We start from the raw sequence: 288,358 nt of genomic DNA on the forward strand, positions 1-288,358 counted from the left end.
AGTGGTCATGTATGGATGCGAGAGTTGGACTGTGAAGAAAGCTGAGCGCCAAAGAATTGATGCTTTTGAACTGTGGTGTTGGAGAAGACTCTTGAGAGTCCCTTCGACTACAAGGAGATCCAACCAGTCCATCCTAAAGGAGATCAGTCCTGGGTGTTCTTTGGAAGGAATGATGCTAAAGCTGAAACTCCAATACTTTGGCCACCTCATGTGAAGAGTTGACTCATTGGAAAAGACTGATGCTGGGAGGGATTGGGGACAGGAGGAGAAGGGGACAACAGAGGATGAGATAGATGATGGGATGGCATCACCTACTCGATGGACGTGAATTTGGATGAACTCTGGGAGATGGTTATGAACAGGGGAGGCTGGTGTGCTGCGATTCATGGGGTCGAAAAGAGTCGGACATGACTGAGCGACTGAACTGAACTGAACTGAACAACATAACTGGGGCAGAGATTGGGAGAGATACTGCAAGCTTAACAGAGACTGACTTTAAATGTGGCAGATACATGTAAATGTGCTGACAGATTCACATGTGCTCATCGTTCTACATCTCCCAGCCTCTGTCCAGTGAGTCTGGGGCTATATGATTGAGATGTGAGCAGAAGTAGTCTAAGACAGTATGCCCCGCCCTTAGGAACAGCTCATATGATTACTAGATTGCTCTCTTCCCCACCACATTAGACCTTGGAGGCAGCATGCTCCAGATGATGTAGCTACAAGAGTGAGGCACACATTTTCTAGAGGTGCTGGAGTTTGTCTATTGTGGCAGCTAGAATAAATTACTATAAATATCATTATGGGAAGTAGTTTGCTAAGACAATGGGTTAGGGCTTAGTCCCACTGAATTTGCAGCAATCTGCTTCCTCAGCTGGTTCCTTGAGAAAGCACATTGCCCTTCCTGCCTATGTTACTGTTAGGTCAGGAGATTTTCCTAGATACTGTAGGCTATGCTTGCCTTCGGCTGGCCCAGAGCTGGGGAGGGGTGGGGGTGGCTTGGCTTTAGTCTACCATGCAGACTACTGTACAACATGCATATCCTTCAACAAGTGTATTTCTGACAGCATCATTCCTTTCCATGGTTTTCTGTTTCTCACCGAGTCATCTTTAAACCAAATGTCAATAAACAAAAATGTAAAGAAACAACAAAAGCCTGCTGCTGTGACACTTGTGATCCTCTGTGTTCTGGTGACATGTGAATTTTCCAAACCTAGTTTTCTTCAGGTGGAGAAAAAAATGGCAACCCACTCCAGGATGGAGGAGCCTGGTGGGCTGCTGTCCATAGGGTTACACAGAGTCAGACAAGACTGCAGCAACTTAGCATGCATGCATGCACTGGAGAAGGAAATGGCAACCCACTCCAGTATTCTTGCCTGGAGAATCCCAGGGACAGAGGAGCCTGGTGGGCTGCCGTCTATGGGGTCACACAGAGTTGGACATGACTGAAGCGACTTAGCAGCAGCAGCAGCAGTTTCCTTCAGGAAACCTCAGCTGAGATCAAGGGCATTGGTTAAACAGCCCTCTCTTTTCTCTCTTTTTCCTGTTATTTTTTCTGATTTCTTATCTCCCGTGATGTCAATCCCACTAACTCCTAAACCTCCCCCTGACTTCTCTACCTGGGCAGAAAGAGTTTCTCCATCCTATGAAGATTTTCATATATACCTCTCTGAAGATGTCTCCATGTCACCTTCTTGTAGGTACCCTAATGATGAATTTATGGCAGCCCTTCCTCCTAGACCATGAGCTTCTGGAGAGATGGGAAAAATATATTTGGCTTATTGTTGAATATTCCATAGCACACAGTGGCAGGCCAACTGTATATCGAGCAAATGAATGAATACATGGAAGTTTCCTTTGCAAAGCTATGAATTCAATTCTCCCCATTAAAAAATTATGAAACTGCCTCTGTAGAAATAGGAGGCAGCTTAAAAAAGAATAAGCATGTAAAATATTATACTTCTGAATATGCTAAAAACATTTTATTTACTTATGGTGTCAGAATGCTGGAAGGATTTTATTCTTAGTCCCCTCTGGTGTGACTCTTGCTGTTTCTTTTTAAAATCAGAAATCTGTATACAATCGTTTTTATGTGAGTGAAATAAAGGATGGAGATATGGGATGGGCAAAAGTATAGAACTGTCTTTTTTAATCTAAAGCAATTTCCATGAAGGTGAACGAGTTTCTTTGTAATACAGTAATTTTATAAGTAATAGTAGAATTCTTGATGTCCCAGCAGTAAGAAGTCTGCAGGACTGTGCCAATGATACATGTCGCTGATTGGGAGAAGCTATTGTTTAGAAGCGAATTATCATACAGTAAGTTGGTTTTAGTTAGCTCTTTCAGAGGTTAGAACAGCAGATTTGGAAGGATTAAGTGTGTATCAGTATGTACATTTAAAAGATCTCTGATTACAAACAATAGTTTGAGAGAATTGAAAAAAAAAAACAAGTTAGAAAAAAAAACCAGTTTATTAAGTAATATCATATAAATAACTTGTTACAAAAATTGATTTGCAAAAGGCATATTTACTCTTTGTGAGAAATCACTTTTTAAATTGCATTCTTTTTAAATGTATACTTCCAAGAAAATAAAGGAAAAATAAAAGAAGCTGTTTCAAGGAGCGTGTATCTGCCATTTGACTACAACGAATGGTCCCGCCACACTGAGCTAAAAAGGTAATTGTCTCAACCCCATTCTTCTAATACAGAAAAGTTTCTCGTGTAATCTGTGAAGTTATGAAAGATCTCCCAAGCTGGAAATGTGGATGAAAGCTGAGCAGCGATTGTTTCCACCAGGTGTTCTCGTTGCCAGAGACACGAGCGACACCGAGAAAACCATATGAACTGAGGACTCCAGGCGGTAAATCTTCGAGGGTGGCATCAGCTTCAATTTATACTTGGGAGTATTTTTAATTAAAAACAATCAATACCAAAAAGCTTTTATTTGGGGGATTTTAAATCACACATCACGGTAGGAGACTGCCAAATTGCCTTAGCTTGATACTACTGAAGACGCCCGTAGCATTTATTATAAATCCTATTCTTACGCAGTTTACTTTCAAAGCAAGGAAAATAATCACAGAATAGTACAGTGGTTTGAAAGCGCTCCTATGTTTCTCCCGAACAGATCATTTTTACGTTTGCTACACAGCGTTCCTCCTGAACGCCTACTAATTCTATACATATGGATTCCTTAATAAACACTAAACTAATAGATCATAGAAAACTAAAAGCTTATAGTAGGTGCCTCTAGACATATTTACATAAATAGTGTAGTCTTGCAAGAAAGACCAAGATCTCATTATAGTGGAATGCTTTTTCCACAACGCTGGGTCCATGCCTCATTTGTCAAATTAACCCCATTTGAAGAGAAATTTGAGTTTGTGGTCCATGGGTTTTTAAAAAAACGGAATTAAGCAACTTGTAAAAGCTCTTTCGAAATTAATCTAATAACCCAGTGGCTCTTCGGCTAAGTGCCTGGTCCTGTCTGAAATACAGTGGGTAATAGGCTTTGTTTCCATTTGACCTCCTTTCGGCACTTTCATCTGCTGGCTCTGTTGGGCAAACGTTTCCCCCAAATTAAAAACTGAAAATGCATCATAAATAAGGTATTACCAAATGGGGAGGAGATTAAAGATTGTCTCAGCAATGCTTAAATTAAATTGACGATGCAGAGACCATAAACTCCTGGCTTTAAAAATGAACTATTTCTTTATTAACTTTTAACAAGTGTGCGAGTCCAAGGCATTTCTCTGCGTGTTAAATATGGTCAGGGTCTAATATTTTTTAGTAGAGAATTATCCCTTTAGAAAATTGTTCCATAAAGATGCCAAAGGGATATTAAAAATGCTGCAACCGTAAGAATCATTGAACTTTTAGGGAGACCATATTGTAATTTTGTATCCTCTACAAAAGAAAGCTGCTTGTCAGACCTTAGGAAATAGTTCATTTTCTAGAAGACCCACACACTAACTCTTAATTTTTCCACTCTTATAATCTGATAAAGGAGTCTTGTTTGTAGTGTTAATGTAAACACAGTAGACAGCTTAGAGTTTTAATCTCCTGTAATAATTTAAAAAGATTTCGTCTATATAAAAACAAAAAAAGAATAAAATTACACTAAAATGATTCTTTTCAGAGGATACCTTTCAAAATAGTGGAGATCATGACTTTCTAGTGTTTTTCCAAAGTAATTACACTGCTTCAACACTAGTGACTATGACAAAACAATTTGTTGGTTAGTTCAGTTCCTGAGGAAAATGAGTTTAGTTGTACCTGCTTTAAACATTTAGTTTGGGCTCAGGAATTAGCTTTCTCTTTCCTTTCAAACTGCATACTTTAAAAAAAAATGGTCCTCAAGTGTATAAAATTGAGGAATGCCCAATTCGTAGTTTATATATGATTATCGCCAATGAAATAATCATTTCAAGGCAAAGCATTTGATATAAGGTATTGCTCAGCAAATCAAACATCTCAAATCTATGTATTACTTAACTATCTAAATTTAAAAATTACCTAAAGTGAAAGTAATGAAAGCATTCTAAAGTTAATTTGGATCTGTAAAATTTGGCTGCTTCAAAGGTAGAGATTCAACTTATAAGAGCTCTTGTACAACTTTTTGGGAGCTGAAAATGAATATCAAACCAAAATATTTATACAGAGAATTGAATCAGCAGATTTTATTCCATCTGAAAATGGAGTCAATTTGTATCCAAATTTGTATCCAAACCTTTATGTGTCTAAACTGTAAAGCTAAGAAAGTTCTTACAAAAACATATATTTTCTGGGTCCAGATCCCCTCTCTCATGGCTCTGCGGAACCATTTTCAATTCTCCTTTTCATTTTTTGATTCAGTTTTTTATTTGGGAATGAAAAATTTCCAGGTCTTTTGGAAGAACATGCCATGAAGTGGAGGGGCTTTAAATTTATGCACAATAGATTAATGTTTTTAAAATTCCAGCTTATTCTAGGGAATATCTCAGTGATTTGAAGAAACTTTCCCTTTTGAATCAGAGGGTGAAAAATAATGTGAGAAGGGCCTCAAAGTCCTTGAAACAATCCACAAAAGCAATCTCCCTATATTTAATGAAATTTAGGTTCTTTGTGATTAAAGCAAATATTAAAACTTTACCTGTCTCCAATCTCCTTCCCTCTTTTTCATGGCAAACAGCTAATACCAGGACAGAGACAATGTGAAAATTGAACTGAAAACTAATGCTTTCTCCAGTAATCATTCATGTCTGACCTGGGTCCTCGACCTGATAGCTTAGGGGAAGGAAGTGCAACCAGCACAGAATGATGAAACTATGGCTCTTTTTTGTTTCCATGATGTCAGACAGCCTTCATTTTAGGAAAACATCATTCAACCTTGACATTTATAGGACCCTAATGCAAAATATTCAGCTCCAGTCTCAATTTATTCTCTTTCTTAGAGATTCACCTCATCATCAGGTTTTGTGGTAAGAGATTTAATAGTTATTTAAATATTTAGTCATTTTAACCTGTTCTTGGTATAACTGTAGAAGATACCTTCCAATCACACCTCAGAAATCCCACTACAGAACTTCTTACTTTCACTTATATGAGGAGAATGTAAATTTTACCCCTAAACTTTGAAGTTGCTGGCATCAACCCGCAGACATTCCAATTACTGCCGAAAGTTCAAAAGGAAGACTTCTGATGATATTTTTCTTTTTACAGGACTATCTCTCTTGATATAATTTATTACATAACATGAAACATGAGGATAGAGAGCTCTTTTTACAGTAAGTTGTGTGATTAAGGTGCTGTTCTATTGCTATAAGTAACTAGTTTTTATTAATTAACTTTACTAAGCTATCTTTTTTCAACACTTACCTGTGACTATGATATATACTGATTCTTTACAGTGAAGCCTTCCTGTAGTATTTTGTTTGCATTCTTCTCTGTGTGTGTGTGTCTGTGTGTGTATGAAGAACTAGAAAAGAGAACCTTGTAAGCAAGAAACGGTCCAAGCATAAAATACTTGTTAGTATACAGGGAAGTCCATCCATTCAGGAAACACAAGGAATAATACGGTTGTAACAATTTTTCACTCTAATTGGGTAGCCCCCAAAGACTATATGTCTCTTATTTTAAAGATGCTGTCTTTACTTCCTGGGTAATACATCTATTTAAAACTTAACAAAACAACAGTGTGTTTCCAAATAGAAAATATGTGTTGATATGACATTATCCCCAAATGGAAATGACACTAAGATTACCTGCAGAAAATTAACATTAACTGAAAATAAATCCCTAAGACTACTAATGGAAGTCAGCATATTCTTAAGTACATATTATATACATATAGAACCTGTTTTTGTTTTTTTTTAAGTTTTCAAAACGATGTTTTCATTACAGTACTTTGGAAATTTCTGATGACTGCACAATGTAAGATTCTAATGACAAAAATCATTAGAACAGTGTATGAAATAAATGATTTGAACCTGCCAAAAGGATTAGTTCAGTTCAGTTGGGTCCTCTGGATAATAACTATGGCGCTAATTGCATAATTAGAGCAAATAATGGATTCGATGGATTGTACATTACTTTTCTGTTTGTAGTTTGAGACCATTACTTTATCATTAGTTCAAAGACAAGGATGGCAGTGTTGCCATGGAAACAAAGCTAAAAACAATGAAAAATTTTAATGCTTTTGAAAGTCAACTATCATTTTAATTACAATCTTAAACACCCTTGTTGTAGGGAATCCAAGTTTTCCTTTTGAGAGCGTCTTCCAAACATATGTAGGTTTTCACCATGATTTCAATATTCATCTATATCACATTATATAAATATATGGATATTTTCGAATGTGAAGGACAGGGTGTCAAGTTCAAGTGTGACTGGCTCTTACCTCCCCATTTAACTCTGAGAGAGGGATCTGAGTTTTATTTAATCTACTTTTACTAATGCAACTTAATTGTGTAAGAAGTATCTGAAGCATATGAGTTATTGTACGTCACACTGCTACTTTCAAGTATATTAGAATAATACTGACAACTACAGACAAGGAGTTAAACTTTGTCTCAGAAAAGTTCCTTCAAGAACTTTTTAAATGATTAGACTTATTTGTAATTAGCCTACTGATGGCTGAAATAATTCCAAGTGATCCATGATACATTTGGTAAACCAAACTTTAAAATACGCTAAATATTTCCTTTGTTAACATCTATTAGCTATTTTTCCTTTCCCTTTATATGATGCAACAGCAAACTTTTGCATGTCTTATGAACCAGGGGCAAGGAGTGAGGTCGTATTAAGATTTTTTTTTTGGTTGTTCTTTTTGAACATTACCATTTAATTGGCATCATTTCCTAAAGAGGAAGGAGAATCTCAAAACACTGGTGGATCTGATGTTTTGAATAATCATTGGTGCCGGAAAAAGATTATGAAGGACAAACAGGATGGGCAAATATCATTTTAAATTCTTTGTGACAGAAACACACACCCATATATAGTTCATCATCTCCTTGTGAGCTGATACACCAGGAACAATGGTTCCTCCCTCATTTCTTCTACTAAAACTGTATTTTTATCATTAAAGCGCAATCCCTCATCCCATTAGCATGTGAAATGTACAGAGCAGTCAGCTGACCTCGAGTCAATGCAATGCAGTGTAGTAAGAGACCAGGCCAGTGGAATTGAGCTGTGTTTGACTTGCCCTAAGAGTACAGGGGAAAAGATGACGACCCATCCTCTTCTGCAGCCCAGCGCCTGTTGGGCAGACATGGTTAACAGGATGCACTAAAAAATAAACATTTGCCTCTCAGAAGCTCATAAAAGTGTACTAGAAAAAAGTCTCTAACATTGGATCCACACGGACTGCAGCCATTTACTTTTGGAACGGATAGAACAGAGGACCCTTCACGGAGCAGTGGATAAATAGAAAGAAATAGCCACTTCACATCTTTCAGTGTCGTATTGAAAAATGAAAAAAAAGGCAACATATCATATTAGGAGTCCTTGTCACTGTCCACCCCTCCGTACATATCCGCGAGCTTTTTGAACCGAGGCCCCCAGTCACTAAGGTAATCGTAGTCTTGGTCCCCATCCGTGGTCACGGACTCCAGCGAGCTGAGCGAATCGGCCACCGAGCCGGCGCCCTCGTAGGCGTAGGTGGCCAGGGAGTCGTAGGGCGGGGCGGTGGGGTCCGTGTCATTCTCCTTTAACCTTTGGTTAATGAAATCTCGGACGTCGGTGTTATCACGGGCTGCTGGAGTCCGTCGGGGTAGGAAAAGGGCTTCGGGCACAATGTCCCTGCGCAATTTGCTGTCCTCTATGGCTTCGGGATTTCTCAGGGTGCCGATATCAAAGGCCTGGGTGTCCTCCTCTCCTCCTCCTTCGTCGTTGTAACTGACAATGTTGTCTCTGATGTCCTCTTTGGAAATGATCAAAGGTTCTTTTTTCCGCTGCCGCCTGAGAGCTGCGAACAACACCACTGTTACTGGAAGCAGAAACAAAACAGCAAGGGAAGGGAAAGTTAATTTGCCGCCCAATTAACATCAGGAAGAAACACAAAGTGAAGTTTTCAAAGTTCTCCAAGAAACTACTCTTGTTTAAGGTTGCACTTGCCTCCGCACCTGATCAAATCAGGGCCCTCGCCCACTCCCTCAATGGAGTAACTATATAATATTTGAGAGAAAGTTTTTAAGAATTTAACTAGAGGATAAAACACCTTCATGTTTTGTCAGTAGTTCCTTTTTGCTTTGAAATGGCAGACTAGTTTCAAGATAAGGGGAAAAAAATACTAATAAAAAAGCTCAACCACAGTGAGAGTACTGCAAAAAGAGTGAAAATTATGCTGAACACCTGAAATGCTCTGAAACTGCTTATAAGCACAAGGCTGGCACCTTCGGGGATGTGTTGAAGGGTTTGCATAACTCCACTTCTAAAATAACTTTGGCACTGATGTCTTCTTTTTTCTTTTTTTCCCCGAGAAAAGTGTAAAGTTAGTTTAAAGCCCAAAGTAGAGATGTGAATGTTTGCATAGCTTTCTTACATATAAGTACAGATAATACCTGGAGAGACCCAGATACAATTCAGAAAGCCATTTTGGACTTCAAGATCAGCCAGTTTGAAGGGAAAAGGTAATAGTATGCGTGCCAGATTATTTGTGCTTAGGCTAAACAAAACAAACATATTTCTGTGGGAACTTAAAACAGAAAATCTTTCAGAGTTTCATGTTCTGTAAGTTTGTTGACCGGAATGTTTGTTCTTTTGATTTTTCCTAATTCAAATTAGAGGCAAAGCAAGAACTGTATTTAAATAGCTCCTGATGTTTCTTCACAGCTGGTTGGGAAGAACACAGCTGGCTACCTGTAAAGAGACACATCTACGAATGAACATATGGATGAGAAAGTAAAAACATAGAGACAGCTTAGAGAGAAAACAGTCACCTGGGGCAGAAAATGCATTGTTAACCTGGGTTTGTCCAGGGGAGATTAGTACCAGTAATATCTCTTTACTCCTTCATCCATAACATGGTCCAGTTTTTATGCACCATGAAAATTGAATTATCACAATAACAATTACAGAATAATGGCCTTTGGTAGAGGTGCATCTCTACCTATATAATAATGGATATATGCACACCCAGGTGTCTATATATTTAATATTTCAGATGTTAATGGTATTAATAATTGGTTACCTGTTGGGACAGTTCTATGTGCCAAGCACTGTGCTAAGTGCTTTATATACAGAATCTAATTGAATTATCATAATGAGCTTGACAAAGTAGGTACCACCATTATAACTCCATTTTACATAAGGAAATTGTGGTTTAGAGATGTGATGTGTGCAAATAATTGAAATCCAGGTCAGGCAGACTAAAAGGCTTGTACACTTAATTACCATGCTTTGAAGCATGTTTGGATTATAGACTATTTCACAAGGATATGCAGTTCTGCTGTTTTCAAGCATGTGGTTGTATAAATGTAAACATTCTCTTTTGCTGCCAGAGAGTATCCTGGTGCCTCATGTATTCCTTTCATTCATGGTACGTATTTTTTGTTTATTCAACAAGTATTTATTTATTGCCAACTCTGTGCCAGGTGGAGTTCTAGGCAGTATTAATGAAAAAAATTGATCAAGAGTCTTGTCTGAATAAGGTAGGCAGAGGTGGTGGTAGTGGGGGTAGTGGTGGATGGATGGAGACAGAAAAAAACAATGTGTATAATAAATAAGGAAATTATTAGAAGATGATAAGTGCAATATAAATAAGAAAACGTAAGGCAGAGTAAGGAGGATGGGAGGGACTTCTGTATATGTTTGAGGGGCTGCATATATTTCTTTGTGTTTTGGGGGGGAGAGTGCATCATTAAGGAAGTAACATTTGAGCAAATAGATGAGGAGTTATCCAGGGTGCTGTCTGGAGGAGAGGACAGAGCTAGGAACAAGGCCATGGAGTAGGGTGTGTTTGGAGTGTGTGAGGTGTGGGGTTGGTGGGGAGAGAGGAGTAGGAAGGGCCACGTCAGGTGGGGCTGTGGATGCTCCATATGCCTTCACTTTACCCTGGGGGTCCAAGTGGTTGGAAAATTGCAGGGTTTTGGGTGGAAAGATGCTCTTAATCTACCTTTTTGTAAAAAAAGTTTTATTTGGTTATGCCAAGCCTTAGTTGCAGCATGTGGGATCTTCAGTCTTTGTTGCGGCATATGGTATCTTTAGTTGCGGTGTCTTTACTTGTGGCTTGCAAACTCTTAGTTGAGGCATGTGGGGTCTACTTCCCTGACAAGGGATTGAACCTGGGTCCCCTGTATTGGGAACGTGGAGTCTTAGCCACTGGGCCACCAAGGAAGTCCCTTGTGTCAAAGGAGATCTGTAAAAGTGGCTCAGTCATGTCCAACTCTTTGTGACCCCATGGACCATACAGTCCATGGAATTCTCCAGTCCAGAATACTGGAGTGGGCAGCCTTTTTCCTTCTCCAGAGAATCTTCCCAACCCAGGGACTGAACCCAGGTCTCCTGCATTGCAGGTGGATTCTTTACCAGCTGAGCTACAAGGGAAGCCCAAGAATACTGGAGTGGGTAGCCTATCCCTTCTCCAGTGGATCTTCCCAATGCAGGAATTGAATCGGGATTTCCTGCATTGCAGGCGGATTCTTTACCAACTGAGCTAAGGGGAAGTCCCTTAATCTACCTTTTATGCTAGTTTCCAGTGTGACACAGATTTGCAAAACAGAGGGCTGTAAGTAAGGCCATTCTTTAGAATAGAGAATAGAATCAAGCTAACTGTCTCTCAGGGAAATAAATTCTGACAGACAGAGGTTCATTCCACCATTTCAGGCAAGATAGCAGGCATTTATCACTTCCTAATTCTTCCCTAGCTTAAGTTGCCTGTATCTTGTCTTTTAGTCCTACGCACACCTGAAAGTGCAATTGTCGAGAAGACAGAGGGCATGTTCAGTAATTCAAAGGCATTTGTGCACTGCCTAATTCTCCTACTGCTACAATTGCCTGTCTTTTCTTCCTGGCCCAAGGCACATCTAACAGAATTTCTTGAGAGCATAATCATCTAAAAGGAAGGTCTTTTTTTCAAAGCTAACTTTTATAAACTGAAGGTATGACTTCTAAGCACTTGGAATAAAAACACTCTGAGAAACTAATATGCTGTCTTCCCAGTAACTGACCCTTTCCTTTTCTCTCCCCCCTTGAGGCCAGAGGACTGCAGTGAAATTTTGGGGCTGGAGTACTTGGACCAATTTGTGTTCAAATCCCATCATAAAACAAGAAGGTAGCAAGGTATCTGAGATGAGCAGATCTAGATTCAGTTAAACAATCTGACCTTTCTAAGTCAGTTTCTTTCTCTGTAAAAGAGAAGCGATAACATGGTGCCCAATGTGAAAGTTATGCCAACTCGAAAGCACCAAAGAGGCACAAGATGTAGTTGTTTTCACTGTTGCTTTATTGACAGAAACAACAGATGCCACATGATCCACTTTCTTGATGGCAGATTTCCTCCTACGTCAATGCCACTTTCTTCCTCTTACAGGCTCCCAGATTTGCTCAGTCATCTCATATTTAGTTCAAGCTCTCTTTCAGTGTGGAAGTTGCACTGCATTCTATAAGCTTGTAAAGAAAGTAGGGTACAGTGTGGAAGCACCAGGGCCTGGGGGGCAAAAACCTGGGTTTGGAACTTGGTTCTGTCACCTGTTAGCTGTGTGACTTAGCTTCACATCCTGGAACCTCAGCTTTCATATGTAAGATGCAGATAAATATAGACCAGATGGTTCTGAGGATTAAGTGAGAAAAACATTTGTACACCCTCCTGTCCAGTGTCTAGCCTATGATGTGAGTCTAATAAAGGTTAGATCCCATTTTCTCCTTTTTAATTAGGTACAGAATTACAAAGAGACTAGACAAGATGTGGGAAACACGGAGGCAAATTAGGAGTAATGAGGAGACGGCAAATTCATTGGAGGAAGGAGATGAAAAAAGAGGTCATAGGGAGCTGGTTAGAAGGAAAATAAGAGGGTGGAGAAAGTGGGTAGATGATGAGAGAAGGAAGTGTGACCTCTATGAGATGAAGACCAGTTCTTTCTCCATAGACCAGGGATCCATGGAATTCTATATGATACAGCCTCCAGGCTTAGCCCTTCTAAAAATACCCTCTTTTACCAGGGGGGATGGTGGGGGGAAGGGATAGTTAGGGAGTTTGGGATCGACGTGTACACACTGGTACATTTAAAATGGATAACCAACAAGGAACTGTATAACACAGGGAACTGTGCTCAATGTTATGTGGCAGCCTGAATGGGAGGGGATTTTGAGGGAGAATGGGTATGTGTAGAGCTCAATCCCTTTGCTGTTCCCCTAAAACTATCACAACATTGTTAATCAGTTATACCCCAATACAAAATAAAAATAAATAAATTTAAAAACCTCTTTTTTTTAAACCAAAAAAGAATATTCATATCTTTCTCTTGGAAAACAACATTTACAGACTCACACCATTAGAACACTGTTTTGTCTTTGCAAACTGTCAGTTTTTATTTATCCTCATATCTTAAAATACTTCCTCCAACTCTTAGTTGATGCAGAGAATCACAGTTCTGTAGCCAGGTTTCAAGGCTCTGTGATAATTAGCAGAGTCAACCTGGGATATGAAACTCTTGAGCAGGGATCCCTAGGCGTTCTCTTCTTGGAGAAATGCAAGTCTTCCTTTCCTCTTCTAAAAGTCACTACATTGCCATTAAAAAAAAAATGACTCCCTGGTCTGCCTCTGTGAAATCCAGGTTAACTGACTTACTTTCCCCTCCATGGTGTAGGCAAGTTTTACAAATTTTAACTTTTATTTTTTGAAGGGGTGCATTAGCTAATATTTGATCTCTTACTTCATAACAATCAAGGGACTTTTGAGCATTCCGAGCTCAACTTGTGTGCTTAATTAGTTGGTTGGGGATAAAAATTTTTCCTTCAAATCACTGTTAGACGTTTGATTACATTCATTTCTTTTAGATCCCAGATTTATTTCCTTAGTCACAGAAGTTATTTTTTGAGAGTCTGAGAAATAATAGACATTGTGTATGTGGTAATCAGAGAGCAATGCTAAGAAGGTAGTTATTCAAGTGGGTGGATCCAAGCAAGTTTGCTGAGTTCAAGAAAATTCACCACTATTTATTTTCCTGTATGAGAGAAAAAAAGTCATTGCATTTCTCTTTCTAGTTTCTCATTGATCTTTAAACTTTACCTTGATGGAAATGGCCTTTATCATATATACTCCACACCCAACAACTTTTGTTCTTTGAAAACTGAATGTTCGCCAGGTTACATATTAAATAACAAATGAAATGGAAAGGGTGTATTTATATTGCCCTCAAATCCCCCTGCAACTCATTCCCAGCCTGATAGACAAGAGATTCTTTTGGTGGAACGACTCCCTCAGTGGGGGAAGACATGGGCAAGTTTCACAACTGTTCATTCTCCAAAGCCATTGTTCAAGCAAAAACTAGTTCATGGGTGAACACACATAAGATTCCCAGCACATAACTCTACTCACCTAGATCAGGCTGTATGCCTTAATGGGGGAGGCGGATAAATCTAGAGAGCCACAGTAACAGTGTGTGCCCCTCAGCATGGGGAGATAGGATGCAGGGAGAAGCAGTTTACCTAGTAGGGTCACGATGCACAGAAGGATGGCAATCAGAGCCCCCGTGCTCAGTCCCGTGGGGTGGACGAGGGCCTCCGCATGGCAGGACTGCATGTTCCCTTGGTGGTCACATGCACAGACCCGGACAGTCACTGTCCCAGTGCTGCTTTGGACTGGGTAGTCGTTGTCTGATATGACCACAGGCAGGAGATAGGTGCTCATCTCGTGTCTGTTATAGCCATTTTTCCGAGTAAAGATTCCCGCCGTGTTGTCTGGAACCGGAAAGCAAAGTGGTGAATGGAAGCAGAAATCATGTTATATATGGGATCAATTCTGATGAGACTAGATAGATATAGATACAGACATAAATATATAGACAGACAGGCAGCTTGGGCTCATTTACCTTTGTTGTCTTGAATGGTAAAGTTTGAGCCACTGGCTGCTTCGGGGGCCAAAGAGAACGAGAATTGGTGCCCGCTGTAAGGGTCATCCTTGTCAATGGCGCGTAGGGTCTGAATCAACTAAAATCAAAACCATAAAGCTGTTATCAAGTTTTACTAACTCAAAAGAGTTTCTTACAGCTTTGCAGTAAATTGCTTAACTCAATGATATCTAATTTTAATTTTACAATGATAGCCTCTAGAAAACTTACAATGAATCCACCCTAGGCAGAGAACTGATTGGCTGGAAATAGAGCAAGGGACAGCCCTACAACAGTATTTATTGCAGCAAATCTAAATTCATCTGTTGAAACCAGTAGTACCCTCTTCCTTGTGACAACCAGAAATGTCCCCAGATATTGCCAAATGTCCCTGGCGGGGGTGGGAGGGGCGGGGTGGGGGTGTGGGGCAAAATCACCTGGGTTGAGAAACATAGCCCTACAGTGATAACAAGCTTAAAATATCACAGCGGTTTATGACAACATTGCAACTTAAGTAAAGGGAGGCACTCTTTGGACAGCTTGCTTAGAAATGCAAGCTTGGCATATACATAAGCAATCGACTTGCTAAAGAGCTAGTTTGAATATAAAACCCACAACTTCAGAGTCCCATTTTAACATGTATTTTAACAGTGCACTTCTATTTTGACAAACTAACATAATTTTTATATCACTGGCAGAAAAGACTGATTTCAGGTGGGGACAAATGTGTAAAACAGTAAAACATTCATGAATTTGTATTACTTGTACAGATGGGCAATGTAAATAAATGAAACTATGAATTATAGGCAATTGTAAATTATGTTCTAGCTAGTACTTTTCAGTATATATTGTAATTAAAAGTATCTGCTCACAAATAAAGATTTTTCCAATAATGCAGTGACTGATATATTTTCATGAAAACTTAAGACTAATTTGGGATTAGCATCAGTCTGTGAGACTAACGAACTTCCTGTTTTTAAAAACTGTTTGTTCTCTTATGCAAGTTAAACATTCATCATGGTTCTTATTTATAGTATTAATTTTTTTGGCATTTATTCCATAGATAATTCAAAACTTGCCTTCAGCTCTGTGTATCATCTGAATTATTAGAAGATCTAAATTTGTCTGAGTTAATTAATTTGCTTTCTTATGAAACTCACCTGATCTGCTTTTGCTTTTTCACAGACAAAGGTTTCATAGAATTCAGCAAATTCTGGGGGGTTGTCATTGACATCTAGGACTTTAATATATAGAGGTACTCGGCTGCTCTGCTTTGGATTATCTGCAAAATGCCCAAAAGAAAGGAACAGGCATTCATATGTTGATGGGTGATCCCATTTAGATGATGGTTACTCACTCCTTTCTCATTCATACATAGTTTCCCCAAGGCTCCTGTGAGTACCACAGGGCATTATGTATCATCAGAGTCACAAAAAAGTAGAATTCGATTCTTTGGTACTTCTGGACCAGGATACACCTGAAGGAAATATATAGGGGACAAAGCTACCTTTATGTACAGTCAGTGCTGTGCTATGCTTAGTCACTTGGTTGTATATGACTTTCTGTGACCCCATGGACTGGAGCCCACCAGGCTCCTCTGTCCAAGGGGATTCTCCAGGCAAGAGTATTGGAGTGGGTTACCATGCGTTCCTCCAGGGGATCTTCCCAACCCAGGGACTGAACCCAGATCTCCCACATTGCAGGTGGATTCTTTACCATCTGAGCCCTCAGGGAAGCCCCAAAATACTGCAGTGGGTAGCCTATCCCTTCTTCAGGGGATCTTCCTGACCCAGGAATCGAACCGGATTCTCCTACATTGCAGGCAGATTCTTGGGCTACCAGGGAAGCCCATACAGTGCAATCATATAATAAATCCCAGATTAACAGAAAATAAAGAAGAACTATCCAGAAAAGGAATTTTAGAGGCAGATTTTAAAGGAAGCCAGGGAAGTAGGCTTTTCTGTGGACAGAAGGAAAAAGGAATGGGATAATAATGATTGTGAATGGTCTTAGTTTTTTAGTTTGAGAGCTAGACATTGTGCTAAACACTTTGTTATATTATTTTATTTAATCCTTATAAACTTCTGAGATAGATATAATTATTGCCCCCATATTATAGATGAGGAAACTCATTATATTATAGATGAGGCATGGAGGAGTTAGGTAATTTGTTCACATTCACAGAGAAATTAATAATAAAGAGTGGATCCTAGATTCAAACTTGGGTCTGTCTGACCAGAAAACTGAGGCTGTTCATCTCATATAATGAAAGAGCCTAATCAGTGTTTGAAGACCTGCAGTAAATGGAGTGTTTTTGCTGTCATCTCTGATAATCTCCTGGGAAGTATGGAAGATAGGTTCCTGTTCTAAGAATCAGGGGCTGGAGTCTCTCACCTCAGGTCTTTTCATTCATTCACTCATATGTCTATTTGTTTGTTCTCATCATAAATATTTAGTGAGCATCTAGTACTAGCTTGTGCCAGCCACTATTTGGGGTGCTGGGACACACTGGGACTATAACAAAGATCCTGCTTCCTGGAGCTTTGTTCTAAAGGAGGAAGGCAAACTGTAAACACATAAATATATAATGTGCCAGATGGCAAATGCTATGGAGAAATTAAACAGGTAAAAGGGACCGGAGAGAGACGGAGATGCAGCTTTGTGTGGGATGACGAGGACTGGCTTCTCTGATGAGATGCCATTTGCATAGAGACATGAATGAAGAGATGGGTTAAGCCATGTGAGTGTTTCTGGCTCTCGAGGTCAAGGAAATGGCAAGTACACTGGCCTGGAGTGAGAGAGAGCTGGTTTAATACAAGCTTGACTCAGCATAAAAGGTACTGAAAAAGTTTGGACAATAAGATTCTTAGGTTCCTTTGCATCTAAAATACTGCTCACATTATTCTTCCAAAGTCAGAGCTTCAAAGGTGAGTTTTAAAAGGCCTTTATCACTAGTATTTTCAAATATATCATAGAAACAGTAAACATTAAAAACAAATTTTTAAGTGCAAAGCTTAAAACACACTTAAGATGACTACCTCAGTAAAAAATAAAATTTCATGATGTTATAAAAATGATCCTTTTTAACTGGGAAATAATTTTGTAATTTTAACGCTTTAAGTATGCTCTGTCATTTGTATCCACAGTAGTCCCTCCACATAAATTCTGAAGATCAAATTCTTACCTAACAAATGTATAATGAAAAATTCTTACCACTACACAAAAGCAATGTTTCATTTTGTCCACATTGGTTACTTATTATTCTACTCAATATCTTTCAGCCACTTCAAATTGCATGAGTTATACTGACAAAGAATATTACTGTATTAAACCATTTGATATGGACCATTGTACACTAGATACCTGAACTAAAATCATTTGAACTTCTAAAAACAAAAGCTAAAAAATGAGCTATAACTTAGATGTCTATTTTTAAACATTTAAATGCTATCTTAAAAATCCTCTTTCTTTAATTTACTTAAGTCTACACATTGTGTATATATTACACAGGTTTCACTGTGTATAATTATTTGAAGTATCCCTTTGGCAGTGTTTTTCTTTGCCTTACATTTAATGGAGAATGTGATAAAATTCATTCTAAATACTCTGTGGATTACTTGATGGTTAGTATTGCTCATTTGGTGTTCCATGGAAAAGTAAAAATTGATATCTCTTCTGTAACAGGGCTTCCCTGATAGCTCAGCTGGTAAAGAATCCGACTGCGATTCAGGAGATCCTGGTTCGATTCCTGGGTTGGGAAGATCCCCTGGAGAAGGGAAAGGTTACCCACTCCAGTATTCTGGCCTGGAGAATTCCATGGACTGTATAGTCCATGGGGTCGCAAAGAGTCGGACACGACTGAGCAACTCAAAAAAAAAAAATTCTGTAACAATTTTGAAACAGACATTCTACAGAAAGCTAAGAGGTGAATAGCCAAAAGATTTCTATACTAAGTCCTCCTTGATAAACAAATATTAATTAATAAATATTGTGTTGGTATATATTAATTGATAAAGTGCAATGAAAGCTTATATATAGCAATTCTTTTTAAAAATGCACGTAGAGAGAGCTAACTGACAGAAGGTTGACAAATATTTGTTGTCTAAATTCATCATTTTCTTTCTTCTCATATAATTATGTTGCTAAAATAATACTGGTTATGTTGCTGAAATTAAAAGAACTATTTCTAAGCAATGCCTACATTGTAGGTTATCCTTGATCCCCACTCCCCCACTACTGACACACACATACAGTGTCTAACCGGGAGCCCATTTCTTTCAGCAGCTTGTGTGACACTCTGATTTACAAGCATTTTGGAATCAAATCCAACATGTACCTAGACTTAGAGATGCATTCCCATTTTATTGTTCCCAAATTACAGAACTTCCACAGTTGCCTTTGCATTTATGATTGAACCAACAGGTGTTTGGAAGAAACATTTAGTACAAATCATTACAGAGCTCTCTCCTTCAATATGTATTGAGCAGGATCAGCAATACGCAGTGACGAGTTCCAGCCAGGCTTCACTAGCCCTTGCTGAGATGCTCTCTGTGGACTGGGGATGGTAGAGGAAAAAGGGTGGACTCACTGATCTCTGTCGCTATCACTGTGATGTTGTGCCACAGCAGTGTTTCTCGGTCAAGAAGTTTCGATGTAAAGATTGAACCATTTCCAGAATCGATGTTGAATATTCTGTCCATATCTGTGTGTCGATCGACAGAATACCTGAAAATGCAGAGTAGAATTTAGGAAGGTTTTCTTTGTATTTGTTATTTTTACATCCTAAAACTATTCCGGAATATCGGTTACATGAAATTTTTTGTACCTTTAGCACATATTTAAAAATCTGTAACTTAACACTGATGCTTGAACTATGGTGTTGGAGAAGGCTCTTGAGAGTCCCTTGGAATGCAAGGAGATCAAACCAGTCCACCCTAAGGGAAATCAATCCTGAATATTCACTGGAAGGAGTGATGCTAATGCTGAAACTCCAATACTTTGGCCACTGGATGCGAAGAACTGACTCATTGGAAAAGACCCTGATGCTGGGAAAGATTGAAGGCAGGAGGAAAAGGGGATGACAGAGGATGAGATGCTTGGATGGCATCACCAACTCAATGGACATGAATTTAAGCAAGCTCCAGGAGTTGGTGATGGACAGGGAAGCCTGGTGTGCTGCAGTCCATGGGATCGCAAAGAGTCGGACACAACTGAGTGACTGAACTGAACTGAACTGAACATTAAGGAAGATATTCTGAGAAATTACTGCTTTACAGTTGAGGTCTTAATACAACCCAGTAGACAAGTTGTATGATTTTTGAGTATCATCACCAAATTTTTTTAAATGTAATTTGGATCAAGTTTATATACTAATTGTTATGATTTAGCTTTTTAGATCTTTAGAACTTTAACATGTGTGTGTGCATAAGTAGGATTATTGGCTATTTTTCTATTACTCATTTTTATTTTAAAAATCATTTTGTTGAAAAAGCAAAAGATGGTAAATGTGGCTGAGGTTAGTGAGGCTGGAGAGGGAGTTAGGAGATAGGCTTGGAAAGAGATTCACAGTTGGGACTGTAGAGGGATGGGCTGGCCATGGGAATGGGTTGGAGTTTATTTGAACTTGATGTAGATCTTCCAACGGATTTTATGCAGAGGAGTGTCACTGTCCAACTCATGCTTAATAAAGATCACTGGCTGAATTAGGAGAATGGTTGGATGGTGATATTACAAATGATAGGCATGAAGAAGAGGATTTGGGGAAGGTCAGTTTTGACATGTTGAGGCTGAGGTGCCTTAGGAAAGTCCAGGAAGCTCAAGATAAACATTTGGACTGACAATCTGGATTTTCTAGTCAATTGTCTAAGAAGAGAAGAGGGAAAAATGCGAGGAACTGAGTTGCTTAAAGGATGAACAGGAACAGAGACCCACAGGGACTAGAACAGTGCCTACAGCAGAGTAAGAATTTGATACATATTTAAAAAGGAGGGTTTGGAGAAGTCAAGGAAAACCAAGAGGTGTTTTAGAAACCAAAAAGGACAGTCTTCAACACTGAAATTCATGGAGGAGGAGTAGACTTTGAGAAATGCTATCTTCTTTATAAATTTATCACTAGCTTCTGGAATAGCCATAAGTAAGAGGAAAATATATAATACACCCTGTTTTATAGAGGATTCCTAAAGAGAAAACTCAGAAGAAAGTTGATATGTGAAGGCTATTAGGAACAAAAAAGTTGCCCGTTTCAGCTGCATTCTCAAAATGTACATCATGATAGGAGATTTTAAGATGTCAGCTCAGTAGAAATATATTTTAAGTAAATGTCTTACCTAGTCATACATGTGTGGAATTATTATGCATTTAAAAAAAAATTTGTTACTAACTTGTAAATAGTGTACTATATTCTAAGATTCTATTTCAATTATTTTGTTTTAAAGTACTACTAGTGAATAATAATAAACAATATATGTTATCCTAATAAAATCTCTTTTCATCATCTAGCAGATGTCTGAAAAATAGATATTCAATTATTGTAGGGTATTTAAACCTGATTTTAAAGAGAATTAATGAAGTTCACAATGGATACATATATATCAAGCTGGAATTTTAGTTTCAGTTTATATAAATCTAGATTTATAAGATTATATAAATTATAAGATTATATAAATCTTATTATCAAAAGTATTGAAACAGATGAAAGAGCTATTGTTTTGTCATTTATGTCATGAATCAGCATTTATTAAGAATTTAATCAATTGCAATGAACTTGTTTGATCACCTTTCTTCATTTTTAATTTGAAGAGGACAAATATTTATAGGACATTATTACCAAAAAGGAAGTCTCAGTATTCATAGCCTTTGTAAGGAATTTAATTATTTTCTACAAATATATATTTTTCTTTCATGAAAAATGTCAAGCTTAAGACATGCTGCTTATTGCTTTTATAAGCTCTAACAGTTATACACAGCAGAAATCTTTTCTTGTTCTGTCTCTTTCCTTCCTGCTATGGTTTTAAGTTTTACAAGTAACCATATTTTCCAATCAAACTTTGAAATAAAGGGTGAGGAAGTTTTAGTTGAAGGTGGCTTTTCATTTTATTTATTTACTTGCTTAATTTTTTTGGCCAGGCATGTGGCATGTAAGATCTTAGTTCCCCAACCAGGGATCAAACCCATGACCCCTGCAGTAGAAGTATAGAGTCTTAACCATTGAACTGCCAGGGAAGTCCTAAAGGTGGCTTTTGATTTTAAAGAGAGAGGACTATTTAGGAAATATCATAATTCTGTATTATTTTCTTTCCTTAATTGGGGGACTTAAAAATCATTAGAAGACCTAAAATGTCTACGTTGTTTAGGAAAGTGACTCACTTGAGCCACACAAAGCCTCATTTGTTTGTTGTTTTTCTTTCCAAAGTAATTTCTACTTATATTCAGAAATTTACTGTCAGTCATATTAATTGTCATAATAACTGGTAAGGAAAAAGGTAATCAATTCTTCATGATTAGAGTGGATCATTCTGCTAGGTACCTCCTTTTTTCCCCTCGAACTTTATTGTATTCTGTGATTCAATAATTTGTCTTATGTATCCTGAAGGGGGCTTTGTGGGTCAGGAAAAGATGATGTATTTGCATGTAAAATTTTCAGAATAAGTATTCAGAGTGACATTTTATGACTTCCATGTAAATCAAAGGACACGTGATATAAAGTTGTTGAAAGAAAATTATTTTATGTGACTAAAGAAGTAAAGCGGAGAAGGCAATGGCACCCCACTCCAGTACTCTTGCCTGGAAAATCCCATGGACAGAGGAGCCTGGTAGGCTGCAGTCCATGGGGTTGCGAAGAGTCCCTGGAAAATCCCATGGACAGAGGAGCCTGGTAGGCTGCAGTCCGTGGGGTTGCGAAGAGTCGGATACGACTGAGCAACTTCACTTTCACTTTTCACTTTAATGCATTGGAGAAGGAAATGGCAACCCACTCTAGTGTTCTTGCCTGGAGAATCTGAGGGACGGGGGAGCCTGGTGGGCTGCCGTCCATTGGGTCACACAGAGTCGGACACGACTGAAGCGATTTAGCAGCAGCAGCAAAGAAGTAAAGATTTGTGCTAAAATAATGATAAATTAACATTTGGGAAAGAATTCTCTAGTATTAATTATACTTAAGATGGCATCTAACACTTAATTGTTCCATATTTATGTCTTGAATAACCAAAAACTATATATGGTTGTACTTTCTGAATATAAGAATCAGTTATAATTCTCCTATATAAGAAACCACTGGAACATACATCTATGTACCAATGTATCTATATATATTTTTATCTTTCAATCTATGTCCGTACATGAAATCCATATGTACCAGAGAAAGACTGGCAGAAAAAATCTTAAAATTAGTTGACAGCCAACCTAGCTTCTGACAAGCTAACTACTTCCTATAATGAAACAAATACAATGGGTAAAAGTGGTATGTGGTATAAAAGTAAAACAGATACAAAAATGCAGCCTAAATTCCCAGAAGACATTATCTCTTTCATTAAAAATATTTTGACTGATCAAAGAGGTAATCAAAGTTCGTATTTATAAACTTCCAGCATTAGCCCATTTAAATTGGCCTTGATATTGACTTACTACGATTGTTTTCTTATGCAGCACACAAACTTTGAGTAAAAGCACGTTGTGAAAGTACTCAAGGTTATTCCTGTTGTGTAAGCAAAGGCCATCGTTTAAGTTCCTTGTTGCGTGTGTGCTGCGTGCTGCGTACTAGGTTGTTTCACTTGTGTCCCACTCTTTGAGACCTCATGGACTGTAGCCCTCCGGGCTCCTCTGTTCATGGGATTCTCAAGGCAAGAATACTGGAGTGGGTTGCCATGCCTCCTCCAGGAGATCTTCTGACCCAGTGATCGAACCCATGTCTGGTATGTCTCCTGCATTGGCAGGTGGGTTCTTTACCACTAGCATTCCCCGAGAAGCCCATTTTCCTTATTAATAATGTTAAATGTATATGGAGGAGCCCTTGACCCATGAGCTCTCATGTGGCTACTCTGGGTTGCCCATCATGCAATCCAAGGAGATATTCCAGTAGAATGATAAAACAAGAAAGTCTCTTTTCCCAAATATTTAAAATTATTCTCTGAAAATAAGCCAGGCATTTCTGTGTTTTAGTTGTGGGACTTGCCATGAGATTTCATTTGAACAAAGGGCTCAGTGGCTGAAAAGTTAGGAAACAACTGCCTTAGAACCTCAAAGTCTTTCATCTGCAAAAAAAATATTCTTCACACAACAACCAATGCGATCCATTTAGACAGTAGTTTTGGATTAGTTAAGTCTGCTCAAAGCTTGCCAGTGGCTTCTTACCTCAATCAGAATAAAATACAGTGGTTACTGCTGCTACTGCTGCTGCTAAGTCACTTCAGTCGTGTCCGACTCTGTGCAACCCCATAGATGGCAGCACAGCAGGCTCCCCCGTCCCTGGGATTCTCCAGGCAAGAACACTGGAGTGGGTTGCCATTTCCTTCTCCAATGCATGAAAGTGAAAAGTGAAAGTGAAGTTGCTCAGTCGTGTCCGACTCTTCGGGACCCCATGGACTGTAGCCTACCAGGCTCCTCCATCCATGGGATTTTCCAGGCAAGAGTACTGGAGTGGGTTGCCATTTCCTTCTAGGGCCCACAAATCCCAGTAGGACCTGCCTCGCTCACCACCTACCGAACCTCTGTTGCCTGATACCTGATACCATAATTTCTCTTCATCTGCGACTGCTCTCAGCTTGGCCGGCCTCTCCTCCCATATGCCAGGCAAGCTCTGATATCAGATCCTCCCCTTGCTTTTCCCTCTTCTTGGCACCTTCTTCCCCAAGATATTAGTGTGGTTCATCCCTTCCTTTCATTCAAAGCTTTACTCAAATGATTTCCAGCAAGGCCAGGCCTGACTGCACTAAGATAGTATCCAGATGCCCTTTGTGTTCTTTCTTTCTTTTGGCCATGCCACACAGCATGGGGAATCTTAGTTCCCTGACCAGGGATTGAACCCAAGCCCACTGCATTGGAAGCATGGAGTCTTAACCACTGGACTGCCAGGGAAATCCCACCCTTTGTTTTCTCTGTCTTATTTTGCTGCTTACACTTTAGTGTCACCTGACATATCACAGGGCTTCCCTGGTGGCTCAAACAGTAAAAAATCTGCCTGCAATTCAGGAGACCCAGGTTCAGTCCCTGGGTTGGGAAGATACCCTGGAGAAGGGGATGGCAACCCACTCCAGTATTCTTGCCTGGAGAATTCTATAGACAGAGGAGCCTGACAGGCTACAGTTGGACATGACTGAGCAACTAACATTGTCACATATTTATTGTTTGCTTATTTCTGTCTTCCCCAGTTAGAATGCAAGCTCCCTGCAATCAGGACTGGGTACTATTCTCACTCATATCCCTAGTGCCTGGAACAAGCCTGGCACATGGCAAGTGCCCTGAGCAGAAATTTTTGGATTCACTGGCACAACTTCTCAGCCTGCTTACTTTCTTCACGGGGAATAATAGACACAATACTATTCTGGTTTAGCTCTTTTCTCAGTCAACTAAGCTATGGGTAAAGGCTTGAAACTGTGGATTCCAGTGCTTTTGTGATAAGATTCTAGCATACTTAAGCAATGATGGTCTCAAAGAGCCATGAGGCCTTCTTACAATGTAATTTACAGTGAAGATGTACAGGGAAAATAGAGCTTGCTTACTTGGTAGATATTTGGACTCAACTCTATTAATTTCCCCATGATTTCCCAGACATATATCATGAAACTGTGCTTGTTTTTATCCATGTCTGCAAAAGGAAAAAAATTACGCATCCAAATGGAGCATAATTCTGCCTGTAAGTGTTATATGGTAGATTCTTCCACACTCGAAAAACAGACTTTCAAGCCTAGTGCCTTTTTTGTTAAAAGTGCTTCCTCCACCAACTTTGACAAATCTAAGACCTGAGAAGAAATCCCAGCCCATTCAACTGCATTACCTTGTACCACTCCCATATAAGCAATAAACTCCTTACAGCTCATTTTATGCCTTCCTCCCAAATTAAAAATATAATTTTGGGGGCTGACTGAAGGTATACGGATCTTAGTTCCCCAACCAGAGATCGAACCCATTCCCTCTGCAGTGGGAGGGCAGAATCTTAGCCACTGAACCACCAGGGCAATCCCCAAATGTTGAGTTTTTAAGGTTTATTTAGTTGCTAAAATAATATTTTATATTGTGCAAGAAGTGTAAAGGTAGTAAAAATACTTTAAAGTAGTTTTTAAAGGAAGATACAACTAATTGGAAAAAAGGATTCATCCTTTCCAATTTGCAAGTGAATATTTGAATTTAAATCAACAAACTTATGGAAGAGACATGTCACAGAAGTGTGCTTACTTGACAGGGTTCCTGGCAGCATCTGGGTCTTGGGCTGTGACCGAGCCTATTGTCGTATTTATCTGAGCGTCTTCTCTTATTTGCAGGATGTAGGCCAGTTTGCTGAAAACAGGCGGCTCATCTACATCTTCCACCATAATTCTCACCGTGGCTGAATCTTTGAATGGACCCAGGTAGAGAAAGCGGGGTTCAACATGAGGATTGGAGGCTTCCACTTTGAGGGTGTACACTTTCTTCTTTTCAAAGTCCAAGAGCTTGTGGGAAGTGAGGGGAGGAAGAAATGACATATTTAAAGCAGTCAAGACACAGAAAGTCAAGACATGAGCCATTTTTAATGCAAACCACTGATAAATGAATGTGATCATATTGCTTTGAGACATTACTACACAGCATAATGTTGGGAAAAGACATGGGAGTTCAGATGCCACCAATCCTGATGAAATTGTGGGCAGAAATCATGCACCAGGAATGAAAGTTTATGATGGGCAGGAGAGGGCACCTAGAAGCAGGAGAGAACCTAAAGAGGCCCCTTTTATAAAAGTCCTTATATCTGACTATCAGAAGCCACACCAGGGGCAGGTTGGCAAATACGTAGAAGAGTATTCTGTGTCAGATGTTATCACATTTGGCTTTAACTGAACAGTCACTGAATGTTTAAAATTTGTCAAAGAACTTTCCTGGTGGTCCAGTGGTTAAGACTGTGCTTCCAATATAGGGGCATGTGTTCGATCCCTGGTGGAGGAACTAAGATCAGAGCTAGGATGGAGAGCTGCTGGTTTGCAGCCTAATTTTCTATTCCTTGTTTAGATAAAATAGATTAAAAAAAATTTTTTTGTTCGTTTTTGGGATGAGGTGTTAAAATATTCCAAGTGATATCCAGATAAGGGCATCTGGCTAATTACTTGCCAAAGAAAGCAATGATCATTGTTGTCAGAGGTCTGTAGGAGAAGTTATCTCTGCTTCTGGAGACATAGTGAACCCAAATGCTTATTGCTGACTTTTAGTTTTAGATGATAATATGACAAGGCTCACTAGAAACACAATTAATCAAGATGTTAGTGAATGTGATTTAGTCGGCTAGGCAAAATTTCAGCATGAATCTGATAAGGCACCAAGAAAATTAAAAAGGTTAATGCACACTAATGGGCTTCCTAATTATATTATAGTATAAAACATTGATCTGAATGTCACTGAAACATGTTTTATTGTGTTCCCAGATATTAAGACATACAATCCAAAGCTTAAGAGGAAAATTTTTCTTCTTGTTTACATCCACCTATGCTTATATTTACCAGCAAATAAAACATTACACCAAAGGAGAGAGAAAATATGACACCATACACGACAAAAGTGAACTCATTAAACACAGTAACCAAAATTAATATTATTTTTAGCTTTGAAGCACACAGTTTATTGATTTTTAATTTTTAATTTTTGCCACTTTTTTGTGTACTGCTCCATGACAATTTTGCGGGTAAATAGGTACATAGGGGACAAATAAGAATTCAGAACATAAAGTTTTCGTGTGCATGTTCCAAAGTAGTGATTACATAGGAGAAAAATAGGAATTCAGAATACAAAATCTTAATTATTGCATTTCAAAAAGTAGCTAAAGAGCTTGCAGGAAATTCTGTTACTTTATTTCTGTGGTCTTTCTATAGCTTCTCTCTTTAATTCAAACCATCTCTGTCACTGCTTGTCTTACTCCTTTCCTTCAAAGCATGTAGTGGAATTTGTAGTTCTATGTGTTTCTTTGTTCATTTGCTTTCTTGTCCATAAGAGCAGTTCCCTGAGAGCAGAGACCATCTTGTTGAATGTACTATTGCATCTCCAACATTCAAATGGTGTCTGTTTTAAAATTTATTCTTCAGTTATACTACTTATTCATGTATTTTTATGTGTTTCATTTGTTTATGCTATTTACTTAGGAACTTTTCAATACAAATTTATTAAAAAGTATAGAATTAATGAATGCATAAGATTATTGAGAACTCCTGAAAGCCAACCAAAGAACTCTTACTGTAATTAGACTAGGTCTTTAAAAAAATTGGGCAGCCCAGTGATGCTAGTGGTAAAGAACCCATCAGTCAAAGCAGGTGATGTAAGAGACACGGATTCAGTCAGTGGGTTGGGAAGATTCCCTTGAGATGGGAATGGCAACCAACTCCAGTATTCTTGCCTGGAAAATCCCATGGACAGAGGAGCCTGGTGGGCTACAGTCCATGGGCTCACAAAGAGTAGGACACGACTGAAGCATCTTAGCATGTGTGCAATGCAGGCAACACTCTTACTCTTAAAAAAATTAATAAGCAAGACTTGAGAGGAATGTTCATGTGAGATGTAATTGCCCCCAGTTACTTGGGGACCAGAGAAAAATAAATGCTTTCATTTGCATAGTATTTTTAAAAAATGAATTACCTTTTTGACGGTTATAATCCCTTCCTGAGTTTCCTGATCGGTGATGACATCAAACATGTCCAGCCCCTCTCCCTCTGTAATGCTGTACTCGATTTCAGCATTTTCTCCCACGTCGGCATCGCTGGCTTTGATCCTGCCAATTGGTGTGCCCGGTGGAGAAGATTCAGGAGTTTTAAACTGATATGTACCTATTAATTACCAGACAGATAAAGTCAAACACAGACTAATTACGCCTCATCATAATAAAAACGAAACCCACTTTCTAGCAGTTTGTTCAGATAGTACCATGGATGCAGGCAGATTTGTGCTTTCCTTAAAATCATTAATGGTGCCCTTGTCTCTTTAATGTTTTTACTTTCATGGTTGTTAAGAATATTTCTTCTATTTCATGACTTGTCTCTTGGCAAAGGGAAAACACTTCTTGTCCTGTAAGTAGGCTTCCAAGTTTATGGTGTGATTGTGAGAAAGCCTGAACTGTTAGAGGAGGGTGCAGTAATCTAGCAGAAAGAATAGAAAAGAATTTAACCTGAACTGAGACTTTAAGCCAGTTACTAGGTATTCTTTGAGAATTCTTTCTGTCATTGCTAATAGTAACTGAAGGTGAAAACAAATTATAGCACTTCAGAGAATGTATCCAAGTAGAGATGAGATTCCTTCACTCATATGTGGAGCTGGTTTAGTTGCATTTAAGGATATAGATAAATACATTGAGGAATAAAGCTCTGAAAATTTTTCTAGGTTTGACTGATTTTTTTTCCTTTAAATATTAGTGTCCTTTTTATACATGGATCGCTCCCATTCTTGTATTTATACTACTGATTAAAAACTTTATTATATAGACATACACTTTTCTTATGTCTTCATGTTGGAAAATTAGTCAAAGGAGACTACTTGTGAGTTTCAGTTCAAGTATGCCAGGCTAGCAGGTCCTTAGCACCACCCTCCACCCCAAAATAGCAAAACAAAAGTTATCCTACTCTCACACATTACATTTTACCCACCATTTACACAAATTGCCTTGGAAAGAAAATTTACACTATGACACTACTAAAGTGTGAAAGTCGCTCAGTCGTTTCGACTCTTTGTGACCCCATGGACTATACAGTCCATGGAATTCTCCAGGCCAGAATACTGGAGTGGGTAGCTTTTCCCTTCTCCAGAGGATCTTCCCAACCCAGGGATCAAAACCAGGTCTCCCACATTGCAAGCAGATTCTTTACCAACTGAGCTATCAGGGAAGCCCACTAAAGTATAGTACTTTAATAATATTTAATTCACTAAGTATTGAGCTCATTCTTGATAAGATGATAGAAGAGGCCAGTTTTATCATGAGGGAAGTGGAAGTGTACTTGGGTGCCTCCAATCTCTTCCTGTATTCTCCTATCCCTCACCTTGGGACATTATGCAGAAAGGAGCACAGTTTATTCTCGGAGAGAGTGCAGAGGGGGACGTCCCCTGGTAACAAGCTTTGGGTAAATCCTCCTGCTCGCCTTCTCCAAGCCATCCCCACATAGAAAAGAGGTTTTGGGAGAAAGTGTTGGTGATCTTGATTTTTTCATGTCAGGCTCCTGAATGGATGTTTTAGGGTTCATAAAAACTTTCTTCTGCCCATTAAATCAGAAATCAGTTAGCTATTCTGTTTTTGCATTTAGCTAAAAGGAGATCCAACCAGTCCATTCTAAAGGAGATCAGTCCTGGGTGTTCTTTGGAAGGAATGATGCTAAAGCTGAAACTCCAGTACTTTGGCCACCTCATGCAAAGAGTTGACTCATTGGAAAAGACTCTGATGCTGGGAGGGATTGGGGGCAGGAGGAGAAGGGGATGACAGAGGATGAGATGGCTGGATGGCATCACCGACTTGATGGACGTGAGTTTGAGTGAACTCCGGGAGTTGGTGATGGACAGGAAGGCCTGGCGTGCTGCAATTCATGGGGTTACAAAGAGTCAGACATGACTGAGTGACTGAACTGAACTGAACTATGATTAAATACTTGAAAAAAGTAGATGGTATGGAGATTCCTTAAAAAACTAGGAATAAAACCACCATATGACCCAGCAATCCCATTTGTAGGCATATACCCCAGGGAAACCAAAATTGAAATAGACACGTGTATCCCATTGTTCATTGCAGTACTATTTACAACAGCTAGAACATGGAAGCAACCTAGATGTCCATCGACAGATGAATGGATAAAGAAGCTGTGGTACATATACACAATGGAGTATTACTGAGCCATAAAAAGGAACACATTTGAGTCAGTTCTAATGAGGTGGATGAACCTAAAACCTGTTATACAGAGTGAAGTAAGTCAGAAAGAGGAAGATAAAGATCATATTCTAACGCATATATATAGAATCTAGAAAAATGGTACTGAAGAATTTATTTACAGGGCAGCAATGGAGAAACAGACATAGAAAATTGACTTATGGACATGGGGAGAAGGGAGGAGAGGGTGAGATGTATGGAAAGAGTAACATGGAAACTCACATTACCGTATATAAAATAGATAGCCAATGGGAATTTGCTGTATGACTCAGGAAACTCAAACAGGGGTTCTGTATCGATGTAGAGGGGTGGGATGGGGAGGAAGATGGTAGGGAGATTCAAAAGGGAGGGGATATATGTATATCTATGACTGATTCATGTTGAGGTTTGATAGAAAACAAAATTCTGTAAAGCAATTATCCTTCAATAAAAAATAATTTTTTTTAAAAAAGTAAAGAAAATATAAGTATTTCTTGTTGATCCATGTGTATCTCCATTATAAAAGAAGCTCTTAATCAGTTGACTGGCTTTAAAAAAACGGCCACATTTGAGTAAGTAGGTTTTGTACTTAATGATGGGCAACTATTTTCTCCTAGAAGAAGGGATTCAGGTATTACATAGTTTTCTCCAGTGGCTCAGACAGTAAAGAATCTGCCTGCAATGCAGGAGACCTGGATTCGATCCCTGGGTTGGGAAGATCCCCTGGAGAAGGGAAGAGTACCCACTCCAGTATTCTGGACTGGAGAATTCCATGGACTGTGTAGTCCATGGGGTTGCAAAGATTCGGACATGACTTTGACTTATGGTCAGAAAGGAATTTTGATGTTGGAAGAAAAATGACATGAAAACCAGTACCTCCTGAGGTCTATAAGTGAAAAGGTCAAGTGTATTGCTTTAAGAGTGGGCACTTATCTTCCTTCATCTTCCATCTTATCTAATCATGATTGTTAAAAATTTTAGAAATGACTTTTGGTAACTCAGTTAACCATAATGTGGAAAACTATTTATGAGCACAAATGGTTTAAGTACATAGTTATTTCTACAGTTTTATTTTTAGAAACAGTAAAATGATAAATCCTCCCCTTGCAAAGACTTAAAGGAGATTATATGCCTGATTAAATTCACAAAATATACAGTTGATTTCTTCCTAACAAATAGCAGCATGCTTGTAAACATATGTTCTGCAGAAGCATATTTATGTCTGTAGTAGTCTTATTAATAAAGAAAAATAAAACAATGATATTGCTTTTATAATAACAGACATATCAGACAACTGCTCAGTTAATTACTGATAAACGTTTACATCTACTGAGCATTAGTACTGTCAGCTCATTGTTAATAAATGTGCCAGTTCTTACTAAGTTCACTAACTTTGGCAATTAATAACAATAAAGAAAAAATAAATATCATTCTTAAAGTTACAGTTTTACAAAAGTTCCCTGAAGAAAGTCATTCAATCAAATGTTCCTACTCTGGGGAAACCGAGGAGGGTTGTCATTGACGTCAGTCAGCGTGATGTTCACCGTGGTAGTCCCAGATAATCCTCCCATCTGGCCGCCCATATCCTTAGCTTGAATCACTACTTGGTACTGCTCCCTGTTTTCTCGATCCATGTTGAGCAAGGCTGTCTTGATGATACCTGTGGGTATGAAATTCAGAAATGGAAAGGGATGTAGTAAAAATACTTTCCAAAATTATTTATTTATGCAAACAAACATAGATTGTCACCCACAATGTGCCTAACACTATGCAGATGTCATGGATGACCATAAAGATGATTGATTATAGATGACCTTTGTACTGAAGGCAATTAAAACCACATAGGGGAGGTAGATACATTAAAACCTACACGCACACACACTCATTCACCTATAATGCAAGAAGAATGAAAACGAATGTAAATCACATCCTTCAGTAATGTAGACCGTAAGTTGTATAACTGTTAAGTGTGATAAGATGACACAGCAAAACATAACTTGGCATGTGGCACAGTGGTATACTACTATGCCACAGTAGAATAAAAGACAATTAGGTGTATTATGAGGAAATTGTTAAGAAAGTCATGTATACTTGAAAAGACTTCCCTAATGGCTAGGCAGGTAAAGAATCTGCCTGCTGATGCATAAGACGTGGGTTTGATCCCTGGATGGGTAGACCCACTGGAAAAGGAAACAGCAACTCACTCTAGTATTCTTGCCTGGGAAATTCCAAGGACTGGGGAGTCTGGCGGGCTGCAGTCCATCGGGTCAAGAAGAGCTGGGCTTGACTGAGCATGCATATGTATGTGTGTATACTAGCACTGACTCTTGAGTTTCACTTTACTGATTGGAATTGACTGATGCCTCCTCAAATATACCCACCATAATGAATGTTCTGAGGATCTTCTAAACCACAGAACTATGGTCTTATGAAAACAGTATTGGTTCTCTTATAATAATCATCTTGTATGATCCTAGAGTATCTTTTCCCTAAAGCTGAGGTAAACTTTAGTTCAACAGGTCCTAGCAGTGACCAACACTCTTCAGCTAGATAAAAATTATCTCTATTGTTAGGTAGTTATAAAATAATTAGTTTAAAGAACTTCTAAAATTTCATCTACTTTCTGTGTAAGGCTTAGGCTTAAATTAACCACATTCTTTCAAAAATCACTGAAGTCTTAATAACCTTCTCTGGTGGCACATTCCAATGCTTAATGACTAATGAGACTGGAAATATCTTTCTTTATTTTTAACAGAATACCTCAGACAACAGGTCAATTTTTTTCCTATGGTGCTGGCTCCAGTGAAAGTGAAACTGCTTTCTATTCTCCAAATAATATTACTTCTCTATTTAAATACCGGAGATCACCTTAGCCTTTTGTCCTTTAGGTTGAATAATTCTAATTTTTCATCCTCATTGTCTCTAAACTCAACATTTTCTTTCTCCTTGGGATTCTTTCCAAGTTCATTGCACCTCTTACATTGATTAGATATAGTAACTTAGAAAGGGTTTGACATCCAAACAATAATGGAAGCTTGAAAATTGTGTAAAAGGAATTTGACTCTTAACATGATAGCAAAAATACATGTGGAATTTACTATACAGTACAAGTTCAGTTCAGTTCAGTTGCTTGGTCGTGACTGACTCTTTGTGACCCCATGGACTGCAGCACGCCAGGCCACCCATGTCCATCACCAACTCCTGGAGCTTACTCAAACTCACGTCCATCAAGTCAGTGATGCCATCCAGCCATCTCATCCTCTGCCATCCCCTTCTCCTCCCACCTTCAATCTTTCCCAGCATCAGAGTCTTTTCCAATGAGTCAGTTCTTCACATCAAGTGGCCAAAGTATTGGAGTTTCAGCTTCAGCATCAGTCCTTCCAATGAATATTCAGGGCTGATTTCCTTTAGGATTGACTGGTTGGCTCTCCTTGCAGTCCAAGAGACTCTCAAGAGTCTTCTCCAACACCACAGTTCAAAAGCATCAATTCTTCAGCACTCAGCTTTTGTTATAGTCTAACTCTCACATCCATACATGACTACTGGAAAAACCATAGCTTTGACTAGATGGACCTTTGATGGCAAAGTAATGTCTCTGCTTTTTAATATGCTGTCTAAGTTGGTCATAGCTTTTCTTCCAAGGAGCAAGCATCTTTTAATTTCATGGCTACAGTCACCATCTGCAGTGATTTTGGAGCCCAAGAATATAAAGTCTGTCACTGTTTCTGTTATTTCCCCGTCTATTTGCCATGAAGTGACAGGACTGGATGCCATGATCTTGGTTTTCTGAATGTTGAGTTTTAAGCCAGTGTATATATTGTATATATTAAAACACAGTTCATCATAGATACTATGCTACTTTGTGGAGAAGGTGCAGAAAACTGAGATGTGGAAAAAAGAGTTAAGGCAATCCATTTTTTTTAAGGGCAGTATCAGTTAAGATAAGCTAGACAATGTGACAACCAACAAAGTAAAATCTCAGTGGCTTAACAAAACTAAAGTGCTCTGAGTAGGCCAGAAAGAAAATCTGCTCATGATAACCTTTAGACATTCAGGCTGAAGACTCACTTGATACTGGTTTCCATCCATGATCACTGTGGCAAGTGGGAGGGAAAATGGTGGATTATGCACCAGGTCTACAAGTTTTGCTTGGAAATGACTCATATGACTACCACATTTTATTGCCCCAAATAAATCACATGGCTACATCTAGCTTTCTTGTAAGGTAGAGAGATGCAATCCTACTAAGTAACTAGAAAAAGAAGAATCAGAATATGTGCAAACAACCATCTTGGCTATCAAAAGGGGTTGGCCTTTTAGTTTTATCTCAAACTGGAGGAAATAGTAAGGTAATGTGTAATTTTTCCAAATCTCCCTTGTATAAACACAGTATATGAAAGATCCATTGTCAGATTTCTTGATTAAAATGATCTGGATGTCATGTTTACAAATATGTCACTGGTGCTTGGAGATAAATCTAAGAAAATTCAATCACACTGATTGTTTTTATTAAAAGTTGCTAGCTCAGCTGAGCATGTCAATTAAAATTACATATCTTAAAAAGAAGATGCAAGAGGAATTCTAACCTGTTTCTGATTCAACTGAAAAATAGGGCTGCCCCTGTAGGATGCTATAGACAACTTTAGCACTGTTCCCGTAGGTTGGATCATCAGCATCAGTTGCAGTGACTTGGACAACAAATGTGCCTGTAATGAAAGAAACATGAATTGAAAATAAATGAAGGGTTCATTATGGATCCTCAATACCCACACATTAGGAAAAAGCACAATCATACTTCTATACCAAACTATCATGGCCAGGGAGTGGAGAACCACAATAGGATGCTAGGCTAAAAAACCTTGGATTTCTTATTCTCAAGGAATGTGAGCAACATTCATAAATATTGAAAGGATTAAATTGGGGCTTCCTAGGTGACTCAGTGTTAAAGAATCCACCTGCAGTTCAGGAGACATAGGCTCGATATCTGGGTTGGGATCATTCCTCAGAGAAGGAAATGGCAACCCACTCCAGTATTCTTGCCTAGGAAATCCCATGGACAGAGAAGACTGGCAGGCTACACTTCATGGGGCTGCAAAAGAATTGGGTATGGTTGCTCAGCTGGTAAAGAATCTTCTTGCAATGCAGAAAACCTGGGTTTGATCCCTGGGTTGGGACGATCCCCTGGAGAAGGGAATGGCTACCCATCTGCTGTATTCTTGCCTGGAGAATTCCCATGAACAGAAGAGCCTGGTGGGCTACAGTCCATGAGGTGGCAAAGAGTCAGACAGGACTGAGCGAGATTCACTTCCCATTAGTGACTAAAAACAACAAGGATTAAATTAAAGGGGAGCATGGGAAGGATCATGACTTTGGGTGGAACTGATTCCAATCCATCTCCAAGGGTGAGATTTGATTGGATTTTTGCTACAGTGATTCTTTCAAGTTGTCTAGGCCTAAATCTATTGGCATCTTGTACTACTTTCTCTACAAGGATTAGTTTAGGTATTGTTCAGTTGGAGGGCCATTTGTGATTTTGCTGAAAATTTGTTGTGTCATAGGTGCTTTTGCTCCCTGAATGTAACGTGCTGGTGTGGAGCCTGAAAATGCAGCAGCTATTTTGTGATCTTGGCAATGCCAGTCCGAGGGCAAAGCTGAATAGGACAAAATTACAGAGAAATAGCTAGAATCCAAATCAAACTATGTTCAAAGTCCACTTTGCTTTTAGACTTAATGTGACCAATAAACACTTTCATTGTTTACAGTAATTTGAACTGGGTTTTCTGTTACTTATAAATAAAAGCATCTAGGTGATAAATCTATCTGATAGAATATAAGATGTTGAATGACCTTCTCTTGAACCTTAAGAGAAGTAGTTTTGGATTAAGTAAAGAATTAATTGGAATAGTGGAGAATACACATCCTGAATTTATAATCCCCAAAGATGATTACAATTAAATGTACAAATTAAGCTATGTTGTTTCAGATTGGCATTCTTATTGTAGAGACCATACTTAATAATAACCTTCAAAGTACCCCTAATCCCCATGAAATTCCATGCAAATTTTTGTGTGTATGCCTAGATGGATATGACACAGTGGAGAAATGCCATAGATTTTACCTGATTCTGAAAGGGGTCTGTGACTTCTTAAAAAGGTAAGACCCTCTGAGTAACATCATTTTATGGATGATTTTTGGTATTCGTATTAGACAGAGTAAACATACTGATAGAATTCTCCTGTCCACGAACAGGGTAGGGAAGTCACAGTTAGGGAATACTGGAATTTTCACCCTACTTTTATAATATCTAACCAATTCTATTTATTGAACTAATACACTATACTGTCTTAGGGAGGCACACTCTTGGATGTTGATACATGAGATAGAGCATCCATCCTTGTAATTTAGCAAGGAATGAGGGGAGGATGAAAGCATAAGCTTTTAGAGTGAGAATTAATAGTAGAAGTCAACAAACACCTATGTTCTTACTTGACATCAATGCAAAATTTGATTGCTTTTAGAATATGATTATCTGGATATTTTGAGTGCCTATTAGTTGCTGATGTGGTACTTGGGGCTGTGCACTTGTTTTTTCCTTTCATTCTTATGGTAAGGATTTAGGAGTTGATGTTTATTATTTCTTTTATAGATATGAAACTGGAGGGTCAGAGACACCAAGTCGTTTATTTACCTAAGGCTACATAGTTGCTTATTAGTAGTGATAGTTTCAAGCTCCGGTCCATTTGGTACCAGAGCCCATCTATACCACCTTGTTGCTGTCCCATTACCTTTATGTGACTCCTCTAGGATGCCTTTATGCTCACGATAATGCCCTGTTAATTTATGATAATGATGAATATCAACATAACTGCGCCTGTGTGCAAGTCGGAAAAAGCCTTCTTTTCCTCAAGACCTGTTATTGCCAGCTACCACCCAAATATTGATAAAACATATTTAACTCTATAATGGCTTCAGAAGCAAATGGTGCCCCTTATATTGTACAGTCACACTTTTCACATCTGGCTTTAGCTGCTCTGCATGGTGCTGATGACCAGACAGTCTTTCATTAATTCTTTTTGCCCTTTACCACACAGATGAAAAATATTTTTTTCTGAACAAATCTTCTGTTTAAAAGAATTCTAATCCTCCACTTTGGTAATGATTTGTGATTTTTCTAACAAAACAAAGCAACTTCAAGTAATGAGATGAGCAACTTCTTCATGAGAAACATTTGGATGTTTTATAATCATTTCTGTAGATTAGCTATTGTTCAAGTCTTGGAACTGTGAACTGAAATATCCTTGATATCTGACTCACAGAATGATGGAAATGTTTTTATTATGTAATCTAGCCCTTTTGAACTTGACACCGAGTGAAACTTAAAATAACCCTTTACACAAGTAGATGAAAATTTGTCACTGTCTCTCCTGAAGTGTTTTAATGTGGTTAACAATGATGTCAGTAGGATTTTTTTCTTAATTTAAGAAAAATTCACATTTTCCCAATCTAAGCAAACTAAATGCACACATTAAAATTGGTAGTAGAATTCTGCACAGAGTATTAACTTACCATATTAACGTTATGAAAGTCTCAATTTTCACCACTTAATAAAGAATATATCCCATAGACATAATCTGTGTATTATTCATGGATTTTTAAAAAAAGTTTTCTTTGAGTCTCTTTCTCAAATATAATTACTCTTCAGTCTGAACTGTAAACTCAGGGCTTTTGTTTTCCACTGGGGAGATCCTTACCCAATGCCCAATTCTACTATGGGCTAAGAGAAAGAGAGAGGACTAACAAGAAATAAAGTGGGCATTTAGAGTGGGAGAGGAAACAGATGAAATGATTTCTCCTTCTCCCTGCCCTTCTCACTCTGCCACTTTTCATTCCCTAATCACTAGAGGAAATGCTGTTTTCTTAAAAATAATAAGACTAATCTTAGGAGACACTGGTCCACTTATAAAAAGGACCTAAATGGATTGTTTGACACACAGTGCATCTAGAATGTAGCATCCAAGTTCATTCAGTTCAGCAAATTTCACTCTGAGGATTCCTGATTCAGGTGATGTACTAGAGGAAAGAGTTGAATCACATCTCACTTACCAACATCAGACATTTCGGGAACAGTGGCCGTGTAAACCTCCTTGGTGAATATTGGTTCATTGTCATTGATGTCATGGATCTTGATGATGAATTCAGACTCGGGCTCCACGGGTCTCCCTGTTTTTCTGTTTATAGCCTGAGCTCGAAGTATGTAAACAGGTTTTTCTTCCCTGTCCAGCCTCTTTGTGGCCTGTATGTCCCCTGTGTTTTCATTGATAATGAAGAGATCTCCTGCTCCATCTCCTGAAAGGATATATTTAAGTGATCCATCTCCTCTATCCTGGTCTGAATGTAACTAGTGTAGGAAAAAAAAATTAAAGAAAGTAAAAGTCAAGCATGTGATCCTGAACTGTTTGTCTTTATGATGCAATGCTATGTTAACTTTCATTCAAGTCTTTCTAAGGGTTGCAGATTTTTTTCTTTTACTGTTTACTGAAATCCTCAATAGTAAATGCCATTTGTTAATGAGCATGTTTCCTTATAATCACAGAAATTTCCAGAACTGGAACTTGTGTAAAATTTAGTAATCTTCATTTTGAAGAATCAAAAACTACAGGCCAGAACAATAAAAAAATGCCCAAGGACACATTAGCCTGGCTGGAACAGAACTATTTTCACTATTTCTCTCTTTTCACTACAGTTTTCAGATTCTATCAATACAGCCACCCCCTCACTTTTATGTACACATACTCACTAGAGAAGCAATACACTGTTGAGAAAAAGATTTTGAATTTTTTAATCAGAGAGTACATTCTGCATCTACACTTTGCTATCTTGGTGTATTTAGGGATGCTAGTTAATCTTTTTTATTTTAATATGATGGAGATGATAGTCAATTTTCTAGGAAGTGTGAAATTTATTTATTTATGAAATTCAACTCAGAGTGTTTGGAAAAAAAAAAAAAATCTTAAGTGCTGCCAGGGACAATGCCTTGAATCCCCACCAGCTAGGTAATTTACACGGTCACTTGGAATAAGAATATTTAACACATATTTTAGTTTAATATGGGAAAGGACCTTCTAAAACTTAGTCAGCCTAAAATGGAATAATCTGCCTTATGAAGTAGTTGGTTCTCTGCCCCTGAAGGCAATCAAGCAGAGATTCTGATAAGATAAACAGCCAGTGAAATGGGTCTGGGTAAAGGGTTGAGCTAATGAACATAAAGACACAACTGAAGTGAAGAGGATGATCTTAACTTGAACATGTAGCCCATGTTACTTATTCTGAATTTCATTTCCACTGTGTTGACTTCCCTGCTGTTTCTTTAGTTCCCTTTTTCCCACCTCAGCAAGACTTTGGGCACTGTCTCACAGGTCTTCTGATAATCTAAGGCTCTTCACAAATTTTTTCAAAAAGTGCTTTTTATCAAGAACTTTTTTAAGACTTCAGTTGTAAGTATACATACAGAAGGGTTAGCGTTCATAGGAAAGCTGCTAATCTTGAAACCTGTGAGGACCCTGTGCAGTCCTCTTGGGTATAAAAGCCCTTCTGTGTTTCTTCTTTCTTGTTTGTAGAAAAAGGCTTTAGTCTCCTGGGCCTTGCCTGAGTTCCAAAGAGCAGACTCAAGCAGTTACTAATTAGGGAAGTGAGGGAATGCACAAACAAAGGAAAAGCAAATCATTCAGTGATAAGACAGAGTCCTAGTTATACACAGTCCTAAGAGATATACATAACAATCTGACAAATATTTTGAGTTCTGCAGAAGCTAAGCCCCCCACACAAGGTGGAGGATGGTGATTTACATGCTACCACAAACATGTAGACCCCAGATTGTTTGAAACCAGAAGGTTGATGATTATGATTCCTGAAACATTACCCCTTTACCTTACCATCAACCAGTCAGAATAAGGTCCGTAAGCAGCAATTCTCATGCCAAATGTTGCCTTTAAAAACCCTTTCCTGAAAGCTATCAGGGAATCTGGGTCTTTTGAGCATGAGCTGCCCATTCTTCTTGCTTGGTGCCTACAATATATTCTGTAGTTTCCTTTGTTACAACCTGGAGTCAGTAGATTGGCTTTGCTGTTTAGCAGTTGAGCAGACCCAAATTCTGTTTGGTAACAATCTCTACCTTACTTCAACTCTGTCTAAGTGGAGCATTAGCTATGTTACAATAGTAATGGCAACACCAGCAACAGGCAAACCAACTCTGTGTTCTCTTGATTAACACTGCATGGAATATTCAGAGTAACTTCTACAAACATATTTGAAAATAGAATCTCAGGAGAAAAGGGGGACTTAAAAACATGTAATCCAGACTTTATATAACTGTGTCCCATGGAATATCATTTATACAAAATGCTGAGAAAAAAAGGTTCCGTGGCCCAATAATTTTGGGAAATACTTCATATTCTGCCTCTTTCTTGGAGTCTCCCACTGCCCATTAACTTAAGAAAGGCTATGAGTACCTACAGTTCCAAACTGTACTAAACATTATTTGACCTGGCTTTCCTGAACTTTCTTTGCTTATGTATCCTTTTTGGGTGTGATCCATACTGATGTTCCCCAAAACAGTTTTCCAAGAAACTCATTTTGGGAAACATGAGCTAACTGAACACATCATTGCAGAGTCAACAAACTGAGGCTCTAGAGTACATGCTGCTGCTGCTGTTGCTAAGTTGTTTCAGTCATGTCCGACTCCGTGCAACCCCATAGACGGCAGCCCACCAGGCTCCCCTGTCCCTGGGATTCTCCAGGCAAGAACACTTGGGTGGGTTGCCATTTCCTTCTCCAATGCATGAAAGTGAAAAATGAAAGTGAAGTCGCTCAGTCGTGTCTGACTCTTAGCGACCCCATGGACTGCAGCCCACCAGGCTGCTCCGTGCATGGGATTTTCCAGGCAAGAGTACTGGAGTGGGGAGCCATTGCCTTCTCCGTCTAGAGTACATAGAGTTTCCCAAATCACACAGATCGTGTGAGAGTCAGTTAGACCTTGAGTGCAAGAAGAGACTTATAGATTATTCTGTGTAACCACCTCATTTTGAGAGATAAACTGTGCCCAACACCACACGGCTATTGCTAGTTAACAGCAGAGTTTGAGGAAGAGAATATTATTCATGCAATTAGTAGCCTTGAAAGCAATTTGACAGAAATAATGCAAGATAAATGCGAACGGGGAAGAAATTGCTTAGAAGTGAGACAAACGCAATAAGAAATGTAAAACAAGTGCATACCATGATTTGTGTAATGTGATATGCTAAGAAAATGTTGAAACCTTGATTATACAGAAAGAGCCACTGGGGAAAGTTTTAACTCTCCATTGTCAAATTCTAATGACTGAAGAGAGCTCTTAAAAAGCTATTTCATTAACTCACGAGTAACGAAAGCGATGTCATTGCCCGTTGGATCTGGCTCCAGGGCAGCCATGGTCAGCAGCCTGGCACAGTGCAGGGAGCACCACATCAGGAGAACCACATGTAGCTCTTGCTCATCCTCTCACTCACCAAGTGTGAGATCATAGAAGAGTCAATTAACCTCCCAGCACTGGGATCCTTACCAGAAAATGAAGATAATGGAGCTACAGGACAAAGCTGTCATGAAGCACTCTTTAGAGACTATATACAAAGACTATGTTTATTCCTACATAAACATGGGATAAAAGCATGTGTTTTATAGTGTCTTCCAAATTTAAGACACTGTTACTATGATTAGCTCTTAGTTCATAATAAACAGGTTTTTGCTTTTATTTTGACTTTGAGAACTTTTCTGAGGACTTTGAAAACCCCATTTAACAAACGCACGGTATCGCTGAGGTAAAATCTGTTATCAAAAGCCAGTATTCTTCTACCAGGTGGCAACTGTTATCTTTCCATGTGATTTATTATATTCTGCATTCCGCTAGATTCTAGACTCCCCTCGACTGGTTCTTTCATCACTTTCAATATGCAATCGCTGCACACTTAGTAGGTGAATACCATATCTGGTCACAAGATTTATTCAGGCAAAAGTAATCAGAAACTTATTTTTAGCTGTCAGGAGACACCATGTTGATGACTTATAGAACAAACACCAGGACAATATAAAAGGGCAGTGGAGATACCAACTAAGAGTGTGACCAGGGATTGCTCGGCAGATTCCACTTCTGATTTATCAGTATTTGAAAACTAGTGGGAAAATGCATCTCTTCACAAAGGCATTGTATGATAATAAAACAATTTAACCTCACCCCACTTCCAGCACAGTGTCTGCATCTGATGAAGTACACAGAATAGAAACTTCTGGAAGCCTTAGTGTGCTCTTTCTCTACTCAGCTCCCCCTCTGCTGAACCCCCCTGGGGCCAGTTCTTTTTTTTCTCTTCTTGGGGAGAAGAGGAAACATAAGACATCAGTGCAAGTGAAAGTGCTGGTGACAAGCAGACATTAGGGGTTTATTGAGCTCTTAGAATTTAATTGGATTTTTTTTCCTTTGTGATGTCATTCATCATGGCCACTGTAAAAGGCAGAAGTTAAACAACAACAAATAAAAGGTTGTAGGCTGCCTGAGGCATGTTTTTTACTAATTTCAGTTTAATGTGGCTGTTCCATTAAGTTTAATCATCTGGTTCACTTTTAACGATTCACCATCAAGTAAAAATTATCCACTTTCCTCAGAAAGTCACGTTTCATCTGGGGCTCTCAGGACTTTTTACTACTGTACCTGGAGGATTTTGTTTCAGGAGGAGCTCTTGGTCTTTGCTTGTTTTTCTGTTGACTTATCATCCTCATTATTTTTAAAATAATAAAGTTTAAAAAAAATTTATTTATTTAACTTTCTGTTTGCCCTGGGTCTTCATTGCTGGTTTTCTAGTGGCAGTGAGGGGGGCTACCTTCGAGTTGCAGTGCACAGGCTTCTCATTGCAGAGGCTTCTCTTGTGGAGCACGGGCCCTGGGTGTTCAGACTTCAGTAGGTGTGGCAAGAGGGCTTCGTTGCCTCGCAGCATGAGGAATCTTCCTGGATCAGGGATTGAACTGGTGTCTCCTGCATTGGCAGGTGGATTCTTAACCACTGGACCACCAGGGAAGCTCTGTCACTATTTTTTTTAAGTGTAGTACTTTAACAAGTAAATGCAGGAATTTGGTGTTACAGATATGACCCCATGACAGGCATCACCAAAGCAGTGCCAGGATCTTTTTACCTGCTATATGCACCACCTCCCAACTTGATTCTGACTCCAATTCAAAGGTGTGACACTAATTCTACAGATTTTAGTGGCTTATGGAGCTAGTTAATGCTGCTCCCTTCCTCCCATTACCTATGTGTCTCTGAGTCACTTGTCTAAGTCAGTAACTAAACTGAATTTTCTAAGCATCATTGAGACAAGAAAGCAGAGTTTAAACAGAAGCATACCTACATGACATGACACATCTGAAAGTACCTTAACAGGGGAAGGAATTATGTGATTTTGTTTTCTAAAATAAAAAATTGGGTTATGACTAATATGCTTACAGAAAGTAATGAGGCCCTTTAAGAGATGGAATGAGTGCTAATCTGAGATGTACAAGAATCAGAGAACAGCCATGGTTAAAAGATGTCTGATTGGGACTGAAGTGTAGAAACTGGGTTTGCAGCAGAGAGAACACCTTTGTGCTAAACAGACTGAATAATATTTTAAATTGGGAAAATAAATTTACAAATCAAGTTAGGACAAATTGAAGCTTAACTGAATTCAATATGTATATGTATACACATACATATCTTGACATATGCTCATATACATAATACTAATAAACATACTTAATGTTGTAAAAATTGTAAAGAGCTTGTTAGATAGAGTTTACATCTGGAAGTAATTTCTCAAAGTCCATGACAGGGATTAGGAGTGGATTTTGTTTTAGAGATCATAGGATTAGATAGGTAAAAAATCTTTTAATTAAATTTTATATTATCAACATATTTTAATAATGCTATATTTGGATGTTAGTGGTTAGTATGAGTTAACTAATTTATATCTGATGATTTTTTTTACAAGTTAAAATGTTGATGGCAGAATATTGGGTGGCCAAAATTTCATTTGGGTTTTTCTATAAGATGTTCTGAATGAACTTTTTGGCTGCCCAATATTATTGTGGTGGGCTGTTGGAACCAGTTAGCCATGCAAGATCTCAGACCTCATCTGCCACCAGAATCAGAAACTGAAAAGGTGTAGCTCAGCAGTCTGTGTTTCAAGAAGCCCTCCAGTAATTCTGATGAGTGCTCAAGTTTGAGCACTAGTACTAATGTTAAAAGCATGCATGATTTTGGGCAAAGGAAAGCAATGGGTATAAAGTCACACTATGGGGTAGTTGTATAACTTTGGGGAACTTAGTTAATTTCTCCAGGTCTTTTTCTCATCTACGTAAGAATAATACTGATACTTAGTTTACAGGTAGGTTGCTCTGAAAATTAATAAAACAATATATGTAAAATGGTTAACAGAAGGTCTAGCTCAGAGATATGCTTCAATAAATTATTCTTACATCATTTAGTTGTTCAGTTGCTAAGTCGTGTCTGACTCTTTTGTGACCCCATGAACTGCAGCATGCCAGGTTTCCCTGTCCTTCACTATCTCCCAGAGTTTGCTCAGATTCATGTCCATTGAGTCAGTGATTCTATTCAACCATCTTATCCTCTGTTGCCCCCTTTTCCTCCTGTCCTCTTACATCATAAATATGATGTATTCAATAGGCGGATTTTGAAGGTGAAAAGGCTTGTGTCTGAATTCTGACTTTCCTACTGATAAACTAAATTAGATTACTGTAGTAGTCATGCTGTTCATCTTTAAGACAAAACTCAAAAATAAATAAATAAAGAAGAATGGTTTGGAGAGGTGATTAGGTCAGTTGGGAAGTACTGAGTGTAAGTTGTCCAAGATATTTGCCTGGGAATTAGCTGTATCCATAACTCTGGATCTCAAGAAAATGTCTGCTCTGGGGTTATATAGAGATTTGGACATTAATGGCATATAGATAATAGTGGAATCTATGAAAATAGATGGATAATCTCATTTAGAGGGCTTCCCTGGTGCAGGAGACCCGGGTTCAATCCTGGGTTGGGAAGATCCCCTGGAGAAAGAAATGGCAGCCCACTCCAGTATTCTTGCCTGGAAAATCCCATGGACGGCGGAGCCTGGTAGGCTACTGTCCATGGGGTCGCAAAGAGTCGGACACGACTGAGCGACTTCACTTCACTTCATGTGAAACAAGGGAAGACAAGGACCTAAGGAATATCCACATTTAAGGGACAGGGAGAGGAGGACTACCTGGCAAAGTTAATCATTTTGAGTTTTGTCTTAAAGATGAACAACATGACTACTACAATAATCTAATTAATTTAGTTGATCAGTAGGAAAGTCAGAATTTAGACATAAGCTTTTTCACCTTCAAAATCCACCTGTTGAATACTTCACGTTTACATCAAAATCATAAGGACCACCAGAGAGTCACCCTAAATCCCCCTTCTGTCTCTGTCTCCACATTCATTAGATCCCTGCTGCTGCTGCTGCTAAGTCGCTTCAGTTGTGTCTGACTCTGTGTGACCCAATAGATGGCAGCCCACCAGGCTCTGCCGTCCCTGGGATTCTCCAGGCAAGAACACTGGAGTGGGTTGCCATTTCCTTCTCCAATGCATGAAAGTGAAAAGTGAAAGTGAAGTCGCTCAGTCGTGTCTGACTCTTCACGACCCCATGGACTGCAGCCTACCAGGCTCCTCCGTCCATGGGATTTTCCAGGCAAGAGTACTGGAGTGGGGTGCCATTGCCTTCTCCACATTAGACCCCTAACTCCCGCCAATCCTACCTCTTACCTATATCTTGACTCACCACCTTGTGGTGGTGGTTTAGTCGCTAAGTTGTCTGACTTTTGTGACCCCCATGGATTGTAACTCACCAGGCTCCTCTGTCCATCCCAGGCAGGAATAATGGAGTGGGATGCCATTACCCCCTCTGGGGTACTCACCACCTACTTTGTCTCCATTCCTGCTTGTGCTACCCTGGTCCAAGTCACCACCACTGCTCCTTGGTCTATTGCAACGAGGCTCTCCCACACATCTTGTCTTGTTTCCTTTTCATCTATTTTCCTTTCTGCAGTTAGATGAACTTAAACAATTCATACATCAGGTCTTTGTAATCTTGATCTCCACAGGGAAGTCTTCCCTAAGTTTCTAGTCTAAGTTATACTCTCCTGCTAGAGTCTCCCAATTTCTTCCCTAGTTAGCCATCAGCACATTCTTGATTTTTTTTTTTTTTTGAGAATTTCACAGCTATTTTCATGTTTCAGTCAGCAAACAACTAGTTTGCAAATTTCATGAAAAAAGACGCCAAACCTGTCTGGTTCACTTCTGTATTCTCAGCACTTGACATATTGGCACATTATAGATCTTCAACAATGGATGATTACAAAGAAAGAAAGAGTGAAATTTATAAAGATAAAATTGGATAAAATATCAATAATCAGTGACAGTTTCTGAAACATAGAAGATAATCAATAAATCTTAATGTCTTCCACCTGATTTCTCACTTGATTTTAGGATAATTCATCAAGGAAAGTTATGACCAACCTAGATAGCATATTCAAAAGCAGAGACATTACTTTGCCAACAAAGGTTTGTCTAGTCAAGGCTATGGTTTTTCCTGTGGTCATGTATGGATGTGAGAGTTGGACTGTGAAGAAGGCTGAGCGCTGAAGAATTGATGCTTTTGAAGTGTGGTGTTGGAGAAGACTCTCGAGAGTCCCTTGGATTGCAAGGAGATCCAACAAGTCCATTCTGAAGGAGATCTGCCCTGGGATTTCTTTGGAAGGAATGATGCTAAAGCTGAAACTCCAGTACTTTGGCCACCTCATGTGAAGAGTTGACTCATTGGAAAAGACTCTGATGCTGGGAGGGATTGGGGGCAGGAGGAGAAGGGGACCACAGAGGATGAGATGGCTGGATGGCATCACTGACTTGATGGACGTGAGTCTGAGTGAACTCCGGGAGTTGGTGATGGACAGGGAAGCCTGGCGTGCTGCGATTCATGGGGTTGCAAAGAGTCGGACATGACTGAGCGACTGATCTGATCTGATCTAATGTATCAAGAAAATATATTCCTGAAGTTGCCAGATAAATTAGCAACTAGGGTTTCCCAGATGGCTCAGTGGTAAAGAATCTGCCCGCCAATGCAAGAGATCCCTGGGTCAGGAAGATCCCCTGGAGAAGGAAATGGCAGCCCATTCCAGTATTCTTGCCTGGAGAATCCCATGGACAGAGGAGCCTGGTGGGCTACAGTCCATGGGGTCACAAGAAGAGTTGGACATAATTAGTGATAAACAACAACAGCCAAACACTAAGCACATTATCTAATCTAAGCAATCCTAGAGAGGATTCAAGTTATCACCTTAGATATAAAATATTTTATTTAATAACCAATTAAACTTTAATAGTAAAACCAACCTGTACTAGATTTGTTGAAAAGAGAAGATTTGTTTATATCACCTTAGATATAAAATATTTTATTTAATAACCAATTAAACCTCAATAATAAAACAAACCTGTACTGGATTTGTTGAAAAGGTAGTCCCCTGAGTACCTCAAACATTGTAAGGGCTGAGACAGAAGTCATCTGTTAAGGGTGAAGAAGCTTCAAGATTTTATGCAGCCATATTTCGAGTATCATCCTGTTGCTGAAGCTAACGGAAAATGAATGGAAAATGCTCCATTTCACAGAAACACTGTTCTACTAAAATATAATTTAACTGTCAACCACAACTATTTTAAAACACTTACTGGCCTGAAGAGATACATAAGGCAATGGATAAAAAACACCTATTATCTACCTTTGATATATACATTTTCAAATTAGGCTTGGAAATACTGACTGCTATATAAAAGAAAGGGAATAAAAGCAGAAATTAGACACTTTAGTACTGTTAATAAATATTAGTTAGAAATAATCACCACCTCAGTGGATATGAGTTTGAGCAAACTCCGGGACATAGTGAAAGACAGGGAAGCCTGGCATGCTGCAGTCCACGGGGTGGCAAAGAGTCGAACATGACTTAGCAACTGAACAGCAACTACAAGGTAAGGGAAACATACAGAGCAACACGGAGGGAACTTGTGAGTTGAACAGGGTGATGTCAGGGCATGTGTTAGCTCTTTGATGGTTTAGGAAGACTTCTAGGAGAAGGCTGAATCACTGAGGGGAGAAAAATGACTTGGCAACCAGCGTGAGCACGTTTCATGGTTTCAAGCCTCCGTGCGGGAGAAAATCAGAGGAGGCCTTGAGTATGTACCTGGAGTAATAAAGACAGTAAAGCCAACTGAAATAGAAGTGCCTTTGCCTTGAGGTGCAGGGTCACATATTTTCTCACACTGCACTCAGATGTGCATGGGAAGATGCAACTTTCTTATTCTTTCTTTTTATAAATAGCTTATCCCTCGAGCTCTAATCCCATTGAGTTCTAGGAACTCGATATTGGATTGAATATTCAGTCAATAATTTAGTGCAATCCAATAAAGTCTCCTGATTCAATAATACAGTCTCTTTAGATAACTCTTTTAAATAAACCCTAGTCTTTCTGGCTTCTGCTTTCTCCCTTTGCTCCTGATTCAGTCGAAGATGATGTCTGAGTGTATGAAGGGGAGAGATCCACATGGCCCATATCAGTGGGAAATTTGGGGCTTTTGGAGCCAAGGGCAGTCCTGTACTGCCTCCGATCCATTGGTTTCTAGACAATAGCTCTCATCCATCATTTTCCTCAGGGGCATCTACAGATCTGCTCTCTAGGGTCTGAGGTGATTATACCCACCCTGCCTGCCTCATTGGCATCACATACCCACTAATGTCTGACTGTCACTTGTCCATTGCCTTTGGCAAATGTGACCTTAGGTATAGGATTGCTTTGTCCTTGGTAGGTACCATCAGTGAGACCATCTACCCTTTTCTTGCCCCGGAGAAGCCCAGGAGCTAAAAGGAGCTTCTCCCTCATCACATGATTGCCTCAAAGGGAAAAAGGCAAAAACCCGCTCTGTTTTCACCTTTACCCACAAACTTGCCACACCTTCCCACTGCCTCCTTTTCTGGACTTGAGATACACTGTCTCATGGAAGTAGAAATGACCTTTGATACACACAGGGGTGAGTTTTCATGTGTTTAGTAGCCAGGAATGTGAAATCCTTCCCTCAGTTTCAAGAATTTATTGTTGTTCGGTTGCTAAGTTTTGTCCAACTCTTTGTGACCCCATGGACTGCAGTACACCAGCCTCCCCTGTCTTTCACTATCTCCTGGAGTTTGCTCAAACTATTGTTCATTAAGTGGGTTATGCTGTCCAACCATCTCATCCTCTGTCATCCCCTTCTCCTCCTGCCCTCAGTCTTTCCCATATTCAGGGTCTTTTCCAATGAGTCAGCTCTTCATATCAGGTAGTCAAAGTATTGAAGCTTTGACTTCAACATCAGTCCTTTCAATGCATATTCAGGATTGAGATCCTTTAGGATTGACTGGTCAGGTTTCAAGAGTACCCCATGACAAGTTTTGGTAGGAGGAAGTGTCAATTTCCACAATAAAAACTGAGATGATAACTGAGGAGGAAGAATGACAAATGGCCTGTAGCTCAGAGCCTGGCACTGATAATTACATTTATAAATGGGATTCACAAGTTCTAATAAATTGGCCTGGCTACTCTCACTTTTTCAAAAAATATTTATTTATTTGGCTGTATCAGGTCTTAGTTGCATCACATGGGCTCTTCTTTGCAGTGCAGGGATACTCTACTTACGGAGTATGGCTTAGTTGCTTGGAGGCATGTGGGATCTTAGTTCTCCAACTGGGGTTGAACCAGTGTCCCCTGCATTTCAAGGCAGATTCTTAACGACTGGACCACCAAGGAAGTCCCCAGGCTTATCTCTTGCTCTGTTAAGTGGATTCTAAAAGAATCTAGAAAATCTCTCTTCCTCTGACAAAACCTAGGATCAGGTTGCCTCTGTATCCCATATTCTTTTTCTATTATACCATGTTGCCTCTTATCATGACCAGAAAAAATTCTATTCTTCTATATAAGTAATTTGGTTGACTTTTATAACAGTGGAAAATATTTCATCTTTAAGTTTTCTCTTATTTGATTAATCATTTTGCAAGGGTCTATCTAGGATTTGGGAAAATAATAATAGCAAATGTTTATGAAGCCCATACTATGGGCCAAGTAATGTGCTGTAACTCTTTACATAGATTATATAATTTATTACTCATGACGACCATCTTCCTATCACCTCAGCTGATGAGGAAACTGAGGTAAGGTAAGAGTTCAGGGACTCCTCAGCATCATAAAACCAACAGGAGAAGGATTTGAGTCCAGGCGGTCTGACACCATAGTCTAGTCTGTTAACTACAACATATATATTTTCTCTGGATATTTGCATTCAATTCTATGAATGGCATTCCAGTTGAGCTATTTAAAATCCTAAAAGATGATGCTGCGGAAGTGCTGAACTCAATATGCCAGCAACTCAGTGGTGGCCACAGGACTAGAAAAGGTCACTTTTCATTCCAATCTCAAAGAAAGGCAATGCCAAAGAATGCTCAAACTACCGCACAATTGCACTCATCTCACACGCTGGGAAAGTAATGCTTAAAATTCTCCAAGCCAGGCTTCAACAGTACATAAACTGTGAACTTCCAGATGTTCCAGCTGGATTTAGAAAAGGCAGAGAACCAGAGATCAAATTGCCAACATCCATTGGATCATCAAAAAAACAAGAGAGTTCCAGAAAAACATCTACTTCTGCTTTATTGACTATGCCAAAGCCTTTGACTGTGTAGATCACAACAAACTGGAAAATTCTGAAAGAGATGGGAATACCAGACCACTTGATCTGCTTCTTGAGAAACCTATATGCAGGTCAGGAAGCAACAGTTAGAACTGGACATGGAACAACAGACTGGTTCCAAATAGGAAAAGGAGTACGTCAAGCCTGTATATTGTCACCCTGCTTATTTAACTTATATGCAGAGTACATCATGAGAAACACTGGGCTGGAAGAAACACAAGCTGGAATCAAGATTGCCGAGAGAAATATCAATAAGCTCAGATGTGCAGATGACACCACACTTATGGCAGAAAGTGAAGAAGAACTAAAGAGTCTCTTGAAGAAAGTGAAAGAGGAGAATGAAAAAGTTGGCTTAAAACTCAACATTCAGAAAACTAAGATCATGATATCTGGTCCCATCACTTCATGGGAAATAGATGGAGAAACAGTGGAAACAGTGTCAGACTTTATTTTTTTGGGCTCCAAAATCACTACAGATGGTGATCGCAGCCATGAAATTAAAAGACACTTACTCCTTGGAAGAAAAGTTATGACCAACCTAGATAGCATATGGAAAAGCAGAGACATTACTTTGCCAACAAAGGTCTGTCTAGTCAAGGCTATGGTTTTTCCAGTGGTCATGTATGGATGTGAGAGTTGGACTGTGAAGAAGGCTGAGCGCTGAAGAATTGATGCTTTTGAAGTGTGGTGTTGGAGAAGACTCTTGAGAGTCCCTTGGGCTGCAAGGAGATCCAACCAGTCCATCCTAAAGGAAATCATTCCTGAACATTCTTTGGAAGGACTTATGCTGAAGCTGAAATTCCAATACTTTGGCCACCTGATGCGAAGAACCAACTCATTGGAAAAGACCCTGATACTGGGAAAGATTGAAGGCACGAGGAGGAGGGGACAACAGAGGATGAGATGGTTGGATGGCATCATCAACTCAATGGACATAAGTTTGGGTAAACTCCAGGAGTTGGTGATGGACAGGGAGTCTACCGTGCTGCAGTCCATGGGATCGCAAAGAGTCAGATACAACTGAGCAACTGAACTGAACTGAACTATGACATACATTAAAGATTTATTTGGTACCAAACAATATTTTAAATGCTGAGTTACAAAGATATATCTAATTCAAGATTTTTGACCTCTGTACTATTCACATTTGGGGCTGGGTAACTCCATTCTGGGCATTGTAAGATTTTAGCAGCATCCTCTCCCCATTGGATACCTGTGGCACCTTTCAAGTTGTGACCATCAAAAATGTCTCCAGACATTGCCAAATGTCCCCTAGGGGACAAAATTGCTTCCTTTTGAGAACCACTGATTGAATCCTCTATCTATCTATCTATTTATCCTTCCATATTTTTTCTCATTTTGTATGCTGTAACTTTAAAAATATCTTCATATAATACCACAAAGTGTTCTGCATTTGCAGAGTTTCCATATGACCCCATTCAATTCAATCTTTTATCTTTTGTTAGATTTAATAACCACAGAAACAGACCTTGTGTTGTGTGAAGGAGAATTTTTGACAAAAGCGCTAAAAGCGAAAGAATTTTAAATCTAAACTCAGGAGAAATGTATTAACTCCCTTGACATTTATCTTTTACACTCAATATCTTGAATTTAATGTCAAAAGTACCAAAGTAACTATTAAATGAACAAAACTTTAGTGCTATAATAGTTGGGGTAAGCAGAATAATGGCTCTCCCAAAGATGTTCATGTCCCAATTCCCAGTGACTGTTACGTCACCTTACATGGCAAAAAATACTTTACAGGGGTGATTAGGATGATTTTCAAGTAGGAAGATTAGGCTGGCTTATCCAGGTGAGCTCAATGTAATTACCAGGGCCCTTATAAGGGTAAGAAGCAGGGGAGAGTTGGGATCAGAGAAGGAACTGTGATGATGGAGAGGAGGAGGAGAGAGAGAGAGAGATGAAGATGCTATGCTGCTGTCTTTGAAGATGGAGGAATGGAGGTCTCCATGAACCAAGTAGACCAGAGAGCATCTAGAAGCTCAAAAAGGCAAGGAGATAACAGATCCTCCCCTACAGCCTCCAGAAAGACATCTTGCGGGCATCTTGATTGTATTTCAGACTTGACCTCCAAAGCTATAAAATAATAAATTTGTACTGTTTTAAGCTATTAAGTTTGTGATAATTCATTACAGTGGTGATAGCAAACTAAGGTAGTTCTTAATCTTTGAAATTCGAGGTGAGCTGGACTGCAGGTGGTCCTTCAAGAATTTTAGTAAAGAAGGAAGAAAACTAACCCTTGGTGAACATTTACTATGTGTTAGGTACTGCAGGAGAATTGATGCTTTTGAACTGTGGTGTTGAAGACTCCTGAGAGTCCCTTGGACTGCAAGGAGATCCAGCCAGTCCATCCTAAAGGAAATCAGTCCTGGGTGTTCATTGGAAGGACTGATGCTGAATCCGAAACTCCAATACTTTGGCCACCTGATGCAAAGAATTGACTCATTGGAAAAGACCCTGATGCTGGGAAAGATTGAGGTCAGGAGGAGAAGGGGACAACAGAGGATGAGATGGTTGGATGGCATCACTGACTCAATGGACATGGGTTTGGGTGGACTTCGGGAGTTGGTGATGGACAGGGAGGCCTGGCGTGCTGCGATTCATGGGGTCACAAAGAGCTGGACACGACTGAGCAACTGAACTGAACTGCAGGAGTGCTTCATTTGTTAATCAATTAATACTCATAATCACTCCAGGAGATAAGCTTTATTTTCTCTATGTTTTACAGAGAAACTTCGTTCAGGGAGGTTAAGTAATTTATCCAAAGTTAACAGCAGACCCAGGGAGTTTACCAAGATCTGCCTGTTTATTCACATCAGAGCATACTACCAGTCAGCACTCCCTACCATAATTATAAACACTATTGGATTCATTATATTTACTATAAGAGACCTCAGGCTAAGTTATTTGTAAATTCTATTGGCACAAATGATATAAAATGTGATAGATGTTGTTGTTCATTTGGGATTTATCAATTAAACAAATGCAGTTTGGTTTCTTCACCGCATGCAGTTATTTTCCCAAAAAGGCGTTGTTTACTGCCTTTTGCTTGGCTCTGGAAGTCCAAGGTCTTTGGCAGACTAGACATTTAGTCTCAGCTCCTGTTTAGTCTAACATTTTCATTTTCAAAAAGCCAGTGGTAAATCAAGCTGAGAGCCAGATACCCAGTCGAAAATTGATTTAGTAAGGCATTGTAACTCACTAGTTACAATCCAACTTTTTGCCTTTCAGTGTACTCCCTTCAGTAATTGTCAAACCTAAGGACACACACACACACACACTCCACCTGCCCCCTCTCACCTTCTCTCCCTGAAAAATAGACTTTGGAAGAAAATATTAATAGATAAATGCAGACATTTGAGACATGATGATTCAAGCATCAGAAATAAACAAAAATTATATTTCTCACTAGCTAATGGACTTTTCCCTAAATATGTTTTTCCTCAAAGGTAAAAAACATATTGGATATAATATAGTTATGTTGACTCTTACTTAGGATCTAAAAAGTTAAAGCCATCTCTTTATAAAACAAGTAGTTTGCTTTAGGGAGAGATTATTTCTCATTCAAATTCATAACTCCCAAGCATCCTGTACATGTCCAATAAATGATGATTAAATTGAATTTTGTAACCCACTCATACAGTCAAGAAATAATAGCAATTCTAGGAGAAAAAATTATGAGTTCATTTATTAGCTTTAGTTTTTCTTGCAGGGGAACAGCTTATAAATTCTTAAATAATTTAAATTGCTTTGTTTTCTGTTCCTGTTTTTTGCTTTAAGGGAATAACTGGGAAACAATCAGTGAAAAAGAAATGTGTTCAATCTGGATGGCCATATCAGGATCATCCAGAAGTAAGGCAGGCTAGAGGCCAAGGAACTTTTGCAGGAGAAATGGACAGTGACCTCCAACTGCTTCCTTAAGAACTAGATTCTAAAATGGGTTCCAATTTCACTCCTTTTCTTAATAGCTTTGCATGAATCCAGTGTGCATTTACTGAATTTGGAGATTAAGTTATGATATACTGAATAGAAATTCTGTACTGGTATAACTCACAAACAGATGCATAAAAGTAGGCCAGTCAGTTCAGTAAGATAATTCCCACAGTCTAACAAAGGAAACTATCATAGGAACTGTGTTGTCCTTTTCTAGAAACAGTGTTCTTACAGTGATGTTTGTGCCCTAAACTCAGTACAATGACATCACTTTGCAGACAAAGGTCTGTATATGTATAGTCAAAGCTATGGGTTTTCCAGTAGTCAAGTACGGATATGAGAGTTAGACCATAAAGAAGGCTGAAGGCCAAAGGATTGATGCTTTTGAATTGTGGTGCCGGAGAACACTCTTTAAGTTCCTTGGACTGCAAGGAGATCAAACCAGTCAATCCTAAAGGAAATCAATCCTGAATATTCATTGGAAGGACTGATGCTGAAGCTGAAGCTCCAATACTTTGAGTGCCTGCTGTGAAGAGCTGAGTTATTGGAAAAGACCATGATCCTGGGAAAGACTGAGGGTAGGAGGAGAAGGAGGCGACAGAGAATGAGATGGTTGGATAGTATCACTGACTCAATGGACATGAATTTGAGCAAACTCTGGGAGATAGTGAAAGACAGGGGAGTCCATGGGGTCCCAAAGAGTTGGACATGACTTAGTAACAGAATAACGAAACTCAGTGCTGTAACTCCTAAGCCTTTCTGCTACTGTTCTATTTGCACACCATGCCTGAAATACCCTCTACTACTTTAACAAGGTAATAATATCTTTTAAGGGAAGAGTATTAGACTAAATCACATCAAAGATCTGAACTCCATCCCCACCTTTGGTATTCTGCTGGCAGTGGCGCTGTGTTGGTCTCTTAACTGCTCTGGGACTCTGTGTCCTCACACCCAAAAGGACTGAATCATGCTCAACAGGAACAGTGCTCAGATCACGAGGAATGCTGTACATATGAGAGCAGTTCGTAAACGGTAGTGCTTGATAAAATGTGGAAAACTATTATCATTGCTCTTGTCTCATTACAAATTTCCTGCAATAAAATTCTGCTGAAAAACCATCTGAGATGCCTCTTCACCTGCCAGGGGATGACCTTGTGTTTCGTTTTCTGTTCTGTCCCTCCCTATCCAGCACCCTCCCCGCCTTCTTTGCAGTTACTTGATAGTTTGAATTGTGGTGAAGATTGTGCCTGCCTCATTACCACTTTAAAACTTAAGTAACATGATGTCCAGTCTGTTGAAAAGGAGATAAAATTAAAGTCCTGCCACTCAAGTCTGCCGAAGTCATCTAATTTTCTTGATTCGATTTTGAAATCTTATTTCCTCCTAAGAGGCAGGTACATTGGTAATTGTCAAGATCATAGCTTTTGTACAAGGTAAACGGTTCCTCCCTTTTCTTCTTTTTACAGAATACATAGAGTTGGGAGAGTAGATAGAACACTCAAGATACAAATGGATGATAAAGTAACTTCTTATAATCTACTCTACTTTATTGATTTCTTAAAAAAATTTTTTTAAACACTTTTATTTGGCAGTAATCTCAAACTTAGAGAATATACAGGTATAAAAATGGCTTAATTTGATTTCTGAAGGGAAAGTTTGCTCCCGGGTGGTATTTATCTTCATTGGGAAAACAAAAAAGAAACAATGCAAGGATGTAGATTAAGTAAATGAGCCACAGTCTTAAGCTTCACAACTTATGAAAAGAAAACAATAAAGCATGCTAAAGTTTTATATAACTGTTTTAAAGCAGAACTTTCTTGGCATCTTCTCTTTCATGTTTTGCTTCTGAATTGTACTCATAAATAGTAGAAAGAGTTAAGATGAGATCATTTTTCAGAAATGATTATTTTTCCTGTGAGAACTCAAAATATGTTGATTAGAAGAATATATACTTGGTAAAAAAAAAAAAGAATTAGTCATTATACAGAATTTTTCTCTCCCTCTGTTATTCCATTTTTCTCTATAGCTGTTTTTTTGTGAATCACTGCAATCAACATTCTTAGGTCTTCAGTGATTTTTCTTTCACTGAGCACTTGAGTCGTCTGCACAGTGTAGCTTCTTAGGAGTTTCAGGAAAAAATTTGTTTTCTGTTGGTGAACTCTGACTTTTTCTCAATTTGTTCCAAACTTTCTTCTGTGAGATCCTAAATAATGTCTGACTTTTCATTTGTAAAAGTCTTAAAGGAACCAACTTTTATGATACAGTATTATTTGCTATGTATTTTCATTTTTATCTTTCCTTTTAGATGTACATACAACTGTGTTATCTTTAATGTCTCTGGTTTCTAGTAAGGAAGCTCGAGTTTTCTCCTAGTATAAATACCTGTGTCACTTTGATGTGAAATTTTTAGAAATAGTTTCTATGGGAAGACTTTCATAATCAATTTGGTTTAAATATTTACTACCTAACATAGACTAGATTTTCAGTTGTCAACAACACAAAACACTATCAATGATATACATATTAAATCATCCACACCAATAAGTTGGTAGGAAGTTTTTAGAAAATATGGCAGGTTTTTATCTTTTGTGGTCATTACTGTTTAATTGAAGCAATATTTGTTTCCAATGTGCAAAATCTGTGCTAGGTTATCTTTAAGGATAAAAAGATGGGTGAGATGTGTAGTCTAGGGTCTTGCAGAGTTTATAAAGATATAGATATTCAAAGGTTTAAATACAATATCTAAAGTACTAACTGAAAGACCAGACCTAGAACCCAATATAAATCTGTACTCAATATACTAAAGGTCAAAGTTTAAAAAGTTTTGTTGTTCTTAAAAAGGGTAATTAAATAATTAAATCAAAAGTAATTTTCCCACAATAATAAACTTTGTTTCAATAATATAAGGATCTCAACAACTTAGCTACTATAATTCCAACTTAAAACATTATTATATCCTAAGTGCAGTAGTCATTTTTGATTGTTAGATGCATTGAAGTTTTATAACATTTCACAGTAGTTTAAATAATATAAACTCCAAGCTGTGGTGTTAAATAACGATTTTTAAAATGAAATGAGAAATAGCCTTAATAGCAGGATCTACAAGAGTCACCAGGATCATCAAATTACATAAAGTGTAGTGCTCCTTTTATCTTTGGTTTATTTGAGATAGCAAAGAGAACTCGGAATCGCTGTTGAGCTGTGTTTGCAGCTGCCTTAGCTGCTCTGGCCCCATCTTCTGGCCTATCATACTTGACTTCAGAGGAGACTGAGCAATAGCAGCACCGTTGCCTGGGCACCTTGGGTCCATTTTGCTCTTCACCTTCGCTGTTCTCTGCAGAGGCACTCGACAGTACTGAGGGGATGTTGCCCTCCTTACTCTGACCTTCCCTTAGTTCCTGGCTAGTGATGATATGCTGGCTGCATTCTAAGCTCTTTCTGTATATTACCTTAATTAATCCTCACCTCAACAACTTTATCACTCCCCTCGTTTAACAGCTGAAGAAATGGAGGGCAGAGAGATGTTAAATAACTCGCCCAATATTACCCAAGTAGTCGCAGTGTAGCTAAGGATCAAACATAGGCATGCTGCCCATGCTATTAACTTCACAGTCTCCAGTGAATAATTGTTGAATGAATGAAAAGCATTTTCTCTCCAAATCTATTTGAAAATGCCATAACTGAGATAGCTTCTTCAACAGTCTTCTTAACTCCAGTCTCCATTCCCTCTAGTCAGCATTAAATCCCACATCCAGACTGATATTTCAGGCTTTTTGTTATGCTTTCCTTATGGCCCTCAAGGAAGCACATCTGAAGCACATCTGAAGCACATCAATCCACCTAAAATATTTATCCATATATTTCACACATGTATACATTTTAATCTTTTAAAATGTCTCCTTTTTCTTGTGCACATGTACTTTCTGTGACTAGAAAACGGGAAGAAACTATACACAATTTTTTTCTGGTTACAATATATTTGTAGTTTTTCGTATTTAAAATAATGCACCAAACCTGTCATTCATATCAATGTGAGTGAAGTGAACTAGTGAAAGTTGCTCAGTCGTGTCCGACTCTTTGCAACCCCATGGACTATATAGTCCATGGAATTCTCCAAGCCAGAGTGGGTAGCTGGAGTGGGTAGCTGTTCCCTTCTCCAGGGGCTCTTCCAACTCAGGGGTCAGACCCATGTCTCCTGCATTGCAGGCAGATTCTTAACCAGCTCAGCCACCAGGGAAGCCCAAGAATACTGGAGTGGGTAGCCTATCCTTTCTCCAGCAGATCTTCCCAACCCAGGAATTGAGCCAGGGTCTCCTGCATCACAGGCAGATTCTTTATCAGCTGAGCTACCCAGGGAAGCCAATGAAAATGAAAAAAAATCAGTGGCTTAAGAATCCATTGACTGTTGACTACCAATATGTCAGGGATTTTTATCTGATTTTTGAATGAGTCAATCAAAATGATAATTAGCAATTCTGACTCTAAAAGACATGTAAACTGGGATGTTGGCATTCTCTATATTTATGTTACCATTCTGCTCTGTGTCTGGAGTGGACCCATAACATGACAAAAAATGAAGAACTCTGGTGCAAATCAAATATTTACATGGTTCCATAATAGTACAAACAAGTTAAGGTGATGCATAAAGAAATACTTAACAATGTCTATAGGCTAGATTTAGGGGGATTTGTTATAATGAGCATGCAGAGTCTTTGTAACCTTCTGACAACCTCTAGTTCTGTTTGGTTTGTAAAGCATGGAGGGGAAAATAGCTCAGTGGGAACAAAAAGGATTTGAACCTTTAACTCTCTTTTATTCAGCTTGATCCCTCCATTTTCTTCAACAAATTGAATTATAAGCAGAAGGATATAGGATTCCACGGGCATAATAGCATGGAAGTTGCAGGATTAGGAACTGGGCCCTTGTTTGGCTTTCCATACTTCCCTCTGCCGGTGTGACCCAGGCAGCCAAACACTGCCTTTGGCTTTATGACCAAGGTCAGACATTCTAACTGTTCTGTTCTCCATGTGAGTGACTGCAGACAGGGAAGGTCAGGACTCAGTGAATTGGTGTTACCCAGGACATTTTCTTAAGTATAAAATAAGAAATTAAGGCTTTTGTCATAAAGAAAGTAAAATCAGCTCAATGAGAGTGGAAACAAAATGAGGATTACTGCCAGTTATGGGCAGTTGAGTAGTTACTTTTTGAAATATATTTTTAAAGTATGGCCAAGGAGCAAATGAAGGCAAGTTTTCTTAAACACACTAACCAGTTGAAAAGTGAAAATGTTAAAATTTCTGAGCATTAAATTTAAATGATGAAGAATAAAGATGTGCTCAAGGCACTTGTTCTGACATGGGGAGAAAAGATTATTGCAGGTGACTGAACCAGAACAGAAGTTTAGAGAAGGTTATCAAGGGAAATAAAAAGAAAAGTCACTTTTTCATCATGATGACTAGAGAAACCACTAATAGCATATCTAATTTTAAAATGCTCACATATAACTATTTTGAATAACACGGATATGTTCTGGAAATAAAAATCAAGAAAAATTAAAAGAATGTAAGTAATAATAATGCAAACACATTTGTGTAGCTCTTCAAAAGTAGTCTTTAATTTTTTTCCCCTTTTCTCTCTACCCTTGGGTTTCACCCCTCAGGTCCTCAGTAGATATTTGTGGTATTGAATTGAAAGCAATCACTGAATGCTAAAGCAAGTTCTAGCATGTTCTAGGACTGTTTCTTCATTTGAGCCTCAAAATGGCTCTCTAATGTAGTGGATGTACAAGGTAGGGGATATAAAACAGAAACTGTGAGGTCAGACAGAGGCCAACTGCCAAGTTCTAGCAGTAGGAGACCTCGGGCTAAAGCAGTGGACCTATCTGAGCCTTAGTTTGCTGCTGCTGCTAAGTCGCTTGAGTCGTGTCCGACTCTGTGCGACCCCATAGACGGCAGCCCGCCAGGCTCAGCCATCCCTGGGATTCTCCAGGCAAGAACACTGGAGTGGGTTGCCATTTCCTTCTGCAATGCATGAAAGTGAAAGGTGAAAGTGAAGTCGCTCAGTCGTGTCTGACTCTTAGCGACCCCATGGACTGCAGCCTACCAGGCTCCTCCGTCCACGGGATTTTCCAAGCAAGAGTACTGGAGTGGGGTGCCATTGCCTTCTCCGGAGCCTTAGTTTACTTCTCTGTAAAACAGAGATATAAATGTTATCTAGGTATTAGATTGAACCTCATTGGTGAGGAGTGCACCTGAGACATTAGCAGTGTGTCTGAGACAAAGTAAAACTCAGTAATTGTTAGCTATGATGATGATTTAATCTGATGCTGATGTTCAAGCAACAATGGTTAAATGAGTCTCCAAACCATCCATCAAATTAGTACCAGGAGGTCTCTACTCCTAAGCTTATGATCTTTAAAAAAAAATAATATAAGAAAGCAATCTCTTAATAATGGCATCTTTTAAATGGTCTTCTGAATGAATAAAATATTGCTTCATGTTTATTGAATTTGGACCATGTAATTATAGGAACAAATGATGCTTCATTCCTAATTGTAAAGGTGTATATGTCTGACAACTTTTATTTCTATGGGATGTTAAAACATTACTGTCTAATTATCCTAAGACTAGTGGCTTTGTTGAATTGGGTAGACATTAATTTTAAAGACTCAAGAGAAAGGCATATTAGGAAGACCTGTACATCAGAGCCTCAAAGAGAACTCACATTTTCATGGTATTTAAAAAAGCACAGCATATCAATTTTTGGATAAACTTCCCCAAAGGAAACCATTACCAACTTCCAAAAAGCTAACATAAGAAAATATCTATGAAATACATAGTTTATCAAATTCCACAGAAATGGATCTGATATGCTACTAAAAATAGAAGCACCTTGAGAGCTTCTAATGGAAACTAGTTTTACCAATACATTGTGTGGAAGAAGAGGATTAAAAACATTGTGAAAGATAAAATGGAGGAGACAATGGAGTTAATCATTGCTGTGTGTTGGTTAATGATAATATGTGAATTTTTTGCCTATAAATGTGTATAGTTCTGAGATTTTAAATATATTCATCTTTGTATTAATGAATAACAATGTCTTCAAAGTCTGTATCTACCTATGTTCTTACGGAATTTAATTTTAGACCATATACCACTTACAAAGGAATTGCTATATTATGTAAAGCTGAAAGGAAGGACATGGAATTTTCTGAAAATGGAAAATTACAATGCTTCTCTTTTATTTTTCTATTCAGTTTACATATAGCCAGAGATCACTTCATGGCAAACAGATGGGGAAACAATGGAAACAGTGACAGATTTTGGGGCTCCAAATTCACTGCAGATGGTGACTGTAGCCATGAAATTAAAAGATGCTTGCTCCTTGGAAGCAAAGCTATGACCAACATAGACAGCATATTAAAAAGCAGAGACATTACTTTGCCATCAAAGGTCCATCTATTCAAAGCTATGGTTTTTCCAGAAGTCATGTATGGATGTGAGAATTGGACTAAAAATAAAGCTGAGCACTGATGAATTGATACTTTTGTACTGTGGTGTTGGAGAAGACTTGAGAGTCCCTTGGACTGCAAGGAGATGCAACCTGTCTATCCTAAAGGAAATCAGTCCTGAATATTCATTGGAAGGACTGATGCTGAAGCTGAAACTCCAATACTTTGGCCACCTGATGTGAAGAACCGACTCGTTGGAAAAGACCCTGATGCTGAGAAAGATCGAAGGTGGGAGGAGAAGGGGACAATAGAGGATGAGAAGGTTGGATGGCATCATCGACTCAATGGACATGACTCTGAGTAGGCTCTGGGAATTGGTGATGCACAGGGAAGCCTGCCGTGCTGCAGTCCATGGGGTCGCAAAGAGTCGGACACGACTGAGCAACTGAACTGAACTGAAAGATAATCTAAGTGATTTTGCATAAAATCCAATACTCTTTCCTTTAACCATTGACAAGAAAATATGCACCTCTTTCTGTTTGCTGTGCTGGCATCAGTGACCTTTTCACAATCCTGACTGTTCTATCTTGAAATCTTTGACTTTTGGAACCTCCTGCTTTCTCTCTCTTGGCTTCTGCATTCAGTTAATTGGGAAGTCTGGGTAACTCTCCCTCTGCTGTGTGGGCTAACTCATGCTCTTTCCTTAAGACATGATCCCAATCCCATCACCTTCTCTAGGAAGCTCTGCTGAACCCCTAAGCCCAGGTGGCCCCTGTCTTTTGTATTTCCACAGTCCTTTGGGGATGCCCATTTTATCACCCATCTTGCCACATCTTGCTATAATTATTGCCAATAATATTCTCCTAGGGCAGTGGTTCTCAAATTTCACCACATATTAGAATCATAAATACTTAATTAAAAAGCAAGTAAATTGGAATCTCTGGGAAAGTGACACACAGGCCAACATACGTAGTTTTAAAAGCTGCACGTCTCAAATTTTAACGTGTATGGTGGTGGTGGTAGTTTAGGCCTTAAGTCCTGTCTGACTCTTGTGACCCCATGGACTGTAACCTGCCAGGTTCCTCAGTCCATGGGATTCCCCAGGAAAGAATACTGGAGTGGGTAGTCATTTCCTTCTCCAGGACGTCTTCCCAAACCACAGATCGAACTCGCAGGCCCTTGTTTCCTGTGCTCCAGGCGGATTTCTTACCACATATCCACCAGGGAAACCCCTTAATATGCATAAAATTCACCTAAAATTCTGCTTTTGTTGAACAGCAGGTTCTGATTCAATAGATCTCAGGTGAGGGCCTAAGAATTTACATTTCTGACAAACTCCCAGGTGACACAGAGGCGGCTTATGCTAAATCAGCTAAAAGTTTCCCCAAATGGTTATGTATTTTAGAAAACAATATACTCCTTATTTGTATCGATACCTATATCTTAAGCTCACAAACTTTTACCCAATATAGGACCACTTCTTTCTACCCCTACCTGCCACTACCTTTTCAGGTGAGTAGAAGTGTTGAGAATTGTCTCATAAATCAGAGTTTGGGCCATCAGTCTTTCAGCTGTAACTGGCCTTCCTCACTTCTATACACAACAAATGCATCCCTTGCTGGCTGTGCCATGTACACGTTCCTGTGTAAATATTTATGGCCACAGAGAAATGCTGAGGGGCATTAATTAAGACAGCGGGGCTTCCCAGGCGGTGCTAGTGGTAAAGAACATGTCTGCCAATGCAGGAGACATAAGAGGCATGGGTTCGATCCCTGGGTCAGGAAGATCCCCTGGAGGAGGTCATGGCAACCCACTCCAGTATTCCTGCCTGGAGAATCCCCATGGACAGAGAAGCCTGGTGGGCTACAGTCCGTGGCGTCGCAAAGGGTCAGCCATGACTAAAGCAACTGAACACACACACATATGCACACACACACATACACACACACACGCATTAAGACAGCATGAGAAGGAAGGTCTTGCTACCTTTGCTTGTGCTTCAATTTTAAAGCTCATCTTGTATTCACTTCATGGTTTTATTTATTTTATTGAAGTATAATTGCTTTACAGAATTTTGTTGTTTTCTGTCAAACCTCGACATGAATCAGCCATAGGTATACATATATCCCTTTCCTTTTGAACCTCCCTCCCATCTCCTACCCCATCCCACCCCTCTAGATCGACAGAAAGCCTCTATTTGAGTTTCCTGAGCCATATAGCAAATTCCCGTTGGCTATCACTGTCCTCCAGATCCATTTTCTGCTGTTTCTTGGACTCTTACGTGGCTTTCTTTTTTCTCCTTCTACACCTGGTAGCCTCTTGCTCCCACACCCATTCTCTCCTTTTCCTCCATTGTTACTGTCATCCCTATCGACTTGCACCCAAATAACTGGAACCAAGGAATTCATATATAAATATAAACAGAACACACATATAAATATTACATTACTTACAATGTAAAAACGTTTTTCTTCTACTTAAGTGCATTTGCTCATGGCCTTACTTTTCCTCAGTTAATGCCTCTATCTGTTACATGAAAAGATGAATCTTTTCAGTTTTAGGTCTTTGAGTAGGCTTTGAGTAGCTATTATTTATGGGCTTCCCAGGTGGCACAGTGGTAATGAATCCACCAGCAATGCAGGAGATGCAGGAGACGTGGGTTCAATCCCTGGGTCAAGAAGATCCCCTGGAGGAGAAAATGGCAACCTGCTCCAGTATTCTTGCCTGGAGAATCCCAAGAACAGAGGAGCCTGGCGGGCTACAGTCCATGGGGTTGCAGAGTCCGACAGGACTAAAGCGACTTAGCACAATAGCACAGTTTAAGGTTCTATTAGCTTTTGTACATCTTTATATGTCAATCTAACCACAGTCTTTTGGTTCTCAGCGTTTGCACCAAGGCACCCTGGCGTGCAGCACTGGGAAATATTTTTAAAGATTGAGCGAAACACTGCAACCCTTGAGGTATCAGACATCTTGTGAATTACTAACTCAGAGTAGTTCACAGTTTCAACAGTAGGTGGCGCTACCTTCCTTTTGATGATGTCATATGTTAATGTTTGTGAAGCTGAGTTTCCCACAATGCACGTGCATGTGCTCAGTTGCTTCAGTCCTGTCCAACTCTCTGTGACTCTATGGACTGTAGCCCGCCAGGCTTCTCTGTCCATGAGATTCGCCAGGCAAGAACACTGGAGTGGGTTGCCATGTCTTTCTCCAGGGGATCTTTCTCATCCAGGGATCGAACCTGTGTCTCTTACATTGCAGGTGAATTCTACTGCTGAGGCACTGGGGAAGCCCATGTTAAAAAGCAAGTATGGTGCAGAAATCAATGTGGAAAAGTTGTGCAGTGCAAAAAAGTGGACCAACCTGTTGCCTCATGAGAAGCAAATCTGTTTTTCCTTTTTTTAAATATTTATTTTTTTGCCCACTTTTAATTGTGGTAAAAAAATTGTCTTATCTCTTTGTTGATAAAATATAAAGACAGATTCAGGAAAATGCCTTATCAATAGTTCAGGAACACCTCTTACATACATTTGATAGAGCAATGCTGGCATCTACGATAACTTCAGTTACCGCGGTTGACTTTTCCCCCGGGGGATATTTCTTCTTTATGGATTAGAACATCAAGGAGGTGGGGGAGGGGCAGATGAGTGGAGGAAGAAGGGCAATTTTTCTTGCTGCCAATAAAGTATACAAATCCAATGAATCAAATTGAAGCTGTGATTGTGAAGGGATTTCCCCAGAACCCTCTACATTTACCACCCACTGAGAGATCTGTTAATTACATCATTTTACTTTTGCAGTGATATAAAAATAATCAGCTTCCATGCATTAAAGATTTAATAGAGTATATTCAATGGAGTTTTCATCGATAACAATAACTTCTTTCTGCACCTACTATGTGCCAGCTACTAATTCTTCTCACTTTACACTGCAACTCTATGAGGTAGATAGGCTTTGCTTCTGCATTTTCTAGATGAACAAACCAAAGCCTGGAAAGGTTAACCACCTCTGTGGGCCATACAACTGGCACCCGTCAGCACAGTGAAATGGCCTCAGATCTGCCTGAGTCCACAGCTCACAACTCTTCCCATGGCAATATCACCTCTCACAATCATAATCATAAAACTGATTCTTCTGAGGTTTTACCCATTGCTGCTTCTAGTGTTTTGAAATATCTGTATTTAAAAATACATGCTATTTTTTAATGTAAAATGGCATCACAATTTGAGAAGAAAAAGAAAAGAAAAAGGGGAGTCAATCATTTAAATAAAGCACTTTTAAAAACTTAATCTTCAATGACAATAATGTTATTTGTATTGTAGAAAGTGCTTTTAAGATTATAAGATTATTTTTTTTTTACAATAATTGCCCTATTAATGTAGTGCTATTCAAATTTCACAAAGGAAATGGAGTGAAGTATGAGTAAGTGGACTGTCTTTCTTCAGCAGTCACACAGCTTGTGAATTTCATAGCAAATACAAGGCTAGTCCCTCAAGGATCCATGTTGATGTTCACCCCTTCACGGAATACTTCCTCTCTTACGTTATGCCACATTAATAATTCACTTCATTGGAAAAATGCCTGGTTACCTCAGCCCAAACCATGGATGGTTTTCCTTCATTTATTTTGGTAGATACTTAAAAAGAATATTTGCATCCGGTTATTCAGGGATATTTGATAACAGATTGAAGTGTGAACATGCAGCCCTTGGAATCTGTAAAATTTATGCTATTTGCATGATATCCAAATATAGATGTTCTAAAATTGTAGTTGTACTCATAAATGAAGACGTTTTATTATCTCTATTACGTTTGTCCCTAGTTTGTTTATGAAAAGGATGTGTGACAATTATTTTCCTGATCAGTACCATGTTCTGAAACAGAGAATCTACAAAGTACAGACCTGTATCCCTGTCTTTCTCACTTTTTAGCAGGATGCAGATCTTCTGCAGTGGGAATGTGACTGATGATAAAATTTCAGTGAAATTCATGATGACAGTATAAGCAAGCTGTTTCCCTGACTCAGCTCCAGTAGTCTGTAAGGGCTATAATAAGCCATGCCTCCTCATTTTACTTTCTGGAGTCAATAAAATGGTCAGATGATATTTGGAAATGGCACCTTTACATAACCATTTTCCTCTTTTGTGAACTTTGCCACAATTAAATCATAAGGTTTTGAAATGCCTGGTTATTAGCAATTATTGGAGACAAGACAAAAAAGCAGCAGCAATGCAACTAAATCTAAGGCAATAGTGGGTTTTGAGGATAAAGATCTCCGATTGGTCAGAGCATAGTCGGCTCTGTAGGTAGCAAACTTAAGAAATAGTTAATCTTTGAATCTGGCCAAAGGACAAACGCTCAGAATGTTTTTTTTTTTTCCTCAGAATGAGAAAAAAAGGAAGCTTCCTTTCCTTACAGCTTAATCTCTCTATTCCTATTTTTAATACATCCTACTTTATAGAATAGCTGGACCACATTTTTCAAGCTAAAGTAAAAATTAAAGGATTTATGATAATCCTATGCGTATGGTTGTGGGCGTTTCATTTTCAACTGAAGCATTTCTCTTTCTTTGTTGCCGTGCTAACATTTCTCAGCTTCTTGCTACAGTCTTCTTTCTGAAACTACTCAAGTGAAAAAAAAAAGTCTTACCAGATAAGCAACAATTCTTACTGTACTGGGGGAAGAGTTCACATCCTCCCTGTTCTATTTATGAAAAGCAACTTCTTCAGGCTTTTAAAACCAGAATGTCAAAGAGCCCAATGGAATCCTACCTTGCCCACATACTGATAATCGGATCCCGTGTATTCCTCCAGGAGAAAGAACTGATTCCACATCCAGCTCCTTTTCGAACGGCTCAGCTCATTTTTGCTGTTTCCAGAGAGCTCCAGGGTCCTTTTCTTTGCCGGGAAACCACTAGTCCTCTTAGATAATGGAGTTGAGAAAGTTGGGTAGGGCTGGCCAACCCAAAAGAGAAGCAAGAAGTATCGATAAGTTCTCATTCTGATGCCACAGTTCAGTCTCTGAGTTGCAGGTACCCCTCTCCTTGAAATGTCTTTTCTCACTGCACTGTATCCAGCCTCATTCCTCCTTTCTTCCTTAATGTTCTTGGCTTGGCTGTCAGAGAATATCTGGAAAGAATAATAACATATCAAGCATTTTTAGAGATGCTTAAAATTCAGTGTTAGAGCAAATAGCTCTGGAGAAAAAAGAGGACAGAAATTTGAATAGCAAAACAACAAAAAAATAAGTTGGCTATCAATTTTGAAATGAGGAAAACGGTCTTTCAGATATGCTAAACAGAAGGCGGGTGCCGAGTATGAAGCTACTGTTTTCCTCTCTCCTTTTCTATCACTTAAAAATCCTATTTTAAGTAATAGCTTGCTGTAGGTCAACATGCCAGAGTGGATTATTTCACTACTCTTTTACCTCCGAGTATGTGGGCTGAGATCTGGTTAGAAGAAATGAGTTTGTGTTTCTGATTCTATTTGCATATTTATCCTCATGAAAGAATATCACAGACAATTTTGATTCAATTGAAAGTGGATAATGTTGAAATTTCGCTAAAGTATATTGAGCACCTGTGATGGGAAGGCAGAAACCTGTTCTGCAGACTCTTGGCTTCTGAGATGTGTTCTGATGGAACAGCCAGGTCAAACAAGGTTGGAAAAGACCTTATGTCTTCTCTGCAGAATGCTCATTAGCGTATTGACTTTTCTGAAGTGAAATTTTGTAGCAATGATGATAAGCCTGTATTTAATCCAGTGTTTTCCAAACTTAACAGGGAAAGTTTTTTTTCCTCATATGACCCAATTAACACTACAGGATGGGTTAATGAACAAGCTACAGAATTTGTGTTTAATAGTATAGAGAATAAAATGAACAATTCTCTTCAATTTTCTTTAGGAAATCCTGGTTGGCTTTTATCTCTAAATTTTACTTGTATCATAGGCAACTAAGTTGCCTATATTAAAATTGGTCAGACAGTTTCTTTGTAATACTCAGAGGTACATCAAATGTACCTCAATACCACAGTGAGGGCAATAGATGACAAGATCTTCAGAAAAGTCAGTGATTATAATTGCAGGTCATAATTTTTGATAAAAAATATTAATTTTTAATATTAATTAATATAAATTGATTAAAATTAATTAATTTTTACAAACACAGTCTAGCATTAAAAAAAATCCTCATGCCAGAGTGCTTGGCAAAGATGCAAAGATATCACAATTTGGTTTACCATTTTACCTAAACCAATGCATGCCTATATCTCCCTCCTAAATTTTCCCACATTTCTTGGGGGAAAAAAAACAATAAATTACTCCTTTATCTTATTATTTGAATAGAAAAAATATTTTCTTAAATAATACTAACACAAAAATGAAGGGCTTTGTAAGGTAGAATATATGTTACAGTTAAATAGGTAAATACAGGTAAATAAATGCAGATAAAGGAACAGGTTTTAGGCAATCTGATTAGTATTTTTTTTTCCTCTATGTCTGAAAGATTTGTCCCTTTGTCTCCTAATTTTCTACCAGGTAAATGTATATATGACCAGTTTTTTTTTTTTTTTTAACCTCAGCAATGAATAATTATAGCCACCCAACACATGTTTAAGTGGAAGTTTTCTGGTGAAATATACGTGAAATATTTCATAGTGTTCAGCATTTTAAAACCTTTATTCCATTATTATGCATCTTCTTGACAGCAGGCTGGGGAAGTTGAAAATTCCACAGGTGAGTGAATTAGTACTGTGACAATTAGTCATGCTGGAAGAATGCCAGTACCAGTATATTTGTCATTATGTGGCCTTGGTACAGGTGTGGGATGACTGATGACCAATTAGGTAATGACAGTTCTCTCTTCTCATGGATAGGATATAAGGGGGACTGAGCGACCATATGGAGAAAAGCCCTCTAAAGACATCTATTCATTTCTAGTAGTCGAGATGGCACTGAGGTTGATTCAGTGGAAATTGCATTTTTCTTCATTTCCCACATTCTCTGTTATTTGCATAGACAAATCCTGCAGTGAAGAGTTACACGTCTGCGGCTGCACTCATCGTGTGCCCCACGGTACTGGCAGGGAAGAGGGATGCAGAGAATGGAGGTGTCAGCTGTTTAAAAACTCCTAAAGGCCATTTTAAAGAAAAATCGATCCCTATGGATGTTGTGTGCAAACTCTACAAGCTGTTGCCACTTGAATATTAAATATTAGTCCTTTTTAATATCACAGATACCAAAATGTCAAGTATTTTACTTTTTTTTCTGCTTAGCTGGTAATAAGCTTTTAAAGTGGTACAAATTTAAGCAATGTCTCCAAGTATGATAGAACATCAGTTTAGTTATCAGCCAGCTCTTTTTGTATCAACTTGGGGAAGCAAAAGAGAACTGTGGACAGCTTGTCTGTGAGCCCCCTCAGGGACAGTAACCCTGGGGGACATACCGTTCATCCTTGAAGAATTCCCCTAATTCCCCCTGCAAGAGATTCTACTCTAGCAAAACGGATTATAGCAGGAGCAGAGAACTGGGGCCTAACCCAGTGCTTTGGCCACTGCCCACCATAACCAACTCCCACCACGCTCACTGCCCCTCACTGCACTCCAGCCACTGAAATGGGGCCAGACACACGTGAACATCTTGCCGCAAGACACACGTCACGGCTCCTGGGTTCAGCACATCCGAAGGTGAGAAGGAGAGGACAGAAGAAAGGGTGTGTCCTTGTTAAAACTCAGTATGCAAAGCTACTAAAATTACTATGATCCACTCGTATTTGGTGTTTAGAGCGATAGCTTTCTCTACGAAATTCTATAGTTAAAAAAACGCCAACCAACTCTACACTGTTGAGTATATAACTTAGCAATCCTCATGTAATAATATTACTCATGTAATACTACTTAATACTTCTTAAGTCAGGATTGCATGGTCGTCAAGATTATCAATGTTGGAGCCAGACTGCCTGGGTTTAAATTGCTATGAATTTGTGAAGATGCTTAATCTCACTGCACCTTAGTTTCTTGTTCTATAAATGGGAGTTATTATGGTAACTACCTCAGAGGGCGTTATAAGGATTAAATGTCATTACATGCACTTAAAACAATGACTGGTACTTAGTAAGGTATTAATACGTATTAGCCATTGTTATCATTATCACTACCACGATTGTTATTGTTACTATTTGCGTTGCAAGTTTAGAATCCATCTACAGTAGCCTGCAAAAGTGTGCCAAAGATAGTATAGTTCCCTCTTAGGCTTAAATACTTTTTTATTTTTCAAGAGGCATTTCCAAGTGAGTCAAATTCTCTTAAAATTAAAGAATAGAAGCATTTAAAAATCAGAATTAGTCCATTTGCTAATTATTTTCCTTTGTGTAGACTTCAGTGTTTCACAGTAACAGTGTAGAAACAGAGAAGACAGAAGCTTTATGCCCACAGCCTGCTTCCAGAAGAATATGGGCAAAAACGAAAGTTCACCAGAGGACACACTCATTCGTAGATTCTATGTGTCTTTTCCCCCTTTCCATTTTGTTAATGTTCTGAAAATCATCTTTACTTTATTCAGGTGGAAACAATCAGAACTAACTTTGATGTTGTAATTTTACCTTGCAAAAATGGTACTGGATACACATTCTTTTATGATTTAACATGCTGATATTATATCAGATGAGAATTTGATATAGTCAAAATGAATGATATACCGATTTTAGATTTGAATCTAAAAATATGAAATAAAAAAGAAACTCCATATTCCAAACATGATCTTGTGCTACGTCACTTTAGTTGTGTCTGATTCTTTGTGACCCTATGGACCGTAGCCCACCAGCGCCTATGTTCATGGGACTCTCCAGGCAATAATACTGGGGTGGGTTGCCATGCCCTTCTCCAGGTGATCTTCCCTACCCAGGGATCAAACCCGTGTTTCTTATGTCTCCTGCATTGGCCGGTGGGTCCTTTACCACGAGCACTGCCTGGGAAGCCCAAACATGACCTTAGATGCAACGCCGCTGACTTCTGAACAGTCAGACTATAGGAAAAGCACATGGCAAGTAGGAATCAGACGTGCTCGTTCATTCATAGGTGTCAGGCAGTAAGTAAAATGACAAAAAGTAAGAGCATACATAGACACCAAATTTTAAAATAGTAGGGATGGTTATTCAATTAGGAAAGAACCAAAGATTAGACGGGTAGGAATCAGTGAACTAAAATGGACTGGAATGGGTGAATTTAACTCAGATGACCATTATATCTACTACTGTGGGCAGGAATGCCTTAGAAGAAATGGAGTCGCCATCACGGTCAACAAAAGAGTCTGAAATGCAGTTCTTGGATGCAATCTCAAAAACGACAGAATGATCTCTGTTCATTTCCAAGGCAAACCATTCAATATCACAGTAATCTAAGTCTATGCCCCAACCAGTAACGCTGAAGAAGCTGAAGTTGAACGGTTTTATGAAGACCTACAAGACCTTCTAGAACTAACACCCCCAAAAAATGTCCTTTTCATTATAGGGGACTGGAATACAAAAGTAGGAAGTCAAGAAACACCTGGGGTAACAGGCAAATTTAGTCTTGGAATACGGAATGAAGCAGGGCAAAGGCTAATAGAGTTTTGCTAAGAGAACGCACTGGTCATGGCAAACACCCTCTTCCAACAACACAAGAGAAGACTCTATACATGGACATCACCAGATGGTCAATACCAAAATCAGATTGATTATATTCTTTGCAGCCAAAGATGGAGAAGCTCTATACAGTCAGCAAAAACAAGACCTGGAGCTGACTGTGGCTCAGATCATGAGCTCCTTATTGCCAAATTCAGATTTAAATTGAAGAAAGTAGGGAAAACCACTAGACCGTTCAGGTATGACCTAAATCAAATCCCTTATGATTATAGAGTGGAAGTAAGAAATAGATTTAAGGGACTAGATCTGATAGATAGAGTGCCTGATGAACTACGGATGGAAGTTCCTGACATTGTACAGGAGACAGGGATCAAGACAGTCCCCATGGAAAAGAAATGCAAAAAAGCAAAATGGCTGTTTGGGGAAGCCTTACAAATAGCTCTGAAAAGAAGAGAAGCGAAAAGCAAAGGAGAAAAGGAAAGATATAAGCATCTGAATACAGAGTTCCAAAGAATAGCAAGGAGAGATAAAAAAGCCTTCCTCAACGATCAATGCAAAGAAATAGAGGAAAACAACAGAATGGGAAAGACTAGGGATCTCTTCAAGAAAAGTAGAAATATCAAGGGAACATTTCATGCAAAGATGGGCAAAATAAAGAACAGAAATGGTATGGACCTAACAGAAGCAGAAGATATTAAGAAGAGGTGGCAAGAATACACAGAAGAACTGTACAAAAAAGATCTTCACGACCCAGATAATCACGATGGTGTGATCACTCACCTAGAGCTAGACATCCTGGAATGTGAAGTCAAGTGGGCCTTAGAAAGCATCACACGAACAAAGCTAGTGGAGATGAAGAAATTCCAGTTGAGCTCTTTCAAATCCTGAAAGATGATGCTGTGAAAGTGCTGCACTCAATATGCCAGCAAATTTGGAAAACGCAGCAGTAGCCACAGGACTGGAAAAGGTCAGTTTTCATTCCAATCCCAAAGAAAGGCAATGCCAAAGAATGCTCAAATACTGCACAATTGCACTCATCTCACATGCTAGTAAAGTAATGTTCAAAATTCTCCAAGCCAGGCTTCAGCAATACATGAACTGTGAACTTCCTGATGTTCAAGCTGGTTTTAGAAAAGGCAAAGGAACCAAAGATCAAATTTGCCAACATCCGCTGGATCATGGAAAAAGCAAGAGAGTTCCAGAAAAACAACTATTTCTGCTTTATTGACTATGCCAAAGCCTTTGACTGTCTGGATCACAATAAATTGTGGAAAATTCTGAAAGAGATGGGAATACCAGACCACCTGACCTGCCTCTTGAGAAACCTGTATGCAGGCCAGGAAGCAACAGTTAGAACTGAACATGTAACAACAGACTGGTTCCAAATAGGAAAAGGAGTACGTCAAGGCTATATATTGTCACCCTGCTTATTTAACTTATACGCAGAGTACATCATGAGAAACGCTGGGCTGGAAGAAGCACAAGCTGGAATCAAGATTGCTGGGAGAAATATCAATAACCTCAGATATGCAGATGACACCACCCTTATGGCAGAAAGTGAAGAGGAACTAAAAAGCCTCTTGATGAAAGTGAAAGTGGAGAGTGCAAAAGTTGGCTTAAAGCTCAACATTCAGAAAACGAAGATCATGGCATCCGGCCCCATCACTTTATGGCAAATAGATGGGGAAGCAGTGGAAACAGTGTCAGCCTTTATTTTTTGGGGCTCCAAAATCACTGCAGAGGGTGACTGCAGCCATGAAATTAAAAGACGCTTAGTCCTTGGAAGGAAAGTTATGACCAACCTAGATAGCATATTCAAAAGCAGAGACATTACTTTGCCAACAAAGGTCCGTCTAGTCAAGGCTATGGTTTTTCCAGTGGTCATGTATGGATGTGAGAGTTGGACTGTGAAGAAAGCTGAGCACTGAAGAATTGATGCTTTTGAACTGTGGTGTTGGAGAAGACTCTTGAGAGTCCCTTGGACTGCAAGGAGATCCAACCAGTCCATTCTGAAGGAGATCAGCCCTGGTATTTCTTTGGAAGGACTGATGCTAAAGCTGAAACTCCAGTACTTTGGCCACCTCATGTGAAGAGTTGACTCATTGGAAAAGACTCTGATGCTGGGAGGGATTGGGGGCAGGAGGAGAAGGGGACGACAGATGATGAGATGGCTGGATGGCATCACCGACTTGATGGACATGAGTTTGGGTGAACTCTGGGAGTTGGTGATGGACAGGGAGGCCTGGCGTGCTGGGATTCATGGGGTCGCAAAGAGTCGGACACTACTAGCAACTGAACTGAACTGAACTGAACTAGTGGAGAAGAACCCGCCTGCCAATGCGGGAGACACAAGAAACTTGGGTTGGATCCTTGGGTTGGGAAAGTTCTCCGGAAGAGGGCATGGCAACCCACTCCAGTATTCTTGCCTGAAGAATCCCATGGGCATTGGAGCCTGGCGGGCTACAGTCCATAGGGTCAAGAGTTGGACACAACTGTAGCAACTTAGCATGCACACAAAAATTAGACAGTAGGGCAGGAAAGTATATAAAGCAAAATGGATATTGTACCATTTGCCCTCATCCCCTCATGACATCAAGAGCAAACTAGGTAGAAATATTAAAAAACTTTGTAAAAATGAACCCTGAACTTCCTAATTATAGCCCAATGACAGTTTAGCAATGAACTTAAAAGATTTCTTAATAGATCATGTCTCTACTTTTTATTTTCATTTTTGCCGGAATCTGTTTTTTAGGAGGAGGAGATTTCTATTTCTTATAGGCAATTGTTTGCTCTAAAATATGATATGCAAAAGGGGTGGCTCTAGAAAAATAGTTTGAATCTTTGCAGAAGCCTTTTTTTAGTGATGTGTAGAAGGTAATTAAGATGTTTATGGATGGTGGGGCAAAGTCCACATAGCATTCATAATTGCATATTTTGAAAATTTATTTGCCTGGCAGCCAGTATGGATGTATACCTCAGTCTTCACAAGAGCATATAGTCAAGTCCAGCTTTTATTTAATGCATGCCATTTAGAAGAAGCCTGGGTCTCATTAATTCAGGTTCTACCAATTTAGAATATGTGATAATTAATGCAGAAGCTTGGTTGAAGTTTTCCTTTGATTAGCAAAATCTTTCCCCCTAGATTATTGCAAACTAATAATGTAAAATATTTCATAGGATATATAGAATGGGAAGACAAACTACAATGTCTTCAAGTTCCCTGGAATACTTTGGAATCACCTTTTATTTGCAAATAATATGCTAATTAGAAAACATCTCTATTGATTGAATTGCTTCCACAGCGACTCATGTTTGATAACAGTTTGAACTATCTGGTTTTGAGATACTGATTTTATTATACTATTTACAGACAAACAAATAAGTAAATACTAGACAGATTTAAAGGCAATATAATTACTTTGAAGTTTTAGAATTCAGACTTAGCATACATTTATTCTGGTGTTCCTGATTAATTCTAATCAGTACAATATTACTATAATGCCATCTAGGCTTACAAATTAAACCAAGTACATTCATTTGTTTTTGGTATGCAGAGCCTTAACTTTGGCACTGAAAGCCCAGTCAGCATTCACTAAAGCAACATTATTAATATACTTGAACCGTTTACCCTAGCAAGAGAATGTTTTTTAAAATCTGTTATGAAATGATTTTTTCAAATAAATGGTGTTGCACAGAAATACTGTAGCATAGCACTTTGCATGACTCTGCTCACAGAAAATATTTCTGAAAATATTATCTACCCATAAATCATCCTAATGCATTGGCATAACCCATTAGTAATGCTTTTAACATATGTACCATGAATCCCTGAGGCTTCCCTGGTGGCTTAGTGGTAAAGAAGTTGCCTGCAAGGCAGGAGATGTGGGTCCGTGGCTTTGATCCCTCAGTCAAGAAGATCTCCTGGAGAAGGAAATGGGAACCTACTCCAGTTTTCTTGCCTGAAAATCCCATGGACGGAGGAGCCCTGAGGGCTGGAGTCCATGGGTTGAAAGTGTAGGACATGACTTAGTGACTAAACCACCACCAGCAGCATAAATTCCTACTGAATTTTTGGTACATCTCACATTTACTGTCCATGAAGTAACAAGTGAAAGTCGCTCAGTTGTGTCTGACTCTTTGTGACCTCATGGACTATCAGTCAGTCAGTTCAGTCGCTCAGTCGTGTCCCACTCTTTGTGACCCCATGAAGCGCAGCATGCCAGGCCTCCCTGTCCATCACCAACTCCCGGACTTCACTCAGACTCACGTCCATCGAGTCAGTGATGCCATCCAGCCATCTCATCCTCTGTCGTCCCCTTCCCCTCTTGCACCCAATCCCAACCAGCATCAGAGTCTTTTCCAATGAGTCAACTCTTCGCATGAGGTGGCCAAAGTACTGGAGTTTCAACTTTAGCATCATTCCTTCCAAAGAAATCCCAGGGCTGATCTCCTTCAGAATGGACTGGTTGGATACAATGGAGTCTATCAAATTCTCCAAGCCATAATACTGGAGTGGGTAGATGTTCCCTTTTCCAGGGGATCTTCCCAACCCAGGGATCCAACCCAGGTCTCCCGCATTGCAGGCAGGTTCTTTACCTGCTGAGTCACCAGGGAAGCCCATATAAAGTAGGAAACAGCTGGTTATTTACACCTATTTAGCATTTCTTTTGGGAGAAGGAAATGGCAACCCACTCCAGTGTTCTTGCCTGGAGAATCCCAGGGACGGGGGAGCCTGGTGGGCTGCCGTCTATGGGGTCGCACAGAATCGGACACAACTGAAGTGACTTTGCAGCAGCAGCAGCAGCAGCAGCATTTCTTTTGACCCTATTGTATTCCAACTCAGCCTGAAATCTCTCCATTCCCACACCATCTTTGAGTGCACTGGGGACGAGGATGGTCTTTACTCCATTAAAACCCAGCAAATCAAAGAAACAGGACTGTGATATCAGGATGAATTAAACAGAGTGAAGCCAAAGGGGCACGTCTTCCTACAGGTAAATCTTTAAAAATATATATGTTGCTGCTAAGTTGCTTCAGTTGTATCTGACTCTGTGCAACCCCATAGATGGCAGCCCACCAGGCTCCCCCGTCCCTGGGATTCTCCAGGCAAGAACACTGGAGTGGGTTGCCATTTCCTTCTCCAATGCATGAAAGTGAAAAGTGAAAGGGAAGTCACTCAGTTGTGTCCGACTCTTAGTGACCCCATGGACTGCAGCCCACCAGGCTCCTCCATCCATGGGATTTTCCAGGCAAGAGTACTGGAGTGGGGTGCCATTGCCTTCTCCAATACATGTTCTTTATTCTGAGAGGAGTTTTACAGCCAATTAAGTTGGTTCACAATCAATTTTTGGATAACCCAAGGAACTTTGTTTTGAATAGGTTGCCACCTGCTGTGAATAAAAATAAGTCTATAGTACATGGCTGATCTTCTAGAAGTGGTGACATAAGGATAGAACCAATTTAAAATTTTTGGTAGAGATTTTACATGAAGTCTTCATTTCTAAACCTCCATTTCATTTTTCTGTAAATGTCAAAGTCACTGTTGAGTAAAATTGGTTCCGTTTCGTGTGTATAATGAACTCCACTGAAATGTGTCAAACAGCCTAGGCATCTTCCATCACATAGCATTCCTCTTGTGCCAGTGAATCATTATGGCAACAGTTATCCAATGCTGCCCGAATTTTTTGTAAATGTTTATATTTGTGGATAATATGCCAATCTGTTTGCAAACTATTGAAACAGATGAAGCTATTTCAACAGTATTACCCTTGTTCTAAAATGATATTCTAGACATTGCATTAATGAAGATAAAATCAAATGTGTTACAGCACAGAAAATGATGTTTTATATGTAGTTGAGGCTTAAGGAATATTTGTTGAGTTGAAATACTCAGTTGGGACCAGAAATCCCCAAAACTTGAATCAAAAAGACAGAATTCTTTTTCCATGGGGGTTGGGGTGATCCAAACTATTTTATCATGAGAGGAAGTATCAGATATGGTTAAGAACAGATTCTGGCAGGTCATGTCTGGGTTAGCTCAGCCTCATCCAACACTAGCTGGGCAAGTAGAGGATGGGTGTGTGTCTACATTTTAAAAAAAATATATAAAACACAATGATATTAACAGTATCTACCTTGTAGGATGGCTGTGAGAATAAAATGAATGAGTCCTCATGAGGTCTTAGCTATTAAGATGCTCACAAATACCTAAATGGTATCTTAGCAGAGGACACACTTTGCCTCTTGCACATCTCTTGTTTTACCTTTTACAGTTGAGAAACTGTGGCAGTGGCTCATCTTTAAAGATCAGCACATGCCTATTTCTGGATTAATTTGGAGCCACAGAAGCTCTAGTGACATCTTCGTTTCTGGAATGGAGGGAGCTGCCTCCTGAATCATGTTGGCACTTGCTTACGACTTTTCTGGATGCCTGCATAACGTGTGCTCAACTGTCGTTCAATTGCCTTTTGCCATCTCATGTTCTCTGCAGTTTCCTTGAACCTGCTTGCTTCAGTCCTTTATGTGTATTGCCTGGCTCCTTGTGCATGCTGTCTTTTCCCAAAAGATTTACTTGTGTGAACAAAGGAGAAGAGAAAGCATTTTATGCTTGTAACTAGCTATTCATGGCATGAATTTTGAACATTTCTGTAGCAAATTATATGTTCAGGTTGCAGAACTGTATGAAAGACTTGGTTTCCTATTACTCCCTGCTTGTACATTAGGCTCTTCTGCAGCTTTGTTAATTCTTTTGGACGCGTGGCCGTTTAAGACAATGAGCTTGAACAAGACTGCAAGATGTCAAAAACCACTTGCACATTCTTGTGAATGATTTCAGTGAGTTTGGTCTTCTTTCAATAGCTCAATGAAAGGGCAGCCGGAGGGTACTGGCTGGGAGTTACGAGGCTACCTTGGTGGGGTGAGGAGTTCAAAACAAATTTAACTTTATTATACTACAAAAGGAGTCACATGGTTGGGTTTACCATAAAGTCACTGTGAAACCTGGCACATCACAGATGATTTTTAAAGGCTCCTACTCATGAAAAGTGCTATGAAGAGTGGAGATGTACTTATTCTTGCTGATATAATGTCTAAGCCTTTATCACTTATATGAAGTCTAGCACATAGTAATAAATTTGCTGTGTTCTGTCCCTGAACTATGTGCTGGGCACTGTGCTTAGCACATCACAAATATTATGTCTTCATTTAATTCTCATGAGAATCTGTGGGGTAGAGAATACGCTTATAACTTCTGCAGGTGAGAAACTGAAGTTTAGAGAAGCTGAGTGACTTGTCCAGGGTCATGTAATGCGGACATGATGAAGCCAGACTCTAGCCCTGACATATGACTCTGGAGTCCTTGTTCTGAACTCACTCTGACGAGTCACAGGCCGCCAGGTTGCTGCCCATGAGAAGCACTCAGTATAGCTGTGACCTTACAGCAGAATCTTCACAACTCCCCTAAAAATATAACAACAATATAGGTCTCTGAGAGGTAAAAATAGTTGTCACAAAATGTCTTAGCAAATAAGGATGGCAACAATGTTTTCTTTTGTCCCATGCAATGAGATAAATGCTTTTGAAACATGTAGTCTTAAAGACAATTCTTTGAAATGGAGACCATCACTCTTATCCTTCACTCTAGAGACAAGAGAGACAGGCTTGGAGGGACCGGATGCTTTGCCCAAGGGGGCGTAGCTAGTGGCTGGTAGAACTTGGATCAAACCCAGCTCATCTACAGGCTCCTTCTTAACCATAACATTCACTATCTCATTTGTATTTTGCTCATGGAAACAGCATCTAGCTTTTATTTACTCTCATTTCAGACAAGATTTGAACAAATTTATCATCAGGTTTCTAAATCCCCAGCAAATTAAAGAGACCGTGTATCGAGTACTGGAGGCTGGAGTCCCATTAGTAGGAGAAAGGCAGAGAAAGGCTTCAAAAGGCAGGCAGAAAACCAAAGAGAAAATGGACGGAGTCAGGGGCCGGCCCTGGCAGTCAGGCGACACTCTGTATTCCTATGCCGAGGACAATGTCTGAACACACCCCAGGTGTACACCGGTAAAATACAGTGGATGTATGGATGAACGCATGAGCGTCTGAATATAAGGATGACTAAACACATGACTTGATGGCTCTATGACTAATGACGGTAAGGATGGACATACCTCACAGCACTTGAGTGAAATCTGGCACGTGAATAGTCACGATGATGACTTTGAATCATTAAGAAGAGTTCCTAGTTTTCTTGAACTTTTGGCTTGAGAAGGCATGGATATGCAGAATGAACACAAGCAATATGATCGTCCAAAGTTACAACAATGATATTCATTTGTCCATACCACATGGCATGTAGGGTCTTAGTCCTCTGACCAGGGACTGAACCTGGGCCCTTGGCACTGAGAGTGCAGAGTCCTAACCTCTGGGCTGTGCTGCTGCTGCTGCTAAGCCGCTTCAGTCGTGTCCAACTCTATGCGACCCCATAGATGGCAGCCCACCAGGCTCCCTGTCCCTGAGATTCTCCAGGCAAGAACACTGGAGTGGGGTGCCATTTCCTTCTCCAATACATGCATGCATGCTAAGTCGCTTCAGTCATGTCCGTGAGGGAATTCCGACAGTGGTATTTGGAAACACTGGGTGTTAGGCCTCACTGTCTTTCTCTCTCTTACTCCCTGTGTTATTTATCTCAGGCAAGCTCTTCCCCACTCTGAGCTTTTGTTTCTCATGTGTAAAATTAGGGCTGGTGAGCTGATCAGTTCAGTTCAATTCAGTTGCTCAGTCGTGTCTGACTCTTTGCGACCCCATGAATCGCAGCATGCCAAGCCTCCCTGTCCATCACCAACTCCCGGAGTTCACTCAGACTCATGTCCATCGAGTCAGTGATGCCATCCAGCCATCTCATCCTCTGTCGTTCCCTTCTCCTCTTGCCCCCAATCCCTCCCAGCATCAGAGTCTTTTCCAATGAGTCAACTCTTCGCATGAGGTGGCCAAAGTACTGGAGTTTCAGCTTTAGCATCATTCCTTCCAAAGAAATCCCAGGGCTGATCTCCTTCAGAATGGACTGGTTGGATCTCCTTGCAGTCCAAGGGACTCTCAAGAGTCTTCTCCAACACCACAGTTCAAAGGCATCAATTCTTCAGCGCTCAGCCTTCTTCACAGTCCAACTCTCACATCCATACATGACCACAGGAAAAACCATAGCCTTGACTAGACGGACCTTTGTTGACAAAGTATTGTCTCTGCTTTTCAATATGCTATCTAGGTTGGTCATAACTTTCCTTCCAAGGAGTAAGCATCTTTTAATTTCATGGCTGCAGTCACCATCTGCAGTGATTTTGGAGCCCCCAAAAATAAAGTCTGACACTGTTTCCCCATCTATTTCCCATGAAGTGATGGGACTGGATGCCATGATCTTCGTTTTCTGAATGTTGAGCTTTAAGCCAACTTTTTCACTCTCCACTTTCACTTTCATCAAGAGGCTCTTTAGTTCCTCTTGACTTTCTGCCATAAGGGTGGTGTCATCTGCATATCTGAGGTTATTGATATTTCTCCCGGCAATCTTGATTCCAGCTTGTGTTTCTTCCAGTCCAGCGTTTCTCATGATGTACTCTGCATATAAGTTAAATAAGCAGGGTGACAATATACAGCCTTGACGTACTCCTTTTCCTATTTGGAACCAGTCTGTTGTTACATGTCCAGTTCTAACTGTTGCTTCCTGACCTGCATACAGATTTCTCAAGAGGCAGGTCAGCTGATACCACCGATAAAAGATCACTGTGGTTAGAAGCACACTCTGAGCCAGTTTATCCACATGTAACCCAGCATCAGTACTTATTAGTCCTGAGAAGTGAGCAAGTGGCTTGATAGTCTGTGCTTTAATTTCCTGATTTTCAAATTAAGAATGGTACAGTTTTAGGATTTCAGTGGAGGCCCTTCCCAGGTGGCACCAATGGTAAAGAACCCACCTGCCAATGCAGGAGATGTAAGAGATGTGGGTTTGATCCCTGGGTGGAGAAGATCCCCTGGAGAAGGGAATGGCAACTCATTCCAGTATTCTTGGCTGGAGAATCCCATGGACAGAGGAGTCTGGTGGGCTACAGTCATAGGGTCGTACAGTCGGACACAACTGAAGCCACTTAGCATGCACGCAAAGAGGCACCTGATAGACAGCACTTCTCTTTTTCTTCGAAATTTCAAAGATATTAAGAAAGCAACAACCATAATAAAGTAGTGTTGGACAGACACCAAAATATCACCTTTATTAGTAAAAAAGAAGCCAGTTGGAAAGGGAGATTAGTTTGAAAGTCTAGTGGGCTTGTTAAGGAAACCCAGCATTAGGCAGACTCCCCACTAGAGTTGGGGTTACATTATATTTTGCTTTTCTTTTACAAAAGCAGAAGTGGCTGCTACCCACTGACAGCAGGCTCCAAATCTACAGTTCGAAGCCAGAGGGAATCACTTTCTGCTTTCAGCTCTGGCTGGCTCAGGTTCAAAACCCAGAGGTCTGGAGGAAGTGATCAGGCAGAATCTGTTTTAATCCCCATGAATTAAAAAAAGATCATTAGAGACACCAGTGATCCTGAGAGCTGGTAAATCGCTTATCAATTAGCAACAATTCTTGTACTTAAAGCTTCCCTTTTTTGGAGTTGTTTTCAGCATCACAAAAAGGGGAAAAGAAGTATGAATAATTTAAAGACTGGGAGTTAAAACTTCCCTTAAAATATTTCTCACTTCAAGTCAATCAATGCATTACAAGCAAAATGAATTCCTTTCCATCTCTCGTTACCTTTCCCACCATCCCTGTTCCCCCTACACACATAGAGAAATATGGCAAAAAGTGATGATGTGCTTTGTACATTTACCTGTTAACACTGAAAAGCTACACTGGCTATTCTCACCCCAAAGAACAGCACTATTTACGGAGGTGTAACCTTTTACAGCAAGTTGTAATGGGAAAAAATAATTGAAGCCCCACTTACTATTTGGATAGCTTCATTCATTCAGTGTGTTTTATGCAACACTTTATTTGCAGAGGGTCCGTAACCTAAATTAGATCCTTCTCATAATATCCTGGTGTAATAACTCTGAAGAAATTTAATTGAATAAATACTGTATAACAACTTCAAGAGGTACTGCAACATTTAAAGGTTTATTCCCTGAGACTAACTAAAGTAGAAAAGGGCCTGTGGAGTTGGGGAAGTCTTAGCTGATTCAGGCTAATGTTAACTGACCACCAAATGTGACTTGAACTAGACAGGAAGACAATGTGCTTGAATGGGTTGCTGGATGTTTTATCAGTTTTGATTGCCTCCATTTAAAAACTTTAATTAGAACCTCTGTTTACTCGAGTCAAATTGTGCATAAAATTTCATGCAAAACATTTTAAAAGGGAATTTTAATTATACCACTAAAGAAATGCCCTTGCTCCATGTTTACTAAACACTTGCCAGAACAAGTTAATTAATACATGTTTAAATAAGTGAAAGAAGAAGAAGGGAAACAGGAACAAAAAAATCACATTCATCTTTTGTCAAGTTACCCTGCAGTTGTCAAAGAAGTTCAATTTCCAATTTAACGACTGCACCATCGCAGTGTACATGTGTAATTATAAACAGTGGGGCACCGGGACACAGTGAAGGCCAGCGGAAAGCTAATTCTCGGTGGAAGTTGTTGTTCAAAATTATTGTGCATTGTTACTTGATGTTCTGCAGTCATCAAGTCAAGCACTTTTCAATTTCTTTCATCTATTAATTATTCCAAGGTAGAAAATTAGAAAGTTCGCATGGTAATTTTTAATAGGTCAGTAATATGCTTTTTATTTATTTAAAGCTACAGAAAAATACCCTTTAATGTAAAGAGCATAATATGTAGAAAAAGAAAAATTTTGATGATACTGAGTTTGTAGTTCTAATTTTAACATGCTACCAGCTTTTCAGCTTTATCTTTTCAAAATCCCGTTTTCCTCGTCTATTAATGTAAGCCATACTGCTTGTGTTGGTAAAATAGATGTTGAAAAACAGCTGATAATCTATAAGAAAAACCAGATGAAATCAATCTCTCTGGGATATGCCCTGTTATCTCAGTAGCTTTATGAAAAATGGGAAGAAAACATATCCAAGATCATTTTGAAATCTTATGGAGAAGGAAAATGCACTAATTCCATTAATACAACTGCCACTACTAAGGAACTTACTCTCTTAATCAGCATGTCTTGCATCAGTCCTCTTATAGTTTGTTCCTGTATTGCTGAAGCTCATCATCAAATTTCTCAAAAGGTCTAAGAAGCCACAGCTTGTGCAAGTCTGGGAAATAACATTGACTTAGGAGCAGGCCTTCCTTAAGTGTTTTGTTTGAAATTCCAAGAGGGGTGGGATGGGAGTGGGGGAGGGAGGCTCAAGAGGGAGGGGATATATGTATAATTATGATTTATTTGCGTTGTATGGCAGAAACCAATACAACATTGTAAAGCAATTAAAAATTAAAAAAATAAAAACCTGCTCAGAACAAACATTTAACTAAAAAAAAAAAATGAAGAAAGAAATTCCACTGATGGGTTAGGCCAAGCCAGTTCAGACATTTGAGTTAAGTCTCACTGATTTGTTATGAAAATTGAATATGATACAGTATGTAAAACATTTACCACATTGCCAAGTAAGCAGGCAATAAATAGCAGCCCACATTGCTTTTGAGACTATTGCTTACCAAGAGCTGATCTTATGCAGTGCAACAATAGTACATAAAACATCTATAGTCTTTGGGCCACTTACTATTAATAAAAAACATGAAGTCAAAATATCATAAAATGCAGCTTACTTAAAAAACAAAACAAAACCCTTTTCTTCCACATATTACTTTTCTTTATACCTAGAAAAAGACATGTTTGGTGCTTAAGCATGCTGACTTGCTCTATAATTTCAGTTGGCAGGGGAAATACAATTTCCCAATATATTTTTCCTAATAAAATAAAGAACCTGAAGTGCCAGCACATTTACACACCTACCAATTATGAAATGAGTTTCCTTGGATATTAAAACTAAGCCAAAATATAATTTAGTCCTATAAAATACTGTCCAACTCAGCTATAGTTCCACTTGGAGCATCAGGAATTGTTATTTAATTAGCAATTGATTAGTGGACTTTAATGTAACTTTATTTTTTCCCCACAACGAGTAAAAAGTTTTGTAAAATCAGCATTTTTCACCATATGAAGGAAAAAAGTACATATCATACATATGTTTTTTGAAATGTTTTAAAAGCATCTGAGAGTCAAGTGTTTATGACATCCTGAACTTTAGAAGATGCTACAGCTCTGTCACTGATGTGAAATTTCTTTCAGATGACTATAAATAAAAATCAGGTACCCATGGTTATAAATACTCCATTTCACATTTTCTCCAGCAACAGCAGAAAATTTCAATTAATTGAATCTCAGCCAACTACAAATAATGCCGGAAGTGCAATATTTGGTGCTCCAGGTCATAGACAACCATTAATTAAGATGCAAAGGATCAACATTAGAGGCCCCAAATACAGATTTTTGTTCCAGAATTTTTTTTTTAATAGGTATTGGCTGAAATAGCTATAAATAACCACTTCAACTATATGGGAAAAGAGGGTTTTGGGTACAATTTTTATTTTGCTTGCTCTGGAACTTTTGATAAAATTCTGAAGTGTCATTTTTGAAAATGAAAATAAGATTATTTTCACTTCAGAATTTGTTCAGTTCTGTCACTCAGTCGTGTCCGACTCTGTGACCCCATGGACTGCAGCACACTAGGCTTCCCTGTCCATCACCAACTCCTGGAGTTTACTCAAACTCATTTCTATCGAGTCAGTGATGCCATCCAACCATCTCATCCTCTGTCAGCCCCTTCTTCTCCCACCTTCAATCTTTCCCAGCATCAGGGTTTTTTCTAGTGAGTCAGTTCTTCACATCAGGTGACCAAAGTATTGGAATTTCAGCTTCAGCATCAGTCCTTCCAGTGAATATTCAGGACTGATTTCCTTTAGGATGGACTGGTTGGATCTCTTTGCAGTCCAAGAAACTCTCAAGAATCTTCTCGAACACCACAGTTAAGGCATAAATTCTTTAGCGCTCAGCTTTCTTTATAGTCCGACTCTCACATCCATACATGACTATTGGAAAAACCATAGCTTTGACTAGACGGACCTTTGTTGGCAAAGTAATGGCTCTGCTTTTTAATATGCTGACTAGGTTGATCATAGCTTTTCTTCCAAGGAGCAAACATCTTTTAATTTCATGGCTGCAGTCACCATCTGGATTTGTATTTATAGAAAAAAAAAAAAAAAAACCCTTTGCATTCCATGTCAGCTCTATTTTAAAGGAATGCAAATTTAGCGATTTCCCATTGGAGAGATGGAGGGGGAAGACTAAGATCCTTTAAGATGGCTAAAGTCACCAAATGTAAAATTTATAAACCATGACATACCTTTTTTTAGACGTTCCCCCCAAATCACTTGCTAAGAGGCTTATAGAAATGAATTATTTTCAAGATATTATCCATCTTTCAAAATATCTAGATTTTCTGGCAGTAAAATTTTGTGTGTGTGTGTGTGTACATTTTGCTTTCTGAATGTAGATATTACTCACATTGCTTTATGGTGGTTGAGCTCAAACAAGAAGAATTCTGAGAAAAAGATCAGTACAACTTGTTAGCTTCCCAATTTATCATCCACCTATACAAGATTTAATGGCTGTGTTAACCCAGAGTCTCAAGAATAATTATAGTCTAAAACAAGTCCTTAAAGTGAAGAGATGAAAAGAAATATAGAAAGGGAGGGCTGTCATGAAACAGAAATTGCACAAGCAAGGGAACTTTCATCATGTTGAGTAAGTACTTTGCTATGGGATTCCTTTTAAAATTAAGGTGCCTAGCAAGTTGGATGGAAATAAAACATGTATGATTAGCAGGGAATACCTTGGCTCAGAGTATTTGGAAATGAGTGGAGAAAGGACAGAGAGGTATTTTTTCCCCCAAGTCATTACCAGCTTTAGTTCAGAGAAAAGTTATTTCAACTTCTCTCTTTGAAAAACTGCTTTGAGGTCTGCTTTTAATTTTAACAGTTAAATATTGTATTCATGCCAATGAATCTTTTTTCTTGTTTAATATCATTAGGAAGAAAGCCTCCCAGGCCAGAGTGAATGGTGTAATTGCTTAAAAGAAGAAATATATAGCATACATATTTAATAAAAACCTTTAAAACAATTTCCTTATGTTGGCTAGGCATTTTTGTTTATATAAGATAAACTTTTAGCTTTTAAAACACTAAACTACATTGAACCGTATGGGAAAATCTCTAGAATAAGATTTTAGTGAATAACCTCACAGATCTTTTACTGATTATATCTGTTTAGGTTGCAGGTCAGTTTTACAGGATCCTTAATTCAGCTCACGCAATTAGAGTAAACCACACTATAAATCTGAAAAGCTCCTAAGAACAATATAGAAGTCATCATGCAACTTTGGTCATAAATTCCATGAGATAAGTGCTTTGATATTTTCCATGTCTTGAAATACTCCCAACAACTGAAAAATATTTGTTTTCATGAAAAGTTAAAAAAAAAATTGAGCGCATCACTACTTTTCAGAGCTCAACAGATTGCTGTCTGCACGACATTTCTTGCTGTTTATAACTAAAGAGAAATGACTTTGGCACTTATATCTGTTTGATGAGAAATTGTTACTGCAATTGCCCTATGAGACATCGAGCCACCTGTCACAGCATCCCTGCTGTTTTGTTTTTTTGTCCAAGGCAATCCTCTCCCTGATAGCTCAGCTGGTAAAGAATCTGCCTGCAATGCAGGAGATTCTGGTTTGAGTCTTGGGTCAGGAAGATCCTCTGGAGAAGGAATAGGCTACTCACTCCAGTATTCTTGGGCTTCCCTGGTGGCTCAGATGGTAAAAACTCTGCCTGCAATGCAGGAGACCTGGGTTTGATCCCTGGGTTGGGAAAATCCCCTGGAGAAGGGAATGGCTACCCACTTCAGTATTCTGGCCTGGAGAATTCCATGGACAGAGGAGCCTGGCAGGCTACAGTCCATGGGGTTGCAAAGAGGTGGACACAACTGAGCAACTTTCACTTTAATCCTCTCCAGTCAGCAGGAGGATAGAAAAACGGTATGTCACCAGACAGAAGTAGCTGGAACATTCTGGCAAACAGAATGGACTTCAGGGTCAGCCAGATTATAGGGTGAAAATTTTATTTACTTGTGTGACTTTGGACATGTTGCATAACCTTTTAAAGTTTTAGCCTTTTCACCTTAAACTGGGGATGATTATGTTCAGGTCCCAGGTTATTAACATGGAGACTGACAGACGGGGTGTGCAGAAGGAGCAGATACATGGTAGTTATTATTAGGTCATTTTGGGGGTGAAGGTTTGATACATTGATGACTTTGAGGTATTTTTCTTTGTCATAATGGCTTTTCAGAAATAGTAGCTCGTCAACCCTCTGTCTTTGCTGCAGAGATTTCATGCGTAAGGATCTCTGAGAGGTCTAAGGGCAGGACCCAAAGTGTGAAATTTATTGAAATCTTCAGTTTTATCTTAAACACATATGTATGCTTTGTGTTCTGCTCAGTAACAGATGTAAGTTGTTTTATTAGCCAAACCATTTTTGCTCCTTAAATCTTCTTGTACATCTGATGCTCTGGCGTTACCTTCATTCTGTGGCATCGCCTGACCTCTGGCACCACGTGGGGAATAAGGACGGCCAGTCTGGGCCGCAATGGAGAAAGACCAGGACACTTAGACTTCCCTAATCTCTGCTTTCCAGTGCCTCTGTACAGGTGGTGGGGCTTGGGGGCCTCTCTCTCTCTGACCAGCCCTCTTATTCCAAAATGAGACATAGGCAGGTTCTCTTGTATGGATTATTCTCACCATTTTAGTTTAATTTTTTAGCTTATTGGCCTAAGAAATGGGGTGCAATTGGGGCGGAGGAAGAGGATATTGAAAATAAATTTCTATCCCTTAGTGAAAAAAGATAATAAATGGTAGAACTTACGCCATTCTAGGTTCCCCCTCACTTATCCCTATTTTGGAGTCCACCAAGAAAACACTAAGATAGACTTTTGATGGCTGCTCTAGAAATTATGGCATGTGCTTGTGTGTGTGTGTGTGCTCAGCTGCTCAGTCGTGTCCAACTTGTGTGACCCCATGGACTGTAGCCCGCCAGGCTCCTCTGTCCATGGAATTTTTCAGGCAAGAATGGTTTCCATTTCCTATGCCAGTGGCATGTGCTTAGTAGAGGTTAAATCTCATTCTGTGAATCATGGGAAACTTGTAGGTAACTTCTCAGATTAAGTGAGAAGGAAGATGAAAAAGCATGCTTTGGGTGGCTTGCTATACAGACAATTGGGTTCTTAGGCACAATAACATTCCTTGTAAGTAAAAGTCCATGAGATAGTAAATCATTGCTAAATAAATAAAGCATGGTATAAATAATAAAAGCATTGTTTTCTGTCTGTCCTCAAAGTTCTGTTACTCCGATTAAGTTAAATAACTAATCAACCTAAAAGTAAAGCCTCATTATGTCCCCTGGTCACCAACAGCCCTCTAAGCCATGAGCTGGGACACACAGGTAGAGAACATTACAGGGGTAGGATGGTACTTGGTACCATTTCATCCTGGGTAAAGGCCAATAAGGTAGATGGGAGAGATGGAGGAAAAGAGAGGAAGAATGAGGGCAAAAATGTGCATTTATTCCCCTGTTTGTTTACATTTCATTCAGTGTAAGTAATATTTACTTGTTCCTGGGGCCCAGGACATGTGGTACCTTTCTTCCTTCATAGATGGACTATTGTGTCAATCTGGTGATTAGACTGTGTCATACATAGGTAATGACCAAATGAAACTCAGCGTGAGTGTTCCCTCGTCAGCTCAGGTCTGCTTCCTGCTAGAAAGGGACATGGTTCTTCTGCTCCCTTTCTCTCAGCCCCTAGGCCTCAGTTCATTACCCTCAGTTTCTGCTCCCTGTCAACACTGAAGTTGTTAGTAGGGAGGGAGGGAGGGACAGGTAGTGGGACAGTTCTTTCTACTTTCTGTGCCAGTTAAATTGTGCAAGTTGATATTTATGGATGGCTCAGTTATATGATTAGGGCTTCCCTGGTGGCTCAGTGGTAAAGAATCAGCCTGAAGTGCAGGAGATGCAGGTTCAATCCTGGGTCAGGAAGAGCCCCTGGAGGAGGTCAGGCAAACCACTCCTAGATGCTTGCCTGGAGAATCCCATGGACAGAGAAGCCTGGTGGCTACAGTCCATGGGTAGCCACAGTCTCCAACAGGTAGACATGACTAAGGCAACTGAGCACAGTTATATGAAATGAACGTTCCCCTCTTGTGGCACTCTGATGGACTCCTCACATCTTTCCTATCTGGGCCCCTCTTCTACAATTCCCTACCTCCAGGCATATATGATTTTATTCAAGATGGCCTAAGAAGACACCTACCTGGACACTTTCACCAGACTCTCTGCTGAAGTCACCGTGCTCCTCCAGGCCTCCCAATTGGACAGAGCCCCAGACACCCGCCTCTAGTCCTTTCCCACTTGGCCCACTTGCATCCTCAGGAAACACTCACACATCCATGTCGTGACAAACTCCAGCCCATCCCAGTGAGGCAGACTGCCCCTGGTTCCACTGCCTAGTGAGTCAGCCCCTCTCTCACAGCCCGTTTTCCCTTCCTCCAGTGTGAGTCAGAACTAGTTCCCCTCTGTCTCCCAACTGCTGGGGAAAACATCTCTCAGGTGTTCAGGTGGCCCCACTGACATCTCCCTTAATATTGACATCTCCCTTGATGAGCTTTAGGATTGGAAGGTAGCAGCTCTTCTTACAAAAGAGAGTGGGGACTGGGCAATGACAGAGCCCTTCAGTAATCTCATCTCAAGATCTTCACTCTGATCCCCTTTCATCTTCTCCATCTGGTGCAGTTGTCCTTCACACCATTTACAAATTCTGCATATGACAGGAGTTGAATCCACAGCCTTGTTGCCCATATTATTTTAGTAACTCAGTTTGAACAGCGTTAAGAAGAGTCTCCATCCTTGTTTGACACAAATCTGGTTTAATTCACTTGGGAAAAATAAGCAAACTCTCATGGTAACTAAAATTAAAAATAAATATGAACATGGTGCCAAAATTAAGTCACTGAAATGCATTTTAACTTTTCTGGCAGGTAATCCAGCACTTAGAGTTTGATTTGACTATAAAAACAAGTCTGCACAAAATCAGTCTGAAACCATTATAAAAAGAAGCAAACTTTAAAACTCTATCAAATTCACATCATGACCTCTTCCTTTAAAAGGGATATTTATAGATTTGGTGCCAACCTTGTAAGTAAAATCTGAAGCAAACATTTTCTTAGCACATTTTCACATGATGCCTTTGAGTATGTTGACCAGAGAGGGGATAAGATACTCTGTTGCTTTAAAGCTAGGTTCCAGGTTTGGGCATGAGCTGTGTCTACCTCTGGGATTCCAGTGGGTCTCGATGTGCCTGGCAGACCCTTGGGGTCAGCCTGCCCAGAGTCTGTGAGCATGAGACACCATGATGCCTCCCAGGAGAGAAATCATCTTCAGGGAGGAGAGTGTCAAGCAGACAAGCTTAAACCTGTAATGAAGCCTGAGCCATCACATGGGAAGGACAATTCTGAGCACAGTATGATGCTGCCATTTGGATATGTCCCTTTGGGGACTCAGGTCTAAGTCTTAGGGAGGAGAGGGCTGCAAGTAGAAACTCAAAGAGCTATTTTCACTAAAGCCTTCTGGGATGCAGAAGATTCAGATGACCTAAATATTCCCAAACCCTAACTGCTCCCTGTGCCTTTTTGGTTGAAAGCAGCAGCTCCTTTTCTGTCTGTTGAGACTGATATGGTCTTGCATATTAAAAAGCTGAGACATTACTTTGCCAACAAAGGTCCATCTAGTCAAGGCTATGGTTTTTCCAGTGATCATGTATGGACGTGAGAGTTGGACTATAAAGAAATCTGAGTGCTGAAGAATTAATGCTGTTGAACTGTGGTGTTGCAGAAGACTGCAAGGAGATCCAACCAGTCCATCCTAAAGGAGATCAGTCCTGAGTGTTCATTGGAAGGACTGATGTTGAAGCTGAAACTCCAATACTTTGGCCACCTGATGCAAAGAGCTGACTCATTGGAAAAGACCCTGATGATGGGAAAGATTGAGGGCAGGAGGAGAAGGGGACAACAGAGGATGAGATGATTGGATGGAATCACCGACTCAATGGACATGAGTTTGGGTAGGTCCTGGAGTTGGTGATGGACAGGAAGGCCTGGCGTGCTGCAATTCATGGGGTCGCAAAGAGTCAGACATGACTGAGCGACAGAACTGAACTGAACTGAAGAGGGCCTAGTAACCCCAAATTAGGACAGTTACCTTGCAGGGTGGTGCCAATTCTACTCATGTCCCCAAATTACTAACTGCTTCACTTCCTCTAGACTTGTATCCAGCAGCAGGCCCCAGCAGACCCCAGGGCCGATTACAAAATCAGATCCAGCAGAAGAAAGGCTCTCACATGAAGAACACTGCATGATTCTAAGGAATATGTGTTCAAATGGATTCTAAGGGTGTCATGTCAGGTAGGGATTGAACGTGTGTGTATTTATCAGATATTCTTGGTTTTGTTTACTTGGTTGCTTAACCCAAAACTCGCCTCAGCAGTGGCCCATGTTGAGTGAAGCTGAGAGGCCAGAGATTTACTGGTATAATATAGTAGAAGGAATCCAAAGGTTGAGGGAGATAGGAAATTAAAGTGGACTTATCTTTTGTTATCAACCACCCACCTTAACTAGATAGTATCCTGGCCACCTCCAAGTGCATCCAGAGAACACTCCTTTCATTAATATACTGAGAAAATATACCAGCAGCCTTGCAAAGTGTCAAAGAGTTGTTTTCTGTGGGCCGGTGATGACTATGGTGATGCTACCATTGAAATAGGCTCCTTAGTTGCCATAATGACTACAGGTTGCCAGGATGGCAGAGGCAATGCTCACCATGAGACCTTAAGAGGCAAGATGGGTGCTATGTTAGAACATATACTTCAGCTAGAATGGTCATCAAAGAGGGATGATCTGAAGAAATGTTTGGTTGTGGCTAATGGATGATCACTAATGACTGTCTTTGATGGTGGCTAATGGATTAGTACTGAAATAGTCTACTAAGCTTTTCTTTGATCTGTAAATCTGAAAAGCTTCAGATTTGGCAAGCAGAGTCACCCCATATAAAGATCAAGACACTAACCAAATTCTAAGACTTGAGGCAATTCCTAGACTTAGTAGGAATGTGAATGAAGAGAAGGTATGGAATCTTTGACAGCAGACCCTTTAGAGACCCCAACCTTTCCCAAGGGACTTGGAGCCATTTGCCAGAGTTATTATGTACAAGGAAAGAGAAACTGCACATTCTTTACAGTTTTGATGGTGGCCTACCTCTGAAACTACTGGTATGGTATTGCTTTTGGTTTACTTTGTTAGAGAGAAGAATTTTCATTAACTGTTTCTATTACAACACTCACATTTCAGGAATCAGGGAGCTCATGTAGAAATAAAGTTCCTACTGCAAACTTGGTAACTGAGTTGGAGTGAGCACACAGACAGTGGCTCTGAGCTGAGGATAATCCTGGGTTCAGACACCACTGTGTGATACTGGTTACAATGGGAGATATTGGAAGTCAAGGGGAAAATGGATTTTAGGTCAAGCCCACCTCTCAACGGGCCCAGTGGGAACACACAGTATGGTTATTTTCTCAGTGGGAGTGGCGAAGTTGAATTGTCCTGCAAGCTGATTAGGATTAGGGGGCCTTTACTTGCCTGGAACTTCTTCAGAGCCTTACAGCTTAAGCAGAGAATTGGAGCATCATGTTCAAATATGGTATAGATGTCTACAAAATCCAAAGAAATTCTTTGTATTCTTTTGGGAGGACCAGGCAGCAGCTTGTTGCAGATTAGTTCTATCAGATCTCTTCCCTTCTGGAAGAGACACTCTTGATATAGATTTGCTTTCCTTAAATGCTGTGATTCTGCCACTACTACCTTCCACAGACTTACATTGCCATATTCACTGTCACAACAGGCCACCCAACTCTGAACAAGAAACTTTTCCAAAAAATAAAAGCACTGCAGTGGTGAATGCCCATGGGATTCTCTGATTTTTTTGTTTTACCATGTAAATAATTACCCTGAAGGAGCTGGCCTTAAAGAAGAGTGGATTGCCTTTTTGAAAACTCAGTTACAGCAACAGTTGGAAGATAACATTCTGAGACTAGGTTACTATCCCATATGATGCTCTGATCTAGTGAATAACATATGGTACAGTTTCTCCATAAACAGAATTCCCAGGGTAGAATGGCAGCTCTCATTATTACACCTAAATTTCACTTGTAAATATTTTATTTCTCAATCCCATGGATTTGGCTTTCCTGGTTTAAAGATCTCATGATGCAAAGGAAAACTATCTCCACTAGGGGACAGAACAATGGAATGTTGAGACTGCCACCTGGTTACTGAGCTCTGTGAACCATTGGGCCAACAGGGAAAAAAAAGTCACTTTTAGGATTCATCCTGTTTATCAAGGGGAAATAAGGTTGGTGCTTTATAATAGGAGTTGAGAGGAGTCCGGGGACCTTCGTGAATGACACCTAGTACTCCCATGTAAGGTGGTAAAAGTTAAGGCAAGAGTGGAGCAATTCTATGGCAGATTGAGATATAGTCACATTTCCCTTTTCCTCGTTGGCACACAGATCGACTATAATTCCCGGCCTACTTTGCAGCTAGATGTGAGTATGACACTGTGGTCTGTCAATAGGCTGTGAGGGAAGCATTATATGCTACCTGCAGGCCTAGCATACAGGATAGAAGGAGCTAGTGTATCAGAAGGTCACCATCATCAGACTGAAGACAACCTCTTTGGGTTTTATTGAAGGAGGAATAAACATCTCCTGGATTAGACCAGTGAAAATTCCAAGTTCATCTCTTAGAGCAATTAGCATTACCAAACTACTTACAAACCGCTTAAAAGCTTAATTTTCCCTTGAGTCAACGGCACACTTCAGAAGACAGCCTGCCCATGGGCCTTTATGTCTGTATTCTACCCAAGAGGGGTGCTTTCTGGATGAGGGGAATCAAACAGCAAGAGACCACAAGGAGATCCAAGCACAAAAGCTGGAAGAGGTTGGGCTGAAGTGGATCTCTCACCTTAGGAAATTGTGCAGTTGGGGGGCCCTTGATGGATGTCAGAAAAACTCATCTTTGGTTCATATATGAGAACTTTATTTTGAGTGCCTGCCATACAATGTTGATGTTCAAGGGACACCGTGACCAGTAAGGCAAGAGCCACTTGATTTGTCCAGATTTCTCTTATCTGCACCCTGTGGTGAGTATCAGTGACTAAAAGGTTGGTGGGAAGGAGCCGGAGGCAAACAACCTGTCTCCAGAGGAGTTTATGGAGCTGCAGGCTGACTGAGGTCGAGGAAGTGATACAGGTTTAGCTCAGATCTGACACTGGAACTTCCAACTGGACAGGACTACAGTGGACTATGGGCTTCCTAGGTGGAGCTAGAGGTAGAGAACCCATCTGTCAATGCAGGTAGATGTAAGAGACATGGGTTCGATCCCTGGGTTGGGAAGAGCCCCTGGAGGGGGGAATGGCAACCCATTCCAGTATGCTTCCTGGAGACTTCCATGAACAGAGGAGCCTGGTGGGCTGTGGTTCATAGGGCTGCTAGGAGTCAGACACGACTGAAATGGCTTAGCAAACACTCATGCAGAGTGGACTATAAAAATAACAAAGTGACCAGAAACATATGGAATTTGCCTAAGATAAATAGAAGGGGAAGGGAGATTGGAAAGAACATGAAAGAATGTGGCAATTGAAGAAAAAGGAGACTCTGTTAAACATAACTTAGACTAAGTTGTACTATAATCGCACACTCTCTATTCTTCACTGTGTTGCCAGATGAACATTGAGAATAGTCCGAATGAATCCTACCACTATGCTTTCTAATTGTGGGAGAAACCAACTCATATTAATAAAAATTGCTGTATTTCTTCTTGGCACTTGGTGGGCTGTCTGAGAAGATGGAGATTTTCATAAGAGAGGATGGAGTTCTTAATGGAGCTGCAGCTCTTGAGATATAAGGTGATGAAGTGATTTATTCAGCATTATATTTTCTACTTCAAGAATGACCTAAGTGATCTGGCTAAGTTTCCCACAACGCTTTGTCTCTAAGTGATGGTCAAGATACCTCTGGTGTTGATGGTAGTGGAAATATCCCCTCACTGCCCTCTGTGAACCACTGCATCTGGTCTGGCACACTGTGGTTGCTTCTACTTCTTTCCCACAAATTGAAGAAAAAAATGCACAAAATCAGCATTTCCTAAAGTGTGTTCCACAGGAATCTAGTTCAATGGGATATTTACAGATGTTAAAGAGGAGAAAAAACTCTTCGATCAAATAACAGGGGTAAATTTGGATAAACAAAGGGGACAAGCTTTTTCTTTACCACAGAAGATCTCACAGCCTTTATCATGCTAATGTGTGTGGTGGAGCTCATGATAGAGACACAGAGAGCAGAATTTCACAGACTCTTAAGTTCATGGACCCTCTTTTCCCCCAGATTGTTTTTGAGGACTGAGTGTTCATCAGCCCATATTTTGAGACCTGCTGGTTCAATCCATTTCCCCTTGTGCAGAAAATTTCATAAGTAATGAATGGATGTGAATAAAAAGAGAAACAGTAAAATCCTATTCATTTATCTAAAGATCATTTGAAGAATTGTCTGTGTTAACATTAAGTGCTTTTTTCCCCTGTACTAGAGAGAGGGAAGACTATCCCTTGATGAAGTGGAGGCCAGTGAAACACAAATGCATGTTTCATCCCAACACCAGAGAGCAATGAATTCCTCTGGGACCCTTCTAATATATAATTGTCGTGTAAGTGAGTTTTAAAATGAATACTATGCTTTTGCCTTGTCAGATTTTCCACTTTTCATCACATGTATCACCTTTAAACTGCCCAGGTGGATAAGAGAAGCAGTCCTTGCAAGTCACACATTTTGGTTCTAATCGAGGCAGACTCTAAATTCACCTTGCTTCTAAAGTTGGGTTTATTAACTGTTCATTTATAACTATTTGTTTCCGTATACTTCCAGGAATTCTCCTTTTTACCATTTCACATCTTTATGTCAATGATTTCTAATGGGCTAAATTTTATTTTTGTAAAATTCATGACATAAATTGAGAAATAATCTCCCACTGAAACAGTATGGATTAAAAAGATGGATTTGGTAATCAGCTAAAGTATGTGAGTCATAAGTAAATCAATTCTCATTATTCATTAAATAAAACAGTCTGAACTTGGAGGCAGAAAACCAAGTTTCTCTTTCTTCTGTGTTTCTAATAAGTTCCGTGGCCGTTGGCAAGTTTCTTTACTCTTTTAGGCCTCAGTTTCTTCAACTGTAAAATGAAGGGGCTGGAGATGATATCCTCTAGGGACCTCTGAAGCTATAAAATTCTCTGATTCTCATACTGCTATTTTTCGTAAATTTCCACATTTAGTAGATTTCAATATGTATCTGTCATTGGGATGCCCTTCAGGGAAATAGTTATGATTTCTAGAACCACACACCCATGATACACTGAAATAGATGACCTAACTGGCAATATCATACCCGTTATAAAGGATGAATGAATCACCATTGTTCTTTTAGTCATCAGTCAAATTTTCGCTTGGATGTTTGCCCACTTAAGCATGTATTCTTTCCCTTAAATGTATATAAAGAAATAAACGTATGACTCCAAATTCAGATTAACGTTTAACTGCTAAATATCCTAAAACATGATCAAGTACAAAATTAGGAAAAAGTTAGTATAATCATAGCATAGAGAAGAGGCAAACATTTCTAGAGTTGTGCTATCCAATACAGAGCCACCAGCTCTCTGTGTCTACTCAGCATTTGAGGTGTTGCTAGTCTGAAATGAAATTTCGGTAAAGCTTTTGAAAACTTGGTTCAAAAAAAAAGAGTAAAATATATTATAAGCAATTTTAATATATTGATTTTTTGTTAAAAACAATAATATGTTCCAGTTGAGCTCTTTAAAATCCTTAAAAGATGATGCTGTTAAAGTGCTGCACTCAACATGTCAGGAAAATTGGAAAACTCAGCAATGGCCACAGGACTGGAAAAGGTTAGTTTTCATTCTGATCCCAAAGAACGGCAATGCCAAAGAATGTTCAAACTACTGTACAATTACACTCATTTCACATGCTAGTAACATTATGCCTAAAATCATTCAGCAGCGTGTGAACTGAGAAATACCATATGTACAAGCTGGGTTTACAAAAGGCAGAGGAACCAGAGATTAACCTGCCAACATTCACTGGATCATAGAGAAAGCAAGGGAATTCCAGAAAAACTTCTGCTTCATCGACTATGATAAAGCCTCCGTCTGTGTGGGTCACAACAAACTGTGGAAAATTCTTAAAGAGATGGGAATACCAGACCACCTTACCCGTCTCCTGAGAAACTTGTATATGCATTAAGAAGCAACATTTAGAGCTGGACTGTTTCCAAATTGGGAAAGGAGTACGTTGAGGCTGTATATAGTCACCCTGCTTGTTTAACTTACATGCAGGGTACATTACATGAAATGCCAGACTGAATGAATCATAAGATGGAATTAAGATTTCTGGGAGAAATATCAACAGCCTCGGATATGCAGATGATACCATCTAATGTCAGAAAGTGAAGAGGAATTAAACAGCTTCTTGATGAGAATGAAAGAGGAGGGTGAAAAAGCTGGCTTAAAATTACTCAATATTCAAAAAACGAAGATCATAGCTTCTGGGCCCATCAATTTATGGCAAATAAAAAGGGAAAAAATGGAAGCAGTGACAGATTTTATTTTCTTGGGCTCCCAAATTACTGAGGATGATGACTGCGGCCATGAAATAAAAAAATGCTTGCTCCTTGGAAGGAAAGCTATGACAAACCTAGACAGCATATTAAAAAGCAGAGATCATTTTGCCAACGAAGGTGCATATATTCAAAGCTATGATTTTTTCAGTAGTCATGTACCAATGTGAGAGTTGGACCATAAACAAGGCTGAGCACCGAAGAATTGATGCTTTCAAACTGGTGCTGGAGAAGACTCTTGAGAGTCCCTCGGACAGCAAGGAGATCAAATCAGTTAATCATAAAGGATATCACCCCTGAATATTCACTGGAAGGACTTATGCTGAAGGTGAAGCTCCAATACTTTGGCCACCTGATGCAAAGAGCTGACTCATTGGAAAAAACCCTGATGCGGGGAACAATTGAAGGCAAAAGGAGAAGGTTGTGGCAGAGAATGAGATGTTTAGACAGTGTCACAGACTCGATGGACATGAATCTGTGCAGACTCTGGGGGACAGTGAAGGAAGGGGAGCCTGGTGTGCTGCAGCCCATGGGGTCAGAAAGAGTCAGACATGACTTAGTGACTGAACAACAGCAACAATACTTTTTCTAGGTGTGTCTCTTTTAAAAATCTCTATCTTTATTTTTTAATTGAAATATAATTGCTTTACAATATTGTCTTAGTTTCTGTTGTACAATGAAGTGAATCAACTACATGTATACATACCTCCCCTCCCTCTAGGAATTTCCCTCCCACCCCACACCTACCCCACCCATCTAGATCATTTTGGATATATTAGGTTACATAAAATGTGTTGTTAAAGTTAATTTTGTTTCTCTTTACTTTTTACAGTATAGCTATTAGAAAGTCTAAAATTACATGTTTGGCTCTTTTTATATTTCTAGTGGACAGCACCACTGTTCTAATGGATCCTGTCATGTTAATGAGCACTTTAGATATCAACACTGAATTCTATTTCATCCCCATAGGAAGATTGATCAATGTAAGTAGCTTCAACCTTTTAAGAAGGCTCTGTTCTAAATTTTATGTTGCTTCTCTCTCCGTTTTTCTGACATCAAAACAATATAATGGTTTATTTTCCTTTAAAGCTTAAATATTATGTATAAGCAATGAAAATAGAATAAAATACTATTGAAATAATGTTAATTAAACAAAATAAAAGAACAAATCTTCTTGATTTGTTCCAATTATTCCTACTCGCGTTTATTCTGCTCAGTGTTAGTTGCTCAGTCGTGCTCAACTCTTTGCAACCTCATGGACTGTGCAGCTTGCCAGGCTCCTCTGTCCATGGCATTCTCCAGGCAAGAATACCAGAGTAGGTCACCATTTCCTTTCTCCAAGGATCTTCTTAACCCAGGGATCAAACTTGGGTCTCCTGCATTGCAGGCAGGTTGGTTACCATCTGAGCCACCAGGGAAGCCTGACCAAAGGAGAAATATAAGGAGATGGAAACCTTCAAGTGGCCCTTCAGAAGGTTTAGCACATTTAGATGTGAATCTTTCCTGTCTACTAACACTTCAAACTTAGGGTTTTCCTTCTCGTTAAGACACGTGATTCTTTCACACTTTCTTACTTATTGCCAGGATTATAGTAATTGTTTTGTCCAGCAACAGTGAAAACAAAAGGGAAAGAGAGGAAGAATCGGGAACTTCTTCCTATGTGCTTTCTTTTTTTTTTCCTTTCTCCTTTCAAGGGGACAAGTGAACCAAGAGAGATTGTTTTGGGGTTGGAGGAAATTAGAATAGCTTTGGGGTGGGATGGTGTGGGGATAGAGAGGGAGTGAAGGCCATTTCTATGCATGGTCTTTCTTTCTTTGAAGTGCTTGGCAATGGTGCCTTTCTGTTTTCAGCCTGAGATATTTCTATAATAGAAATATAATTTTCCTATATGATTGTCTTCTACAATATTTAAAATGTACAATAGAACCTAACTACCATAAAGCCAGCAGTCACTATCTGACAGCTATATCCTAGACTGAGAAGTCCTTAAATGTTAAGTTTGCTGCTGCTGATGCTAAGTCGCTTCAGTCGTGTCCGGCTCTGTGCGACCCCATGGACTGCAGCCCACCAGGCTCCTCTGTCCCTGGGATTCTTCAGGCAAGAATAATGGAGTGGGTTGCCATTTCCTTCTCCAATGCATGCATGGATGCTAAGGCACTTCAGTCATGTCTGACTCTGTGCGACCCCATGGAGAGCAGCCCACCAGGCCCTTCTGTCCACGGAATTCTCCAGGCAAGAATACTGGAATGTTTCAATGCATTCTCTGAAATCATCCCACTCTCTCCCTCTCCCACTATGTGAAATGAGTCGCCAGTCCAGGTTTGATGCACGATACTGGATGCTTGGGGCTGGTACACTGGGACGACCCAGAGGGATAGTACAGGGAGGGAGGAGGGAGGAGGGTTCAGGATGGGGAACATGTATATACCCGTGGCAGATTCATGTTGATACAAGGCAAAACCAATACAATACTGTAAAGTTAAAAAATAAAATAAAAAAATGGAAAAAAAAAGAATACTGGAATGTGTTGCCATTTCCTTCTCCAAAATGTTAAGTTTTGGATAATTCAAAACATCTCCAATGACCAACAATTGAATCAATCCTGCCTCCATAAAAAAAAAAAAAAAATCAATTTCTTACTTATTTAAAAAAATCAAATACAGGAATATTTGAATAAAGACTTAGGTGGTCCTAATTTCAGAGTATACATTGGTTTCAAGTTTTCACTGAAGGGAAGAGCCAGAAAGAAAGGAATATTTATGGAATTTTAACTCTTGCAACAATCCTGTGGGGCAGACGTTATCATCTCCATTGACTGATGAGGAAACTGATACATGGGCTTCCAAGAAGTTGCATCAGCTGCTCACATTTGCATGGTGAGCAATACAAGGTTAGAAATGGATTCAGTATCTTGTGACTTAAAAGCCCATTTAACCTTGCTGCTCCTCCTGCTTTGTTTCCCAGAGAAAATGCGAGAGGAAGAACACTATGTGGAAGAGAAGAATTGCGGGCCTGAAACATATTTCACACCCAAAGAAATAGCGGGGAAAAAAAGGTCAAATCCATTCTTTTACCTCTGTCTCAGGAATGAAAAAGTCAATTTTTAATTATATGGGTAAGGTTGACCGGGGGCTAACCTATCAAAAATGCTGAGTTCAGGGTTGGAGATTAAATATGGAGAGAGGCTCAATTTATTACTATTTGGGAGGAATAAACATCTGTACATAAAAAAGAGACTGGAATCTCTTTGCCTCCAGCCTGCCCTTGACCTTGAGGTGAACAGTGTAAAGTATGATCTTTTGGGGGCAATAAATGAACAGCTAGTGGACAGCATTGCCCATAGTGTATGCCATATATTCTGGGATGCTGATCAAGTGTGGAGATCATGTGGGTATCACCATCTGCTGACACCTCTATCCTTCTGAGGCACAGGTTTGCTCAGGTCATATAACATCCTTAGATGCCTACAAAGGGCTAGTTTTCTTTGTCTTATGATAATACAGACCCTAAATCCCAAGTCTGACTTATTCTTTTCCAAATGACGGTCTGTGATTGCTAACCATTTATTAAACATATTCCTCTGCTTACCCACCTTGTTCAGCTGCCTAAAATCTGCTCTGGAACAGGCAAGCTTTAAATAAACAAACTGGGTTCATTCATTCTTAAACATACTATCTTGCCAAACAGCTATTTTTCTGCATGTTTAAAAATATAAGATGGCTAAGTGGCAATGTAGTCTTAAATATACAAATCTATGTGGATTTCTTTGCAAAATGAGATAAATTTTGCTCTTTACTATCTTATCAGCATGATTCCACAGTACTCCCCAAGCATCAGAAATCACATTGAATAAGGCACTAACTGTGATGAGACACAGCTAGGGGAAAGAAGGCTGCATTGGGACCCTCCTCTCCATTCAGATGTTGGGCAAAAATATTGATATGAAATCCCAGCATGAGGAGCCAGATTTTCGAGTTCTGCTGATCAAAACAGGTTCACAGCTAGTACACTCAAGTTCAGATAGAGGACAGCATGACACTGGGGGAGGGCAGGGAAGGGAATCCCTTCCAAAAAAACCTTCTGCTTTATTTGCCAAAGTGTTTCAGTAAACTAAAGGCAGCAAAGCTAGCCAGAGAAGCCGGAGGGGATTTAATGGTTTGTGGTGGGGCATACCATGTGGCCACGAACCCTGTCAGGGTTATCATGTGGCCAAGCTGGGGAAGGATTGTGTATCCCTGATAACCAAGTAGATCAGGTGGAAATCTGCCTCTTTGCCCCCATGCTTCCTGTCGCCTTCATTCTTATTGTGCTCACATCACTTCTTAATTAGGGGAGTGTATTATGATACTTCAGTGGGTCATTACAAACTATAACTGAAATACAGTTGAGTGATTTGTTTCCACAAAAGACACCTTGATTGAGGTGGTTATTAGTAAACTATAAAGTACAATGAGGATAATTGGTATGAGTGCCATCATTATTTAGTGATGTCTTCAAATTTTCCCACTAATTTTCCTGTGATTAAAGAAAATTACTTACATTTAGCCAGTTGAGTATAGAAAAGAAAAATGGTTTGTCAAAGTATAAAATTGCTATTTATACTTAAACTATTACTAAAATTTATACTTCATAATAAACTGTTACCTATTTTTAGAAATCTGCTTCTTATTAAAACAGCTGAAAAATGTTTTCCATAGTTCAAAATATAAATGTCAAAAAGAATACATTTTTAGCAACTGAAAGCAAAAAGCAGTGCAAATATCAATTCTGTTAGTACAACAAGAGGCACAAAGTAATACAAAGCTCCCAATGTCCACAGGTTCCTTTTCCTGATCAAAGAATAACAAAAAGAGTAAAACAAGTATTTTATAATAAACTGAGACTGCATAATTTTCTTAGTTAATATCCTAAAATGTGATTGAAGTATAGTTGCTTACATGTGTTACAGTATATTTAGTTCTTGGCCCTTAATTTTGGGTTAAAAAAAGAACATGTTTGGAAATGAGATTGTCTTTCATTTGTTCCTTGAATACAAGACATTATCTATTTGGTTTTCATTGCTATAAATAAATTACTCATTTAAGGCTTGTTTCTCTGAAATGAAGGGTTTATGCAATCAATCATGCATAAAATTTGTTATTTTCTCCCACTTAGTCCAGTAGCTGCTCACAGAGAATTGTATGAGTTGTTAGTTTTCAGTGTCATTACTGCAAACTGGAGACAGAAGAGTAAGGGAGAAACATAGAAATCACATAAGAGGAAAACTCTAAATGTACCAGAATGGGAGATAGCAATAAAACTGTCGACTTCGAAATGAAATCACAGGACAATATTTCCTTACAAATATATGGGCATAGAGGAGCCACTCAAATCACAGAATTCTCCTTTTGTTGTTGTTTTTGGCTCTGATATATTGCTTTGACTGAAAAAGTGGGAATTTTCTAACTTTGGGCTTGAAACAATAGCATACACAGTTAAAAAAATATGAGGGAATAGAGTATTATAAAAAACATCTTTAAACCTTATGAAAGAGATTAACAAGGAGCAACCTCTTGGACTGACCAGGTGGTTGGAACATTTTCTTCCACTCTGATCTCCTCAACTGGCTTCTGATACTTAGTGGCTCCCTCAAGTATTTCAAAGTCTAAACCTATGGAAGTGAGCAAGCAATCAATCAACAGGTCATTGACTTCAGTGTGGCAAGTCCCCTCATCCCCCAGTGATACTGAGAATGGGCCTTGGTATTGCACACCTGTGGATAATAGAGTGCTTGGGTACAGGATGCTTCTGCTGACTTAGAACAAGATGATTTTCATGTAGCTGCAAAACCACAAGGAGCATATATAACTATATGTATAGTTATAAATTACATAAAGAGTGTATATATATGTATAGTTATAAATTACATAAAGAGTGTATATATATGTATAGTTATAAATTACATAAAGAGTGTATATATATATATATGTATATATATATATATGTATATACATATATACACATATCTCTAATGACTCAGAAAAGAAAGAATCTGCCTGCACTGCAGGAGATCTGGGTTCAGTCCCTGGGTTGAGAAGATCCCTTGGAGAAGGGAACAGCAACCCACTCCAGTATTCTTGCCTGGAGAATTCCATGGACAGAGGAGCCTGGTGAGCTACAGTCTGAGGAGTTGCAAAGAGCTGGACACAACTGAGCAACTTTTACTTTCACTTTTCATATAAATGTATATGTACAAATCTATATGCACATGTAGGTATATTTGTGTGCATGTATGTGTATATATATACACACACACATATATACATATAGACTTGTTTACAAATGTAATTTGGGTTAAATGTAATGTATATGTAATTTGGGTTGATCATCATTATAATATTAGAAGCCTAAGTAAAAAGGTTTGGGCTTAGAAAATAAGACACTTTGATAAACTATAAAGAAATACATGGACAAGGATGAGGGAGGGCATCACAGAATAAGTGAAATAAAGAGTGGGAAGGAATGAATGCTGATACTCAGTGATTTACAGTGAAATCCTCGAGTTAATAAGGAACACAGTGGTGGACTGGAGATACTATTTCTCCTTCTACCTTCTTTCTCTTCTAGCTGTATTGTATTCTGAATGCCAGATATTAGGAAAATAGCATCTTAGCTGTTAGTAAAAAGAAATCAACCATGAATATTCATTGGAAGGACTGATGCTAAAATTGAAGTTCCAGTACTCTGGGCACCTGATGTGAAGAGCTGACTCATTGGAGAAGACCCTGATGCTGGGAAACATTGAAGGCAAAAGAAGAAGGGGGTGGCAGAGGATGAGTTGGTTACATAGCATCATTGAGTTAATGGACAGGAATTTGAGTCAACTTTGGGAGACAGTGGGAGCCCGGGAGCCTGGCATGCTGCAGTCCACGGGGTGGCAAAGAGTCGGACATGACTAACGGACTGAAAAACAACAGCGACACATTTCCTTTGGTGTCATTACTCTATGGATACTTTCCCATTTTCAATCAGAGATAGTTTTGCTAAATTTAAAGATGTGACTTAATTATCACACATACACACACTCAATATATGTGACAAGACTGAAGTCACAACATAATCCACTAAAAATCCAGAAAGCTTTTTTAAAAGTTTTATCTCTGTGTATGCTGCTGCCGCTGCTGCTAAGTCACTTCAGTCATGTCTGACTCTGTGCGACCCCAGGGATGGCAGCCCACCAGGCTCCCCCGTCCTAGGATTCTCCAGGCAAGAACACTGGAGTGGGTTGCCATTTCCTTCTCCAATGCATGAAAGTGAAAAGTGAAAGTGAAGTCGCTCAGTCGTGTCTGACTCTTAGCAACCCCATGGACTGCAGCCAACCAGGCTCCTCCGTCCATGGGATTTTCCAGGCAAGAGTACTGGAGTGGGGTGCCATTGCCTTCTCCGATCTCTCTGTATAGAAATGTACAAATTTACTTATTTTCTTTTCTGGTATTATTTTAGCATAATCTTTGTACATTTTTAAAAACCTAGTGCATTGTAAGATTTTGTTACAACTAGGACAAGAGTAACATATTAATAAAGAATAAAAATATACCCTTAAATAGAATTGTTATTAGGCTGGAGGTTTATAAATTTACAGATCTTAAAATATGATATTATATCAAATATTAAGATACACTATAAACAGAACAATAACATTATGAAAAGAGAAATTTTGAGATATTGATTATCATATTATTGTTCTATTCACTTAAAAGCCATCAGAATGGAAGTTAATAATTAAGTCATTCATTGAAAATTACTTTTGTGTTCCTAATACACCCCAGACATAAAGTCCTGCCTCCTGGAGCTTGCATTCTGGTGGAGTAGATGGACTGTGAATGGATAGGTAAGTAATGTATTTTTGGATCATTGATGAGGACTATGTAGACACATGGAAAGTGTAAAGGGATACTGAGTTATGGAATTAGGGGCAGCTATTTTATGAGATCAAAGAAGACTTCTCTGTGAAGAAACTGGAACCATGAAGAGCCAGTCATGGGAAGAAATGCTGAAATTTCTAGCAAAGGAAACATCAAGTGTTGTGGCCATGGAGGAAGCAAATTTTCGAGCAAGATAAGAGTAACTGAAGTAGGAGCTGAGATGACAGGAGACTGCTATTAGTAACATTAAGTGATAATAAAGAAATAGAATAAGCAAAGTTTGGTAATTTAAATGTGTATAACATATTTCTCTCCTCATAGCTTTTATACTTTAAAAGAATTTTTTTTTTTTGGTATAAAATATGCTCCTTATGCACTCTCTCCACATATGTGTGTATCTGTGTGTGCATGTGTATATCTGTGCACATGTGTTTGTATGTGTATATATATATATATGTGGATATGTATGGATGTATAAATGCACATGCATATATGTGTATATAGTGTATACATGTGAATGTATGTGTGTTTTCACATTGTATGTTAAAACCATGGCATAGTGGAGTTCGGATTGGAACTTTGTATGAATACTGACTCATGTCCCAGCTCTGACTTTTGAAAGGTTATTTAATCCCTGCATGCTTCAGTTTCCTCATCTGTTCAATGGGAATTAGTACAGAACCTACTTTGCAAGGATGGTATGAGGATTAAATGAATTTATATATATGTATGCACATATATATATATCAGAACAGTGGCTGGCATATAGTATATGTAGCAAAAAGTCTAAGTGTTATGCAACCGTTATTTTTATAATTTTCTTAACAAGTAGCATTTTATCCAAGTGATTAGAATATGTTATAATTTTAAATTTCAATTTACACTGCCATAAGCAAAACCAATAATCAATAAGCTTGACAATATTTTTTCATTGGCTGCTCATATTCATTTACTTGGAAAACCAATTTGAACTCTCATTTATTTTTGGAATATTTCAAGCTTAAAGATGATCTTTCTGCTTCTCAATTGGGAAGATTAAATGGTTCTGTCCTGGAGAGAGTGTTAGTGAAAGTGTTGGTTCCTCAGTTGTATCTGACTATTTGTGACCCCAAAGACTATAGCCTGCCTGGAGAGAAGGTGCAGCCAAAAATGTTTTCTAGGGGTAAAGGGTGTATTAAACATGTGTCCACTTGAGGGAGCTCCAAGATTTCTCCAAAACCTTGGTCTTCTAAGGCTTGTCAACCCTGGGACTGGGTGCCACCACACTGGGCTTGGGTTTCATACTTTGTAGAAGGAAAAATTTAAAGGTCCAGAGTTAAAGTCTGGAAAAGAAAAGTATTGGATAGTAAAACTGATAATTATTTTACTGTTTTCCAGTTATGTATTTAATTGAGGGGAAAAGAAACACTTTTTGGAGAACTTCAAACAGCTCAGCTGGAAGCACAGGAATTAGCATAAAGTGAAATATTTATGGGGGCTTAATACTGTTTAAGCCTCATTTTTTTCTTGCCTTAAGACAAGAAGTCAAATTAACCATTTCTAATTAAAAGAGTTGGATACAAAGTAGTGTGAGACCAGAAGCAGGAGCTAAATGGGAATGTCCTGAAGTGTGAAAAAGTCATTTGACATAAGGGTCAAGAATGAAAGATACAAAAGAATCTCCATAGAACAAGAGAAACAAATCAGGGTGATATAAAAATGAATATAATTATGATAGGCTTACTATCATTGCTTCCTAAATGAGTATCTTTCCTCTTGGGGCAGAGTTCTAAAACTGGAGGTGATAAAGCCCCTCTGTCTCTCTCTGTTAGTGGTTCAGCTACAAAGGAAGTATAAATGCAATATCCCAAGTGAACTGGGATCACTTCATATGTTCACTAAATATAATTCATGGGAATTCTGGCTCAGAGAACAGCCATCCATTAAGGATATCAAAAAAGAAAGTCCCAAATCCTGGGGGCTCCAGGCCACTCATGTCTAAACCACTACACAGAGACACAATGATTTGCTTAAGATATCAATTTTATACATATATTTTAATTCTTACTGCATCGTGAGTGAGCTGTTGAAAAGAGCTTGAAGAGCCTATAAATCACTATGGCTGAGTCATCTAAATATGAAAATCAGGCAATACCTTTGCCGCCCAGAATAGGAAAATATTGCATTAGAATATAATTCCAACAAAAGAAAACTATAATTAAAACATAATCATATGATTAGAAGTAAATTAAAAAGAGCACATAAGGTTTCCAGCATATTTTTTATATACTTAGATCTTAACTTTTAAAGAGTTTGTTTTAATCCAGCTTTAAGCATTTTGCACAAAGATTCATGTCAATCTTTTCATTTACACTTCATGAAATCTCCTACCATTGTTTCTTTATACAATATTCACATACAATATTTTTACTTGGGTTGTAGACAGTATTGCTAAGCTACTATTGTATGCATCTCAAATTTCCCTTAAGCCTTATCTTGATTTTGACGAAATTGAATGGATTTGTTGTGCTACTTGAGAACAGAATCAGGATTATCCTGCAGGTGGTTTTTTTAAATCATTTTTGTTTTGTTTTGGTCATTTCTATTTTTCATGTAGCATTTGTTTCTTTTTGCTTTGGCCCTAAGTTTCTTCTTTCATTTTTCATTAGTACATCACCTCATGGTCTGAAATACCTTCTGTTGCTTTCTTAAATGTTAAACAAGATGATATGCCTGTTGAAGAAGCCTGCTGCTAAGTCGCTTCAGTCATGTCCGACTCTGGGCGACCCCATAGATGGTAGCCCACCAGGCTCCCCTGTCCCTGGGATTCTCTAGGCAAGAACACTGGAGTGGGTTGCCATTTCCTTCTCCAATGCGTGAAAGTGAAAAGTGAAAGTGAAGTCGTTCAGTCGTGTCTGACTCCTAGCGAGCCCATGGACTGGAGCCTACCAGGCTCCCCCATCCATGGGATTTTCAGGCAAGAGTACTGGAGTGGGGTGCCATTGCCTTCTCCGGTTGAAGAAGCCTAATGTGTCTGTATTCTCTCTTAAAAAATAAATTGGAAGCATATTTTAAGGGTGCTTAAAAATCACTGCAGATGGTGATTGTAGCCATGAAATTAAAAGACACTTACTCCTTGGAAGGAAAGTTATGACCAACCTAGATAGCATATTAAAAAGCAGAGACATCATTTTGTCAACAAAGGTCCATCTAGTCAAGGCTATGGTTTTTCCAGTGGTCATATATGGATGTGAGAGTTGGGCTATAAAGAAAGCTGAGCACCAAAGAATTGATGCTTTTGACAGAGGATGAGATGGCTGGATGGCATCACTGACTCGATGGACGTGAGTCTAGGTGAACTCCGGGAGTTGATGATGAACAGGGAGGCCTGGCGTGCTGCAATTCATGGGGTCGCAAAGAGTTGGACACGACTGAGCGACTGAACTGAACTTAACTGTGGTGTTGGAGAAGACTCTTGAGAGTCCCTTGGACTGCAAGGAGATGCAACCAGTCCATCCTAAAGGAGATCAGTCCTGGGTGTTCATTGGAAGGACTGATGTTGAAGCTGAAACTCCAATACTTCAGCCACGTGATGCAAAGAGCTGACTGGTTCAAAAAGACCCTGATGCTGGGAAAGATTGAGGGCAAGAAGAGAAGGGGATGATAGAGGACAAGATGGTTGGATGGCATCACCAACTCAATGGACATGAGTTTGAGCAAGCTCTGGGAGTTGGTGATGGTCAGGGAGGCTTGGTGTGCTGCAGTTCATGGGGTCGCAAAGAGTCGGACACGACTGAGCAAATGAACTGAACTGAACCAAACATAAGCAGTTTAATATATAATCAGAGAGGCTGTTTCTCTAGAAAGTGGAAATAAGCCAGGCTTTTTGGAGATTGTCTGTGATGGCTACACAGACAGGCCTGTGCACAGTGTTAACACAGCATCCATCGTTCCTCAGTGATTCTCTATATCTTTTAGGAGATGTTATCAACTGAATACAGAGGGCTTTCTTCATGTGCATATTGAGTTAAGCTTTTGATTTGCCATGGTAGACCCTGAATATTACCCTGAATGAGTACTCGGGGGAATACACAGGCCCTATGCTTCTTAAGTACTGCTTCTAAATTGGGACTTTAGGGCTTTCCGTGCAAAAGAGAAAGTGAATTCTCTCCAACTGGGATATTCTGCAATGCGTGGGATCATTGTTATCTTGACTCTGCTGTGGAGACAAGCCCCAGTAGCAGCAGAGATAGCATCAGCCAATTAAACTCCAATATGGTGTTCAAAGGATATGGAAGACAGATTTAATTATGGAACAGATGACACTACTCAATCCTAATTGTCATACCAGGATCAAGTTTAGGGGCTGTTAATCACCAGCCAGGAGACTGGAGAGCAAAGCACCTGACGTCACCAAAGACAAGAAGCATCAGACCATAATTACATTGCACCTTAATAATCCCAACTAGGAACAGCAACAGAAACAAACAGAAATGTCTTTTTATGTTGTGTAGTATTAAGAACTGGGAAATTTTTATTTAGTTACTATGATTGTAGGCAATTAGATTTCTCTTCCTCATAGTTAATACTTTCACTAAGAAACCCTTAGGTGGAACTCTGGAGTTTCTTTAGTTCTCACAAGTGTTTTTACCCAAAAATTAACCACATTTATTGGTTTAGCCAATAATATCAGGGGAACCAGAGACCTACAAAAGCTTTCAAATTGGCACCAGCCATACAGTCTAACCAGTCCATTCTGAAGGAGATCAGCCCTGGGATTTCTTTGGAAGGAATGATGCTAAAGCTGAAACTCAAGTACTTTGGCCACCTCATGCGAAAAGTTGACTCATTGGAAAAGACTCTGATGCTGGGAGGGATTAGGGGCAAGAGGAGAAGGGGACGACAGAGGATGAGATGGCTGGATGGCATCACTGACTCGATGGACGTGAGTCTCAGTGAACTCCGGGAGTTGGTGATGGACAGGGAGGCCTGGCGTGCTGCGATTCATGGGGTCGCAAAGAGTTGGACACGACTGAGTGACTGATCTGATCTGATCTGATCTGATCCAGTTGTAAGAGCCAAGCTGCCTTAACAACTTGTTTCAAATGCCTAACAGCTCCAGAGAGAAAATATTTTCCTGATCCCACAGTTCTTCATCTGTTTTGCTTTTCTGCAAACTTCACAAAGATGATGGGCAATATGCCTCATCTCCTATATACCAAGCTATTTTGGCCAAACATTTAATTTCTAATCAGTATGGTGACCAGAAGTGGAGAACAAGAGGTTTGTAAGATAGAATAAAAAAACAAGAGGTTTGTAATATAGAATAAAAAAACACAGGAGTTGGAGTCAAAACACTTTGTTTGCAGTCTTTGTTCTGTCCCTTCTTTCTTTATCACTAAGTTCCTTAACCTTCTTCTTTAGAATCAAAATTTGGCAACTGGATGGCAAAGTAGATTAAGAAATATAATATGCTTAGGACAGTCAGTCACTTTGGAAATGCCATACAACCGTATTCAGCATTACATGAGCTTGGACTAAACATTAGAATGGGAAAATAATTCAGTTCAGTTCAGTCACTCAGTCGTGTCCGACTCTTTGTGACCCCATGAATCGCAGCACTCCAGGCCTAACTTTAATCAAATACCTACTAAGGGTCTGTTGTAATGCTTGGTACTTTTGCATTTTTATGCTCTATATGAAGTTTGATTTTCTCCATGTTTCAGGTGAGGAAACGCTCATGGAGAGGTTAAATGATATGTCTAAGATCATATTGTTATTGGTAAAGTTGGGGTAGGAATCTAGGTATGTCTAGTTCTAGAATCACACTTTTTTCCATTTCTCCAATTTTGGAATCAAGGTGAATGTAGTTTCCTTCTTCAGCTGATTCACCTCCCAAGTCCTACACAGATGTGTGGTTAGCAGAATACTGGGCCCCTAAATATGCCCATGTTCCAATCCCCAGAACCAGGGAATATGTTCGCTTACATGGCAAAGGCACTCTGCAGATGTGATTAAGTTAAAAATCTTGAGATAGGGAGATTAGCCTGTATTATCTGAGTGCGGTCCAGTGTAACTATAGGGAATTATAAGAGGGAGGCAAAAGAATTAAAAAAGAGATGTGATTATGGGGCACAAGTCAGAGAGAAAGAGGTCTGAAGATGCTACACTGCTGGATTTGAAGATGGAGGATGGTGCCACGAGCTAACGCCATGCTGGTGACATCTAGAAGTTGAAAAAGGCAAAGGAATGGATCCTCCCTAGAGTCTCCAAAGGGAACACACCCTACTGGCAAGATAATTTTAGCCCAAGGTGACTTTTGACCCATGAAACTGTAAGAAAATAAATTTGTGTTGTATTAAGCCATTAAGTTGTTGTAATTTGTTATAGCAGCAATAGGCAACTAATACAGGATCCCTGCCTTTTCCAGGGCTCTCAAGCTTTGCTTGTCCAGATATAGGTGGTTCAGGTAGAGGAGGTGGATGGATCTTGGAAGCTGGGTAGTTGATAGGCAGGGAGTGTCTGAGAAGTACAACCACATATTGTGGCTAGGATGGGATTTACACTTGCTTTTTAAAAGATATACTTATTATTGGGGTTGGAGGCCATTGAGGTGTAAATTCTGGAGGAAGCCTAGGCCTGTGATACTTAGAAGGACATGAAGGGATTAGCGTATCACCTCTGATACACTGCCAAGGAGGGGAGGAGGTTTATACTTTAGAATTCTAGGAGAGTCAGAAGATGTTTCTATTTCAGAACATAAGGAACAGTGGCCTTCCCAAATTCCAGAGCTTGTAATCTCCAAATACATAATCTGTTTTTAGTTATATCCATGTACTTCTGTACTAACATACAGTACATGGTATTGAGCAATCAAAAAAAATTGAAAGCATATGTGACAAAAACCAATTAATTTAGGTTCAAACTTTTCATCCCAACTCCAATAGATTAACTTCCACATTCACCGTGGAGTAGTGTAGAGCATAGAGGAGGCGTGGGAAAACATGATCCAATGGGTAGAGGGTTCCTCCCTTCATATTTTACTTTCCTTGTCTTTTACCCAATTTAGTTTAAGAAAGGGGTGAGGTGGGAAAGGGTAAGATGAAACCTGCACTCTTCTGAGTTAGTACATGACCTCGGTTAAGAGAGCATGACCTCTGATGGTTGACGAGCCCTGCTTAAAGGAAGCATAACATAACATACTGAACTAGAAGAAGGGGCAAATTTCCAGGGAGGAATAGTTTTCAGGTTTCGAGATTATGAGCAGACTCATCATTTTCTTATGAAAGTCATGAGACCCTGTTTCTTCACGTTTGATTCCAAGGAGCATAAAATACTGCAAAATCCTTAATTAGTTTTACAGAGTGATTTGACTGCATAATAATGAGAATCGTGAGATTTTACCACTCTCATCTTTCTTCTTCAAAGGACTAATCTTCCACAACATGTTTGTGGTCCTAAACAATTTTTGAAAATAATGAGGATAATGAGTTTGTGTCCCTAGTTTGTAAAAGCATTCCACCAGTTCAGCAGGGGGAATGAACTTACAGCTTTCCTACCATCAGCTCCCTGAAGGGAAAGTGGGTCAAAAAGGTGGGTGCACTGTGGGCAGAAGCAAAAGGGAGTCTAAGTAAGAGAACTGGTCCACGGTCTCAGACCCCCGCCCCCTGGCCCCACCCTGCAACTTGCTGTGTGAACACAGTCCAGTCACACTATGTCTTTGTGCTTTGTTTTCTTTCTTTCTTTTATTTTTTAAATTTTATTTTATTTTTAAACTTTACAAGGGAACCCCTCACAGGAAGAGATGGTCCTCATATCTCATCCTTAAGAAATAATCTATTTTTATAACCTGTTTATGAGATACTAGAGTGTATGTTTCTGTAAAATGAGAATATTTCTTTTCAAACTCTAATATGCAAGGAGCTATTCAATTATATCTAAGCTAAAAAGTGTTAGACTTTGAGGAAAAACCCTACTTTAGTACAATGAAAAATTAGACTGTACAGAACCCAGGACTGTAAATTGCTCTTAGTAATTAATTATTTCTGGGGTAAGGTGAACAGAGCCTGTATCTGGGATGTGAATGTTGGTCCATCTACTTGTGAGCTACTCAACTTTAGGAACAGAGAAGGCAATGGCAACCCGCTCCAGTACTCTTGCCTGGAAAATCCCATGGACGGAGGAGCCTGGTAGGCTGCAGTCCATGGGGTAGCTAAGAGTTGGATACGACTGAGCGACTTCACTTTCACTTTTCACTTTCATGCATTGGGGAAGGAAATGGCAACCCACTCCAGTGTCCTTGCCTGGAGAATCCCAGGGACGGTGGAGCCTGGTGGGATGCCGTCTCTGGGGTCGCACAGAGTCAGACACGACTGACGGAACTTAGCAGCAGCAGCAACTTTAGGAAAGCTATTTAATCTCTGTATTCTTCAGATTCTTATGCACAATGTGGAGAAAATCATGCCTACTAAGCATTATCACTGTGAGCATCTTCTGAATATGTAACATAGTTGGCACAGTGATGTCTAGAGCGGGCTCTTGTATTGTGTCTATAGCAATAACAATATCATCAAGCCCAAAGGATATATCATTATACCCTCTGCAAACTTAAGGGATGATGTAAGCCCCTTGCATTTGTTTTATGCAGTCTCTCCTATAAACACAAGGCTCAGCGTCATTTATTCATCAAGATAGAGCAGTTAGAACAGAAATCGATCCATATAAGGACATGATTACCAGAAAACAAATCACTGGACAGACGGCTCCTTAAAACAGGGTTTCACAGCCTCAGCACTATTGAGTTTGGGCCAGATAATCTCTGTTGTGGGGGCTGTTCTGTGAACTGTAAGATGTTTAGCAGCATCCCTGGCTTCTCCCCAGCTAGATGCTGGTAACACTCGCGTCACAGTTGTGACAGCTAAAATGCTTCCAGACATCGCCAAATGTTCCCCAGGGCAGGGATCACTGCGGGCTGAGAACCACTGTCTTCAAATGATGCACTAAACAATACAGAGAACTAGTATTTGCCTCACTCTTTGCAACCCCATGGACTGTAGACCGCTAGGCTCCTTTTGCCCATGGAATTTCCCAGGCAAGAAATGGGGCGAGTTGCCATTTCCTACTCCAGGGGATCTTCCGACCCAGGGATGGAATCTGAGTCTCCTTCATTGATTGGTAGGTGGATTCTTTGTCACTGAGCCACCTAGGAAGCCCATAGACAAGTAGACTAAAATATAAACATTGTGAGATTACTTGCTATATTTATAAAGACTAAAAATGCTAGTAGAATAGGTAAAAGCTTGTCTCTGGAACCTTGGAATTTCACTCTACCTCTAGCCCTGTATGTGACTTTAGATAATTTATTTACTTCTCAAAGTTCAAGTTCTCTCACTTATGAAATGGGGATAATAACAGGTCATTGTGAGGATTAAATGAGATAATGTCAAGATGTCGGGTCCACTGAAGCACTTAGTAAAATTAGTAATTGTTCTTTCATTATTATTTATCACCACTCCTGCCCCGCCATCATTGCCATCATTGTTGATAGATCTTTCTCTATGCAGCACTGCAGTATTTCTCAACAGCTGAGTATAGCTTTAAAAAAGAATTATTTGAGAAAATACATTTTAACTTTATAGAATTTCCAACTTCAGCCTTCTAAATGAAAGGCTGATCAAAATATCCACTATTTTTTCCTTTGGACTCATTCATTCATTAGGAATCATTATATTGGACACAGTTAAATACACATTTCATCCAGAGATGCCCACAGGGAACCCAATGCAACATATACCACCAAAACCAAAATGTAATGTTAATGGAAATTAACGAAAGACAAATCATTCCATAGCACACTAATTAGTTTTTTAAGAATTAAATCACCGAGAGCTGCACATTCTACAAATAATTACAAAAAAGAATAAAATAAGAATCTCATTAAACTATTTAAACAAAGTACTGGATTTATAGAACTCCTAAGTTCCACATTAGAGAACACAAGTATGTTTCCCAAAAGGAGGGATAATGTTACAAAGCTTCCGTTTTTCCCAAATCCTAATTTTATTAGCAGCAAAGTAATTAATTTTTGTGACAATAAGTTCTTCAAGGAGAAATAAATACTAAGCCAGCTTCATGTGAACAAAGCAGTTAAAAAAAAGGAGATGAAAATACATCAAGAAAGCCTTAAGAATCATTTTTATCTCCTACTATGAAACTATGTCCTTAAAATCTGTTTCATTTTCAAAAGGGCTTCTAAACAAATCTCTACTACTCAAAAGATAAAGATGGTCTCATTGAGTTTGCAGAAAGTCAACTGGGAAAGAAAATGGGAGGGATACTTTTTCAGGTGCTGAACGTACTGTATAGGTTAAGGGAGTGAATGGACTACAGAAAGAAAGCTTGTGTGTGTATATGTGTGTGTATGTGTGTGTGTGTGGGCGCGCATGTGAGACAGAGAGACAGAGAGAGAGAGAGGGAGAAAGAAAGAGAGTGGAAAGTGCTGCAGAAGGACAAAGGACTTTACCATCTCAAAAAACCAGGATTTTGTAAGAGAATATAGTCTCTCAAATATCTAATGATAATAGCATTAATCAGGATAATGCACAAAGTGATAAAAACAGAAATGGCCTAACATTTATATTAGATTGGCTTAATTTTAATTTTTGCTAGGTACAGTTAATTAATAGAGGCTATGTGGAATTATTCTGATTTCGGTTATAAAACCATCATCAATTAATTGTCCTACCTTGAGTTTCTTAACTTCTTTGTATCTCAATTTTATGTAATTGTATAATGAATCTAAATATTTATATATTTATATCTTATACATATTGAGAAGATTAAGTGAGATAAAGTGTACTAAAGCCTTGTCATTGAACTTGGCACCCAGGAGGTGATTCTTACTATACTATTATCTGAGTCATCAAAAGAAAACACTTTCATGTTAAGCCCATTTAATGTACTCTTTTGCAATTTTTTTAATTAAAAAACTTTCTGTAGCATTATCCCAGGCAAAGAATGCATCAAGTTTGACATGAATAACAATGGAAAAAATAAGGGACATATCTAATTCTTGCTCTCTGATTTATGTGCAGGGCTGTTTTATATCTATCAATATATGGATCACTTTTACAAGATTACAGGATTACATTCTTAGAGTAAGGAAAAATTGGTTTTAAAGAAAGTTCGCTTGATGTCAGAGTCTGGTCACTGTATATATCAAAAGCTATATATTTCAAACATTAAAACATCCTTAGAAGTAGTGAATATTCCTATCCAAAAAAGTTACTTGGGTCATTTTAAGACCTATTTCTCTTGTAAGGAGTTTTATAAAAAATCTGGTCTGGAAAGACTTTTCTATTCTTAAAAATACAACAGGAAAAGGTATGGGTTGACTAGAAAGCCCTCATTTGGGTTTTGGCCAACCCAAGAACTGTTAGTTTTTTTTTGAAAATGCTAATAGGTAAAAGAAAGGCAAATTACATATACTGAAAGTTTACTATCTGAGAGAAAGCATCCTTGATGGTTTTGCATATGGTTTCACATATAATTCACACAAAAATCTAGCAGTTGTGATCTCTATTTTTATAGATGAACAAACTGAAGTTTAAAGAACGTGAGGAGCCACCTGTCTCAAAGACTCATAACAGTATTGGCCAAGTTGGAAGCTTAGAGGTTAGTTGTATAAATCTCTATAATGCAAGTGTTCCCTACCACATCAAGCTGTCTTTCCTTAATAACTCTCTTCCAATATCTCAAACAACAAACATTCACATTGATTAGGTGATTAACATTCCTGAATCTGTTAACTCAAGGTTTTCATCAGAGAAATGGAATTTATTCTATTTTATAGATGAACAAATGAGGAATAAAACAAAGTGCAAGATGGCACATAGTCATCAAATCCTATCATGACTCACTCAAGCTTTCCGATTTCTTCCAGTTCCTTTCACAGGTCATCAGTCTTTGACGATCGTCTTCTCTCAAGTGTTTCTATTGCAAGTCAATAATAGTATATTCAAGAAGGTAAAGTCTTCATCAATGAGCTAAATTTTTCTAAAAATCTAGAGGACCGTTTCCACTTAATTCTCAGATTCTATGCCTTGGAGATGTTTTGGGTTCATTTTTTCAGAATAGAGTTGTTAGGGGAACTTCCCACCCTGGTTAGGCACTCTAGTAACCACTTGCATAACAGGAGGTCCTGTTAAGGAACTGATAACTAACATGCTATCACCAACTGGAAGGATTTGGGAAAAGTCACAAAGAAAGAGGAGATGCCAGTCCACATGTCCTACTAACCTTCTAGAATCCTCACTGGAATCCATCTTGGCTGAGTAATGCGAGTGTCACCAGGAAAGACCCCAAGTCAAGTGACTTGCCAGTAAAAACTGGAAACTAACCTCCTCGCCATAAAACCCAAAACTTCGAGCTATGAGGCGGAGCAGTTCTCCTGTGTTCCCATAGCCCCCCGCTCTCCCCATGGGGGCCCCTTCCCAATAAAGTCTCTTGCCTTGTGTGTCTCCTTGGACAATTCATTTCTGAGTGCTAGACAAGAGCCCACTTGGGCCCTGGAGGGGGTCCCCCTTCCTGCATTGGAATTAAAGTTGATTTCACATGACCTAAATGTATGCGGGCTGAGTGCAAGACCAACAGTAGATTTCTGACTATGGCTTACATAATCAACGCTATAGGTATGTAAGGAAAAAACTGTTGCTTCAGTTCATCCAGTCAGAAGTGTTTCTTTTCTAAAGAGTTCCAGCTGTGAGCTAAAGAGCTTGTCTAGGGAGGAGGGAGTGACTGGGGACAGAGTCGCTGAAGTTGACAAAGGATTTCGTCAAAGTGCAGCCAGGCTGTGCTTGCATAATGATCAACCAGGACATCTATTAAATCGAATTGTGTTCAAGAGATTCAATTTGCATGACAAACTACATGGTTTCCATTTAAATGTTTCCCCCCTGCATACTGCCTGCCCAGGATAGGGTGAGAATTCAGGCTAGGAGGCATATCTTAGCCTGTGGCTAACACAAAGAAAGAGAAAAAATCCAGATGATTTTAAGGATGATGTTTCCTGGAAAAAGATCCCTTCAGTTCTTCAGATTACCTTCTTCCTGGTACCCTCATCTATCTCCATCTCCGTACACTATTCTCTCTGGGCTTCCTTCTTTTCATCCTTCAGGTTAGGGAATAAAACATCACTACTTCCAGAGACCTTTCATGACTTCACTATCAGAGTGTATGTTCCCTCAGTTATTCTCTGTCCTTTCACCTGGGCCTATTTTCTTCATAGCACATATTATAGTTTTTAAATAACATATCTATATATTGAATTATGTATTTGTTTTATGCCTTTTTGCTTCCTCTATATTGTAAAGTTGTCAAGGACAGGGACTCTCTTTTATTCACTGGTATATACTATCTAGCTCAGTACATGGTGCTTAGCAATGCTTCACAATAAAATGAATGAACAGATGAGCAAATAAATGAATAGGGAATTTGCTCATCCTCATGTTAATTAACTACATTAACTCTTCGTGATAGGGTGAGATCCAAAGACTGTGCTGGAAGGTATTTATGAAGTTAAAATATCCTGAACAATTTAAAATGGATTTGGCATATCTGTTGGAGGTGGCCCTACTTTCTGAGTTCTCATGTTAAAAAAATCAGCACTGACTTTAAGTCTGGCAATATGGACAATATTGTCTCATTAATTCAAAAAAGAAAAAAGAACCTAGTCAGTAGGTAGAACCTTTGATACTAGGTCTACACCCTGACCAGTCCCTCTGGTGTTTTCCAATAGGAATGATTTGTCATAGGAAGTATAAAGAACTCCTTTTAATCATGGAAGTTTACAAAGGAATAATAATGGTCTCACTCTGATTTAATTAGATTTATTAGACTCCACTATGAAAAAAAGAAAGATAGATCTAGGGCAATTTTAGCATATGTCTGAGGTTTCCTATTTAAGGCTTAAGTACCACAATTATGTGTGGAAACTAACAGGGGAGCTGCTACTTTTTCGTGAGATATTTAACCAGCTTTCTATTTCATTATTTCATTATTTGGATTCTGGGTGGAGAATGACCTCCTGGGCTAAACAGACTCTGAGGCTTGACAGAGAGTGCTTAGGAAGTAATTTGAACTTTAACAAAAATGTTTTCTTTATTAATTTGTTCATTCATTTACTCAATAAATACTTAGTGAATGCTTACTATTTCCCAGGCATTGCTTCCCTGGTAGCTCAGCTGGTAAAGAATCTGCCTGCAATGAAGGAGACCCAGGTTCGATTCTTGGGTGGGAGAGATCCCCAGGAGAGGGATAGGCTACCCACTCCAGTATTCTTGGGTTCCCCAGTGGCTCAGTCGGTAAAGAATCTGCCTGCAATGTGGGGGGCCTGGGTTCAATACCTGGGTTGGGAAGATCCCCTGGAAGAGGGCATGCCAACCCAGTGTTGGCATTCTCCAGTGTTCTTGTCTGGAGAATCTCCAAGGACAGAGGAGCCTGGTGGGCTAAAGTCCATGGGGTCACAAAGGGTCAGACACAGCTGAGCGACTAAGCACAGCACAGCACTATATCATTATATGAATTCTAGGAGAAGAATGACCTCCTGGGCTAAACAGATTCAGAGTGTTTAGGAAGTAATTTGAACTTTAACAAAAATGTTTTCTTTATTAATTTGTTCATTCATTTACTCAATAAATACTTAGTGAATGCTTACTATTTCCCAGGCATTGCTCTAATGCTGGAGACTTAACAAGGAACATGATAGGCATCTTTCCTCACAGAATCAGTCAGAGAGAAACAAAATATAACCTAAAGGGGGAAAGAACTTGAAAAAGAATAGATACATATATCTATAAAACTGAATCACTTTGTTGCACACCTGAAACTAATACAATATTGGTAATCAACTATGGAAGTGAAAGGGTTAGTTGCTCAGTTGTGTCTAATTATTTGCAACCCCATGGACTACAGCTCTCCAGACTCCTCTGTCCATGGAATTCTCCAGGCAAGAATACTAGGGTAGCCATTCCCTTCTCCATGGGATCTTCCCGACCCAGGGATCAAAGAATCTGCCACGTTGCAGGCAGATTCTTTACCTTCTGAGCCACCAGGGAAGCCTCAACTAATCAACTATACTCCAATATAAAATAAAAAGTTAGAAAAAGAAAAAAACATTCTTTGTTGATGTATACCACATACATCAGAAACATGACAATTTAAGTATACAGGGAAATTAACCTAATTTCAGGACACATAATCATTCTTAAAACATCAACCAATATTAAAAGTATATAAAACGAGTAAAAAAATTAAATATATAAGCAAACAAATGAATAAAGATCATTTTAAGATGAGAAGTTCCATGAAGGAAATGAGATGATATGATGGAGTATCTGGGTAAGCTACTCCAAGGTAAAACATGAACAGTACAAAGGGAGCAGTTACATGGTGAGCCTGGGGAGGTGTTCCAGAGACGGAGGACACTAAGAGCAAAGGTGTTTCAGCGCTTAGGTACTGAAGGTGTTACAGTGAGAAAAGGCTTGGTATGTTTGATAGATGAGTCAGGCTTCTCAAAGGAACAGATCCAGCAGGATATGTGCCTACCTATCCATCTCGATTTCTTTGAAGGAACTGGTTCATGCAGTTGTGAAGATTTGGTGAATCTAAAATCTCATGGTGTAGGCTAGGAGACTCAGGGAAGAACTGCCATTCCAGTCCAAAGGCTGTGTGTTGGCAAAATTCCTTTTGGCTAGGAGGTTAATCTTTGTTCTCTTAAGGCCTTCAACTGCTTGGATGAGGCCCACCCACCTTACAAAGAGTAATCAACTTTATTCAACATCCACCAATTTAAAAGCTAGTCTCATCCAAAAAATCACCTTCACAGAAACATCTAGAGTAATGTTTGACTACCTGAGCATGGTAGCTCAGCCAAGTTGATACCTAAAATTGAGTATCACAATTGGGAAAGAAAAAGAAATTAAATGTGCCTGAAACACAGTGTACAAGGAATGGGGTGGTGGACAATGAGGGTAGCAAAGTGCAGTGGGATGCACTGAAGCACTGCTTTGAAAGCCACAAAGCTTTCAAAGTCACAGGTTCTGGGTTATATTTTACAGATGTCTCTTTCTGTGTGTAAAGCCTGGATTTCACAGGAGCTGGAGAAAGAAATTAGGGAGACAAGTTTCGTGGCTTCTCTGATAGTTTAGGCAAAAGGACATGATGGTTCTGATGGACTTAGGTTCTGCAGGTGGAAAGAGAAGAAAGGAGGAGGATTCTGAGCACATCTGGGAAGCAGATGTGACTGGATGCTGGTGGACTGAGTGTGGGGCTAACTCTAAGGAGCCCACAAAGATGGGAAAGAGTGGGAGCCACCTATTTTGGAATTTTCGCTCAAAATAAATCAGAGTGGGTATAAAATCTTTAAAATGCAAAATACCCTGTGTTTTCTCATATCTGTAATTTATACCAGTGAAATAGGTTCTTTGTTAAATGGATGAAATTGCAGTACATTTGAAATTACCAACCCATGTTTTACTTTAATTAACTATAAATCTTTAAGGCATGTGAGATAAACCTCTTTCAGGTAAAGTTTTCTTTTAGCTATAATTTTAAATACAACAATTGGGTATTGTGTACTTTTTTTGTTTTTGTGAATTTTCCTGCTTATAAAATTGCATCATTGGATAATATATTATAATTAAGTTTAAAATAGTAATGGTCTCAAAAAGATATTGCAAGTATATTTCAAGTTAGTATTTCTACAATTATAAATGCTCTGCAATTTCAAATGTATTATAATAACAACATTATTTAGCAATTTGGTTATAAAAATGAACTTAAAAACTTTAATGACAATGGAAAATACAAATGACTCTCCACTTAAGCAAAAAAACTTCTAAATGCCTAATTCCAGTATTATCTATACTTATACTCAATTTGTATCTGTATTTAAGTTAAATATATCTTAAAGTTTTTCCACTCTCAAAAACTGGTTTAAATTTTGGGGGAATAATTAGCTCTATCTAAATAGCAGAACAGGAAGCCATGTCCTAAACCAAAAGTTAATTAAAAGAGCTAAACCAAAAGTTAATTAAAATATTAAATTAATAGAGGCAAAACTGTGCCTTGGACTGGGAATTCTTTAATTGCTGCTGGGAACTTGATACTATAACCTGTGTGTACCTCTGGCTGAGTTGAGTGTTGTACAGCCTCCATACCTTTTACTCTGGTTACCTTCCCACCTAGACATCCAGTCCTTAAGGTGAGGGGGAGTGACGTATTGATCAGATCTCTGTGTCTGTCAGGGTGTTTGGTGTGTGTATGCTCAGTCACTAAGTCATGTCTGACTCTTTGCAATCCTACACACTTCAGCCTAATCTCTGTCCATGGGATTTCCCAGGCAAGAACACTGGAGTGGGTTGCCATTTTCTTTTCCAGTGGATCTTCCCCACCCAGAGGTCAAATCCATGTCTCCTGCATTGGCAGGTTTGTTGTTTACTGAGCTACCAGGGAAGCCCTATGGTGTCTGGACCAGGCCCTTATTAAGGTGCTCAATTAATGGTCCTGAAATGAGTATTCAGAAATTTATCCTGAATACCACAGACCCAGCTGTTCAAACTGTGGGTTGTGACCCCACTAGTTGTTCATGAAACCAATTTAGTAATTTTGATGAGAATTGAAAAATAATTAAATGAACAGAATATAATAGAAAAGACAGTTTTGCATTTCAAAAAGTTCTCTTTTTTGATGAAGCTTTTAGGTTATATGTGAATATGTGCATTTGGTTGGGATGTAAAATGTATTTCTCACTATATGTGGTTTTGCACTGGAAAACGTTCAAAAGTTGGTCTAGGTTTTAAAATCAGAATGACTAATTTTTTTTCATAAGGATCCAAATTTTTGAAAATTATGCCTATTAGTAAGAGACAGAGAAGTAGGGGAAATTGAGGCCATATTGACTACTCAGCACACATAACATCGAAATAAATGGATATATTTCATTTAACAAGTATATATTGTGCACTTATAAATGCCCTCGTATAAGTACCGTGAGGAATATAAAAATATATAATATAAAGTCCTTTTGCTCAAAGAACATGACAGTACCTGACAAGAACTATGTGTATCCAGCTATGGCCTTGCAATCAGGAAAAGGTTATGGACATTTTTTCCTCCTCTTTCTTGCAGCTTCGTTGTTTAGTGGCTAAGTTGTGTCAGACTCTTTTGCTACCCCATGGACTGTAACCTCCAGGCTCCTTCTGTCCATGGAATTTCCCAGGCAAGACTACTGGAAGGGTTGCCATTTCCTTCTTCAGGGGATCTTGCTGACTTATGGCCACCTATTTCTAAACTTCATAACTCAGGCTCTTAGTACTACAGTTAAAATAATTATAAGTTAATCAGCATTTGTGGGCTAGCTTAGGTACCCAACTCATTTATCATTTGGTTCTCATGGACAACTGACTTCCAAATGAATTTTTTGTATAAAACCTGTTCCTAAGTTGGAGGATGCTTATACAAATTATTTTTTTGTTTTTGGTAGCAGGGTTTGCTATATTAGAACAGAAATTGGTAGACATTTTCTCTAGGGAGTCAGATAGTAAAGATTTTAGGTTTTGTAAGCCATACACAGTCTCTGCTGCAGCTACTCAACTTGTTATTGTAGTGTGAAAGCTGCCATAGATAATATGCTAATGATTTGTTGCAATAAAATTTTATTTTAGGGGTACCGAAATTTGAATTTTATATAATTATTATGAAATATTATTTTGATTCTTTTAACCATTTAAAAACATGAAAACTATTCTTAGCTTGCAGGTCATATGAAAACAGGCAGTGGCTGGATTTGGCCCGAGAGCCTTAGACTGCTGACTCCTGCATTAAAAGCAACAACATACTTTTTTTCCCAAGAGATTTACTGTAATGGTTTTGTGCAACTGAATCAACAAAATAAACATTAGATTGCAAATAAACTTCTTAAATCCAGGAACTGCCTCATTTCTATTTTTTTAAACCTTAAGTTTTCAGAAAAACGTCAGCTATAAGTTTAAAAAATGTATTGAAAGTTTCCAAAAATGAATTATTTAAATAATATGGTAGGCTATCTGGTAGAATTTGCAAACATGTAAAATCTCTTTATACTTCTGGTGCAGGAGGGCAAAGATTTTGAAGAAAGCAAAAAGCCTACCTCTCGCTTTACAATGGTAACTGTGTTTTACAGTATACTCATTGTCAGGAAAAACAGGTTTTAGGTCATTTGTCTCCTGGTTCCCATGTGGAGTTTCTGTGTCAAATGTAATGATTTGATTTTTATGAAAAGAGCTGGCTGGTTTCTGTGTGTGTGTGTCTGACTGGGAGGATTCAGGAGTCATGCTTTTACTTGCATAGAATGATAATCAAATATCATCATCATTGGGCTTCCCTGGTGGCTCAGTGGTAAGGCATCTGCCTGCAATGCAGGAGATGCAGGAGACGTGGGTTCAATCCCTGGGTAGGGAAGATCCCCTGGGAGGAGGGCACGGCAAACCACTCCAGTATTCTTGCCTGGAGAATCCCATGGACAGAAGAGCCTGGCAGGCTACAGTCCATGGGGTCTCAAAGAGTCGGACACGACTGAAGTGACCGAGCATGCATGCATCATCATCACTATCATAAAATAACACTACTAATCAAAATGACCAAGGCTTATTTAGTACCTATTGTGAGCCAAGAACTGTGTGATCACCTTATAATACATCTCATTTAATCCTCACAATAATTTTAAGAAGTAGGACATTGAGGGAAAAGGATAGTGATTGAACGATTTACACAGGTCACATGGATAGTAAAGAACCCACATAAGACTAACTCCTAACCGTAATCACTCCCCGAATCTGCTTATTTGCGGCAGCGCTCTTTCGTTTAGACCTGGAGACATTAAAATCCTTGTTTTGTAATGAGTAATGAGTTTTCTGCACACCATATGTGGAATTCTCAATTTACCTAACTTTATTAGAGTTATATTTGATTAGGCTACCTCTTCAAAACATTGATTTGCTCTAACCAGAATTATTTTACATGGAGGAACTGAATTGGCCCCAAGCTATTTGGTTTTACATTTTCTATTGCCTGAATATCGATGGTTCCTCCAAACCTATCACTTTCACTGTATTCTTAATGGCATGTTTTTACTAATAAAGTTAAAATGTTTTAAATTATTACAGGGATCCAGTGTAAGAACTATATTGAAGGATGGGTTGAATAATATTCATACCCACAGCAGTTTAATAGCTCAGTAAAGGTAATATCTAATTCTATGTGATATTATATTTAAATGATTTAAAAATTCATTAAATATTTTCAGTAAAAACTAAAGTATCATGTAAACCATCACTAACTAGTTGGCTGGTGCTTAACAAAGGATTTTTCTTGTAATTATAATTAAAATACATTAAAGTTGACAACAGACATTATTCTAAAGAATATTCGAGATTTATAGTAGAAAGGAGTTTATCGCTTTCATTTTTGCTAATCTATCCAATATTGGGTAAAATGTCTCCTCAGCAGCAGGATTATAATTTCAATTGTCACAACTAGATAAAAAAACAATTAAATCTAATCAATCATATGTGTGACTTGATCCCTTTCTGGATTTCATGAATGAGCTAATATGAACTGTAAGGCTTTTTACATCAAAGCTTCAAACTTTTTGATCCAGATATTTTGAAAGTAGGAAGAGGAAAGTCATAGTATAAAATCATTTGAAGTTGTCAGTTCATCCCAAACGTTACTAGGACACGCTCACAGTTTTCATTAATTTCAGGTCAGGATTTATCTGCAATCAGTAAATAAAGGCTTACAGAAATGCAGTTCCATTGCCAAACGCCTTAGCTCCAAATGTGATTTTCTCCCAAAGTGATTTCTTTTAGATACAACACAATTTCTTTCTGATCCTGAGCATATGGTCCTATGCTAATATGAAATGGTGTCTTAGAAAGGTTATTTTTGGTTTTTTTTGCAGGGAGCAGTCATCCTTTGACCTATATTCAATATGTGACACCGATCTGATTGTGCAACAACCATTAACCTCATCCGGAACCCCTTGTTGGAGGTCAGGGCTCAGGTCAGGGACCACTACTCTTGGGTGTCAGAGCTAAACTTAATTAATGCCTTTAAAACATATATATATATATATATATATATATATATGGATGATATTTTATTCCCCTTGAGATGTATGAAAATAGCCTGCAGGATTTAATCCTGGAAAAATGTTAAAATCAAAAGTGGCTTAGTTGTTTGACAGGCCCTAAGATCTGTTTCTGAAATCACCAGCACTGCCCAGTGTATTGGGCTTTTTCCCAGCCTGCTGTGGTGTCCAGTTATTGTTGTGATTTTTCGTAAAGGCACAGCTTCCTTCTCTGCACCTTTCTGGCTCTCGAAGCATCCTCTGGTAAGCCACTGTCTTTTGAAGATGGGCCCTCCCCTTGTCATGGCTGTTGCAGAACCCAGGAAGGCCACAGAGGGAGAGAGTTACAAGGAAAAGGGCTGGGATTCATAAGAATGAGGAATAATGGCTTTTTCTATGGTGCCAATGAGCAGAGGGGGGGAACTCTTCTTGCGCTGAAATGTTTAGCAATCATTTTCCAATGAGAATTGGCAGCTGCCTGCCAGGATGGGATGTTCTGTCAGCACAGGTGTCAAGAGAACGAGAGAGGTTTCTGAAGAAGGTAATTGGCAAATCAGATAGGGTTCAGGAAAGAGAAAGTCACTGGGGAGGGCGAGAGGAAGAGGGCAAGGTGCTATCCGGCAGATAGCTTTTAAAGTAATTTTTAACCAACATTATTTAAGAGGCTTTTAGAATGCAGAGCCCCCTTTCCCAGAGGCATCTGCCAACTGACAGTACGACAGGAAAAGAGGAAACTACTTCCGAAAAGGCTTTAAAAAAAGACTTTTAGAGGCTGTTAAAAAGACATACAATCACATTCCGCGTAAACCTGTTTAAGCAGCAGTTTGCTGCTCAAGCTGGGCTTCTTCCACTTAATATTTTGTTGTTTTCCAATACCCACCACCCCACCACCCACTTTCTGAAGCCCTTCACCCAGCAGCTAAGCAGCACCTCTGTTTTCCGGCTGAGATCCACACAGGATGGGGACACCAACATCTACTACTCCTCTATGTGGTCTGGAGATGTAGTTTTCATTTAGGCCTTTCATCCCTGCAGTAAACTATACAGTGCTTTACCTCTGAATGTCTGACACTCTATTGCTTGAGACACTTTCCAGTGGGTATATTGTGGCCTTCTTTCTTTGCTTTCATTGTTTGAGTTCTAATATTCTTTCTCATCATCCATTATCCAGCCAGTGAAGTAGCTTTTTCCTGTGCTTTCAGACTTCAGAAAAATGTGTTCAGAGTCCCCTACCAGTCTTTTTTGAGAATCTGGAGACAAAATCCTCAGTGAAGGAAACAAGGGTTATGTTCATCATTGTATCACTGTCATTAGCATATAGCAGGCAGGCCATCAATCCTTGCAGAAAATAGGAATGTATGAATGAATGATGACGATCAGCAAAACAGGAGATGGGAATGGCAAAAGGAGGTGTTTGGGGGGCACATAGTTGAGCTAGAAAAACAAGCTGGCAGCCTTGATTTTTAGAATTGTAACTCATTTTACCTGTGTTTTATATGCAAATATTTTGGAGGGGGAGTGTTTTTCCTGAGTGCAGACTTTGGGGGCAGTAAGGAGAGAAAGAATGAGGATTGATTACAAGAAAGCATTATCAAGTTGGCCACCATTCCATGAGATCATCCTAGAAACCCTATGAAGGTCTCAGGACCTTCTCTCCTGGGGAAGAAAGGGAGGAACACTTAGCCATAGGCTCCAATCCTGGATTTGTCAAAGATGCAACTCCTGGAACAAATCACCTGCACTTCTAGATTATTGAATAGGGTTTAGCATGGAACAGATTCCTTTAGTGTTTTAGTTTGTGGTGTCAACAGAGAAGCCCCAAGGCAGAAAGCAAGGTGTGCACTTGCAAAAAGTGGGTCAGAATGTGTGTAGAAACTGGTTGTCATGGCAGTGGCTGGAATGAGAGACAGGGGAAGTAAGGAGATCTGAAATGGTGCATGAGTGGGATTAGATGTAGTCCCCAAATACTAATATACCACATGAAGCCATCTCATAGGAAAAATGTAAAACCACTTAAATATATATTAATAATTTGAATACTAGCATAACTACTATGCTTCAGTTCAGTTCAGTCGCTCAGTCGTGTCTGACTCTTTGAGACCCCATGGACTGCAGCATACCAGGCCTCACTGTCCATCACAACTCCCGGAGTTTACTCAAACTCATGTCCAATGAGTCAGTGATGCCATCCAAACATCTCATCCTCTGTCTTCCCCTTCTCCTTCAGCCTTCAAGCTTTCCCAGCATCAGGGTCTTTTCAAATGAGTCAGTTAGTTCTTCACATCAGGTGGCCAAAGTATTGGAGTTTCAGCTTCAGCATCAGTCCTTCCAATGAATATTCAGGACTGATTTCCTTTAGGATGGACTGGTTGGATCTCTTTGCAGTCCAAGGGACTCTCAAGAGTCTTCTCCAACACCACACTTCAAAAGCATCAATTCTTCAGCGCTCAGCTTTCTTTATAGTCCAACTCTCACATCCATACATGACCACTGGAAAAACCATAGCTTTGACTAGACAGACCTTTGTTGGCAAAGTAATGTCTCTGCTTTTGAATATGTTGTCTAGGTTGGTCATAACTTTTCTTCCAAGGAGTAAGCATCTTTTAATTTCATGGCTGCAATCACCATCCGTAGTGAAATTGGAGCTCAAAAAAATGAAGTTTGTCACTGTTTCCATTGTCTCCCCATCTATTTCCCATGAAGTAGTGGGACCGGAGGCCATGATCTTAGTTTTCTGAATGTTGAATTTAAGCCAACTTTTTCACTCTCCACTTTCACATTCATCAAGAGGCTTTTTAGTTCCTCTTTACTTTCTGCCATCAGGGTTGTGTCATCTGCATATCTGAGGTTATTGATATTTCTCCCGGCAATCTTGATTCCAGCTGGTGCTTCATACAGCCCAGCGTTTCTCATGATGTACTCCGCATATGAGTTAAATAAGCAGGGTGACAATATACAGCCTTGACGTACTCCTTTCCCTATTTGGAACCAGTCTGTTGTTCCATGTCCAGTTCTAACTGATGCTTCCTGACCTGCATAAAGATTTCTCAAGAGGCAGGTCAGGTGGTCTGATCAACTGAGTGTATCATTAGTAAAACCATATTATGTGTTTGGGTGACCTAAGGTGCTTCAGTAGTGTCTGACTCTTTGCAACCCTGTGGACTGTAGCCCACCAGGCTCCTCTGTCCGTGGGACTCTCCAGGCAAGAATACTGGAGTGGGTTGCCATGCCCTTCTCCAGAGGATCTTCCTGACGCAGGATGGAACTGGTCTCTTTTGCATCTCCTGCATTGGCAGGCAAATTTTTTATCGTTAGTGCTACCCGGGAAAGTCCAAAACCATATTGTAGAGTTAGAGAAATAAGAGAATTAGACTCAGCTGGGTCTTTGTGTTTTAGTTTTGATGAATATATTGTTTTCAGGAGACACTGAAACTGGAAACCTGGGCAGTTTCCCAAATGGGCAGGGTCCTGCCAGTCTGACATTTTCTCCATTCACATTAGGGGAATGACTGTGCGATGAAAACAACCTGGGCTTGGTACAGAGCTACCTGGACTAGATTTCTCGGAAATCTAATGCCAGCTGCAAAAGTGCCCTAACTGAGGAATTTAGGGATGAACCGGAGCCTCAGAGCATAACATGTTAGTTAAAATTCTACAGTATGAGTGGTATATGTACACATTAGTCTTCCACACCCTACGGTAGGGCACCTCAAATATTTTGCTTGCACGTTAATCAAAATGATACTAAAAAAAATTTCTGCTCATTGTTAGTGGTTAAAAGTACCCCACACACTTTTATATTTAAAATGACTAACCAATAAAGTCCTACTGTATTAGACAGGAAACTCTGCTTAATGTTATGTGGCAGCCTGGATGGGAGGGAGTTAGCGGGAAGAACAGATAGATGCATATGTATGGCTGAATCCCTTCACTGTTCACCTGAAGCTATCACAACATTGTTCATCGGCTATACTCCAATATTAAGTACAAAGTTTAAATATATTTTACCAAAAGTTTGAGTTATTTAAAATAATGTAACTTCTGGCCAATTGTAAATATTAACACTAAAACAAACTATCAAATCACTCTAAATTTTTTCTTATAGAATTCTAATACAGTAGCAGTTCAATAGCCACAATGCCTCATCTAAAAATACATGAACGAGATCATTTTAACAGCCAGAAATTTTATACCAGTCCTTTGTCAGGAACTCAATTCCATTCAACTTCCCCCACATATTTTAATCTAAAAGTAAATTTTTTATGCTTGAATGTCTTATATTGATCACATGTACTTTGAAAAAGTTATGTATATGAACTGAAATTTGAAATAACATTTTTCCTATAAGTCTCTAAGTAATACTAATTTTATTCTGAATAGACTTTACTATTATTATGACACAAAGCAGTGTATGCTGCAAATTTTATAGTTATATAATTATATTTATAAATGTAACAGTACACTTTATATAAAAAAGGCTCATACACACAGATGCAGCCCTATGGGACTGCATAAGCCCCGGCTGTCTTCCAGGAGATCCAGAAGTGTTCTGTGGGTTGGACATCTGGGCTCCAGAGGAGGGTATAAGCCCCTGTCTGGGAGATACTGCCAGTAGTAAAAAGGCAGAGGTCAAGTGCAAAGATGATGGCATGCATTGGCCTTTGTTCCCTGACAGCAGGGCTTTGGGCCCCTAGTTCTGGGCCAAATCTGACATCTGCCCCTCAGCCCAAGTTCCAAGCCAAGCAAATGGGCCTCTTTCTTAGCAGGGGTTGAGCAGGGGGTGGGTGTCTCCCTGCAATGTCCACCCAGTACCCGTGGTGGTAGCCTGTCAAGAACTGTCTCCCTGGGCTACAGCCTGGGGCACCAATCTCACGTGTGAATGCAGAGGGGGCGGGGCCAGGGGCGAGGGGAAGGTGCGAAGGCGGGAAGAGGGAGAGAAGATGGCGCCAGGGCTGGGGCAGGGCAGAGACGGCTTCGTGGTGGCATCTGCCAGCCTCCCTCTTGCGGAGTCAGGGAGCACCCCAGCTGTCCCCAGTGTGTGTGTCAAGTCAGATGCCTGCCCCTCGGGCCGAAGCTAAGCCGCACATGAAGCAAGTGAGGACTCCCACAGCGGAGGTCCGTGTCTCTCATTGACACCGACACCTGCGCCCTGCCTGCAACAGGTGAGTCCTGCCGCTGGGAGCCCCGTGAGGGCTGTTTCTCTGACCCTTCAGCCCTGTGGGTCTGGTGGGCAGGAGGTTGGTTAGTTTTTAAAGACCTTTTGAGGGCTCTCAGATGCCGGTGTGAGAGTGGGGTTCAAACCCTTCGTTCCCCAGGGAGAACCTCTGGTTTTAGTTCCCTCCTGACTGGCGGGGGGGGGGGCTTAATTTTGGGGGGATGGTGTCCCCTCTGTCCTACCTGCTGAGTTGTGGGCTTTCTTTGGCGGGAGCTGCTCAGCCAGGTATTTTAGGTGTTTTCAGAGGAAGAAGGCAGTGACAACCCACTCCAGTACTCTTGTCTGGAAAATCCCATGGATGGAGGAGCCTGGTAGGCCGCAGTCCATGGGGTCGCTAAGAGTCAGACACGGCTGAGCGACTTTACTTTCACTTTCATGTATTGGAGAAGGAAATGGCAACCCACTCCAGTGTTCTTGCCTGGAGAATCCCAGGGACGGGGGAGCCTGGTGGGCTGCCCTCTATGGGGTCGCACAGAGTCGGACACGACTGAAGTGACTTAGCAGTCAGCAGCATAGTGGTGGGTTCCCTGTGTTCATGGGAGGAAGTGAGGACGTGACCCTCTGACGTCTCCACGTTGAACCAAAACCTCATTTCCCGCTGTCTTCGGTGTTTTTGGTGGTGGGGCTGGTGTGTGTGTACACGTGCGTGTGTGTGTACATGTCCATGTGTGCCTTCTCTTGCTAGCGCCATGTGTTTCCGATGCCATAGTTGTGGTCTCCTGTTTTTTTCCCCCACTCATTACCACATGGACAAGGGCAGCTGGCCGTCAGATTAGAATAAGATCCTCAGGACAACAGTGTGCTATAAGGGAATTTGTATCTACCATTTTTACTTCGTTTTGGCTGCGGTTAGTTCACACCTTTGCAAGCCCAAATGAGGAAACCGTCTCGGGTTGCAGATTTTCTGGGAACGGTGCTGAAGAGGTTTTGAGGAAATTCTGAATTTAAGCCTCGTTTGGCACATTCACTGTGTCAGCCAAAACACGTTTCAGGGAGTAGAATTATGGGCATGTTGCCCCCCCCCCCCCGCCCCTCCCCGTTTGCCATTACATTGGTAACATAAAAAATGCTGTGCATCATTCCAATTAGTGAAATTAAAAAACAACAACAAAAAAAGCTCCACCTTGCAGCAAGTTACAAATAACCAAGACCCTCAAATGGATTGAATACTTGGAAGACTTCTTGATAACAGTGAGGACAGCAACATTTTGGGAGTGCTTCCTACATGCTTATCTTAGTTACTCCTCAAACACTTTTCTGCAGTTGAAATTACCATTATCCTCATTTATAGGAGAAAAATGCACTAAGAGGAACATCCAACAGGTCATTTGCCCAACTGGAAAGTATTTGTACCTACACAGTCAACCTGGGACTCCCTTTGTCATGCAAAATAGGACAGTTTAAGAGCTCAGTGCCCTCTTTCCTCAAAACATCATACATAACTCATCTCCTAATTAAATTCAAAGCTTTTATGGTCATGGCTCCTTAATTCTACCCCTAACTTGCTTGGCAAAAAAGGACATTTTTGTCATAGTTAAAGATTTGCAGAGGTGAGTGAACTCACACGGTGGCAAAGTCAGTTCTAAGGGAACACAAGATGAAAAAATTGTAGGATTTAGACTTTAGATTTTATTACATTATGTTTCAGGAACATCCTGTTGTGTGGCATACATCACATCCACATAAATGCATTTGTTAAAAAAGCAACCTTAGAACCTCACTTTTGCCTTAAATTAGCCAGATAGCAGAGCAGCACTCTGTTGAGTTTTCATTTTATATTTTGCAATTATTTCTCAAACCGTTTTGACTTGGATTTAGATAAACATCTGCATTTCAGCTTAGTTGCCTTTCAAATAAAACCTAAGAGGAAAAAAAAAAAAACAACAACATTCTTAAAGATTTGGGATATTTTTAGCAAGGCAGAGAAAAGAAAATTGTTTTGTGAGGCTATTTTTAAACAATACTTTTTAAGATTTCTTAAAGCTCCAGTGGTTAGGACAGTGCTAAAGGCAAAAATATTGCTTAAGAAAACACTTCAGAAAAAGCTAGAAAAGTTAAAGCCCAGGCCAAGCCCCTAGAGAGCAAGGAGAGTGCTCACATGGCTTAATGTCCTTTGAATCTCTTAAGGTTATTTTCTAAATGAGACTATGAGAACAAAATGAAATTATACTTCCCTTCCAGCTAGTTAAGCCTCAACTCCCTAGATGAAAAAAATGTTTTCTTTTTGGACAGTGATGTATTTCTAGTCAGTATATTCCCAAAACAAATACACCAAAACCCACTTCATGCACAGAGTAAAATAAAATATAGGAACAGAGGTCATTAAAATGGTTTAGTATCACTCTAATTGCCATTTTGCTGATAACCCTCATTTGATGGAACAGGTGGGTTTTGGTCTTATTATCTACTACCTATAAAGCTATGGTTTATGAAACTGAATTCCTTTGAATCCCTCACCCACTTAACACTTAAGATTTTTTACTTAGAGTAATACTGATTCTCAGGCTAACTTGTAGCAGACAGGGTTTGTTAACTAGCCAATGTTCATTTCCCAACTTTTTTCTTCCTGATAGAATCCCAGTTTTGTCTAGATATATTTCCTCCCTCTGACCCCATGCATGGAATTAAAATCAAGGGAAGCTGATCCCAAGAATAGACCTTTAGTCTAAAAAGCCAATTAGCACATGCAGTTAATAATATACTAAGTGGTCATATGTCCTGTACTGGCTCAGCCAAACTGAAGGACACTACCCTTAATTCTTGATAGTGAGAGAGGTTTTTCTCTCTCTTTTGCTAGACAAGAATAAGGAAGGATGTAGCTCCAGTAGCCACTGGCAATCATCTTAAAGTTTGAGGGGAATCATTGAATGCTGCTGCTGCTGCTGCTACTGCTAAGTCACTTCAGTTGGGTCTGATTCTGTGTGACCCGATAGACGGCAGCCCACCAGGCTCTCCCATCCCTGGGATTCTCCAGGCAAGATCACTGGAGTGGGTTGCCATTTCCTTCTCCAATGCATGAAAGTGAAAAGTGAAAGTGAAGTCGCTCAGTCGTGTCCAACCTCAGCGACCCTATGGACTGCAGCCTTCCAGGCTCCTCTGTCCATGGGATTTTCCAGGCAAGAGTACTAGAGTAGGGTGCCATTACCTTCTCCGATCATTGAATGCAGTTGATGCTAAAGATGACAAGGAAGGATAAACAGAAAGATCCAGAGTGTTTGATCATGCTACTACTCATCTATGGATCACTTGGAACCTGCATTTCTGTGGAATGTCTCTTTTGCAAATATAACTTTATTTCTTTCTTTCCAGTTTGAAATAGGATTTTTTTCTCACTCATAGCCCAAAGCATCCTATTGCATAAGCTGAAAATACTTGGTAATAAAGAGTAAGAAGTAATCAGATCTTTAGGATGCTGAACATGAATTACTATAGCTTACTTTTCTGATCTCCTTTCCACTGTTAATAGGCTTTCTTATTGGCTTCTCCTTTACCCCCAATAGCTTAATCACTCCTGAAAATCCTTTAATTCTCTACTTATTATTCTAAAGTTGGGATGTGAAGTATGGGAGAGGCTGCCTCTTCAGAGTTTAGATTACTTTTGTTAAGGTGAGATGTTACTATTTGAAAGTGTTAGTTAACCAAAGGAAGTGTTAACCAGAGGAATAGGAATCACTTTCCTAACTTTTCTGAACCCATAGGTCTATTGTTTTCCCTTGGAAGTTACAATTTCCCATAGTGGTGAGATAGGAGACAAACTTTCCAGAATGTACCATGGTACCTATTCTACTCTAGGAAATCCACTTAGGTAAAACAAACTAACTTCTGTTGATTAGTAAATTTAAAATTCTCCATGTACTTTTGAGTTCAGGCTGATGGATATCACATTAAATGGAGGAAGTATAAAGAACATCATCCAAACCTCTCTCACTCTTCATTTTAAACTTTACAAAATAGTTGGCATGCTCAGAGAGAGCTGGGCTGAACTGCATATTTCATTGCCAAATAATATTCATGAAGATCCCATTTCACGTATTGACTGCCACTTAAGGAATGAAACAGGACTACATAATCAGTTGAATTTAATTCAATCTATTTTGTGTAGTTGTGTTCAAGGTTATAACAAGGTATGTAGACTCTGGTATTAGACTTCTGTGGAACCTCAAGAAACATGTCCAGGGTAGAAATTTAGGGGAAAATGATTTTGCTTATAAAACATGTACATAAGATTGTTTTGTAGATTCTATTTGATGTACTACTCTGGGTGGACAATAAACCAAAAGATAACCAAGGTTTATCATGCTAGTCTATTCCAAAGAGAAAACATTTATGCAGCTGCAATTTTCAACCTGAACACATTAATAAGACCTCTAAACAATTCTACACCTTGGTGAGAGTGACTGAAGAAACTTTTAGATAAGAAAACATCCCCAATAAAATATTCAGGTGTTGTATTGGAAGACCCATCAGTTATGTGGTCTGTAACCCTGAAAGTGAACGAGGAGAGTGAAAAAGTTGGCTTAAAGCTCAACATTCAGAAAACGAAGATCATGGCATCCAGTCCCATCACTTCATGGGAAATAGATGGGGAAACAGCGGAAACAGTGTCAGACTTTATTTTTGGGGGCTCCAAAATCACTGCAGATAGTGACTGCAGCTATGAAATTAAAAGACGCTTACTCCTTGGAAGGAAAGTTATGACCAACCTAGATAGCATATTGAAAAGCAGAGACATTACTTTGCCAAGAGAGGTCCGTCTAGTCAAGGGTATGGTTTTTCCAGTGGTCATGTATGGATGCAAGAGTTGGACTGTGAAGAAGGCTGAGCGAGGAAGAATTGATGCTTTTGAACTGTGGTGTTGGAGAAGACTCTTGAGAGTCCCTTGGACTGCAAGGAGATCCAACAAGTCCATTCTAAAGGAGAGCTCTGGGTGTTCTTTGGAAGGAATGATGCTAAAGCTGAAACTCCAGTACTTTGGCCACCTCATGCGAAGAGTTGACTCATTGGAAAAGACTCTGATGCTGGGAGGGATTGGGGGCAGGAGGAAAAGGGGATGACAGAGGATGAGATGGCTAGATGGCATCACTGACTCGATGGACATGAGTTTGAGTGAACTCCGGGAGATGGTGAAAGACAGGGAGGCCTGGTGTGCTGCGATTCATGGGGTTGCAAAGAGTCAGACACAACTGAGCGACTGAACTGAACTGAACTGAACCCTATGTTAGACATTTGGCTGAAGACACCAAGGTTGTCCTGGGGACAGCACCTTCTGTTGGGTATACTCCTTTGGTCTGGGGTGTCTAGAAGGCTGGCACTGACCTTTCTTTCTTCTTAAGTGTATTCTTACACTATGTTCAGAGGAAATTGGATTACAAGAAACAAAAACTAACCAACATGAATAATGTAAAAGCATATAAGTGTAGTCCAATTTTATAATGAATACTGTCGATTTCTTCTTTCTATAAACATCTAAGATGTTCTTGCCAGTTTCCAAAAACAGTGCTAGGCCTTGGTTAGACTTGTAAGTTTAAGACCCAGAGGCCTTGTTCTTTAGAGGCTCACAGTGTGATAGGTTAAGATCTGGCCTATCTTGTAGAGATGTTTGAAACAACAGGTTGACTTAGAGGCTAAGTAGAGGCTATTATAGGATCATGCAGTGAAAAATCTTAAGAGGAGGGTGGGACAGGTGAGTGGAAGTCAGGGAGAGTTTGCTGGACAAACAGATTCTTGACCATTTCCCTGAATATCCAGTGAGATTTGGTCAGTGAAGATGAGTGGGGACACTGGAGGTAAGCAACCTGGACAGCTGTTCTGGTGTACATGAGCTGAATATTAATATCGGTATTGAGCTTGGATGTCAATACATTAAAGTCTAGATTTAATAATGGCAGACCTTAGTCTGTTTCATGACTGAAAGGCTCAATTCTGACAGAATATCTATCTATTCATTGAATAAGTTTCTAAAATGGCAGTTTCTAACAGTCATATTTAATATAGGTATACCTCCTGGTATTTTTCTGACAAATTAAAGGTTTGTGGGAACGGTGCCTTGGGCAGGTCTATTAGTGCTGTTTTTCTATCAGCATTTGCTCACTCTGTGTCTCTTTGTCACATTTTGGTAATTCTCGCAATATTTCAAACCCTTTGCCAGCAAAAATATTACAACTTGTTGAAGGTTTGGGTGATGGTTAGTGTTTTTTAGCCTTAAAGTATTTTTAAAGTAAGATTTGTGCATTTTTAAAGATACAATACTGTTACACACTTAATGCAGTATATATTTTATGTGCACTAGTAAACCATAAAATTCATGTGGTTTGCTTTATTGCAGTGGTCTGGAACCAAACCTACAATATCTGAGGTAGGCCTATATTTAATGCATATTGTAACCAACTGGATGCCATGGTATTATCCATGGCACCAATACAATGCTTTGCACCTAAGTGTTGGTTAAATAGTTATTGAATTAAATTGAATCTCCATCACTTACATCGTAATTTCTTGTGATTTCTTGATGAAAAGTATTTCTATTTAATGTTGTCCCACAAACTCACCAGGGGAATTGTAGGGATCAGTGAAAGAAACAAATGAAAACATTCCATGTACAGCATGCTACATTGCTTCAGTCATGTCCGACTCTGTGTGACCCTATGGACTATAACCCATCTGGCTCCTCTGTCCATGGGATTCTCCCAGCAAGAATACTAGAGTGGGTTGCCATGCCCTCCTCCAGAGGATCTTCCCCATCCAGGGATTGGACCCACATCTCTTAGGTCTCCTGCACTGGCAGGCAGGTTCTTTACCACTCATGCCACCTGGGACGTCTAAAGTGCTTTGAGGCATGCTATTAAAAATAAAACTGTAATGAGCCTTTGGCAATGAAGAGGGATGTGGTGGTTCTTTCTCAGTTGGGGCAGGAGGTCAAATACCAAGTCTGAAAATGAATAGAGACCCTATAAATCGATCATAATGTAACCTGAAATGAAAGACTAATTTCCATGTTCATGTAAGATCTAAGTATGGGGAGAATACGAATAAAATGAACTGTGAATGTCCTATTCATTTTTATACAAAGCTGGCACTATTGGCCTGTTATTACTAAAGCATGCATTCCTTCACTTTGCTGACTTCCTTCACTGTGTTTTCAAGTTCTGGCTTCATGCTTAGGAAGTCAATTGCCACCCCAAGATTATAAATATATATTTATCTAAGTTCAGTAAAGTTACAGTTTTGTTTTATACTCTTATTCTTTAATTCTTATGGGATTTATTTTGTATAAAATATGAAGAAAGAATCTGTTTCCCCCAAAGTGCTATGTATGTTGCCTTATCATCCCAGTATCTCTCCAGCATTGGGCACAGGAGGGTCTCAGTAAATATTATAGAATGAATAAATTAATGACTGATGAGTCTAAACCTTCCAGAAACTTGCCAGGCTTCCCTTGGGACCAACAGTAAGTGATTGTAAGACTGACTTAAATTAAAGTGAAAAGCTAGGCCTCAAGCTAAATGGCTTTTGTGAGGCTGATATCTGCTGCTTTGGGCTATAATTAATTGATCTAACTTGTTGTGGGAATATACTGATAAATTCACCGAGACTTGAAAGGGAAATATGTTTCTCATTTTCTTTAAAATTATATTTTTTGATTCCTGAGAAATATGTATATGTTACATATATTTCATATATATAAATGCATGTATAAATATCCTTACAATTTTGACATTATTTTTGAATTTGAGATACAAACATTTGAATCTATTAATCTATCTACCATCTGTTTGGGTATATATACATACACATTAAGCACAAAAGGCACAAAAATTTAATATTTAAGAGTATGGGCTATCAAGACTGCCAGGATTTAATCTTAGCTCTGACATGTACTAGCTGTGTGACCTTGGGCAAGTTGCTTAACTACTCTTTCTCCCAGTTTTGTCTGTAAATTGGAAGATTAATAGTGTTTTCTTCAGAACACTGTTGTGAACATTAAATTCATGTAACCATTTAGAATAGTGCCTGAAATATTGTAAGTGCTGCCTAAGTGTTAGCTTTTATTATTATCCTACTCACTTCCAATAATCTTCTTGTCTTCTCGAAAGTAACAGATTCAAAACATCTTTAAAATATTTTTTAAAAGAACATTTAGGATTGATTGAAGGAGAGAAAAGAAAATCACTTAGCAAAAAAGCAATTGCTTTATTTAGCATAGAAAATATATAGTAACACACATGGATACTAAAACTGTAAAAGAAAAAAATTCAGAAAAGAACAATGTTTAAGTTTGAATTCTGAAAATAAAATACATAAATTGAAAGTGTAAACTCAGAGGTGCATCCTGTTTCCAAACACAAGAATTAAAAAATCAAAATGACAGACTTCTGTTAATCTGCTTAGGAAGGCATAAATTGTTAATCAGGCTCCAGGCAACATTGTTTAATACCAAGTTTAATAAAAATCTGCCTGGAGGAAGAAGAGGTCTGGTGGCCAATTTTGAAAGCTGGGCAGCTCTGTTTACATGCTTAGTCTCTCTAGCTCTGAGGACACCATTGATAGGGTTTCCTTTGAAATTGGCTTCTTTTAACAGAGTCAAAATTATTAAACACTATAGCATGGGATAGAAAACTTGAATTTTTTCATTGGTGTGAATACACTTGAAAAGGAAATAAATTGGAGGAGTATTTATTTAAGAGAATCTTTTGCAGTTTGTATGAGAAGAATTTCACAGTAAGCATTTATTGAGCCTTCACTATATGCTTACATTTGCTAGTGATGCCTTCATCTTAAAACTGTGATCTTGAGATGAAAGAAGTGATATTTTAAAATCATTTTCTCCTTTCTCTCCAGCCTGTATTTGTTCATTCCACAAGGCATCTTGTAATTGTATCATGTGGGCTTTCTCTGTGCAGGGACTCAAGAAAATTTCCAAAGTCTTGGCATTGTTTTTAGGAGAACTTGTCAATCAGGTGAAAACTAAATTGCAAAGTATTTGACAAGTGCAGTATCACCTGAGCAGTTGGAGCCCTGTAGCTACTTCTTTGGATTACTGAATTTAAAACGCAGCCCAAATTTCACTTGCTTTAAAGTCCTTCTTGATAACATCATGGATATCATTGCCTATTTCTTAATTACAAATCAGGGCAGGTTTGGCTCTTGTTTTCATGATTGGTTTTTCTAAACAGCTGTGATTTTCATATGGAGAAAAAAAAATAAGCCATTTAAAAATTTATTTTAATGTAGTGAGAAATTGGGAAGCAAACATATGCTCTATTAAAGTTCAGAATATCCACAGTGCAAAGCAAACTTCTTGTTCTTTGGTGCACAGTTAACCCAGCATAGGGTTCCACAATTTCTCCCCTCTCTGTCTGCTGTATAAAAATCTTTCATTACATCAGACTAAACTAAATCACTTGGGAGCATTTTACTCTTTTGTAGCTTTCAGCTTCATATTTTAAATAAAGTAACTGTCCTATTTAGCATTCTAGTTGGCGAGAAAGTCATTTCACATGATCACTCGACATCTAGTAGTGTCCTTCCCTCTGTTGGGTCATCTCTTAAACTTAATTTCATTGTCTTTTTAGAATACAAAGTAAACATACATTTAAACTCAAGGCAGGGGGAAGTTGAAAAATAAAACCATGGTGCTATTTGTAAAGATATCTTGGAATCTGGCATCTGAGAATAAAAAGCATACTGAAGAAGGGAAGTATCATGAGACAAAGTTTTAAAATACGAGACCTGTATTGGTGTGCCTGCACTTATTTCAAAGGCACTTTACCTGCAGGTAAATATACTTTCCTTGAATTCAAAAATTATTGCAGAGCTGGATCTGGAGGTTTGGAACCACCTCCTCTTGATGACAGTAAGTGACCCCTTCATTCTGTTGTCTTAATAAGGATCTGCCCCAAACATCTTTTTCTTACTAAAAAGGGATATGAGTCAGAAAGAGAGTAAAACTGTGGCACTGATACTTATTACAAGGCCTCCCTCACAGAATTTATTTCTTTATGAAACACTGACAAAATCTCAACTACATACTTTTATATAAGTAATTAACTGGCAAATAGTTAATTACTGGGAGATAGAGTAGCTCTACTTGATACAAATTAGGATCAGCAGTACTATACCAATCTTGGTGAATTTTATCATTTTTCATCATGATTACTCAGTCCAACCACACAGTTTTTATGAGTGTTAAATCACAACCTGTTGCTAAGAAGAGCTTAAAATATTTTAGTTGAGTGTGAAATTGAGCAGTTCCAAACATTTTATAAAATGGATGATAGTTGATTAATAAAATTCCCCTTTTTTAATCCTGCAAAGGAGGTTTAAGCTTTGTAGCTAAAAATGTGATAAGCCCATTTTCATGACTGAAATGTAGAAAGCAACTGCTTTTTGACCTAACAATGCATACCTTAAACTACAAATCAATCAACACCTTAGGAAATTTGTGTTTATCCACGGTTATATAAAGTTTATTTTTAGGAAAAAAAATACCCCTTTAATAATGGGTATGGTTAAATTGAGCTGGCTGGGTTTTTAGAAAAACTATATATAAAGTTAAAACTTCTTATTTTCCACCGAGTAATCCACTATGTAATCAAATAGGTGAATTCATTGCCAATGATACATTTTGGCCATGACCTTGGCAAAGTACAATTTTGGAGGACCTATTAATATAGTCAAAGATTATATTGTTATTTGAAATGTTATTATTAATCTCTATGAAGTTTAAATAAGGGATCCAAAAATACCTTTTGATAGAATGACTTTTATCTTTTGGGCTGTCTATTTGGCTTATCATTCCAAAAGTAATTCCCCTTTACTTTCTATTCATCCAAACAAAGAAGAAAACTAAGTCAGTCATTTTTCAATATTATGTTATTCATTATCTAACTCAGTGGTCCTTGGACTTTTGGATTTCATGGAACATTAACAGTTATTTTTTTAAATAGGGGAGGGTTGACATTGGGTTGCTTGCAGATTTTAATTTTGTCAAGGGTAAAAACAACATAATTTATCCATACACTTTCATGCAAAAATTGACATTTTAACTCCAAAGAAGTGGGAAGGTCACTATCTCAGTCCTTAAATTGAATAAATGGAAAGTTATAAAAAACACAATAAATAGGTTGTCATCATGTTTCATATCTGATCACTGACCAATAAACTTTTTTTTTTTTGCAAAAATGCACACATGACTGATTAGCCTGCCAAATTACTGATACTCAAGACTACCATCAAATCATTAAAAATAAAATAAAAACCTACATTTTATCAGTCTCCCAAGTAATCGTCAAAATTTTGAAGGAAAATTTTAATTCTTCTTTGCAATAGGAGCTTTACAAAAGTGTACAAACACATAAAATTCCTAAAGTTATAAATCCTTATTTTCTCCATAAGTTTCCATGCCTGTTCCTTTACGCATATTTATAAATAATGATATTATAGATTTAAATTTCTCTTTTAATTTGTAATGGCAGAATTGAGTGGAGATGATAAAAAGTTATACTATTCCACAGCTAAAGCTCAGGTTACCGAAGAGAGAGATAATGAACAAGATGAATTCAGTTGGTCCATGGACAAGTCACTTCGTCTCTCTGGTCATCAGGTATCTCAAATGTAAACGATGGGCACTGGGTTTTAGTCACTCACTCGTGTCCGACTCTTTGTGACCCCATGGACTGTAGCCCACCAGGCTCCTCTGTCCATGGGATTCTCCAGACAATACTGGAGTGGGTTGCCACTTCCTTTTCCAGGGGATCTTCCCAACCCAGGAATTTAACCTGGCTCTTCCACATTGCAGGCAGACTCTTTACCAGTGAAGCCCTTGACATTGGGTAAAGTAATGTCTAAACTCCTTTCTGTGTCTCACATTCTCTGATAATTGTCAAACTGTCAATAAAGGCTGGGTTAACTACCTGACTTTTTGAATGGTGTTAATAGAAAGAATAGAGTTTAATGGAAATGGCTTATCACCATCAACCATTTATAATATTACTGTATTGTTAAGAGGATGTCTTTCTTCCTTTCTCCTTCCTGCTTTCCTCCATCCCCACCCTCTACCCCTTTTCTTATAAAATTTTACTTGGTAAAGAAATCATTCAGAACAAATACTGAACTGTGATGGGAATGAAATAACAAAACTGTGGTCATAAAAGAAGAAAATTATTTTTACCCATCAAATAAGAAAGGAAATAATTACTTTTAGTCATCAAATAAAGAAGGAAATGGACACAATCTTATTCAGCTCTACCTACAGTCCCCAAAGCTATGCATGCAGTGAGTTTGTCAGTGCACTAAGAAAGGACTGAGGCCCTTGGGGTGCCGTGAGGTTGTGATGCCCCCCGTCATGGAAATAAATAGCTGTTATTTTTAGCTACCTTCCTGAAATACCGCCCCCCCCCCCAACTTAAGGCTCTCTCTGAACATAAGAGAAGACAATTTATTCTCTTATAAGAAGTATCATTATTATGCTCAGAAAAATGCCCCAAACAATTCTTTTTACTACAACTATAAACACTAATGCATACTTTCAAGTGGTTTTTAAGAAATGAATAAGCTACAGACATTTTCCTCAGCCTGAAAACCTGCATTGCTCTGGTCAAAATAATCAAATCATTCCCATGCCCTCTGCTGCTCTGTATTTCTCAGAGATTCACACTTTTACTTCTAAGATACCACAAGTGTTTGTTAACAGTACATTCATTAAACGCTTGGCTCAAACAGAAATTTCCTAGAAATTCAAACCAAAAAGGGGCTAAATAAAACAGGATACCTCATATAGAATCCAAATGAATGACTTATATTTGGTCTTCATCACTTTTGTATACTTTAGGTTATCAGAAGGACACATAGTATGTCTATTTACTTTGAAGAATAATAAAGATAATAGAAAAGAGTCAATATTCTTCAAAGCATTAAGAAAACCTTCCTTTGATTCTGCTGCGATTTCAGACCACTTTTTAAAAACGTACTCCTCTGCTTATTTTATGATCCATGCAGAATCATTTCCTTTAGATGGTGATTTTTTTAAAGGATAACTTTCAAATTTACATTCCATGTTAGAGACACATAGTGATTATAAACATGTTAATGATGTAATCATGTTTATAAAATTGTATCTAATAATAGTATTTATAAAGTAGAAAGTGTACCCTGTATAAAAATGGTGACTTTAATTCTATTTCTATTCTTACGTTTTCCTCTTATGTAAAAATTCACCTCCCATCTCTTTTCATTGTAGTCACTTGGGACACTGCCTCAACTTAATTTTTTCTTGCTGTTTTCCATTCCTATAACTTATTAGGTCTCCTGAACATCTTTTGGGCAGATCTACCAGATTAGGGAATTACAGAAAGAGAAAAAACACAATGCTCTTTCAAGTGGTGAAATATGAAGATAAATTATACCCTGTGTTGGCTAGCTTTGTATTTCTCAACTTCTTCCTGAGTTGTTCTCTTTCACAAGATAGCACTAAGTATGGTGGGAAAAGCTTTGGACCCATGCTGCCCATTTATACTGCACATCAAATTTAATAGTAACATTCTGGCTTTAATTAAACTTTTCCTCTTATAAATCTCAGCCAAGGTGATCTGATTTATAGAGGAAATGAGCACCCAACAGTGTTAGTGTAATGATATTAAATAGATGAAACAAAGTAAAATAATCTCTAATAATCTGTGGGGATGGGGGACACAGAACCTTCTGCATATGTGTCCACTCTGCATTTATGCATCTGTGCTCACAGCATTCATTCTTCAGTTAGTTTTCATTGTTGGAAGAGCTAAACATTTCCTGGATAGTTCAGTCTTGACCAGCTAGAATACTGGCTGTATCTTGACCCCTCTGACCCAATCACTTTGGCTTAAAAGAACCTTACTCCATTTACATCTGTATGTAGTAAATCAAGGTGTACCACCTTTTTCAAGGGTTATGTATACTTTTCTTGCCTTATCTCCCTACTTGTGAGTGATGGGGTTACAAAGACTGTACACTTTCGGCTGTAAACCTTAATTAGAGAAAACCTGAATTTTCTCATCTGATTACTTTGAAAAAGTGAGCGTTTCTTAGGAATAGGAACTTTAAAAATGTAGGCCAGTTTAATCTTCATAAGAGGAAAACTCAAAACAAAAATATTGTTTAGATCTAGGAGAGTGCCTTAAACTCTCATCTGTGTTCAAAATAAAACAAAAATCCTAATGGAGAGAAAAAATGAAAAGAAAAAAAAAAGAACGAAGAAAAAAAATCAACCCAATCTGTGCATTTCTTTATTTCTTCTCTAATATCATTGGAACAGTGTCACAACTGGATGCTCTGCGTGTGTGAATTTTGATTTTCTTCTTTCAGCAATTTCCCCTATTAACATGATGTGCTTGAGTCTTTGTATTTAGAATCATTAATCAGGAAAAAATTTAAACCAGAGAAGGTTTGATTATCTACATTTTCACCTTTTTGTGAAACAAATAAGGTAAGCTCAGTAGACACTAGCTAGGCTGAAACACTATTAAAAAATGCAATTCAGACTGAGTCACTGCTTGTTATTTTTATAAGCGAGACCCTAATTCTGATCGACCCCAAAGAATGGGCTGCTGTGACTAAACTAGCAGCAAAAGCAACTGGCTTCTGCTGGATGTTATCTCATTTGGAACACATTTCAAACTTTAGAACAGATTTTTAAATTGAAAGTTGAAACCTGCAGACCGTCAGCAGAAGAGGCTGATTCACCCCTATAGAACTTATCTTACTATGTAAGTTCCAGGCAGAGTTTTTTTTTAAGGACTAGGTTACCTAAAATATGTTGTGATACATCAAAGAGAGAGAGAAAGAGAGAGAGAGAGAGAGAGAGAAAAGACAAACACCTCCTAGAATAAGAGTGATATGCATGTAAACATCTTTTGGATTTTAAGTGTATGCTTATTTGAATGGGGGCTTCTTTAAATTAGAAACCTCTAGTTCAGTATAACTTGTCAATGTTCATGGATCTCTGAAAGATTAGTTAATTTTTTTCTGCCTCATTTTTTCTACTTTTTTTCAATTGCTTCGTATATTTGCCTGAACCCCTATGGTAGGGCTTCTTCATGTGGAATTTTTTGAGTCATAACTATAATGCCATTATTACTATTGGGTAAATTTGAGTGAAGGAAGTACAATCTTGGCAAGATGAGAAATAAGGAAAATTTTATATTAGTAGTGGTGAATTCTTTATTAGTTGGCCATTGCTTTCATTTGGAATCATAGAGAAGTTATCAAAGGTCTAGATACCCAGAAACTGTGCAAATACTCTTGGGTTCCTGAAATTAGAGGAACTACACAAATGACAGTAATGGTCTTGACCTGGAATAAATGTCATGAAAGGAGTTGGGAATACGGTCTTGTCTGTGAAGGGAAAGCTGTTATATGCTTATTATCTTAGATAACAAAATCCATGATGCAGCTGAGCTGCAGGGAGAAGTGCATGGCGTGACCCACTAGAGGTCCTTTCCAACTAGAAAAAGTTTCCATAGTTCAAAGGATTCAGCCTCAGAAAGCTGGCATTCCGGACTGCAAAGCGAGTAAAGGCCAGAAGGGGGGACTGCACATTTTACTTCCCTAGGGAGAAACGTGGTTTCATTCAGATTATTTGTCATATTTATCTCTCTTTTTTTATCCTTATGTGGTACAATCACTAAGTTAGCTCTGGTTAGATATTCAGAACCTGTTGTTCCAAGTTATTGATACATTTGGAAAAAGGAAGTATCATTTGATGTCCTGGAGCTACAGTTATGCTTTCTATTGATATTAGCGGTTTTCAAGTATCTCAGAACAATATTTTCAAGAGAGATTTTTGCTTTAAAATGAAGAGTGCCTCAGTAAGTTTTTACTTGCAAAGCTGATGGAAGTGGTGGGTGGAAGAGGTAATATACACATTTTCTGATAGTAGGCAACTTAGTAGAAAATGAGTGTTTCTATATATTATCTTTGCAGAGTTAGCATTAAGAAATAGAATTGCAATAAATTGATGTAAAAGCCAGATAGTAAAGGGACTAAAAGTCCCTGCAGAGACACCAGTCTGTCACTTACAAAGGTAGCAAAAGATAATTGCAGACAAGTACAGTAGAACTAAACCATTGCTGTTTTCCTTTAGAGATACACTGCTGCTTCTCATGTTTTTCTGAAAAAATTGGTTACTTCCTCTGCTTCTGAAGTATGCCATGAACCATCAAAACAGGTAGAAAAAGATCTGCCTTTTATTTCTCCCCAATACCTTTTTAATTAGAACACACCATAGAGCAAAACGGGCGAGATACAATCCTGCGTGATTGCATTTTCCAGTAAATTGTTGGATTTCTTTTAAGTTTCTGAGCTCTGCATTGAAAATCTGGCCTCTGGCATAAACTTTGCCCTCCTCCTATGACATAATGAAGACATCTGCTTGATCATATCCTCTTTCTTCACACAACTTGTTTTCTGGCTCTAAAAAAATAGCCAGCACAAAGCTGTGCAAGTACTGAAACACAAAGGGTGATGCTGAAGCCAAACTGGAAGAGGTTTTTTTCTCCTAAAGTAGAATACTAAAGCCTTTCCTTTTCAGGTACAGGCATCAGCAAGAAAAGAAAGGAAATAAGTAATCCCTGCTCACCGTTTGTATAAGCTGATTTGTTCTTCATTCTTAGAAGAGTTGTGCATTAACAAGGTATATCCCTGTGTTCCTTTTCCCATGCAGGGAGGATTTTGCACCCCCTGGATTATAACCACTCAGAGAACCGATATTTCGCATGTGCGCCCCTCCAGAGCAGCCAGACATGTACACATCACCCACTCCAGCAGCAACATTTTTTTTTTTTTTTTTTGCAGGAAAAATCCTCTTCTTTCCTACATTATTTGCTTCAGTAAGTGAAAATGAAAATTGGCTGAGATATGGGGTGATACACCTCCATAGAGTGAATATCATAATTAAAATGTCTTTACAAAAAAAAAAAAAAAACCAAAAAAAAACAAAAACGAGAGAGGGGAGAGAAATGTATGGCTATTCCAGATGATTAAACTTCTTGGTACTTGGATGTTCTCTGTAGTTAACTCAGGTGAACAGCCCCTTGCACTAACAAGGACCTGCATATAACTCCCCATAAAATATGGATTTTATTGCAGCAGTGACACCACTTGAGCACCACGCTGACCTCTCCAGCAGCTCCCATCTCCGAGATCTCCGATAACTCTTGGCATAAGAATAACTACAGAAGTAATCTCAGCTCTGCAACACACAACATAGCAAGATTCCCTGTTACTCAATTCCGGAATATCGCACCGGGGGCGTCACTTTTCCTGCATCGGACACCGGAAAACCAGGCGCACTTGGTTTGCTCTCCAACCAGTCCGGGGGAGGCGTTTTCCCCCAGATTTGTGCCTGGCCAGCCTTGGAAGAGCACAAGCGAGCTCCGTCTTCCACATGACTTTCCCCTGGACAGTGTGCTCCATTTTCGGAGTCCAGTGTTGGACTTTCCTTGCAACCTAAGCATTTCTGCCCTATGTGAGCCGGCAGGCGTTGCCCCCGGCGTGCAAGCTAAGTTTTTTTTTTTTTTTTAATAAGCATCTTCTCTGAGACAAATCATCTCTTTAGCCTAAGTTTTCCTTATTGGGAGCATTCAGGAGTTTTCAAGCTACCCAATTTTCTGCTTTGGCTCCCAAACCAAGAAACGTAACCCAGCCAAAGCGGTCCCTGCACAGACCCTGTGATGTGGGCAGGTGGAAATAAATCAAGCCCCAAACCGCTCCGCGGGTCCTGCACGCACCAGCGCCCTTGGTAATTGACCAGCCAACTTTGCAAATGCCGGAGATCCCTTGGCAGCCTCTGCCGGCGGAGAGAAAGGCAACGGGTTCTTCCCGGCGGCCCCGTCGCATATGCCCCCACCAAGCCCCTCCGCGGTCTTACCAGAAGGCGGAGGAGCGGCGCTGAAGCTCCCCGGGAACCGGCGCCCGTTCTGGGCAGCGGCAGCAGCGCCGCCCGCGCAACCGGACCCGAGCGCCCGCCCCGACCCGGCTCGCAGGCTGAACATCCCTCCCAACTCCAGCGTGCGGCACCCACCGGGCGAGGAGGGCTCGCTCTCTCTGATTGGCTTCCATCAGCGCTACAGAATTAAAACAAGAAAAGGCATGCACCATCGCCAACTGAGACCGAACCCACCTCCGCTCGCCTTCCTGCTCCCAGGGAGACCCTGCGACCCGCCCAGGCTGCTCCTGCCTCGGTCGCCGCCGCCGCCACCGCCGCGGTTGCCCGCTCAGCCGTTCTCGCTGCCGCGGCTGAAACTGCAGCTCGGGATGGGAAGGTTACGGGCTCGGGAGAGCTGGCTCTTGTGGGCACACACTGATTTGCAAGTGAATGAAGTGGGAGGGAGCAAAGAGAGGAGGACTTTGTTAGAGAGGCCCAGTGCCTGCCCCCGCCCGCCCCCTCCCCTTGACAGAATGACTCCCTGTGTTTGAAGTCCTGAGCAATTCGCTGCCTGTAACACTCCCTCCGCTCCAGGCTTTCCTTTCTCTTCCTTTCTTATTTTTTTGGGGGGTGGGGGGGTTAAGACATACTCAGAACTTGCGTGACTTCGTCTGTACCCTCCTTTATACTATCAAAATGCATCTTGTGCGATCATCTGTAACGGTTGGATATTCTTTTTTTTTTTTTTTTTTACCGACCAAGCAATTACAATTCCCAGGGACATGGTACCTCGTTGCGCTATCAGTTGGCCAGCTTCGTGTTATAGAACGCATAACATGCACACACATAAAACAAACCCAGTCTCCTGAGATAACAGTACTGACGGCTTTTCTTCACAACATAAACAGGCGTTCTCCAGACGCAAGCAGACATAGATTCAGACGCGTCTTTCCTTTTCTTCTGGGAAGACAGGTTTCACATAGTCCTATGATCTCTGTCACTCTTTTGGAATGAGTAACCCCAAGATGCTGTAAAATGAAGCCATGCTTCCTTGGGCTTGCAGAAACTGTCGAACCCAAACCCTTCAGGCTTACCACTGACTTATGGTTGATTCCATCTTTCTAAATGAGTTAATACAAGGACACAAAAGACTTGCAGAAGAGTGTGTAATGATATTCAGGTCTGCCTCCCATTTGTGATCTTTCATGAAAGTTCCTGAAGTAGGGTAACCTCCAAATTGAACTCTTAGGTACACATAGCAGTTTGCATAGCTATACTTATAGTAACCAAAAAGTAATTTTTTAAAGTAATTTTTAATATTAGGGAACTGAGCTACAAAATCTTAAGCATGTTGAAATATTAAGTGAGAGTAATGGTTTTCTACATAAAAGATACAGACATGATGGAGCCAGGCACTGTTGGATTAGGAAAATTAAATCTAATTACCACAGTGATCGCACCCGGGGTCAGTAGCATCCCAAACCATCTGTTTGTGTATGCTTTAAGTTGCGGGGAGATTTCCACAGCATGGTGTGCTAAAAAGATCCAGGCTACTCTGGCCTCTGAGTGGTTAAACTGGTTGGAGGTTGGTCTCCTTCCCAACTCAGCTCTTACTAGAAAATCTTTTGTTTCTCCAATAGAAGTTCAGGCATTTAAATAAAGCCAAAATCAAAGTATTTCCTCTAGGCAGTCAGTGCTTCAAAGTGTGCATGGAATGGTTTTAGCACAGATGTTCCACACATGGAAGATGGAAAGACTTTGAATTTCTTTCTTGAAAAGATCTTCCTTTAATGGAGAATTGCCACCAACTTAACAAAAAGGAGGCTGAACATTTTCTCTTCATGCAGCTATTCAGAATCTTGTAGAGAAAGGGTAGGCGAGAAGAAAGCTGCTTCCATTCCTCAGATTATGAATTCTATACATTTAATTGGAAATACTAGCTCCTTATGTTTTTACGGTCCTTTATCACTTACAGAGTACTTTCACAGATCATTTTATTGAATTCTTCTTTCAACAAGTAGTCTGATTTTTTCCCCGTTAGGACAAAGGAAGCAGATTGATGATGGCATTGCATGGGTTAAATAACATGTCCAAGGCAATGAAAACTGGAAAGCAGAAGAGTCAGAAATATTACTGGTAAAACTGTGGCTGTGTGTGTGTGTGTGTGTGTGTCTGTGTATATACATACATATATGTATATATATACCATTAAAAATAAACCACATTTTAAGACTGCCTTTTGCAGAAAGATGTGCAGAATAACTGATTTTTATAGTAAAAGTGGGATAATAGTGAAATTAATGTTCTCCCTGTTGAACAAGTTTATATCTCACAAAGGAAATCTTTAATTGTTTGAAATATACTACTCTTCTAACCCCACTAAACTACACATCAAAGGTGACTGAAGCAACTACTTGTTATTAAGAATGGATAAGCAATCAATTTGCTTTGGGATAGTTCAAGTGGCAACATTACATAAAGGACAGCACTTTTAATACTAAAAAAGATTTTTGTGTGATATTTGAGGATTTCTAGCATTATTTACTGCAGTCATTGTTCTCAATTAAATATCCATAATTATTTCATTCTCATTTCGAAGATAAAAAAATGAGAGTTATTAAGGTCAAATGATTATCTGGTATGTAAACATCCAGAATTATTTCATTTTCATTTCAGAGATAAAAAACTGAGAGTTACTAAGGTTATACAATTATCCAGTGTCATATTAGTACTGTTTCTAGTTAATTCTCTGGCACACAAAAACATGTTGGCAAGTAACAGAAGCTAATTAGAGAGAGTTAAACAGATAAGAGGGTCTTTGTTATCATCATGTAGAGTCTTCTTTTGAAACTCAAGAGTGGAAATTCTGCAGGGCTTCTGGAAAGACTTGGAAACAGGTACTTGGAAGCCACAAGTACTCAGCTTAGAGTACTGTTTTCCTGTCCTCACTGTGCTTATGCTTCTGTTTTGTCTCCCTTCACACTGGCCTTCTCTGTTACTCAGTCAGACCTTCAGTGCAGTACCACTGACTGTACCAGAGCTTACCTGTTGGAAAGAATGTTTCTCTTTCTGCTTCATTTCCAATTTCTTGGAAAGCAGTTCTGATTGGTCAAGTGTTCGCCGGGCCGGGGCTGGGGCAGAGGGAGGCAGCAGGGTCCCCTACACAGAGCCCTTTCATGTGTTGTGTGCTCAGTCATTCAGTTGTGTCCGATTCTTTGTGGTCCCATGGACTATAGCCTGCCAGGCTTCTCCATCCATGGGATTTCCCAGGCAAGAATACTGGAATGGGTTGCCATTTCCTTCTCCAGGGGATCTTCCCAACCCAGGGATCGAACCCACATCTGTTATGTCTTCTGTATCTGCAGGCAGATTCTTTTCCCTTCAGGACCCAAATGGAGGGCAGCAGCAAGGGGATGCTCCTGTGAACTGGGGATACATCCCCAAAGTGTCCCCTTCCACATTCTCTGGTTTATCCCCTGTGAACTGGGGATACATCCCCAAAGTGTCCCCTTCCACATTCTCTGGTTTATCCCCTGTGAACTGGGGATACATCCCCAAAGTGTCCCGTTCCACAGCCTCTGGTTTATCCCCTGTGAACTGGGGATACATCCCCAAAGTGTCCCCTTCCACATCCTCTGGTTTTGTTTAGTGATTTGGTGCAGCTGAAGTATCTCATTAATTGTTAGACGACTTCATTATTTTATATGCTTCAGTCAAAATAACTTCTCTCCTTTTACAGCTTGCAAAATTTCAATTTTTTAAAAATACTCCTTCATAGACTATTATTAGGGATATTAATTTTGATGAGGGATTTTTCAACTTCCACTAAATCTCTCTTCAGATGATTAAGAAGTGATATTATCCTTATAGTGGGGATGCATATAAATAAATAATTACATGTTTTCTGACTTTCTTTTCAGTAATGTGCATCTGTATGCAATGATTACCTGATAAAAACATTTTCATGATCATCAACAGTTATTCTTGATTAGGAGAAAAAAGTTCACTTTTAAAACCATGTGCCTAATTAAGAATCTTGGCATGGGTAGTTTTGCTTCATCCAAATCTTCCCCCTAAAGTTTGCCTCAAATGTGTTGTTACCAGAAAAAATCTACAATGTCAACCAGAAAAAAGTCTACATGTTACAATGTTTATTACTTAGTTATCATGGTGTGCACAAGTGAACAGATTTCAGTGAGGAATAAGGGCTCCTTCCTATCTTTGCCCTGTGTGTGTTCACATGCATATACACCCATGCATGCATACACACATCAGTGTTTAAGGGGGGGAAAAGTTTTAACTACTTTGGGTATTATTGAACTGAAAGAAAGGAGACAGGAAACCTCGATGGAATTCCTTTTTTGTGAGAGCCATAGACATCTCAATATAAGCTAAAATAAATTCACACAAACTTCATGTGCTTATCCAGGTTTTCTTATTCTGGGAGAGTTTCCAGTCCTGTGTTTAAAATGGGTTGGATCACAGGGTGCATTAAGACATTTCCCTCTTGATCATTTGACTCATCACTATAGGTAGATTGCAATAGCCAGGAGATTTCCAAATTAGATAAATGCACAGCAGCAAAATGTTATTGACCTACCCTGGACATTTGAATACTCAGGGCATTTCCAGGTTGCTAGAGTGGACTTCAAATTTGATGAATTATTTTATATTTTATTCACTGTGTAGTGGTAGAATCTAAATTTGTCTGATGAAATACTTACAACTTAAGTTTGGCAGATTGTACTACATCAGTTGAAGGAGCATGTCCTGGTTTAGTAGGAACAACCTAGTAGGAGGATATGCACAGTGTCAGCGTATTCTCTTAAATAACTAGTGTAGACCAGAACAAACAGAAAATCCTACACTTGCATCCAGTGTGCACACACGTGCCAAGGTGCTTTAGTTGTGAGCAACTCTTTATGATGTTATGGACTATAGTCCGCCAGGCTCCTCTGTCCATGGGATTCTCCAGGTAAGAATACTGGAGTGGGTGGCCATGCCTTCCTCCAGATCTTCCTGACCCAGGGATCAAACCCACTTCTCTTATGTCTCCTGCATTTGCAAGCGAGTTCTTTACGACTAGCACCACCTGGGAAGCCCTACACTTATACCCAGAAGGAAAAATTCCTTTCTCTTACTAATCCCTCTCCCAATTATAGAAGCACTTGATGGGAGTAATGGCAGGCTGATGTGGATCACAATAAACTGTGGAAGATTCTAAAAAAGATGGGAATACCAGACCACCTGACCTGCCTCTTGAGAAACCTATATGCAGATCAGGAAGCAACAGTTAGAACTGGACATGGAACAACAGACTGGTTCCAAATAGGAAAAGGAGTACGTCAAGGCTGTATATTGTCACCTGCTTATTTAACTTATGTGCAGAGTACATCATGAGAAACGCTGGACTGGAAGAAGCACAAGCTGGAATCAAGATTGCCGGGAGAAATATCAATAACCTCAGATATGCAGATGACACCACCCTTATGGCAGAAACTGAAGAGGAACTAAAAAGGCTCTTGATGAAAGTGAAAGAGGAGAGTGAAAAAGTTGGCTTAAAGCTCAACATTCAGAAAACTAAGATCATGCCATCTGGTCCCATCACTTCATGGGAAATTGATGGGGAAACAGTGGAAACAGTGTCAGACTTTATTTTTTGGGCTCCAAAATCACTGCAGATGGTGATTGCAGCTATGAAATTAAAAGATGCTCATTCCTTGGAAGGAAAGTTATGACCAACCTAGATAGCATATTCAAAAGCAGAGACATTACTTTGCCAACAAAGGTCTGTCTAGTCAAGGCTATGGTTTTTCCAGTGGTCATGTATGGATGTGAGAGGTGGACTGTGAAGAAAGCTGAGTGCCAAAGAATTGATGCTTTTGAAGTGTGGTGTTAGAGAAGACTCTTGAGAGTCCCTTGGAGTGCAAGGAGATCCAACCAGTCCATCCTAAAGGAGATCAGTCCTGGGTGTTCATTGGAAGGACTGATGCTGAAGCTGAAACTCCAGTACTTTGGCCACCTCATGCGAAGAGTTGAGTCATTGGAAAAGACCCTGATGCTGGGAGGGATTGGGGGCAGGAGGAGAAGGGGACAACAGGGGATGAGATGGCTGGATGGCATCACCGACTCGATGGACATGAGTCTGAGTGAACTCCAGGAGTTGGTGATGGACAGGGAGGCCTGGCAATGGCACCCCACTCCAGTACTCCTGCCTGGAAAATCCCATGGATGGAGGAGCCTGGTAGGCTGCGGTCCATGGGGTCGCTAAGAGTTGGACATGACTGAGCAACTTCACTTTCACTTTTCACTTTCATGCATTGGAGAAGGAAATGGCAACCCACTCCAGTGTTCTTGCCTGGAGAATCCCAGGGACAGGGGAGCCTGGTGGGCTGCCATCTATGGGGTCACACAGAGTCGGACACAACTGAAGTGACTTAGCAGCAGCAGCAGCAGGGAGACCTGGCGTGCTGTGATTCATGGGGTCGCCAAGAGTCAGACACGACTGAGCAACTGAACTGACTGACTGACTGGAGTGGGAAAAATAATATAATAATGCATGTTCAAAAACACTGGGGGACTATATATACATATATATATATATAGAGAGAGAAATGTTAAAATTTCACAAGTTTTGTCAAAAGACAAAAACAATTACACAAAGATTATCCTTTGTGTAGGTTTAAGTGTTATCTTTAGAATAGACCAGACCTCACGTAGAATCTTCTTTTTTTAAGGTATCACACTTAAATGCCTTTTTCTTTTTTGCTCCCTCCTGTGTTTTCACTGTACTTTATAAAATACCTATAGTATTTTAGCTAGAGCCCTTGTTTACATATTCTTGTTCACTTGCTAGACTGTATATCCAATGAATTACTGAAGATAGAGCATTTGTTTTGATCATCATTTTAGCTTCTGGTGCTTGAAAAAAAATGCTTGGTGCTTACATGTAAATAAATAGAAATCTAGATGGACTAGAATTGATTTGGTGGAACCTTTAGATGATTCGTAGACTTAAGATCATGTTTATGAACTAACGGTTATAAGACTGGAAAAGAGAAGGTTCAAATTGGCCATGAGTCACACTTTCAAATACTTGATGAACTGTCATATGGAAGAAAATTAGAATGGCTTTTAATGTGATAGAAGCTTCAGGTAGTATCAACTGGAGAAACCCCTGGAAGTTACTGCATTTTGTTAATTCTAAAACATCCATATTTTCTCATTTTAATATCTCTGAAATTATAATGCCTCTCACAATTGACATGATGAGAAAGGATTGTGTCATGGTGTAATTGGCAATGTCTCTTCTTTCTTAATGACATAAAATAATTGTGCAACTTACTACCATTGGCATCTTTGATCTTTGATGACATGCAGATGGTAGATTTCAGCTCAACATATGGAAAAATTTTCAAACTCTTAGTTCTGTTCAAGATGAAATGTATAGCTTCAGCATAGCAACGGGTCCCATTCCTGAAGGTATTCATTCCCAGACTGGACCAACACTTGTTATAAATGAGCTCATCAATTTTGGGATTGAATGATCTTTAACATCTTTATCAAACTTGAGGTTCTTGGATTTTGAGACTCTTAATTTTTAGATGAGAAAACAAAGATAATACAGGTTAAGTGCTTTGTCCAAAGTCACATATCTCATTTGAGACCAAGACTCGTCTATCCATGCCTCCCGTTTTGTACACCTGAAACTAACACAATATTGTTTATATACTAAACTCCAATGTGAAACTACTTTCATTTACTATTCTTTTTTCTTCAGGCTTGCAGTATAGAAAACGGATGCATACAATATTTTGATAAGAGCAATAGCTAGCATTTATTGCATGTATATGGTATGTCATTTACTTGTTCTTTATGTATGTTATCACATATAGTCCATCTGATGGCTCATGCTAGATACTATTATCATTCTTGTTCACAGATGGGGAAGCTGAGGAATGGGAGGTAAAATAATTTGTTCAAAGTCACACAGTTTGTATAAGTCAAGGCTGAGGTTGAAACACACACTTTGAAGTGAGTTCTATTCTCTTAATTGCTAGATAGGGACTTAAAGATTCAGAGAGTTTACTGCGGAATCTATATGCAGTGATGTGAAAATCAAAACCTGCCATGGTATGAAATTTCTGATTTTAAAATAAACATGCTTTGGTTGTTCCATTACTATCTCTTTTATTACTTGCCTTAAGATATCTGAGTAATGGTTTCAGCTCTCTACTGCATTTATGTTCAAACAAAACCTTAAGTGCTTTTGTTAAATTTTAGGGCCAGCAGAAAGCTTATCAATAAACTGATAAAGTAATTTACCTCTTAAATCAAGAAAATTCTGTTTTATTCTTTGCTTTGTATGTACTTAACCTATGCCTACTTCTACCTAGAGGTACCCCAAAGTTGAGAAAAATCAGTTTTTAACTTATTTCCTGATCTTTGTTTTTTATTCATTGTGGGCCCTTGGCCATCTGTAAAGATGCATTGACTTTTACTGATTTTTTTTTTTTTTTTTTTTGAGGAGAGCTATCTTTGTGCACTTCTGAACCCTCAAGGGGCAGTCTTTATTCCTCAAAAAGGAATCCTTCATAGAGGACACAGGCAGAATTCTCGTCACAGCTGAGGTCCTCTCTTTGCCCCTGGGAAACTTTACTTATTATCTCTCTTCGAAGGAAAAAGAAAACTGGAAAAAAGCTTCTGGGTGTTGATAAGAAGAATTTTAAAAGAACCTTAGTTAAGTCCATTTTGGAGATTAGTTTTCCAGACATCATAATACTCAAAATATCACATAATATTTTCACATGTAGGTAGTTTACTGAAAAATTTGTAGTCTTGACCAATCTCTTGTCTCTTGGCCTTGGTTTATCTATAAATTGAAGTGTTGAAATAGTTTTTTACTTCCGTCATTGTTCTCAAAGACGTTTCTTTACATGTTGCTATTCTCTTGTGTGGCCGCTAGGTGGACAAAGGCGCGGCCCTGCTGTTGAAAATGGCTTCCCGTCACTAATTTGGAATAATGGTCTTGAAGAACAACCACACAGAGAGCTAGTTTTTCTTAAAGAGACACTGAATATTTTAAAAGTCCTTTTTATTAATTGGTATTAAAGTGTGATATGAACTAGTACTTCTTTGTAATACTTGAGAATTGAGGAAAACGATTATTACTATTTCTGTGACCACTAAAATCTTTATACGTATAATCACATATCTCCATGAACATTACCACGTAGGAGATTTCACTAAGCTTATTAAGAATCATGGATATGAGCCTTTTTGAAAAGTGTCACAAGCCACAATATTTTAAGAATGTAGATAAAGACATTTAAAGGATATTTGGAAACTTTTTAGTGGGTATCAAAGTTGGTAATAATTAGTTAATATTTTCAGACACTAAAGCAACAAAATAAATTTCTAATTGCAAAATTGAAAGGGAACTAAATGCTTTGTAGCCGAAAAAGGTCCATGACTACATAATAATCTTTAAAAGCAATTTTAGTAGCTAAGATTTATTGAACACGTATTATATGCCAGACTATGTGTTAAAAGCTTTTGTTCATATTCTTTTGATTCTCTCAACGACTCTGTGAAGCAGTTACTTTATCAGGCTCATGAGTAAATGATGGTTTAGAGTGTTTCATTACTGTGCCTGCCGTGCTGCTGTCCTGTAGCAGAGTGGAGCTTTGAACACAGGCACTCAAACATCAGAGTAGCAGATACTCATCCACGGCTATATTGGTAACAGCCTGTGCTATATTGCTCTTCAGGATTGTAAAATGCTTCATATTCATTACTGCTTTGTGTGTTTACTACAGTTCTCTTCAGTAGAGGGTGAGGATAATTAGCCTTTGTGTTTCCAGGCAGGGCAAGAAGACTCGGAAAGGTTGAGTCCCAAACAGGACTCCACAGTTTGACAGAACACATTTAGAAATGAGTATTTTATCGTCAAAAAATAGAGTATTTTATCTTCAACTATTAGAACCAGAATCTGGGGATAGGATGAAATTGTCTACTTTCTGAGCTTTTGATTTTAAAAAGCTTGTGCAGATAGTCTGGTTGTCTCTAACTCAAAGACAAAACCCTAAAATTCACAGAAAACTTGAAATTTCACATTTTTGAACATCAGTAATCACTCCATTTATCACAAGCCTGTTAGGTGCCAGGGATTACAGTCAGTACTTTACAAGTTGCCTTTTTTGATTCTTCATGACAGCCTTCTAAGGTCAGTGTTCACCTCATTTTACAGATAGGGAACAGAAACCTAGAGAGATTAAATAACTTATTCTAAGTAACACAGCAAGCAAACAGATCTGAACCCAAATCTTGAGTATGACTTGAACTTAATATACTAATGAGGTTCAGTGTATCGTATTTGTTTGAAATAGTTTGACACTTTTAAATGTGCCCCAGGTTGCAGCTGGTGAGGCAGGAAGACTGTGGCTTTTTGTGGTTGTGAATAAGTATATGCAATGAAGAGGAGGGTAAGGTTTCTGCTAGTCTTCTTATTTTGCAAAACATGATCATTTTCTTGGTGAAGCATAAGGCAGAGTCATCCTATCATAAGACATATTAGAGCCAGTATCCTGAAGTGACCAGCTCTCAGCAGTGAATCACAGGAGTTGGAATGCAGGCATTGTCTACTGATATGATAATACCCAGTTTGTCTCCTAATGTTCCCATTGCCCCCAGCACTGGCTGGTGGAATCTTCCAGCCTTCTGCCTGATCCCTCACAGCTCAGTCCTTTATTTTTAAAGATTCATTTCATATTTTGTTCATTTGAATATGATGCTTGTTTGAAGAGGAAGGAGAAGGAAGCACAAAGCCTGCCTATCCTTAGTCCACTCAGCCTCTTGGAGATGCTGCTAGAAGAGGGGAAAGAGGGGGCAGGTCTTATAAGATTATACAGCAGTTCAAGATTAAATTGATGATCCTTCCTCAGAGGGTTTCATTTGAAATAAGTGATGATACACATAAAATTAGACCAAGAAATAATACAATGCTATATGCCCTTGTGTTCTCTTTTCCTTGTTGGCATTTTTCATCTGTCATGATTCGTCTATGAGAGTTTTGAATAAGTGCATACAAGTTACATTTGTGTGCTTAAAAGATAGTCGTGTCATTTGTTACTTTTGTCTGTGCATTTATTTGCAAATGTATGCAAGCCTTCATTTAAGATTTTATCAAAACTTACTTGAAACAACATTTTTGCACTGAAAACTAGTAGATTTTTGAAATGTGACTTGTTTCATGCACATGTGTAATTGCATCTCAACCCCGTCGTATGTCACTTCTCTGCTCCTGCACTAAAGTTCAGTTCAATTCAGTCACTCAGTCGTGTCTGACCCTTTGTGACCCCATGGACTGTAGCATGCCAGGCTTCCCTGTCCATCACCAACTCCCAGAGCTTGCTCAAACTCATGTCCACTGAGTTGGTGATGCCATCCAACCATCTCATCCTCTGTCGTCCCCTTCTCCTGCCTTCAATCATCTCCACCATCAGGGTCTTTTCCAATGAGTCAGTTCTTTGCAACAGGTGGCCAAAGTATTGGAGCTTAAGCATCAGTCCTTTCCATGAATATTCAGGACTGATTTCCTTTAGGACTGACTGGTTTGATCTCCTTGCAAGCCAAGGGACTCTCAAGAGTCTTCTCCAACACCACAGTTCAAAAGCATTAGTTCACTGGGGCTCAGCTTTCTTTATAGTCCAACTCTCACATGTGTACATGACTACTGGAAAAACTGTTGCAGGAAGACGGACCCCTTCCAGGGCCTGAAACTGGGCTCTTGTCTAACACTCGGAAATGAATTGTCCGAGGAGACACATGTACTGACAAAGCAAGAGATTTTATTGGGAAAGGGGACCCGGGTGGAGAGCAGTAGAGTAAGGGAACCCAGGAGAACTGCTCTCCCAGGTGGCTCGCAATGTCGGGTTTTATGGTGATGGGATTAGTTTCCGGGTGGTTTTTGGCCAATCATTCTAATTCAGAGTTTTTCCTGGTGGTGCACGCATCGCTCAGCCAAGATAGGTGCTAGCGAGAGGGATTCTGGGAAGTGGACGGACACGCAGTGTCTCCTTTAGACCTTTCCCCAACTCTTCTGGTTGGTGGTGGCTTATTAGTTCCGTATTCCTTATCAGGATCTCCTGTCATAAAACAACTCATGCAAATGGTTACTATGGTGCCTGGCCAGGGTGGGTGGTTTCAATCAGTGTGCTTCCCCTAACAAAACCATAGTTTTGACTAGATGGGCCTCTGTTGGCAAAGTAATGTCTCTGCTTTTTAATATGCTATCTGGGTTGGTCATAGCTTTTCTCCTAAGGAGCAAGCGTCTTTTAATTTCATGGCTGAAGTCACCTTCTGCAATGATTTTGGAGCCCAAGAAAATAAAGTCTGTCACTGTTTCCATTGTTTCCCCATCTATTTGCCGTGAAGGGTCTTCCCATAAAATGAAGCAATACATATGGGGAACTTGAATCATCTGCATAAGTATCGCAAGACAGCATTTAACATTCTAGTTCGACTTCTTCATTTCATATTACCTCTTCCTCCTTTTTGCCACCCTCTGCTTGGAGCATCTAGGCTATCCAAAAAGAAAATGATTATGTGATTATGATACCAGAGAAAAGCAGTTGTGGTGTGTCTTACTAAATCATTTTGGGACACATATCTTATTCTGCTAGCATTCATATGGCCCATGATTACAAACATACAGAGTTCTTGAAGATTGATTAAACATTAAAAATACAGCATCCTTTTGCATCTCTAAATGAAAATCATTAGAACAGGCTATTAAAAATGGCAAGAGAGTACGTGGCTTATCGGATGAAACATTTAAATTCAGATTTTTCTGGTACAAGTTTTTATGGTGGAAACCGTGTGAGAAATATTACTTAGTGCACACCTCCTTTGAATCCCTCTGCATGTTGCTGCCTCTGCAGCGTTTTACTGAAAAGTTACGGTGACTTCAGTGAGATTTTGTGATAAGCTGAACTCCTCACAGCTTGATCCTTCCCTGACTTTGTAGTGAAAACCACGGCTGTTGAGTGAAACACAGGTTGTTAGTTGCTCTGCTGGACCTGGCATTCGACCCAGATGCCTCATGTTTATTCCTTGCTGCCTAGGGGCTCCATTGGCTTGCCCTTCGGATGCATGCTTCTGAATATAGGCTGGGGTGGGAATATATTTGGGGGTTCAAGATCTAAACGGAGCTTAGTGATCTGGATCTTCCCATAGCACAGATTTCCTGGTTTGTGGTTCACCCTCTCAGAGTTGAGACTAATACAGAGATGTTGATGGGTTTTAGAGGCTGGCCTCTTGGGACATGGCAGCTTGCCATGATGCCATCAGTTTAGACTAATGATTGTACAGAATTCTCATGAAGCAGATGGCTACTAACCACAATATTAATATTATTTTGCTTTGTACATTTAGGGAAAAAATCATTTCACAGTTGCAAAGGAAAACCTCGTTTGGATTTTATAAAGAATGATCTGCAACAGAAATAACATGCTGTCAGGACCTGTTTTATATGCTTTCATTATCAGTGACAAATTGTGATATTAATTCTATAGCAAATTTGTGCTTGGGATTTTAGCATTTCTCTCAGCCATTTCCTTTCTCTGCATAGCTAGCTGTAGAATAAAATGCTCTGAATTTTACCTTGGAGGGATCGACAGCTGGATTTAAATGTTACCTCTGTAATTTGCTTAGAGATACCATTGTTTATAAATTTGAAGAGTGGATGTTCTTTGACAGGATTCGGAATGAAGTGGAGGTTTGAGGTAATTGCTTAGATAATCCAGGTAGCAGAGACACTTCTGCCTGGATTCCCCCAATAACATAGCTGAAACAAAAGAAATTTATTTCTGTTTGAATTAGTCAGGTAATTACTTCTGCACTCTGCTTTGTTTTGCTGATGACATTCTGGTTTGAATGTATTGGGAGAGATGATGGTGACAGTTAAGTTCATATGATGGAATGGTGGTCCTGTGATCTGTGTAATTCAGCCACAGGGTATCAGTCATTATTTTATTTTGATTAGTGTTCTGGATCTTCCATAATGCTATTTTCCGGATAACTTACTAACAAAAGTAACTCAGGAATGCCTAATATTAGGACATTAGGGGATTTAGCATGACTTTGCCTCAAGCACAAGAATTTTAAAATTTGGAACACCAGAGTGAGATGGAGCACTTGGCAGTGGTAAGCATGCTTCCTGTTTGCTTCTCAAACCATCCTGAAGCCCAGCATAGGCAAACACGATCCACTGTGTGCAGTTTCTTTCTTTTTTTTAATAGCCTGAGATGTTTAAACATGGTTTTTTACCTGCTTGGTGTTTTTGACTTTCTTATTTTTGTGAAGTCTTTAAAACATAATATAAAAAAGGAAGGGAAAAGAATTAACTGCTTTTTTGGGTCTGAGAGAACATGCAATCATGAGTGAATAAGCAATGGCTCCTGAATAAGAGATGAAGAAAATCACATCTTTTAATGGAAAGGTTTGGAAGGAAGGCTTAGTAAGGGAAGATAGTCACATTCCATGTACAAGGTCTGTTTTAAACTCTTGTTGTACAAGGTCTGTTTTAAACTCTTGGCAGTTTAGTCCCAAATCCAAAACAAGAAAAGAAAAGGCTTACTCAGTATCCAAGTGACTGTTTCTTAACAAACCATCCTTAATTATATTTGACATCTAGTTTTTGACCACTTAGCAGTTTGCAGCAATAAATTTTTAGAAGGACAGGAGGTAACATGATTAGATGGAAGTTTAATGACAGTGGAAATGACAACTGACGTTGAGTGGAGAGAACAACATCCACTACAACAAAGCAGACATTGAGGATATTGCAACAGAAATACGGTGATGAATCCTCACAGAGCTGACTCTATAGTTCAAGAAGTTAGTCCCTTTCCCTTAGAAAGCTAGTAATGATTTAAGATGCCAGTGAATGAGTGCACTCTGGCAAATGAATAGGTGTTCATAAGTAATTTAGAAAATTCATTTATGTGAATATGGATTCCCAGTGATGCAGTTCATTAGGTATCTTTCCATTTGAGTTGGGTCATGTCAAACAAACACTCTATCCCTTCCTGTGTAGTAATGATTCAAGAAATACTGGCGTGGATCAAATATCTGAAATTATTCACTTGGGGATTCATTCCTTTGAGCCTTGAAGGCACTACATTTTCACAGACCTCCTGTTAAAGTGCCTATGGGTCATAAACTGAACTCTGGTAATCTATGAGTATTACATTATTAGATAGTGTGAGAATTTTATATAGGATAAGCGCTTACTCATTTCTGGAGCTCAAACTATCTCCATACTCTGGATACTGAGGAAAAGATTCGGAAAGCAAACAGCTTATTTCATTTCTATAAAACAGTTACTCAAGTTTCATTTTCACCTTCCCTGGGAATAAGAATCTTCTATGTTTGATGCACTGGAAAATTCTATCCACGGTGCTGGCTGTAGCTGATAAATTGATTGATCACTCTTTTTGACTCTCTGACAAGCTTTCTGAGTAAATGGTGCTACAATTGCAAAATAAACTTTGCAATTAAATGCCATTTAGTTATATGCAAGGAGAACTCAAAGATGATTGGCAATGATATGTGTAAGTAAGGAAAATAATAAGTGTATGCAATTCCAGTGAGTGCATGCCTATATGGGCAACCATACCTCTGGTTATTAGTAACAGGAGAGAAGAGATGGAGACTGCAGAAGTGGGAAGAGAAGCTGTGGCTGTAGCAAATGTGGAAATACAGCAAACTATTGGCCAAGTAGCCCACCTTGTTTGGGGAGAGCAACAATGGTGAGCTCTACAATCTCAGTTCCAAGTTGAAAAGCAGTCTGTGGGAGGATTGCTTAGTTTCAGGGTTGGCATCCATCCTAGCTTGCCTGGGATAGCTCCAGTGTGTGCCTGTTGTATTGGTTTAATTACTGATATTTTACTCTATTTACTACCTTATTTTACTATCAAAAGTGTTCTGACTTCGACATTAAATATTTTCATGATCATTATAAGTAACTGTGAGTGAAACAAGAGAAAATACAGAGCCTATTTTAACTCTATTTTATCTGATCATTCACAGATAACACCTCTTACAATCTCTTATTTCCTTACAAGTGAAATAATAAAAGCAAACTTGACGGTCATAAGTCTAGTTTCCAACCTAGTAAAGAAATGACATCAAACCCTACAGCAACTTCAGCCTTCTCCTGCTACTGCCTTTATGTTTTATGGAACCACCTATATTCACTGTGGAATTGTAATAACTAGGCAAAGACGAACAACTTTGGATGAGAAATGTTGAAATAAACAATGCTACACTTCTGAGTTTATATCCAGTAGTGTATCAGGCCAGGAACTGGAGGGGGAAAAGTGGAGTCCTCAGATTATGTCTAGAGAAATGTTAATATTCCCAGACTATCAGCCTTCTGCATCTGGCCTGAGTACTGTTCCTCCCCTGGCAGTCCACCGTACATTGCTAGCTAGGGAGGTTATTAGAATGAATTTATTATCCTTTGGTAGTCATTAACACTGACTGCAGTGGACAGTAAATATTTTACACTCTTTGTGAATGGGTCTGGAAAACAGTTTCAGAATTTTTCAAAGTGACTTTTGGGGGCAATATTCTATATCGGGGACATATCCTTATAAATAAGAACAACATGTCTCTCAGCAGTCACATAGAGTTGCTTTTAGGGTGTTTCTGGTGTTCAAAATCCTTACTTTATTTTCACTCTCTTAATGTAATATTAGTAATCTTTTTGGCTCTTGGGATATGTTGGGATATGGCAGTTAAGAAATTTCTGAGTACTGTGCTTATCTAATCAAGCCAAATCTTCTGTGTTTTGGCATCTGTCTAATATCTTCCTTATTCATAATTTCTTTCTTGCCTAGGCCTTCATACACATAGCTAGGGGGAGTATGAAAAGTGCAGGGAGGACGTGACACACAGAGGGAAGTGAAAAGGAAGAACTTGTGATACAACCATGGAGTAAAGGAGTGTAGCCCTTAGGATCTCCAGTACTGTGGGGCAGACATGAAGAGGACAGTGGGTCAGCTGGAATTCTAGCCAACCTCAGCAAAAGTGACATGGTGGCCAGGAGCTCTGAAGACTGATATGATATAGAACCCTGGATCTAGGTTCCATCATCTCTCTATCTAATAGCTGTGTGACTCATAGCAAATTTCTCCATGTCTCTCTCTTTCAATTCTTCATCTTAAACTGGGGATGTATTCTGTAGTATCCATCTAACAGGGCTCATGTCAGAATTGTATGAATCAGACTGTGTCCAGAGCTTAGAAAAGTTGCAGGCATGTATGAGAACTCAGTAAATGTGAGTTCTCTAAAAACGCCCAGGCTGTTGGTTTTGGGCATGATCCTCTCCCTACAGCAGTGCATAGTGTAACCAGACTTTGCTGAGCCAGGAAGGACTTTGCTAACAGGACCGACAGCAACAGAGCTGTGTAACACCAGTGTTATTTCTCTGCAGCACCGTGTGGATTCTCAACTGACTGGCTTGAAGTTACAATTCCTTTCTGAGCCAAAGAAGACAGGACTGTTGGGTGATTACCAACTAAAATGGGACAATTATGACCTAAAGTCTAGGCGTCCTTTGGGGATTACCAGTTAGCCCTAAAACAGTGATCTCCCTTTGATGACAAGTGCTAGAAAAAAAGAATGTACCCCACCTCTCCTTATTCTCTTAGCCACACTGTAACTGTGTCCTTAGAGATGGTATTTAGCACCGGGAAGAGTGTATTACCACTTTATAGTCAGGATAAATCATGTTCTATAACTGGAATGTCTAAAAATTCTATTTGGTCATCTTAAATGTAAAACATCTTGAGCCTTGATTATCCAAATGTACCAGAGTCTCCTAGTTTCTGATATTACTGCTCAATAATCACTGGCCTTTACTGAGTGTATCTATGACTGTGTTATTCTTTGGAAATCTGCATTCAAATGGGTATATCTTTCCTTTTCTCTTTTGTTTTTCTCTTCTCTTCTTTTCACAGCTATTTTTAAGGTCTCCTCAGAGAACCATTTTGCTTTTTTGCATTTCTTTTTCTTGGGATGGTCTTGATCCCTGTCTCCTGTACAATGCCATGAACCTCCATCCATAGTTCATCAGGCTCTCTGCCTATCAGATATAGTCCCTTAAATCTATTTCCCAGTTCCACTGTATAATCGTAAGGGATTTGATTTAGGTCATACCAGAATGGTCTAGTGGTTTTCCCTACTTTCTTCAATTTAAGTCTGAGTTTGGGAATAAGGAGTTCATGATCTGAGCCAAAGTCAGCTCCTGGTCTTGTTTTTGCTGACTGTACAGAGCTTCTCCATCTTCAGCTGCAAAGAATATAATCAATCTGATTTCTGTATTGACCATCTGGTGATGTCCATGTGTAGAGTCTTCTCTTGTGTTGTTGGAAGAGGGTGTTTGCTATGACCACTGCATTCCCTTGGCAAAACTCTGTTAGCTTTTGCCTGGCTTCATTTTGTACTCCAAGGGCAAAGCCTGTTACTCCAGGTATCTCCTGACTTCCTACTTTTGCATTCCAGTCCCCTATGATGAAAAGGACATCTTTTTTTGGTGTTAGTTCTAGAAGGTCTTTTAGGTCATCATAGAACCTTTCAACTCCAGCTTTTTCAAAATTAGTGGTTGGAGCACAGACTTGGATTACTGTGATACTGAATGGTTTGCCTTGGAAACGAACAGAGATAATTCTGTCGTTTTTGAGATTGCCTCAAAGTACGGCATTTTGGACTCTTTTGTTGACTATGATAGCTACTCCATTATTTCTTCTAAGGGATTCTTGCCCACAGTAGTAGATATGATGGTCATCGGAGTTAAATTCACCCATTGGAATCCATTTTAGTTCACTGATTCCTAAAATGTCGACGTTCACTCTTGCCATCTCCTGTTTGACCACTTCCAACTTGCCTTGATTCATGGACCTAACATTCCAGGTTCCTATGCAATATTGCTCTTTACACTATCGGACTTTACTTCCATCACCAGTCACATCCACAACTGGGTGTTGTTTTTGCTTTGGCTCCATCCCTTCATTCTTTCTGGAGTTATTTTTCCACTGATCTCCAGTAGCATGTTGGGCACCTACCCACCTGGGGAGTTCCTCTTTCAGTGTCCCATCTTTTTGCCTTTTCATACTGTTCATGGGGTTCTCAAGGCAAGAATACTGAAGTCGTTTGCCATTCCCTTCTCCAATGGACCACATTCTGTCAGAACTCTCCACCATGACCCGTCTGTCTTGGGTGGCCCTACATGGCATGGCTCATAGTTTCATTGACTTAGACAAGGCTGCAGATGATGACTGCAGTCATGAAATTAAAAGACACTTACTCCTTGGAAGGAAAGTTATGACCAACCTAGACAGCATATTAAAAATCAGAAACATTACTTTGCCAACAGAAGTCCATCTAGTCAAGGTTATGGTTTTTCCAGTGGTCATGTATGGATGTGAGAGTTGGACTATAAACAAAGCTGAGTGCTGAAGAATTGATGCTTTTGAATTGTGGTGTTGGAGAAGACTTTTGAGAGTCCCTTGGACTACAAGGAGATCCAACCTGTCTATCCTAAAGGATGTCAGTCCTGAGTGTTCATTGGGAGGACTAATGTTGAAGCTGAAACTCCAATACTTTGGCTACCTGATGCAAAGAACTGAATCATAGGAAACGAACCTGATGCTGGGAAAGATTGAAGGCAGGAGAAGGGGACAACAGAGGATGAGATGGCTGGATGGCATCACTGACTCAATGGACATGAATTTGGGTAGACTCTGGGAGTTAGTGATGGACAGGGAGGCCTGGCGTGCTGCAGTCCATGGGGTCACAAAGAGTTGGACACGACTGAGCGACTGAACTGAACTGAGCTGATGACTGTGTTAGGAGTATGAGACTTAGACTGCATGATCCTTGCTTTCAAAGAATGACTGATCTAGTTAAGAAATAAAACATTAGTGTTCTCTTGATACTAAGCTTCTGGTAGTCATTGCCCTTATAGTTTGTAAAAAGTGTCCCTTGGTCTATCCTTCGTGTGTTCTCATAGCACAGTCCTTCCTTTCTTACTTATCTTAATTCAGCATTGTAGTAACACAGCATCTAAGGGTTAGATGCTTTGGCTCTCTTTGCAGCACTACGGGTTCCTAATAAACATTGTAAATCAATCATTCCCTAGTTTATTCTTGCTTGAAAGAAGAAAAGACTTTGTTTTTTGTGCTTTTGTGATTTGGCCTGCCCTTACTTGCTGTTTTGTACCCAAAATTCATGCTTAAGCACTATTTCATCACCTTGATTTAGTTGTTAATTTTTAAAACTGTTTTTGAAAATTTAAATTGAGGTCATCTATGTAAGGTGCCTATTACAGTGTCTAGGGCATAAGGAGTGATCAATGAAAGTTAATTCAACTTTTTTGTTCTTCTCCCATGCAGTTCTATATCATTCTTTTCCATCATGTAGCAATATTCAAGTTCATTTCCATTTTATGCATTTATTCTTATGTTATGGAAGATGGAAACGCAAATGTAAAGCACTAGGTAGAGGGTCATCTCTCTCTGCTGGGACAGGAACACCAGCATGAGTAATATATTCTGTGGAGCAGGACTAAAAACAATAAATGTCCTGAATGTATTTCCCAATAAGCAGGCAAAATTATTTTCCTATTTTCATAGCTTTGTATTTGAGGCTTCTATTTTATTTATAGTATAAATTCTGTGCTGTTTTCAGTATATGCTGTTTCTTGTACTGAGCAATGGTAACTAAAGACTATTTTTCATGCTCCCATGTAATGTGCTCCTAATATGCAACCTAAAGCTTTCTTTCAGTTAACTTGCTCACTCCTTTTGTGACAGCAACATGGAACAGTATTTTAGAATCTTGTAGACCTCAGGTTTGTAACATGGTATTATTTATTTGTAGAGTCTCCAAACATATTCTTCTTGCAGAAAATAACTTTTGTATGTTTCTTTGAACTTAATTTTATAAAAATACAGCACAGCTGAGTTGGCTTGTCACAATTCTTTCTCAAATTTGGGTTTTCATGTCACTAAGAGATTATTTTTTTTTCTCCTGAAAGATTCAGTTCAGTTCAGTTCAGTCGCTCAGTCGTGTCCAACTCTTTGCAACCCCATGAACCGCAACACACCAGGCCTCCCTGTCCATCACCAACTCCTGGAGTTTACCCAAAATCATGTCCATTGAGTCCATGATGCCATCTAACCATCTCATCCTCTGTCGTCCCCTTGTCCTCCTGCCTTCAATCTTTCCCAGCATCAGGGTCTTTTCAAATGAGTCAGCTCTTTGCATCAGGTGGCGAGAATATTGGAGTTTCAGCTTCAGCATCAGTCCTTCCAATGAACACCCAGGACTAATCTCGTTTAGGATGGACTGGTTGGATCTCCTTGCAGTCCAAGGGACTCTCAAGAGTCTTCTCCAATACCACAATTCAAAAGCATCAATTCTTCGGCACTCAGCTTTGTTTATAGTTCAACTCTTACATCCATACATGACTACTGGAAAAAACCATAGCCTTGACTAGTTGGACCTTTGTTGACAAAGTAATGTTTCTGCTTTTTAATATGCTATCTAGGTTGGTCATAACTTTCCTTCCAAGGAGTAAACGTCTTTTAATTTCATGGCTCCAATCACCATCTGCAGTGATTTTTGGAGCCCCCAAAGATAAAGTCAGTCCCTGTTTCCACTGTTTCCCCATCTATTTGCCATGAAGTGATGGCACCAGATGCCATGATCTTAGTTTTCTGAATGTTGAGCTTTAAGCCAACTTTTTTACTCTCCTCTTTCACTTTCATCATTAACTGCATCTTATCAGTCATCTCAGAGGGCTCCTTTGATTTGAACTAAATGGGTGATTTATTATAGAAGTATGACCATAATGGAGAGAATGCCATCCACTCCCTGGAAGTTTCTGGTGCTAAAGTCTGACTGCACATTGAATTTCATCAGGGTGCTCCTGGCTGGTGGAGGTTGAGGGTCACTTCTCTTTGCATCATGGACTTGACTAGTTCTAATTCTCTCAGTGTATCCACCTCGCTGCTTTGGATGGTACAGTGAAGCTGACACACGGGTGCTTTGGCCATTTCTAGTGTAACATCTACCGGGGATACAAGAAAACTACTTATGATTTAAGCTAGAACTTATACTAGATGGAGTAGTCTCTTTTAATTTCGCCAACAAATGAAATTAATTCAGTTTAAAAGTATAAATAATTTGAAGATGTACTGAAGAAGATAGATGGAAAGTATGTCCTCTGTACTTATGAACTTGCTCTTTATTCAAGATTAGAGATTAAATCTGACTACCAAAAAGACAAACCTAAAACCCAGAAGATTTTGTTCTTTTCTTTTACCTAGAAGAATGGTTTATCTTCGTTTATGTTTGTTGGCAGTAAAACTCAATGCCCAGAAAGATGAAACCCTGGTAAATATTCTTCAGGAATGGTTCGGAAAATTTATTCCATTCAGACCTCATATCTTATTTAGAAGCACAGCCAATATCTAAAATACATATTCTTCCAGTGCCATACAATTTTTGAGATTCTTCAAGGCTTCTATTATTTTATACAGTCATTTTTTACTGTCCAGTGTGGATGGACAGTTAACTCAACTTTTATCTAGGTCTGAAGAAGAGAAAAAAGTCCAGTTATAAATGCTTTTGTGACTTGGAGCCTTCTGTCTTTTGTAAGACAGCTATGGTAAGGTTTTTAACTCCGAATACTTTTTTTTTTTTTGCTATGTCCCATTTACACGAAGTAAACAGTGTAAGGTCCAGGAGAAACTGAGAATGAAGAGAAAAGTAATGATTATCTGTGATTTGAAATTTTAACTTCATACATTAAATAATGATACAATCAATAAAGTAGATTAGAATGTGAAGGCAACAGAAATAAATGTCTTTGGATCCCTTCTGTGTGACTTTTTCCACACCTAAGACACAGACTTGTATTTAAAGGAGAACCTATAAATCATCTATGAGGCCATTGCATTTAATGCAGTGTCTGTATGGGTGACCAGTTGGCATGGCAATGATAGATGGACTCACACAACTGGGTCTGGTGGTTCAAACATAGTTCATTTTGGCAGTGACTAAAAGCCTTTATGATCCAGCGATTGCTTAGTGACCTGGATGAAATGAATTGGTCTCTTTTCTAGTGAATAGCTGTCCATTTCACAAGACTAGAATGTAACCGGTACTAATTGTCTTCCTGGTTGATGGTTTCAGAAACAGGGCTAAAGAGGTCATAAGGAAAAGGGTGACAAAATGCTCTGTCTTTTCACACCATCACTCATTTACCAAGCTCACGGCACCCTGTCATCCCATTGGCCAGGCAGAGAGGAGGAAACCATTCATTGTTCCAACCTGAGTTAAACTGAACTTCCCTTAAATGACATGTCTTCAGTTCTCTTGATTATCTCTGTGACAAAATCCTTATACATACCAAATTTGGTTTCACATCTTTAAAAACAGTGTTAGAAAAGAAAAATAGTCTCTATTTTTTATTATTATTATTTTTTTAATAGAAAATTATTTAATTAGTATACATGTGTTCCCCATCCTGAACCCTCCTCCCTCCGCCCTCCCCACACCATCCCTCTGGGTCGTCCCAGTGCACCAGCCCCAAGCATCTAGCATCGTGCATTGAACCTGGACTGGCATCTTGTTTCATACATGACGTTTCACATGTTTCAATGCCATTCTCCCAAATCTTCCCTGACAGATGTTTCTGTTCATTTAGAGTGAAGTCTAGACTCTTTGAAAGATTCATGGAATTAACTTCATAGTTTCTTTATAGTTGTATCCTACTGTGTTAGGTAGTTGACTTAAAATGTTCTCACATCAGTGTTTGTCCTTCAGGACTCATTAGAATAGTTTTTACCATTTTTGTCCTATATAAAATGAAGTCTGGAAGAATTTTCCCTGGCTGGGAAGAATTAAACATGTAAATCTTTGCTAAGTGAATATAAAAATGTAATTCAGTCCTAGGCAGCATCTAAAAAGTTGATAAAGTCCATAGAGAAGAATTCCAAGAGGATTAATAATGATGATACACACAATAGTATTGAAGGAGACAAAGAGTTACTATAATGAAGATGAGATTGGAAGTTAGACAAGGAGATTAATAGAATTCAACTGGACTGTGGCCACATGTACACATTCCCAAATGTAGGAACTTAGTATTTGTTTAGCGTGGTGTTTCAAATCTGTAAGGTGTTTGGATGATTGAATATTCAAATGCCAAACACAAAATTGGATTCCCCTTCACACCATACACAAAAGATAAGCTACTGAGCTAAATATAAAAATTTTAAATTGTTTTAAGAAAGTGTTTATGAGTTTGGGGTGAGATTCTTATGATTTGAAAACCAGAATCCATAAAGAGAACACATGGGCAGATTGAGTATGTTAAAATTCTAAATTCTGTAAGTAACAGGAAATCTGAAGTTAAAATTCAAACAGCTAATGTGAAAATATGTGTACTATCAAGTGTAATAAATATTCCTAGTATTTAAAACGTTTTTCTAATATAGCTGGGAAAAATATTAACCACTTAACTGTAAAGTGGACAAAACATATGAACAGGTAATTTAGAGATGAAAAGCTGGAAAAGACCAATAAATATACAAAGTTGTTTAACTTAAATACTAATAATTCTTTTAGGAATGAAAACTGAAACAAGGTACCCTTTTTGGCTGTTAGAAATTTGGAAAATGTAAAGAAGATTAGAAATGTGTGTTGTGCTGAATAGGGCTATGCTGTAGCATGAAAATGATCTTTTCATACATTACTGTGTTAAAAGGAATTTGTAAAAATTTTGGAGATCAATTTGGTAATAGCTATTAAAAATTCAAATGCACATTTCCTATAACCTAGACACATTCTGAGGAATCTCACCTATAGCTGTGGGTTCAAAAGCATATAATTTTGTCCATCATAACCATGAATGTTCATTAATAAAAAAAACAGTACAATAAGTATATCATGTCTTTGCAGTGGATTGATTCTATATAAACATTAAAAAGAATTGGATCGAATTATATCTGCTAACGTGAAAAAAATATTTGTGTTATTGAGTGAAAAAGTGTGTAATGGGATAATTCTTTAAGAGTCTGTGTGTGTGCACATGTGTGCATTTGTTTGTTTTTGTATAACCTTAGGAAAATATTGAGAGTTATGTGTCCCCAGTTGTTGAAGGTAGCTAAAGGTTTAAAGTCATTGAAAGGATGAGTGGGATGGAGAAGTCAAGGTGGGACTCCTTTTCTTCCTTGAATAACTTTATGAGGATGGGAACCTGGGTCATTGTCTGAACTTGAAATTTTGGGTTTTTCAGTAAGATAGGTTTGTACCTGCATGGCCACATATGATGTGTGCCGTTGGCAACACTCATTTCTCCAATAAGACCAGAGCAGGAATGATCATTTGCCTGCTCACCGAAGGAGTAGTTCACACCTGGCTAAGGAGGCAGTTGTGAGTGTACAGAGTACCAACATGATTTTGAGGAGTGCCCCATACTCAGATATAAGTAAAAGGAAAGTGACCTTTCAACTCCTATTAGAAGAATGTTTGACTTTCTTCACCGAGGTTTAATTTCAAAGTTATTTGTCTTTGGTTCCTTTCTTTGCTAATGTATAATGCCTACCATAAAATAACTCTCACTAAGTATCAACTTTGTGAAGTGATTGTCAATTGGAAAAATTATTTTTAAAATGTTTGGTTTTTAAATTCATGTTTTAATTACTTAAGATTTTTAAAATGGGGGCATCTTTTCATTTTTTTCTCCATTTTCTTCTATGAATTGTTTTAGTAATTCTATTGTCACATTAGTGTTTGAATCAAGGAGATAATCTGTGGCCTCTTCAAAGAAGTGTGGCAAAATTTTCAATTACTAAAATGCAAAACTTGTTCTTCTTTCTCATGTTTTTATACCACAGCATGGAAATGTGTCATCTGATTTCTTAGAGTAAGGAATTAGTTTTTAAAGTAGCAAATTGCTTTTTAAAATCACTTTTCTTTCTCATTCATATTCCTTTTTCTGTCTTTTGTATCACTTACTGGCTTTTGGAACAGGTTTGTTCTTTGCTTTTATGCAGTTTACATCAAACTAGACACTTATATTTTTATATTTAAATGTAATTTTTTTGTTTACCATAAACAGGTTCCTAATTTATGTCATAAATTAGGACACAAATTAGGAACCTGTTTATTTTAAACAGGTGGGAGATATTTTATTGCCAGTTTGTATATGAAATTTTCTTCTGTTTATATCACAACTTTTTTGTTGTCATTTTTTTCTAAGAAACACTTTTGCTTTAGTATAGTAAAATCATAAATAAAATCTTTAAGCAATTTATGGTCATTATGACATTTGTCCAGTACTAAGTTGGTAATAAAACCTAGAGAGAAAGAATTATGGAAATCAGTTTCCCTGAGGTGCTGCTTTTGATTTGCCAATCTGTTTTTCAAGATTCTTTAATATCTTAATTCTTTAACACCTCTTGACTTTCATAAAATAAAATAACGCATGTACCCTCCTCCCCCTTAGTCTGCAATCTTACTCTTAATACCTGAAAGGGGTGGAGAATGATGAAGAGTAATTCCCACCTGGTGCAGGACAGGCCTTGAAAGAGCTAACCTGTTGCGCAAGGAAAAATTGCAAGGAAAAATGACCCTCACATCGATAATATTCTTGTTCTTTCCTCTAAAAAAAGAGAAGACAAAAGCAGACATAAAAACCTAACAAAAATAAAGTAAACCTAACAAAAGTAAAGTAAAAACTAAGATTTCAAAAGACATTGACCGATAGTGGATATTTGTAAAAGAATTTTATGCATGGGAGTAAAATTTAGCCTTTTTAAAAGCACTTTGAGAATAAGCTCATGAGCTATAGTAGTGGTAATTCAGATTCTAGGCAAAAAGGTCTTTGATGTCAGCTTTGGAAGTAGGACAGTGTTTTGGCTAGAAACCAAGATGGGGGTTATGGGGTGGGAGTACAAAATTGTTGGAATAACATTAGAGTGATATCATTGAGTGGACTTGAGATTAAAAATAATTCATATGTGGTTTAATAGTGGAATGATGCAGACATCATTTTAAATGAAAAACAATATAATGTAATAAAGTTTGTGGAAGCAGTTAGATCCAGGCTAGGGGGATGACTTGCAGAGTGGCCTAGTGACAAATGAAGGAGTAGCTAAATCACTCATTATTAAGGGACTGAGGGTGACAGCCACTAACGCAGAGGGAAGCCCTATGCCTGCTTACAGGGGTTTGCACAGTGCTAAGTAAACTTAAATGGCTCAGATGTTCAGAGGAGGAATGTAGTCATGAAGAAGGAAGCTGCTGTGTACCTGGTGAGGTTAGAGAGCAAAGACGCACACCGTCCACATTCTGGTGCGTGCTCGGGAATTAGGCTTCCCTTGTTTGGTTTGCATGTTTATTGGGCAGGAAGTAATCTGTCAGTTTAATTCAAAACTTGTATTTTCAGTGGAGTTTACATGGGGTTAAAGAAAATCAATGGAAGACTTACAAGATAAAATAATGTTATCTTATTGACAGCTATCAATAATGGATAATGAGGCCTTAGGTTGAACTTCCTTGAATAAACAGAGTTGAAGCTGTCAATAGGTTATAAATGAAAATCTAATTATGTAGACTTGTTAGCTTGAATTCCAGTCTTAGATATTAATGTAATTAATTTGTGGAAGAGTGGCAATTTGAGTGTGGGAATTCAAGCATATTTTATTAATTTTTTACACATAGGTAGAATTTTAGAGAAAAATACTCCTCTTTTGCAAGCAGAAGCATTGCAAATGCATATATGACATGTGAGCACATGGGCATGTGAAACAGATTTTTTTTTCAGTTTATGGGACATGATTATAAATTTTCTGAGAAGAAAGGAAATAGAAATTTCTTAGGCAATCTAATAAAATTCAGTTAGAAATAACTGGTTCAAGATACTCAAGTTTGTCAGTATCAGATTAAAATTAAAATACATTTTTATATTCTATGAAAGTAAGGTCACCATTAAAAGTTTCTATTTTTCCCTTACTATGGCTTAAAATATAAGAGCAAAAGTACAGTTCCATAGAGTTTTGCAGTAGGTTGGCTTTTCTAGAAAATTAGGATCCTTAAAAAGGGAGAGGTAGAGATAGATTATTTTAAAATTCTCTCCTCTGAAGTTTTATTCATAATAGCTAATACTTGTAAGCAGCCAAGATGTTTCTCAATAGGTAAGTGGATAAACAAACTATGGTACATCCATGTAATGAAATACTATTCAATGATAAAAATTAATGAGCTATCAAGCCATGAAAAGACACAGAGGAAACTTAAGTGCGTGTTGCTAAGTGAAAAAAAGCTGGTCTGAAAAGGCCACACACTATATGGTTCCAACTCTTTGACATTCCAAGAGAGGCACAGCTATGGGGACAGAAAGATCAGTGGTTTCCAGGAACTGGGACAGGGAGGTAAGTTACAGAGAGGGATGAACAGGTGGAGAAGAGGAGATTTTTTAGGGCAGTAAAACTATTCTGTATGTTACTGTTAATGGCGGATGTGTGACATTATGTATTTGGGAAAACCCATAGAATGTACCACACAAAGAGTGATCCCTAATGTAAATGTGGACTTTGGGTGATGATTACAAGTCAATGTAGGTTAATGGAAGTAACAAATGTACCACAATAATGCAAGATGTTGATAATAAGGGAAACTGTGTATGTAGACAACCCACTCCAGTGTTCTTGCTTGGAGAATCCCAGGGGTGGGGGAGCCTTGTGGGCTGCTATCTATGGGGTTGCACAGAGTTGGACACGACTGAAGCGACTTAGCAGCAGCAGCAGCAGCAGTGTATGTAGAGGGGAATTGGTGGAGGAGTAGATATACGGGAACTCTCTGTTCTTCTCCAGTTTTTCTATAAACCTAATACTGGAGAAGGGAAGGGCAAACCACTTCAGTATTCTTGCCTTGAGAACCCCATGAACAGTATGAAAAGGCAAAAAGATAGGACACTGAAAGATGAACTCCCCAGGTCAGTAGGTGCCCACTATGCTACTGGAGATCAGTGGAGAATTAACTCCAGGAAGAATGAACAGACGGAGCCAAAGCACAAACAACAAAGCACTTCAACAGTTGTGGAAGTGACTGGTGATGGAAGTAAAGTCTGGTGGTGTAAAGAGCAATATTGCATAGGAACCTGGAATGTTAGGTCCATGAAGCAAGGCAAATTGAAAGTGGTCAAACAGGAGATGGCAAGAGTAAACATTGGCATTTTAGGAATCAGCGAACTAAAATGGACTCAAATGTGTGAATTTAACTCAGATGACCATTATATCTACTACTGTGGGCAAGAATCCCTTAGAAGAAATGGAGTAGCTATCATAGTCAACAAAAGAGTCCAAAATACAGTACTTGGATGCAATTTGAAAAATGACAGAATGATCTCTGTTCGTTTCCAAGGCAAACCAATCAATATCACAGTAATCCAAGTCTATGCCCCAACCAGTAATGCTGAAGAAGCTGAAGTTGAATGGTTCTATGAAGACCTACAAGACCTTTTAGAACTAACACCCCCAAAAGATATCCTTTTCATTATAGGGGACTGGAATGCAAAAGTAGGAAGTCAAGAAACACTGGGAGTAACAGGCAAGTTTGGCCTTGGAGTACAGAATGAAGCAGGGCAAAGGCTCATAGAGTTTTGCCAAGGGAACGCACTGTCATAGCAAATACCCTCTTCCAACAACACAAGAGAAGACTCTACACATGGACATTGGCAGATGGTCAATACAGAAATCAGATTGATTATATTCTTTGCAGCCAAAGATGGAGAAGGTCTATAGAGTCAGCAAAAACAAGACTGGGAGCTGACTGTGGCTCAGATCATGAACTCCTTATTGCCAAATTCAGACTTAAATTGAAGAAAGTAGGGAAAACCACTAGACCATTCAGATATGACCTAAATCAAATCCCTTACTATTATACAGTGAAGGTGACAAATAGATTTAAGGGATTATATCTGATAGAGTGCCTAAAGAACTATGGACAGAGATTTGTGATATTGTACAGGAGGCAGTGATCAATACCATCCCCAAGAAAAAGAAATGCAGAAAGGCAAAATGGTTGTCTGACAAGGCCTTACAAATAGCTCAGAAAAGAAGAGAAGTGAAAGGCAAAGGAGAGAAGGAAAGATATACCCATCTGAATGCAGAGTTCCAAAGAATAGCAAGGAGACATAAGAAAGCCTTTCTCAGTGATCACTGCAAAGAAATAGACAAAACAATAGAATGGAAAGACTAGAGATCTCTTCAAGAAAATTAGAGATACCAAGGGAACATTTCATGCAAAGATGGGCACAATAAAGAACAGAAATGGTATGGACCTAACAGAAGCAGAAGATATTAGAAAAGGTGGCAAGAATACACAGAAGAACTATACAAATATATCTTTTTGACCCACATAATCACGATGGTGTGATCACTGTCCTAGAGCCAGACATCCTGGAATGCGAAGTCAAGTGGGCCTTAGGAGGCATCATTATGAACAAAGCTAGTGGAGGTGATGGAATTCCAGCTTAGCTATTTCAAATCCTGAAAGATGATGCTGTGAAAATGCTGTACTAAATATGCCAGCAAATTTGGAAAACTCAGCTGTGGAAAAAGTCAATTTTTATTCCAGTCCCCAAGAAAGGCAATGCCAAAGAATGTTCAAACTACTGCACAATTGTACTCATTTCACATGCTAGCAAGATTATGCTCAAAATCTTTCAAGTGAAGCTTCAACAGTACCTGATCTGAGAACTTTGAGATGTACACCCTGCATTTAGAAAAGGCAGAGGAACTAGAGACCAAATTGCCAATATCCAGTGGATCATAGAAAAAGCAAGAGAATTCCAAAAAAAAAATCCACTTCTGCTTCATTGACTGCTAAATCCTTTGATTGTGTGGATCACAACAAACTGTGGAAAATACTTCAAGAGATGGGAATACTGCACCACCTTACCTGTCTCCTGAGAAACCTATGTGCAGGTCAAGAAGCAACAGTTAGAACTGGACATGGAGCAGCGGACTGATTCCAAATAGGGAAAGGAGTACATAAAGGCTGTATATTGTCACCCTGCTTATTTAAATTATATGCAGAGTATATCATGAGGAATGCTGTACTGGATGAAGCACAAACTGGAATCAAGATTTCCAGGAGAAATATCAATAACCTCAGATATGTAGATGACACTACCCTTATGGAATAAAGTGAAGAACTAAAGAGCCTCTTGATGAAAGTGAAAGAGGAGAGTGAAAAAGTTGGCTTAAAGTTCAACATTCAGAAAACTAAGCTCATGGCATCTGGTCCCATCACTTCATGGAAAATAAATGGAGAAGCAATGGAAACAGTGACAGACTTTATTTGTTTGGGCTCCAATATCACTGCAGATGGTGATTGCAGCCCTGAAATTAAAAGACGCTTGGTCCTTGGAAGGAAAGTTGTAACCAACCTAGGCAGTATATTAAAAAGCAGAGATATTACCTTGCCAACAAAGTCCGTTTAGTCAAAGGTATGGTTTTTCCAGTAGTCATGTATGGATGTGAGCGTTGGACTGTAAACAAAGCTGAGAATGGAAGAATTGATGCTTTAGAACTGTGGTGTTGGAGAAGACTCTTTTGAGTTCCTTGGACTGCAAGGAGATCCAACCAGTCCATCCTAAAGGAAATTAGTTTTGAATATTCATTGGAAGGACTGATGCTGAAGCTGAAACGCCAATACTTTGGCTATCTGATGCGAAAAGCTGACCCATTGGAAAAGACTCTGATGCTGGGAAAAATTGAAGGTGGGAGATGAAGGGGACAACAGAGGATGAGATGAGTTGGATGGCATAGCTAACTCAATGGACGTGAGTTTGAATAAGCTCCCTGTTCATGATGGACAGGAAAGTTTGGCATACTGCAGTCTATGGGGTTGCAAAGAGTCGGACTTGATTGAGCAACTGAACTAATACTGCTCTAAAACTAAAATCTATTTATTAAAAATTATTTCAAAATTAGTTTGAAATAGAAACTTTCAGTTAATAAGACTAAAGCTACTCCAGGTGAACACTTCCTATAACTATCAGGATGTGGTTTAGAAACCCAGGTGGCTTTCTCCTTATATGTCTATATTGACTTTCCATTTGGCCCAAAGCATTAATCAAGATACAGCAGGATGAATTAGTATTTCATGGACTCTGCCTTGGCCCCACCAGGAGGATGTCTTTCTTGGGAAAGTCTGTCATGTGTATTTGAAATAGCTCAGCTGGAATTCTGTCACCTCCACTAACTTTGTTTGTAGTGCTGTCTAAGGCCCCCTTGATTTCACACTCCAGGATATCTGGCTCTAGGTTAGTGATGACACCATCATGGTTATCCAGATCCTTAAGATCTTTTTTGTACAGTTCATCTGTGTGTTTTGGCCTCCTCTTCTTACCCTTGAGAGTAATTCCAAGCCAATTTGGTTCATATATTCTCTGAGTGGCAGCCCAACCAGAAGGAATGCCAGAAGATTCTAATGAGATTCTGCTTCATTAGCCTAGATTCTTTTGTGAGACTGACATGGTGTTAGATCACAGCATAATGAGCACAGTGATCTAATAATGACTTTAGAACATAATGATAATGGCCCCCATGAGTACCTCTACAATGGCTTAGTGGGCCAAGGTTGGACATTTGGGGCCTCTGTAAGTTTTATAATGATATTCTATCTCTCTTACACTTCACATTTCTGGATGAAAGATCTGAGAGTAAGGATGATGGGGGAAAAGGTCAAGTTACTTTAAGAAGACATAACAACTTTGTGGCAGTCAAGACAGGACAACCCAGACATCTAGGGAGGGAACATCTTATACCCTGCAAGTTCAGAGGAAAGAGGAGCTTCATACCTGAAAACTTCCTCAAGAAGGGAGGTGCCACAGTTCAGTTCTCCAAAACTGTTGTAAGCACCTTAAATTTGGTTGACTGGAAGGGCTTTCCATCCCCTACTACATAACTCTCACTATAATTTTCTCCCTGTTCTCACTACTAAAAACTCCGTCAGAAACAGCAGAATGACCCCAGACCCTGAAACTCTCATGTAAAATACCTGTTAATATCTCCTGATGTTTTTCCCTCCTCCTTTCCCTAGGAAAATGCCACTTGGTTAGTGGCATAGACAAAGAGGAAATACTGATTTGGTACCCCTAAGACCTAGCAGCCAACCAGATGACCACATTGGAGGCAAAGTCAACTTGTTCTCTGTAATGAGTATGTCACTTGGGAGGGTCAAACAAGTGGAAATGACACTTTCTTTCCAAAGGTAGTACATGTGCCCCAGGACTCCATTGCTTGTGAGGAAGCCAAACATTTGCTTGCCTCTCTCCCCAAAACACCCTGACTTTCACATGAGGGACTGGATTAGGAAAACACCACCTGTGGCTTATATAATCAAGATGACTGTGAAGATCTTTTCAAAATGAGAAGGGCCTTGGTTACTCAGGGGTGCTCCCTAAATAACTGATTTGTTATTTATGTGGACCCTCGGGGCAGTTATTCCCATGATGGGAGCCATCCAGTTAGATAATTTGTATTTGACTTAAGTGATCAAATACACTTTTGATCAAAGTGATCAAAGACACTATCACAGGCCTGTAGTTCATTCAGGTGAGCCTCAGCTTTCTGGCCAAGAGACAGACTTGGAACAATGGACTGGTTCAAAACTGAGAAAGGAGTACATCAAGGCTGTATATTGTCACCCTGCTTCTTTAACTTCTGTGCTGAGTACATCATGTGAAATGCTGGGCTGGATGACTCACAGACTGGATCAATATTGCTGGGAGAATTATCAACAACTTCAGATATGCACAGGATACCACCCTAATGGCAAAAACTGAAGAGGAACTAAAAAGCCTCTTGGTGAAGGATAAAGAGGAGAGTGAAAACTGGCTTAAAACTCATCATTCAAAAACCTAAGATCATGGCATCTTGTCCCATAATTTCATGGCAACTCCGTTCAGTTCAGTTCAGTCACTCAGTCATGTCCAACTCTTTGCAAACCCCTGGACTGCAGCATGACAGCCTTCCCTGTCCACACCAACTCACGAAGCTTGCTTAAACTCATGTCCATCGTGTCAGTGATGCCATCCAACCATCTCATCCTCTGTCGTACCCTTCTCCTCCTGCCTTAAATCTTTCCCAGCATCAGGGTCTTTTCCAGTGGGTCAGTTATTCACACCAGGTGGCAAAAGTATTAGAGTTTCAGCATCAGCATCAGTCCTAGGATGGACTGGTTGGATCTTCTTGCAGGCCAAGGAACTCTCAAGAGTCTTCTCCAACACCACAGTTCAAAAGCATCAGTTCTTCGGTGCTCAGTTTTTTTAGTCCAACTCACATCCATACATGACTGCTGGAAAAACAGCATTGACTGGACAGACGTTTGTTGGCAAAGTAATGTCTCTGTTTTTTAATATGCTGTCTAGGTTGGTCATAGCTTTTCTTCCAAAGAGCAAGCATCTTTTAATCTCCTGACTGCAGTCACCATCTGCAGTGATTTTGGAGCCCCCAAAATAGTCTGTCACTGTTTCCATTGTTTCTCTGTCTATTTGCCATGAAGTGATGGGACTGGATGCCACGATCTTAGTTTTCTGACTGTTGAGTTTTAAATCAACTTTTTCAGTCTCCTCTTTCACTTTCATCAAGAGGCTCTTTAGTTCTTCTTTGCTTTCTGCCATAAGGGTGGTGTCATCTGCATATCTGAGGTTACTGATATTTCTCCCATCAATCTTGATTCTGGCTTGTGCTTCATCCAGCCTGGCATTTCACATGATGTACTCTACATATAAGTTAAATAAGCAGGGTGACAATATATAACCTTGATGTACTCCTTTTCCAATTTGGAACCAGTTTGTTGTTCCATGTCCAGCTCTAACTGTTGCTTCTTGACCTGCATACAGATTTCTCAGAAGGTAGGTAAGGTAGACTGGTATTCCCATCTCTTTAAGAATTTTTCACAGTTTGTTTGATCCACAGAGTCAAAGGCTTTGGTGTAGTCAATAAAGCAGAAGTAAATGTTTTTTCTGGAACTCTCTTGCTTTTCAGTGATCCAGTGGATGCTGGCAATTTGATCTCTGGTTCCTCTGCCTTGTCTAAATCCAGCTTGAACATCTGGAAGTTCACGGTTCACATACTGCTGAAGCCTGGCTTGGAAAATTTTGAGCATTACTTTGCTAGCGTGTGAGAGGAGTGCAATTGTATGGTAGTTTGAACATTCTCTGGCATTGCCTTTCTTTGGGATTGGAATAAAACTGACCTTTTCTAGTCCTGTGGGCCACTGTTGAGTTTTCCAGATTTGCTGGCATATTGAGTACAGCACTTTCACAGCATCATCTTTCAGGATTTGAAATAGCTAAGCTGGAATTCCATCACCTCCACTAGCTTTGTTTGTAGTGATGCTTCCTAAGGCCCACTTGACTTCGCATTCCAGGATGTCTGGCTCTAGGTGGGTGATCACACCATTGTGATTATGTGGGTCAAAAAGATATTTTTTGTATGGTTCTTCTGTGTATTCTTGCCACCTTTCTTAATATCTTCTGCTTCTGTTAGGTCCATACCATTTCTGTTCTTCACTGTGCCCATCTTTGCATGAAATGTTCCCTTGGTATCTCTAATTTTCTTGAAGAGATCTCTAGTCTTTCTATTCTATTGTTTTCCTCTTTTTCTTTGCATTGATTGCTGAGAAAGGCTTTCTTATATCTCCTTGCTGTTCTTTGGAGCTCTGCATTCAGATGTGCATAGCTTTCCTTCTCTCCTTTGTCTTTTGCTTCTCTTCTTTTCTCAGCTATTTATAAGGCCTCATCAGACAACCATTTTGCCTTTTTGCATTTCTTTTTCTTGGGGATTCATTTTAAGTACTGGTGCTGAAGCTGAAGCTCCAATACTTTGGCTACCTGATGTGAAGAGCTCACTCACTAGGAAAGACTCTGATACTGGGAAAGATTGAAGGCAGGAGGAGAAGGGGATGACAGAGGATTTGATGGTTGGATGGCTTAGCCAACTCAAAGGACATAAATTTGGGCAGTCTCTGGGAGATAGTGAAGGACAAGGAAGCCTGGCGTGTTGCAGTCCATAGGGTTGAAAATAGTCAGACATGACTGAATGACTTAACCACAAGAAATCTTAGGGGTGATGCATCATGCCCAGCAATGGTCAAGGCCGTATTCTGAATTTTCAAAATGAAGTCTATAAAAGTGCCACTATACCTTTGCTGTGATCATTATCTGGGGTAATTATACCTTATTTTGTATTACTTCAGTATTACTTACATTGTTCATAAGTCATATTGAATAGTTGCTATCTCTCTATGTATCTGTTTTCCCTGGAAAACAGAATTTCTTTAAGATAAAAATTTTGATCTTTGCCTTTGTATTTCTAATCCTAGAGCCCAGGAAGTTACTTAGTACGACAGAAGGCTCTTTAAAAAATGTTTCTTAACTAGAACTTATTTGTGAAAGATGGACTAGGATAATAGTATTCAAATTAACTATGAATTGTGTAAATAAAAACACAGAATCTCATTAAAAGAAAATGATTATTTATTCATTATATTCAGAGGAAACAAAAGATTTGGGGATAAATATTATATACTTCTTTAAAAATTCTTTAATAGTGTATTATTTCAGGAAAAATTCAATAAAGTCTAGGAGATTAATATATGATTCTTCTGGTTTTCCCCCATCACATTAAGCTATTTTGCAATGTTTTGACATTTAGTAGCTATCCATAGAATTATTTGATTGGATTATATTAATTTTTTTGGCCTTAATGATGCTTATCAAATTAGTCCATTAAAGTGAAAAACATTAGACTAAATTTCAAAGTGCCTTCCTGAGATGAATGACAACTTCATGAAACTAAAGAAAAAAGAGTCAAATAATTTAAAAATGTTTTTTTAAACAGATTTATTTAGTCTTTGTTTAAATATCTTGTGGTGAGTTAGGGCAACAGAAAAGGACTTGTTACTCTGGTTTAAGTGCTGATGTTCTTAGTATTTAGAGAGGTTAAGTCAACCAGTTTTATAAAAGCAACATAAGAAGAGAGAAGTTGGCTGGGGATAAGCAGTGAATAGTCTGTGACTGACTTTGGTAATAACAAGCTTGTCTCTGAATTCTCTGTGACTCAATGGCATGCTTTACTTGCTAGCTTTCAAGTCTGAGTTACAGCTTTCCTGCTGGCCTACAAGTCTCACCTTCCCTTGTTTCCCCCCACCCCCCCCTCATTTCTTCTGAATGTATTCCCCAGGAAGTGAAAGCTACAATTTGCTTGGACAGACATTCCAGAGCCTTTGATTTTATGGACATAGTGAATGTATTCAGAAGCTTCCTGCTTGGTGATGACACTCTGTGTTCTTTTGTGCATATTCTAAGTGAACTTTGCTCCAGACAAATTAGCCTAGGGCAAGGCATAAAAAGAGGAGATTCCAAGAGAGACACAAAACACAGGAAAGGGAATACTCATTCATTTCCATTTTGGTTTCTATTTTTAGCCAAACATTTATCATTTTTATTTTTAATTCATTTTAGAATCTTAGGAATTCACAATTTTAATTTGTTGTGAGCATAAAATTGGTTTTGTCTTTTCATTGAAGTTTTTAGGAAGCATTGGTCAACTTTAGGGACAAGAAATCCTTACATTTAACAAGGGAACAATTTGATTAGTATGTCTGCTTGAGTTTTTTACTATCTGGAATTTGAGGCAACACTATAGATGTTATAGATCTACTGAATTACAAAATCCCACCTTTGAAAATCCTAATTCATTAAGCAAAATTTTATCCTTCTAGTGTCTGATCCAATAGAATATCAATGTCATTTTTTTTTTTTTTTCCCTAGAGGGATATTCCCTGACTCAGTTCAGTTCAGTTCAGTCGCTCAGTCATGTCCAACTCTTTGTGACTCCATGAACCACAGCATGCCAGGCCTCCCTGTCCATCACCAACTACGAGTCTACCCAAACCCATGTCTATTGAGTTGGTGATGCCATCCAACCATCTCATCCTCTGTTGTCCCCTTCTCCTCCTCCTGCCTTCAGTCTTTCCCAGCATCGGGGTCTTTTCCAATGAGTCAGCTCTTTACATCAGGTGGCCAAAGTATTGGAGTTTCAGCTTCAACATCAGTCCTTCCAATGAACACCTAAGACTGATCTCTTTTAGGAAGGACTGGTTGGATCTCCTTGTAGTCCAAGGGACTGTCAAGAGTCTTCTCCAACACCACAGTTCAAAAGCATCAATTCTTCTGCACCCAGCTTTCTTTATAGTCCAACTCTCAAATCCATAAATGACTACTGGAAAAACCATAGCCTTGACTAGATGGACCTCTGTTGACTACTGGTATGTTATTAGAATAACATATCACATGTTATGGTAGATTGTGTGAGTGGAGGGAAAAAGAAGAAAGTTACATTTGTACCTCCGTTTACCTGTTTTCTAGTCCCGTACATACTTAGTAGAGAGTTCAGTTCAGTTCAGTTCAATGGCTCAGTCATGTCCGACTCTTTGTGACAACATGGGCTGCAGCACGCAAGGCCTCACTGTCCATCACCAACTCCTGGAGCTTGCTCAGACTCAGACTCACGTCCATTGAGTTGGTGATGCCATCTAAGAATCTCATCCTCTGTCGTCCCCTTCTCCTCCTGCCTTCAATTTTCCCCAGCATCAGGGTCTTATCCAATGAGTCTCATCCAGTGAGCATCAGGTGGCCAAAGTATTGGAGCTTCAGCTTCAGCATCAGTCCTTTCCATGAATATTCAGGACTGATTTCCTTTAGGATTGACTGGTTGGATCTCCTTGCAGTCCAAGGGACTCTCAAGAGTCTTCTCCAACACCACAGTTCAAAAGCCTCAATTTTTTGGCGGTCAGCCTTCTTCATAGTCCAACTCACATCCATACATGACTACTGGAAAAACCATAACTTTGACTAGTGGACCTTTGTCAGCAAAGTAATATCTCTTTGCTGAGAATAGGCTATCATGCATAATCTCATCTGAAAACTTAGTAGAATTACTTAATTTTATAAGGAATAGGGAAGATAAATTGATATAATTATCTCATTCATGAATAATAATTTATCTTCTTAAATAAAAATTGTAGTATAGTCTTTCTTTGAAAGTATTTTAATAGTGTTGTAAGTTACTACTTCTGGTACTTCAGGTTTTAATGTACACCTTATTCAGGCTTATCTTTCACAAATGCTTCTCTTGTTACATCTGCTCAAATCCTTGACAACTTCTTCATTAGAAAGAGCAAAAGGGACCACTTTGTGTCCCTTTTGGAACCTAGATGGTGCTTTGCAGAGTTGTTCCTAAATGCAAGTTTGTGTGCCCAACACACAGTGAGGCCAAACAAACCAAAATTGTGGAGTTTGGAGCAGAGAAAATTTTATTGCAGGGCCATGCAAAGAGATGGGTGGCTCATGCTCCAAAACCCCAAACTCTGGGAAGGTTTCAGTAAAGCACTTAGAAATGCAGGATGAGAAAGGGGCAAGGTTGGTTGTTGCAAACTTCTTGGTGCTGTAATCCTTTGTTCTTGCAGCTATCTATATGGGCCAGGTCATCATGTTCCTATAAACCTCCAACAAAACATGTTATTCTCTGTTCTGCAACTTTTTATTTCTGTATGAATGGACTCTTTAAGGTCAGAGCCCTGAGAATAGGCTATCCTGCATATTTCAGGCTATCGACAATATTCTTTTTCAAAAAACGCAGAGCCAGCATGACTAAGCATAGGCAACAAAGCTCATAGGTTAAAAGTAAAAGAAACAGAGGTAATTTGGAGTCAGATTGTTCTCTATTACAGAGTTATGAGATAGTTGGATGGCATCACCGACTCAATGGACATGAGTTTGAGCAAATTCTGGGAGATGGTGGACAGGGAAGCCTGGTGTGTTGCAGTCCATTGGGCACAAAGAGTTGGACATGAGTGAGTGACTGAACAACAACAATTACAGAGTTACTCAATGACTGCTGATTAACTAGAGGATGTCACCCTGATGGGGGTTCTCATACTGGGCTGCTGAGCTCTGCTTTTAGCCATATCTTATTAAATTCATATGTCAATGCTGTCTGTGAATACATAAAACTTATGCTTATCAGATTTGTAAACAACTCAAGGCTGAGATGGCTAGCTAATATACTAGATGACAGAATCAAAACCTGAAAATATTTTGACAGGCTTCTTCTAACAGGATGAAATTTGTTGTTCAGTTGCTAAGTTGTGTACAACTTTTTGGGGCTCCATGGACTGCAGCATGCCAGGCTTCCCTGGCCTTCACTATCTCCCAGAGTTTGCTCAAATTCATGTCCAATGAGTCAGTGATGCCATCCAACCATCACATCTTCTGTTGCCCCCTTCTCCCCATGCCCTCAATCTTTCCCAGTATCAGGGTCTTTTCCAATGAGTCGGCTTTAATGGAGTTAAAGGTAAAAACTTTTTGTCTCCAACAGCAACAACAAAACCTATACCTGTTGAGCATCTGCATGTAGAAGATTCTTAGAAAGGATCATCAGTGATTAGGAGTCATACAAGCCAATGGAGTCATAGACTTATTTGGAGAAAAGAAGGATGGAGGTGAAGGTTGCCACACTGGCAATGGTCAGACCCCATCCAAAGTCTTGTGTGCACTTCTGGATTCTTTATTTTCAGAGAGATACAAACTGAAATGTATTAGAGAATGTCAAAGGGTCTTAAATCCTTTTCTTTTCTTTTTGGTAATGAGTCTGAAGAGTAGTTTTCTACCTAATCTGGAAAAATGTAATTATTTTGTCAAGTTAAAGAAGATAAGCAAGAGGAGTTGTGATCCTAGTTGGGATAAAGATTTCTTTTATTCTAGAATTAAAAAATTTGGAGGACAAACTATATGGCAAACACACGCATGTGTCTCTGAGTAGAATGTTTATTCATGAGTGTGGCAATTTTTTCTCTTAAGAATGACATGGAAACAGCATGGTTAGGAGTGCTGTGAAATGACCAAGCTGTGCATGTGTGGGAGCGCATATCTTCTGCTTCTTGTGGTCCTGAGTGAGATGTGAGAGGATTGAGTATGTTCTGTCCTGCAGGCTTTGCAAATACCCAGAAAGCTAGGACACCTAAGAGGAAAGAAAGAAGTGAGGAAACAGAGAGCGTGCAGTGTATGATAGAACAGGATAGGACAGAAGAGAGAGGAGAGAGAAAAGGACATACTGAGCGCCTTATAATATGTTCTGGGGAAGCAAATTTATACCATAAACTTACTAAGAAATGAATGAATTACTAGTGAATGGGTCACATATGATGACCAGTGCAAAGCTGCACATGTCTTAAGTAAGGATGCCTTTAAGAAATCAGAAGTATCATCTTCTCTCCTCTTCAGGTATCTGCCTTTTTTGCCCCTGTTTCTTTCCTGTGAAAAGTCAGATACTCATCAGACTTGTGATGTACTGTCACCTGTTCTTAAAGGTCTACCTGTGTGTTTGAATAGTGACCTTCAAAATGCTTTCCCACTATAGTTGAGATCTGCTGAAACACTGCTGTACATGATACACCATACGGCTTTGTGTCACTTTCAGAGTTCATGATTGCAACTCATGTCAAACAATTTTCCTTAGTGTCATACATCTGCAAATTTAAATTCAAGAAAACTCATTCAAAACAGTGAAATTAAGCAATAATTGAAGTGGATACTAGCTACTTCAGCACAAAAGGATTTATTTTGGTGTATTTTTAGGACTTGGTACAACATACTGATACAAAAATATTAAATCAGTAGAAAAAATTGATAGTGTTTTAAAGGATGTGAGGAAGGAGAAAAGAGAAAAGGAGTTTTCTCCAATCAAATGCAAATGAAAATGACCCACGAGATTCTGAAAACAGTCTCTCTCCTGACAATGAACATTTTCATGCAGTGAAATCCATTTTTGAGACTCATTAGCAAGCGCTGTGATCTTGCTTATTTTCTATAGGAGCGTCTGGTTATTTCAAATTGATTAGGAGACCTCTGATATGGGAGAGAGAATCACTGAAACTACCCCAGGTATTTCTGTAATTGGTTATCATGCTTAATTACAAATGTTTCAGCACAACCAATTTATTCTGGAGCAGATTTTCCTTGCATTTCCACTGCTGTTCCTGCCAGTGTGGTTTTCTGTTTTTAGGGAGAGAAAAGAAAAATAAGGAGGTAGGAAAAAAGGGGGAGAGAGAAAAAGAAGGAAGGAGAGAGAGGACAGAAATTAATGGTTATTTTAGGTTCTAAAAACAGCAGATTAATTCACAGTATTTGTCCATAGCATCCCACTCCAGTACTCTTGCCTGGAAACTCCCATGGGCAGAGGAGCCTGGTAAGCTGCAGTCCATGGGGTCGTGAAGAGTCGGACACAACTGAGCGAGTTCACTTTCACTTTTCGCTTTCATGCATTGGAGAAGGAAATGGCAACCCACTCCAGTGTTCTTGCCTGGAGAATCCCAGGGACAGAGGAGCCTGTTGGGCTGCCGTCTATGGGGTCGCACAGAGTCGGACACAACTGCTGTGACTTAGCAGCAGCAGCAGCAGTAGTTGAAAATGAAAGGAATGGAAACGTATGTATACATTAGTTTGTAGTGAGGTCACTCCTTGCAAACTGTTACCAGTTTTGTCTGATTCTGTTATTTCCATTAACTAGTGTTGGGAGCTGAAGTTCAACTCCCTCATCCCTCTCACCATGCCACAGTGCTGGCTGACCTTCATGTGTTCAGTCCACTTGTCCTGAACGCATCAGAAATAAATGGACTAGAATAGGACAGAATATGGCTCCATATCGTGTTATTCATTGTTTGACAATCCTGAAGACCTGAGCAAGTAGTGAGTTGTGCTGGTATCTCGGATTGCAAATGGGGTACACATTACATTCTCTGCAGTTTCTCATCTACAGCCTGGGACATTCCAGACTTAAATAATGGGAGGTGGGACTCTGGTCAGGGCACATGCCTCCTGCCTCAGCCCTTCTGTGAGGATCTGCATGGATTTTGCAGTACCAGAGAGAAATGGCAAAACCTCCAGTTTCACATCTTCTGATTAGAATGTGATTTGTCCAGACTATCCCTGCTGGGGACTGCACATCACCAGGAAGCTGCTACCTATTAAGAAGTGTCCTCTGCTTCTGCCACCACAGATACTCTTGGCACAAAAGCAAAACTCGCATTACCTGATGCCAACTGTGATTTATATCTAAGACTTTCAATTTAAAGTGTTATTTATTATCTTAAAAAGTTAAAGTAATTCTTCAAGTAAAGGGAGTTCTAAAAGAAATTCCTACTGCTAAAGAATGGGAGGGGTTAGATTTGATGTAGTTTGATTTCCTATTGGTGAAATTTATGGGATATTTATGGGAAATCACCAAAAAATTGGTGCAGGGAGGAGTCCTTGAGATAATTTAGGCTGACTTACTGATTTGCAGATGACAGAAATCAAGAGAAGTCAAGTGACTTTTTATAGTGTCAGTTGCAAAGCTGAAAACAGAATCTAGTTTTACTTCAGGTGTAGGCCTGATAGAAAAACAACTTTTCTGTTTTCTCTGTATTCCCAACAATCAGCATCCTCTTTACATAAAAATTTTTCTGTCTTTATAATGTGATTTCATTTTGCTTTTGTTTGCTTTTGTTGATAGGAATTATTGATAATAACATAAAATATAATAAATTATAAGGAGTGACATTTTTCAATATTTATTTCAGAAACTGTTGATTTTTGAACTTATGAGTACATAAAGCACTTTTCTTCTATGGCAAAGATATCTTTTACAGTTCCTAGTATTGACTATTAGCACTTCAGTAAATTTCTGTAAATCATTATCTAGGGTGAGAATTAATTTTAAGAAAAATAGCCATTGGCAATGTTCACATAAATGTGTGAGAAAAAGCATTCCAAACGGGGATTTTAAAGTCACTGAAGGAAAAGCTCTTGTTATATTAGAGCTGCCAAAAGAATTCAGAACTCGAAAGATCCAAATGACAGCAAAGCAGATTGAAGCTGCTCTTCCCTCTGCATTCTCCTTTCTTTATGCATTCAGGGCTCTGCATCAAGGAAACTTATATGCAAGGGGTGCAGAACAGATCCAATTATACAGAACTGCAGCTAATGTCTGATGCTTTAAGTAGTTTTCCGAATTTCTGTAGATCGCTATATAGCCACCTCTCAATTTCTCAAAGTAATGAGGAAAGTCCTGGAATACATTACCCCAGTATTCATAGAATGAAGTAATTAGTATTCATTACCAATTTTATTTCAATGGCTAATTGCACTTCACACTTATATATTGATACAAAAACTGGACAGTTAAGTAGTATCTACTATCATTTATTATATGGACATGGAAAGAATAGTTGAAGGGATGTTTTTGCTGCTCTAAAGAGTTTGAAGAATTTTCCACACAGTTTGATACAGTACTATGATCCATTCAAAACCAGACCTGACATCAGTGAGTAAAATGGGGGAAAAGGAAGTTCTTAGAGGGAGAATAGATACCTGTTAAATTTGAGGGTGGCTGTGGCTGAAGGCAGTGGTAGTATTTGTATGTATGCATATATGCTCTGACACCTTTGATGGATCTAAATGGGCATGAGCCAAAGTTTGAGAAATTTTGGTTGAATGTCTACTGAGGATGATGAGCTGGGCAAATTTCTACTTGAGGTTCATGCTTCTAGATTTTCTACTCAGTCTTAGGAGACAGAAGACTCCACTAACCTTTGTTTGAAAACACCAGAGGGCTGCAGACCTTCATAAAACTAACTCTTAATTTCCTTCTTGCCTCCCTTGCATTATCACACTAATGGAATAAGAAAAAAGGAAAACAGTTGGTATTTTCACTCATGGAAAGTTTCTCTTTTAATCCAGGCACTGTAGTAGGAGCTTTTGCTTGTATATTAGGACCTAGGCAAGAAGCAGAAAGTGTACTAAAACTGAAAATTTGGGAAGGAATCAATGGTAGGACAATTAAAAAACGTGTGGATATTATGTAGAAAAGCTGTAAGGAATTATGTTACCTCAGGGATAGTAGGAGTAGAATTAGAATACTTTCATGACTCTCAGATCTGTGGGGAAAATAGAAATCAGAGGACTGACTGTCAGGAGTTCCAGATCAATAGAGGGAAACAGTTAGTGAACAGTAAGCTTTTAGAGAAAGAACTAGGGGAATGTGTGAATACTTTCACCCAACTCTCCTTTCTCCATCACACCTCATGCTGAGGCTTTGTATTGGCCGAATTCAACTGGAAACCAGAAGAGAAGGAAGCTCATTGATGCAGTTCATTTTCAGTTGCCTTTTTGGTGGACAGATCAGGGGGTAGAAAGGGGAGTCAAAAAGAAAGAGAAAATGCTGAAATAAGAATGCAGGCCTTTTCTCATTTCATTGCTCAAACTGCCAGGGTTGGTTGTGTATGGTAGGATTTTCAGTTGCAAACTACAGAAACCAACTTTACTTCACTTAAGCAGGAAAGGATATTGAGAGCCTTCTGGAGTCCCTGGGATACCTGGAAAATGTGCTACAAGGAGGATACCACTGCTCCTTACCCTGGGTTTATCACATAGACACTACTGCTGCTGCTGCTCCATCAAGTGTGGAAGTTGCCTTCACAGCCAGAGATTCTTCCTCATGGACCCTTTTCCTTGTTTCAGCTACCGATTCAAAAAACTCAGTTGTGTGCCTGCCACCAGTAGAATCCGGCTCTTGACTGAGCTTTGGTCATCAGTAGAATCTGAGCTTTGCTTCATAAGACAGTGGAAGAGTGACTGGTGTTATTAGTTGTCTATAGTTGTCTATAGAATGGCAGTGCCTCTCACAAGAATTTTTAGGTGAGGAGTTCTCCAAGTTTAGGGACAGTTTTCTAGTGATGGATGGCCAAAGAGCATGTCAGATGCCTACTTCATATAGGTTTTATTAGCTCCATCTTGTAGATGAAGATCTGAGGTTCAGAGAAGCTAAAAGAATCTTGCAAAATGAATAGCATTAGTTGAGAGTGTGGTATAGGTATAGGGCTGCACAGACTAACACAAAACACTAGTAGCTTCAGAAATAGATCCAAAGAAGCATATTACTTCAGTTTGTGATAATAGTGGAATTTTAATACAGTGGAAGAAAAGAGAGATGATAAATTTGTTGGGAAAATCTACTGACTGATTTAAAAAATTACAGTTCACACTAATTGAATTCCAAAGGTATTAACTACTATTTTTATAATCTTGATCTATGTGAAACATATCTAAGTAGGGCTCCAAATCCAGGCAGATAGAACTATTGCAAAATTGAGTACATAAAAATTTCTCCACAGCTATAATGATATAGACAAATAGTTATCTTGAAAAATACTCACAAAATACAAGAAATAAGAAGGCTAATATTTTTAGTATGTAAAGAAAAAATTTATGGAAGACATGAAAATGGCTGGTTAAGTAATGCTCAAAATTCTCCAAGCCAGGCTTCAGCAATATGTGAACCGTGAACTTCCTTGATGTTCAGGCTGGTTTTAGAAAAGGCAGAGGAACCAGAGATCAAATTGCCAACATCCGCTGGATCATGGCAAAAACAAGAGAGTTCCAGAAAAACATCTATTTCTGCTTTATTGACTATGCCAAAGCCTTTGACTGTGTGGATCACAATAAACTGTGGGAAATTCTGAAAGAGATGGGAATACCAGACCACCTGATCTGCCTCTTGAGAAATTTGTATGCAGGTCAGGAAGCAACAGAACTGGACATGGAACAACAGACTGGTTCCAAATAGGAAAAGGAGTTCGTCAAGGCTGTATATTGTTACCCTGCTTATTTAACTTATATGCAGAGTACATCATGAGAAGCGCTGGACTGGAAGAAGCACCAGCTGGAATCAAGATTGCTGGGAGAAATATCAATAACCTCAGATATGCAGATGACACCACCCTTATGGCAGAAAGTGAAGAGGAACTCAAAAGCCTCTTGATGAAAGTGAAAGTGGAGAGTGAAAAAGTTGGCTTAAAGCTCAACATTCAGAAAATGAAGATCATGGCATCCAGTCCCATCACTTCATGGGAAATCGATGGGGAAACAGTGGAAACAGTGTCAGACTTTATTTTTTGGGCTCCAAAATCACTGCAGATGGTGACTGCAGCCATGAAATTAAAAGACGCTTACTCCTTGGAAGGAAAGTTATGACCAACCTAGATAGCATATTCAAAAGCAGAGACATTACTTTGCCAACAAAGGTTCGTCTAGTCAAGGCTATGGTTTTTCCAGTGGTCATGTATGGATGTGAGAGTTGGACTGTGAAGAAGGCTGAGTGCTGAAGAATTGATGCTTTTGAAGTGTGGTATTGGAGAAGACTCTTGAGAGTCCCTTGGACTGCAAGGAGATCCAACTAGTCCATTCTGAAGGAGATCAGCCCTGGGATTTCTTTGGAAGGAATGATGCTAAAGCTGGAACTCCAGTACTTTGGCCACCTCATGCGAAGAGTTGACTCATTGGAAAAGACTCTGATGCTGGGAGGGATTGGGGGCATGAGGAGAAGCGGACAACAGAGGATGAGATGGCTGGATGGCATCACTGACTCGATGGAGTCTGGGTGAACTCTGGGAGTTGGTGATGGACAGGGAGGCCTGGCGTGCTGCGATTCATGGGGTCACAAAGAGTCGGACATGACTGAGCGACTGAAATGAACTGAACCGAACTGAAGGTAAACCAGGGTGTATGTCTATGTATGTGTGTGGGAGTTTACTTTATACCATTCTGGTTGGGTTCCAAATTGGATTACTTTTTCTGGAGAGTTATTTGGTATTATATACCAAAATTCTTTAAAATGCCCTTTGACTAAAAAATTCCACTTCCAGCAATTTTTCATCATAAAATAGTTCAACAAACATACATCACACAGGGATGAAGATTGCAGTATTACTTTTAATAGAAAAAAATAGAATAATACTACATATTCATAAACGGGATGTTAAATATTTCATGTACATTTATAAAGTGGAATACTACTTATCCATGAGAAGGCAGATATCTATCTATCTATTGATATCAAAAGAGATCTGTGATATATTTTTAATTGAAAAATCAGGGTATAGAATACTATGAATATTCATATTTAGTTCAATATAATATTTGTATATTTAGTTGAATAATCAGCTATAAAATAATATGAATAACATCTAATATTTGTAAGAAAAAAAATTCATTTAGAAAAAATTGGGAAGATTATGCTCTAAAGTATAAATGGCAATTTTATCTGACTAGTAGCATCTTGAATGACCTTTATTTGTCTTTTCTTTTTTAAAAATTATTTTAAGTTTAGTTTTGGCTGTGCTGGATCTTCCTTACTGTACAGGTTTCTCTAATTGCGGCAAGTGGGGGCTACTCCCTAGTTGCAGTGCATGGGCTTCTCATTGCTGTGTCTTTTGTTGTGGAGCGTAAGCTCTAGGCGTGTGGGCTTCATAGCACAGGCTCAGGAGTTGTGGTGCATGGGCTCAGTTGCTCTGTGACATGTGGGATCCTTCCAGACCCGGGATCAAACCTCTGTCTCCTGCACTAGCAGACAGACTCTTCCCCACACTGCTGCCAGTGATGCCCACTTTTAGTTTTCCTTTATCCTTTTCTACATTTTCTAGTTATCTTATGATAAACATTGATAAGTATAATAAAAAACAAACTATTTCTATTTTGAAAAATGAAGTAAAAGATACAAAGTTATCTGTAAACAACATGTAAGGACTATTTTCATGTACATGATTTTTCTAATATAATTGTGTGTGTGTGAAAGAGGGTAATAAAGTGAGTGAGTTTCCATTTCCTTCTCCAGGAGATCTTCCTGACATAGGGATCAAATGTACCTCTTACATCTCCTGTATTGGCAGGTGCGGTCTTTACCACCCTAATGCTGGGAAAGATTGAGGGCAGGAGGAGAAGGGGATGACAGAGGATGAGATGGTTGGATGGCATCACTGACTCAATGGACTTGGGTTTGGGTGGACTCTGGGAGTTGGTGATGGACAACAAGGACTGGTGTGCTGTGGTTCATGGGGTTGCAAAGAGTTGGACACGACTGAGCTACTGAACTGAACTGAACTGCCTGGGAAGCCCAAAGAATGGATAAGAGTTGAACAATGGAAAAACTAGAAGCTAGTCTAAATTTCCAGCTAGAGCACTAGACTTCAAAAGAATCACAGTGATCTACTCTAACTTGCTGTTAATATCGATGAGGAAACGGAGGCCCCAAGAATTTAAGTGACTTACACAAAGCCAACTGATTAATCAGCATAGATCTGAGACTGGTGGAGAAGGAAATGGCAACCCACTCCAGTATTCTTGCCTGGAGAATCCCATGAACAGAGGAGCCTGGTGGGCTGCTGTTCATGGGGTCACAAAGAGTCGGACATGACTGGGTGACTAAGCACTGAGACTGGAGTTCATGTCTTCTAGCCAGCAACCTAGTGGTGTTTCTACTAGCACATGCAGTTGAACACTGAAAACCCAGGTTTGAACTACAAGGGTTCTTTTGTACTAAGATTTCCTTTCAGTAGTAAATTCTACAGTACTACATGCTGCACTGTTGGTTGAATCCATGAATACTAGACAGCATATGGAGGAAGAGGGGATAGAGAAGACCATACATGGATTTTTTATTGCAAACAGAGTCAGCCCCCTTAAACCCCAGATTGTTCAAGGGTCAATTGTTCTGATGATTTTCCAGGAGGTATTAGTCCATACAGCACATTGTTCATTAATAAAAATAGTGTGGGGCAGAAACAGACATTAGAATAGAAAGATGATGAACAATCTCAAGGGTTTTGAGAATACCTGTTTTTTGTGAATTTTGCTACCTTTTGTTTTCTCTAATTGTTCATAAAATTTAGTAGCTTTCTTGTTTACTAAAACAGAACATTGTATTTAGGGAAGTGCTTTTCAACATGAGAGGGCTCTAATAGCAATACAATAGAGCTCAGTTTTCAAATAGTTGAATAATAATCTGTTAGGGGCAAAATAATAGAGATGGAATGATATTAGCACTTACTTTTCTTGAGCAAGTATTTTCACATTATATATATATACTTTTTCTGTTGGCAAAGATCGAAGGACCTTTAATACTTGAGAGAATTTCAAAAGGAAAGTGAGCACTTTTGACCAAGTTTTATGTCTTTGCATATAGGCAACTACACAGTAAGAACAGCAGCAAAGGGATTCACCAAGTGAAAGGAAGGAACATTTGAAGCAGGAGAGGAATAATTTCCTGCAAGAAGGGCTGTGTGATGATGGTTCAGCTGGTGATCCATTATGCCTGTTAAGAGGCCAAAGAGAACTGTAGATCTCTGAGGTCCATGGGGACAGAGGCAGGGGAATAAGATGAAGGGAACACTAGAATAAACGAAGTACCTTAACAGCTGAAAAAGGCTGATGGATGTGCTCTGCACCTCAGAAGACAGAGCTCCCAGCAGGAGAATAAAGAGTGCAACAGAGCAGAGCCTGCTAGAACCACATAGTTAGGGAACTGATTCTCTAATAACCTCCCGTTTCAGGAGTTTATAATGTGCTATAAAAACCCCTGTCTCTAGACTAAAACCTGGCACACCCACACTTAACTGAATTTTATTGCCATTGTACAAATCCCCGATTTGCTGTTACTTTCTCTTAAATAGGACTGGATCTATTTTCAACATTGCAGGTGCCAAGATGTTTTGTAAAAATATTCTGTAGAGAATAGATTTTATTTTTTAAAATGCAGAAACTGGATTTCAATTCTTAAATTGAAATGCTGGACTAGGCACCAAGGACATTTTGATTAAATCATGCCTAAGTTCAGGCTATTAATTCCAACTTGGATGGTGTCTCTAGATATAGAGAACTACTTGAAAAGCAGAGATATTCAGAGCTTCCAGTGAGTAAAGGTCATCCAGTAGCTAAATCTCTTCATCCTTCATAACAAAATTTTGGGAACTTTTGTTTCTCATGTATATTGGTAGTGTCATTTACTATCAGTCAAGAGGAAATATTTTATTTTATAGAAGAGTATATTGATACTTCTAAAAAGAGTCCCCCTTATAGACATGTATATTTCAAATGTGGCAACCATCAGTAATAATGAGTCTTCTTACACTTTTACCTGATATACTTTTATTTCAGTTGTTGGTTGCAATTCATCTATCCTTTCTATACTTCAAAAATAGGTTAGCTAGGATTCTAGTTAAATCAAATGACTGTGCATGGTCAAATTCAGAGTCAGAAATAAAAATCTTGTCATTGTACTTTCCTTCTCTGTGTCATTCTGTATAATCAGAATCAGTTATAATGAATGAGTGATCATTAATCATAAATTTCCAGGTAACAGCCTTTTCCTAGGTACATAGGGTATTCTACAAAGTATAGAAAAAACAGACTACCATCATGAAGAATAATAAGTTGAAGTAAAAGAATACACAACTATTTAGAGAACCAAAAGTATAATTAAGCAATTTACAATATTTTACATTTTCCAGATTCATTCCTGAAGAAAGGGTCATTTTGATAACCCAGCTGTTCTAGCTAATTATTTTTAATGTGAATTACTATTTGTTCTTGACTCTTTTGGTGTATTTATTTTCAAGTTAGAAGTCCAGCTTCAGGCCGATAATTTCATTTAAACGTCACAATACTGCTACTGCTGCTAAGTCACTTCAGTCATGTCCGACTCTATGCGATCCCATAGACAGCAGCCCACCAGACTCACCCGTCCCTGGGATTCTCCAAGCAAAAACACTGGAGTGGGTTGCCATTTCCTTCTCCAATGCAGGAAAGTGAAAAGTGAAAGTGAAGTCGCTCAGTCGTGTCCGACTCTTAGCGACCCCGTGAACTACAGCCTACCAGGCTCCTCTGTCCACGGGATTTTCCTGGCAAGAGTACTGGAGTAGGGTGCTATTGCCTTCTCCGAAGGTCACAATAATCGGCTTCTTTATTTTTTTGAAGAACTCAGTTCAGTTCTGTTCAGTTGCTCAGTTGTGTCCGACTCTTTGCGACCCATGAAGCGGAGCTCACCAGGCCTCCCTGTCCATCACCAACTCCTGGAGTCCACCTAAACCCATGTCCATCGAGTTGGTGATGCCATCCAACCATCTCATCCTCTGTCGTCCCCTTCTCCTCCTGCCCTCAATCTTTCCCAGCATCAGGGTCTTTTCCAATGAATCAGCTCTTCGCATCAGGTGGCCAAAGTATTGGAGTTTCAGCTTCAACATCAGTCCTTCCAGTAAACACCTAGGACTGATCTCCTTTCAGAAGAACTGGTTGGATCTTCTTGTAGTCCAAGGGACTCTCAAGAGTCTTCTCCAACACCACAGTTCAAGAGCATCAATTTTTCGGCACTCAGCTTTCTTCACAGTCCAACTCTCACATCCATGCATAACAGTTCAAAAGCATCAATTTGAGGAACTAGTGGGCTAAATATACAATTCTAGGGAAGAAAAATTTTGCACAATAGGTGCACAAAACCTTATGTTTTTCAAAGTTTAAGTTTCATGTTGCATTTTTCTTTCTATTGTCACTGGGGCCAGTATGAGCTCTGGGAATATACTAATAACAAAAGGAGAAACTTACTTGTATGCAGATCCTTTGCAAGAGATTTGATTATGCTTTTAACACTAACTCTTTTACTTTGATTTTCTGAATTATGGGATGCTGTATTGCTTTTCTTTGAAACACCTTTTGGGTTCTTTTTGTGTGTTTTTAGCTATGTAAGTTAGTTTGTATAGTGATTAGAGTGTATCTGTTCTGTAATTGTTTTTGCTCACTTTTCTGAAGTATCTTGTGTAATAAAGTTCTAACTGGGGTCTGTATGTATATGGTGTACTTGGAACATATAAAAGGGTCATGTTATCTGGCCTGGGTGAGGCTTCCAGGAGGAACGCTCCGAGCTGAGTCTCTAACAATCAGTTTGAGTTGCCAAATGTGTGTTTTTTGCGCATCAATTCCATACAGAAGGAACTGTGGATGAAAGATTCTAGAGATAAGAAAATATGCTATTTTCACAAAATTTAGTGCAGCTGGAATATGGCGTATATATGTGTTGTTGTTGTTCAGTTGCTAAGATGTGTCCAATGTTTTGTGACCTCATGGACTGCAGCATGCCTGGCTTCCCTGTCCTTCACTATCTCCTGGAGTTTGCTCAAACTCATGTCCATTGAGTCGGTGATGCCATCAACCCATCTCATCCTTTGTCATCTCCTTCTCCTCCTGCCCTCGATCTTTCCTAGCATCAGGGTCCTTTCCAATTAGTTGGCACTTTGAATTAGGTGGCCAAAGTATTGGAGCTTTAGCTTCAGCTTCAGCGTCAGTCCTTACAATGAATAGTCAGGGTTGATTTCCTTTAGGATTGACTCCTTGCATTCCAAGGGACTCTGAAGAGTCTTCTCCAACACTGTTTGAAAGCATCAATTCTTTGGTGCTCAGCTCACATCTGTACATGACTACTGGAAAAACCATAGTTTTGCCTGTATCGCTTTGTAAGCAAAGTGATGTCTCAGACACTAAAAATTCTGCCTGCAATGCAAGAAACCTGGGTTCAATCCCTGGGTTGCGTAGATCCCCTGGAGAAGGGAATGGCTTTCCAAAGTACTGGAGTGGATAGACATTGTGTAGCCTGGAGAATCCCATGGACAGGAGCCTGGCATGCTACAGTTCATGGGTTGTAAAGAGTCGGACATGACTGAGTGACTAACACTTTCACTTTTCTTATGTATGTAGGGGAGGGGTATTGTGGAGGGGCGAAAGGTAGGAGATGAAGTCTGGCAGGTAGGCAGGCTCCAGATGTGTAAGGCTTTGCCAAGGGGGTGTGAAGGTGGAGGAGAGGGGTGAAGGGGAGTAAAATCTCTCAAAGATTTTAGACAGGTAACCAACTGCATATGGTTAGACCAACTACTTAATATGCTGCTTTGGAACCTTTTGAGATCGTAAAAATTCATTATTATACCACCTAGCAGGTTGCTCTCCAGGCTTCATAAATTGACGAAGCAATTTCCTGAGCTTCCCAGTGGCAAGGCTCACTCTTTCTAGGTATAGTAAATTCCTTTGAAGTCTTCCTCACCTTTTTCCCTTCGGTGTTCTTTATAATGTCTGATTCTTTCCCAGATATTCCCTTAAACTATTGTATTACTGGGTAACTCTAGATTAGAATTATCCCTCCTTTGCCACATGTTTGCATTTAAGCCTGAATCCTCAGAAATGGCTTTCCTGGAGGGGATTTCAGGCCCCATACCAGGCATGAAGAGATTTGAGCTTTCAACTCATCTCGAACTAGGCCATGTAAGTGACTATCTACGCTGACTTCAAAGACATTTGGTTTTGGTGCTTAATCTGGTCTGCCTGTGAGAGGCTCGCCATTATACCTTCTAAAACTAAACTCTATGTGTGTGTATGTGTATTTAGATTCAGCATAACAGTGTGTATATGCTGCTTTTTTTTTTTTTTTTTTCAGTTTGTGCTTTTAAGAATCAACTAAGAAAGTTCTGTTATTTGATCCTGCTGATGTTCCCTTTCAGACAGCTGCCACCAGCACCGCTTGGCCACTTCCTTTTTATTTCCTATTCCCTTTTAACTGTCTAGCTTACTTTGATATGATTTCGTCTCTCTCTGTAATGGCAATGAGAGAGGATGTTTTTTCCCAAGGCCATGGCATGATATGCCTTTTAATTCATTTTAGGCTTATTACCTTGCAACTGTAAGAATGAGTTAGGGCTCTGTTTGCCCTCGCCAAGCATGTTTTAGACATGTTGGAAGGTGAAAGTGTGCATTAAACCACTTGTCTGCTTGACAACCCCTTTCCGTGACAGCACTGGTCATTAGAGGTTTGATTCCTGGGTCTGCCACTTTTCTGCCTTGTGACTTTGGATAACCCACATAATCTCTCTGCTCACTGGCTCCTTCTTTATAAAAGAGTAAAAAGAATATAATTTTACCTTCCTGAACACCAAGGGAGCTTTTTCAGATCAGGTGTGAAAGTTGCTTTGAATGCCATGAATTCTATGTAAGAATGCTTTTAAAATGGCTTAATACAAAAAATGTTAATTAGCATATTTTTTGTTGTTGTTGTTTTGGAAAACAATGTGTATTTTTTAGTGCACTAATTATATGTATTTTTCCTTTCATTATTACAGGTAATTTTTTTTTTTTTACTGTGACTTCTGGATTTATTTTAATACATGATTTAAACACAATATGCTGTGTTTTTGACAAGGTTATATATCTTTCTCTAGAAATCTGTAAGACTATGCTGTTCATTTGAACCTAGGAAGTGAATCTAGTCCCTAGTGAATATTGCTGCCACTGGAACCTGATGTCTTATTAACAATTCACACAGTAAAAATCACAGGTAATGCTCATATATTGTGGAGCAACTCTTTCCAGTAGATTATAGCGCCTATTTTGCAATACATTTTATTTTTCTAGTTTTTCTGTCTTGATTGCACTCAGTCTCTGCCTGACCTGTTGGTTACTCCAAGATAGGCTTCATTACTCTGTAACTTTAGGGGAAAAAAGCTTTGCAATTACCACAGAGATGACACATTTATATTAGGAAATATGCATAATGAACTCATATTCATAGTTATAATTTCTTGTTACTATACATTTCCAGTTCTTTCCATGTCAAGTGGTGGCAGTTTGCCACTATCTCTTTCAAAGGAGAGGGAGCATATGGTCAGCTCCCTAGATTTGAAAATTCAGACCATATAAACCGATTAATGAAATGATTTTGAAATTATGAAAATTGTTTCTTTCTCTCCAAAGACTAAAACTGATTTCCAATTCCAGTTTCATTACCCTCCAGGGTAGCTCCAATCATCCCCCAAAATGGCATGAAACTTTTAAGACAAAATTAATTTTAACTTGTTTTAAATTAAAAACAAATGCATGCCAAACTATGCTGTTAAAAAAAGGTTATCTTTACATCCACTAAATACCATTTTTAACCTGAAAGTATTCTATCTCACCCTTGTGCACCAGCTGAGAAATACATGAGGCATATTTAGGGTGGCCCCATTGAACAGAGCAGAATTCCATTATTCTGTAGAAACTTCTTTCTCTGGATTATCTAATTAAAGCTTGACATAATTTTAGAACCTCGTGAAGGTGGCAAAATTATATTTTTAGGTGGACACCCTTTTTGCTGGTAAATGGAGTTCTACTTGAACTGTAAATAGACATGAAAAATGTTTTGTTTTTACACTTTGTTGTCTGTCCATGACTGTATTTAGACTTGCTCCGAATCCTTACCTGATGTCATCTTGTTCTTGTTCAGTTGCTCAGTCGTGTCCTACTCGTGTCCATGCACTGTAGCACGCCAGACTTCCCTGACCTTCATCATCTCCCGGAGTTTGCTCAAACTCATGCCCATCTCATGCTCTATCGTCCCCTTCTCCTCCTGCCTTCAGTGTTTCCAGCATCAGGTCTTTTGCAATGAGTCCACTGTTTGCATCAGGTGGCCAGAGTTTTGGAACTTCAGCCTCAGCATCAGTCCTTCCAGTGAATATATTCAGGGTTGCTTTCCTTTAGGATTGACTGGTTTGATCTCCTTGCAGTCCAAGAAAATCTCAAGAGTCTTCAGCACCACAGTTTGAAGGCATCAATTCTTCGCTACTTAACCTTTTTTTATAGTCCAACTTTCACATCCATACATGACTACTGGAAAAGCCGTAACTTTGACTATGCATACTTTGTAGGCAAAGTAATGTTTCTGCTTTTTAATATGCTGTCTAGGTTTGTCATTGTTTTTCTTCTAAGGAACAAGCATCTTTTAATTTCATGGCTTCAATCACCATATACATTGATTTGGAACCCAAGAAAACAAAGTTTGTCACTCTTTCCATTGTTTCCCCATCTGTGTGCTCTGAAGTAATGGGATTGTATGCCATGATCTCAGTTTTTTGGATGCTGAGTTTTAAGCCAGATTTGTCACTCTCCTCTTTCACCTTCATCAAGAGATTCTTTAATTCCTCTTTGTTTTCTGTCATAAGGGTGGTGTCATCTGCATATCTGAGGTTATTGATATTTCTCCTGGCAATCTTGATTCCAGCTTGTGCTTCATCCAGCCCAGCATTTTGCATGAGGTACTCTGCATATAAGTTAAATAAGTAGGGTGACAATATACAGCCTTGTACACCTTTTCCAATTTGGAACCAGTCAGCTGTTCCATGTCCAGTTCTAACTGTTGCTTCTTGACCTGTATACAGATTTATTAGGAGGCAGGTAATGTGGTCTGGTATTCCCATCTCTTGAAGAATTTTCCACAGTTTATTGTGATCCACACGGTCAAAGGCTTTGGTGTAGTCAATAAAGCAGTAGATGTTTTTCTGGAATTCTCTAGCTTTTTCTATGATCCAACGGATGCTGGTAATTTGGTCTCTGGTTCCTCTGCCTTTTCTAAATCCAGCTTGTACATCTGGAAGTTCTCAGCATCCCGAAGTTCTTGGTTCATATACTGTTGAAGCCTAGCTTGAAGGATTTTGAGCATAATCTTTCTAGCATGTGAAATGAGTGCAAGTGTGTGATAGTTTGAACATTCTTTGGCATTGCTCTACCAACTGTCTATTAAAAAGTACTCATAAAAAACATCCCCTTACGTTGTTGCATTCTTACTGTACTTTTAAAATAATTATTATTGTGTGACTTAATTGACCTTTGGGAGCAAGAACTTTATCAAGCATGGCAGTTTGGTCATCAATATTTTTATATTATTTCTTCTCTTCTGATCCTAATGGTGAAGTTCAGCATAATTTCTTTTGAGTCCAAAGGCATGTTATTTCCTTTGTCCTATGGCTCTATGAGTTCCCTGCCTCATCTTAAATGGGATCCTTTTTTAATTTACTTAAAATAGTTTTTGATCATTTCAAGATAACTTTTCTATTTATAGTTTATACAACTCTTCTCCTATTTATGTCCCTGTTTATCACATTGTAAATACTTATTTTCTTCGACTCCTGAGTAATTTCTTTAGTAGTGAAGAAAAAATAAGATTTAGATCCCACAATTTCTTAATTTCATATTCAGAGCAAATGATAGTGTTTTGATCTGTGGAGCCAGGCTATATCAGTATGAACCTTGGTTAGACATTTGGTAAGCTCTGAAAATAATGTAAGTAAATAAGATCATTATCCTAGTCGACCTCAGACTACAAGATGCTGAGACCTGCCGGATTAAAAACACTTTTAGAAGTACCTAAAATTTCTTTCTATATTTTTATGAAAGTGGGAAATATTAGGCCAAGGACTTGAGTAGTCGTTTTTTTAAAGATGACATATGGGTAGCCAACAGACACACCAAAAGATGCTCAATATTACTAATCATCAGAGAAATGCACATTAAAACCACAATGAAATATAACCTTACACCTATCAGAGTGTATATTATCAAAATGATAACAAAGAGGAAGTGTTGGCAAGGATATTGAGAAGAAGAAACCTGTGTGCAGTACTGGCAGGAGGGGAAACTGGTGCAGCCACTATGGAAAACAGTATAGGGATTACTCAGAAATTCAAAGTGGAACTACCGTATAATTCCACAGTTCTACTCATGGGTATTTAAAGGAACCAACATTCACTGATTAGAAAAGATATATGCACCTTTATGTTCACTGCAGCATTATTTGCATTAGCCAAGATAAATATGTACCCTAAGTGTGCCCATCAAATAGATGAATGGATAAGTATGTTTATGTGTGTGTGTGTGTGTATACACATACAATGGAATATTACTCAGTCAAAAAGAAGAATAAAATCTTGCATTCTGTGGCAACATGGATGGACCTGGAGGGTTTTATGTTAAGTGAAATAGGTAAGACATAGAAAGACACATACTTTATGATTTTACTCACATGTGGAATCTAAAAAGCAAAACAAATGAACAAGCAGAACTAAACAGAGTCATAGATACATGGAAAAAACAGGTGGTTGCTAGAAGGGAAAGAGGTCAGGGGAGGAGAGAAATAGGTGAGGGAGATTAAAAGATACAAACTTTCAGTTATAAATAAGTCACAGGTATGAAATGTACAGTTTGGGAAATATAGTCAGTAATTCTGTAATATCTCTGAATGGTGACAGATGGTAACTAGATTTATAATGCTGAACATTTTGAAATATATAGAAATATTAAATCACTGTGATGCTTTTGAACTGTGGTGTTAGAGAAGACTCTTGAGAGTCCCTTGGACTGTAAGGAGATCAAACCAGTCAATCCTAAAGGAAATCAGTCCTGAATACTCATTAGAAGGACTGATGCTGAAGCTGAAGCTCCAATACTTTGACTCCAGTACCTTGACTCATTAGAAAAGACCCTGTTGCTGGGAAACATTGAAGGCGGGAGGAGAAAGGGAAGACAGAGAACAAGATGGTTGGATGGCATCACCGACTGAATGGACATAAGTTTGAGCAAGCTCCTGGAGATGGTGAAGGACAGGGAAGCCTGGCGTGCTACAGTCTATGGGGTTGCAGAGTTTGACACGACTGAGTGACTGAACAACAAAATGTTGTGTACCAGAAACTAACATAGTATTGTCGGCCAATTATGCTTCAAAAACAAAGTCACTCATGGGGGAAAAAAAGTGAGATTTGTGGTTTCCAAAGGTGGAGGTGGGGTGAGAGGGAATCTGATGAAGGTAGTTGACAGGTACAAACTTCCAGTTAAAAGACAAAAAAGTCCTAGAGGTGTAATGTACAATGTGATAAATATAATTAACACTGCTGTATGTTATATGTGAAAGTTTTTAAGAGACTAAATTCTAAGGGTTCTCATCACAAGGAAACATACTTTTTCTATTTAATTTTATAACTGTTTAATACATGAGATGATTGATGTTCATTCACTAAACTCATTGTGGTAATCATTGAATGATCTATGTCAGTCAGATTATTGTACTGTGCACTTCTGTGTGGCAGAGAAACCTAGCTGAACAGCCTATGGGCCCCACCCACTTAGAGATAATGCTGGGCAGTGGCTGCCCAGCCAGAGACTGCATCTTTCAGTGTCTTTCCCTTTGCAGACAGGGCTACATGACTAATTCTCACTGATGGAATATAAAGAGAAGTGACTTCCAGACCAGTGTGATTAAGAAACAGGTGAGCTTGGGCTCTTTCACAATCCATCAGCTGAATAAAGAGGACTTCCTAAACCTAGAAGGGCAGAGCCCTAAGGATGATAGAAGAAGAATGGGTCCTGACTGATCATGTGGGAGGCTGCCCATCCTACAACACCTTGGTTGATTCTGCTGTGAAAAGTAAACTTCTTTTGTGTTAAGCTGGGGCTCATCTTTTACAGCAACTAGCATTTACCTTGATAAATATAATATGAAAATTACCACATTCTAGTTGTGGGACACTCAGCACAAACTGTGTACAAAGTATCAAGAGGAGTAGGAATAAGTTTGAATACATGCTTGCTGTGTATCTTTTTAAAATTCAGTACTTGGTTTGATGCACGATGCTGGATGCTTGGGGCTGGTGCACTGGGACGGCCCAGAGGGAGGGTATGGGGAGGGAGGAGGGAGGAGGGTTCAGGATGGGGAGCACGGGTATACCTGTGGCGGATTCATTTCGATGTTGGGCAAAACTAATACAATATTGTAAAGTTTAAAAATAAAATAAAAAAAAAAAGGGAAATCAAATTTGCTAAATCTCAAAAAAAAAAAAAAAGAATCAGGAAATATATCTTGTTCTTTTTTGTGTCTATTGCAATGTTTTGCACATAGTAAGTAGTTAAATAAATGCATATTAAATTGAAAAAAAAAATAAAATTCAGTACTTGGAAAATAATCTAAATGAGTCCCTTCATTCTAATTTCATTGATAATCCTTCTAACTGATAGTATTATCTAAAAAGTTTTAATGAGCCTGCTAAAAGGCTAAGAGTTTCAAAGGACAGTTTGTTAGTTTACTTCAAAAGAATATAGTACAGTGAGTTATCCAAGTGTGTATATTTCTGTAATATATCAGGCACATGGTTCAAGTGCACAGCAAGCAAAAGTTTGCCTGAGGCTGTATATCAGCATTAATGACTTGGATATGGTAGCACAATGTATTACAGTATTCTTAACCATGAAGTAATTTAAGATTGTTCACATGTCATAAGAACGAGCCAATACAATACACTGGACACTGATACTGGATAGAGAAAAGGATTTAATATGCTCCAAAGTTCACCATCCTCTACTATGAACATTTCTCTCTCTTCTTTCTTTCTACTTCTCTCAGATAATTCCATGGAGACTTGACAAGACTTCAAATTCCAAAATGTTGCAACTGAAATGTGACATGATAGTGAAAATTAAAAATCATAATTCTTATTTTACTTAACTTCTCAGTTCTGCAACAGTCTTATAGGCTTTGGGGGATTTGGGATATATTTACTTTAAATTCTACATCAGGAAAATTTTTAATGTTGATCACAGATGGGACTATCATATTTATAACTCAATTGTAATTCAGTCATTACTTTGGGGACAGAAAGTCCTCCAGGGAGAGTCACACATTTGCATGATGTATCCCAGTGTTCAGTCAGGTATTTGTAACTCTGTTTCAGCCAAGAGATGTGTAAAATCACAAATGACTGGTCAACTCCCAATTGGATGCAACTGAGAAAACTTATGCATTCCATTTTCCACTTATTAAAATTTAATGCTCTAATATTAATAGAGGCTGTGAACTATGTTCTTACTAAGATTTTTAGATGAGAATCTGAAACGGAGCCAAACTTAGCTGGTACCCAGCAATATTTTGACATTGATTCTTCTTGTTATCTCTGTTCTGCATGCTTTTCCCTCTCAAACTCCTTTCACATCCTCTTTTGGAGACCAATCTTTATTTCATTAGGTGTTCTGTTTTTTGTGGTCTCAGAAGACATTGGAGGTCAGTGAAGGAGAGAAATAGGTGAGGGAGATTAAGAGAAAATTTATACTCTAGGCATGGCCTCCTCCTCCTCTCTTATGCCTCTATCATAACTTCTTGCCCGGATTACTGCAATAGCCTCTTACCTGGTCTCCCTGAATGCAGTCTTCCTTCTCTATAATGATGTTGCAGAAATGCAGGTCCATTCAAATTTCTCCCTATTTACAGCCTTTCGGTGTCTTTCCATTACTCTCAGGATAAAGCCCAAATTTTGTTAACAATCCGGATAAAATTTGGATTTGAGGCTTGCCTTGTACTTATGGTTGTATAACCTAGTTACATCTAAGGTTTTTAATATAGCCAGTCCTCATTATTTGTGGTAATTGTGTTCTGTAAAGTTCCTGTGCACATTAAATTAGTGGGTACTGGGGGCATTACAAGGTGAGGTTCCTGTGAGCCTCTGGTCACAGTATTTTCATCAACAGATCTATATATAACTGTTTTATGTGTGTTTCTGTTGAAAGACATCTTACTTAATATATGTTATTTATTCATTTACATTGAGCTTATGGCTAAAGACATTGTGCATGCATGCATGCTAAGTCACTTCAGTTGTGCCCGGCTCTGTGCAACTGTAGCCTGCCAGGCTCCTCTGTCCATGGGATTCTCCAGGGAAGAATACTGGAATGGATTACCATGCCCTTCTCCAGGGGATCTTCCTGACAAGGGGTTGAATTTGCATGTCTTATGTCTCCTGCCTTGGGTTGTAAGTGGGTTCTTTACCACTAGCACCACCTGGGAAGCCCCTAATGACACTATTTCCATGCCTAAATGAAGATTATCTAATACACATATTTTCTCTATAAGGCACATCACAGCCTTCTTGCACTAAACACTAGACAGCATTTCACTTCTTTTCTTGGGGGTCATTTAAAATAGTATGAAATTGCCAACAAAGGGCACAAATTTTTTTTAAAAAGTGCACTAAATAGACAGATAAAGGAACACTAGCTTATACTATGAGAGCTGAAATAAGGCAGAGTGTCACCTTCTTTGACCTTACTTGGAAATGGGCTCATGTCTGGTGACTTAGAATTTTCATTGGTCCACACATGCCTGTGAGTGACTACAAAAGTACTGTGAGTATTGCTTTTGGGGTTACAAATAAATTTTAGTGGGTAGTAAAATTTGCAAATAAGGACTCTGTGAATAATAGGATCACCTGTGTATGGAAAGGAATAAGTTTATAGCAGATACTCTTGATTTCCTACTCTCCATGTTCACCTTATGCCTTTTTGGCCAATTTCTGCTTTTGAATGAGTTGTTTACTGTCTCCTATGTGGCCATGTGCTCAGAGAGGAGGCCCTGGACTACTGCTAATTCATAACCATCTACATCAGTCACTTTCCCAGGGAAAGGTTTAATGATGGGCATGTGACCCACTGTAGCTAATGATATATAGAGGGAGGGGAGTGAGCTGCAGGGCTTCTGGGAGAGTTTCCTGCTCACAAGAAAACACAGGAAGAGACAACTCTCCTTTTCTGTTGAAAGATTTTGTGCCTGCTAGGAGTAGCAGACAATAGGGTTGATCTCCGAAACCATGAAAACAGAGTAGATATGCTGCTTGTGTGTATGTGGACTAAGTTGCTTGAGTCACGTCTGACTCTTTGTCACCCCATGGACCATAGCCCAGCAGACTTTTCTGTCCGTGGGATTCTCCAGGCAGCAGTACTGGAGTGGATTGCCGTGCTCTCCTCCAGGGGATCTTCCTGACTCAGATTGAACCCCCATCTCTTACATCTCTCTTGCATTGGCAGGCATGGTTCTTTACCAGTAATGCCACTTTGGAAGCCCCAGATATACTGGGTATAGCTCAAAGGAAATTTGAATAGCGTCTCTAATAGGTTTTTGAGGACATTGGTGAACAATTATATTAATCAACAAAGTCTCTTTGATATGAAAATAAACCTTTATGCCAGTTTGTGTAGGTTTTGCTTGTTAGTTATTTGCAACCTAAAACATCCTGGTGGTGGTTTGGTAGTTTAGTTGCTAAGTCGAATCCGACTCTTGCGACCCCATTGACTGCAGACTGCCTGGCTCCTCTGTCCATGGGATTCTCCAGGCAAGAATACTGGAGTGGGTTGCCATTTCCTTCTCTAAGGGATCTTCCCAACCCAGGGATCGAAACTAGTTCTCCTGCATTGCAGGCAGACTCTTTACCGACTGAGCTACGTTTTTCATAAGGCTGGTGTTAGGAATAAATGGGAGAAAGAAATATGTAAATATACATGTGTATGTACATATGCATGCCATCTGTTATAGGACTGAGCTTTGATAAATGCTACTTCCCCGATTGTATTTTTAGGGATACAAAGAGTGTACAAGTTAAAGACTAAAATTCCAAATACTTGTCATCACTGTTTCAAATTAACAATAAAATAAAAATGTTATTGGTTATTTTTTTAGTTTCAATATTATTCCTTGGAATTGTGATCCCAGTTAATTCCTTTTTCCTCTTGGCCATTTGTAACTCAACCATTCACTCTTCTATTATGCAAGGCTTTAAATTAATGTTAATGCTTTAAATTGTAGTATGATAATTATAACTCACAATATTTCTCTAACAATTCATCATGCTGTGGGGTAGAGGGAACCTATATTGCAAGAGGCTTTGTAAATATTACAAAAGGAAGAATGACAAGTTTTCAGAAATTGAAGTTTATGTATAAAAAGTAGATTCAGGGGGTTTATTCTCAGCTATTGTTTATTCATTCAACTAAGTATTTTTAAGTCTTTATAATAAAGCATGGGCTGAGTTGCAAAGTGCTTTATAGGATATGTATGATGCCACTAAGACTTAGAATCCCTGGCATGGCATAGGTTGTAAAGTTTTGGAGACCATGGGCTGTTTTGCAAACATCTTTGTATTGTCCATCTGCCAAGTCTAGATATGTTTACACAATAAGCCCTCAATAAATACTTGTCAAATGCAGAACACACAACACCCAAACGCATACACACAAACACATTTCTATAGGACTTATATTTGCTAAAAAATTATGATTTTTTGCCTTTGTTGAATTTTAAACTGGTGTTGGATGACTCTGCGTCCTAGTATTTCTCACACATTTCTCTGTTAGATTGCCCACAACTGTCTGGGAAGTGTCATTTGCCCAGCTTTATAGAAGGCTCCGTCACTTCATGACATGGTCGTGTCTCGTGGCTTATAGTGTTTTGTGCCTTTCTTTGAGATTTTATTTTCCTGAGAGGCCTGATGAAGCCACACCATTCAGCAGGGATTTGCGATGCTGTCATTTTTGTGAGTGTACACTGAGACCTTGAGCTAATGCTCTTTAACTTCCAAATGATTTCTCTGAGACATTTCTAGGATTCTGACAAGTAATCTAACACACAACTTTTTTTTTCTCTTAAAGATAATGTATTTGAACATCGAGAATAAAGCCATTTTCTCTCTTTGATAGAGATAGTATTTAATTTCCTTTTACACATTTAAATATAATATTTTCACTAACTCTACTATTATTTTCCAAAGTGTGTTTCGATCAGCATTGACATATGAATTGCCATATTATTCCCTAACAACATGCATAATAAAACTGAGAAACTTGAAATCAGACCTTTCTCAATCATAATGAAATTAACATAAAACATGAATTTAAACTGTTTTAGGGTACTATGTTAGTACTATTGACTATTATTTTAAATGCCTATGACTGCTGAAACCTAACTATAGTAAAATATCGCTGGTTTTTTTTTTAATGGAAAGCAATGCATCTTTAAAAATGCATAATGTGGATTTTAAGATGGAAAAATAAGTGGCCTTTTGTAGATTTGTAAACTTGATGTATGTCATTTTGAATAAACTTGTTATGGTGTTGGCTGGCTTTGCTGTCTCCAGTAGGATGTTCTTGTTTCTTTATGAGATTAGGGTACACTAAGTTAGGTTGTAGTAAAAGAAAAAGTCCCCAAATCTCGGTAGATTAACACCACACAAGTTTATTTCTCGCTCAGGCTACACGTTCATTGTGATTTGACAGAGAGGAGGAACTGTTTATCGTTGTCAGTCAGGATGAAAAGCCAATGAAGGCTCCGTCTGGACAAGAAATTCCCACGGGAAAGAGAATGTGAATCTTACAAGTTTTCCTAAGAAGTGACACATTTCCTTTCACTGGTCAAAGCAAGGCATACGACCTGACAGACTTCACTCAGGTGGGCAGGAAGTACAGCCCTCCCAACAGGGCTGCGAGGAGAATTAAGAGTCCCTGTGAATAACCCTAAACTGGAAATGCAATTAGAAAAGTGAGTTGGGAGCCATTTCCTGAAGCATTGTTTGCAAAACACACACTTTTATGTTTCTCTGTGCTGGTTTTTTTCGGTTGGAGAGATTGATGGGGGAATATTAAGAAAGATGTTATACCTTTTACTAGCTACCCCTTTGTTCTCCCTGTATGTTTCTTTAGGAAGTCTAAATAACCCTAAGCTAAACTTTGTTTGCAGGTCAATATATGAATTATTCACACAGGACAGTGAGATTTCTATGCACATTAGGTGAACGATTTGCTTTTAATTATATGTGTGAAAGTTAAGATTGTCAAACCATAAATTTTTTTGATATCAGAATCTATTGCTTTCATTGTCTGTGGCAGAATGAGACAGTGTAACCCTAACCCAGTTACAGTAACAGTTACAGTATGCACAGCGTCCCCTCCATATGTGCTCTCTGGACTTCTTTTGAAGATATATCTGCTTATTCACTTTTGAACTTGGTGTGCATTTAACAATTCATAACAACAAAGCAAAAATCACATCATCTTAAGTGTGTTTAATAATCACTTGGTATATGCATATTTCTCCATTGGTATCAATCAATTCACTGACAGATTTCAAAAGTTTTTAAAAAAAGAAAAGAAAAATTGAAACCACAGTACTGTCATGGCTGCAATTAAGAGAGTATTTTTTTTTTTTGGAAAGGGATTAGAATGGCCCTGGGTGGTAGGTAGGTTTTATTGCATTGAGTATACATCAAAAAGCCCATTTTCAAAATCAATTGAGGGAAATTAACCCCAAATAAAATAATTTTCATTTAGTGTAAATTAAAAAAAAAATGTGGGTGTATGTCTTTTTGAGCAAAAGTTTAGCATTTAAGTGACTAATATGCCAAGTGGAAAGTAATGCCCTTAATGGAAGTATAATGAGTAGTGAGGTCAAGAAATAGATGTACTCTAAATTATTTTCTTAATAAAAAACAGATCTTTATTCTCTGATTTCTTTTAATTTAGACAGTAAAGATTTTTAAACAGTAGACAAAGGTCAGTAGGCTAGACTTCTGCTTTATAAAATGTCATCAGAATTCTTCAAAAAAGTTTCTAATAGGACTGCTTTTGTTTTTCAAAGACTTTGCAGCTTGGGAGGTATTCTCTTTTGTTATTGAGTTACCGCCTCTGTTTGTTTATTACCACTCTATTAAGGCTGGTTCCTGGCAGGAGCAGACCTCCTCCTGGCTGCCCAGAGAGGACCTGCACGTACTCTGTCCAAGGAGATGATCACGGGGACCAACAGGGATTCCTACAGAGATGTGTCTCTGCTCACAGCAAGAGAGGAAACAGGAAATGACTTGAGGCAAGTTGTGCTAAGCTGGAAGAATGAATTAGAAACACTCCTAAACAGACTCAGAAAGTATTGTAGTCAGAGAAAAAGAAGAAAGGGTATGAGAAAGACTGCTTTCTATTCCCACCTGGGGTCTGAAAAGATTCTTTTCAGTCCTGTTAACCAGAGAGGGGCATCACCACTGAGCAGGTACTTTGATTATTCCTATTAGTTTGCCTTTTTAATTAAAAAAATTTTTTACGTCTAATTATGAAAGGTCAGTATCCTGGAAACCAAAATTAGTGAGCTTGAGTGAAACAAACATTTCTCACTTAAAAATTTGGAAAATAGAACTGTAACAATAGCTTGGACCTCAGAAGCACTGTCCTTTATAATACGCAGTGCAAACTTGGGCAGCTCTATCTAACCTCAGGTCTATGAAAACAGAAATTGCTACAATGGAGTTTTAAGCTTTATGTTCTTAAATCATATCATTATTTTGTCAAGACACTGAAAGAGAAACTAGAAAAGCAAATTTTATCTCCCAGGAAAAAATAAATCTCTGAACAATGTCTTCTGTTGGTCTTGATATTACCCTAGTACTTTTGATCATTTTATGCCTTTTAAAAAAAAATAAAAATGGCTTAAGAGTTTGAAAGTCTAAAACTTAAGTCCAACTACACATCATCTCACTTGATGAGCTTTTGGTTTTTTTTATTTTTAACCTTATTGGTAAAAATATTTAGGAAATTACTTCCTAAGCTTCTTTGGATATTTGTTTTTATTGATTTTGAGTGCTAGAAATTAAAAAAAAAAAACAAAACAGGATGAAATGCTTACTGTTAGGAAGGTGTAGAGTCTGTAATAAAATAAAAATGTAGGCTAAACAACATGACCAAGAAAAACAGAAAGTGAGATGAAAGAAACAGACACACAAAACCCCCAGCATCTCAGAATAAAGCTGTTCTTAGTGAGTTGACTCATTGGAAAAGACCCTGATATTGGGAGGGATTGGGGGCAGGAGGAGAAGGGGATGACAGGGGATGAGATGGCTGGATGGCATCACCGACTCGATGGACATGAGTTTGAGTAAACTCCGGGAGTTGATGATGGACAGGGAGGCCTGGTGTGCTGCGATTCCTGGGGTCGCAAAGAGTTGGACACGACTGAGTGACTGAACTGAACTGAACTGAGTGTTCACATCGGTTGGTTAGGGTATGTAATGGGAGAGTTTTATGGGCTCTTCTTCTCCATTTTGATTTTGTCTTTACCTCTGCCCTCCTACCCTCCTTTTTCTCTGTTATAATTGCTAGAAATTCATGCAGAAAAAAAATTGAGAAACAAAACCTAAATGAATATTAATTACTTTATAATAATACTTTTGTACACAGCAAAGATACAGGCATTAAAATAATATTTTCATAGGGAGTTCTCTTTATGATCTTGTTTTTCTGGGAATATAATTAGCCTCTGTGTCATAGCCCTCTATTAAGCTTATATTTTATTCTTTGTACTTATAATATTTTAGGAGGCAGACTGACCACAGGACACTTGATGTTTTGGCATGAATTCTTATACAATTTAGAAATTTTAATAATTTCTAAGAAAAATTACCACATTTTATTATTGAACATTATTTTTTAATCCTGTTTCCACCACGGTCAAGTTCCAAAGGGATGAATAAAAGAGCACAGAGCTGCGACATTCTCAGCTTCTTTAATAGTTTATTTGTCCTTAAGAGGTTTTAAAAAGAATTTTTGTTTCCACATTTCAGGTTGAAAAATAATATCTATCATTTGTGCATGTCTGTATTTATTCTCTTTAATTGTGAGTCAGTTTTGACACACAGGATATCAGACATTTGTGTGGTCATGATTCTCGGAGAGTAGAATGCACTGTTTTCCTTAGGTGATAACCTAGTGAGTGATGCAGAACTTCAAATACAATGGTTGACCGCACAACGGGTTTCAGCACCATCGCTCTTGAAAACCTTTCTGGTCAAGTGCAGAACTTTTTAAAGATTAAAGCAGATTTGTGATATCAAAAGGTATTTTGATGGTCAGCCAAAATTCCGGGAGGATAGGATTATGCACCATAAACTTTATCCTCCTTTTCAGTGACTTTAAGATATGGTTTTTAGACATAGATTAAATGTAGATTCCCTTTGTATTTGTAATCTATATTTCAAATTACTACAGTAGATTTACTGTGTCATGTTGCTTGAACTCTAGGGATCTGAAGGCTGGATTGGTCAAATGACTTTTAAAAGCGCTCTGGTTATTACCATGCTTAATATTGTAAGCCAGATGAAATAAGGAAGCGAGCAGAAAAACTCAGTTTTCTTTGGAGAGAGTGCACTTTATCTTGCTTTAATTTGTTCCTTGGAGTCTTTGTGTGCTATTGGTGATATAGGTAAGACAAGTTTACAAAAAAGTTCTTTTTACTATTTCTAAAGGCAGGGTTTCTGCTTCATACTGAATTCTGTAAATTTGGATTCCTTAAATTTAAGTGGTCTTAAATTCACAAAAATACTACATTGTAGTTTATTTGAAAGGTTTATGCTCTTCATCCAAAACTTTTGGGGCTGGGAAAATTTAAGAATTCAGATTCCCACCTCAGTCAGTTCAGTCACTCAGATGTGTCCAGCTGTTTGCAACCCCATGGACTGCAGCATGTCAGGCTTCCCTGTCCATCACCAACTCCCGGAGCTGGCTCAAACTCAGGTCCATTGAGTCCGTGATGCCATCCAACCATCTCATCCTCTGTCGTTCCCTTCTCTTCCTACTTTAAACCTTTCCCAGCATCAGGGTCTTTTCCAATGAGTCAGTTCTTTACAAAAGGTGGCCAAAGTATTGGAGTTTCAGCTTTAGCGTCAGTCCTTCCCATGAATATTCAGGACTGATTTCCGTTAGGATTGACTAGTTTGATATCCTTGCTGTAAAAGGGACTCTCAAGAGTCTTCTCCAACACTGCAGTTCAAAAGCATCAATTCTTAGGCACTCAGCTTTCTTTATGGTCCAACTCATATCTATACATGGCTACTGGAAAAACCATAGCTTTGACTAGATGGACCATTATTGGCAAAGTAATGTCTCTGCTTTTAAATATACTGTCTAGGTTGGTCATAGCTTTTATTCCAAGGAGTAAGCATCTTTTAATTTCATGGCTGCAGTCACCATCTCTGGTGATTTTGGAGCCTAAGAAAATAAAATCTGTCACTGTTTCCATTGTTTCTCCATCTATTTGCCATGAAGTGATCGGACCAGATGCCTTGATCTTCATTTTTTGAATGTTGAGTTTTAAGCCAGCTTTTTCACTCTCCTCTTTCACTTTCATCAAGAGGTTTATAGTTCCTCTTTGCCTTCTGCCATAAGTGTGGTGTCATGTGCATATATGAGGTTATTGATATTTCTCCTGGAAATCTTGATTCCAGCTTGTGCTTCATCCAGTCTGGCATTTCACATGATACACTCTGCAGAGAAATTAAATAATCAGGGTGACAATGTACCGCCTTGACGTACTCCTTTCCCAATTCAGAACCAGTTTGTTGTTCCATGTCCAGTTCTAACTGTTGCTTCTTGACCTGCATACAGATTTCTCAGGAGGCAGGTAAAGTGGTCTGGTATTCCCATCTCTTCAAGAATTTTCCTCAGTTTGTTGTGATCCATACAGTCAAAGGCTTTGGCGTAGTCAATAAAGCAGAAGTAGATTTTTTTTCCTGGAACTCTCTTGCTTTTTCTATGATCAAATGGATGTTGGAAATTTGATTTCTGGTTCCTCTGCCTTTTCTAAATCCAACTTGAACATCATTGAAAGAATGAACAGATGGAGTCAAAGCGAAAACGATGCCCCATTGTAACTGGTGATAGAAGTAAAGTCCGATGATGTAAAGAACAATATTGCATAGGAACCTGGAATGTTAGGTCCATGAATCAGGGTAAATTGGAAGTGGTCGAACAGGACGTGGCAAGAGTGAACATCAGCATTTTAGGAATCAGTGAACAAAATGGCCCGGAAAGGGCGAATTTAATTCAGATGGTCATTATGTCTACTACCGTGGGCAAGAATCCCCTAGAAGAAATGGAGTAGCCCTCATAGTCAACTGAAGAGTCTGAAATGCAGTTCTTGGGTGCAGTCTCAAAAATGACAGAATGATCTCTGTTTGTTTCCAAGGCAAACCATTCAGTATCACAGTAATCCAAGTCTGTGCTCCAACCACTAATTTTGAAAAAGCTGGAGTTGAAAGGTTCTATGATGACCTACAAGACCTTCTAGAACTAACACCAAAAAAAGATGTCCTTTTCATCATAGGGGACTGGAATGCAAAAGTAGGAAGTCAGGAGATACCTAGAGTAACAGGCTTTGCCCTTGGAGTACAAAATAAAGCCAGGCAAAGGCTAACAGAGTTTTGTCAAGAGAATGCAGTGGTCATAGCAAACACCCTCTTCCAACAACACAAGAGAAGACTGTACACATGGACATCACCAGATGGTCAATACAGAAATCAGATTGATTATATTCTTTGCAGCTGAAGATGGAGAAGCTCTGTACAGTCAGCAAAAACAAGACCAGGAGCTGACTTTGGCTCAGATTATGAACTCCTTATTCCCAAACTCAGACTTAAGTTGAAGAAAGTAGGGAAAACCACTAGACCATTCTGGTATGACCTAAATAAAATCCCTTATGATTATACAGTGAAAGTGACAAACAGATTCAAGGGATTTAATCTGATAGAGTGCCTGAAGAACTATGGACAGAGGTTTGTGACATTGTGCAGGAGGCAGTGATCAAGACCATCACCAAGAAAAAGAAATGCAAAAAGGCAAAATGGTTGTCTGAGGAGACCTTACGTATAGCTGAGAAAAGAAGAGAAGCTAAAAGCAAAGGAGAGAAGAAAATATACACCCATCTGAATGCAGAGTTCCAAAGAATAGCAAGGAGAGATAAGAAAGCCTTCCTCAGTGATCAATGCAAAGAAATAGAGGAAAGCAATAGAATGGGAAAGACTAGAGATCTCTTCAAGAAAATTAGAGATAGCAAGGGAACATTTCATGTGAAGGTGGGCACAATAAAGGATAGAAACTGTATGGATCTAACAGAAGCAGAAAATACTAAGAAGAGGTGGCAAGAATACACAGAACTATACAAAAAAAAAAAAAAATCTAAATGACCCAGATAACCACCATGGTGTGATCTCTCACTTAGCACTTAGAGCCAGACAGCCTGGAATGCAAAGTCAAATGAGATACCAAGGGAATACTTCATGGAAAGATGGGCACAATAAAGAACAGAAATGGTATGGACCTAACAGAAGCAAAAGATATTAAGAAGAGGTAGCAAGAATACATAGAAGAACTGTACAAAAAAGATCTTCACGACCCGGATAATCACGATGGTGTAATCACTCACCTAGAGCCAGACACCCATCAATGTGAAGTCAAGTGGGCCTTAGGAAGCATCACTACAAACAAAGCTAGTGGAGGTGATGGAATTCCAGTTGAGCTATTTCAAATCCTAAAAGATGATGCTGTGAAAGTGCTGCACTCAATATGCCAACAAATTTGTAAAACTTAGCAGTAGCCACAGGACTGGGAAATTGGAATTTCATTCCAATTCCAAAGAAAGGCAATGCCAAAGAATGCTCAAATTGCTGCACAATTGCACTCATCTCACATGCTAGTGAAGTAATGCTCAAAATTCTCCAAGCCAGGCTTCAACAGTATGTGAACTGGGAACTGCCAGATTTCCACCTACTCCTCAGTTTTTAAAATGTAATATTGTGCCCATACTATATATTATGCAATATTTTTAGCAAGGTTTGGGGCAAACCCCCATAATCAAACAGATTAATATTTTCCCAGAAAAGGTATGAATGTTCACAGTCAGTAAGATCACCCCTATTTAGGGGTGATGGAATAGCTTGTTTTCAGTTCAGGTCAGATCTTTTGAACTGAAAAGCCTGAACTTTTTCCGCACTTTTTGGATTTCGAAATTTAAAATAAGGGATTACAGGTCAGTACCTATTTTGTTTTTCTGGTGTAACTTTGTAGACTTTGTGAACCTTTTAGATGTTTAACAATAAAGGGAAGCTTTATAAAATTGTTTTAAAACATTAAGTTAAATGCTTATAATATCTTTAAAATACTTGGAAACTTATCCTAGTGTTATTGGTATAAAGACTGTAACATATTACTGATAATAGGTTATACAGACACAAGCATTAATATTTGCTTCTTATTTATAAAAATGAGATTAACTTGCATTTTAAATTTTGAAAAATCTTCATTGGAAACACTGATTGTGTTATACTTGAGAGACCCATAATCACGTCCCTCCTCTGGCTCTCTTGATCATACCCCCTCTCCTACTGCAGTAAATTTCCTTTCGTAAAATTTCTTTTTCTTTCTTGGATAGCTTTGGATCATTTTCTCTCCTGATCATTCACTTCAACCTGTGAACGTGTTTTAGATTATTCTGTGCTTTAAAAAATATGCAATAAGATTAAATTTGCAGTTTTAGCTGAGCACCACAATAAAATGATGCTGCATTCCAGAGTAGGTCCCAAACTATATGCAGAATTTCCAGAGTTTTAGTAAAGTGGTTACATAACCCTTAAATTCTACACTCACATTGTAAGTATAAAAAGGTCAGATTAAAAAGCCAAATTTTAAGATTTCTTGGAATTGAGTAGGCCGTATGAAGTGACTCTTCTTCTTTCCTCCACTGCCTCTCATCTCAGGTGTGTGAAAAACCCTTCAAAGAGATACTTTGCAGAGCATGATGATGTCTTGATGAACCCAGGTTTGCAACCCCATAAAAACTGAACAGGGGAGATGGAGTGGTTCAAAAAAACCAAGGGGAAGAAAAATTGCTGCTGCCTCCTAACTATATAGCTCAGTTGGTAAAGAATCCGCCTGCAATGGAGGAGACCCTGATTCGATGGGAAGATGCGCTGGAGAAGGGATAGGCTACCAACTCCAGTATTCTTGGGCTTCCCTTGTGGCTCAGCTAATAAAGAATCTGCCTGCAATGTGGGAGACCTGGGTTCGATTCCTGGGTTGGGAAGATCCCCTGGACCAGGGAAAGGCTACCCACTCCAGTATTCTGGCCTGGAGAATTCCATGGACTGTATAGTCCATGGTGTCACAAAGAGTCAGAAAGTGAAGGTGACTTTCACTTTCACTTTCCTAACTATATTCTTGGGGTCTGGACAAAGAATGCAGCAGTGTTTCTTGTGGGATTGTTGAGGGGAATAAGTGAGGAAAGAATGTTCTGGGATCACTGTGATTTGACCTAATATGATGATTTTTAGGGGCTTCCCAGGTGGTGCTAGTGGTTAAGAACCTGCCTGCCAGTGCAGCAGACATAAGGGATACTGGCTTGCTCGATCCTGGAGTCAGAAAGATCCTCTGGAGGAGGGCGTGGCAACCCACTCCACTATCCTTGCCTGGAGAATCCCATGGACAGAGGAGCCTGGCAGGCTACAGTCCATAGGGTCTCAAAGAGTTGGACATGATTGAAGTGATTTAGCACACTTGCACGATAATCTTTAGAGGATTGAAAACGCTTCAACAGAGAAGGAGCTGGAGATGGCCTGAGGAGAGATAGAATATAGAATAGAGTACAGTCAACTAGTTAGGGAAATGCAGGTAAGATACTACAAGTGTTGTGAAGTCACCAAAATACCTGTGAGAAAGTCCCACAGAGGAGCCTGCTTTAAACATCTACCAAGCCTAAGAGCACAAAGCCAGTTTATAACAGTACCAGGCATGTAGTGGCTCAGATCGTAAAGAATCTGTCTGCAATGCTGGAGACCTGGGTTCTATCCCTGGGTCGGCAGGATCCCCTGGAGAAGGGAATGGCAACCCATTCCAGTATTCTTGCCTGGAAAATCGCATGAGCTGAGGAGGCTGGTGGGGCTACAGTCCATGGGGTCCCAGAGAGTCAGACACAACTGAGCGACTAAGCACACACCATAAGTCATGTAAACCCTTTCCTGTGTTCCTTATCTCCCTTCCCTTCTGCCTCCTCCCTCCTCACTTCTGAACCCAGAAAGGATGAGAAAGAGCAGCCAGCCATGAATGAGGATGTGACAGAGAATGAACTCACTTAAATTCCCAACATTTCTGATGTCATCCAGGAAATTTATAGTTTGTTAATTCTATGAGCATTATTGGATTTAAGATTAGAGCTCTGTATCCAAATTTTCCATAAACCCATAATTTATATATATATGTCTTTGAGTGAAATTAGAGGCTTTGACTCTTAAACAGTACTGGACATTCTAATTACTAAGCTGAGATCATTTTAGTGACTTAAGGTGGGAGTTTGGAATCACTAACAGTTATTAGGAAAGTTATGAGATTACCTAAATTTTCATCCAGAGAAAGAAGAAAGTAATCCCTAAATAGAGTTTAAAAGAATACTGGGAGGTAAAATTAATTTGATCTTGGTTATCTCCCTGTCTTTTTTGGGGGATCAATTTAGTGTTTTCAAATTTTATCCCTTGTTTCTCTATTTCCTTCCAGTAGGTGCCCAGTTTTTTCCACTTCCTTGTTGAACAAGCTCTGCTTCCTCTTTGATCAAATGTTTACATAGACTTATGGCTTTTCCTTCTACACCCATGGTTCATAAGCTAATCCACTTAAAACTGAAGTCATCTCTGCCACTTCAGGGAGATTAGTCTCTTCCCTGGTAGTCTAGTGGTTAAGACTCTGTGCTTCCACTGCAGGGGCATAAGGTCAATCCTTGGTTGGGGAAATAAGGACCCACATGCCATGCGGTGCAGGGGCCCTCCCCCAAAAATGTAAAAAGATTCTTATCCTTGCCCACCAATGACCTGCTAGTTGCCAAATCCAACTTCTCTGTTTTCTTCTTACAGAACCTCTCTGCAGTATCTGAGCCAGCTCTGTCTTTTTGAAAATACTTCACTGGCTTGGTTTCTGTGACACACATTAACCTTATGTTCTCTCCTGTGACATCTTCTTTTCAAGCTCCTTGGTGACTCCTCCACTCCCCACTTCTACACTGAAGTGACCCAGCACTAGGTTATAGGTTCTGACTCCTTTTGCACATCAAGTTACTGCATTTGGGTCCACTGTTCTGTGTCGTCTATAGGGTGATGACATCTAAGTTTGAATTGTCAGCTGTGATCCTTTTCCTGAGATATGAACTGTGTATTTAACTGTTTTTTTTTTTTTACCATGTTGTTATTGTTTGGATATTTAATGGATGCCCCAAAGTTATAGGTTCATCAGGCAGTTTTCTCTCAAATTTCTTCTCCCTAACTTGTTCATCTCAGTAAATAACACCACCTTTCATTCACTGTCTCAGGCCAAAAATATAGGGTTGTTACTTCTCCCTTTCCCTTAAATGCCACACCCAAGCTGTTCACATCATGTCCTATCAGTTTTATCTTTGTTATTCATTGTGAATAGAGAGTCTACCTCTACTGCATTAGTACAGGTGAGAGATTATGTTCTCATACCATTCTGACAGACGTGTGAAAAACAGATGGCTGGGTACAAGAATGGAAAATTCCCACTGCACTGAACCCTACCTCAAATATTCTCACCAAGTCCACTCCTTTCGGCTGACTGTGTCCTAGGTAGATTGTCTTTCTTTTGTTCTTGGTGCATGTCCATGCTTTTTCCTAACTCAAGACCTTCGTACGTGTTGGTGGTCCTCCTGTCTAGATATTTTCTTGTTTATGTGTTTGTTTAGTTATTTCTCTCTCTTCTAGCTCCCTTCGACCAGTATGTAACTCATGTACACCCTCTTTTTTGTTCAACCTTGTATTCCCAACAGCTGTTGAAGAGCAGTACATAGCAACTGGGCTTCCCTGGTGGTTCAGACGGTAAAGAATCTACCTGCAATGCAGGAAACTTGGGTTGATCCCTGGATCGGAAAGATTCTCTGGAGAAGGGAATGTCTATGTACTCCACAATTCTTTCCTAGAGAATTCCACAGACTCAGGAGCCTAGTGGTCCATGCAGTTGCAAAGAATCGGACATGACTGAGTGATTAACACTTTCACATACTCACTTCACATAGCAATTGCCTGTAAATATTGATTGACCGAATGAAAGAATGTATGTGTTTAGGGCTTGCAATTTAAATAGGGAAGACTCTTGAGAGTCCCTTGGACTTCAAGGAGATCCAACCAGTCAATCCTAAAGGAAATCATTCCTGAATATTCATAGGAAGGACTGATGCTGAAGCTGAAACTCCAATACTTTGGTTATCTGATGCAAAGAACTGACTCACTGGAAAAGACCCTGATGCTGGGAAAGATTGAAGGCAGGAGAAGGGGATGACAGAGGATGAGATGATTGGATGACATGACCGATTTGGTGGACATGAGTTTGAGCAAGCTCCTGGAGTTGGTGATGGACAGGGAAGCCTGGTCTGCTTCAGTCCATGGGGTTGCAAAGAGTCAGGTACAACTGAACGACTGAACTGAGCTGATTTAAATAGAAAAAGAAAAAACCTGCTGTGATAGAGCACCAGGCGTCTCAGTGACCACTCCTGGGTGCTGACTCAGCCACTTTGGCAAAGTTAATAAAAAAAACCAACACAACAAACAACTACTTCATGTATTTTTTTCTTACTCCCCAACAAGCAGCTTCTTGTCCATTAAACAAAAACAAATGACAACCCGCAGAAATAAAAATGTAGAACATATATTTCTACATTGAGTTCAATACCGCAAAAAACACATAATTTCAAGCAAATGGTCTCTCTTCAGTTACAGTGCCCTTTCAATAAAATTTGGCACTACAGGAAATCCATTACAATAAATATCTGTTCCAGTATCTGTCCATTTAGCAATAATTCTCCTTACGCTTGATTCCTCTTCTCTGATGAACTGTCCTAGGGACCCTTCTCTCCTTCCCTCTGAGATTTCCAGAGTTTAAACTCTGCCTTTGAGTACTTGCTTGTTGTCATGGTAGCCTCACTAATTTTACTTATATTTTTCCCCATATTTTCCCACAACCTTTGAATATATGTGCCAAAGGCTATTTCTGACTTAATGTTGTAGGCATGAAAATATTTCTTTTCTTGGTCTCTTGAAAAATGTTAAATGGTTTTCTCAGCGTCATTGATTGAGACTGTTTGTTTATTTCCAGGGCTGAAAGTTAAGGCCATTCTATTTTCATAGAACTATTTATTTAAAACAAGCCTGAAATCAAAGACACCTCATAGAGTATGCACGGAATGCTGTTTAACCCAAGTGATCCCAAAGTAAATAATTTATTGGATTACTCAATAGATTGAGAAATGAAGTGAGGATCTGGGTATACATCATCTGCCTTTTATTTTTTAATTACTCACTAAATAAATGCATGTGCTATGTGAGTTTAGAAGAAAACAGGGTATTATTGAAAAGAAGATATCATCCTTGTAGTGATCTTAGGTGGTCCTAAGAAAGAACAGGTCCTGTCCATACCGTTGTAGCAGAGCAGGCCTGCTATCCATGGTTGTATGGAGGCAGTCACATTTGCATGTAACACCTAGATTTTCAAAACAACAACAACAACAACAACAAAAACGGCTCTGTGGCTGCAAGAGAACCATTGAAATGAAATTCTGCAGGCTTGTTTCTTTATCTATAAAACAAGAAAAAAATTTCTCAGGTCCCTTCCAGCTCTGAGACCAAGCCATTCTCTTCTAGACCAACCAAACATTATTATAGGACTGAGGCAAGACACAAGGCAGTTTAGCAAGGGCCCAGAGATCACAACGTGGACGTTTCTGCAACTCAAGACATGGATGGCCCCTCCCATCTGTTTTATAGCAAACACTTGCTTCCTTTCAAGCTGATAAAATGTCATTTTGTTTCATTGTGTTTTCTTTTATGGGAAACATGCCACAGATCTTGTACCAAAGTTATTTTACTCTGGTGGATAAAAGAATACAATACAGATTTTGTTCCTTACTCTTGCCTTTTCAATGAGTTTTTGGATTGCTAATTTTTTTTGTTGTCAATTAAAAATACATCTCCACAAGCCCAGCTGCTCACGGACCCATGTCGGCTGCACGTCCTGTTTCCTTGGCGGTCAAGCTCCTGTTGTTAAGCCCTGAGAAACAATGCTTTTTTGTTTATTTACTTTTCGTGAGGAGAATCCTGATCATTTGCTGTTTCTGATAAAATGAAGGAAATTGGGTAGACAACAGAAAATATTTAAGTAGACTGTAAGAAGGAACTTCCTAACCCTGGGCCATAAGAAGCTGGCAAGAAGTGCTAAGAGTTGTAGATCAACAATTAGTGACCCCTTGTTTAGGAGGATTTAAATATCTAATCAAGTCATTTTAGAGACCTCAGTTAGGTGGAGTACACATAATCGCAGTTACTAGTCTACCAGTTCCCAGCATATAGTACTTCCATCAGGAAACCCTTGGAAATGTGAAGCAAGTAGTTTAGGCCAAATTTAAGGTTTAAGAGATTTATAGAGCTGACTATAAAAATCTGTACATGAGAAGATGAAACAAGATGGCAAACAGGTGGACATGGAGTACATCTGCAGATACATCAGGGATACACCTTCAGACACAGAAGTACATGCAGAACACCAGCTGAGAGCAGACAGGAGTACCTGACCAGTGGAAAAGAATATGTAGAACCATGCAAAACTCGGTAGGACAAAGGAACTAGGGGGAAAAACAGGAGTGTTAGTAGGACTGGACCTGCGCTTGGCGGGAGGGGGAACTGCAGTAGGGGTCCAACCCCCACATTGGGGCAATTATCTGAGTCAGAGGAGAAATATTTAAGGCTGAGAGTGAAACAGCTGATTTGTGGCAGCCTAAATGGAATGAGAATCAGAGAGTCCTTGGTGCAGCCATACATACCACAGACAGGGACATGGATCCCCTGGAAGGCACAGTGGCTGGGAGCTGGAGTTTACGGACTGTGGAGCAGTCCCTGGGCAAGGGCTGCTGTTGACTGCGGAGAGATGGATCAAGGAGATGTGAAGGAGATTGTGGTGGGAAATGCCTGTGGAGGAAAGCGGGGCAGCCGTGGAAGCAAGACGATACTGCTGAGTCACGTTGAGGGGATGGAGTCAACACTATAGACTCTCTCCCCCAACACGCCAGCATTGGCAGCTGAGCAATAGAGAGGCTGGCCCATCAAATGCCTGACACACAGAACTACAGAGTAGGACCCCACCCAAGGTGCTCCTTTAAGTGACTGGTGCACCGAATTACAGAGTAGGGCCCCACTCAGAGTGCCCCTTTAAGTGCCTGATGTGCTGATCTACAGAGTAGGACCCCAGGCAGGGGGACCCCTCTATGTCCCTGACGTGCTGAACAACAGAGAAGGACCCCAGGCAAGGGAGGTCTCTAAGTGCCTGAACAGGTGGCAATAAGGAGAAAGACTGGCCAAAGAGGCCTTCTGATCGTCAGCTACAAGAGGCTCAAAAAAAGACGCTGATAGGGCCATAACTCCTGCAGTGGAGGCAGTCCGTGTCTCTGCACACTTGGCACCACTAGGGTCCCCACAAGCCAAGCAGCTGCGCCACCTTCTCGCTCAACTCTCACTGGGGCAGAGCTGCCAGAGGCAAAAAAAAGTCTTGCATCTATGCACTCAGGGTCACTTCAGTCAAGTCTGACTCTTTGTGACCCTATAGACTGTGGCCTGCCAGACTTCTCTGAAAGGGAGTGGGGGTTCCCCGGAAAGAATACTGGAGCATATTGGCCAATACTGGTTGCCATACCCTTCTAGAATTCCTTCTATATTTCCTGGTGGCCTACCCACCAACTTCCCTGAGTACCGGTGCTGCCAGAACCCCTGTGACCCAAGTGGCTGCACCACCTCCACATCTGGCCCCTCACAGGGCCAAATCTAAGTCCTCCAGGGCAACCTCAGGAGCAAAGCCCAGTGGATGACCCAGATGCAGAGGTGGAAATAAAACCACAATTGAAACCCAGGGCAGTGTGACTAAGGAAGAAGACCCAAAACCCTCCCATCAGTTGCACAATCTGCAGATTTAATCCACACAATCAACTAGGTGGACTCTGTGTCTATGGAATATATAAAAGGTCATTGAGAACTCCCACAAAAGAAAATGTGCTAGTTCTGATAGCTGTGGACATTGAAGGTGAGAACAGAGAGGAGTAGGGTCAGATTAGAATTTGAGCTAACCCCACAGTAGGTCCAAAGATCAGCACAGTGTTAGAGGGCATCCTAGGGAGGTGAGGTGAACTGTGACTCACAGTGAGGGAGAGGACTCTGACAGCAGTGACTCAAAAAAAAAAAAAAAAAATTATTATGTTTTGACTTGTTCTGTAGATTCTTTTGGATGGATTTTCTCTCTTTCTCTCTCCCCCCCGCCCCCAGTTGTAGTTATCGATTTTACTGGCACTGCTGCTGTTGGGGCTGCTGTGTCGCTTCAGTCGTGTCCAATCGTGTCCAACTCTGTGCGACCCCATAGATGGCAGCCCACCACGCTCCCCTGTCCCTGGGATTCTCCAGGCAAGAACACTGGAGTGGGTTGCCATTTCCTTCTCCAATGCATGAAAGTGAAAAGTGAAAGTGAAGTCGCTCAGTTGTGTCTGACTCCTAGCGACCCCATGGACTGCAGCCTATCAGGCTCCTCCGTCCATGGGATTTTCCAGGCAAGAGTACTGGAATTGGTTGCCATTGCCTATGAAATCTAATTAAGCTTTTGAGCATTTTTTTTCTCCTCAATTTTCTTCCCATTTTTTTTAATTGTTGTTATAAACCTCTGCCTCTATGTTGGGCTTTTGCAGTTCTGGGGAGTTTTACTTTTTTTTTTTTCTCTTTTTTTAATTTTAATTTTTAAAACCTGTTATTATTTTTCTACATTTATTCCTTTGTTTGCTTTTCTTACTTGCAGTTAATCTTTAATATATATGTCTTCTTTATTCACCTCTATTTAACTTTGAATATCTATTCTTTCTTTCTTTCCTTTCCTCTAAACATAATTGTTAGTTTCATTTTCTTTGCTATATTCCCCACTTGGCACCTTGCTATGGTTTTGTTTTCCAGTTTGTGCTTTAGTTAGTTTTTTTCTGGTAGACATAATTTTTGGTTCCCTTTGTTTGCTGGGTAAATCTATTGTACTTTATTTTGTTGGACTGTTTGATTTTGCTTATGGGTGTATATGTATAAGTGTATATTCAGTCACATTTTTATTGTTGTTATAAACCTGCATCTGCATTGGGCTTTTGCAGTTCTGTGGAATTTTCCTTTTTTCTTCCATTTTTTAAATCTTCTTTTCTCTTTACTTTTAATTTTTAGTTTTTTGAAACTGATTATATTTTTTCTGCATTTACTTCTTTGTTTGCTTTTCCTACTGTTCTTTTCCCCTTGCAGTTAATCTTTAATGTATATAAATCTTCATCTACCTTTATTTAACTTTGCATATCTATTCTTTCTTTCCTTTCCTCTCAACATATTTGTTAGTTTTACTTTCATTGCTTTATTCCCCAGTTGGCTCCTTGCTTTAGTTTTGTTTTCCAGTTTGTGCTTTAGTTACTTTTATTCTTAATTGGTAAATATAATTTTTTATTTCCTTTGTTCATTGGGTCAATCTGTTGTACTTTATTTTTGTTGGAGTCTCTTGACTTTGCTCATGGGTGTACATGTATATGTGTATATTGCATTATTTTAATTATTATTTGCCTGATTTTGTAACTGCCATTTGTGTGTGGTTCATCTTTGGTTTCTTGGTTTTAGATATTTGTTTTAATCTCATTTAATACCATAACAAACCACTTGTGGAATCTTCATTCCTGAACAGAGATCAAGCCCTGAGCCTTTGGAGTGGGAGCACTGACTCCAAGACCCTAGACTACCAGAGAACTAAGCCTCAGTTCAGTTCAGTCACTCAGTCATGTCCGACTCTTTGCGACCCCATGAATTGCAGCATGCCAGGCCTCTCTATCCATCACCAACTCCCAGAGTTCACTCAAACTCACGTCCATCTAGTCGTCTCATCCAGATGCCATCCAGCCATCTCATCTTCTGTCGTCCCCTTCTCCTCCTGCCCCCAATCCCTCCCAGCATCAGAGTCTTTTCCAATGAGTCAACTCTTTGCATGAGGTGGCCAAAGTACTGGAGTTTCAGCTTTAGCATCATTCGGGGGTATCAAATAATGAGAACTCACACAAAGGAAGCCATTGGAATACAAGACTTGGCATCACCAACCACCAGTAGCATCCTGTGCTAAACAACAAACAAAACAAAAATACAAACCCAATCATCAACAGACAGGATTACAGCCTCACTCAGCCTTGCCCATCAGAGAAAAAGCAAACATGCGATAACTCAGCACAAATCTCACCCTATATGAAAGTTAGACAAACCAGTGGACCAACCTTAGAGGGCAGAAACCAAAAGGAAGAAAGAATTCAACCTTGAAGCCTGGGAAAAGGAGACCTCAAACACAACAATTAAAAAAAAATTATGAAAAAACAGAGAAATACTACACAAATGAAGGAACAAACTAGAAACATAGAAGTCCAAATGAATGAAGAAGAAATAGGCCAACTACCTGAAAAAGAATTCAGAATAATGATAGTAAAGATGATCAAAAACCTTGAAAACAAAATGGATAAAATGCAAGAATCAATTAACAAAGACCTGGGAGAATTAAAGAATAAACATGCAGAGACAAACAGCATAATTACTGAAATTAAAAATACTCTAGAAGGAATCCGTAGCAGAATATCTGAAGCAAAAAACAAATCAGTGAGCTGGAAGATAAAATGATGAAAATAACTTCTGAAGAGCAGAATAAAGTGAAAAGAATGAAAAGAACTGAGGATAGTCTCAGAGACCTCTGGGACAATATCATATGCACCAACATTTGAATAATAGGGGTACCAAAAGAAGAAGAGAAAAAGAAAGGGTATGAGAAATAATTTGAAGAGATTATAGTTGAAAATTTCCCCAACGTGGAAAAGGAAATAGTCAATCAAGTCCAAGAGGCACAAAGAGTCCCATACAGGATAAACCCAAGGAGAAACATGCCAAGACACCTACTAATGAAACTAAAGAAGACTAAACACAAAGAAAGAATATTAAAAGCAGCAAGGGAGAAGCAACAAGTAACGTACAACAGAAACATCATATGCTTAACAGCTGATCTTTCAGCAGAAACTCTGCAGGCCAGAAGGGAATGGCAGGATTTATTTAAAGTACTGAAAGGGAAAAATCTACAACCAAGATTATTGTACCTGATAAGGATCTCATTCAAAATTGATGGAGAAATAAAAAGCTTTTCAGACAAGCAGAAGTTAAGAGAATTTGGTACCACCAACCTAGCTTTACAACAAATGTTAAATGGACTTATATAGTCAAGAAATACAAGAGAAGAAAAAACATCTACAAAATCAACCCCAAACAATTTAAAAAATGACAATAGGAACATATATATCAATAATTACTTTAATGTAATTTGATTAAATGCTCCAACCAAAGGACACAGAAACTTGTTGAATGGAGACAAACACAAGACCCATATATATGCTGTCTATATATGCTGTCCACTTCAGGCCTAAAGACACATACAGACTGATAGTGAGAGGATGGAAAAATATATTCCATGCAAATGGGAAGCAAAAGAAAGCTGGAGTAGCAATCCTTATATCAGATAATATAGACCTTACAATAAAGAAGATTACAAGAGATAAGGAAGGACACTACATAATGATCAAGGGATCAATCCAAGAAGAAGACATAACAATTTTACATATCTATGCATTGAACATAAGAGTACCTCAGTACATAAGACAAATACTAACAGACAAAAAGGAGAAATTGACAGTAACACAATAATAGTAGGTGACTTTAACACCCCACTCACACCAATGGATAGATCATCAAAACAGAAAGTTAATAAGGAAACACAAGTCTTAAATGATATATTAGATGAGATAGAGCTCATTGATATCTTCAGGACATTTAATCCAAATGCAGAAGAATATACCTTCTTCTCAAGTGCACATGGAACAGTCTCCAGGATAGACCACATCTTGGGTCATAAACCAAACATCAGTAAGTTTAAGAAAATTGAAATCGTATCAAGTATCTTCTCTGACCAGAACGCTATGAGACTGGATATCAATTACAAGAAAAAAAATATAAAAAATACAGACACATGGAGATTAAACAACACATTTCTAAATAACCAACAGGTTACTGAAGGAATCAAAAGGGAAATGAAAACGTTTCTAGAAACAAATGACAATGAAAACATGACAACTCAAAACCTATGGGATGCAGCAAAAGCAGTCCTAAGAGGGAAGTTTATAGCAGTACGTACCTACCTCAAGAAACAAGAAAAACATCGAATAGAGAACATAACTTTACACCTAAAACAACTGGAAAAAGAACAACAACAAAAAACCCCAAAAATTAGTAGAAGGAATGAAATCATAAATATCAGAGCAGAAATAATTAAGAAAGAAGTGAAAGAAATAACAGTAAAGATTATTAAAACTAAAAGCTGGTTCTTTGAGAAGATAAACAAAATTGACAAGCCTTTAGCCAGACTCATCAAGAAAGAAAGAGAGAAGAATCAAATCAACAAAATTAGAAATGAAAAAGGAGAGGTTACAAAAGACAATGCAGAAATACAAAGGCTTATAAAGGACTATTATGTGCAACTATAAGGCAATAAAATGAATAACCTGGAAGAAATGGACAGATTCTTAGAAAAGTTCAATATTCCAAGACTGAACCAGGAAGAAATAGAAATTATGAACAACCCAATTACAACCACTGAAATTGAAGCTGTGATCAAAAATCTCCCTCCCCACTACCACCCCCTGCCAAAAAAAAAAAAAGGCTCAGGACCAGATGGCTTCACAGGAGAATTCTATCAAACATTTAGAGAAGAGCTAATGCCTATCCTTCTAAAATTCCATTAAAAAAAAAAAAATTGCACAGGAAGGAACACTTCCAAACTCATTCTACGAGGTCACTAATGGCTTACGGTGAATGGTGTCAGATTCGTGATCTCCGAAGAAGATTTAGCTTTGGAACCAGGGACCAGGTTTTTATCACTCAACAGCTTTTGTGTAGCAGAGTTTTATTAAAGTATAAAAAGGAACAGAGAAAGCTTCTGACATAGACATCAGAAGGGGGATGGAGAGTGCCCCACTCGCTAATCTTTAGCAAGGGAATTTTATACTTTTTAATTAGTTATTACAATAAATCAAAAGAATGTCTCAAGTTTGTGAAAATTTTACCAGACCCACTCCCACAATTTACATTTTAGGATAACAGGATTAGAATTTAACAATAGAAAGATCCTACCAGACCCACTTGGAAACAGAGATCATTCTGTCATTTTTGAGATTGCATCCAAATACTGCATTTCAGACTCCTTTGTTGACTATGATGGCTACTCCATTTCTTCTAAGGGATTCCTGCCCACAGTAGTAGATATAATAGTCATCCATGGAATTCACCCATTCCAGTCCATCTTACTTTGCTATTCCTAGAATGTCAATGTTCACTCTTGTCATCTCCTGTTTGACCACTTCCAATTTGCCTTGATTCATGGACCTAATATTCCAGGTTCCTATGCAATATTGCTCTTTACAGCATCGAACCTTGCTTCTATCACCAGTCCCATCCACAACTGGGTGTTGTTTTTGTTTTGGCTCCATTCCTTCATTCTTTCTGGAGTTATTTCTCCACTGATCTCCAGTAGTATATTGGGCGCCTACCAACCTGGGGAGTTCATCTTTCAGTGTCCTATCTTTTTGCCTTTTCATACTGTTCATGGGCTTCTCAAGGCAAGAATACTGAAGTGGTTTGCCATTTCCTTCTCCAGTGGACCTGTACCACATTCTATCAGACCTCTCCACCATGACCCATCTGTCCTGGGTGGCCCCACATGCCCTGGCTTAGTTTCATCGAGTTAGACAAGGCTGTGGTCCGTGTGATCAGATTGGCTAGTTGTCTGTGATTGTGGTTTCAGTCTGTCTGCCCTCTGATACCCTTTCTCAGTGCCTACCATCTTACTTGGTTTTCTCTTACCTTGGATGATCCAGCAAAGTGCAGCCACTGCTCCTTACCTTGGACGTGGGCAGACCATTTAATATCACAGTAATCCAAGTCTATGCCCCGACCAGTAACACTGAAGAAGCTGAAGTTGAACGGTTCTATGAAGACCTACAAGACCTTCTAGAACTAAAACTCCAAAAAGATGTCCTTTTCATTATAGGGGACTGGAATGCAAAAGTAGGAAGTCAAGAAACACCTGGAGTAACAGGCAAATTTGGCCTTAGAGTACAGAATGAAGCAGGGCCAAGGCTAATAGAGTTCTGCCAAGAGAATGCACTGGTCATAGTGAACACCCTCTTCCAACAACACAAGAGAAGACTCTACACGTGGACATAACCAGATGGTCGACACCAAAATCAGATTGATTATATTCTTTGCAGCCAAAGATGGAGAAGCTCTATACAGTCAGCAAAACAAGACCAGGAGCTGACTGTGGCTCAGATCATGAACTCCTTATTGCCACATTCAGACTGAAATTGAAGAAAGTGGAGAAAACCACTAGACCATTCAGGTATGACCTAAATCAAATCCCTTATGACTATACAGTGGAAGTGAGAAATAGATTTAAGGGACTAGATCTGATAGACAGAGTGCCTGATGAATTTTGGATGGAGGTTAGTGACATTGTACAGGAGACAGGAATCAAGACCATCCCCAGAAAAAGAAATGCAAAAAAGCAAAATGGCTGTCTGAGGAGGCTTACAAATAGCTGTGAAAAGAAAGGAAGCAAAAAGCAAAGGAGAAAAGGAAAGATATACCCATTTGAATGCAGAGTTCCAAAGACTAGCAATGAGAGATAAGAAAGCCTTCCTCAGTTATCAATGCAAAGAAATAGAGGAAAATAATAGAATGGGAAAGACTAGAGATCTCTTCAAGAACATTAGAGATACAAAGGAAACATTTTATGCAAAGATGGGCAAAATAAAGGACAGAAATGGTATGGACCTAAAAGAAGCAGAAGATATTAAGAAGAGGTGGCAAGAATACACAGAAGAACTATACAAAAAAGATCTTCATGACCCAGATAATCACGATGGTGTGATCACTCACCTAGAGCCAGACATCCTGGAATGTGACATGAAGTGGGCCTTAGGAAGCATCACTATGAACAAAGCTAGTGGAGGTGATGGAATTTCAGGTGAGCTGTTTCAAATCCTGAAGGATGATGCTGTGAAAGTGCTGCACTCAATATGCCAGCAAATTTGGAAAACTCAGCAGTGGCCACAGGACTGGAAAAGGTCAGTTTTCATTCTAATCCCAAAGAAAGGCAATGCCAAAGAATGCTCAAACTGCCGCACAATTGCACTCATCTCACATGCTGGTAAAGTAATGCTCAAAATTCTCCAAGCCAGGCTTTAGCAATACATGAACCATAAACTTCCAGATGTCCAAACTGGTTTTAGAAAAGGGAGAGAAACCAGAAATCAAATTACCAACATCCGCTGGATCATGGAAAAAGCAACAGAGTTCCAGAAAAACATCTATTTCTGCTTTATTGATTATTTCAAAGCCTTTGACTGTGTGGATCACAATAAACTGTGGAAAATTCTGAAAGATTTGGGAATACCAGACCACCTTAGCTGCATCTTTAAAAACCTGTATGCAGGTCAGGAAGAAACAGTTAGAACTGGACATGGAACAACAGACTGGTTCCAAATAGGAAAAGGAGTACATCAAGGCTGTATATTGTCACCCTACTGATTTAACTTATATGCAGAGTACATCATGAGAAACACTGGGCTGGATGAAGCACAAGGTGGAATCAAGACGTCTGGGAGAAATATCAATAACCTCAGATATGCAGATGACACCACCTTATGGCAGAAAGTGAAGAAGAACTAAAGAGCCTCTTGATGAAAGTGAAAGAGGAGAGTGAAAAAGTTGGCTTAAAGCTCAACATTCAGAAAACGAAGATCATGGCATCCGGTCCCATCACTTTGTGGGAAATCGATGGGGAAACAGTGGAAACAGTGTCAGACTTAATTTTTTTGGGCTCCAAAATCACTGCAGATGGTGATTGCAGCCATGAGATTAAAAGATGCTTACTCCTTGGAAGGAAAGTTATAACCAACCTAGATAGCATATTCAAAAGCAGAGACATTACTTTGCCAACAAAGGTCCATCTAGGCAAGACTATGGTTTTTCCAGTGGTCATGTATGGATGTGAGAGTTGGACTGTGAAGAAAGCTGAGCGCCTAAGAATTGATGCTCTTGAACTGTGGTGTTAGAGAAGACTCTTGAGAGTCCCTTGGACTACAAGGAGATCCAATCAGTTCTTCCTAAAAGAGATCAGTCCTAGGTGTTTATGGGAAGGACTGATGTTGAAGCTGAAACTCCAATACTTTGGCCACCTGATGCAAAGAGCTGACTCATTGGAAAAGACCCTGATGCTGTGAAAGATTGAGGGCAGGAGGAGAAGGGGACAACAGAGGGTGAGATGGTTGGATTGCATCACTGACTCAATGAATATTGGTTTTGGTAAACTACCGGAGTTGGTGATGGACAGGGGGGTGTGGTGTTCTGTGGTTCATTGGGTCTCAAAGAGTTGGACATGACTGAGCCAGTGAACTGAACTGAACGAGTCCCACTCCCATAATATACATTCTAAGCTATCAGGATTACTCAGATGGATTTCAGGAAGGAGAAACTGTCCACAAGCAGGATACATTGTTGTTATATAATACCTAGTACAGAGTTTAAACTGAGTTGTTTGTGTGTAATTATCAGTTTCAGGTTTAAAGAAAAAATGTTTTATGTGACTAAGACTAAGGAATGTAGAGAGAGAAAAATAAAAGGTTGTGCTTTCCTCCTCCTTGAGAATTCCAGACCTCTATCTCCTCCTTGAGAACCCCAGACCCCTCTCTCTCAGGGACCCCCAGACTTCTTATCAACTTGCCTAGGGATAGACTGTCACCACCATCAGCCTGATACCAAAATCAGACAAAGCAACACAATAAAAGAAAACTACAGGCGAATATAACTGATGAGGTAAGTAAGTAAGTAAGTGAAGTCGCTCAGTCATGTCCGACTCTTTGCGACCCCATGAACTGTAGCCTACCAGGCTCTGAGGAGCCTCTCAGTCCATGGAATTTTCCAGGCAACAGTACTGGAGTGGGTTGCCATTTCCTTCTCCAGGGGATCTTCCCAACCCAGATCAAACCTGGGTCTCCCACACTGCAGGCAGATGCTTTACCACCTGAGCCACCAGGGAAGCCTATAACTGATGAAGATAGATGCAAAAATCCTCAACAAAATTTTAGCAAACAGAATTCAGCAACACATCAAAAGCTAATAGAACATGATCAAGTTGGGTTTATTCCAGGAATGCAAGGATTTTTCAATATTTGCAAATCAATGTGATACACCATATTAACAAATTGAAAGAGAAAAACCATGTGATAATCTCTATAGATGCAGTAAAAATCTTTGACAAAATTCAGCACCCATTTATGATTAAAACTCTTCAAATAATGGGCATAGAAGGAACCTACCACAACAAAGTAAAGGTCATATATGATAAGCCTGCAGCAAACATTATTCTCAATGGCAAAAAACTGAAAGCATTCCCTCTAAGATCAGGAACAAGACAAGAGTGTCCACTTTCAGCACTATTATTCAACATAGTTCTGGAAGTCCTAGCTACTGCATTCAGAGAAGAAAAAAATATAAAGAATCCAGATCAGAAAAGAAGAAGTAAAAGTCTCATTGTCTGCAGATGACATGATACTGTACACAGAAAACTGTAAAAATAATATCAGAAAATTACTAGAGCTAATCAGTGAATTTGGCAAAGTTGCAGGATACAAAATCAATACACAAAAATCACTTGCATTTCTATATATTAATATGAAAAATCAGAAAGAGAAATCAAGGAATCAATCTCATTCACCATTGCAACAAAAAGAATTAAATATCTAGGAATAAACTTCCATAAGGATACAAAAGAACCATACACAGAAAATTATAAGACACTGATGAAAGAAATCAAAGACAACATAAACAGATGGAGAGATAGTGCATGTTCCTGGGTAGGAAGAATCAATATTGTGAAAGTGACTATACTACCAAATGCAATCTTTAGTTCAATGAGGTTCCCCATTAAATTACCAATGGCATTTTTCACAGAACTAGAAGAAAAAATGTCACGATTCATATGAAAACACAAAAGACCCTGAATAGCCAAAGCAGTCCTGAAAAGAAGAATGGAGCTGGAGGATTCAACCTTACTGACTTCAGATTATCCTGCAAAACTACAGTCATCAAGACAGTATGGTACTGGCACAAAAACAGAAATGCAGACCAACGGAACAAGATGGAAAGCCCAGAAATAAACCCATGCACCTATGGGTACCTTATTTTTGACAAAGGAGGCAAGAATATACAATGGGGCAAAGACAGCCTCTGACATAAATGGTGCTGGGAAAACTGGACAGCTACATATAAAAGAATGAAATTAGAACACTGCCTAACACCATACACAAAAATAAACTCAAACTGGATTAAATATAAAACCTAAATGTAAAACCAGAAACTATAAAACTCTTAGAGGAAAACATAGGCAGAACACTCAATGACATAAATCAAAGCAAGATCCTCTATGACTCACCTCCTAGAGTAACAAAAATAAAAACAAAAGTAAACAGGTGGGACCTGAGTAAACTTAAAAGCTTTTTCACAGCAAAGGAAACTAAGCAAGGTGAAAAGACAACCCTCAGAATGGGAGAAAATATAGCAAATGAAGCAACTGACAAAGGATTAATTTCCAAAATATACAAGCAACTCATACAACTCCATGTCAGAAAAACAAACAACCCAATCAAAAAGTGGGTAAAAGACCTAAACAGACATTTCTCCAAAGAAGACACACAGATGGCTAACAAATACATGAAAAGATGCTCAACATGGCTCATAATTAGAGAAATGCAAATCAAAACCACAATGAGATATTACCTCACACGGATCAGAATGGCCTTCATCAAAAAGTCTACAAACAATAAATGCTGGAGAGGGTGTGGAGAAAAGGGAACCCTCTTGCACTCTTGGTGGGAATGTAAATTAATACAGCCACTATGGAAGATGGTATGGAGATTCCTTAAAAACTAGGAATAAAACCACCATGTGACCCAGCAATCCCACTCCTAGGCATATACCCTGAGAAAACCAAAATTGAAAAAGACACAAGTACCCCAATATTTATTGCAGCACTATTTAAAATAGCTAGAATGTGGAAGCAACCTAGATGTCCATCGACAGATGAATGGATAAAAATGTTGTGGTGACATATACACAATGTAATATTACTTAGCCATAAAAAGGAACACATTTGAGTCAGTTCTGATGAGGTGGATGAACCTAGAACCTATTGTACAGAGTGAAGTGAGTCATAAAAAGAAAGATAAATACCATGTTCTAATATATGTATATGGAATCTAGAAAAATGGTATTGAAGAATTTATTTACAGGGCAGCAATGGAGAAACAGACATAGAGAATAGACTTATGGACATGGGGAGAAGGAAGGAGTGGCTGAGATGTATGGAAAGAGTAATAAGGAAACTTACATAACCGTATGTAGAATAGATAGCCAACGGAATTTGCCGTATGGCTCAGAAAACTCAAACAGGGCCTCTGTATCAACTAGAGGGGTGGGATGGGGAGGGAGATGGGAGGGAGGTTCAAAACAGAGGGGATATATGTATACCTATGGCTGCTTCATGTTGAGGTTTGACAAAAAACAACAAAATCTGTAAAACAATTATTCTTCAATAAAAAAATAAATTAAAAAAATGCTGTACATGATTAAAATATTTTAAGACAGGTTTAAATGAATATATGAGTGAAGATGCAGTAAAAGGAACACAGCATTTGAAATGGATATCTGCTCTAAGAAACACTCCAGCTTGTAGCTGCAAATATTTTGAAATTGACAACATGCACAAAATGTGCCTTGTTGCCTCTCTCAGAGAAAGCCTATCAGAGTAACTGGCTCATTAATTTGACCTATTATGGCATTTCTTATGTCCTTAGGTTCCTATGACCTCCTCGAAGGCTCATTTGGCCTTGAAGCACCACAAGGTGAAAAAAAAAAAAAATCTCAGAATTAATCGAGACGTTACCAGAGTGCTTTTTTTTTTTTCTTTATAGGGGCCTAGTAAATTGTCAGCTTATCCTTGAAAGAATAGCCTCCACCATAATCTTTTTCCCTATGACAGAGGTGAAGAAGCAGAGAAGGGGGTTGTGAAATTGCTGCCAGACACTGGGTTTCCTCCCTAATCCTTGTCTCCCTTTCATCCAGGCACAGAAAAATCTAGAGTTCAAATATTTAGATAATCTCAGGTGAAGGAATGCATATCTACTCATTCCTTCTAGAGTTTCAAGTTAAGGCCTGAATAACTGGACACAATAGGCCAGTCAAGTAGTCAAGTGTCTTTCATCACTAGTGAGAGAATCAAATCTGACTCAGCCTAAAAATCCATGTAAAACAATTAAGAAAGTGCAAAATGCATTTTTATTACAAAATATTGTAATAATCTTAAAGCTGTGCTCTCTTGAATGCATATGATCTAATGAGAAAGTAATTAGTTATCTATGTATGATATCTTTGATTTATGTCTAAGAAGTGTCACATGTATGGGCAAGTAGGATGGGACGGCATTAAGGTGCAAATAGATCTGTTTTAATACTTAAAAAATCTCTATATGAACTGTTTTTCTAGACGGTGGCCACTCACTCCTGAGGTGGTTGATTCTTTTACCTAGTTGTTATGTCTGAAAAATTAATGCTTGCTCTGCAACTATAAACCAGACTGTAAGTGAAAGCAGCTCTGCCAACATTGTTTGAGTCATTAGAAGAGTCAACCCGTTGTTCTCTGTCCTTTCTGCGTGGCTGAATTTCCTTAATGACCAATTCATTGTGTGTCTTCAAGCATGACACCTGAAAAGCTGTGATCTCTTTAATGAAGGATCCATTAGTCTTTCAAGAATGTGAACATATGAAGTTGAAAAACCTATTCAATAAGGTATCTCCTTGAAAGAACGCTGGGAAATACATTTACACAAAATATAACTTCTTCATGCATGTTTAACTGAGCAGCATGGTTTCTGAAGTCACGTTAGCTGACCCTGAAAGAACACAGACTCAGTTTACTAAATACTTCCCATTTTCATAAAGTTGCTAAAATGTCACTTTTCAACCAACATTTATATATAGCAGAACATTCTTTCTTAGAACATAAGCCATTGTGCAGTCCTCTTTCTGCATTCTTTGAACCTTGGCAGCACACAATCTCCAAGATTCCATGATCATAGACAGTCACCCTGCTGTTGTGTGCAATGTACGGCTTTATACAAATCTTTCTGGTGCCACTGGAAGTGACTCCCAGGAGGCAAAGCCCAAGAACGACCCTGAGTTTTACCTCTTTGTATACTCAGTTCTGCATTTCATCTTTGCAGTTCTAAACCTATTCAAAGGTCTTTCTGTTTGAGCTTCTAAAATTTAGCATATCCTCTGCTGAATCTCAAGAGGAAAAAGATGTAATTATAATACACAAATTGCTCCTGCTCTGCACATTAACACAGTAATAGGAAATAGGAGTTTTTCAATATAAAAATAGTTTTTCCTTTATTTCACTTATTTAAAAATAATGCAGTATATCAGGAATTAATTTTAAGATAGTCAAGTATGATTTATCACCATTAAATCACTTTTACTAAGGAAAATAACTCAATATACTTTCTATATCATAGGAGGGGAAATGAAGTATATTTCATTTTAATAGAGAAATACAATTTTGTCCCACAGTGTAATTGGATAAGTGATATAGGAAGGTATCTCATAATATGGTTTTATTGTATTTTCCCCTAAAGTTGCATAATATCTGATATCATAAAGGTACTTACCTGCAGAATCATCTGACTAGTTTCTCTGAGTATATTCCATAGTTTCCATTGAATATGTTCACTTGGGAGATTTCTACTCTAGTATTAATTTTTATGAAGTTAAATATTTGGATACAGATTGTTTGAAAAGAACTGCAGTTAATAAGGAGTTTGGTAAGCAAAGAGTTGGTCTGTTACCCAACGTTCCCCAGTCAGGAAGGGTTGATGCTAATAGTTTTGACTACTTGTCAGGTGAAAGTATTAATTTATAAATGCTGTTATGGCTAAGGTTTTGCTTGAGCAGAACCCCATATATGTGGACATGTCTGGGCATGTCTGAAGCCCAACAGGACACTGTCCATTTGGTGCCTGAAGGGCTGAGGAAATTACCTAGGGAAGGATGCCTTCCTTGAGGAAAAAAAAAAAGGGAGACAATGAAACCTGACACAATAACACAGACTTAATCTTCAGAAGGAAGCAGGGATTTTGAGTTCAGCTTGGAGTCTTGATGTCTGCAGATGATTTGTTTTCTAGTCTAGAGTCCCATGGACTCCTTCCTATGGGTTCTGACCTGTGAACCCATGTTTGTAAAAGCCCGAGTGGGCATGAGGAAGGACAGCTATGAATAAAAACTGAAAGAGGTGAGTGACTGGTATTCTCTCAGACACCATTTGTTTTGGTACTAATAAATGTGGCAATATACAAAAAGTAGGAAGAGAAATATCCACCCACTTTGTAAAAAATAAAAACAAAACAAAACCCACAAAACCCAAATTGTTGCTGTTTGATTGACTGCTGCAAGAGCCCATGTGTAAAATGGTGGGATGAGGTGGACAGTAATTTAGCTTAGCAGAAATGCATCACTTTGTTAAAGGATTTAGGGGAAGAGGCCATTGTGAGTGGGTTGGGGAGTGGGGAAGAAAATGAGTCATTGAGGCTACTTTCGTCATGATTGATTTCTGTGATGGTGAACAATGTGCTTACTTGCTCTTCTCCACTTTTACATTATTAAAATGGGTGTTAGAACCACTTGTTCACTGTCATGTTAAGTGGGTAGTGAAACTTGAAAGATTTATTTGCTTCAATTTTTTAAATGATGTCTACTTTTTTTACTTATTTAGGATATACCTCAGTTCAGTTCAGTCGCTCAGTCATGTCCAGCTCTTTGAGGCCCCAGGGACTGCAGCACGCCACGCTTCCCTGTCCATCACCAACTCCTGGAGCTTGCTCAAATTCATGTCCATCGAGTTGGTGATGCCATCCAAACATCTTATCCTCTGTCGTCCCCTTCTTCTCCTGCCTTCAATCTTTCCCAGCACCAGGGTCTTATCCAGTGTTAGTTCTTCGCATCAGGTAACCAAAGAGTTGGAGTTTTAGCATTAGCATCAGTCCTTCCAATGAATATTCAGGACTGATTTCCTTTAGGATGGACTGGTTGGATCTTCTTGCAGGCCAAGGGACTCTTAAGAGTTTTCTTCAACACCACAGTTCAAAAGCATAGATTCTTCAGCGCTCAGCTTTCTTTATAGTCCAACTCTCACATCCATACATGACTATTGGAAAAACCGTAGCTTTGACTAGATGGACCTTTGTCAGCAATGTAATGTCCCTGCTTTTTAATATGCTGTCTAGGTTGGTCATAGCTTTTCTTCCAAGGAGCAAGTGTCTTTTAATTTCATGGCTGCGGTCACCATCTGCAGTGATTTCGGAATCCCCAAAATAAAGTCTGGCACTGTTTCCATTGTGTCCCCATCTATTTGCCATAAAGTGGTGGGACCAGAGGCCCTGATCTTAGTCTTCTGAATGTTGAATTTTCATAAATAGGATATGTCTGTTTATGAAAAATCTTTCCTCTTAGCATTGAAATGGTAAGAAAACACATTACTCCACCCCAAACATGGCATGGATATCTATTCTAAACTGGAGAGTGTGTGGAATCTAAGTTGGCTGGACTCCTCACTCACCTGAGTCCCCCAAAATGTCAGCCTCAAATCATCCTTTAACACAGGGTTTCTCAACCTCGGTTTTATTGACACTTTAGACTTGAAAGTTCTTTGTTTTGGGAAACTTGCCCTGTGTATTGTATTATGTTTAGCAGCTTCCCTGACTTCCACTCACTAGATGCCTGTGGCCCACACTCCCACCCCTCAGTTTTGTTACAATAAAAAATGTCTGCAAGACATTGCCAGGGGAGGGGAGGAAAAATTACCCCAGGTTGAGAATTAATACTAAAATGTAACACAGTGTACTAATTTGAGGTTAATATTTTATGAAATGTTTTTGAGCACCTATACAGACCATGACACTAACTACTAGTAATGATGTGCTATTAAATATTAACTGAAGTATATTAAGACCTCTAAGTGTTTACTTGAATATTTGTTCATTTGAATTGGACACTGTTGATCTGGAAGTAGTTTGGAGCATTCCACCAACAGGAGAAAGGAAAGACTGGCATGTAGGAAGTGTGGAAACAAAGAAAGGAAGTTAATTGATTGGCTATAACTTAAAGCCTAAGTTAAGTTAGGCTGTCTGTGACTGGGTGTCCTTAGTGTTTTCATTTCATAACCTTGAAGCATATACAGGCTTGGATTTTGGTTTGCTTAAATAGACATCCATGGCATTATAGCCAACTCAATCTAGTTGTCTCTGTATTTAATTAATCTGGCGAAGGCAATGGCAACCCACTCCAGTACTCTTGCCTGGAAAATCCCATGGACAGAGGAGCCTGGTAGGCTGCAGCCCATGGGGTCACGAAGAGATGGACACGACTGAACGACTTCACGTTCACTTTTCACTTTCATGCACTGGAGAAGGAAATGGCAACCCATTACAGTGTTCTTGCCTGGAGAATCCCGGGGATGGGGGAGCTTGATGGGCTTCCGTCTCTGGGGTTGCAGTGTCGGACACGACTGAAGCGACTTAGTAGCAGCAGCAGCAGCAAGTTACAAACTTTCTGTAAAGGGACAAATATTAAGTATTTTAGCCTCTGTGGGCCCCATGGTCTCTGTTGCCACAACTCAATTCTGCTATTGTAGAGCAAATGAATAGATGAATTGGCTGTATTTCAATAAAATTATTATTATATATTTTGGTTCAAAGGGCTGCCGTTTGTCAACTTCTCTGCTATCAGAAAAACTGACACAACATACTGCATGTACTAAACTATATCAAGTCATTGGATCTCCCAAACTCCAAAGCTAATGTATAGAACAAATAAATTAAAAATATGGTACATTTCTTTTATGTATACAGATCACCTATCACTCTTAGAAAATGGAAATCATTCTGCAATAGAATTTGTGAATTTTATTTTTTGTCATTTCAACTTTATTATTGCAACGGCAGTCCAAATGAAAAGAGTGACTGTTTTTATATACTTTTAAAGCCCAATGCAATGTTTACTGAAAAGTAAGGAAAACCAAATGGGATGAACAGAATTATTGTTGTGAGACAAATGAATGTGTGGAGAGAAATAGAAATGCTTTAATAGTATATTGGAAAGCATTTTAAAACTCATAATTATACTATTTGCCTAAATAACACTTATTAAGGTGGGACCAGCTAAAAAAGGCCAGGCCACCTCTGTGCTGATGCTGTATGGAGGATTTAGTGAGATGGTCTTGCCATCAGAGGTCCTGTTTTATAAGGGGACTAACTCTGCCTGGAGATTTCTAGAGACAAATAAAATCCAAATTTTAGAGAGGTACTCTTACCACTTCTCCCTCCCTCCAAAACTCCCTCCTTTCCCTCTCTTTGCCCCCTCCCTTCTTTCCCTCCTTCCTTTCTTTCCAGTATAGAGATTCAAGAGAAGTTTGAGTTCATCCCATGTCGTTGGACTCTAGCATTCTTCTCAGGTCTCCAGGGGTTCTGAGGGATGGCTTATGTTTCCTAATTCATCTTTGGGTTCAGCTGCAGCTGTCCATTTGATGAGTCATTCACCTTTCCGAGTGTGCTGTCCTGTTGTAGCCTTGGTGTTCCAAATGTCACAAGATTCCTTTTCCTCAATTTCCCCACACTTCTTCCCCACTAACAAGCCCACACATATAGTGACCTTTATTAGTGGTTTGAGTAGATGTAGGAAGCACTGTAATGCAACCAATTTATAATTGATTATTAGACAATTCATTGTTGTTCAGTTGCTGAGTGGTTTCCAATTCCTTGCAACCCCATGGACTGCAGCGCCTCAGGCTTCCCCATCCTTCACTATCTCTCAGAGTTTGCTCAAACTCATGTCCATTGAGTCAGTCAACTCTCTTATCCTCTGTCACCCCTTTCTCCTCTTGCCCTAAAACTTTTCCAGCATCAGGTCTTTTCCAATGAGTTGACTTTTCACATTAGGTGGCCAAAGTATTGGAATTTCAGCATCAGTCCTTCCAGTGAATATTCAGGGTTGATTTTTTTTAAGATTGACTAGTTTTTTCTCCTTGCAGTACAAGGGACTCTCAAGAGTCTTCTCCAGTACTACAGTTCAAAAGCATCAATTCTTTGGTACTCAGCCTTCTTTAGGGGCTTCCTAGGTGGCGCTAGGGGTAAAGAACTTGCCTGCAGTGAAGGAGACATAGGAGACATGGGTTTGATTCCTGGGTCAAGAAGATCCCCTGGAGGAGGGCATGGCAACCCACTCTAGTATTCTTGCTTGGAGAATCCCACGGACAGAGAAGCTTGGCAGGCTATGGTCCAGAGAGTCACAAAGAGTTGGACGCACGCACATAGCTTTCTTTATGGTCCAACTTTCACATCCATACATGACTACTGGAAAAACCATAGCTTTGATTATATGGACCTTCGTTGGCAAAGTGATGTCTTTGCTTTTTAATACTCTAAGTTTGTGATATCTTTCCTTCTAAGGAGCAAGCATCTTTTAATTTCATGGCTGCAGTCACAGTCCACAGTAATTTTGGAGCCCAAGAAAAGAAAATCTGTCACTGTTTCCACTTTCCCCCTTTTCATTTGCCATGAAGTGATGGGACCAGATGCCATGATCTTAGTTTTTGAATATTGAGTTTAAAGCCAGCCTTTTCACTGTCTTCTTTCACTCTCATCAAAAGGCTCTTTAGTTTCTCTTAGATTTCTGCCATTAGAGTGGTATTATCTGCATATCTGAGGTTGTTGTTATTTCTCTCTGAAATCTTGATTCCAGCCCGGCATTTTGCATATTGTACTCTGCATAAAAGTTAAATAAGCAAGGTGACAGTATACAGCCTTGATGTACTCCTTTCCCTGTTCTGAGCCAGTTCATTGGTCCATGTCTGGTTCTAACTGCTGCTTCCTGGCCTGCATACAGGTTTCTCAGGAGACAGGTAAGATGTTCTGGTATTCCTATCTCTTTAAAAATTTTTCATAGAATTTCCACTATGACCTAGTCCATCTTGGGTGGCCCTGCATGGCATGGCTCATAGCTTCATTGAATTCTGCAAGCCTCTTTGCCATGACAAGGCTGTTATCCATGAAGGGGATACAACTCATGTATCCTCTAAACTATCCTATATTCCATAACCTCCAAGATATTTGCCTCTCACCAAATCTCTCTCTCTTCTCTTGGCCTCTGGAAACATATCTCCTACTCCCCACCCCCAAATCTCTTCCACTTTATTAAGAGAAGCATTCTGGGCCTCTCCAAGCCAAACTCTGAATATGGATAACCCTTCCATACCCTGTGCTTGACAGTGGGTCTTCAGCTCTGACTGTTACTAATTTTTCCACCATCTATTAAGGAGAAAGAAGTAATCAGTTGAGTTATTTTTCCCCAGTGTGAATTAACTTTCCTTAGAGGGAAGAAGCTTCCCTGGTGGCTCAGACGGTAAAGTGTCTGCTTGCAATGTGGGAGACCCGGGTTCGATTCCTGGGTCGGGAAGATCCCCTGGAGAAGGAAATGGCAATCCACTCCAGCACTCTTGCCTGGAAAATCCCATGGACGGAGGAGCCTGATAGGCTACAGTCCGTGGGGAAGAAGCAGTCTTATTTAGTGTTTTGTTGAAGGCTAAGTCTCCATTATTGAGTATGCATTTGTAAACCATAGCACAGATGAAGTTTAGATTTTATCTATTTGTTTTTGCTTGTTTGTTTTACTTTTTTTGTTTTTTCCCTGCCATTGGTCAACTATGCAAAGATGATAAGGTCCTATTGACCATGATATGGCAAGGAATGACCATAGGATAGCTATGAAAGCCTTTTCCAAAATTATTGTTTGTGTTATACTTACTCTTGGCAAGACATTGAGACAATTAAAAAGTCTGGATTTATTTTTGAAAACTACTATTTCAGGCTTAAAAGAAAATAGGAGTTTACTCTTTCCTTCTTCCTCTTCTTTTTTTCCCCCTCAATTGAAAGTGGACAAGTAAGCACTTAATTGAATAATTTAGGCCTCAAATTCCCTTTATTTTAAATTTTACATATAAGATCATCCTTGTCCTACTTAATTTTAACTTTAGAAGATCTGTTATAAAGAAAAGTTGGAGAGAATTTTTTCTAAGAATAATTGCATGAATAGAGATCTAAAACTAGCATGTTTAATTCTTGAAATACTGATTGAAATAATTGCAGCAGAGTTGAGAAGAAGCAGAGCTTGGCTCTTGGTGTTACAAGAATCCTTTCTTCAAAGTTTTGGTCTTATTCCTAAGTGAAAGCCAAGAGCGCTGAATCAGGCTGAAGCTGGCAAGAAATATGTACTATATTAATGGTATTAGACCTGAAAGTATTTATACAATTTGATCAAGTGAGTTCTGAAAAAAAGAGACATAGAATATTTTGCTTTTTATAAAAGCTTATTTTAAGGAAATTATGTACATCATGGCCTAAGGAAACTTAACTACATTCCTTTTTGAAATAAAAAGCTACATTACTACAATGTTGATGTTATGAAAACCTATAGAATAGAAATTCTGATTAAAATTAATTCCTGTTACTATGAAGGAAAAAGGCAGCCAGGCAAAGTAAGAGCAAAATGTAGTATATGCCTTAAAGGAAGAGCAGTTTCAGACTATAAAATTGTGAGTCTATAGAGGAGGGAATTGGGATAATTTATTTAACTCAGTAATGAAACTTAAATCTAATATAAGTAACAGTTTCTAAAGTAACCTAAGGTGCAGAAGCCTCAAATTGTGAAAATTTAACTCTGAATGTATTTTAATTTATAACAAGAAGTTATATCTCCATATATTGAGTAACAGAAGAAGTTCACAAACAGAAATTTCCAGAGCATAAATTCATATAGACAAGTAGATGGCAGATACATATTTCAAGGTACTTTTGAAATTGAATTATTATTTTAATACTTCAAATTTTATGATTAGTATGGAATTGAAATCACCAATAAAGCTCTTAGAGAGGATAAAGGCAAAGATTTCTTCTTTGTATAATTCAGTTCAATTAATTCATCAAATATTTTTGAGGGCCAGATGATCTCTGGTGCGTTTCACACACAGTACCATCCTGGCTTGTAGAAATCATGGATTGATTTGCTACCTACTTGTTTAAAAAGTGGTATGATCAGTGCATTTGGATATATTTTTTTTGCTTTCTCCTCCTCCCTCTTTTTTGACCTGCTGCTGCTGCTGCTGTTGCTAAGTCGCTTCAGTCGTGTCCAGCTCTGTGCGACCCCATAGATGGAAGCCTACCAGGCTCCCCCGTCCCTGGGATTCTCCAGGCAAGACTACTGGAGCGGGTTGCCATTTCCTTCTCCAAGGCATGAAAATGAAAAGTGAAAGTGAAGTCGCTCAGTTAGCGACCCCATGGACTGCAGCCTACCAGGCTCCTCCGTCCATGGGATTTTCCAGGCAAGAGTACTGGAATGGGGTGCCATTGCCTTCTAGACACTTTTATTTATTTATTTTTGACTATTCTTTTCTCTTAGTTCTCCCCCAACTTTTTAAAAGAGCATTTTAACCTCTTGGTCTGTTGTGATAAGTAGAACCAAGTCTCTTCTTTCCCAGAAGATTCTTATCCTGAGTCATAGCATGAATGATACCTTATTTTAACAAGGATCCCAAGAACAGTGGTGGTTCTGAGAATTTCCATTTTCAGTGTGCAGACAGTGCCTAAATTTCAGTCACTTGCATTTTGAAAATGTACACAGAAATGGGAGGTGAAACAGCCTCTACCCTTATGTTTGTTTTCTGCTTTATTTCTGATGTGTTTACACAAGGACATGTTGCACACACACATGCAGCATCATGTTACCTTCACCCAAGGACCAGCTGCATCATGCATTATTACCAAATAATAAAGCTGTCACCAGTGTCACTGTATTCTAAGCAAATGCCGTTTCTCTTCTGTATGCCAAAACTTTCTCCTCAACTGCCTTTGCTTCCCCTCTTTCCCGACAGTTCACTATCCACAGGGAAATTAGAATGTTCATTAAGAGTATGAGTCAGATTTGCTCTAAACACAACAAAGTTTTCCCATGGTAGTTAAAATCCAAACATGATTTAGTCCCTGCCTCCTTGACCTCATGTCATGCTGCTTCCCCTCTTGCGCACAATACACCCCAGGATCACCAGCTTTATTTCAGTTCCTCCTGGAGGCCTGTTCCTTGGTGGGTGGTTCTCTTTCCTCCCATCGTTCCAGGACTGCCACTTAGTCACTGAGATGTTGGTCATATTGTCATCTGCAGAGAGGCCCACCCCAACCAATCCATCTGAAGTAGCCACACACTACCATCATATCTGCTCTTTTAATTCTCTGCATACAATTGCCACTCTCTGATGCACATCTCCTTTATTTATTTTTGTCATGTTTTGGTCACCTGCATCCAGTAAAATGTAAGACTTTACAACTGAGGACTGTGCCTATCTTGTTTCCTCAGAGCCTTGGATAGTATTTGCTATGTACTTAGTTCTCAATAAATATTTACTAAATGAGGCTTAATCTTCTTTACAGTTTCTACTTGGGCAATAAGGCTAAGCAAATTATCATAAATCTGTGCTGTGCTTAGTCGCTCAGTCATGTCTGACTCTTTGTGACCCCATAGACTGGAGCCCGCCAGGCTCCTCTGTCCATGGAGATTCTCCAGGCAAGAATACTGGAGTGGGTTGCCATGCCTTTCTCCATGGGCTCTTCCCAACCCAGGATTGAACCCAGGTCTCCTGCATTGCAGGCAGATTTTTTTACTGTCAGAGTCACCAGGGAAGCCCATCATAAATCTAGGTGTATCATTAATTAAATGGATTAATTGTATCCCCTATGTAAATAGTGATAAAATGTATCTTTCCTGAAATAACACAGATTATTTATAATGTGCTTCTATTTTTTAAAAACAATATATTTCTACTACACTTAAACTGAAAGCAATTTGATTTTATTATGAATTTTATGCATCTGTATGTTATATTCAGTCTTTAGTATTCAGACAGATTTTCTTATCTTTCCCTATCTTTTCACTTTTAGTTTCAGTCATAGACAGCTATAATTTTAGGATCCTATGGCCAAATGGATGTGAGAGTTAGACCATAAAGAAAACTGAGAGCTGAAGAATTGATGCTTTTGAACTGTGGTGTTGGAGAAGATTCTTGAGAGTCCCTTGGACTGCATGGCGATCAAACCAGTCAATCCTAAAGGAAATCAGTCCTGAATATTCATTGGAAGGACTGATGCTGAAGCTGAAACTCCAATACTTTGGTCACCTGAGGTGAAGAACCAACTCATTGGAAAAGACCCTGATGCTGGGAAAGATGGAAGGCAGGAGAAGGGGATGATAGAGGATGAGATGGTTGGATGGCATCACCAACTTGATGGACAGAAACTTGAGCAAGTGCTGGGAGATGGTGATGGACAGGGAAGCCTGGCGTGCTGTAGTCTATGGAGTTGCAAAGAATCAAACATGACTGAGTGACTGAATTGAAGGCCAAATGTTTTAAAGATCTTCTTACATTGGAGAAGTGTGATGAAGAGATCTGCCCTTGAATTTGTGGTGCCTGCAAGGAAGCCAGAGCTGGAATTGTTTGTGCCCAGGGACATTTGAGAAAAAAAATTGATCCATAGTAACAACACTAGAACTTTGATAGAAGCCAGATATCAAAAGATACTTTGCCTAATGAAGCTTCAGATTTAATAATATTAGAAATGAAAGATTGTGTCCAGAAGATGGTGACCCTGGGAAAACAAATTGTTGATCCACTCAATCTTAAAGTACAAGGTATGATATATGGATTTAGGATTGATTCAAGCAAATATCTATCACTGGTACTTATAGGTACTTATGATGCCAACTCATGTTTTTAAACCCCCTGTTGGAAAGTCAGTTGTAATTTATGTATTATGTATATATAATTCATATATAGATCCATGGTGGTTTAGTAGCTAAGTTGTGTCTGACTCTTGTGACCCCATGGACTGTAGCCTGCCAGGCTCCTCTGTCTGTAGGATTTATAAATCCATGTGTGATCTTAAATCCATGATCTATTTCACTAGGTCCATTCAAAGTGAAGATCTAGATTCAGGTAATACCATTTAAAGTGTTACACGGTGACTCAGTTGAATGGGTCATGATCAGCAGTTTTTTTTAAGCTCATATAATTGAATCAAATACAAAGCATCAGAGGATGTCTTCACATTGTCAAACAACAGATTCATAAAATTTCGATCAGTAATGTGACTATAGTGTGTGTGCTGTCATCATGTAAAATACATTTCTTGCTGTGACTGGGATCGGGGAAGGCAATGGCAACCCACTCCAGTACTCTTGCCTGGAAAATCCCATGGATGGAGGAGCCTGGTGGGCTGCAGTCCATGGGTCGCTATGAGTTGGACATGACTGAGCGACTTCACTTTCACTTTTTCACTTTCATGCATTGGAGAAGGAAATGGCAACCCACTCCAGTGTTCTTGCCTGGAGAATCCCGGGGATGGGGGAGCCTGGTGGGTTGCTGTCTATGGGGTCGCACAGAGTCAGACATGACAGAAGCGACTTAGCAGCAGCAGCAGCAGCAGCAGCAGCTGTGAATGGGATAAAAAATCTGTGACATCCATCAAAGAATATTGGATTGAGTTGGATTGGGTTCATCTGACATAAAATGAAGAATAATTTACAGAGGGAATTTTCCCAAGAGTAAGTACTAGGACTAGTCCCCAAATAAGGACAAGGTCAAATTGTCACTGAACTCCTTGAAATAAAAAACAGCTGAAATACAGAACAGAATGTGTTAGACTTTGTAATTCGTAATTCTTTCAAACATAGCCTCATTTGTTTTGCCCATTGATAATTCATAACTTGTTTAGTAGTGTTTTGAGTTTCCCAACCAGAAGTTAAACTCCTTGAAGTAGTCATGTAATTCTATGTCTTGTAATGCTGAGAACATAGTAGTCACATAAAGCATTTTGTTAATTGACCCATGGAAAAATAAAAAAATATGAGTAGGTAGTGAAGATTAAATATTATCTGCATCATTTTAGCTGGCCCAGCATTATAACCCAGTAGTTTTGCCCACCATCCCTATCTGTTAGTACCATATATATCAATTTTCTATCTTGCACATTTTCAAACCAAATCTGTTTTGAATTTATTAAAAATAGTACATATGATAGTTATCAAAAACATATTTCATAAATTCCAAATAGCTTATGACAATCCATTCCATTTTTTGATCTTTAAATCTGTGATTCCATCAAAGAAAGAGATCACATTCTCCCAACTTTATTTGTTTTTCTTCATTATGGTAAGATCAGACCCAGAGAGGTAGAAATGGTTTCAGGTTCCTATTTAGATTCCTTTGTCTAACTCATGTTTTGGATCAACTCTTCCTTCACAGTTCAAAGTCATTGAGTTAAATTAAACAAGAAATTCCTGAGAAGATGAAGCCAGGCATGACTAACATCTTGTCCTAGACACATGTCAAGTTTGGTTAAGAATTAGACCCCCCCCCCCCTTTGTTGTTGCTGGGACAGACGGAAGTCTCTTTTAGTATGACCCAGCATGAGCTAGCAGCATTCACGTTAGTTTGAAGCAATTTACTTTGTATTTCCTTTTTGTAGTTCACAGCAGGTCCTTTCAGGAGGAATAAAAGGGCTTGCTCTGCAATCTACCTTTATTGTTTCACTGAAGAATAGAAGCAAAACATATTTTAATCAGAAGAATTATACCTGAGTGCTATAAATATTTCCAGAGCCCACAGAGAGAGCCCTGTGCCACTTAAGGTCAGGGCTGATATTTTAAAGGGAAAAATGTTGATGGTAAACCCATGGGGAAATAAAATCCTAGACTATCCTAAGTGAGTAGCCAGGAGATAAGGCCAGAAATTCCAGACGTTAGCCACAGTAGATAAGATCCTCAGACTTCTTTTTTTTTTAAAAAGGACATTGCTAGGATACACAGTGACTTCCATGGAACTCAAGTGCCACTGTTTTATAGCAAAGCCACTTTTTTATTGACTAGTGTTAATGAGATGAAGGAACTCCACATTAATGGATTATCAATTCTACCTAATCTTGTTTTTTACTATTTAGTCTTTCTTGTTGCTATGGTTAGAAATATGAGCAAACTAAATCGTTGTTTCTTCTTTCCCTTGACCTTATTCTGATTCATCAAATTGGTTCTCTTACACTCTGAACTATGCCAATTATTGTGTCTGTCAAGCCATACATTCATTAGAGTATTAGGGCTAATGGACATGCTCTAAGAGCATATTCATCTTTAGAAATACGGTAAAAGCTAATTCTTTTGGCTCAGCAAAGCTCAGGTTGACATCTTGCCACTCTTCTGCTGCCAGGAATATCTGGTGACTTAATGAAGCAAAGATCTTAAACACACAACTCAGTGGATTATTCAATATTAAGGTTTGCACTAGAGTCTGTGAAGAAGGATTAACACTTTCAGTTTTATAAAAGCACAAGTGATGAATTAAAACACAGAGGACTACCAGAATGGACAGTGCATCAGAAGGATTACAGAGTAACTTGTACCTCAAGAGTCCATTGATCTTCCTTTTCATATGATATTAAAAAAATAATCTTTTATATGCCAGTTGTAATGCAACTGGATTAGTGGAGCCAACAGGCTGTGACTGTTTAAATATTAATTGGAACAGCAATGTCTAAATCGGTGGTTCTTAACCCTGACTGCATATTAGAATCACCTAAGCAGTTTTAAAAATCTGCAGATGCCTAGTCCCCACCTCTAGAGAGACTGCTTTAATTGGTTGGGGGCAGTGCCCTGACATCAGAATATTTTAGAAGCTCCCTGGTATACAGTCAGCACTGAGGACCACCTGTAAATAAATGCTAAAACAGAATAGCATTCTCTTACCAGAATGCCGGGCTCCAATAGTCTATTCTTTTAAAGATTCTCAATGGAGTATCTTTTATTAAATGACTAGAATAAGGATCCTGTTTCATTCCATCCCAATTACTTTGGCTTTGCCATATTATAGCATATTATGGCCTGTATTGGATGCAATTAAATATTTTGGGCATTTTCAGGAAGTCTTTTTAATTTTCAAAATATAGTTGATATGAAATTTATACTCTTAAAAAGTCTTTTGGTTTTTGCAGTGTCATAGAATTTGTTCATCAGGAGGAAAAAAAAAAAGGCAAAATATACCCAAAGACTCTGCTAATTCAGTAAGTAAGCAAACAAACAAAAACCTTAAAGCTTATTTTGTTTAGTTAGTTCAGCTGCCTAAAACAAAAGAGGGTAATTAATTACTCATCAGTTTGTGTCAGAAAAAGAAAACTCAGTGTTGTTGGGGTAGTGTTATATCTATATATCTATATCTATATCTGTAGATCTACGTCTATGACTGTATCTATAAGAATGCTAACATGAGACCCACCATTAATTGTGTGTGAAGTTTTAGGTCACTTGGCCTTTCTGGGCTTTAGGGTCACACAGCAGTGAAGCGGGGATGAATGTCTGTGGTTCTTGTATCACACTTTACTTTGTTACTTGTGAAAAGAACAGTGAGGACCAAGTGGGTAGAAAAGATGATGGAGGAACTGATGTGGGCCCTTCCCTAGAGGTAAGTACGGTTTCTATATTTCTCTACAGACTGCCTCTCCTGGGTGTGTTTGCATGCATGGTGTGGAGTAAGGTAAATTCTTGTGGAAAGGCTGCTGTGAAGTCCTCATTCTCCTCTGGATTCCAATGCGTGGCTGCTCACCAGGCCATGGGTCTTCTCAGCAGCAATGCTGACCACTGTGGTGACCTGCAGCCATAGCCCTGGCTCTCCTCTCCTGTTTGCTCCTTTTCTGTTTCATCACAAATCCCCACCAATGGTTTCTCTAGCCTTCCTCCAAGGTGATGCCAAGTGAAACAAGTACTTCTATGTCTCAAATAACTAGTTACTGCCTTTCAGGTGGTTTCTTAGTAAAATGTAATGGAAAGGGGGAGAAAAATCCAGCCAGGGAAAGCAGGAGGTAGGCAGGCACCGTGTGGCCTTTAGGGGAATTGGAATCTGATTTGGTTAAATTCCTATTGTCTGATCTTATTTTCATGTCTCACCTCATTTTCTTAGTTGCACAAATGCAAAACTTATACACTTTTGTCTCTCCATATATTTATTTTCTTAAAATATCTTCATGGCCTATACACTTTTATCTAAATTTATTAACTTCACGTGTTTATATTCTAGTAATTCTGATATACTTCTCTCTAATCTCAATTTCATGTGAAACATCTAAATTTTACATGTCTTCTTGATTTGATTGTTTCATAAAAAGATGCCATGAACACATTTTTTGTTGATTTTTGTTTTCTTTTTTATTTTATAATGCATTTTACAATATAATAATAAAAAGAATAGTGTGACTTTTTATTATAATAGTACAGTTCTTCCAGTTTATTCCTCGAAAAGTAATATATCTACAAGTCTAATTGCTAAACCCAAAAACAGAATCTTTTGATCATCATCAATAACTTTGTTCTGCTTTTTGCCCCATTTAAAAAATATGTTGCCATCTTCCACTGCAATCTTCCCTCCCCCTAAAGCAATACTGTTTTCTGTTATTTTTCCTATAGCATATTTTTTCTTTTCTTTCCTTTTGGGTATCAAATGCATTTTATGCATCAATTGATAAAATCATGTGATTTTTTTTTGATTAGCTTGTTGACATGATGGATTGCATTGATTGATTTCAAATGTTGAACCATCCTTGCATCTTTGGAATAAATTCAAAGTGGTCATGGTGTATATTTCTTCTTATGCACAAATATACTGTTTCCAATATTTTTAATAAATTTTTGCATCTAAATTCATAGCAGATACTAGTTTATAATTTTCTTTTTAAACACTTTTTTTAGCCTGGCTTTGAAATCAGGGCAATACTGGAATCATAAATAAGTTGGGAAGTGCTCCTTCCTCTGCTATTTTCTGAAACAGATTGTGTAAAATTTATTAAAAAGTAATCAATTTTTTTAAAACAAAAAACCAAAACAAAAAGGAGTTCACCCATTTCTCCAATCCTCCATTCTCCCACTGCTGGCAACTACCAGAGTTTAGGGTAAATCTATGAGCCTAAATTCATTTATTTATTCCGAAGATTCCATTTATAAAAGAGGTCATACACTGTCTTTCTCTGTCTGACTTATTTCACTTTCCATAATGCCCTTGAGGTCTGTCCATGTTATTGCAAGTGGCAATATTTCATTTTTTAATGGCTGAATAATATTCTATTATATATATTATGATTTATTCATTTATCCATTGGTTGGACACAGGCTGTTTCTGTATCTTGACCATTATAAATAACACTGCTATGAACATGGTAGTGTAGATACCTTTTCAAATTAATGTCTTCCTTTTCCTTAAATGTCCAGAGTGAATTGCTAGAGCTTGTGGTAGTTCTATTTTTAAGTTTTTACAAAGACTTCATACTGTTTTCCATAGTGACTTTACTAGTTTACATTCCCACAGTACACAAGGGTTTCTTTTTCTCCACATGCTTATCAATCTTTGTTATTTCTATTCTTTTCGGTAATTGTAAAAGGTGTGAGGTGGTATAACCTCTCATTGTGGTTTTGATTTGCATTTCCCTATCTGTTGGCTATCTCTATTTCTTTTTTGGAAAAAATGTCTATTTACATCTTCTGTCCATGTTTTAATCAGGTTGTTTCTTGCTATTGAGTTGTATGAGTACTTTATGTATCTTGGATATTAGCCCCTTATCAGATATATAATTTGCAAATGTTTTCTTTTATTAAGTAGACTGACTTTTCATTTTGTTGATGGTTTCCTTTGTTGTGCAGAAGTGTTTTAGTTCAATGTAGTCCTACTTATTTATTTTTCTTTTGTTGCTTTTGCTTTTTGTGTGAGAGTCAAAAAACATCACCAAGACCAATGTCAAGGAGCTTACCATTATGTTTTCTCCTAGGAATTTTATGGAGACAGGTCTTACATTCAAGTCTTTAATTCATTTTGAGTTAATTTTTGCGTATAAGATAGTCATTCAGATTTATTCTTTTACATGTGGCTGTCCAGTTTTTCCAGCATCATTTAAGAGATTGTACTTTCCTCCTCTTTATGCGTGGGTTTATTGCTGGGCTCCTTCCTTTTTATGCTTCTTATCATGATTTAGTCTAGATAGGTTGTGTGTTTCTAGGATTTATCCATTGCTTCTAAGTTGTCCAATTTATTGGCATGTAATTGTTCAAAGTAGTCTCTTATGAGTCTTTGTGTATTTGTAGTATCAGTGATAATATCTTATCTTTCATTTCTGATTTTATTTATTTGAGCTCTCTTTCTTTTTTGCTTGGTGAGTCAGCTTATGGTTTGTTCACTTTATTGTTTCAAAGAACCAGATGTTGTTTTCATTAATCTTTTCTGTTGTCTTTTTCATTTATTTCTGCTCTAATAGTTGCTGTTATTTCCTTCTTCTATTAACTTTGGGCTTTGTTCTTTCTCTAGTTGCTTGAAGTGTAAAGTTAGGTTGTTTATTTGGGATTTCTTTTGTTTTTTGAGGTAGGCATTTGTTGTTATGAACTTACCTCTTTGAACTGCTTGTGCTGAGTCCTATGAATTTTGGTGTGCTACATTTCATACCATTTTGATGTAATACATATTTTCATTTGTATCAGGAATTTTTTTGATTTCTATTTTGGTTTCTTCTTTGATCCATTGTTTATTCAGTAGCATTTGTTCAATCTTCATATATTTGTGAATTTTTAGTTTTATGTATGTAATTAATTTCAGTTTCATACCATTGTGTTTGGAAAAGATGCTAGATATGATTTCAACTCTCTAAAATTTTTTAAGACTTGTTTTGTGGCCGAACATGTGATGTATCTTGGAAAATGTTCCGTGTGCAGTTTTTGAATGCATGTGTGTGTGTTCAGTCACTTAAGTCGTATCCGACCCTTTTTGACCTGACACTATGGACTGTAGCCTTCCAGGCTCCTCTATCCATTGGATTCTCCAGGTAAGAATACTGGAATGGGTTGCCATGTTCTTTTCCAGGGAATCTTTCTGACCTAAGGATTGAACCTGTTTTCCTGTGGCTCCTGCATTGCAGACAGATTCTTTACATGCTGAGCCATGTGGGAAGCATTTTTGGATGGTGTGTTTTATAAATATCTGTTAAGTCTACCTGGTCTAACATGTTGTTTAAGCTGATGTTTCTTTATTGATTTTTCAGTCAAGATGATCTATTCACTCATATAAGTGGGGTGCTGAAGTCCTCAACTACTATTATATTGCTGCCTATTTCTCCCTTTAGGTATGTTATGTAGCATACTTGAACATGCAGAACAATATAGAAAATAGTAGTGAATACCTGCTCACCAATAAGTTCAATCAAATCTTGACATTCTTCCCAAACCTGCTTCAGTTATTTTAAGGAACTAAAACTTTATAGGAAAAGTTAATGTCACTTGTGTGCTTCTTTTTCTCTCTTCTCATTCACCTCCTGCCCTCTCCAAGAGAAGAAATATCTTAATTTTTTTATCATTCCCATGCATTTATAGATATACATATCTATAAATAAAATCTATATCTACAAATCTATGTGCGTGTGTACTAAGTTGCTTCAGTTGTGTCTGACTCAGTGCGATGCTATGGATTGTAGCCTGTCAGGTTCCTCTGTCCATGGGATTCTCCAGGCAAGAATACTGGTGTGGATTGCCATTTCCTTCTCCAGGGATCTTCCCAAGCCAGAGATCAAACTGTGTCTCTTATGTCTCCTGCATTGGCAGGCAGATTATCTATAAATAAAAGATAGTGTTATACTTATGTGGCATTTTATGAAGTGCTAGTCTGTAACTTTTGAGGGGCTCAATATTAAGATTTTTGAAACACATGGCAAATTTATGTATTTTAGCTTCTGTATCATGTTCTGTTGAATACTTATAAAATGTGTTTCATCAGTGAATGGACAATTAGTACATTTTCAGTCTTGAATTATTATAGACAGTGTTTCAGTGAACATTTCTGTACCTGTCTTCTTTTGTAAAGAGGCCTGGTTTTTCCTGTGTCCCTAATGCATTTTTAGTTGTGTAACAGCTCCTGCAAAATTAAACTTTCTTGCCACTTACTATCAGGGGACCAAAAGGCAAATTTCCTGGCTCCCATTTCATTTCAGTTCACTCTAGAAATGTCAATAGTAAAGTTCTGACCATGACAATTAAAAGAAGTTAAGCTACCTGGTTAGAATAAAAACAGCCTGTGGTATGAACCCTTTGTGATTCATCAGCTTCTTTAATGGTAAATTTGCAGTAGATACTACTCCTCTTGCAACTCAACAACTTCTGATATGCCACTGACCCAGTGCTGCCTCTAATTCTCCTTCCTTCCCTCTGGAGCTCAGAGGAGGTTGTTCTGTATGTCCCTCTAGGATGAGAGACTTTTCCATGGAGTCTTTCAGATTTATGCATTGTAAGCCTCCTACAGCAACCAGATATTTAATGCTTAAGGTCACTGTTTCAACTTTCTGTAAGATGGGTTTTTCTTCCTGCTGATGAAACTGGAATCACAACCACTCATTTCTGATAATTGCACTCAGAATTAGACTGCACTTTATTCCACCTTTGCCTTGGGCTCATTTTTATATATAACAATATGGAAGTATTTTCTGCAAAACTGCATCAAATAATTGTTAACAACTGAATAAACATAAAAGCGAGGTTGTATAATACTGCATTTTCACGTGATGTCACTGAGAGTTTGAGTCAATTACGGCAGCTCTTGCTTCATGGGATTGCTTCTATACTCTCACCTTGGTTTCTTATACTTGGGCAAATGCAGTTCCAGTTTTGCTTCTTCCTGCAACCTGCGCGGCTTCCTATTGGGAAAGAATGCCAGTTTACATTATGCTGCTCTCTTTGTACTCTGATGAACTCAAGAAAAGTAGACTAAGCCAAGCTGCATAGATCACCATTCTCCTCACCTAATTTTTTGTTTGTTTTAAGGTAGTTTCGTGTTTGACCTTTGTTATGTCCTACAGAGCCATCAACTTCTGTGCCACAAGAGACTCCTATATTTTTGCAGTAGAGTAACCAAGGTTTTTCTGCTTCTGTTAGTGTCCACGGATAATTTCAACCAGAGCCACATTAGTTCCCTTAGAGAAAACAGGGCAAGGGCCAACAGTAACAAACAGAGAAGATCAATTTCTTGGATCAATATCCTGATTGAACAAGACTCATGATCCCTCCACTTTCAATAAACTAAAAAACATTTGAAACCAGAAAACTGATAGGTGGTGTTCCTGCTCCAGGTAAGTTATATTCCCCATCTGCGTTTTTATCAGCTAAACACAGCTCTGATTATTTTCCTCTACTTAGGAGTTAGGATGGTATGCTATTTGTACACAGTAGTCTGAGTTTGTCATTGGAGGAAAGATGAACATGCTTTTCATTGTCAAACTTCCCTTGCAGGAAGGGCTGCCCTATGCATTCTCAATCTTTTGTTTTTTTCTGGTACCTATGGACAGAGGCCATCACTGTTAGAAAAAAATTATCATGATTCTTTACAGACATTGAAAATATTTTGAGTACTCTAATTCTCATAGGTAAAAATATAGGTCAGACAAAAAAATAAAAACATGATGAAGTCACGGTTAGTGTCAATTCCAGGAGTTTGAGTTGGCTTACACAGTTGGCATGTGTTAATATCTAAAACATAGAAAAGAACCTAATATGAAAAGGAAGTGTTCTTAACCTTAGCTAAGGGAAAAAGGACATGATTGGGTCTGTTCACTATCATTACTTTATTTCTTTCTTCAAGCTCCATAGCTTGTTGTGCTGGCATGCACATGTGTGAGCTTGTGCTGTTCCCACTCTCCATGAAGCCAATTTATTTAAATCCAGGACAATCTGCTGCAGATTCTCCCTAAACTGTGCTGTCAGTTCACCCTCTTTTAGGGTGAAGTGGTGGTGCCTGGGCTCCCAGTGTTGGGCCTTCATTTATCATGTTTCTGATCTGAGGAGGGAGGAGGGACTGTGCTTTACCTGCCTATCTAAGCAAGAAAGCAGCTCCCTAGATTAATCATTTATTACTTGTAATCCTCTAGACTTTTGCCTGTTATTCAAGTTTCACTGCTTGAGGAGGGATTATGGGATTACGGACTTTTTACCGATGGTAGCTAATCGGGGTATATAGACTTAAACAGTTCAACCAGTGTTTATTAGAAATGTACTGTGGATCTATCTTTGCTGCTGCTGCTGCTGCTAAGTCGCTTTAGTCGTGTCCGACTCTGTGCGACCCCATAGACGGCAGCCAACCAGGCTCCACCGTCCCTGGGATTCTCCAGGCAAGGACAGTGGAGTGGGTTGCCATTTCCTTCTCCAATGAATGAAAGTGAAAAGTGAAATTGAAGTCGGTCAGTCATGTCTGACTCTTAGTATCCCCATGGACTGCAGCCTACCAGGCTCCTCCATCCATGGGATTTTCCAGGCAAGAGTACTGGAGTGGGGTGCCATTGCCTTCTCTGGATCTATCTTTAGGGTAGGTAATAAAAGCATTTACACGATTCCTGCCTTTGATAGTAAGTAACTTAGATTGTTATTTTGTTGATAGTAAGCCCATGGACAGTTTGGGAAGCATGTGCATATAATTCACACCAGTGGGTGATTTCCGAATGAAACATATTAGGAGAACCATGTACTGGACTGGACAGTCCTCAGCACTTGGGGTACCAATACCTATCCTAGATCAGCCTGTGGAGGCTGCCCTGATTGTTGCTGTAGATCACAACATCCATTTTCCCACAAAAAATGAGGATGTGTAAAATGGCTTATGTATGGAGATCAAAGCCTTTCCATCCTTGTTGGTTAGGTGGCTGGATGGGATCTGGCCAGTCAGGGGATCCCCTGTTTCTTGTCCCTTCACACCGCCACATCATCTGCAACCTCCAGAAGCCTTTCAGGTCTACTGCAGTGTGTTTCACAAATAGCATTATCATACATAAAGTGAAGTGGAAATGTTTGGAAAGCTCTCTTTAGATAAGTGTTCTTAGACTTAACTGTACTTTAGGATCACCTGGGGAACTTTAAATTTAAAAGCCCATTTCTAAGTCCCATAGACCATTAAATGAGAATCTCTGGGTGAGGTCTGGGCATTGACATTTAAAAAATGCTCTCCAGGTGATTTGAATGTGATACTAGGGCTGAATAACACTGCTTTGGACTGAAATTTAGACTAGAGGAATGGATATTGAAGTAGAGGGTGGGCTGGGAGGGAGGTGGGTTTGGGTTATCGGACTTAACTGAGGTTAGAATAGGAGGACCTGGGTTGGGACTGTGTGATGCCAGAGAGTACTCCCTCTGAAGGGTTTACTTTTTTATCTTTTACCCCCAGAATCTAGAAATAGTCATCTCTCTTTCCCAGCGTTACATTTCGACATCCTACATTGCAATTGCAACTGATGGAGGACTTCTCTCCTATAGAGAGAAGTGCTGTCTGCCCCACACAGCATCTCTGTTGCTCTCAGAGAAGAAAGAAAACCTCATACTGGGATTTTTGGGTCTAGGAATTTTCAGGGGTGTTTAACACTAAAGTGAGCAGTGATCTGTGATGAAACTGGGTATGGTGGGAAAGTACACTCATTATGAGAGGCATTTCTAAGGGAACAACTAGTAGGAAAATGAAACAAATTTGCTTTCCTTATATGTACTAGAGAAGGATCATACTTGAAACTTGGGGTTAGTGAATTGTAATAGAAATATAACTTATTTTGTGTGTGTGTGTGTGTAATGTTTGTATCTTCTGTTTTACTCATCATCTAGGGAAGCAGGCCAGCTCACCCAAAACCAGTCCAATAAACAATCATTTCACTGATTGGCCAGTTCTTCAAATAGCCAGCTTACCAATTGTTTTAATTTTATCCATTTCCCAGATATTTGGTTATTCATAACTGGGTGAAAATAATCATATCATATTGAAATTTAAAAATGTATTTCTAGAAACAGAAACTCAGGCTTATGTGCTAATATAAGGAATTGACACAGGGGTAGTAAACATACCTGAAATTAAAAAAAGGAAGTAAATAACTTTTAAACACATATGGTAGAAACAAGAAGTGGCCCAACTAATCAAATCACACAAAAATTTTTGGTTTCTAACAGTGATTTGAAAAGATATACAATACAAAACCTGCAGATCATTCAGAGCGATGGAAAGGAAGTGAGAATGCATGGAAGGTATCACTTCTATGTGTATAACATTGACAAGACAGTAAATTCAGCTGAGAAAGAACAATAACAAAACAAAAGAGCATACATTTTGTTAAATATTAAAAACATTAAAACCTTAAGTACTGCTAAAAAAATGAGACTGTTTGAACAAGACAGAGACAAGAACAACATTGTTACTTGTTACATTTTGGCTACTAATTGCAAGAGATCACGTAAGTAATATTGTAATACTTGAAAAATTAGTAAGAGAAACTTAAAATGATTTAAAAGCAGAAATGACATAGGAGAGAATTGGTAAGACTTCAGCATAAACTGAAGAATTTCCATATGAAATTCTGAAATAAAAATCAGTCAGCTAAGACTTCACAGAAATCCTCAAAATGTCAGAAGCCAACGCATCCTATATAAATTGTTATACATTTTATAATGATTTGCTTTTTAAAAGCAAATATTTTGATAAATATATACATTTAGTAAAATGGCAATTGGTCATTCAGCATATTGCTTTTTTTGTGAACTGACTAGGATAGTAAGGTACATAGCAGCAGTAGAATTACCCGATTTTCCAGAGAAACTAACTTAGTTTTGTAGAAAAAGGATCAAAAATTCATTATCTGTCTTATGTGTACAAGGGTGTAGTTGCATGTTCCTTAGAAACCTCAAGACTATAGAGTAGATGATGCAAGCTCATGTCTGATACTTAAGAGGTACAACAAAATTAATTCACAAAGCATATTAATTAAAGGATATCAGATAAAAATATAAAATGTAATATAACTAATTTGCCAGGAAACCTCCTACCAAGCTTTTCAGAAACACACATAATGTCACTTGAGTTCTTGTGGAGAAGAAATACATCCAAAGCTAGAGAGCTCCAAGTGCCAGTATATATGAGAAAATTGTCACTTCCAGATCTAGGATGGTATTTGGCACATGGTATGACATATGTCATCTTCTCTGCAAGCATTTTCTTATGCATATGGTCCCTCCAGCTAAAGGAGCCCATCCGCAGTCTATTTTATCAATAGTGAAGACACCCAGACTGAAAATAATCTTGCGTTCAATAAAATCAACTTATATCTGACCAAGAAAGCAGTATGTATTTTATAGATACACTTTTTTTCCTTAAGCCATTACTGCAGAGAATGTTGAGTACTGAAGGTATATCATGGTTCCATGCCTACATACTAAACGTTAATTGTGTTGTTAACAGGATTTCAAGAGGGTATATTAACTATGAGAAGTTTGCCATGGATTCTATGTGCTCCATATTTGGCTAACTTTAAATGAAAACCTTCTTTTTTTTTAATTTGAAAAATGGCTTATAATTTTTATATCCTTTTTTTCCTGCTGTGCAGCTTTGGGAGTTTTTTTTTTTTTTTTTTTAGCTTTGGGAGTTTTATTAGTCAACATGATTTAAAGATGTAGCTTTCAAAAGAAAGTCTTGGCACAAACTTGTTGATTATGTCTGACCATTTCAAAAGAGTAAAATTATTTTAAACAGTTAACATGTAAATGCAATATGTTAAATAAAAGCAAGTTCATTCCCTCTTAATAGGTTTTTAAAGGAAAGAATGCGGTACATCACTCATGAGTTCTATTTTGAATGTTTGCTTTCTCTTAAAAAATGTAGGAAAGTAATTTTAGAAACTAAAATAGACCATGCTTTAAATGCTCTTTTTAATAGTGGGAAAATGATTTTTAAAAAGTACATTTTACTCACTGTAGCAAGTAAATTTCTATAGACATTAAGAGAACTTACTACTAAACTTCAACTGCTATTTTTAAATTTTGGAAAGGACCAAGGAATTATTTTGAATATCAAATAAATGAAATTCAGAAATACCCAAGAATTCAGAAAACTAAAACTAACATTTTCGTTGAAGAAATACTTCTTCACACTGCTAAAGAAGTCTCTGTCATAGGTTTTGCAAAACTGGTATAGCACTTTTACCAGTACTCTGTCAACATAGAGCCAGAAAGTCTAGACTTTGGTAAATTACAGTGTAATTAAAGTGTTATGCTTTCTATGGTGGTGCCTTACTTGATGCAAAGTCTCCACAGGCAAGAGGCATTTAACTCCATCTCTCAGCCTGTTTTTGGCAGCTACCATGACCATCTTTAAGAGTCTCTCAGCTGCTCTGGTTCTCCTCTTTCTGGTCTGATGGTAGAATTGCACTGCCCTGGTGAAATTGCACATGACCATGTGTTTTACTTTGAGGAAGGAAATGTGACTGGAGGGGATGTGTCATTTCTGGTGGAAGCTTTAGAAGGCAGAGTGCCATTAGCTATATTCTCTTTCCTTCTGCCACAGTAATAGCCACCTCTCTGAATGGAAGAGTCTTTATCAGGTTGGTTCCCAGAAAGAGGGCACATGTATCCCCCAGTTGATCCAGTGGATATGAGAGATAAGACTTTGTAGTTGTAAGGCATGAAAACTTGGAGGATTGTTTATTACTGCATCATAATGTTGCCTATCCCTAACTCAATTTAACAATAATGAATGATGTCAAATTAACTACTCTCCCCAAAAGAAAACCAACTCAAAGAAATATACCACAAACTATTTGCTAAGGTGACATCACTTTTTATATACCATGTGAAGACATATAAAAAGTGAAAAAATTAATCACTAGAGCTATACTTAAAGTTTTTTGATTTTAACATGCTATGGGATTTATCACTGGTCTTGTGTTGTTTTGGAGAAGGAAATGGCAACCCACTCCAGTATTCTTGCTTGGAGAAACCCACGAGCAGAGGAACCTGGCAGGCTATCGTCCGTGGGGTCACAAGAGTCGGACACGACTTGGTGACAAAACCACCACCCCCACTTGTGTCATTTTATTAGATAGGGTCAGGAAACTTTTTCTATGTATAGACTGATAATAAATATTTTAGGGTTTGCAGGCCACCTGATCTTTGTCACAACTACTCAACTCTGTCACTTTAGCTGGAAGTTAGCCATAGATAGTATGTAAGTGAATGGGCAAGGCGGTGTTTCAATAGAACTTTATTAAAAAAAAAAAATAGGTGGTGGACTTGATTTGGCCTAGTGGCTGTAGTTTGCCAATCACTGTTACTAGGTAGCATGTTTATAAGACCTACTAGGTTTATATTGCTATGCTATGCTAGGTCACTTCAGTCGTGTCTGACTCTGTGTGACCCCATAGACGGCAGCCCACCAGGCTCCCCCGTCCCTGGGATTCTCCAGGCAAGAACACTGGAGTGGGTTGCCATTTCCTTCTCCAATGCATGAAAGTGAAAAGTGAAAGTGAAGTCGCTCAGTCGTGTCGGACTCTTCATGACCCCATGGACTGCAGCCTTCCAGGCTCCTCTGTCCATGGGATTTTCCAGGCAAGAGTACTGGAGTGGGGTGCCAGGTTTATATTGGCCTCTCATATTTTCCTATATGACCAAATATTTTCTTAGAAGTGATTTCTATTTTTTAAACCATATTCTAATTCTCTTTGTGAAATAGACAGTATAATTGGCATCAGTGGAGAAATTATATTTGATATGCAGTGGGAAGGATTTAATTTCTGATTTGTTAAATAATATTTTTTTTACCAATTTAAATTTCCCATTTTAATGGGAGACTATTGAGTCACATTGAGATAAGAGGTTTGTTTGAAATCTTGGAAGCAATTTGCAGAAGAGCTAGACCTACAGCCCTGGTCTTCCGGTATCCACTTATTCCCATTCTATTTTCATTATTGTATACTGACTTCTAAATCACTAGACAGGTTCAGAAAGATCAGGCCACAAATTTTAAACAGGTTTCCTAACTTTATTTAAAGACTGCAGAAACTGATTTTAGTTAATATTGAATACAGCAGGTGTTAAATGAGTATATGTGAATATATACAGAGTGTATTAAGCTTCAGTTTAAGGTTTTATCAAGGTTGGAGGAAAAGGAAGATGTAGAGTCCTGCTATTAACCTAATTTATGATGTTTACTTATTCCCACCTCTCTGACTAATGCTCCTTCTGTTCTCTTTATAATTCTTGGTTTCTATCTACTACTTCTTTCCCCCAAGAGCTGCAAACATTAGCTGATTAATACTCGGTGTTCTTAGCTGCTGTGATCAGTGGAGGTAATCTCTCATACCACATTTATATCTAAATCAACATAATATATCTAAATCACCTTTGCTAATCTGCTGGAATTTGCTTAGTGTTTCCTGAGCTTATATCTCCACATAACAGAGTGTTTAGGAAAAGAAATACCTAGGACATAAGGACATGAGAGTTCAATTCTGTAAGAGGAATAGGTTTCACTTTTGCAGTTGGAAATATTTTATCAGTCTTTTAAAAAGTTTTTTTTCTTTTATTTTCCAGTCACGCTGAAAAAAAATTTCCACGTACAAATCATCAGTTCAATGACCATTTCCCTTACATTTCATACTCTATTTCTCTGTACTTTAACATATGAGAAAAAGAAAAAAATTTTTGATGCTAGCAAGGAGAGTATAGTTTAAAAATCTTCTGTCTAGCTGCATTTATCTTGCAACTTAAAGTGTAATTAATTTATTTTCTTGAAGACCTAGGTACTTGTATGCTGTATAGATTTTCTGTAGCTATGTTTGATCATAGATTACATTTGATTATTGTGTTAGTCTGAATAATTATCCATCAAAGACAGACATATCCTAATCCCCAGATCCTGTGACTATGTTATTTTACATGGCAAAAAAGACTTTGCAGATGTGATTCACTAAAGGCTGTTAGGTGGGGAGAAAATCTTGGACTGTCCTGGTGAATCCATTGTGATCACCAGCCTTCTCATAAGAGGGAGGTAGAAGATTTAGAAACAGGGAGAAAAAGATGTGATGATAGCACCAGAGGTTGGAATCATGTGCTTTGAAGGTGGAAGAAAAGACCATGAGCCAAAGATTTTAGACAGTTTCTAGAAGCTGGAAACAACAAGGAAACTGATTCTTATCTAAAGTCTTCAGAAGAAAAGTAGCCCTGCCAATGCTTGATATTTTTGATTTTAGAATCTGACATCCATACTATAGTAAAAGTCACTCAGTCATGTCTGACTCTTTGCAACACAATGGACTATATAGTCCATGGAATTCTCCAGACCAGAATAATGGAGTGAGTAGCCATTCCCTTCTCTAGGGAATCTTGTGAACCCAGGGATTGAACCCAGGTCTCCCACATTGCAGGTGGATTCTTTACCAGCTGAGCCACAAGGGAAGCCCAATACTGAAGTGGGTAGCCTATTCCTTATCCAGGGGATCTTCCTGATCCAGGAAATGAACTGGAATCTCTTGCATTGCAGGTGGATTCTCTACCAGCTGAGCTATGAGGGAAGTCAGTCAGTTTAGTCGCTCAGTCGTGTCTGAATCTTTGCGACCCCATGAACCTCAGCACACCAGACCTCCCTGTCCATCACCAACTCCCAGAGTTTACCCAAACTCATGTCAATTGAGTCGGTGATGCCATCTAACCATCTCACCTTCTGTTGTCCCCTTCTTCTCCTGCCCTCAATCTTTCCCAGCATCAGGATTTTTCCAGTGAGTCAGCTCTTCCTATTAGGTGGCCAAAATACTGGAGTTTCAACTTCAACATCAGTCCTCCCAATGAACACCCAGGACTGATTTCCTTTAGGATGGACTGGCTGGATCTCCTTGCAGTCCAAGGGACTCTCAAGAGTCTTCTCCAACACCACAGTTCAAAAGCATCAATTCTTCAGTGCTCAGCTTTCTTTATAGTCCACCACTCACATCCATACATGACTACTGAAAAAACCATAGCCCTGACTAGACAGACTTTTGTTGACAAAGTAATGTCTCTGCTTTTTAATATGCTGTCTAGATTGGTCATAACTTTCCTTCCAAGGAGTAAAGTGAAAGCGAAAGTGAAGTCGCTCAGTCGTGTCCAACTCTTTGTGACCCCATGGATGGTAGCCTACCAGGCTCCATGGACGGTAGCCTACCAGGCTCCGCGATCCATGGGATTTTCAAGGCAAGAATACTGGAGTGGGCTGCCATTTCCTTCTTCAGGGGATCTTCCCCACCCAGGGATTGAACCCGGGTCTCCTGTGTTGTAGACAGATGCTTTACCATCTGAGCCACTAGGGAAGCCAAGGAGTAAATGTCTTTCAATTTCATGGCTGCAATCACCATCTGCAGTGACTTTGGAGCCCCCCAAAAATAAAGTCTGACACTATTTCCACTGTTTCCCCATCTATTTGCGATGAAGTGATGGTATCGGATGCCATGATCTTAGTTTTCTGAATGTTGAGCTTTAAGCCAACTTTTTCACTCTCTTCTTTCACTTTCATCAAGAGGCTCTTTAATTCTTCTTCACTTTCTGCCATAAGGGTGGTGTCATCTGCATATCTGAGGTTATTGATATTTTTCCCAGCAATCTTGATTCCAGTTTGTGCTTCATCCAGCCCAGTGTTTCTCATGATGTACTCTGCATACAAGTTAAATAAGCAGGGTAACAATATACAGCCTTGATGTACTCCTTTTCCTATTTGGAACCAGTCTGTTGTTCCATGTCCAGTTCTAACTGTTGCTTCCTGACCTGCATACAGATTTCTCAAGAGGCAGGTCAGGTGGTCTGGTATTCCCATCTCTTGAAGAATTTTCCAGTTTATTGTGATCCACACAGTCAAAGGCTTTGGCATAGTCAATAAAGCAGAAATAGATGTTTTTCTGGAACTCTCTTGCTTTTTCAATGATCCAGCAAATGTTGGCAATTTGATCCCTGGTTCCTCTGCCTTTTCTAAAACCAGCTTGAACATCTGGAATTTTATGATTCATGTATTGCTGAAGCCTGGCTTGGAGATTTTTGAGCATTACTTTACTAGCTTATCAGTTCAGTTCAGTTGCTCAGTCATGTCCGACTCTTTGTGACCCCATGAATCGCAGCATGCCAAGCCTCCCTGTCCATCACCAACTCCCGGAGTTCACTCAGACTCACGTCCATCGAGTCAGTGATGCCATCCAGCCATCTCATCCTCTGTCGTCCCCTTCTCCTCCTGACGCCAACCCCTCCCAGCATCAGAGTCTTTCCCAATGAGTCAACTCTTCTCATGAGGTGGCCAAAGTACTGGAATTTCAGCTTTAGCATCATTCCTTCCAAAGAGATCCCAGGGCTGATGTCCTTCAGAATGGACTGGTTGGATCTCCTTGCAGTCCAAGGGACTCTCAAGAGTCTTCTCCAACACCACAGTTCAAAAGCATCAATTCTTCGGCACTCAGCCTTCTTCACAGTCCAACTATTACATCCATACATGACCACAGGAAAAACCATAGCCTTGACTAGATGGACCTTTGTTGGCAAAGTAATGTCTCTGCTTTTGAATATGCTATCTAGGTTGGTCATAACTTTCCTTCCAAGGAGTAAGCGTCTTTTAATTTCATGGCTGCAGTCACCATCTGCAGTGATTTTGGAGCCCAAAACATAAAGTCTGACACTGTTTCCACTGTTTCCCCATCTATTTCCCATTGCCTTTCTTTGGGATTGGAATGAAAACTGACCTTTTCCAGTCCTGTGGCCACTGCTGAGTTTTCCAAATTTGCTGGCATAGTGGGTACAGAACTTTCACAGCATCATCTTTCAGGATTTGAAATAGCTCAACTGGAATTCCATCACCTCCACTAGCTTTTTCGAAGTGATACTTCCTAAGGCCCATGTGACTTCACATTCCAGGATGTCTGGCTCTAGGTGAGTGATCACACCATCGTGATTATCTGGGTCATGAAGCTCTTTTTTGTAAAGTTCTTCTGTGTATTTTTGTCACCTCTTCTTAATATCTTCTGCTTCTGTCAGGTCCATACCATTTCTGTCCTTTATTGAGCCCATCTTTGCATGAAAACTTCCCTTGGTATCTCTTGTTTTCTTGAAAAGATTTCTAGTCTTTTCTATTCTATTGTATTCCTCTATTTTGTTGCACTGATTGCTGAGGAAGGGTTTCTTATCTCTTCTTGCTATTCTTTGGAACTCTGCATTGAAATGGGTATATCCCCCCCCCCCCTTTTTTTTGCTTCTCTTCTTTTCACAGCTATTTGTAAGGCCTTTTCAGCCATTTTGCTTTTTTGCATTTCTTTTCCCTGGGAATGGTCTTGATCCCTGTCTCCTGTATAATGTCACGAACCTCCCTCCATAGTTCATCAGGCACTCTGTCTATCAGATCTAGTCCCTTAAGTCTATTTTTCACTTCCACTGTATAATCATAAGGGATTTGATTTAGGTCATACCTGAATTCTCTAGTGGTTTTCCCTACTTTCTTCTATTTAAGTCTGAATTTGGCAATAAGAAGTTCATGATCTGAGCCACAGTCAGCTCCTGGTCTGACTGTATAGAGCTTCTCCATCTTTGGCTGCAAAGAATGTAATCAATCTGATTTCGGTGTTGACCGTCTGGTGATGTCCATGTGTAGAGTCTTCACTTGTGTTGTTGGAAGTGGGTGTTTGCCATGACCCATGTGTTTTCTTGGCAAAACTCTATTAGCCTTTGTCCTGCTTCATTCCGTATTCCAAAGCCAAATTTGCCTGTTACTCCAGGTGTTTCTTGACTTCCTACTTTTGCATTCCAGTCCCTATAATGAAAAGGACATCTTTTTTGAGTATTAGTTCTAAAAGGTCTTGTAGGTCTACATAGCGCCGTTCAACTTCAGCTTCTTCAGCATTACTGGTTGGGTCATAGACTTGGATTACTGTGATATTGAATTGGTTTGCCTTGGAAATGAACAGAGACCATTCTGTTGAGGGAAGGGTAGTATGCATTTGTGATGTTTTAAGCTACTGCCTTTGTGGTAATTTGTTGCAGTGTCAATAGGAGACTATTACACTTAATTTCCTAAATTATCAAGTAATTGAATTTTACAATGAGCACCTGCAAGAGAAATAACCAACTTCTGTTTCTCAAATACCAGAGACCATTTTTTAGTAAAACATAACTTTCTTTTTAGTAGAAAAATAATAAGTGGGATTATATCAAGCCAAAAAGTTTCTGCACATGTAAAAAAACCATCAACAAAGCGAAATGGTAACCTACAGAATGGGAATGTATTTGCAAACAGTGTATCTGATAAGGGGTTAATATTCAAAATAAATTAAGACCGCATCTAATTCAATAGCAGAAAACAATAACCCAAAGACATGCAAGAAGGGAAAGTGGTTGTCTGAGGAGGCCTTACAGATAGCTGAGAAAAGAAGAGAAATGAAAGGCAAAGGAGAAAGGGAAAGATAAATCCAACTGAATGCAGAGTTCCAGAGACCAGCAAGGAGAGATAAGAAAGGCTTAAGTGAACAATGCAAAGAAATAAAGGGAAACAACTGAATGGGAAAGACTAGAGATCTTGTCAAGAAAATTGGAGATGCAGAGGGAACATTTCATGCAAAAAACGGGCACAATAAAGGACAGGAATGGCAAAGAACTAACAGAAGCAGAAGAGATTAGCAAGAGTTAGCAAGAATACACAGAAGAACTATACAAAAAAAGGTCTTAAAGACCCAGATAACCACAATGCTGTGGTCATTCACCTAGAGCCAAACATCCTGGAGTATGAAGTCAAGTGGGCCTTTGGAAGCATAACTACAAACAGAGCTAGTGGATATGATGGAATTCCAGCTAAGCTATTTAAAATCCTAAAAGATGATGCTATTAAAGTGCCACACTTAATATGCCAGCAAATTTGGAAGACTCAGTAGTGGCCACAAGGAGTGTAAAAGATCAGTTTTCATTCCAATCCCAAAGAAAGACAAGATCAAAGAGGTTCAAACTACTGTACAATTGTACTTATTTACATGCTAGCAAGATTATGCTGAAAATCCTTCAAGCTAGGCTTCAACAGTACATGAACTAAGAACTTCCAGATCTACAAGCTGAATTTAGAAAAGGCAGAGGAACCAGAGATCAACTTGCCAACATCCTGTGGATCATAGAAAAAGCAAGGGAATTCCAAAACAATATCTACTTCTGCTTCATTGACTACACTAAAGCCTTTGACTGTGTGGATCACAGCAACCTAGGAAAATTCTTCAAGAGATGGGAATACCAGACCACCTGACCTGCCTCTTGAGAAATCTGTATGCAGGTCAAGTAGCAACAGTTAGAACAAGACATGGAACAACAGACTGGTTCCAAATTGGGAAAGGAGTACATCAGGGCTGTATATTGTCACCCTGCTTATTTAACTTGTATGCAGAGTACATCATGTGAAATGAGGGGCTGGATGACTCATAAACTGGAATCAAGATTGTTGGGAGAAATATCAATAACCTCAGATATGCAGGTGACACCACCCTTATGGCAGAAAGTGAAGAACTAAAGAGCCTCTTGATGAAAGTGAAAAAGAGTGAAAAAGTTGGCTTAAAGCTCAACATTCAGAAAACTAAGATCATGGCATCCAGTCCCATCACTTCATGGCAAATAAATGGGGAAACAGTGGAAACAGTGTCAGACTTTATTTTTGGGGGGCTCCAAAATCACTGCAGATGGTGATTTCAGCCATGAAATTAAAAGACGCTTACTCCTTGGAAGGAAAGTTATGACCAACCTAGATAGCATATTAAAAAACAGAGACATCACTTTGTCAACAAAGGTCCATTTAGTCAAGGCTATGGTTTTTCCAGTAGTCATTTGTGGATGTGAGAGTTGGACTCTAAAGAAACTGAACACTGAAGAACTGATGCTTTTGAACTATAGTGTTGGAGAAGACTCCTGCGAGTCCCTTGGATTGCAAGGAGATCCAACCAGTCCATCCTAAAGGAGATCAGTCCTGGGTGTACATTGGAAGGACTGATGTTGAAGCTGAAACTCCAATACTTTGGCTACCTGATGCGAAGAGCTGACTTATTGGAAAAGACCCTATTGCTGGGAAAGATTGAGGGCAGGAAGGGAAGGGGACGACAGAAGATGAGGTGGTTCGATGGCATCACTGACTCAGTGGTCATGGGTTTGGGTGGATTCTGGGAGTTGGTGATGGACAGGGAGGCCTGGCGTGCTGCAGTCCATGGGGTTGCAAAGAGTCAGCAGGACTGAGCAACTGAACTGAAGTGAACTGAAGTTGGCAATAAGGAATTCATGATCTGAGCCACAGTCAGCTCCCAGTCTTGTTTTGCTGATTGTATAGAGGTTTTTTTTTAAATTATTTTTTCTTTCTGTACTTTTGTATTGTATTGACATAAGAAGATGAATTTTAGTTTAACCTATTATAATGATTAAATCATTATGTAATAAATAAATCAATTAATTAAATTTAATATATTCAAATAACTATATATGTAAATTAAACTATCATGCTGTACATCTTAAACTTATGCAGCAATTTATTTCAATTATTTTTTAAACTGGACAAATTTCATGTTATTTGTCACTTTACCTTTTTTTTCCTTTTTGGATAATTGTGAGTTCTACAAAACACTATTGATTTTAGACTAGACTTCCAGTTGTTGCAGTTGTTCTGCAGTTTGTTCCATGTTACTGTATGTTCTTGTTTCTATGAATTTTAAGGAACACTGTTGGCAAGTGGAAGCTGGCCCCTAGTAGCTAGTGCTATCAGAGATTGGAAGAGTCGGCTGTAGGATCACTTCCATTTAGGCTTGGAAAGTGTCCCTTTTTTCCCCAGAGCCATTTCACCTGCATGGCCTGAAGTGAGGCCAGGGGCCAAAACACAAGAAGAAAAACAAAAACCTTTCGTTACAAATTAATTGGAAGAGAGAACAGGAAGAAAAGGAGCTTCTTCATCTCTTCTCTTTGCTCAAGAGATTGTGAATTCTAGTTGTTAGAGGGAGAATTAAACTGCATTTTATACTTGAGCATTTTTTAGACATGGCCAGTTTAAGCTGAAGAGGACTTTTAAAGACACAATAGTCTTAGAATTTCCTAGAACTTTTAATAATAAACCTGGAAAAATGCTTAGTCCCTTGCTGGTGGGACTCACAGACATACACCCTGTTACTATGTGTAATCAGGACTCTGAAGGATCAGCATGTGATTCCTGTGGTTACATTTTACCTGTTACTTGTAGCTGATTTCAGTTTTTGTTAAGCCCAAGAAGGAATACCTTACCTAAAATATTAAGGGTCACAAAGTTTAAAATGTAGACTCCAATAAATGCTTTGCTTTTGTACATGGTCTTCCTTTCTGTCACCCACTGGGGTTGATTTGTTCCCCTTTTCTACCTGATTTTGGAAAATACTCATTTGGGAAAGTGGTTAGATGATTTACTGCCCAAAGAAAATAATTTATCTTCACAATGGTGCTGAATTTAAAAACTTTACAGATGCTTGTTTATAAAATGAGGTATTCTCAGGAAAGGGGTTAAGAAGTTGAGCACTTAGTACTCACTAAGATGTTGGTACCTCACACAATAAGATGAGATATAATAGTTTACTCAAGCAATTTAAAACCTTACTGGGGAGGTAATACCTTTCCTTGAATAGCTAGTTCATAAAGCACAAATGCATGAGGTTTCATATCTGTTGCATGATGACAAGGTGAAGGAGCAAAGAAGATGGATAGAGAGGTTGAAAAATCTTCCCAGATGAGATGGGGTTGAGTTAGATTCTGAAGTATAGGAAGGATTTAAGAATTTAAAGATGAGAAAGGAGAGAGTCCAAGACATTAGGAGATGTCAACAGCAATGATGAGCATGTCCCAGAGATTGAGAGGAGTCCTGATTTTTGCTGTTGGCAATGTGCATTTATAATCTAATTGGAGGGCAGGTCACCACAATATTTTTCTTTTCTCTGAGTTCTAATGAGAAACATGCTTTTCATTTCTAGGTAGGACCCAGCTTTTCCTCTTTTGTGCCAACTTCAGCTGGTGAAGTGCTGTCTTAGCTGTAATAGCAGACTCTTCTCCAACAGGCACAGACTTATGTTAGAAGGCGTAGCATCCTGTCGCTTTTCACTTAGCATTTGCTTCAAATAGATGGAAAAAAAAAAAAAAAAAAGAACGTTCTAGCAATTGGATGTTTTGCAGTAGCAACAAAACCTGTGTGAGAGCTGGTCCTTCACTGTTTGGCTTCTCTCTTTAAGATCCAGTGGTATTTCAGATTCCCTGTCCCTCATAACCAACATCACAACTTTGTCTTCTCTTTCTTTAATTTATGCATAAATAGTTTTGAGGAATAAAATAAAATAAATAGTTTTGCCACGAGGAAGAAAATGTCCTACCATTTGGCCCTATCCTGAAATTTTAAAAATTTTAAATTGAAACATGTATAATATCATATATGAAACGAGTAGCCAGTCCAGGTTCCATGCACGATACTGGATGCTTGGGGCCGGTGCACTGGAATGACCCAGAGGGATGGTACAGGGAGGGAGGAGGGAGGAGGGTTCAGGATGGGGAACACGTGTATACCTGTGGTGGATTCATGTTGATATATGGCAAAACCAATACAATATTGTAAAGTTTAAAAAAGAATGTCAAAAAAAATTATCTTTTGCCTTCATGGTTTGAAAATATGAGAAACCGAAAAACCACCCTTTGAAAGTGAAAACTAAGTGGGTTACGTCAGATTCTGTTTTGAGGCACGGCTTCCTAATTATCTCGTAGGGCTCAAAAACCTTTCAGATAACAACCTAATTTTGGAAATACACTTCTTTCCAAGAATGAAAACGTGCCACAAGGCTGAGTGCTGTTATTATAACAGAGAAGGGGAACCTGCAGGCTGTGTGTGAGGCCAGCAGCCACGGCACCGGCTGTACATGTTTAGTATGCGAACTCACAGAGTGCTCCCAAGCCCACTGTTCCCCAGTTGTTACTGTTGGCTTGGCCTCCAACTGTCACCACCAAATGCTGTTTTTTTTTTTTTTAGATTCCAAATACTGTTTTTAATGGCTGCACATAGTACAGCAAGGGTGTATATGGTCACCCTGCTTATTTAACTTATATGCAAAGTTTATCATGTGAAATGCCAGGCTGGATGAAGCACAAGCTGGAATCAAGACTTCTGGGAGAAATGTCAATAACCTCAGATATGCAGATGACACCACCCTTATTGCAGAAAACAAAGAAGAACTAAAGAGCCTCTTGATGAAAGGGAAAGAGGAGAGTGAAAAATTTGGCTTAAAACTCAACTTTCAGAAAACTAAAATCATGGCATCTGGTCTCATCACTTCATGGCAAATAGATGAGGAAATAATGGAAACAGTGAGAGACTTTATTTTCTTGGGCTCCAAAATCACTGCAGATGGTGACTGCAGTCATGAAATTAAAAGATGCTTGCTCCTTGGAAGAAAAGTTATGACCAACCAAGACAGCATATTAAAAAGCAGAGACATCATTTTGCCAACAAAGTTCCGTCTAGTTAAGGCTATGGTTTTTCCAGTAGTCATATATGGATGTGAGAGTTGGACTATAAAGAAAGCTGAGCGCTGAAGAATTGATGCTTTTGAATTGTGGTGTTGGAGAAGACTCGAGAGTCTCTTGGACTGCAAGAAGATCCAACTCATCAATCCTAAAGGAAATCAGTCCTGAATATTCATTGGAAGGACTGATACTGAAGCTGAAATTCCAATACTTTGGCCACCTGATGTGAAGAACTGACTCATTAGAAAAGACCCTGATGCTGGGAAAGATTGAAGGCAGGAGGAGAAGGGGGTGACATAGGATGAGATGGTGGGATGGCATCACTGACTCGATGAATATGAGTTTGAGAAAGCTCCAGGAGTTGGTGATGAACAGGGAAGCCTGGCATGCTGTGGTCCATGGGGTGGCAAAGAGTCAAACATGACTGAGTAGATGAACTGAAGTGTAATAAAAAATAGAAACTCTTCAAGACAAAGGAGACCTTTATGTTCAATCTTTTCAACAAGCTCCACCTTTGTGTACCAGTTTTAGAGCCAAGTATATTACTCCTTGTTATCTGTACATAACTCCTCTAAGTGATGACTCCAGAATATATCTATTCTCATTTGATCCAGATGATTCCAACAACTACTTGGGATGAAGGTTCCTAATTCATCAAATTCAAAGTCAAATTGATTAATTATCTCCTCCCGTTGCTTAAGTCTCCTACTTCAGCTAATTACTGTCATTCATTTTGATGATCAAACTAAGAACCTTAAACATGGTCTTCTCTTCCTTATTACGTTTATCCTTTTTAGTGTCTCCATTCTCACAGGGACTCTAGTTTATTATAGCCACTCTTAATTTCTTACCCAGTTAACAGCACGGACACCTCATTCTTTCTGCCATCTTGAACATAGTCTTTGCACTGGCTTTATTAAGACATCTCTCAAAACACAAATCTGTTCATTACATGGTCTTTTCAAAATTCTTTACTCAAAGAAAAATATTTATATTTCTTGGCATGGATTATGTGCTCCTTTATAATTTGGCCCCAAGCTACTTTATTTTTTACTAATTTTTTTCACTCAACATTATCATGTATATATGCTATAAACACATAGAAATTGCCAGTCCTTTCCATCCAGTGTTCTTGCCTGGAGAATCCCATGGACGGAGAAGCCTGGTAGGCTGCAGTCCATGGGGTCACACAGAGACACGACTGAAGCGACTTAGTAGTAGTAGTATGAAATATTAGGTGGATGCAAAAGTAATTGTGGTTTTTGCATTATTGAAATTTGTCTTTGATATTGGAATACATTTTTAAATATATGTGGTTATGTTATACATCATTTTAATGCACATTTGTTACTTCATGTTTTTTGCTAATGACATTACTTGGTGTTTATTTTATATTTATTTTAGACATGAAAATGATGTTAGACAAAAAGCAAATTTGAGCAATTTTCTTATTCCAGTTCAAAACTGGTGGTAAAGCAGTGGAGATAACTCGCAACATCAACAATGCATTTGCCTGAGGAACTGCTAGCAAATGTAGAGGGCAGTGGTAATTTCAAAAAGTTTTCCAAAGGAGATGAGAGCCTTGCAGATGAGGAGCACAGTGGCTGGCCATCGGAAGTTGACAACAACCAAGCGAGAGCAATCATCAAAGCTGATCCTTTTTGCAACTAAATGGAAAGTTGCCGAATAAGTCAACATCGAGCATACTATGATTGTTTGGCATTTGATGCAAATTGGAGACATGCAAAAACTTGATAAGGGGGTGCTTCATGAGCTGACTGCAAATCAAAAAAATCATCCTTTTTGAAGTGTTGTCTTCTCTTATTCTGTGTAACAACAATGAACTGTTTCTTGATCAGATTGTGATATGTGATGAGAAGTGGATTTTTTACAACAACCAGGGGATGACCATCTCAGTGGTTGGACCAAGATGAAGCTCTAAAGCACTTCCCAAAGACAAACTTGCACCAAAAAAGGTCATGGTCACTGGTGGTCTGCTGGCAATCTGATCCACTACAGCTTTCTGAGTCCCAGTGAAACCATTATATCTGAGAAGTATGCTCAGCAGATCAATGAGGTGCACTGAAAATTGCAATGACTGCAGCCGGCATTGGTCAACAGAAAGGGCCCAATTTTTCTCTACAACACTCAACCACACAGCACACAACCAAGGCTTCAAAAGTTGAATGAATTGGGTTACGAAGTTTTGCCTTATCTATCATATTCACCCATGTGTGTGCTGTCACTTCAGTCATGTCTGACTCTTTGTGACCCTATGGACTATAGCCTGCCAGGCTCCTCTGTCCTTGGGATTCTCCAGAGAAGAATACTGAAGTGGGTTGCCATTCCCTCCTACAAGGGATCTGCCCAATCCAGGGATCAAACCCAAATCTCCTGCATTGCAGGCGGATTCTTTACCACTGAACCACTGGGGAAGTCCATATTCACCTGACCTCTCGCCAACTGGCTACCACTTCTTTAAGCATCTTGACAACTTTTTGCAGGGAAAATGCTCCCACAGTCAGCAGGATTTAGAAAATGCTTTCCAAGAGTTTGTTGAATCCTGAAGCACAGATTTTTACGCCACAGGAGTAAACAAACATTTCTTTTTTGCAAAAATGTGTTGATTGTAATGGCTCCTATTTTGATTAATAAATATGTATTTGAGCCTAGTTATAATGATTTAAAATTCAGGGTCCAAAACTATAATTACATTTGCACCAACTTAGTACATTGTTTTCTGTTAAGCCTTACACCCCCTCATTTTTACTTGGCATTTCTTTTCATACATGTTAAAATTCTACTTAGCCTTTCAGACAGTTCAAATGTCACCACATCAATAACTTATTTCTGATCTTGCCCTTTCAACTCTCATTACCCTTTTTCTTTCTTCTGGCATGCATCAAGTTCTACCTTATAGCATAATTTAATAAAGGAAAATTTGAAATTCTCATCACAAGTTTAGGTTCAAGGCTGAGTTTTTCTTTATCTGTGATCTTGGGCAGGATATTTAATTTCTTCTTGATCTATTCCTCACTTTTAAGGAATAAGGGAGGTAGATTTCCTTAAGTTATGAAGTGCTACAAATGTGGTTGTTAGTATTTAAGGAACCAGAAAATGATTATGATACTAAAGCTATGTTTGAAGGTACAGTGAGTCAGGAACATTGCAATCACAACTTTTGGTTGATTGATCAGGGGTAGATTTAAGCACAGTTAGCAGAGGGCTGTCCAAAGAATCTTTGAGTTGACCAAGTCCACCACTGAAGTTCAAAGAGCTCTGGTTGCCACCATTCTGTAAGTTAAAACATGTGGTTTTTGGAGATGAGCAAATCTGGGTTTAAATTCTAAGCCAGCGTTTATGCTCTTACTTCTTTGAGATTCTGTTCCTCACCTGTAAAAATAATTCACTGCTAAGGATTTGCATGGATCTGTTATGAAAGGCACAAATGCTGTGAAATATCATTCCTTTTTGATGGTACAATTGTAGGAAATTGAATGTTTATTCTCATAATAAGTGAAGGAGAAACT

The 288,358-nt window shown here is 39.0% G+C and overlaps 1 protein-coding gene and 1 non-coding gene across 6 annotated transcripts; both read right to left on the reverse strand.

The window, feature by feature from the left end:
- Positions 1-2,452: 2,452 nt before the first annotated feature.
- CDH6 (cadherin 6) lies at positions 2,453-152,907 on the reverse strand. 5 transcript variants are annotated; one of them, XM_010816814.4, is made up of 12 exons: positions 152,572-152,653; positions 68,616-68,972; positions 38,685-38,979; positions 35,168-35,287; positions 32,074-32,241; positions 28,337-28,524; positions 25,919-26,172; positions 19,119-19,255; positions 15,691-15,812; positions 14,513-14,630; positions 14,130-14,381; positions 2,453-8,469 (listed from the first exon to the last, which is right to left on the reverse strand). In XM_010816814.4, the coding sequence occupies exons 2-12, from the start codon at positions 68,841-68,843 to the stop codon at positions 7,979-7,981; spliced, it is 2,373 nt and encodes a 790-aa protein (XP_010815116.1). In that variant the 5' UTR covers positions 68,844-68,972; positions 152,572-152,653; the 3' UTR covers positions 2,453-7,978. The 5 variants fall into 5 exon arrangements, with proteins under 5 accessions (XP_010815116.1, XP_024837107.1, XP_059734745.1 ...); NM_001034640.2 differs by lacking the exon at positions 152,572-152,653 and adding an exon at positions 152,824-152,907 and having other exon boundaries at positions 7,926-8,469; XM_059878763.1 differs by lacking the exons at positions 2,453-8,469; positions 152,572-152,653 and adding exons at positions 11,902-13,645; positions 152,824-152,906.
- A 123,652-nt stretch (positions 152,908-276,559) lies between these two features.
- Positions 276,560-276,631, reverse strand: TRNAC-ACA (transfer RNA cysteine (anticodon ACA)). The gene has a single exon. It is a non-coding gene; the product is annotated as a tRNA-Cys (tRNA).
- Positions 276,632-288,358: the final 11,727 nt, after the last annotated feature.

Source organism: Bos taurus, chromosome 20 (genome assembly GCF_002263795.3).
Source record: "Bos taurus isolate L1 Dominette 01449 registration number 42190680 breed Hereford chromosome 20, ARS-UCD2.0, whole genome shotgun sequence".
Taxonomy (NCBI): Eukaryota; Metazoa; Chordata; class Mammalia; order Artiodactyla; family Bovidae; genus Bos; species Bos taurus.

Excerpts from the sequence above, each read along its gene's own strand:
- CDH6 (XM_010816814.4), bottom strand. The coding sequence starts at position 68,843 with ATGAGAACTTATCGATACTTCTTGCTTCTCTTTTGGGTTGGCCAGCCC. Across the intron at positions 38,980-68,615 it reads ATTATCAGTATGTGGGCAAG|TTACATTCAGACCAGGATAG; the intron begins GTAGGATTCCAT and ends TTCCTACACTAG. Across the intron at positions 14,382-14,512 it reads TACCATTCAAGACAACAAAG|ACAACACGGCGGGAATCTTT; the intron begins GTAAATGAGCCC and ends TTCCGGTTCCAG.